Source organism: Rhinatrema bivittatum, chromosome 1 (assembly GCF_901001135.1).
Source record: "Rhinatrema bivittatum chromosome 1, aRhiBiv1.1, whole genome shotgun sequence".
NCBI lineage: Eukaryota > Metazoa > Chordata > Amphibia > Gymnophiona > Rhinatrematidae > Rhinatrema > Rhinatrema bivittatum.
Window position 1 is genome coordinate 839,294,070 of NC_042615.1, and position 288,358 is coordinate 839,582,427.

The 288,358-nt window shown below is 46.3% G+C and overlaps 1 protein-coding gene and 1 long non-coding RNA gene across 2 annotated transcripts; both read right to left on the bottom strand.

The window, feature by feature from the left end:
- Positions 1 to 290: 290 nt before the first annotated feature.
- On the bottom strand, positions 291 to 127,633 carry LOC115079772 (WAP four-disulfide core domain protein 3-like). The gene is made up of 7 exons (XM_029583621.1): positions 127,538 to 127,633; positions 105,057 to 105,203; positions 101,982 to 102,122; positions 78,259 to 78,399; positions 41,448 to 41,594; positions 17,429 to 17,572; positions 291 to 2,318 (listed from the first exon to the last, which is right to left on the bottom strand). Exons 1-7 carry the CDS (start codon positions 127,620 to 127,622, stop codon positions 2,311 to 2,313), a joined length of 813 nt encoding a protein of 270 aa, XP_029439481.1. The 5' UTR covers positions 127,623 to 127,633; the 3' UTR covers positions 291 to 2,310.
- An 89,682-nt stretch (positions 127,634 to 217,315) lies between these two features.
- LOC115082654 lies at positions 217,316 to 258,748 on the bottom strand. Its single transcript, XR_003854224.1, has 3 exons — positions 258,610 to 258,748; positions 246,351 to 246,503; positions 217,316 to 217,557 (listed from the first exon to the last, which is right to left on the bottom strand). It is a non-coding gene; the product is annotated as an uncharacterized LOC115082654 (long non-coding RNA).
- Between the last annotated feature and the right edge of the window lie 29,610 nt (positions 258,749 to 288,358).

Sequence of the window (288,358 nt, forward strand, 5' to 3'; positions counted from 1 at the left end):
TGGATGTGAATCCTCTCTTCCAGGAATGGTGAGTCCTGGAATTGTCACGGGATTCTCGCATGCACTGAGGGACATTCACATTGGATCACATGCTTGACTCTCTCCAATTACATTGTTTGAGTTCCACAATTTAATTTTTTCTAGTTTATGGAGCCACAGAGAAATTATTCAGAGCAAAAACTGAGGGAAATTAATTTTATATTCTGTGCTCTTATTCCTAAAATGGCCAAAATTGAAGGATAAATACACCAAAATACAAATTTAAAAAGCATTCACACTTCAGTCTCAAAAACCATACAAGTGATGCCCGATGTATTAATTTTATTAACAAGCAAACACTTCAGTAAGAAATCATTATGTAGCATTAAATACAGAGAGATAAGTAACAGAGAAGACTGCAATAACCTCATTCCCAGCAATGATATCTCATTATAAACTGATAGAGAGAGAGAAAGAGAAGTAACACAGGAAACTGCAAGAAGTAAAACGAGTCTGCAATAACCTCATTCCCAGCAATATCACATTATATACTAACAGAGAGGGAGAGAGAGAGAGAGGGAGAGAGAGAGAGGGAGAAACAGAAGTAAAACAGGAGTCTACAATAACCTCATTCCCAGCAATATCACATTATATACTAACAGAGAGAGAGAAAGCGAGAGAAAGAGAGAGAGAGCGAGAGAAAGAGAGAGCGAGTGTGTGTGAGAGAGAGAGAGGGAGAAACAGAAGTAAAACAGGAGTCTGCAGTAACCTCATTCCCAGCAATATCACATTATATACTAACAGAGAGGGAGAGAGAGAGAGAGGGAGAAACAGAAGTAAAACAGGAGTCTGCAATAACCTCATTCCCAGCAATGATATTACATTATACACTGACAGAGAGAGAGAGAGAGAGAGTGAGAGAGAGTGAGTGAGAGAGAGAGAGAAGTAAAACAGGAGTCTGCAATAACCTCATTCCCAGCAATATCACATTATATACTAACAGAGATAGAGAGAGAAAGAGAGAGAGAGGGAGAAACAGAAGTAAAACAGGAGTCTGCAATAACCTCATTCCCAGCAATGATATTACATTATACACTGACAGAGAGAGAGAGTGAGTGGGAGAGAGAGAAGTAACACAGGAGACTGCAATACTCTAATTCCCAGCAATATCACATTATACACTAACTGAGACAGAGAGAGAGAGAGAAGTAAGAGGCAGAGGCCAGAAGTGACAGTCCAGCATAGAGAGTGTGTTTGCGTGTGAGAGAGAGAGAGAGACAGAGCGAGTGAGAGAGAGAGAAAAAAGATAGAAAATTGCAATAACTTCATTCCCAGCAATGATATCTCTTTATAAACTGATAGAGAGAAAGAGAGAGTGAGTGAGAGAGAGAAGTTACGCAGGAGACTGCAATAACCTCATTCCCAGCAATGATATCACATTATACACTGAGAGAGAGAGAGAAAGAGAGAGAAAGAGAGAGAGAGAGAGAGAGAAGTTGCACAGGAGATTGCAATAATCTCATTCCCTGCAATGATATCACATTATACACTGAGAGAGAGAAAGAGAGAGCGAGAGAGAGAAGCTACACAGGAGATTGCAATAATCTCATTCCCTGCAATGATATCACATTATACACTGACAGAGAGAGAGGGAGAGAGAAAGAAGTAACACAGAAGACTGCAACAACCTCATTCCCAGCAATGATATCACATTATACACTGAGAGAGAGAAAGAGAGAGAGAGAGAGAAGAAGAAACACAGGAGACTATAATAACCTCATTCCCAGCAATGATATCACATTATACACTAACAGAGAGAGAAAGAGAGACGGAGAGAGAAGGAGAGAGAGAGAGAGAGAGAAGTAACACAGGAGACTACAATAACCTCATTCCCATCAATGATATCACATTATACACTGAGAGAGAAAGAGAGAGAGAAGGAGAGAGAGAGAGAGAGAGTGAGAGAGAAGTAACACTGGAGACTGCAATAACCTCATTCTCAGCAATATCAGTTATACACTAACAGAGCGAGGGAGAGAGAGAGAAATAAGTTACATAGGAGACTGCAATAACTTCATTCCCAGCAATGATATCTCATTATACACTAACAGAGAGAGAGGGAGAGAGAGAGAGAGAAAGAGAGAGAGAGAGAGAGTGTGAGAGAAAGAGGTTTCTGTAGGTTTAAAGAACAATATTACAATTCAATTATGGTTTATAAGAAGAAGCAGATAAAACAAAAAAGCAGCTGATTGGAGGTCCTGACATCCTCAGGTCTCAGAGTTTATTCAATCAGATGCAAATAGGCAAAACTCCATGGAGTGGGTGACAGCATTAAGACACTAGAAAAAGACAAAGAAAAGATCCAATCATTAAAAATATCACAAATTATACACCCCACGTACACAAACCCAGTCAATGAGAGTGTCACACATTATATTCCCCATACACAGACCCAGTCACTGAGAGTGTCACACATTATACATCCCATACACAGACCCAGTCACTGAGAGTGTCACACATTATACACCCTAGACATAGACCCTAGACTTAAATAACTCCTAATAAATTACAGTAGCATAAAATTTAATAAAACTAAACAACCTAAAATAGGATAAAATAACTAAAATAACTTAACAATAAAATGGTGTTCATATACTAAAATTAGTAGAGAAATGAAAAGTCCAGGCAGGAAATCTGGAAAATATCAGTTAGCTTGATTGAACGCCTGTTCAAATAGCCAGGTTTTTATCAGTTTCCTAAAACTATTAATATTTGCCTCAGTGTGAATATCGACAGGAAGGGAATTCCACATCATAGGCCCTGCCAGGGACAGCGATCTTTCTCTCACTTGCCCAAGATGGGCTATTTTGGAGATGGAATCGTCAGTAAGGCTAGCCCAAGTGATCTCAAGTTACGGGTGGGACATGAATGCGAAGTGATGCATTCAACCATTCCGTATAATTGTCCTATACAGCTTTATGAATTAGAGTAAGACATTTATACTTAATTCGGAACTGTACTGGCAACCAGTGCAAATTCATTAGAACAGGAGAAACATGATCAAATTTCTTAGTATTGGATAGAAGCCGTGCTGTGGCATTTTGCAATAGCTGCAGAGGTCGAATGGTAGATATGGGCACACCTAATAATAGGGCGTTGCAATAATCTAGTTTCGGTAAAATCAAGGCCTGTAATACAATCCAAAAATCGTTTGCGTGTAAAAGCGGCTTAATTTTTTTTTTAATTTGTAATTTATAGAAGCCACCCCATACACAGTCCCAGTCGCTGAGACTGTCTCACATTATACACCTCATACACAGACACAATCACTGAGTGTCTCATATTAATTACCCATTTATAGACCCAGTCACTGAGAGTGTCTCCTATTATACACCCCATACACAGACCCAATCACTGAGAGTGTCACACATTATACATCCCATACACAGACCCAGTCACTGAGAGTGTCTCATATTAATTACCCATTTATAGACCCAGTCACTGAGAGTGTCTCCTATTATACACCCCATACACAGACCCAGTTACTGAGAATGTCTCATATTAATTACCCATTTATAGACCCAATCACTGAGAGTGTCTCACATTATACATCTCATACACAGACCCAGTCACTGAGAGTGTCTCATATTAATTACCCATTTATAGACCCAGTCACTGAGAGTGTCTCATATTAATTACCCATTTATAGACCCAGTCACTGAGAGTGTCTCACATTATACACCCCATACAAATACCCAGTCACTGAGAGTGTCTCCTATTATACACCCCATACACAGACCCAGTTACTGAGAGTGTCTCATATTAATTACCCATTTATAGACCCAATCACTGAGACTGTCTCACATTATACATCTCATACACAGACCCAGTCACTGAGAGTGTCTCATATTAATTACCCATTTATAGACCCAGTCACTGAGAGTGTCTCCTATTATACACCCCATACACAGACCCAATCACTGATGTGTCACAAGGTTAATGCAACTCCAACATTGCTCTCTGCTTCAACGGCAGGGGGAAACGTGGAAAAGAGGATTTACATTCAGACAACATCCAACAAGGCATTGATCTATGCAGTCTGGGTAAACAGGTCTGCCACTCTAGCCTCCAGAGATCGGACTCGTTCTCTGAGAGCCAGGAGCTCTTTGCATCGCATGCACATGTACAACTTCTCACCGGTGGGTAAAAAATCATACATGTGACACTCAATGCAAAAGACTGGGAAGCCCCCCTCTTGCTGCTGGACTGCTGCCTTCATCTCAAATTTGCTCAGTTCCTAGTTAAGTTTTAGGTTGCTGTGAGAGTAGGAATGTGTCTAATTAACTTCCTTTAAATGTATTAGTGAAATCACTATGGACCAGATTTTAAAACCTACGCGTGTGGCCTACATTTGTGCATGCTACCCGGCGTGCACAAATGTACGCCCAATTTTATAACATGCACATGCAGCCTCGCGCATGTTATAAAATCAAGGATCAGCACGCGCAAGGGGGTGCACACTATTGCAACTTGTGTGCGCCAAGCCCTCGGGGAGACCAGCTGGCTTTCCCCGTTCTCTCCGAGGCCGCTCCGAAATTGGAGTGGCCTTGGAGGGAACATTCCTTCCCCCCCCCCACCGTCCCCTCCCTTCCCCTACCTGTCCCACCCACAAACAGTCTAACTTCCGTTAGTCAGCCAGAGTGACTCACTGCTCTCTTGCTTAACAATGTTGGTACCTAATCAAACCAAATCACACTACCTCAACACCTTTCCAAGGTGAGTAACTGAGTTGAACTTTTCAACCTTTTTACTTAGGTATACACTGCTCCTACCTTATTTCTAGCTTCTGGCTACTTTTTTTTAAATATACAAACACACTAACTTCTGCTTACTAGCTGCCTTACAGACTATTAAAAATAAACAGAATAACTTCTGCTTATTAGCTGCCTTACAGACTATCAAAAATACACTAACTACTGCGTGTTAGCTGCCTTACTGACTATTTAAAAATACAGTCTAACTTCAGTTTATTCCCTGCCTTACTGATTATTAAAAGCAGAAACACACACAAATTACACTAAATAATATTCCCAAATAGCTAACTTCATCCCAATACTTTTAAAAAAGTTAGATTCTGCAGAAGGGATTCTCCAGTCTACATCCGGCAGATTAAACCAACAATCACCACTTCTCCCTTCTTTCCCCTCTTTTGAATGTCTTCAACCAGATCTTTGTCAAGCTCTTCCATTTGGTTTGGAGGCCTGTAAACCACTCCAATATAAATAGATGCCCCATCATCTTTTGTTAGGTCAGCCCATAGTGCTTCTTCTTTGCCCCTTCTTCCTTGCAGCTCAGATGCTTGGATATTGTTTCTGACATAAAGAGCCACTCCTCCCCCTTTTCTGTTCTCTCTGTCCTTCCTTAATAAGTTATAGCCCAGTGTGGCCGTATCCCAATCATGAGAATCCCTGAACTCTGTCTTCATAACAGCAGCAATGTCCAAGTCCCAAGTCCTGCAGCTCTGGGATTTTATTACCCAGACTCCCAGCATTTCTGCTCAGAGCTTCCCAGCTTCTCTCCTTCAGGTCACTGCTTTTCTTCCTGGACTTCTTTTGTGCCTTATTCAGCTGACTTTTCTTATCCCCTTCTCCCATATTTTTTTGAGATTTGGGGGGTGACATTCCATTTTCTTTCTGCCACCCCTGGCATCTAGTTTAAATGCCTTATGACATAGGATTTGAATTTATCTCTTAGGATCCTTTTTCCTGCCACAACAGATGTAAGCCATCTTTGACACAGAGCCTCCTCCTGTTCCATCCATGGCCCCAGCCCCCAATAAATCCAAAACTTTGTTCCTTACACCAGGATTTGAGCCATACATTGAAGTTATCAATATGGCTTAGCCTCTCCTTCCCCTTTCCCAGAACAGGTAATGCTTGGATGCTGTTACTAGCAAGGTCGTTGGTTCCCAGATGGATGATAAAATCAACTTTAGAGTCTTTGCTTTCTTCTTTGATTGCTTTGGCTATCTGAAAAGCATTTCTGCCAGCCAATGATCCTAGGAGGCATTTAACTGTAGCGTTTCCCTCTAGAAGAGTTCCCAAATTAATACCTCTGATGACAGAGACACCCAGCACAATGAGCTTTTTTCTTTTATTATTGATTGTATTTTGGAATTTCTATATGCATTGAGTTTCTTCTTTCTTTTCAGATAACACGTCAATCTCTTTCACAAGAGCTTCTTCATTACCTAATACTGAGAAGCATTTTGTACTTGTGTCACTTGATACAGTGTGTGTCTCCGCACCATGGGTCTTACTCTACCATAGCCCACTGTAATCCTGTTGTTTTTTGAGTTCCTTAATGCCCTGTGTGAGGGGGGGGGGGGGGTTTGACTTGTGGGCTGCACAGTTGTGAAGAACGGATGTCTGTAGGTCACAGGTCTTATCCTACCTGAGCCCACTGTAAACCCCTTTTTCCTTGACTTTTGGTTTTTTTTGTGGTTATGGGGAATTAATTCCTGAATACTGTAAAGTGGGTGAAACTTTCTTTATTGCAGCTAATTCAGCTTTAACTTCAGCCAGCTACCTTTTGAGGGAAGAAAGTTCCGCACAAATGGGGCAAGCCCTAAGTTTCCAGATGATTTCCCTCAGAATAAAGGCTCCACAATAGTTACATTGGAAAAATCCTCATTTTGGTACATTTATTTGATGGATAACACCTAATTACCAAATTTCCAAATTATCTTGTTGCCAATTATGTATTTAGGCAGCCTATATCAGAAAAACAAACCTGGGGGTGGGAGGGAGTAAAACAGTTCACTGGACAGCGTATCTGCTATTGATTTTGAACAGATCCTCCCCCAGATTGGCTAGCTAAGTTAAGCTTTTTCCTTAGCTCTCCCCAAGAATCTGTAGTTGTGCTGTCTCCATGAAGTTCAAAGCAGACTGAGGACTTGATTGCCCCCTGTAATGCGCTATGAGTCACCTGTTCAGAGCTGAATAGCCCACTCCCTAAAGAACAGATTTCATTGGGAGGGGTAGATCCCTGCCCATTCTTATTGATTAATAACAATATTGATACATTTGTGGGTGTTTTGTTCTAAATTATTAATTTGTCTTTGAGCTCTGGTGAAGTACCCATTTGTTTGAAAGAAGCACTTGTAAGGCCTGAGTTGAAAGATGTTGTAATTCTAGCAAAACCTGATATTGCATCAGCCTTTTGTATGTTAACTCATGATTTATTACTTATTTGGACCATGCACACCAGTCTTTCATCCCCCATCATATACAGCTCTTTTGTATTACCGCATCTCGGATGCAAGACTCTACACATCTTGACATTGAATCCCAGCTGCCAAAACTTTGGTCCTCTTCAAGCTTTCGTAAATTACTTTTCATTCTTTCTACTCCTTCAAGCATGTCCACTCTGTTTCAGGTCTTAGTATCATCCACAAATAGACAAACCTTATCTTATAGCCCTTTTGCAATCTCGCTCACAAAGATATTGAACAGAACCAGTCCCAATACCGATCATAAGAACATAAGAAATTGCCACATTGGGTCAGACCAAAGGTCCATCAAAATCAACATCCTGTTTCCAACAGTGGCCAATCCAGGCTAAAACTAAGTATATCCCATGCTACTGATGCTAGTAATAGCAGTGGCTATTTTCTAAGTCAACTTGATTAATAGCAGTTAATGGACTTCTCCTCCAAGAACTTATCCAAACCTTTTTTAAACCCAGCTACACTAATTGCACTACTTTCTACTAAAACGTCTACAGCATCGAGCCCCGCACTCCTGCGGTGATACCCTAAGGTCCCTCCCCCAGTAGAGTTTCCCGGGGTGATTTCCGTGATCCCCCGGAGGTTTAAGTCCTCGGTCCGGTGGCCGAATCGCGGCAGGGACACAGCCCCCGGGCGAGGTTCGGGTGAGGCTTACGAGGCGCCTCGGTCCCGGCGTGGACGAGGCAGCGGGTGCATATCCTCAATCGCGGAGGTGAAGGTACTTGATCTCTTCCCCCACAGCCGGAGACCGCCCGGGTTCCAGCCAGGAAGCGCCGAGGATCAGGGAAAGTGTACGGCTTTTACTTCTGGTCTCAGAGGAACAGAGGATCGGCGGCGTGGCACGCCGTGGAGGGCGCCATTTTGTGGCCTTGTTCAGGTATTGAGCGCCCGTAATAGGCGCGGGTCTATGACTAAGCGCATATTGTATACCTTTGAGTGTGTATTGCTAACCGCTTATTGCTGAGAGCATATTGAATGACATTGAGCGTGTATTACTAACCGCTTATTGCTGATAGCCTATTGAATGCCATTGAGCGTGTATTGCTAACCGCTTATTGCTGAGAGCATATTGAATAACATTGAGCGTGTATTGCTAACCGCTTATTGCTGAGAGCATATTGAATGACATTGAGCGTGTATTGCTAACCGCTTATTGCTGAGAGCCTGTTGAATGCCATTGAGCGTGTATTACTAACCGCTTATTGCTGAGAGCATATTGAATAACATTGAGCGTGTATTGCTAACCGCTTATTGCTGAGAGCATATTGAATGACATTGAGCGTGTATTGCTAACCGCTTATTGCTGAGAGCCTGTTGAATGCCATTGAGCGTGTATTACTAACCGCTTATTGCTGAGAGCCTATTGAAAGCCATAGAGCGTGTATTGCTACCTGCATATTGCTGAGAGCATATTGCATACAACTGAGCTGTTTTCATGGCCGCCTATTGCTGAGAAAATATTGCATATTATTATGGTTAACATATTGCTGCCGCATATTATTATTATTGTGCGCCTGTTGTATTAAGCGCATATTGCTGCCGCATATTCTTATTATTGTGCGCCTGCTATATTAAGCGCACATTGCTGCCGCATATTATTAAGCGCCTGTTGTATTAAGCGCATATTGCTGCCGCATATTCTTATTATTGTGCGCCTGTTGCATTGAACGCATATTGCTGCCGCCTATTATTCTTGTGCGCCTGTTCTATTAAGTGTATATTATTGCCGCTTATCACTCAGCGCCTCCTTTTACATGGAGCAGAACGCCTCGGCATCTTCAGCGGGGGCGCCTCCTGCCTCCGGCATTAAAGCCCTCGGCCTCTGCTCTGCATGCCAGCTTCGAGCCACGTACAGTGAAGAGCCAGACTCCCTATGTGTCCAATGTGAGGAGGCTGTGGGACCCTCGGGCCAGGACCAGTCTCAGCCAAGATTTGCTGATAGTTCTCCAGGGGCTACCCCGGATTTAGCGGTCAGTCTCGACCAATCAGGAATCCCGGGGGATCTCGTACCCCGGCGGTTGGAGGCTGCTTCAATTTCCTGGGTGGATCTCTTTAAGGGGATTCATGCCTTTGTACAGATGCAAACGGCTTCCCGTCCAGGCCCTGCGGTTCCAGTTGTTCCTGTTGTCCCTGCTGTTTCTACGGTCCCTGCGGTGCCGGCAACTGCGGTGGCCACTGTGGCTGCCGCTGCGGTGGCGGCTCCAGCAGATCCTGTTCCTGGACCATCACGCCCTTATCGTGAGCGGGACCTCCCACAGCTGGACAGTCCAGCTCAGTCAGACCAAGAGGTTTCACCGGACGAGTCCGAACTCCCGGACGAGGGGGAACTTCCCCCAGGGATTGAGCCATATAGAACCATGCGGCGGTTCTTCCCTAAGGAGGATCTCTCGGACCTGGTGTCCCAGTGTCTAGCAGAATTGGATATTACAGGTCCTAGCGCTACGGTGCCTTCTGCACAGAAACCCCTGCTGGAAGGTCTCCGTCCGACAGCCCGCCATTTTCCATTCTTGCAAGCAGCACAACAACTGATAGATTTAGAATGGGCTGCACCAGCGGCCGCATTCAAAGGGGGCCGGGCCCTGACGGGCATGTACCCATTGGCACCGGCTATTCAGGACTTGCTGGCATGCCCTCAGGTGGACGCCTTGATTAGTGCTGTGGTCAAGCGCACTACCATTCCAGTTGAAGGGGGGACGGCCCTCAAGGAGCCTCATGACCGGCGACTGGACGCCATTCTGAAACAGACTTTTGAGGTAGCGGCTTTATCTTTGCGGATCGCCACCTGCTGCACAGTGGTGACGCGTTCCTGTTTGTCACAGGTCAGAAACAACGCTCCAGCAGCAGACATGGAGTCAGCTCTCTCGTTCCTCACGGATGCTGCATCAGACCTAGTCCGAACTACAGCCAAGGGGGGTCTCCTCCTCCGTAGCTGCCAGGAGGCAGCTCTGGATCCGGAAATGGTCAGCCGATGCGCCTTCCAAGACACGCCTCACCAGATTGCCCTTTAAGGGCTCTTTCCTGTTTGGCAGCGACCTTGATAAACTGGCCAGCACATGGGGCGCTTCTCCAGTACCTCGACTGCCGGAAGATCGGTTCAGGAGGAACCAGCGAGCCTTTCCAAGGCCCTCCAGGGGTAGAAGCTCCCAGCGCTTCATTCCCTATAGGAGTCGCTACCAGGCACCTCATCCTCAGGCCAGGAACCAGTCCTTTCGGATCAAGCAGCACAAGAGGGAAGCAGGCTCGGGCTCTGGTCCCGGCCGCGCCTCACAATGAGAGTCCGCCGATCCATCTGGGGGACAGAGCCATAGGGGGCAGGTTAACCCTCTTCTACCCCAGATGGGTCGAGATTACGTCAGACCAGTGGGTCCTCACCATTATCCGGGAGGGATATTATCTGGACTTTCATCATCTCCCTCCGGACAAGTTTGTGGAATCTTCATGTCCCATACACAAGAAGGCAGCATTGGAAGCTACCCTGGAGAGGCTCCTGTCCTTGAAAGCCATCATCCCAGTACCTGCCTGGGAAGTGAATTCTGGAAACTATTCCATTTATTTCATGGTACCCAGGAAAGGGGGCACCTTTCGGCCCGTACTGGACCTCAAGTCGGTCAATCAATACTTAAGAGTCCCGAGGTTTCGCATGGAAACTCTGCGTTCCGTCAAGACCGCAGTACAGCCAGGAGAATTCCTCACGGCATTGGACCTGTCAGAAGCTTACCTGCATATGCCGATCCATCCGGATCATCAGCGCTACCTACGCTTCAAGGTTCTAGGCCGCCACTTCCAATTCTGGGCTCTGCCCTTCGGGTTGGCCACGTCACCGCGGACCTTCACCAAGGTGGTCGTAGTGGTAGCAGCGGCACTCAGACGGGAAGGAATTCTGGTCCATCCCTACCTAGATGACTGGCTGATCAGGGCAAAATCTCGAGAGGAGAGCCTTCGGACAACCGACAGAGTGATTGCCCTTCTGGAAAGCTTGGGCTGGGTAATCAACCTCAGCAAGAGTTGCCTACAGCCTTCCCAGTCACTGGAATACCTGGGGGTACAGTTTGACACCCAGGCAGACACAGTCAGTCTCACTGCCAAGAGAAGGTTGAAACATTCAGTACTTGATGGGAGCCAGTCGGCCCATAGCTTGGGATTATCTGCAGGTTCTAGGTCTCATGGCATCCACCCTGGAAGTGGTACCTTGGGCAAGGGCCCATATGAGACCTCTACAGCACTCACTGCTCTCTCCGGCTACGGAACTATTCCACGCACCTACCTCTGCTGGCCAGAGTACGGACCCAGTTACGGTGGTGGTTGCAGTCCAACCACATGAGCAGGGGGTCGAAGATGTCCTCCCCCACGTGGACTCTGCTCACCACAGATGCCAGCCTGAGCGGCTGGGGAGCACACTGCGAAGAACTAGCCGCACAAGGGTGGTGGAACAGAGAAGAGTCAGCGTGGAACATCAACCGTCTAGAGGCTCGGGCAGTCCGATTGGCATGCCTTCGATTTGCTCACCGACTGAAGAACAGAGCAGTCAGAGTGATGTCAAAAACGCCACCACGGTGGCATACATCAATCGTCAGGGCGGAACCAGAAGCCGACAAGTATCGCTGGAGATCGCCCTGCTGATGGCTTGGGCAGAGGCGAATCTTCAGGCCATCCACATTGCCGGGAGGGCCAACACCACGGCAGACTTCCTCAGCAGAGAAAGCCTAAATCCGGGAGAGTGGCAGCTGTCACCCACAGCCTTCCAGCTGATTGTGGATCACTGGGGGATTCCGGACATGGATTTACTGGCGGACAAGTCCAATGCTCAAGTACCCAGATACTTCAGCCGCAAGCGCGACCCGTTCTCCCACGGAATCGATGCCTTGGTTCAGCTGTGGCCTCCAGGGACTCTGCTATACGCCTTTCCTCCGTGGCCTCTGCTGGGCGCCATCATCCACAAGATTCAGAAACACTGGGGCCTAGTTCTTCTAGTGGCACCAGACTGGCCAAGAAGACCCTGGTATGCTGACATGAGAAGACTACTGGCAGGGGAGCCCCTTCCCCTGCCTCCTCTCTGGGACCTTCTACGTCAAGGTCCCATCCTCCACGAGGATCTAGCTCAATTCTCTCTTACGGTCTGGCCATTGAGAAGGCTAGACTGAAGAAACGAGGTTACTCGGAGCCTGTGATAGATACGCTTCTCCGAGCTCGCAAGTTTTCCACGTCCCTCACCTATGTAAGGATCTGGAGGATATTTGAAGCATGGTGCGACACTCATGGCACCAATCCACATTCGACCACAATCCCTGTTGTGTTGGATTTCCTGCAAGATGGACTTCAGAAGGGTCTCTCCCTCAGCTCCATCAAGGTTTAGGTGGCTGCGCTGTCTTGCTATGGTCCCAGGAGGGATGGCAAGACCATTGCCAAGCACCCAGATGTTTCTCGTTTCCTGAAAGGAGTCAAGCATATTCGTCCGCCACTGAAGTGGCCTGTGCCATTATGGAACCTCAACCTTGTTTTGGATTTCCTCGCGGGATCCACCTTCAGACCCCTTCGGGGTCTGTCTCTCCATTCTCTAACCTTGAAGATGGTCTTCTTGCTGGCGGTGTGCTCTGCATGCCGCATCTCAGAGCTACAAGCACTGTCCTGCCGGGATCCCTTTCTCAGGATCACTCCTGAGGCTATTCATCTTCGGACGGTTCCCTCCTTTCTACCTAAAGTGGTTTCACAGTTTCATCTTAACCAAACCATATCCTTGCCTACCACGGCGGGTTTGAAGAAATCTGAAGAAGGGCGTTTATTACGCCATCTCGACATTGGCAGATCACTGCCCAGATATCTGGAAGTGACACAAGAACTACGAAAGACGGACCATCTATTCGTCCTGCACAGCGGGAAGAAGCAAGGTGAAGCGGCCTCGCGGCCCACCATCACCCGCTGGATTAAAGAAGTTATCAGAGCAGCTTACGTAGAGGCTGGGAAGTCTCCGCCTCTACAAGTCAAGGCTCATTCTACCAGAGCACAAGTGGCATCCTGGGCGGAATCCCGGATGCTGTCTCCTGCAGAAATATGTAAAGCGGCGACATGGTCCTCCCTCCATACCTTCTCCAGATTCTACCGTCTGGATGTCCAGGCCAGGGAGGACTCAGCATTTGCGAGGGCAGTACTATATGGTCCTCAGGCAGCCTCCCGCCCAGGCTGGGAGTAAAGCTTTTGTACATCCCATTCGTTCTGAGTCCACATGGCTACACGCCAGGAAATGTTGAGATTACTTACCTGATAATCTCCTTTTCCTTAGTGTAGACAGATGGACTCAGCATCCCGCCCAGCTGCCTGTGCACATGGGTTTCACCGATTCAAGGTAAGCCATGTCATCTGTTTCCATAAGAGCGCACACTCTACCAGGTGTCAACGCCTTCCGGTTGGGAATGCTGGCGATCTCCAGCTACTATCAATCGGTCGGGGGAATCCTGTTTCATTTTTCACTGAGCGTCAGTACACACATCCATAACAGCTTTTGCAAGGAAGATTACTGAGTTGCTACGCTTCCTGTGGGGGTATATATACCCCGTGCTGACATCAGATCCGTCTCCAACTGCTAGCACGAGCACACTATACCCATTCGTTCTGAGTCCATCTGTCTACACTAAGGGGCGGATTTTAAGAGCTCTGCTCGCGTAAATCCGCCCGGATTTACGCGAGCAGGGCCTTGCGCGCCGGTGCGCCTATTTTACATAGGCCTGCTGGCGCGCGCAGAGCTCCGGGACTCGCGTAAGTCCCGGGGTTTTCTGAGGGGGCGTGTCGGGGCGTGTTGGGGGCGGGGCCGATCAGCGCGGCGTTTTCGGGGCGGGGCCGGTCGGCGCGGCGTTTTCGGGGCGGGCCCGGGGGCGTGGTTTCGGCCAGGGGTGGTCCGGGGCGTGGCCGCGCCCTCCGGAACCGCCCCTGGGTTGCGTCTAGGCGCGCCAGCGGGACGCTGGCGCGCGGGGATTTACTTCTCCCTCCGGGAGGCATAAATCCCTCAACAAAGGTAGGGGGGGGTTTAGACAGGGCCGGGGGGGTGGGTTAGGTAGAGGAAGGGAGGGGAAGGTGAGGGGAGGGCGATAGCGAATTCCCTCCGAGGCCGCTCCGATTTCGGAGCGGCCTCGGAGGGAACGGAGTTAGGCTGCGCGGCTCGGCGTGCGCCGGCTACACGAAATCGGTAGCCTTGCGTGCGCCGATCCAAGAATTTAGCGGATACGCGCGGCTACGCGTACTTTTGTTTGCGCCTGATGCGCCTACAAAAGTACGCGAGGGCGTCCTTTTTAAAAATCTACCCCTAAGGAAAAGGAGATTATCAGGTAAGTAATCTCAACCTTATACAGGTACCTGGCTCTGTGTTCTCCTGTCACTGTGACACAGGGTCTGGTACAGGGACACACACAGTATCTGATCTATAAACATTACATTATACAGGTACCTGGCTCTGTGCTCTCTTGTCACTGTGACACAGGGACTGGTACAGGGACACACACAGTATCTGATCTATAAACATTACATTATACAGGTACCTGGCTCTGTGCTCTCCTGTCACTGTGACACAGGGTCTGGAACAGGGACACACACAGTATCTGATCTATAAACATTACATTATACAGGTACCTGGCTCTGTGCTCTCCTGTCACTGTGACACAGGGTCTGGTACAGGGACACACACAGTATCTGATCTATAAACATTACATTATACAGGTACCTGGCTCTGTGCTCTCCTGTCACTGTGACACAGGGTCTGGTACAGGGACACACACAGTATCTGATCTATAAACATTACATTATACAGGTACCTGGCTCTGTGCTCTCCTGTCACTGTGACACAGGATCTGGTACAGGGACACACACAGTATCTGATCTATAAACATTACATTATACAGGTACCTGGCTCTGTGCTCTCCTGTCACTGTGACACAGGGTCTGGTACAGGGGCACACACAGTATCTGATTTATAAACATTACATTATACAGGTACCTGGCTCTGTGCTCTCCTGTCACTGTGACACAGGGTCTGGTACAGGGGGACACACACAGTATCTGATCTATAAACATTACATTATACAGGTACCTGGCTCTGTGCTCTCCTGTCACTGTGACACAGGGTCTGGTACAGGGACACACAGTATCTGATCTATAAACATTACATTATACAGATACCTGACTCTGTGCTCTCCTGTCACTGTGACACAGTGTCTGGTACAGGGACACACACAGTATCTGATCTATAAACATTACATTATACAGGTACCTGACTCTGTGCTCTCCTGTCACTGTGACACAGGGTCTGGTACAGGGACACACAGTATCTGATCTATAAACATTACATTATACAGGTACCTGGCTCTGTGCTCTCCTGTCACTGTGACACAGTGTCTGGTACAGGGACACACACAGTATCTGATCTATAAACATTACATTATACAGGTACCTGGCTCTGTGCTCTCCTGTCACTGTGACACAGGGTCTGGTACATGGACACTCACAATATCTGATCTATAAACATTACATTATACAGGTACCTGGCTCTGTGCTCTCCTGTCACTGTGACACAGGTTCTGGTACAGGGACACACACAGTATCTGATCTATAAACATTACATTATACAGGTACCTGGCTCTGTGCTCTCCTGTCACTGTGACACAGTGTCTGGTACAGGGACACACACAGTATCTGATCTATAAACATTACATTATACAGGTACCTGGCTCCGTGCTCTCCTGTCACTGTGACACAGGGTCTGGTACATGGACACTCACAATATCTGATCTATAAACATTACATTATACAGGTACCTGGCTCTGTGCTCTCCTGTCACTGTGACACAGTGTCTGGTACAGGGACACACACAGTATCTGATCTATAAACATTACATTATACAGATACCTGGCTCTGTGCTCTCCTGTCACTGTGACACAGGGTCTGGTACATGGACACTCACAATATCTGATCTATAAACATTACATTATACAGGTACCTGGCTCTGTACTCTCCTGTCACTGTGACACAGGTTCTGGTACAGGGACACACACAGTATCTGATCTATAAACATTACATTATACAGGTACCTGGCTCTGTGCTCTCCTGTCACTGTGACACAGGTTCTGGTACAGGGACACACACAGTATCTGATCTATAAACATTACATTATACAGGTACCTGGCTCTGTGCTCTCCTGTCACTGTGACACAGGGTCTGGTACAGGGACACACAGTATCTGATCTATAAACATTACATTATACAGGTACCTGGCTCTGTGCTCTCCTGTCACTGACACAGGGTCTGGTACAGGGACACACACAGTATCTGATCTATAAACATTACATTATACAGATACCTGGCTCTGTACTCTCCTGTCAGTGTGACACAGGTTCTGGTACAGGGACACACACAGTATCTGATCTATAAACATTACATTATACAGGTACCTGGCTCTGTGCTCTCCTGTCACTGTGATACAGGGTCTGGTACAGGGACACACACAGTATCTGATCTATAAACATTACATTATGCAGGTACCTGGCTCTGTGCTCTCCTGTCACTGTGACACAGGGTCTGGTACAGGGACACACAGTATCTGATCTATAAACATTACATTATACAGGTACCTGGCTCTGTGCTCTCCTGTCACTGTGACACAGGGTCTGGTACAGGGACACACACAGTATCTGATCTATAAACATTACATTATACAGGTACCTGGCTCTGTGCTCTCCTGTCACTGTGACACAGGGTCTGGTACAGGGACACACACAGTATCTGATCTATAAACATTACATTATACAGATACCTGGCTCTGTGCTCTCCTGTCACTGTGACACAGGGTCTGGTACATGGACACTCACAATATCTGATCTATAAACATTACATTATACAGGTACCTGGCTCTGTACTCTCCTGTCACTGTGACACAGGTTCTGGTACAGGGACACACACAGTATCTGATCTATAAACATTACATTATACAGGTACCTGGCTCTGTACTCTCCTGTCACTGTGACACAGGGTCTGGTACAGGGACACACAGTATCTGATCTATAAACATTACATTATACAGGTACCTGGCTCCGTGCTCTCCTGTCACTGTGACACAGGGTCTGGTACAGGGGGACACACAGTATCTGATCTATAAACTTTACATTATACAGGTAGCAGTACCTGGGTCTGTACACTCCTTTATGCATTCCTTGGTGCAGCACTTTTGTTTTCCATTACAGTCATAGTCACCCTTGCATTTTGGTTTCTGTGGAGTGTCTTCTTGTTTACACATTGTTGTTGGCACGGGGCAATTTCCAGGTTTAACTGTAACAAAGGAAGTGAGAGATTTAAAAATCTGTTTTTATCTTTGCATTTTGTTGTAAAAAGTCTTTTAAAAACCAGGGGGTGGATATTCAAAGCTGGCCGTTTAAGTAGCTTAGCAGGCTGGAAGTTACCTGGCTAAGTTATAATGTATATTCAGTGGCACAGGGTATGCCGCTGATACACTTGGATATATAAGTCTATCCTGCTTTATGGAGTGTGCACACTTCTACAGACACTTATCTGCTAACTCCAAACTTCTTTATTTACCTGTATATATTATTTGGCTAACTCGCTCCTCCCGTGTTCTGCCTGGTAGACACATACTTTCTGTCTGTGTAACTTTTTGTTACGCTTGGGCTCCGGTCAGGAGTAGTGAACACCACCCAGCAGGGTGGCTCCAGGTGGAGAGAGAGAGGAAGCTAGAAACAGTGTCTGGGTTCAGACTGGGTCAGGGCAGGCGGCAAGTAGCAGTGTCTGGGTTCAGACTGGGTCAGGGCAGGCGGCAATTAGCAGTGTCTAAGTTCAGGCTGGGTCAGGGCAAGCGGCAAGTAGCAGTGTCTAAGTTCAGGCTGAGTTTGGGCACAGTAAGCAGGGCAAGGCAGGTCAGAAGGCCCGTAGGCCACACACACACACACACACAGAAGGCCCGTAGGCCACACAGCATAAGCGGAGCAAGGTAGGTCAGAAGGCCCGTAGGCCACACACACACAGAAGGCCCGTAGGCCACACACCATAAGCGGGGCAAGGCAGGTCAGAAGGCCCGTAGGCCACACACACACAGAAGGCCCGTAGGCCACACACCATAAGCGGGGCAAGGCAGGTCAGAAGGCCCGTAGGCCACACACACACAGAAGGCCCGTAGGCCACACACCATAAGCGGAGCAAGGCAGGTCAGAAGGCCCGTAGGCCACACACACACAGAAGGCCCGTAGGCCACACACCATAAGCGGAGGGAGCAAGGCAGGTCAGAAGGCCCGTAGGCCACACACACACAGAAGGCCCGTAGGCCACACACCATAAGCGGGGCAAGGCAGGTCAGAAGGCCTGTAGGCCACACACACACAGAAGGCCCGTAGGCCACACACCAAAGCGGAGCAAGGCAGGTCAGAAGGCCCGTAGGCCACACACACACAGAAGGCCCATAGGCCACACACCATAAGCGGGGCAAGGCAGGTCAGAAGGCCCGTAGGCCACACACACACAGAAGGCCCGTAGGCCACACACCATAAGCGGAGCAAGGCAGGTCAGAAGGCCCGTAGGCCACACACACACAGAAGGCCCGTAGGCCACACACCATAAGCGGGGCAAGGCAGGTCAGAAGGCCCGTAGGCCACACACACACAGAAGGCCCGTAGGCCACACACCATAAGCGGAGCAAGGCAGGTCAGAAGGCCCGTAGGCCACACACACACAGAAGGCCCGTAGGCCACACACCATAAGCGGAGGGAGCAAGGCAGGTCAGAAGGCCCGTAGGCCACACACACACAGAAGGCCCGTAGGCCACACACCATAAGCGGGGCAAGGCAGGTCAGAAGGCCTGTAGGCCACACACACACAGAAGGCCCGTAGGCCACACACCAAAGCGGAGCAAGGCAGGTCAGAAGGCCCGTAGGCCACACACACACAGAAGGCCCATAGGCCACACACCATAAGCGGGGCAAGGCAGGTCAGAAGGCCCGTAGGCCACACACACACAGAAGGCCCGTAGGCCACACACCATAAGCGGAGCAAGGCAGGTCAGAAGGCCCGTAGGCCACACACACACAGAAGGCCTGTAGGCCACACACCATAAGCGGGGCAAGGCAGGTCAGAAGGCCCGTAGGCCACACACACACAGAAGGCCCATAGGCCACACACCATAAGCGGGGCAAGGCAGGTCAGAAGGCCCGTAGGCCACACACCATAAGCGGGGCAAGGCAGGTCAGAAGGCCCGTAGGCCACACACACACAGAAGGCCCGTAGGCCACACACCATAAGCGGAGCAAGGCAGGTCAGAAGGCCCGTAGGCCACACACACACAGAAGGCCCGTAGGCCACACACCATAAGCGGAGCAAGGCAGGTCAGAAGGCCTGTAGGCCACACACACACAGAAGGCCCGTAGGCCACACACCAAAGCGGAGCAAGGCAGGTCAGAAGGCCCGTAGGCCACACACACACAGAAGGCCCATAGGCCACACACCATAAGCGGGGCAAGGCAGGTCAGAAGGCCCGTAGGCCACACACACACAGAAGGCCCGTAGGCCACACACCATAAGCGGAGCAAGGCAGGTCAGAAGGCCCGTAGGCCACACACACACAGAAGGCCCGTAGGCCACACACCATAAGCGGGGCAAGGCAGGTCAGAAGGCCCGTAGGCCACACACACACAGAAGGCCCATAGGCCACACACCATAAGCGGGGCAAGGCAGGTCAGAAGGCCCGTAGGCCACACACCATAAGCGGGGCAAGGCAGGTCAGAAGGCCCGTAGGCCACACACACACAGAAGGCCCGTAGGCCACACACCATAAGCGGAGCAAGGCAGGTCAGAAGGCCCGTAGGCCACACACACACAGAAGGCCCGTAGGCCACACACCATAAGCGGAGCAAGGCAGGTCAGAAGGCCCGTAGGCCACACACACACAGAAGGCCCGTAGGCCACACACCATAAGCGGGGCAAGGCAGGTCAGAAGGCCTGTAGGCCACACACACACAGAAGGCCCGTAGGCCACACACCAAAGCGGAGCAAGGCAGGTCAGAAGGCCCGTAGGCCACACACACACAGAAGGCCCATAGGCCACACACCATAAGCGGGGCAAGGCAGGTCAGAAGGCCCGTAGGCCACACACACACAGAAGGCCCGTAGGCCACACACCATAAGCGGAGCAAGGCAGGTCAGAAGGCCCGTAGGCCACACACACACAGAAGGCCCGTAGGCCACACACCATAAGCGGGGCAAGGCAGGTCAGAAGGCCCGTAGGCCACACACACACAGAAGGCCCGTAGGCCACACACCATAAGCGGAGCAAGGCAGGTCAGAAGGCCCGTAGGCCACACACACACAGAAGGCCCGTAGGCCACACACCATAAGCGGAGGGAGCAAGGCAGGTCAGAAGGCCCGTAGGCCACACACACACAGAAGGCCCGTAGGCCACACACCATAAGCGGGGCAAGGCAGGTCAGAAGGCCTGTAGGCCACACACACACAGAAGGCCCGTAGGCCACACACCAAAGCGGAGCAAGGCAGGTCAGAAGGCCCGTAGGCCACACACACACAGAAGGCCCATAGGCCACACAGCATAAGCGGGGCAAGGCAGGTCAGAAGGCCTGTAGGCCACACACACACAGAAGGCCCGTAGGCCACACACCATAAGCGGAGCAAGGCAGGTCAGAAGGCCCGTAGGCCACACACACACAGAAGGCCCGTAGGCCACACACCATAAGCGGGGCAAGGCAGGTCAGAAGGACCGTAGGCCACACACACACAGAAGGCCCATAGGCCACACACCATAAGCGGGGCAAGGCAGGTCAGAAGGCCCGTAGGCCACACACCATAAGCGGGGCAAGGCAGGTCAGAAGGCCCGTAGGCCACACACACACAGAAGGCCCGTAGGCCACACACCATAAGCGGAGCAAGGCAGGTCAGAAGGCCCGTAGGCCACACACACACAGAAGGCCCGTAGGCCACACACCATAAGCGGAGCAAGGCAGGTCAGAAGGCCCGTAGGCCACACACACACAGAAGGCCCGTAGGCCACACACCATAAGCGGAGCAAGGCAGGTCAGAAGGCCCATAGGCCACACACACACAGAAGGCCCGTAGGCCACACACCATAAGCGGAGCAAGGCAGGTCAGAAGGCCCGTAGGCCACACACACACAGAAGGCCCGTAGGCCACACACCATAAGCGGAGCAAGGCAGGTCAGAAGGCCCGTAGGCCACACACACACAGAAGGCCCGTAGGCCACACACCATAAGCGGGGCAAGGCAGGTCAGAAGGCCCGTAGGCCACACACACACAGAAGGCCCGTAGGCCACACACCATAAGTGGAGCAAGGCAGGTCAGAAGGCCCGTAGGCCACACACACACAGAAGGCCCGTAGGCCACACACCATAAGCGGGGCAAGGCAGGTCAGAAGGCCCGTAGGCCACACACACACAGAAGGCCCGTAGGCCAGGTATGGAAATCAAGGAAGAAGGCCCAAAGGCCGCGCAAGGCAAGGCAAGGCAAGGAAAGGCCCGAAGGCCGCGCAAGGCAAGGCAAGGAAAGGCCCGAAGGCCGCACAAGGCAAGGAAAGGCCCGAAGGCCGCGCAAGGCAAGGAAAGGCCCGAAGGCCGCGCAAGGCAAGGAAAGGCCCGAAGGCCACGCAAGGCAGGCTAGAGCAGGGAGCCCAGGTGAGCTCGATGCCGAAGCACCGAGGCAACTGTCAGGCAGGGTTATAAGGGCACACCCAGAGCATAGAGTGGACATAGGAGATCGACTGGGCCTGTCAGGAGAGCCAGCACTAGAGGGACCCCTGGTGGTGAGGCGGTTGCACAGCAGCCACAGCCGTAACACTTTTAGCCATTGAGGAGACGTTGGCGCATATTAATTAGCTGCATGAGTGACACTTCTCCAGCTACATAGCGCTGTATGAGTTTTGAATGTTTACCCCTTTATTTTATCCAAAATCAATGAAGATTTCTTGTAAATTTCTCTCTATGGTTCTGTTTATGCTGATGAATATGTTTTAGGTTTCTAATGTATCTCCTAGGTTGTGTAAACAAGTGCAGTAGGGGTGTGCTTTGGGTTTGTTTTTTAATTTAGGAATACTTTATTAATACTCTATGGACTGAATTTAAAAAGCGTTGCTTGTGCTGAAAGGCTCATATATGTCAGCAATGTCTTTTTTAAAAGCTGCAAATTATGAAAATCTATGTACATGCTCAAGCAAAACCAAAAGGGGCAATGCTAGGTTGGGTCATGGCCATTCCAGGGTGGGACCAACAGTTACCTGCATAAATCCATATTTTAAATGTAGACGCTGCAGCACATGGCATGCTGTTAGCTGTAAGAACATAAGAACATGCCATGGTGGGTCAGACCAAGGGTCCATCAAGCCCAGCATCCTGTTTCCAACAGTGGCTAAACCAGGCCATAAGAACCTGGCAATTACCCAAACATTAGACAGATCACAAGCTACTATTACTTATTAATTAATATCATATTATGGATTTTTCCTCTAGGAACTTATGCAAACCTTTTTTAAATCCAGTTACACCAACTGCTGTAACCACATCCTCTGGCAATGAATTCCAGAGCTTAACTATGCGCTGAGTGAAAAAGAATTTTCTTCTATTTGTTTTAAATGAGCTACTTGCTAACTTCATCTGGTCTATCTATTATCTGAGAGACTAAATAACCAATTTACATTAACTTGTTCTAGTCCTTCCATGATTTTGTAGATTTCTATTATATCCCCCTCAGCTGTCTCTTCACCAAGCTGAACAGCCCTAACCTCTTCAGCCTTTCCTCATAGGGGAGTTGCTCCATTCCCCTTATCATTTTGGTTGCCCTTCTCCATCGCAATTATATCTTTTTTGAGATGCAGCGACCAGAATTGTACACAGTATTCAAGGTGCGGTCTCACCATGGAGCGATACAGAGGCATTATGACATTTTCCATTCTATTAACCATTCCCTTCCTAATAATTCCCAACATTCTGTTTGCTTTTTTGACTGCTGCAGCACACTGAGCCAACGATTTCAATGTGTTATCCACTATGACACTATGACGCCTAGATCTCTTTCCTGGGAGGTAAGTCCTAAGATAGAACCTAACATTGTGCAACTACAGCAATGGTTTTTTTTACCTATAATAATTAGGGATGTGCATTCATTTGCAATGAAAAAGGAAATAAAGACAATATTTCCTATTTCTTTGCGCACCTAGGGGCAGGGCCGAGGCAGCGGAGCCCCGACACGAACCATGCTGCGAGGCCTGGGAGCTGGAAGGAGGCGGAGATGTGGGCGCCGAGCGTCTGGGGTGCAGATGACTCGCCGTGGCAGACAGTGAGGAAGGACCGGGACCCATGGAGGGGAGAGAGAGGTGAGCAGGACCGGCAGTGACACACGATTTGAAATTCCAGCACATGAGTGCTCACGCTCCCATAAGTACGTGTACGGGCACTCACGCGCTCATTTTAAAGCTACCAGCCCTGTTAGCCTACAGAAAATATAACAATCCTATGCCTAGGTCTAGAACGGGTAGATGTGAATCGGTTATTTACTCTTTCGGATAGTAGAAGGACTAGGGGACACTCCATGAAGTTAGCATGGGGCACATTTAAAACTAATCGGAGAAAGTTCTTTTTTACTCAACGCACAATTAAACTCTGGAATTTGTTGCCAGAGGATGTGGTTAGTGCAGTTAGTATAGCTGTGTTTAAAAAAGGATTGGATAAGTTCTTGGAGGAGAAGTCCATTACCTTGCTATTAAGTTCACTTAGAGAATAGCCACTGCCATTAGCAATGGTTACATGGAATAGACTTAGTTTTTGGGTACTTGCCAGGTTCTTATGGCCTGGATTGGCCACTGTTGGAAACAGGATGCTGGGCTTGATGGACCCTTGGTCTGACCCAGTATGGTATTTTCTTATGTTCTTATGTTCTTATGTGTGGAATGATGGAACAGGTCTATCATGGGATTTATGAAGGTGAAACTGTAATATTACAGGTAAGTACTTATATATTTCAAGACCTAAATAGGGCTTTTCTAGACACACACACATATATATATATATATATATATATATATATATATTAGGGATGTGCAGACCAAAAGTTTATGTTCATAAGTCGAAAGGGGGGGGGGTCAATTTCGGTCAATATGGACATATGGAGAATTCCATAAGTTGAGTCTATGTCCATACGTGCACCGATTCCCTAAATAAAAATTTAAACCCCTCACCCTCCTTAATCCCCCCCCAAGACTTACCACAACTCCCTGGTGGTCTAGCGGGGAGTCAGGACACCATTTCTGAACTCCTTTGCGAGGAGCACGTGACGTCAGCGTCACGTCGGAGTGACGCGGACGTCACGTGACTCCCCGCGGGTTCGCTCCGGGACCCTCGTTGGACCCAAAAGGAACTTTTGGCCAGCAGGAGGCCCCCCCCCCAAGCTGGCCAAAAGTTCCTTTTGGGTCCAACGAGGGTCCCGGAGCGAACCCGCAGGGAATCACGTGACGCCGCGTCACTCCGACGTGACGCCGACGTCACGTGCTCCTCGCAAAGGAGTTCAGAAATGGCGTCCTGACTCCCCGCTAGACCACCAGGGAGTTTTGGTAAGTCTTGGGGGGGGATTAAGGAGGGTGAGGGGTTTAAATTTGTATTTAGGATCAACAATCGCGATTTCCAACGTATTCAACATAGCTATGATGAATAAGTTGGAAATCCGATCGTTTTCGCCTCATCACTTTTTTAAGTTAAAAAAAAAAAAAAGTTGCGTTTTACCTATAAGTTCAAAACGAATGCACACCCCTAATATATATATATATATAGATATATAGATATATAGATAGATATATAAAGTCCCTAACATCAACTTTTCCAATATGTAAGTAAGGCAGGGAAGTTTCTGGCGAGGATGTCAAGTGCAAATTAGGGGCCAAATATATTGTAACAGCCCGTGACAAACAGCATAATATTGTTAACTCTAATGAGGGACTGTGTGGGATTTTTCTGGATTATTTTCAATGGCTTTATATTCAACAGCTGGGGGATACTGCAGCCAGAGCACAATTAGATAGGTTAAATGCCCTGCTCTGATTGAGGGACGTACAATATGGGATTTTGGGGGCTCTCCTGTATAACGTGCCTGGGGGGGGGGGTGTTATAAGATACTGAGAGACAGTGTGGCCTCCCCTTGCTCTTTATGTACGAACATGTCCTGCAACAGTAACATTTTCCTTATGAAGCTAGCAAGGCATTGATTATGTTAATCCCTAAGAAAGATAAAGATCCTCTTCTAGCAGACTCCTATAGACCAATCTCACTGTTGATTTTAGATATTAAACTATTAGCCAATCAGTTAGCATATATCATCCCTTCCTTGGCTGAGGATCATCAGGAAGGCTTTGTGTGTGGGTGACATCCCATTTTTATTGTATAGAGCGTTTGGCCTCTATAGCATGGAGTACGTCTCTCCTGATTCCTTCATTATTGATTACTTTCGATGCTGGAAAACTCTTTGATCGGGTGGACTGGGATTATCTTTTCTTTGTTCTGGAACTGATTGGGTTACGGGTGGTGCAGGTGCGCTACTCGACATCTAGAGTCCAAATCTTGGTAAATTGGCTCTCTGACGAATGGTACATTTTATCTTCAGAACCGCTATGAAGAGGTATCCAACGTAATGTATGCCTTTCAGTGATTCGGGATCTCGGTAATCCAATGGCGAATCCTGACTGCTCTGGTGGTGGAATTTACTCTCTTTGGTTCCTTTTCTGGTTTCAAATTAAATGTGAGAAAATCTGAGGCAATGGCCTCCTTGGTTCATTATCAAGTGAAAATGGGGCAAGAAGTTTCCTCTTTGGTGGACTGGAGAGTCTTTTTGATATCAACAACCCTTACTAAAACCTATGATCTCAATGTTCTTCCTCTACTAAAATCACTAAAGGACACATCTTTGGAATGGAAGGATTTGCCCCTGTCGGTGATTGGTAGGATGAACTTATTCAGAATGCTTTTATGGCCCCAATGGTTATATATCTTGCAAACTGTTCCACTGGGCACTTCAGAGGAGAGATATAAAGCTAGTTTATAACATGCTTTCTCACTTTGGGGGTCATTTTTCAAAATGCGATAAGGTGTTTTCGCATGTGTTAAGGGCTTATCGCATGCGATAGAAATGTGTTTACCGCATGCGATCGCACCATATCGTATGGTGCGATGCAAATTCCAAAAATAGGAGGAGTTAGGGGTGGATTAGCCTGTCTGCGAAGAGCTATTGCACAGCTGTAATGGCAATTTTAACTACACTTCTTTCAAATGTGTTAGGCTGTGTGATAACTGCCTTGACTGTGCGGTAAGGTTTCATTGCCATTTGTGATGTCTCCCGTCAGCTGAATTGACAGCAAGAGAGAGATGTCAGCTGGAGGGGGGGAGAGGGGGAGAGAGAGAGAGAGAGAGAGAGAGAGAGTGAGCAAGCGAGCGAGCGCACACACCTGGCCATAATATTATGGCCCATAGGCAGGTATTTGTATCCCTATGGTAGGCCCACCTAGTAACTCGAGGTGGGGATTAGGTAAGAGTGTAGGGGGTTAGGGACCACTTTGACATTCTACGTGACACCTACGAACAGAACAGTGGTCTCTTGTGAAGATTTGCTGGCCTTCGGAGTGTGGAAACTCACTCCAAGATGAGATTTGGGCAAGGTTCTCTCAACCTAGCTTGATGTTACCCAGGTAGAGAGTCCCTCAAGCTAGGTTGAGAGAACCTTGCTCAAATCTCATCTTGGAGTGGGTTTCCTCACTCCGAAGGCCAGCAAATCTTCACAAGAGACCACTGTTCTGTTCGTAGGTGTCACGTAGAATGTCAAAGTGGTCCCTAACCCCCTACACTCTTACCTAATCCCCACCTCGAGTTACTAGGTGGGCCTACCATAGGGATACAAATACCTGCCTATGGGCCATAACATTATGGCCAGGTGTGTGTTCTCTCTCTCTCTCTCTCTCTCTCTCTCTCTCTCTCTCTCTCTCTCTCTCTCTCTGGCACTTATCACAGAATCTGAAATGTTATTGCAATTTGTGCTAACTTAGCTCTTCACAATATTAGCATAAAACACACCCCTTTTTGCTATTAAATGCGGTAAGTACCGCATTTTGATAAATCCACCCCTTTGTGTGGTGAGGGAAGAGGGCGCAGAGCTCAATAATAAATTTGGTGGGACTTTGGCAGCAGGGAGGGCTGGGAACTCTGGATCTGGAGAAGAACAACATGGCACGTTAAGGATTGGATATTCAGTGCCTCCTGTTTCAACTCCTTGCATTTGGAAAAGAAATTGATCAAACCTCTGGACCCTTGCTTTGAATTGCATGCTTGCTTGGCTTTTTTGCCTTTGGCTATATGCCACAATTTATCTTCAGTATCTTTACAGAAAGCATGCGCTTATCTTTGCAGGAAACAGTATTTTTACCTATCAGGACAATCTAGACTTTAGAGCAGTTATGCAAGCCTGGACATTTCGTCATTGGGCTGTGCAGGGTGTGAATTCCTTATCTGATGTGGTGGACCCGCAGTTTGCTTTTCTCCCCCATTTTGTTTCTTGTGTACCTCCAGCTGAGACATTATATCTCCTCCTTGGAGAGTTCCAGTCCTAGGGTTACCTCTGAAGAGTGACTCGAGGACTTTTCTCAGGTTAATATTCGTAACAGAGTGGGTATTTCACGTAGCCATAAATCCCTAGGCTTCTTGTAGCTCCCTACAGGTTAAGAGGAAGACAGAGCTATCTGACCTAGCAGAATTGAACTGCAGAAGGAAGCTCTCTTTGGCATTAGCAATGAATTTGAGAGACTGAGATCATACTCAACCTACCCTGGTTTATAAGTGAGGTTCATTCCTGTCATGGCATGTACAACAAAATCAACCTATTTGGAGACATTATCCAGAAAGGTTGGTGGGATGAGAGCCCTGTGGAGATAGAGGTTGACAATGATATTAGAGGGGAAGAACTTTCAACCATTGTAGGTTTTTCTAATTTTCCCAATACCTGCTCCAGGAGACATCTCTCACTGGTTGTATTTCTCAAATTGGTGATTTTCTAAAGCAACTTTTCTAAATTGTCTTCTCAAGATAAACTTTAGTCTAACCATTGTGATTGCCAGCAGAAGTGGGAGAGTTATAACCAACCCCCTGGCCTCTAACTGTCCCATCATCCAGGATAATCAGGTTTTACATATAACAACAGACAAAGAACAAAATGGTCCATTCAGTCTGCCCAGCAAGGTATTTAATGTTGTCAATGCTAGGGGAATGCATTTGTTATTGCCGTATCGGCGATCCGCAACGTATATGTCACTTTTTGTTATATTCGTGGGGAGGCGAAACGCATCGTGACTCCCCACAAATATAACTTATCATCTGTTTAATGCGTTGCGCGGCGCGCGCTTTTCTTCACCGCCATTTGGAATGATTTCACAAAATGTCAGCGCTCAAATCCTGCATTCTGGTATCCGTGCCAACCTGTCCGACCCTTTCCTGTGAGTCACTGTGACTCACAGGTGCCTTGCTATGCACCAATGTAAGGTATGTGGTGACTCACAGGAAAGGGTCGGACAGGTTGGCACGGATACCGGAATGCAGCGAATCAGCGCTGACATTTTGTGAAATGCACTGAATGCAGCCAATCGCGCTGTCATTCAGTGCTCTGTAACGGGTTTACTGATGACCCAGCACTATATATACTTCAGCAGGAGGCGTGCCACGCACTTTCTTTGCAGGGGTGGTGTGGGGAGGTGGGCTATGTGGAAGGAGGCTGCACTGAGGAAAGAGGAAAACAGATTTTTATTCTTAATTTGGCGGCAGTATCTGTGCCAGCTAGCCCTGTTTGTGCTTTTTTCAATCAGTTTATTATTTAGGTGATCTGAGATGCTATGCCAGGGAGAGAAGCTGCTAGCAGTGCTATTTTTTTTTTCATTCACCCTGTGGGATATTCTGCAAGCAAACAAAATTTGGGTGTTGTGGCTGGGAGAGAGATATTTTCATCCATTTTCCTGGTGTGCCAACAATTCCAGCTTTTTAAAACTGAGTTTGTTTAATTCAAGTCACTCAGTCTCTCTGTGCACTGGGCTTCAGTGGGCAGTGGGTAGTTTGATAGACTGAACTTTATTTTTGGTATGGTCTGTGCAGTCAAGTGCCCAGTCTGCCTCTTTTGTGCTTACAAGCAAGCTGCGTGTGTGTGCACACCACACACATAAGAACATAAGAACATAAGAAAATGCCATACTGGGTCAGACCAAGGGTCCATCAAGGCCAGCATCCTGTTTCCAACAGTGGCCAATCCAGGCCATAAGAAACTGGCAAGTACCCAAGTCTATTCCATGTTACCATTGCTAATGGCAGTGGCTATTCTCTAAGTGAACTTAATAGCAGGTAATGGACTTCTCCTCCAAGAACTTGTCAAATCCTTTTTTAAACACAGCTATACTAACTGCACTAACCACATCCTCTGGCAACAAATTCCAGAGTTTAATTGTGCGTTGAGTAAAAAAGAACTTTCTCCGATTAGTTTTAAATGTGCCCCATGCTAACTTCATGGAGTATCCCCTAGTCTTTCTACTATCCGAAAGAGTAAATAACCGATTCACATCTACCCGTTCTAGACCTCTCATGATTTTAAACACCTCTATCATATCCCCCCTCAGTCGTCTCTTCTCCAAGCTGAAAAGTCCTAACCTCTTTAGTCTTTCCTCATAGGGGAGCTGTTCCATCCCCTTTATCATTTTGGTCGCCCTTCTCTGTACCTTGTCCATCGCAATTATATCTTTTTTGAGATGCAGCGACCAGAATTGTACACAGTATTCAAGGTGCGGTCTCACCATGGAGCGATACAGAGGCATTATGACATTTTCCGTTTTATTCACCATTCCTTTTCTAATAATTCCCAACATTCTGTTTGCTTTTTTGACTGCCGCAGCACACTGAACCGACGATTTCAATGTGTTATCTACTATGACACCTAGATCTCTTTCTTGGGTTGTAGCACCTAATATGGAACCCAACATCGTGTAATTATAGCATGGGTTATTTTTCCCTATATGCATCACCTTGCACTTATCCACATTAAATTTCATCTGCCATTTGGATGCCCAATTTTCCAGTCTCACAAGGTCTTCCTGCAATTTATCACAATCTGCTTGTGATTTAACTACTCTGAACAATTTTGTGTCATCTGCAAATTTGATTATCTCTGTTGCGGTTCTGGCCGCGAGTACCGCGGCCAGGCCCTGACTTCTGGGCTCCCGGTCCTGCTCCCGCTTCCAGGGGGCTGATTTGCAGCCTGTGTGGCGGCATCCCCCCTGGGGCGGCGCCGCTGCAAGCTCTCCCATGGACGCTTTGTTCCTAGTCGCGCGTACGCGCCACGGGCGCTTTTCTAGGCCGTTTCCCGCCAGAGCCGACTCCACCCAAATCCTGACGTCAGACGCCGCAGCCTTCATAAGCCAGCTGAGGTCTTCCAGTCTTTGCCTTGCAATGGGTTAGCTTCCTGGTTCCCTGTTGCGTTGTGCCCCGGAGTGACTCGTCTTGTTTCATCGCTCCGTTCCTGCCTGGGTCCAGTACCCGAGTCTTGCTACAGTTCCTGCCTGTTTCCAGAACCCGAATCCAGTTACAGTATCGCTACTGTCCTAGTCTGGTTCCAGTTACCTGTCCTAATCCACTACTCGCCTAAGTCCCAGCGGCCGGGCCCGTACGGGTTCCTCCCGGGGGGGCTTCGGCTTCCAAGGGTGAAGCCACCTAAGTCCCAGCGGTTGGGCTCCTATGGGCTGCAGAGGTGAAGTGGCATGGCTCCACCCGGTGGAGTACCAGCTTCCAGGGTGAAGAGCATCTATGTCCTGCCTGAACATCTGCCTCCCGGCCTGCTATTCATTAGAGACATTGACCATCCTTCCCAGTCTCCAGCAGGTCGGCCCAAGGGTCCACTAAACAGTGACTTCCACACAATCTCACTCGTCGTATTTCTTTCCAGATCATTTATAAATATATTGAAAAGTAAGGGTCCCAATACAGATCCCTGAGGTACTCCACTGACCACTCCCTTCCACTGAGAAAATTGTCCAGTTAATCCTACTCTCTGTTTCCTGTCTTTTAGCCAGTTTGTAATCCACTAAAGGACATCGCCACCTATACCATGACTTTTTACTTTTCCTAGAAGCCTCTCATGAGGAACTTTGTCAAACGCCTTCTGGAAATCCAAGTACACTACATCTACCGGTTCACCTTTATCCACATGTTTATTAACCCCTTCAAAAAAGTGAAGCAGATTTGTGAGGCAAGACTTGCCTTGGGTAAAGCCATGCCGACTTTGTTCCATTAAACCATGTCTTTCTATATGTTCTGTGAGGGAGAGCAGGCCCTTGAGGAGCGAGTACCTGTTCCCTGTAAGACACCTGAAATAAAGCAGAGGGCCCCCCAGGAGCGGTTACCCAGGTTAGCAATACACCGAAGGGCAGATAAGGAACATAAGATCATAAGAACAAGCCATACTGGGTCAGACCAAGGGTCCATCAAGCCCAGCATCCTGTTTCCAACAGTGGCCAATCCAGGCCATAATAACCTGGCAATTACCCAAAAACTAAGTCTATTCCATGTTACCATTGCTAATGGCAGTAGCTATTCTCTAAGTGAACTTAATAGCAGGTGATGGACTTTTCCTCCAAGAACTTATCCAATCCTTTTTTAAACACAGCTATACTAACTGCACTAACCACATCCTCTGGCAACAAATTCCAGAGTTTAATTGTGCGTTGAGTAAAAAAGAACTTTCTCCGATTAGTTTTAAATGTGCCACATGCTAACTTCATGGAGTGCCCCCTAGTCTTTCTATTATCTGTAAGAGTAAATAACCGATTCATATCTACCCGTTCTAGACCTCTCATGATTTTAAACATCTCTATCATATCTCCCCTCAGCCGTCTCTTCTCCAAGTTGAAAAGTCCTAACCTCTTTAGTCTTTCCTCATAGGGGAGCTGTTCCATTCCCCTTATCATTTTGGTAGCCCTTCTCTGTACCTTCTCCATCGCAATTATATCCTTTTTGAGATGCGGCGACCAGAATTGTACACAGTATTCAAGGTGCGGTCTCACCATGGAGCGATACAGAGGCATTATGATATTTTCTGTTTTATTCACCATGCCCTTTCTAATCCCAACATTCTGTTTGCTTTTTTGACTGCCGCAGCACACTGAACCGACGATTTCAATGTGTTATCCACTATGATGCCTAGATCTCTTTCTTGGGTTGTAGCACCTAATATGGAACCCAACATTGTGCAATTATAGCATGGGTTATTTTTCCCTATATGCATCACCTTGCACTTATCCACATTAAATTTTATCTGCCATTTGGATGCCCAATTTTCCAGTCTCACAAGATCTTCCTGCAATTTATCACAATCTACTTGTGATTTAACTACTCTGAACAATTTTGTGTCATTTGCAAATTTGATTATCTCACTCGTCGTATTTCTTTCCAGATGATTTATAAATATATTGAAAAGTAAGGGTCCCAATACAGATCCCTGAGGCGCTCCAATGGCCACTCCCTTCCACTGAGAAAATTGTCCATTTAATCCTAGTTCCTGTTTCCTGTCTTTTAGCCAGTTTGCAACCCACAAAAGGACATCGCCACCTATCCCATGACTTTTTACTTTTCCTAGAAGCCTCTCATGAGGAACTTTGTCAACGCCTTCTGAAAATCCAAGTATACTACATCTACACGTTAGATTAGTGCACAGAAAGGCACCGTGACAGTGGGCAGTGGGTAGTTTAACAGACTGAACTTTATTATTGGGATGGTCTGTCAGTCAAGTGCCCAGTCTGTCTTTTTTGTGCATACAAGCAAGCTGCGTGTGTGTGCACACCACACAAGTTACATTAGTGCATAGGAAGGAACCGTGACAGTGGGCAGTGGGTAGTTTAACAGACTGAACTTTATTTTTGAGACACTGTGCAGTCTAGTGCCCAGTCTGCCTCTTTTCTGCTTACAAGCAAGCTGTGTGACTGGGCACATAACACGCGTCACATTATTGCACAGCAAGGCACCGTGACAGTGAGCAGTGGGTAGGCACTAGGCAGTGACATTAAATCCATAATGTCAGGGAAAGCTAGATGTAGGCGAGTGATTAGGACTGTACGTCTAGGCCCTATGTCCCTACAAGGGTTTGACCTCGATTGCTGTGCCTGTCCGTCTAGGCCTTATGTCCCTAGGTGGGATTGACTCTGTCCTCGACTACTGTGCCTGTTCGTCCAGGCATTATGTCCCTACAAGGGTTTGACCTCGGTTGCTTTGCCTGTCCGTCCAAGCCTTATGTTCCTACAAGTGTTTGACCTCGATTGCTGTGCCTATCCATCCAGGCCTTATGTCCCTACTTGGGATTCACCTCTGTCCTCGATTGCTGTGACTGTCCATCCAGGCCTTATGTTCCTACAAGTGTTTGACCTCGATTGCTGTGCCTGTCCGTCCAGGCCTTATGTCTCTACAAGGGTTTGACTTAGATTGTAAGCCCTCCTGGGATAGGGAAATACCTACAGTATGTATGAAGTGCTGGAAAAGATTGAAAAGAGGAATATAAATAAATTAAAAAAAATTGCTGTGCCTGTCTGTCCAGGCCTTATGTCCCTACATGAGCTTGACCTCTGTCCTCGAATGTAGTGCCTGTTCATCCAGGTCATATGTCTCTACAAGGATTTGACATTGATTGCTTTGCCTGTCCGTCCAGGCCTTATGTTCCTACAAATGTTTGACCTCGATTGCTCTGCCTGTCCGTCCAGACCTTATGTCCCTAGGTGGGATATACCTCTGTCCTTGAATTCATTGCCTGTCTGTCCAGGCCTTAAGTCCCTAGGTGGTATTGACTCTGTCCTCGACTTCTGTGCCTGTCCATCCAGGCCTTATGTCCCTAGGTGAGATTCACCTCTGTCCTCAAATGCTGTGCCTGTCCATCCAGGATTTATGTCCCGACAAGGGTTGGACCTCAATTGCTGTGCCTGTAGATCCAGTCCTTATGTTCTTACAAGTGTTTGACCCTGATTGCTGTGCCTGTCCATCCAGGCCTTATGTCTCTAGGTGGGATTGACTTTGTCCTCGATTGCTGTGTCTGTCTGTCCAGGCCTTATGTCCCTTCAAGTGTTTGACTTCGTTTGCTCTGCCTGTCAGTCCAGGCCTTATGTGCCTACATGGGCTTGACCTCTGTCCTTGAATGCTGTGCCTGTTCGTCCAGGTCTTATGTCCCTACAAGGGATTGACCTTGATTGCTTTGCCTGTCCGTACAGGCCTTATGTCCCTAGGTGGGATTCACCTCTGTCCTCGATTGCTGTGCCTGTCTTTCCAGGCTTTATGTTCCTACAAGTGTTTGACCTCGATTGCTGTGCCTGTCCATCCAGGTCTTATGTCCCTATAAGTGTTTGACCTCGATTGCTGTGCCTGTCCATCCAGGCCTTATGTCTCTAGGTGGGATTGACTTTGTCCTCGATTGCTGTGTCTGTCTGTCCAGGCCTTATGTCCCTTCAAGTGTTTGACTTCGTTTGCTCTGCCTGTCAGTCCAGGCCTTATGTGCCTACATGGGCTTGACCTCTGTCCTTGAATGCTGTGCCTGTTCGTCCAGGTCTTATGTCCCTACAAGGGATTGACCTTGATTGCTTTGCCTGTCCGTACAGGCCTTATGTCCCTAGGTGGGATTCACCTCTGTCCTCGATTGCTGTGCCTGTCTGTCCAGGCCTTATGTCCCTTCAAGTGTTTGACTTCGTTTGCTCTGCCTGTCAGTCCAGGCCTTATGTTCCTACAAGTGTTTGACCTCGATTGCTGTGCCTGTCCATCCAGGTCTTATGTCCCTATAAGTGTTTGACCTCGATTGCTGTGCCTGTCCATCCAGGCCTTATGTCCCTAGATGGGATTCACCTCTGTCCTCGAATGCTGTGCCTGCCCGTCCAAGCTTTATGTCCCGACAAGAGTTGGACCTCGATTGCTGTGCCTGTTCATCCAGGCCTTATGTCCCTAGGTGGGATTGACCTCTGTCCTCGATTGCTGTGCCCGTCTGTCCAGACCTTATGTTCCTACAAGTGGTTGACCTCAATTGCTGTGCCTGTCAGTCCAGGCCTTATGTTCCTACAAGTGTTTGACCTCGATTGCTGAGCCTGTCCATCCAGGCCTTATGTCCCTAGGTGGGATTCACCTCTGTCCTCGAATGCTGTGCCTGCCCGTCCAAGCCTTATGTCCTGACAAGGGTTGGACCTCGATTGCTGTGCCTGTTCATCCAGGCCTTATGTCCCTAGGTGGGAGTGACCTCTGTCCTCGACTGCTGTGCCTGTCCGTCCAGGCCTTAGGTAGGATTGACTCTGTCCTCGACTGCTGTGCCTGTCCATCCAGGCCTTATGTCCCTAGGTGGGATCCACCTCTATCCTCGAATGCTGTGCCTGTCCATCCAGGCCTTATGTCCCTAGGTGGGATTGACCTTTGTCCTCGACTGCTGTGCCTGTTTGTCCAGGCCTTATGTCCCTACAAGTGTTTGACCTCGATTGCTGTGCCTGTCCGTCCAGGTCTTATGTCCCTACAAGTGTTTGACCTCGATTGCTGTGCCTGTTCATCCAGGCCTTATGTCCCTAGGTGGGATTGACCTCTGTCCTCGATTGCTGTGCCTGTCTGTCCAGACCTTATGTTCCTACAAGTGGTTGACCTCAATTGCTGTGCCTGTCAGTCCAGGCCTTATGTTCCTACAAGTGTTTGACCTCGATTGCTATGATGGCTCGGCTGAATAACGGTATAAAAATTTTAACAAATAAATAAATAAATAATACAGGTACCTGGCTCTGTGCTCTCCTGTCACTGTGACACAGGGTCCGGTACAGGGACACACAGTATCTGATCTATAAATATTACATTATACAGATACCTGGCTCTGTGCTCTCCTGTCACTGTGACACAGGGTCTGGTACAGGGGCACACACAGTATCTGATCTATAAACATTACATTATACAGGTACCTGGCTCTGTGCTCTCCTGTCACTGTGACACAGGGTCTGGTACAGGGACACACACAGTATCTGATCTATAAACATTGCATTATAAAGGTACCTGGCTCTGTGCTCTCCTGTCACTGTGACACAGGGTCTGGTACAGGGGGACACACACAGTATCTGATCTATAAACATTACATTATACAGGTACCTGGCTCTGTGCTCTCCTGTCACTGTGACACAGGGTCTGGTACAGGGACACCCAGTATCTGATCTATAAACATTGCATTATACAGGTACCTGGCTCTGTGCTCTCCTGTCACTGTGACACAGGGTCTGGTACAGGAGCACACACAGTATCTGATCTATAAACATTACATTATACAGGTACCTGGCTCTGTGCTCTCCTGTCACTGTGACACAGGATCTGGTACAGGGACACACACAGTATCTGATCTATAAACATTACATTAAGCAGGTACCTGGCTCTGTGCTCTCCTGTCACTGTGACACAGGGTCTGGTACAGGGACACACACAGTATCTGATCTATAAACATTGCATTATACAGGTACCTGGCTCTGTGCTCTCCTGTCACTGTGACACAGGGTCTGGTACAGGGGGACACACACAGTATCTGATCTATAAACATTACATTATACAGGTACCTGGCTCTGTGCTCTCCTGTCACTGTGACACAGGGTCTGGTACAGGGACACACAGTATCTGATCTATAAACATTGCATTATACAGGTACCTGGCTCTGTGCTCTCCTGTCACTGTGACACAGGGTCTGGTACAGGGGCACACACAGTATCTGATCTATAAACATTACATTATACAGGTACCTGGCTCTGTGCTCTCCTGTCACTGTGACACAGGATCTGGTACAGGGACACACACAGTATCTTATCTATAAACATTACATTATACAGGTACCTAGCTCTGTGCTCTCCTGTCACTGTGACACAGGGTCTGGTACTGGGACATACACAGTATCTGATCTATAAACATTACATTAAGCAGGTACCTGGCTCTGTGCTCTCCTGTCACTGTGACACAGGGTCTGGTACAGGGACACACAGTATCTGATCTATAAACATTACATTATACAGGTACATGGCTCTGTGCTCTCCTGTCACTGTGACACAGGGTCTGGTACAGGGGAACACACAGTATCTGATCTATAAACATTACATTATACAGGTACCTGGCTCTGTGCTCTCCTGTCACTGTGACACAGGGTCTGGTACAGGGGGACAGACAGTATCTGATCTATAAACATTACATTATACAGGTACCTGGCTCTGTGCTCTCCTGTCACTGTGACACAGGGTCTGGTACAGGGGGACACACACAGTATCTGATCTATAAACATTACATTATACAGGTACCTGGCTCTGTGCTCTCCTGTCACTGTGACACAGGGTCTGGTACAGGGGAACACACAGTATCTGATCTATAAACATTACATTATACAGGTACCTGGCTCTGTGCTCTCCTGTCACTGTGACACAGGGTCTGGTACAGGGGGACAGACAGTATCTGATATATAAACATTATATTATACAGGTACCTGGCTCTGTGCTCTTTTGTCACTGTGACACAGGGTCTGGTACAGGGGGACACACACAGTATCTGATCTATAAACATTACATTATACAGATACCTGGCTCTGTGCTCTCCTGTCACTGTGAGACAGGGTCTGGTACAGGGGGATACACACAGTTTCTGATCTATAAACATTACATTATACAGATACCTGGCTCTGTGCTCTCCTGTCACTGTGAGACAGGGTCTGGTACAGGGGGACACACAGTATCTGATCTATAAACATTACATTATACAGGTACCTGGCTCTGTGCTCTCCTGTCACTGTGACACAGGATCTGGTACAGGGACACACACAGTATCTGATCTATAAACATTACATTATACAGGTACCTGGCTCTGTGCTCTCCTGTCACTGTGACACAGCATCTGGTACAGGGGCACACACAGTATCTGATCTATAAACATTACATTATACAGGTACCTGGCTCTGTGCTCTCCTGTCACTGTGACACAGGATCTGGTACAGGGGCACACACAGTATCTGATCTATAAACATTACATTATACAGGTACCTGGCTCTGTGCTCTCCTGTCACTGTGACACAGGGTCTGGTACAGGGACACACAGTATCTGATCTATAAACATTACATTATACAGGTACCTGGCTCTGTGCTCTCCTGTCACTGTGACACAGGGTCTGGTACAGGGGACACACACAGTATCTGATCTATAAACATTACATTATACAGGTACCTGGCTCTGTGCTCTCCTGTCACTGTGACACAGGGTCTGGTACAGGGACACACACAGTATCTGATCTATAAACATTAGATTATACAGGTACCTGGCTCTGTGCTCTCCTGTCACTGTGACACAGGGTCTGGTACAGGGGGACACACAGTATCTGATCTATAAACATTACATTATACAGGTACCTGGCTCTGTGCTCTCCTGTCACTGTGACACAGGGTCTGGTACAGGGACACACACAGTATCTGATCTATAAACATTAGATTATACAGGTACCTGGCTCTGTGCTCTCCTGTCACTGTGACACAGGGTCTGGTACAGGGGCACACACAGTATCTGATCTATAAACATTAGATTATACAGGTACCTGGCTCTGTGCTCTCCTGTCACTGTGACACAGGGTCTGGTACAGGGACACACAGTATCTGATCTATAAACATTACATTATACAGGTACCTGGCTCTGTGATCTCCTGTCACTGTGACACAGGATCTGGTACAGGGGGACACACAGTATCTGATCTATAAACATTACATTATACAGGTACATGGCTCTGTGCCCTCCTGTCACTGTGACACAGGGTCTGGTATAGGAGGACACACAGTATCTGATCTATAAACATTACATTATACAGGTACCTGGCTCTGTGCTCTCCTGTCACTGTGACACAGGGTCTGGTACAGGGACACACACAGTATCTGATCTATAAACATTACATTGTACAGGTACCTGGCTCTGTGCTCTCCTGTCACTGTGACACAGGGACTGGTACAGGGACACACACAGTATCTGATCTATAAACATTACATTATACAGGTACCTGGCTCTGTGCTCTCCTGTCACTGTGACACAGGGTCTGGTACAGGGACACACACAGTATCTGATCTATAAACATTACATTATACAGATACCTGGCTCTGTGCTCTCCTGTCACTGTGACACAGGGTCTGGTACAGGGACACACACAGTATCTGATCTATAAACATTACATTATACAGGTACCTGGCTCTGTGCTCTCCTGTCACTGTGACACAGGGTCTGGTACAGGGACACACACAGTATCTGATCTATAAACATTACATTATACAGGTACCTGGCTCTGTGCTCTCCTGTCACTGTGACACAGGATCTGGTACAGGGACACACAGTATCTGATCTATAAACATTACATTATACAGGTTCCTGGCTCTGTGCTCTCCTGTCACTGTGACACAGGGTCTGGTACAGGGACACACAGTATCTGATCTATAAACATTACATTATACAGGTACCTGGCTCTGTGCTCTCCTGTCACTGTGACACAGGGTCTGGTACAGGGACACACAGTATCTGATCTATAAACATTACATTATACAGGTACCTGGCTCTGTGCTCTCCTGTCACTGTGAGACAGGGTCTGGTACAGGGACACACACAGTATCTGATCTATAAACATTACATTATACAGGTACCTGGCTCTGTGCTCTCCTGTCACTGTGAGACAGGGTCTGGTACAGGGGGACACACAGTATCTGATCTATAAACATTACATTATACAGGTACCTGGCTCTGTGCTCTCCTGTCACTGTGACACAGGGTCTGGTACAGGGACACACAGTATCTGATCTATAAACATTACATTATACAGGTACCTGGCTCTGTGCTCTCCTGTCACTGTGAGACAGGGTCTGGTACAGGGACACACACAGTATCTGATCTATAAACATTACATTATACAGGTACCTGGCTCTGTGCTCTCCTGTCACTGTGACACAGGGTCTGGTACAGGGACACACAGTATCTGATCTATAAACATTACATTATACAGGTACCTGGCTCTGTGCTCTCCTGTCACTGTGACACAGGGTCTGGTACAGGGACACACAGTATCTGATCTATAAACATTACATTATACAGGTACCTGGCTCTGTGCTCTCCTGTCACTGTGAGACAGGGTCTGGTACAGGGACACACACAGTATCTGATCTATAAACATTACATTATACAGGTACCTGGCTCTGTGCTCTCCTGTCACTGTGAGACAGGGTCTGGTACAGGGGGACACACAGTATCTGATCTATAAACATTACATTATACAGGTACCTGGCTCTGTGCTCTCCTGTCACTGTGACACAGGGTCTGGTACAGGGACACACAGTATCTGATCTATAAACATTACATTATACAGGTACCTGGCTCTGTGCTCTCCTGTCACTGTGAGACAGGGTCTGGTACAGGGACACACACAGTATCTGATCTATAAACATTACATTATACAGGTACCTGGCTCTGTGCTCTCCTGTCACTGTGACACAGGGTCTGGTACAGGGACACACAGTATCTGATCTATAAACATTACATTATACAGGTACCTGGCTCTGTGCTCTCCTGTCACTGTGACACAGGATCTGGTACAGGGACACACAGTATCTGATCTATAAACATTACATTATACAGGTACCTGGCTCTGTGCTCTCCTGTCACTGTGACACAGGATCTGGTACAGGGACACACAGTATCTGATCTATAAACATTACATTATACAGGTACCTGGCTCTGTGCTCTCCTGTCACTGTGACACAGGGTCTGGTACAGGGACACACAGTATCTGATCTATAAACATTACATTATACAGGTACCTGGCTCTGTGCTCTCCTGTCACTGTGACACAGGATCTGGTACAGGGGGACACACAGTATCTGATCTATAAACATTACATTATACAGGTACCTGGCTCCGTGCTCTCCTGTCACTGTGACACAGGATCTAGTACAGGGACACACACAGTATCTGATCTATAAACATTACATTATACAGGTACCTGACTCTGTGCTCTCCTGTCACTGTGACACAGGATCTGGTACAGGGACACACACACTATCTGATCTATAAACTTTACATTATACAGGTACCTGGCTGTGTGCATTTCTTTGCACAAAATGCTTGGCAGCACTTTTCATTGCCGTCACATTCTGCATCGCTTGCACAGCTGGTATTTGCAGCTGTGTTTGTACACGGTATTCTGGGTAGTAGTATCTTTGGGCATTCTCCCTCTTTAACTGTAATAGAAAGAATAAATTGTTAGGCCCATTTCTTTCTCCTGGACTGCAGGCAGCTCTCTTCCTGTCGGTGGAACTCAGGAAATGGATATCCTGGAACCTTTTTTATTTTATTTATTTTAGTATTATTATGTGCCAACATTCGATCTGAGATATCACATCGGTTTACATTCACGTACTGTAGGTATGTCTCTATCCCCAGAGGGCTTACAGTCTAAGTTTTGTACCTAAGGCAATGGTGGGTAAAGTGACTTGCCCAAGGTCACAAGGAGTGACAGTGGGTCTTAAACCATGGTTTCCTGGTTCATAGCCCAGTGCTCTAACCACTAGGCTACTCCTCCTCCCTTTGCTGCCTACCAATATCAGCATTTGTAAATGAAAGCCTTTGTTCCCTTCCAGGGCCAGAATCCAATCCATGTTTCACAGTTTTCAATGTAAATATACATGAAACGTATTTGAATGAAACAACGGCTGTGCAAGGTCATAGATCTTTTGCATATTCTTAATGGACGTCCTACAAACCCAACTCAGCTGCTACATCCAATGCCCAATGTTTGACCCCTGAGCCTAAGGATGGTCTCTTAAAGCTCCAGTAATGCTGGCAGAAAGTGAACTTGTCAAACAGGTAAAAACTCAAAATAAAAACTACAGGGTGGTCCCTGGAAAAGTAGCCTGCCTCCAATAACTGGTAATGGATCCATGGGCCACCCTGTACTTAGCTGGACTGCTAGATGATGGAGGGGTAAAAGGTACTCTCAGTGAAATTGATGCTAAATGAATTCTTATGTTCTTAATTGAATAGTATTCAGGAGATTCTTATGCTTGAAATGCAGTTTTCGGGAAGATAGAATAGCATGCTTCCAAGATTACTATTGAATTTGTTGGAAGAGATACCAGTTCCATAGATGATTTTCAAGGGTGATTATTCAGATGAACTGAATTAAATTATGGTGAACCTGGAATATGTTGTAGGCCACATTGATAACCTAAAGAGTAGCAAATCACCTGGACAAGATGTTATGCACCCCAAGGTTCTGAAGGAATTCAGAAATGAAGCATGCTATTCTTAAGAAACCTAAACTTGACCCTTCCGACCCATTCAACTACCGCCCTATATCCAACCTGCCATTTGTTGCCAAAATCCTTGAAAAAAACCGTTAATAACCAACTCTCAAACTACTTAGACCAACACCAAATTCTCTACCCATCACAACACGGCTTCAGAAAGCGTTTCAACACTGAAACCCTTCTTCTCTCCCTCTCTGATTTCATCATCAGAGGCTTTGACCAAGGTCAAACTTACATCCTAGCCCTATTAGACATCTCAGCAGCCTTCGATACCATCAACCATACTATTCTACTCGAGAGGCTAGCTGACATTGGCATATCTGGGACTCCTCTACGCTGGTTCAAATCATACATAAACAACAGACAATACAAAGTAAAAATTGAAAACCATGAATCTGAACCAATCAACATCACAAGGGGCGTCCCTCAAGGCTCCTCTTTATCTTCCACACTCTTTAATATATACCTCCTCCCCCTTTGCCAGCTGCTTTCAAATCTCAGTCTACCACACTTCGTCTACGCAGACGACGTACAGATCCTTATACCTATCTCCGATTCCATCAACAATGCCCTAAAAAGATGGGACAGCGCCCTTACATCCATTAACTCTCTCCTCACTCAGCTCAACCTAGCCCTAAACCCCACCAAAACAGAACTTATGATCATCTCCCCTCAATCCATCAATTCATTACTTACTCCTGCAACTAATGCTCCTCCCCCCCCCCCCCTTCACACTTTCTCCCAAACCGTTAGGAACCTGGGTGTCACACTCGACCCCCAATTCAGCCTACAAAAATACATTGCATCCACCATCAAAGACTGCTATTTCAAACTTCACACCCTTAAAAAACTTAAACCCCTCTTGCACTTTAATGACTTCAGAACCGCCCTACAAGCCCTTATGTTGTCCAAAACAGACTACTCAAACTCTTTGTTCCTAGGTCTCCCGAAAAACAGCCTTGCCCCCCTTCAACTACTGCAAAAAGCAGCTGCATGTATATTAACCAGCTCCCGCAGAAAAGAACACATTACACCTGTCTTCAAACAACTACATTGGCTTCCTATCACTGCCAGAATCCAGTTTAAAACCCTCACCCTCATACACAAAGCCGTCCACAATCCTGACATGCTCTGGTTCTCTGTCTTCACATCCGTTTCCCCTCCAGACCTACCAGAACACCCTACACATCAAATATTCACACTCCATCTCCCAAACTTTACCACCTAACAACCACCAAACAATGTGCGCTATCCCTAGCTGGACCCTCCTTATGGAACTCTATCCCCACCCATCTACGCCATGAAACCTGCCCCAAAAAATTCAGACAAAACCTCAAGACGTGGCTTTTCGCACGAGCCTATACATGAACCCCCCCGCTTTTTACTCCTGCTCTCCAACCCCCTCCCCTGCCCCTCTCCTCTCCCCCCTAACCCAGAACTTTTTCAATTGTAAACAATTTACTTGTATATAATATTTGTATATAATTTTATTGCCTATATATGATTATGTTTTCACGCTTATAGTCATATTACTACGCTTATATTCTTCTTGTACAGTAATTCCCATTTTATTTCCCCCCCTTACCATCCCCCAGTTCCCTTATCAGTTTCATTGTAAAGCCCTGTTGGCCAGTTTTATGTTACATGGAAACCGATGTGATGTTTGCTTAACGAATGTTGGTATACAAAAACTTTAAATAAATAAATAAATAAATAAATATATAAATGAAATTTCAGATCTGTTAGTTAAAATTTGTAACCTATCATTAATATCATCAATTGTACCGGAAGACTGGAGGGTGGTCAATATAAGCCTGATATTTAAAAGGGGCCCCAGGTCTGATCCTGGAAACTAAGGACCAGTTATCCTGACTTCAGTGCTGAGAAAAATAGTGGAAACTATTCTAAAGCTCAAAATCAGAGAGCATATAGAAACACATGGTTTAATGGAAAACAGTCAACATGGATTTACCCGAGCAAGTCTTGCCTTACAAATCTGCTTCATTTTTTTGAAGAGATTAATAAACATGTAGATGTAGTGTATTTGGATTTTCAGAAGGCATTTGACAAAGTCCCTCATGAGAGGCTTCTAAGAAAACTAAAAAGTCATAGGATAGGAGGTGATGTCCTTTCGTGGATTACAAACTGGTTAAAAGACAGGAAACAGAGAGTAGGATTAAATGGACAATTGTCTCAGTGGAAAAGGGTAAACAGTAGAGTACCTCAGGGATCTGTACTTGGACCGGTGCTTTTCAATATATTTATAAATGATCTGGAAAGGGATACGATGAGTGAGGTAATCAAATTTGCAGACAACACAAATGTATTCAGAGTAGTTAAATCATATAAGAACATAAGAACATGTCATACTGGGTCAGACCAAGGGTCCATCAAGGCCAGCATCCTGTTTCCAACAGTGGCCAATCCAGGCCATAAGAACCTGGCAAGTACCCAAAAACTAAGTCTATTCCAGGTTACCGTTGCTAGTAATAGCAGTGGTTATTATCTAAGTCAACTTAATTAATAGCAGGTAATGGACTTCTCCTCCAAGAACTTATCCAATCCTTTTTTAAACACAGCTACACTAACTGCACTAAACACATCTTTTGGCAACAAATTCCAGAGTTTAATTGTGCATTGAGTGAAAAAGAACTTTCTCCGAATAGTTTTAAATGTGCCACATGCTAACTTCATGGAGTGCCCCCTAGTCTTTCTATTATCCGAAAGAGTAAATAACCGAGTCACATCTACTCGTTCTAGACCTCTCATGATCTTAAAGACCTCTATCATATCCCCCGTCAGCCGTCTCTTCTCCAAGCTGAAAAGTCCTATCCTCTTTAGTCTTTCCTCATAGGGGAGCTGTTCCATTCCCTTTATCATTTTGGTCGTCCTTCTCCGTACTTTCTCCATCGCAATTCTATCTTTTTTGAGATGCGGCGACCAGAATTGTACACAGTATTCAAGGTGCGGTCTCACCATGGAGCAATACAGAGGCATTATGACATTTTCCGTTTTATTCACCATTCCTTTTCTAATAATTCCCAACATTCTGTTTGCTTTTTTGACTGCCGCAGCACACTGAACCGACGATTTCAATGTGTTATCCACTATGACACCTAGATCTCTTTCTTGGGTTGTAGCACCTAATATGGAACCTAACATTGTGTAATTACAGCATGGGTTATTTTTCCCTATATGCATAACCTTGCACTTATCCACATTAAATTTCATCTGCCATTTCAATGCCCAATTTTCCAGTCTCACAAGGTCTTCCTGCAATTTATCACAATCTGCTTGTGATTTAACTACTCTGAACAATTTTGCATCCTCTGCAAATTTGATTATCTCACTCGTCGTATTTCTTTCCAGATCATTTATAAATATATTGAAAAATAAGGGTCCCAATACAGATCTCTGAGGCACTCCACTGCCCACTCCTTTCCACTGAGAAAATTGACCATTTAATCCTACTCTCTGTTTCCTGTCTTTTAGCCAGTTTGTAATCCACGAAAGGACATCGCCATCGCATGGTGGCAAGTTTGTGAACTATATTGTCAGACCTCGTATGTAGATTTGCACCCAAAAATACTGTTTTTGGGTGATAGATAATCTTATGTATCAAGATCAAAACCTATCCTTCACTTGAAGGGGAGACTCACTCCAGTTCTCAGAATAGAAATTTTGTTCTGTGCTATCTGTATGAAGTAAGAGATTTGTCCCCAGGATGTGAGTAAGAGACTCATCCCTTCTTTCTGAGGGGGGAATCACGGTACCCTCTGATACTTTCAGAGATTCCTCTATGATTTTCTGTTCTTACCTGCCGTATCCTGAGCAGATGCCCGTGGGTGCATCCAGAAAGTGAGCAGGGCTAGGAGGAGGAAGATTCCAGCCGCTGTCTTCATGGTACAGCTTAGAACTGTGTCTGGGTATCTAGCACTGATCTGCTGGGGATTTGTACACGGGAGGAGCAGAGGAGGATGAGTCAAGCATGACATGATCTATGCGCTGACCCACATTGCTCTGTTTCACAACACATTCAGACAGCTGAGCCCATTATATTAAAGTGTGATGGTTTCTGAAGAACTGTAGAGGCAGAGAGAAATTCCCACATTGCATCATTACCCAGCAACCTCAGCTCAGCCTTGGGGCTCAGAGATGAAGGTTCAGCTACTAACAATATTTATTTATTTATTTATTTTATTAATAATATAAATTAATAAATAAATAACAATATATCTGCTTTATAGAAAGGGAGAATATTATGAACCCTGAAGTAGTTGATCCTGGGACAGAAATATTTATTTTCTGCAGATGGGAGATTTTGACAGAAAATGGATACAAAAATGTAAAAATTACAGCAAACACTGTAAAAACTGTATACATTCTGGCTGCATTGTCAGCTTTATTTCCTGTGATTTCTACAATTTGTCAGCATCTCCAGTATTAATATCACAGTTTTCATACAATACATGAATCTACAAAAAGATTACTGAAAAATATTCTGCATCAGTCTGAAAGACTTGATATTATATAAGTAAAGACAACAAAATGATAAGCACACAGGATCCCTCGTTGCAGAGACATGAAGAGAGAGCTGGAGAGAAAGTAAGGCAAGAACATAAGAACATGCCATACTGGGTCAGACCAAGGGTCCATCAAGCCCAGCATCCTGATTCCAACCTGTAGGAGGTGCCTGCACCATCTCAGTTCCTGTTGACCTCCCTGGACCCCCCGAAGAACGGGAGGACTCCTTTGAAGGAGACTGTTGCGATCGAGCCTGTTCATGGCAGGGCCGTGAGCAGGCTCTTACCTTTGGCCTGGAGGCCATGAAGCACAGGCCTTTCCTGCGGCATGGAGCCGCCACCGTCCCGCGACCCGGTAAGGCCGCAGCCTGCCTCTTCCTACTTGTGGCAGGAGCCACTGACGCTGGGACCTTGCGGTTCAGCCGCTGGCACCGCCATCTGGTGCCGCGGCCTGGAGGCTGCATTCCTCGAGGTTTCCGGTCCGGCTGTGCTGCCTCTCCTTGTTGGGCCTGCCTTGAGGCCTGCTCCGTCTCCTCTCCGGCTCAGCATTGCAGCGGCAGCATGGCCGCTGTCCAGGGTCCTGCCCCTTCCTCCTTAGGGGCGGGCCCGCGGCTTCTGCCTGGATTTAAAGGGCCAGCCAGGTGTGGCCCATCTGAATTCCTCCCAGGGAGGTGCCTGCTTCCTGCCCTAAATAAGGGCTTCTCCGTCAGTCAGTCTTTGCTTCGGCAAGGTGCTAGTCCTCCTGGGCTACTTCTCCCAAGGACTCCTTGTTCCAGCTCCTTCCTGGCATCCTGATTTCGTCCTTGGACTTCCATATCCTATATCTTTGTATCTCTATGGTCTCCTTGATGTCCTGATGTTCCTAGATGTCCTGATGTTCCTTGATTTCCTGATGTTCCTTGATGTCCTGATGTTCTAAGTTCTGTCATGTTCCCGTTCCTAATGCACCAGGAGGTGGGACCCGTGCCTCCAGAGATTTTCTGCTTTTACTCCGAGTTTCCATACTCCAAGCTTTTATCTGGTTCCCTAGTTCCAACTCCGGAGGATCCGAGCAGTTTCCACTAACCTGCGCTATGAGACGATTTGAGCCAGTCTCGATCTCCTCGTGGTCCGCGACCAGCGATCCAGCTGTGTAGGGTGCGAAGGGGACAGTGTGGTCTGCGACCAGCCCCACATGCTGTGTAGCGCGCCTGAGGGTCTTGTTCATCCCTCTTGTTTCCTGTTTTCGTTCCAAGCTCCACATCAGAGTCTTCACTCCAAGTTTCAGTCATCATTCCAAGCTCCAATGCTTACGAACTTCTTCCATCATGGCCTCTGTCCAGCCTACAGTCTCTGCTACATCCTGTGGCAGGTCCAAAAGGGCTGGAATGGTCGGAGGACCATTCAGAGACCACCATTGCACTGGTGGTCTCTGAAGAGGATGTTGGGGAGGTACCCATAATGGAGAAGGTTTTCATGGGTAATGATTCAGATGGACTGAATCAAATCACGGTGAACCTAGCAGCTGTGGTAGGCCTGATTGACAAACTGAAGAGTAGTAAATCACCTGGACCGGATGGTATACACCCCAGAGTTCTGAAGGAACTAAAAAATGAAATTTCAGACCTATTAGTAAAAATTTGTAACTTATCATTAAAATCATCCATTGTACCTGAAGACTAGAGGATAGCAAATATAATCCCAATATTTAAAAAGGGCTCCAGGGGCGATCCGGGAAACTACAGACCGGTTAGCCTGACTTCAGTGCCAGGAAAAATAGTGGAAAGTGTTCTAAACATCAAAATCACAGAACATATAGAAATACATGGTTTAATGGAACAAAGTCAGCATGGCTTTACCCAGGGCAAGTCTTGCCTCACAAATCTGCTTCACTTTTTTGAAGGAGTTAATAAACATGTGGATAAAGGTGAACCGGTAGATGTAATATACTTGGATTTTCAGAAGGCATTTGACAAAGTTCCTCATGAGAGGCTTCTAGGAAAAGTAAAAAGTCATGGGATAGGTGGCGATGTCCTTTCGTGGATTGCAAACTGGCTAAAAGTCAGGAAACAGAGAGTAGGATTAAATTGACAATTTTTTCAGTGGAAGGGAGTGGACAGTGGAGTGCCTCAGGGATCTGTATTGGGACCCTTACTTTTCAATATATTTATAAATGATCTGGAAAGAAATATAACGAGTGAGATAATCAAATTTGCAGATGACACAAAATTGTTCAGAGTAGTTAAATCACAAGCAGATTGTGATAAATTGCAGGAAGACCCTGTGAGACTGGAAAATTGGGCAATCAAATGGCAGATGAAATTTAATGTGGATAAGTGCAAGGTGATGCATATAGGGAAAAATAACCCATGCTATAATTACACAGTGTTGGGTTTCATATTAGGTGCTACAACCCAAGAAAGAGATCTAGGTGTCATAGTGGATAACACATTGAAATCGTCGGTTCAGTGTGCTGCGGCAGTCAAAAAAGCAAACAGAATGTTGGGAATTATTAGAAAGGGAATGGTGAATAAAACGGAAAATATCATAATGCCTCTGTATCGCTCCATGGTGAGACCGCACCTTGAATACTGTGTACAATTCTGGTCGCCACATCTCAAAAAAAGATATAATTGCGATGGAGAAGGTACAGAGAAGGGCTACCAAAATGATAAGGGGAATGGAACAACTCCCCTATGAGGAAAGACTAAAGAGGTTAGGACTTTTCAGCTTGGAGAAGAGACGACTAAGGGGGTATATGATAGAGGTGTTTAAAATCATGAGAGGTCTAGAATGGGTAGATATGAATCGGTTATTTACTCTTTCGCATTTTAGAAAGACTAGGGGGCACTCCATGAAGTTAGCATGGGGCACATTTAAAACTAATCGGAGAAAGTTCTTTTTTACTCAACGCACAATTAAACTCTGGAATTTGTTGCCAGAGGATGTGGTTAGTGCAGTTAGTATAGCTGTGTTTAAAAAAGGATTGGATACGTTCTTGGAGGAGAAGTCCATTACCTGCTATTAAGTTCACTTAGAGAATAGCCACTGCCATTAGCAATGGTAACATGGAATAGACTTAGTTTTTTGGGTACTTGCCAGGTTCTTATGGCCTGGATTGGCCACTGTTGGAAACAGGATGCTGGGCTTGATGGACCCTTGGTCTGACCCAGTATGGAATTTTCTTATGTTCTTATGTTCTTATGTATTGGCCACTGTTGGGAACAGGATGCTAGACTTGATGGACCCTTGGTTCTTATGTTTTAGCATCACTCCATCTGAAGGAGGGGGCGTGATATGTAGTGAGATTTTATTACTCAGCCTGCCTTCCCCTTCCTTCCCTCTGCTGTTTCTGCGGGTTTCCCACCACAGCCCCTTTAAATCTAGGCGTGCACGCGCGTGCCTAAAGCAAAGTGACTGGAATTATGTGGTGGCGGCGTCTCCCCTCCGCACATGAGGAGAGACATGACTGGGACTGGAGAAGGCTGCGGAGAAGCTGGTGGAACCTGGGAAGATGGAAGGGCCAGGTCCAGGATGCAGGCGTTGGGGTGAATAGGGCCAGTTGCGGGCCTTCCTTAACCGAGACACGCAACGATACCCCCCCTTTATGCCCCCTTCTTGGAGGTCTGGGTTTGCCCAGTTGGGCTTGGTGGAACTGCTGAAGAAGCCCTTTGTCCAAGATATTATATGCTGGTACCCAGGAATTTTCTTCAGGACTGTACCCCTCCCAAGAGAGGAGGTATTTCCAAAAGTGACCTCTCCTTCAGATGTCGAGAACATCTTGGACTCAGTAGATTGTGTCAGTCTCCGAGGTGACTTGAGAAGGTTCGGGAGCTGTACGTGAAGGCCAAGAGAGCACTAAAGGCTTGAGTAGTGAGATGTGGAAGGAATTATGTATTTCCAGTGTAGCTGGAAGATGAAGCTGGTAGGTCACTGGGCCAATGCATCAAGTGAATGGGAAAGGCCCGATGTACCTGGGAGTGAACTGCTGGGAGGGAAGCTTCAAACGAATATGGTGGGTGCTCAGCCATATCCTATCACCAGGTTGAAATTCTGGGGTAGATCTGCGAAGGGAGTCTGAGGATTTCTTGGCACGTGCAGGTCCAAAGGGCCTGAAGGGCATCCACAGTTGCCTGAGCTGCTGGAGAAGGCACTGAGAGAAGAACTGGTAGAAGAGCCGTGGCTGTCTGCCGTATACCAGGGAGAAAGGGGAGACTCCTGTGGCTGCCGCAATGTGCGAATTATGAGAAAATTCAGCCCATGGGAGTAGTTGAGTCCAGTTGTCTTGCTGGTCATTGGAGTAGGCACAGAGAAAGCACTTGAGGGAGCGGTTCATCCGCTCGGCTTGGCCATTTGCCTGGGGATGGGAGGCAGTGGTCAGGCTGATGGAAATCCCAAATTTTCTGCACAAAGAGTGCCAGTAGCGTGCAACAAACTGAGGCCCCCTGTCAGAGGCAATGTCTATGGGTAACCCATGGAGGCGGAAGTTGTGGTGGAAGAACAGATGTGCGAGTTCAGGTGCTGAAGATAAGGCGGGAAGATTTCATTGATCATGTGTTGGAACACCACAGGGGCATTATAAAGGCCGAATAACATCACAAGGTATTCGTAATGTCCATCCCTGGTATTAAATGCTGCCTTCCAGTCATCCTTGGGATGAATCCCCTTTACACTCACCACTGCTCCCGGTAGCAGCCTCCCCGCTTCTTCCCCTCTGCCGGGGCTCCCGAGGCCCAATCGGGGCAGGAGCCCGCCCGCATTAAAATTAGCGAGCCGTGCAGTGGAGGCGGACGCGAAAACCAAAACAAAAACAGGAAAAAGAAAAAAAAGAACAAAAGAAGAGAAATAAAAGAAGGAAGCGACCCCCAACTCTCGCGGTGAGTTTTGCCACGTCCCCGACAGGCACCCGGCCTATCAGAGGGCGCCATCCTTCCACATCCGGCACTCATCCAGCACTCATCCTTCCAGTCTCCAGCACTCATCCAGTGCTCATCCTTCCATGTCCGGCACTCATCCAGCACTCATCCTCCAATGTCCGGCACTTATCCAGCGCTCATCCTTCCAGGCTCTAGCACTCATCCAGTGCTCATCCTTCCAGGCTCTAGCACTCATCCAGTGCTCATCCTTCCACGTCCAGCACTCATCCAGCGCTCATCCTTCCATGTCCAGCACTCATCCAGCGCTCATCCTTCCATGTCCGGCACTCATCCAGCACTCATCCTCCAATGTCCGGCACTTATCCAGCGCTCATCCTTCCAGGCTCTAGCACTCATCCAGTGCTCATCCTTCCAGGCTCTAGCACTCATCCAGCACTCATTCTTCCATGTCTGGCACTCATCCAGCGCTCATCCTTCCACATCCGGCACTCATCCAGTGCTCATCCTTCCATGTCCGGCACTCATCCAACACTCATCCTTCCAGGCCCCAGCACTCATCCAGCGCTCATCCTTCCACATCCGGCACTCATCCAGTGCTCATCCTTCCACGTCCGGCACTCATCCAGGTTCCAGCACTCATTCAAACCACATCAAACCTTCCAGCCAAACCTGCCCAGCACCCGCTCAATCCTCATCAAACACCTAATACAACCAGCCGCTAGCACTCATCCTAAAAGTCTTCTACTCTCTTCTAATCCTTCTCCAACACTCTCCCATCCAGCCTCAAACACTCATCAAACCTCTCCATCCGGTGCTCATCAACCCCATCAACCTCTTCTCTGAAATTACGAATCAGTTCTCTAATAACCAACTCACCAGTTACTACAAGCTTCAATGCCTATTGGTCTCCCAATACCAATTCTCCAACAAAGGTCCATTTTCACAGGAAAACCATCAGTGATTTCCCGTCCACCTGCCTACAAATCCCTCATCCCCATCATGATTTCCCCTCTTACACAGACTCTAGGCCTAGCTCTTTTCTCTTTGATTTTATTCAACGCCCAATCTCTTACCAAAAAACCACTAATACTCAATGACCTTCTTCTGGACACTAATCCTGACCTATGCGCAATAACTGAAACATGGCTTAAACATACGGACACCGCACTAATAAACCAACTTCCTACTGAAACCCACGATTTCTTCTCTATTCCTAGACAGAAAAAAAGGGGTGGGGGTATTCTCCTTGCAGCCAAAAAAGAGCTGAGACTTACACAATTCCCAATCTACTCTCCTACAAAAATTGAAGCCGGCTTTTTCAAATCTGACCGTCTGCAAATCATTCTAGTTTATGCCCCCCCAGGACTTTTGGACTCAGACGCCTCTCCCATTCTAGAATTAATAGCAACTCACCTAAATCTGGAGTCTCCAGCCATTATACTGGGAGATTTTAACTTATATGTTGACAACCCCTCTCCCTCTACAAACTGCGAAACATTCCTAAATGCCATGACCGCCATGGGATTCAAGCAGATAATCAACAATCCCACCCACAGAGCAGGTCACACTTTGGATCTCATTTTTGTAAACTCAGGCATCTCACACTCAGCACCACCCATATGCAAATCAGTCCCCTGGTCAGACCTAGCATAAATCTCTACCACATTTTCGATGGCACAATCGAGCAACAAACATGATCCTCAACCTCAATTTACCTACAGAAAACTTTGTTCATCCGATGAACTACACAAACACCTTGTCCTAGAACTCCCTCTCATAGACATCTCTACTCCCAACTCAGCTCTCCACTCCTGGTCCAACATCACAGTATCGGCGGCAAACAAACTCTGTCCACTGGCAACAAAAAAACCGAAACACAACGCCTCCAAAAGACAACCCTGGTTTAACGAAGAACTTCAAAAACTCAAACACTCCCTCCAACAAAAAGAAAGTAAATGGCGTAAAGCACCATCACCGACCTCCCTCTCGGCTTAGAAACTCGCCCTCCACCTATACAAGAGCGCTACATTAAAAACAAAAAGGGATTTCTACGCTCACAAGATCCATCACCTCATCTTCGATTCAAAAGCCCTTTTTACTTACGTTTCGAATTTAACTCAAGTCAACCCACCGGACATTCCACTCAACCAAGTGCACGAAAAAGTAGAGGAGTTGGCCATCTTCTTCAGTAACAAAATATCCAACCTGCAATCACAGCTGAAGCCTAATACCTTAGCGCCATCCAGCGCATACCTCCATCCCTGCAAAGGCATTTCTATACAAGCCTTCGAACCTATCTCAACTTCAGAGACCCAATCAGTATTGAAGAGAATGAAACCCTCCTCTCACCCATTTGACCATATTCCTTCCAAACTACTGCTGCTAATACCAGATACCATCTCCAAAGCCCTGACTGACATTATCAATTGCTCTTTAGACCAAGGAATCTATCCAGATGACCTGAAAATTGCCTCCATCAAACCACTCTTAAAAAAAACCTAATTTAAATCCCAAAAATCCTTCCAACTTTTGCCCAATCTCCAACCTCCCTTTCATAGCTAAGGTAATGGAAAAACTAGTTAATGCCAGATTATCAGACTACCTCGAAGACCACAAAATATTATTCCCCACCCAATATGGCTTCCAAAAATCTTTAAGCACCGAATCACTTCTCATATCCCTAACAGATTACCTCATTATGGGCCTCGATAAAGGTCATGCCTACTTACTGATACTCCTCGACCTCTCGGCCGCCTTTGATACTGTTAATCACTCCCTCCTCAATCAACTAGCGAACATTGGAATAACAGGCTCTGCACTTGCCTGGTTCAAATCTTTCCTGGGGAACAGAGGATACAAGGTCAAAATACACAACAAAGAATCTCAGTTTTATCCTTCCATGCTAGGAGTTCCGCAGGGCTCCTCCCTTTCTCCCATGCTCTTTAACATTTACCTCCTGCCCCTATGTCAACTATTAACCAAACTGAACCTCAAATACTTTCTATACGCGGATGATGTCCAGATCGTCATCCCCATCAAAGAATCCCTCACAAAAACCATTAAACTCTGGGAAAACTGCCTTCTAAAAATTGACAACCTCCTCTCCAGTCTAAATCTAATCCTAAATTCTTCAAAAAGCGAACTCCTTCTAATTTCCCCAGAAAACAGTATCCTCTCCTCAAATCCACCAACCGGCTTTCAAACATCACAAGTAAGAGACCTAGGAGCTATCATTGATAATCAGCTAAATCTAAAAACATTTATTAATCAAACTACCAAGGACTGCTTTCATAAACTTCACGTCTTAAAAAGAATTAAACCACTTTTCCACTCCCACAACTACAGAACAGTCTTGCAAGCAATAATCTTCTCTAAGTTAGATTATTGCAACTCCATTCTATTAGGTCTCCCGTCTTCTCACACTAAACCCCTTCAGATGGTTTAGAACATGGCGGCCAGAATATTGACAAACACAAGAAGAAGAGACCACATCTCTCCTATTCTCAAATACTTGCACTGGTTGCCAGTTCACTATAGAATCTTATACAAGTCCATTACCACCATCTACAAAGCTATCCATCAACTCTCTCCGCTTAACCTTCAAATCCCATTTAAAAAACATACCTCCACCAGGCCGATCAGAGAGTACTACAGAGATTCACTACAGGTTCCCCCGTCAAAAAGCTCTCAACACATAACCCTCAGAGACAGGGCATTCTCCACGGCAGGACCTACTCTATGGAACTCCATCCCACAAGATCTGAAACAGGAACCTTGCCTTCCAATATTTAGGAAAAGACAAAACCTGGTTATTTATGAAAGCATTTCCAGACACCAACTGAACCTTAATTCACCTTTAATCAACTCTGATCACCCATCAGGGTAATTCAACAACTTTGCCAATTCCTTAATTCACCTTTAATCGACTCTGATCACCCATCAGGGTAATCAACAACTTTGCCAATTCCTTAATTCACCTTTAATCAACTCTGATCACCCATCAGGGTAATCAACAACTTTGCCAATTCCTTAAATTTACGATCTCCTTAAATTGGCAGGTTTTTTTTTTCCCTCTGTTAAATTAATATCGCCTCTTCACCGTTCCAAGTTGTATTATGTCCCTGTTTTATTGTAACTGCTATTTTTTCTTTTAGCACCTGTTAATGTTCTTATTATTACATTCCTTTGTCACACCTTGTTAATTGTAAAGAAAAACTGATATTTCACGCATATCCAGCATAGCTCTCTGCTTCAAGGCAGGGGAGAAGAAAAACTAATACTTCACACACATCCAGCATAGCTCTCTGCTTCAACAGCAGGGGAGAAGAATAAACTGATACTTCACGCATATCCAGCATAGCTCTCTGCTTCAACGGCAGGGGAGAAGAAAAACTAATACTTCACGCATATCCAGCATAGCTCTCTGCTTCAACGGCAGGGGAGAACAAAAACTAATACTTCACGCATATCCAGCATAGCTCTCTGCTTCAACGGCAGGGGAGAAGAAAAACTAATACTTCACGCATATCCAGCATAGCTCTCTGCTTCAACGGCAGGGGAGAAGAAAAACTAATACTTCACGCATATCCAGCATAGCTCTCTGCTTCAACGGCAGGGGAGAAGAAAAACTAATACTTCACGCATATCCAGCATAGCTCTCTGCTTCAACGGCAGGGGAGAACAAAAACTAATACTTCACGCATATCCAGCATAGCTCTCTGCTTCAACGGCAGGGGAGAAGAAAAACTAATACTTCACGCATATCCAGCATAGCTCTCTGCTTCAACGGCAGGGGAGAAGAAAAACTAATACTTCACGCATATCCAGCATAGCTCTCTGCTTCAACGGCAGGGGAGAACAAAAACTAATACTTCACGCATATCCAGCATAGCTCTCTGCTTCAACGGCAGGGGAGAACAAAAACTAATACTTCACGCATATCCAGCATAGCTCTCTGCTTCAACGGCAGGGGAGAAGAAAAACTAATACTTCACGCATAGCTCTCTGCTTCAACGGCAGGGGAGAAGAAAAACAACCAATAAGGGCTGAATAACATAGTCTGGGTAAAACAAATAAGCATGGGTGTAACTTGCTTATTGTGGCGGTTACTACCCCTAACTAATCAAGCTAGATATTTCACTTGGATACAGCTCCATCACTGCTCTCTACATTAATGGTGAGGGTGGAAGGGAAATAGAACCAAAGAGCTAAGAGAAACAGATAAGTATGAGAAAAATGTCTGAGGCTTGCTGGGCAGACTGGATGGGCCGTTTGGTCTTCTTCTGCCGTCATTTCTATGTTTCTATGTTTCTATGTAAACCGGCATGATGCGATTCCCATCGCAAATGCCAGTATAGAAAACCTCAAAAACTCAAAATAAATAAATAAATAAATACGAGCCAGGTTCTAGGCACCTCACAAGTCCAACATGGTAAATATGGTCGTCCCTTGGAGGTGATCAAACAATTCATTATTCAAAGGCAGAGGATACTTATCCTTATGGGTGATAGCATTCAAGCTGCGATTGTCTATGCAGGTCGTAATGACCCATCTTTCTTGGTGACAAAGAAGAAGCCTGCACCAGCAGGTGAGGTGGAGGGATGGATAAAACCTTTAGCCAAGTTTTCATGGATGTAGTCTGACATAGCACGGGTCTCTGGTACAGACAGAGGGTAGGTTCTGCCCCTAGGGGGTGTAGTACCCGGCAGGAGAAAATGGGGCAGCCGTACTCGCAATCAGGTGGAAGGATATCAGCCTTCTGTTTTGAAAACACATCCCCAAAGTCAGCATATGGCGCAGGAAGGCCTGAGACCGTAACTGCTAGCGGGTTCACTGAAGGCGGTAATACTCTCCTGAGGCAAGTGCGATGACAGGCAGGGCTCCATTCAACATAGGGTCTCCCAATCAAAGTGGGCTGAGTGGTGCTGATGCTATGGTAACCCTAACACCACTGGATGGATGGATTTATCCAGGATGAAGAATTCTACCTCCTCCTCATTCAAAGTTCCATTGAGGAGGTGGACAGGAACAATGACTTGGGAAATTATTCCTGTAGCGGGTCGCCATGGATGGAAGCAATGAGTAGTGGTTTCTCAGCGGGATGGGTAGAAATGCCTAGGAGTTGGATCAAATCCTTCACAAGACACTTCATGCCGGCTCCTGAATCGACCGAAGCCAAGGTGGGGAAGGAGCCGGAATTCCAGGTCAGATTAACTGGTAATGTTAACTGGGGGGGGGGGGGGGGGGGGGTGCCGGAGTAGTAGCACCCAAGTTCAGGACCCCTACAGAACTTAGGCCAGAGAGTTACCCGGACAGATGGGACAAGACAACAGGCAATGTCCTGCAGCTCTGTAATACAAGCACAGACCCAAATGCCTCCGCCTAAGGTGCTCCTTGGGGGTAAGGCATCCACGCCCCAACTGCTTGTATTCTTCCAACTTGGTAGATGAGGGACTCTGCTGGATGCTGGGCTCGCTGCAGGTGGAGGGTGAGAAGAGTCAGCAGTCGAGTGCCAGGGTACCCAAACCTCCCGGTGGTGCTCCTAGAGGTGGTGGTCTATGTGACCCGCAAGGTTGAAGAGGTCCTCGAGAGAGGAGGGTAGTTCGCAGGCTGCAAGTTCATCTTTGAGGTGACAGGCCATCTATGTAAATGGCTCGGAGCCAGTCCTCCTACCAGCCCAACTCTGTATTGAGAGTCCGGAATTCTATGGTGTTTTCATTGAGTGCTCAGTGACCTTGCCACAAATGTAGAAGATTTGAACTAGTATCCCAAAAAAGAGCTAATAATTTTCCATTCAATTAAATCACCAAAAAAACGAGGAAAAAAGAAAAAAGAAAAATATCATGAGGCTGTGCTCGAAAGGTGACGCTCAAAACAATTTAATTTTAAAAAATGTTTGAGGTAAGACTGACCGTATCAAGAACTGAATGTTTTCCTTTGAGTTGTGACTCTTAGCTGATTAATTACTGACGTTACTAACGTCAGTGTCGAGCAGGAAAGGATTAATTTTCTTGATACATTATAACTCTACGGGTGGAATGGTGAATAAGAACTGAATGTTTTCCTTTGAATGGCGATTCACAGCTGATCAATTAATGACGTCATTGACGGCCCCTTTTTTGGTTTTTTGATTGACTGCCGTTGCCTGGTTTTGATTGGTCTAATCCTTCCATTTAAGTGCTTCACCGCATGTCAATGTGGTTGCTGTTTCCTGCAAATCCGGAAGTAAGCTGAGACGGTGTACGTCCACAATGAAGGTTTGGCAGTGCTCATGGAATTAAGATAAGTAACTTTAAATAAGTGGAATATACTTTTTTAAATAGCATCAAATGTATTCATGTTTTATTATAGGATACTTCTGGGCAATTATGAGAGGAGACACCGCCGAAAATTTGGCAGATGCAAGAGAATTAAACCGCTTTTGAATTTTAGCGGATATCTCCCCGAGAAACAATCATTGGTGGGAGACATTACAAGCTAATTCTAAATACTACTATCTGGGCAAGAAGGATGTTAGTATGCTCCCGGTAAAATAAGTACTGACGGGAGATATGTAAAGATAATACGCGCTCCTGATGAAGCAGTAGCGAAACATCAGCCGGGTGTCGAGGGTGTTTATTTTCTTGTCCTTATACAGGAAATAATTTCTCTGGACTGGGTTTAAAAGAAATAATTTGCTCTGGATTTATATATTTTATTGAAAACATTTTGAAAACATTGCAAATATTTTGAAAAATTCGAAAAAATAATTTAAAAAAATCATAAAAAAAGCACAGCAAAAAATAGTGTGTTCAAGGTTGACTGTAAATGACGAGAAGTCCGGACAACCCCTGCTAAATGACTCAAGGGGTTTGTCGCCAGGCTTGCCGATACGGTCAGTCTTACCTCAAACATTTTTTAAAATTAAATTGTTTTGAGCGTCACCTTTCGAGCACAGCCTCATGATATTTTTCTTTTTTCCTCGTTTTTTTGAAGATTTGAACTAGCCATAGCCTGCCTCCCTGGATCATCAAAGGTCAGACGAAAGGAAGTCACAAAGCGTGATAGTTCTTGGAGAAGAGAGTCCGCACACTCCCACAAGGGAGATGCCCATGCTACTGCCTTGCCCTCTAGATGTGAAAGAATAAAGATTACCTTCGTGAGGTCATCCTGGAAGACAGAGGGTTGCAGAGCATACTGCATGTAGCATTGATTGATGAAGTATCTGCAGAGCTTTGGGTCCCCATTGAAACAGGGTGGAGCAGGCAGGGCAAGCAGAACTCTGGCTGGAGTTGCCAGTGCCTGAGAACTGAGTGGTGCGGTTGTAGAAGCTGCAGAACCAGCATGAGAGTCCAAATGGGCATTGGCATTCAATGGAGGTAGCCAACACCTCGAAGAACAGCTGCTGTTCCTGGATCTTCAGGGCCAGACCTGGAATGGCCTGGAGAGTGGATGGCTCTGCTGAGTCCATGGCCTTGGCAATCTGTTGCAGAGGTGGACCTTTGGCCCAAGGTGGAGTTGATGCTACCTAACGGGAAACCCCCACAGGTCCCCATCATTGGGAGGCGGAGCAGAATGGGAATCGGAGGCCAACTGGAGCTTTTCCAATACCAGCCCTCGTTCCCCACAGGTTGAGACTTTGGGTACCAGGGCCGGCTGGTCTTAGGCAGGCCTCCGCGTGGTTGATCCCGAGGAAGATGTTCGAGGCAGGGAGCCAAGAAGCAATGGAGACACAGGGTCCGAAGGAGCTGAGTTCAAGACAGGGCCTGGAACCAGAAGCCCAGACAGGCTGAGGCAGGCTACAGAACAGGAACAGATTAAGTCCAAGCTTATAAGTAGGCAAGAGCTTAAGAAAGGCCAAGTCCAAGTAGTCAGCTGGAGTCAGAGTCAGGTTCAAGCTGAAGTCAGGGCAGGTAGCTGGAGACAAAGCCAGGTGCGAACAAGGATCAGAGCCAGATAATCCGTCCAAAAGGTAATCAGGAATGTGGAGGTCAGGAATCGGTACTGAACTCGGGAACTGGAAACAGGAACTCAGGACTGGAATGAAGAAGCACATGAGCAGGAACAAGAACAAAGGAATAGCAAGTAAGCACACGACAGAAGCATGGAGACCTGTTGCTAAGGCAAAGACCAAATGGCAGGGCCTGCCTTAAATAGCAGGGCCTGGTGAAGTCATCATCTGGGACTGCGGGAAGGTTTTCCGCCATGGCCCCTTTAAAGTCAGGGAAGGTGCGCACGCATGCGCCTAAGGCAAAATGACGAACTTCGTGGTGGCGTGTTTCCCCTCCATGCATGTGGGGAGGCCCGACTGGGACCGGAGGAGGCCGTGGAGCAGCCGGAGGAACCTGGGGAGATGGTGGGAGCACTAGCGTGTAGGTGGCTGCCTAAGAGGAAGGGCCAGGGCCGGGACATGGGCGTCGGGGATGAGCAGGGCTGGTCGCGGGCCTGCCGCAGCTGGGACACGCAACACATCCTCCTCCACCAAGAATAAATAAGTGGACCAGAGTGAAGAAGAGTGCAGCCAAAGGCCTATCCGTAGGGTAAAACCAATGTGGAATAGTCTCTCTCTCCATACAATGCTGCCAGCACGCTAGCAGCGGGAGGTCTCCACACAGCCTGCAGGGCTCCCGGAACTTTCCAGACTGAGGCTAGTCCTGGGCCGCACTCTCTGGATGCAGTATTTGCTGCTCGGTGTGGCTCCCCCATGTTCTGCATCAGTTATTGCCCTTCTCTCAGGGACAACTAACTCAACCTGGGCATCTGCTGCCCACACATTTGTCCATCTACAAAGCCTTGAAACCAAGCTGCCATCTCCTTCATGGATCTTGGCAGAGACTGCTTGGCAGTCCTGTTTTTCAAACATTTCCCCCTTTTCTCACAGGGAAGCTCTCCAGCAGCACAGAGGGTTTTCAGGGGCCACGCCCTGTTCAAACACAATTTTGTCTCTTCTTTTTTTTCTTTCAGAAAGGTAAAAGGCAAAACAAAAACCTTGCTTGTCAAGCACTAATTCACATTAAATGTTATTTTCCCAGGTGGAACTACCTTCCTTAATCTGTTATAAGTTTAAAATTTCAAGCAGCCAGGCCCCCTGGGAAATTCTCTTTTCTCTGTGTGTGTATTTTTCAGTGTGTGCCTCTGACATGTGTCTGCTTCTGTCAGCTCGGGGATGGGGGAGATTCTCTTTTCTCTGTGTGTATATTTTTCAGTGTGTCCCTCTGCTTCTGTCAGCTCGGGGGTCGGGGAGACTCTCTTTTCTCTGTGTGTGTATTTTTCAGTGTGTGCCCCTCTCACATGTGTCTGCTTCTGTCAGCTCGGGGATGGGGGAGATTCTCTTTTCTCTGTGTGTATATTTTTCAGTGTGTCCCTCTGCTTCTGTCAGCTCGGGGGTCGGGGAGACTCTCTTTTCTCTGTGTGTGTATTTTTCAGTGTGTGCCCCTCTCACATGTGTCTGCTTCTGTCAGCTCGGGGATGGGGGAGATTCTCTTTTCTCTGTGTGTATATTTTTCAGTGTGTCCCTCTGCTTCTGTCAGCTCGGGGGTCGGGGAGACTCTCTTTTCTCTGTGTGTGTATTTTTCAGTGTGTGCCCCTCTCACATGTGTCTGCTTCTGTCAGCTCGGGGATGGGGGAGATTCTCTTTTCTCTGTGTGTATATTTTTCAGTGTGTCCCTCTGCTTCTGTCAGCTCGGGGGTCGGGGAGACTCTCTTTTCTCTGTGTGTATATTTTTCAGTGTGTGCCCCTCTCACATGTGTCTGCTTCTGTCAGCTCGGGGATGGGGGAGATTCTCTTTTCTCTGTGTGCATTTTTTTTCAGTGTGTGCCCCTCTGACATGTGTCTGCTTCTGTCAGCTCGGGGGTCAGGGAGACTCTCTTTTCTCTGTGTGTATATTTTTCAGTGTGTGCCTCTCTCACATGTGTCTGCTTCTGTCAGCTCGGGGGTGGGGGAGATTCTTTTTTCTCTGTGTGTATATTTTTCAGTGTGTGCCTCTGCTTCTGTCAGCTCGGGGGTGGGGGAGATTCTTTTTTCTCTGTGTGTATATTTTTCAGTGTGTGCCTCTGCTTCTGTCAGCTCGGGGGTGGGGGAGATTCTTTTTTCTCTGTGTGTATATTTTTCAGTGTGTGCCCCTCTCACATGTGTCTGCTTCTGTCAGCTCGGGGGTGGGGGAGATTCTCTTTTCTCTGTGGGGCGGATTTTCAGAGCCCTGCTCGCCTAAATCCGCCCAAAACCGGGCGGATTTAGGCGAGCAGGGCCCTGCGCGCCGGGAAGCCTATTTTACATAGGCCTACCGGCGCGCGCAGAGCCCCGGGACTCACGTAAGTCCCGGGGTTCTCCGAGGGGGGCATGTCGGGGGCGGGCCCGGTCGTCGCGGCGTTTCGGGGGCGTGTCGGCAGCGTTTTGGGGGCGGGTACGGGGGCGTGGCTACGGCCCGGGGCGGTCCAGGGGCGTGGCCACGCCCTCCGTACCTGCCCCCAGGTTGCGGCCCGGCGCGCAGGAGGCCCGCTGGCGCGCGGGGATTTACGCCTCCCTCTGGGAGGCGTAAATCCCCCGACAAAGGTAAGGGGGGGTTTAGACAGGGCCGGGCGGGTGGGTTAGATAGAGGAAGGGAGGGGAAGGTGAGGGGAGGGCAAAGGAAAGTTCCCTCCGAGGCCGCTCCGATTTCGGAGCGGCCTTGGAGGGAACGGGGGTAGGCTGCGAGGCTCGGCGCGCGCCGGCTATACAAAATCCATAGCCTTGCGCGCGCCGATCCAGGTTTTTAGCAGATACGCGCGGCTCCGCGCGTATCTGCTAAAATCCAGCCTACTTTTGTTTGCGCCTGGAGCGCCTGGAGCGCAAACAAAAGTAGGCTATTCGCGCTCCTTTTAAAATCCGCCCCTGTGTGTATATTTTTCAGTGTGCCCCTCTAACATGTGCCTGCTTCTGTCAGCTCGGGGATGGGGGAAATTCTCTTTTCTCTGTGTGTATATTTTTCAGTGTGTGCCTCTGACATGTGCCTGCTTCTGTCAGCTCGGGGATGGGGGAAATTCTCTTTTCTATGTGTGTGTATTTTTCAGTGTATGCCCCTCTGACATGTGCCTGCTTCTGTCAGCTCGGGGATGGGGGAGATTCTCTTTTCTCTGTGTGTATATTTTTCAGTGTGCCCCTCTGACATGTGCCTGCTTCTGTCAGCTCGGGGATGGGGGAGACTCTCTTTTCTCTGTGTGTATATTTTTCAGTGTGTGCCCCTCTGACATGTGCCTGCTTCTGTCAGCTCGGGGGTGGGGGAGATTCTCTTTTCTCTGTGTGTGTATTTTTCAGTATGTGCCCCTCTGACATGTGTCTGCTTCTGTCAGCTCGGGGATGGGGGAAACTCTCTTTTCTCTGTGTGTATATTTTTCAGTGTGTGCCTCTGACATGTGTCTGCTTCTGTCAGCTCGGGGATGGGGGAGATTCTCTTTTCTCTGTGTGTATATTTTTCAGTGTGCCCCTCTGACATGTGCCTGCTTCTGTCAGCTCGGGGATGGGGGAGACTCTCTTTTCTCTGTGTGTATATTTTTCAGTGTGTGCCTCTGACATGTGCCTGCTTCTGTCAGCTCGGGGATGAGGGAGATTCTCTTTTCTCTGTGTGTATATTTTTCAGTGTGCCCCTCTGACATGTGCCTGCTTCTGTCAGCTCGGGGATGGGGGAGATTCTCTTTTCTCTGTGTGTATATTTTTCAGTGTGCCCCTCTGACATGTGCCTGCTTCTGTCAGCTCGGGGATGGGGGAGACTCTCTTTTCTCTGTGTGTATATTTTTCAGTGTGTGCCTCTGACATGTGCCTGCTTCTGTCAGCTCGGGGATGAGGGAGATTCTCTTTTCTCTGTGTGTATATTTTTCAGTGTGCCCCTCTGACATGTGCCTGCTTCTGTCAGCTCGGGGATGGGGGAGATTCTCTTTTCTCTGTGTGTATATTTTCAGTGTGCCCCTCTGACATGTGCCTGCTTCTGTCAGCTCGGGGATGGGGGAGACTCTCTTTTCTCTGTGTGTATATTTTTCAGTGTGTGCCTCTGACATGTTTCTGCTTCTGTCAGCTCGGGGATGAGGGAGATTCTCTTTTCTCTGTGTGTATATTTTTCAGTGTGCCTCTGACATGTGCCTGCTTCTGTCAGCTCGGGGATGAGGGAGATTCTCTTTTCTCTGTGTGTATATTTTTCAGTGTGTGCCTCTGACATGTGCCTGCTTCTGTCAGCTCGGGGATGGGGGAGACTCTCTTTTCTCTGTGTGTATATTTTTCAGTGTGCCCCTCTGACATGTGCCTGCTTCTGTCAGCTCGGGGATGGGGGAAACTCTCTTTTCTCTGGGGTAGATTTTAAGAGGCGCGCGAACAGCCTACTTTTGCTTGCGCATCAGACTCAAGCAAAAGTACGCTGGATTTTAGTAGATACGCGCGGAGCCGCGCGTATCCACTAAAATCCTGGATCAGCGCGCGCAAGGCTATCGATTTTGTATAGCCTGCGCGCGCCGAGCCGCGCTGCCTCCCCCCGTTCCCTCCGAGGCCGCTCCGAAATCGGAGCGGCCTCGGAGGGAACTTTCCTTTGCCCTCCCCTCACCTTACCCTCCCTTCCCCTACCTAACCCACCCACCCGGCCCTGTCTACACCCCCCCCTTACCTTTGTCGGGGGATTTACGCCTCCCGGAGGGAGACGTAAATCCCCGCGCGCCAGCGGGCCTGCTGCGCGCCGGGCCGCGACCTGGGGGCAGGTACGGAGGGCGCGGCCACGCCCCCGGGCCGTAGCCACGCCCCGTACCCGTCCCCAAAACGCGGCCGACACGCCCCCGAAACGCCGCGTCGACCGGGCCCGCCCCCCGACACGCCCCCCTCCGAAAACCCCGGGACGTACGCGAGTCCCGGGGTCTGCGCGCGCCGGTAGGCCTATGTAAAATAGGCTTACCGGCGCGCAGGGCCCTGCTCGCCTAAATCCGCCCGGTTTTGGGCGGATTTAGGCGAGCAGGGCGCTGAAAATCCGCCCCTCTGTGTGTATATTTTTCAGTGTGTGCCTCTGACATGTGTCTGCTTCTGTCAGCTCGGGGATGTGGGAGATTCTCTTTTCTCTGTGTGCATTTTTTTTCAGTGTGTCCCTCTGGTTCTGTCAACTCGGGGATGGGGGAGACTCTCTTTTCTCTGTGTGTATATATTTTTCAGTGTGCCCCTCTGGTTCTGTCAACTCGGGAATGGGGGAGACTCTCTTTTCTCTGTGTGTATATATTTTTCAGTGTGCCCCTCTGCTTCTGTCAGCTCGGGGATGGGGGAGACTCTCTTTTCTCTGTGTGTATATATTTTTCAGTGTGCCCCTCTGCTTCTGTCAGCTCGGGAATGGGGGAGACTCTCTTTTCTCTGTGTGTATATATTTTTCAGTGTGCCCCTCTGGTTCTGTCAGCTCGGGGATGGGGGAGACTCTCTTTTCTCTGTGTGTATATATTTTTCAGTGTGCCCCTCTGCTTCTGTCAGCTCGGGAATGGGGGAGACTCTCTTTTCTCTGTGTGTATATATTTTTCAGTGTGCCCCTCTGGTTCTGTCAGCTCGGGGATGGGGGAGACTCTCTTTTCTCTGTGTGTATATATTTTTCAGTGTGCCCCTCTGCTTCTGTCAGCTCAGGGATGGGGGAGACTCTCTTTTCTCTGTGTGTATATATTTTTCAGTGTGCCCCTCTGGTTCTGTCAGCTCGGGGATGGGGGAGACTCTCTTTTCTCTGTGTGTATATATTTTTCAGTGTGCCCCTCTGCTTCTGTCAGCTCGGGAATGGGGGAGACTCTCTTTTCTCTGTGTGTATATATTTTTCAGTGTGCCCCTCTGGTTCTGTCAGCTCGGGGATGGGGGAGACTCTCTTTTCTCTGTGTGTATATATTTTTCAGTGTGCCCCTCTGCTTCTGTCAGCTCGGGGATGGGGGAGACTCTCTTTTCTCTGTGTGTATATATTTTTCAGTGTGCCCCTCTGGTTCTGTCAGCTCGGGGATGGGGGAGACTCTCTTTTCTCTGTGTGTATATATTTTTCAGTGTGCCCCTCTGCTTCTGTCAGCTCGGGGATGGGGGAGATTCTCTTTTCTCTGTGTGTATATATTTTTCAGTGTGCCCCTCTGCTTTTGTCAGCTCGGGAATGGGGGAGACTCTCTTTTCTCTGTGTGTATATATTTTTCAGTGTGCCCCTCTGGTTCTGTCAGCTCGGGGATGGGGGAGACTCTCTTTTCTCTGTGTGTATATATTTTTCAGTGTGCCCCTCTGCTTCTGTCAGCTCGGGGATGGGGGAGATTCTCTTTTCTCTGTGTGTATATATTTTTCAGTGTGCCCCTCTGCTTCTGTCAGCTCGGGGATGGGGGAGATTCTCTTTTCTCTGTGTGTATATATTTTTCAGTGTGCCCCTCTGCTTCTGTCAGCTCAGGGATGGGGGAGATTCTCTTTTCTCTGTGTGTATATATTTTTCAGTGTGCCCCTCTGCTTCTGTCAGCTCGGGGATGGGGGAGACTCTCTTTTCTCTGTGTGTATATATTTTTCAGTGTGCCCCTCTGCTTCTGTCAGCTCGTGGATGGGGGAGACTCTCTTTTCTCTGTGTGTATATATTTTTCAGTGTGCCCCTCTGCTTCTGTCAGCTCGGGGATGGGGGAGACTCTCTTTTCTCTGTGTGTATATATTTTTCAGTGTGCCCCTCTGCTTCTGTCAGCTCGGGGATGGGGGAGACTCTCTTTTCTCTGTGTGTATATATTTTTCAGTGTGCCCCTCTGCTTCTGTCAGCTCAGGGATGGGGGAGATTCTCTTTTCTCTGTGTGTATATATTTTTCAGTGTGCCCCTCTGGTTCTGTCAGCTCGGGGATGGGGGAGATTGTCTTTTCTCTGTGTGTATATATTTTTAAGTGTGCCCCTCTGCTTCTGTCAGCTCGGGGATGGGGGAGATTCTCTTTTCTCTGTGTGCATTTTTTTTCAGTGTGCCCCTCTGCTTCTGTCAGCTCGGGGATGGGGGAGATTCTCTTTTCTCTGTGTGCATTTTTTTTCAGTGTGCCCCTCTGGTTCTGTCAGCTCGGGGATGGGGGAGACTCTCTTTTCTCTGTGTGTATATATTTTTCAGTGTGCCCCTCTGGTTCTGTCAGCTCGGGGATGGGGGAGACTCTCTTTTCTCTGTGTGTATATATTTTTCAGTGTGCCCCTCTGGTTCTGTCAGCTCGGGAATGGGGGAGACTCTCTTTTCTCTGTGTGTATTTTTTTTCAGTGTGCCCCTCTGCTTCTGTCAGCTCGGGGATGGGGGAGATTCTCTTTTCTCTGTGTGCATTTTTTTTCAGTGTGCCCCTCTGCTTCTGTCAGCTCGTGGATGGGGGAGACTCTCTTTTCTCTGTGTGTATATTTTTCAGTGTGTGCCTCTGACCTGTGCCTGCTTCTGTCAGCTCGGGGATGTGGGAGATTCTCTTTTCTCTGTGTGCATTTTTTTTCAGTGTGCCCCTCTGCTTCTGTCAGCTCAGGGATGGGGGAGATTCTCTTCTGTTTCCTCTTTTTGTCTGTTACCCAGTCTCTGCTCTGTATAATCATTTTCAAGCAGTGAGGAGAAAAAAATGATCTCTGTCTTTTCTCTCTTTTGGTAGAGTTTCTGCCTGTTCAGCCACTTTCTCTACAATCTCTTTTTGGATGCTTGGGCTTCTGCCTGTGCAGTTGCTTAATGCAGAAGGTCTGTGGCACAGCATGAATCATCTATGGATTTCTCAGGAGGACAGTTACAACACAAACGTTGAACTGCTTATAATATCAGACAATACACCAACAGGGAAATTATATTCGCAGCAGCTGCCTTCTTCCTCCTTCCCAGGGCTTCCGTTTGCTTCCTCTGAGCCTTAAGCTATTTTCCTGCTCAGGGGAGCTGCCCTGCACACAGAATGCCTGGGACTGGTATGAGGGTTTCTCTGGGACACTCTCTCACACATGTCCTGGTGTGACATTCACCCAGTCAATACAGGGGGTAATTGAAATCACCCATTCTTACTGTGCTGCTGATTTTGCATTTTGTTGTCTGTAAGTTCATTCTGGCCAGGTGGATGGTAATACACCCTCACTGCTATTTTATTCCCCTTTTCCCCTGAAATTTCTATCCATAAAGATTCAGCATTGCATTTTGCTTCCTGCAGAACTTTTATCCTGTTTGACTCAGTGCTCTCTTTAACATATTGTTCAAGCCCTCCACCAGTTTGATGCATCCTATCATTTTGACATAATTTGTATCCTGGTATTAGTGTCCCATTGGTTATCCTCCTTCCACCAGGTCTCTGAGATGCCAATTATATCTTCCTCGTCATTCAGTGCTATACACCCTAACTCGCCCATCTTATTTTTCAGACTCCTAGAATTTGTATACAGACATTTCAATGTATGTTTTTTGTTTGTATTAACAACCTGCTCCTCAGTTGATGGGTAATGTGGAATCTTTCTGCACTTTACATAAAGGCACCTGGTCCACTTTGGCATTTAGTGCAACTGTTGTACTGGGATGTCCTATTTTTCCTGTTCTCTTAATATCCTTCAAAGATACATCATTATGAACCATAGGCTTCTGAGCAATTATCGGCTTTCCCCCATCATCTAGTTTAAAAGCTGAGCTATCTTCTTTTTAAAGGTTAGCGCCAGCAGTCTGGTTCCACTCTGTTTAAGGCAGAGCCCATCCTTTCAGAAAAGTCCCCCCTTTCCCAAATTGAAACCCGGTTCCTAACAAACCTAAAACCCTCTTCCTTGAGACTCCGGAGCTCTGCCTGCCTCTGGTGACCTGCGTGTGGAACAGGGAGCATTTCAGAGAATGCTACCCTGGAGGTTCTGGATTTAATCTTTCTACCTAAGAGCCTACATTTGGCTTCCAGAACCTCCCTCCCACATTTTCCTATGTCGTTGGTGCCCACATGTACCACGACAGCCGGCTCCTCCCCAGCACTGTCTAAAATCCTATCTAGGTGACGCGTGAGGTCCACCACCTTTGCACCAGGCAGGCATGTTACCAGGCGATCCTCACATTCACCAGCCATATAAGTTGTTATATTTTAAAACATGCACATGTAATTGAAATTGCCAGTTTACCAATTACTCCAGCAGTTCACTCAGTCCTTTACCAGATCATCAAGTCTTTCCTGTTCTTCAGTCTGAACACCACCCAGTTCACACAGACCTCCCAGTCAGCCAACAATACTACACAATAAACACATTTAATATCACTTATGCAAGATAATTGGCAAGTGTAATATTATGCAAGTAAATTACCAAATGTATGCACATAAGTCTCCTTTAAAATAGCAGCCTATCCCCTAGATTCATCAAAAAGTGTTAATAACAAAAGGGGTGTGTTCATGGAAATTTTAGAATTACTGCACCACATGGTAACTTACGGCTTTGCATTGTGTAGTAAAGTTAGTGCACCCTGCAATAAAGCCTATTTTTCACAGGGTACTCTAGAGCTAAGGTGAGATATAAATAGGTGCACACACTGAGGCCCTCCCTAGAGTCTCTCTCTCTCCATCTCCAAAAATGAATTGGGGTACATTGCACAGCACCAGGATAAAAGTTGTAGCTATTTCTGGCATTAAAACCTTATATGAAACAATCGCCACAGCAGCATTCATTTGAGATAATTTAAAAGCTGAAACATTGCTGTTATCGCTCAGAATATATGTCTGTTTGCCGTAGCATTTGCTGATATGGTTTAAGATGGTTCACCATTTTACTTAAAGTAATAGGGTTGTTTCTGGTGACAGAATGGTGCATTGTAATATCATACGGTGCAGTGAATTTTATTTTTGGTTTTATTGTGATGTTGCATTTATTGTTGTGTAACCCCTGAATAGTGTCCCTTCACAAGACACCAAAGATAACAGCTTAATGAGGGCCTCAACTGGCAAAGTCCTGTCCTGATATTAATACAAGCTTCACTGTCAGGGGAGGGGGAAGAGCTTATCTTCAAGGTGCTGAGGCTGTTCAATAAATTACAGATTACTGTCTCTTGTATTCAGCACTAATAATCATGCTGGAAGCTTATTTGGTTTACTAATTAATTATGGAAATTGATAAAATCATTCAATTCTGAACACTAAGAACATAGAATTGCCATACTGGTCCATCAAGCCCAGTGTCCTATTTCCAACAGTGGCCAATGCAGGTCACAAGTACCTGGCAGGATCCAAAATGGTAGAAAGATTCCAAGCTGCTTATCCCAGGAATAAGCAGTGGATTTCTGCAACTCTACTTTAATAATGGTTAATGGAGTTTTCCTCCAGGAACTTGTCCAAACCTTTTTTAAACACAGCTACACTAATAGCTTTCACCATATTCTCTTGCAATAAATTCCAGAGTTTAATTATGCATTGAGTAAAAAAATATTTTCTCTTATTAGTTTTAAATGTTTTATCTAGTAACTTCATTGTAGCCCCTGGTCTGTATTTTTCAAAAGAGTGAACAATTGATTAACAGTTACTTGTTCCATGTCACTCATTATTTTATAGATCTCTATCATATAACCTTTTTAGCCTTTCCTCATAGGGGAATTGTTCCATCCTTCTTATCATCTTGGTAACCCTTCTCTGTACCTTTTCTAATTCTGCTATATCTATCTTGAGATGTGGTGACCAGAACTGCACACAATACTCAAGATGAGGTTGCACCATGGAGCGATACAGAGGCATTATGATATTCTCTGTTATATTCTCTATTCCTTTCTTAATAATCCCTAATAATATATTTGTTTTCTTGGCTGCAGCTGCACATTGAGCAGAAGATTTCAACATATTTTTAATGATAAAACCTAGATCCTTTTCCTAAGTGGTGACTCCTAATGAGGAACCTTGCATTCTGGAGCCCTAATTTATATTACTCTAACCTGAGTTCATTACTTTGCACTTGTCTACACTAAAAATCATTTGCCATTTGCACGCCCAGTCTCCAGTTTTGCAATACCCTCTAGCAATTTTTCACAATCCTCTTTTTAACAATTTTGAATAATTTTGTGTCATCCAGAAATTTGATCACCTACTTTTTATTCCCATTTCCAGGTCATTTATAAATACATTAGGGATGTGCAGAAGGAAAACATTTGTTTCAATTCGGTTTTCATTTCGCCGGGACCGAAATTCGTTGTATTCATTTCATAGGGGGGAAAACCAATTTGTTGATTAGTTTTATTTGTTTTCCGATTTCCCATTAAAGTCAATAGGGGAAGTATTTGCAGCCTATTCTTGGCTGCAGAATTGGAGTTTTCTTATCAATTCTGATGAAACTTATGGGGAGCAATCATCAGAACGAGAAAAGAGCTCCAAGGTACTTAGACTGTGGCAAAGTGGCACCAAAGTGGCATGAATGAATAGCCTAAGGCACTTTAAAGGAACAAAGGGGTACCAGGAGTGGCAAGAGCACTTTAACAGAGGTGCAAAGCAGCAGCAAGCGTGTCAAAAACACACCACAGCTTCAAAAGAGAGCACCAATAACAGATGCATGAACTCTCGAAGGCAGCACGACAGGCAAAGTGGCAAGACAAGTGGCATCAACATCCTTCAGCACAATAAAGGGGGAACACAGCAAGCAGATAGACTAGCACCAACACACTGAGGAACCATGAGAGTGGCAAGAACACCACAAGGAGTTGAGTGAGTCATCTGGTGTATGGCAGCAAGGCAGAGTGGCAGAAAGCTGATAAGGGCAAGACAGGCTGGCAGAACGGAGGTAGTCACTAGAGATGTGAATCATGTGCCAGATCGTCTTAACGATCAGATTCGGCTGGGGGGGGGGGGGGGGGAAATCTTTAAAGATGGCGCCGGCCATCCAGTGCTCCTACCATGTGACAGGGACCGGCCAATGGCACGGATACCCTGTCACATGGTAAGGGCAAAAGGGCATCGGCGCCATTTTTTCTTTAACAGCTGATGCCTGGGAATGGGAAATCTGTCCCCGAGGCCCCCCTGGATCTCTCCTCTCCCCGAGGCCCCCCTGGATCTCTCCCCGAGGCCCCCTGGACCACCAGGTAATTTTAAAAGGTTTTGGGGGGGTCAGGAGGGTGGGGTCGATTGAAAGGGTCGGGTGGGTTTTTTTTTTTTAGCAGCGCAGGCCTCCCTAAAAACAAAGGGTCGGAAGGGTGGGGGAGGCTAAGGGGGGTCGATTTAAAGGGTCGGGTGGGTTTTTTTTTTTATCGGGCCATCAGCGCCATTTTAATTAGTGGCAGCCAAAATGGCGCCGATGGCCCGAGAGCGGGAGATCGCACCGGGACACCCCCCCCCCCCCACTGGACCACCAGGTAATTTAACATTTTGGGGGGGTTCGGGTAAGGAATTGGTTTTAAAGGGTCGGGGTGGGTTTAGGGGTTGTTTTGGTGTGCCGGTTTTCCCGCCCTCCCCCAAATAATTCCCGTGCCCTATTTAACGATACAATACAAATGCCCCTGACGATAAATCGGGGGCATTTGTATTGTATCGTGCACTCTAACGATTTAGGACGATTTTAAAATTATCTGACGATAATTTTAATCGTTCAAAAACGATTCGCATCCCTAGTAGTCACGTCCCTGTGGTTTTGATAGGGGCAAGACAGGCTGGCCCCGGGGAGAAATCATTTTCCTTTGCGCAGGAAAGGGCTCCCTAGAATGGGTTCACCTCTAGAGTGGGGTGTTTCCGTTGGCATCTAGTGAGCTCTCGCTGGTCTTTTAAAATCTGGTGGAGTTAGCAGATTTACAAACGAGAATTTTCAAGGCCGAGCCGGAGGAGGGTGCTATGGGAACAGTGGTTCAACATGCGTCAACAGGTGCTAAGAGATAGGCCGGCTACCCTGCGGAGAGTTTCCTTTCCTTTGAGCAGGAAAGGGCTCCTGGAATGGGTTTGCCCCTAGAGTGAATAATGGTACAAATTGTTAGGATTTAAGCATTTGCAAACAGATGACTTCCTGAGCAAGACAGAGGAAGTTCTCTGCTCTGTCCTGAAATTAAAAGAAAATTGTTTGTTTTAATAAAGGATCCTTGCTGTGAAGGATTAGTATTTTGAATTGCCAGAGACTGACGTTTCCCTTTGCAACGTGGGTTCAGCCGTTAGGACCAAAAGAAGCTCTGACATCATCTCCTGCCCAAATCTACAATATCAACCTATGTTGACTCTGTAGTTTACACAGTGCCTCTGTAAACTATAGGAAGACAGAGGATGAACTATTTATTTATTTATTTATTTTTATATGCCGACATTCGTCGGAACATCTTGCCGGTTTACATTGTAACAAAAATAACAAGAGAGTGAAATACAATAAACAGGGATGGGGAAAGGGGAGCAGCAATGAAAGAGGACAGCAGTAGGAAGGATAGGGAAAGAGAGAAATTTGATAGGAACATTTGAAGAAAATAAATTAACAATAGACACTATGTATAGGTGGGCTGGGAGGTAGCGAACGGTGATGGCAGTGACAGGGAGAATGGGGGGGGGGGGGGGGGGGAAGAATGGTAGGGTAGGATTAAAGGAGGGTGAGGGGAAACCTCCCTCCCCTCACCCCTCCCTTCTACCCTTAATCCTAAATTATTTTTATCAACAAGTCATTTATGTACATATGTTATATTCTATAACCTATTGTTCCATGTATTTCTGTTATAATATGTTATAAATGTTATATTTGTTACCATGTTATAATGTAAAATAGGGCTGATATCGCCCTATTCTCTTAGTTATCTGGAAACCGATGTGATATCTCGATTGAATGTCGGTATATAAAAGAAATAAATAATAATTATAATAATAAATAATAACAGAATTTAGGCGTCATTGCTAGAGTCCAACTACCACCAGTTTTCTATAGTACTAGAAACATTACTGTTGGCACCTAAGAAAGATTTCGGGAACATGACCCATATTATGAAGGTCAGGAAAACTATTGAGCATATGAAATATGCAAGCTCCAAACATCTGAAGTCAGCTTTTTATGTTCTTACATTCCAAATGTGGACGGACAGGCACAGCATTAGAGGTCAGGCCCTTGTAGGGAAGTAAAACCTGGCCGTACATGCAGGTACTGCATTCGAGGATAGAGGTCAAGCCCTCGTAGGGACGTAAATCCTGGACAGACAGGAACAGCAGTTGAGGTCAAGCCCTCATAGGGACTTAAGGCCTGGATGGACAGGAACAGCATAGAGGTCAAGCCCTCATAGGGACAAGGCCTGGACGGACAGGAACAGCATTAGAGGTCAAGCCCTCATACGGACTTGCCTGGATGGACAGGCACAGCATTAGAGGTCAAATCCTCATAGGGACTTAAGGCCTGGATGGACAGGCACAGCATTAGAGGTCAAGCCCTCATAGGGACTTAAGGCCTGGATGGACAGGCACAGCATTAGAGGTCAAGGTGCCTGTCTCTCTCCTGTCTTATCACTGTGAGATGGTCTGGTATAGGGGCACACATATAGTATCTGATCCATAGACATTATATTATACAGGTACCTGGCTCTGTGCACTCCTGTCACTGTGACACAGGGTCTGGTACAGGAGGACACACAGTATCTGATCTATAAACATTACATTATACAGGTACCTGGCTCTGTGCTCTCCTGTCATTGTGACACAGGGTCTGCTACAGGGGCACACATACAGTATCTGATCTATAAACATTACATTATACAGGTACCTGGCTCTGTGCTCTCCTGTCATTGTGACACAGGGTCTGGTACAGGGACACACACAGTATCTGATCCATAGACATTACAGTATACAGGTACCTGGCTCCTTGCACTCTTGTCATTGTGACACAGGATCTGCTACAGGGGCACACATACAGTATCTGATCCATAGACATTACATTATACAGATACCTGGCCCTGTGGTCTCCTGTCACTGTGACACAGGGTCTGGTACAGGGGCACACACAGTATCTGATCTATAAACATTACATTATACAGATACCTGGCTCTGTGCTCTCCTGTCACTGTGACACAGGGTCTGGTACAGGGACACACACAGTATCTGATCTATAAACATTACATTATACAGATACCTGGCTCTGTGCTCTCCTGTCACTGTGACACAGGGTCTGGTACAGGGACACACAGTATCTGATCTATAAACATTACATTATACAGGTACCTGGCTCTGTGCTCTCCTGTCACTGTGACACAGGGTCTGGTACAGGGACACACACAGCATCTGATCTATAAACATTACATTATAAAGGTACCTGGCTCTGTGCTCTCCTGTCACTGTGACACAGGGTCTGGTACAGGGACACACACAGCATCTGATCTATAAACATTACATTATACAGGTACCTGGCTCTGTGCTCTCCTGTCACTATGACACAGGGTCTGGTACAGGGACACACGGTATCTGATCTATAAACATTACATTATACAGGTACCTGGCTCTGTGCTCTCCTGTCACTGTGACACAGGGTCTGGTACAGGGACACACACAGTATCTGATCTATAAACATTACATTATACAGGTACCTGGCTCTCTGCTCTCCTGTCACTGTGACACAGGGTCTGGTACAGGGACACACAGTATCTGATCTATAAACATTACATTATACAGGTACCTGGCTCTATGCTCTCCTGTCACTGTGACACAGTGTCTGGTACAGGGACACACACAGTATCTGATCTATAAACATTACATTATACAGGTACCTGGCTCTGTGCTCTCCTGTCACTGTGACACAGGGTCTGGTACAGGGACACACACAGTATCTGATCTATAAACATTACATTATACAGGTACCTGGCTCTGTGCTCTCCTGTCACTGTGACACAGGGTCTGGTACAGGGGGGGCACACAGTATCTGATCTATAAACATTACATTATACAGTTCCCTGGCTCTGTGCTCTCCTGTCACTGTGACACAGGGTCTGGTACAGGGACATACACAGTATCTGATCTATAAACATTACATTATACAGGTACCTGGCTCTGTGCTCTCCTGTCACTGTGACACAGGGTCTGGTACAGGGACACACAGTATATGATCTATAAACATTACATTATACAGGTACCTGGCTCTGTGCTCTCCTGTCACTGTGACACAGGGTCTGGTACAGGGACACACAGTATCTGATCTATAAACATTACATTATACAGGTACCTGCTCTGTGCTCTCCTGTCACTGTGACACAGGGTCTGGTACAGGGGGACACACAGTATCTGATCTATAAACATTACATTATACAGGTACCTGGCTCTGTGCTCTCCTGTCACTGTGACACAGGGTCTGGTACAGGGACACACAGTATCTGATCTATAAACATTACATTATACAGGTACCTGCTCTGTGCTCTCCTGTCACTGTGACACAGGGTCTGGTACAGGGGGACACACAGTATCTGATCTATAAACATTACATTATACAGGTACCTGGCTCTGAGCTCTCCTGTCACTGTGACACAGAGTCTGGTACAGGGACACACACAGTATCTGATCTATAAACATTACATTATACAGGTACCTGGCTCTGTGCTCTCCTGTCACTGTGACACAGGGTCTGGTACAGGGACACACAGTATCTGATCTATAAACATTACATTATACAGGTACCTGGCTCTGTGCTCTCCTGTCACTGTGACACAGAGTCTGGTACAGGGGCACACACAGTATCTGATCTATAAACATTACATTATACAGGTACCTGGCTCTGTGCTCTCCTGTCACTGTGACACAGGGTCTGGTACAGGGACACACAGTATCTGATCTATAAACATTACATTATACAGGTACCTGGCTCTGTGCTCTCCTGTCACTGTGACACAGGGTCTGGTACAGGGACACACACAGTATCTGATCTATAAACATTACATTATACAGGTACCTGGCTCTGTGCTCTCCTGTCACTGTGACACAGGGTCTGGTACAGGGGGACACACAGTATCTGATCTATAAACATTACATTATACAGGTACCTGGCTCTGAGCTCTCCTGTCACTGTGACACAGGGTCTGGTACAGGGGGACACACAGTATCTGATCTATAAACATTACATTGTACAGGTACCTGGCTCTGTGCTCTCCTGTCACTGTGACACAGGGTCTGGTACAGGGACACACACAGTATCTGATCTATAAACATTACATTATACAGGTACCTGGCTCTGTGCTCTCCTGTCACTGTGACACAGGGTCTGGTACAGGGACACACAGTATCTGATCTATAAACATTACATTATACAGGTAGCTGGCTCTGTGCTCTCCTGTCACTGTGACACAGGGTCTGGTACAGGGACACACAGTATCTGATCTATAAACATTACATTATACAGGTAGGTAGAGGTACCTGGCTCTGTACACCTGTTTGTGTCCATCAGGTTGCAGCACTTCTGTTTCCCATCACAATTATAGTCTCCTTTGCATTTTATTGTCGGTCCAGTGTTTTCATTTTCACAACTTGTTGGTATTGGGCAAGATCCTGGCTTAACTGTAAAAATAATTTCAGAGTTTTAAAAATCTTTTCTGATCTTTGAATTTCTTTAATTTATTTCAAAGTTGTTGTATCCTGCTAATGTAGAGAAATCACTTTACTAAGCAGGGAACATTAGTACATAAGTGTTGGATTATGGACAATATGTTAAGAAAAGGCAAATGTGTGGTGCATTAAAATTCAGCAGGGTTGCCCTTAGTGAAAAGGTCTTTGATCATTTCTGAAAGATAAACACATGTCAGCATATAAAATGTCTTTTATTCAAAGATCCTGTCCCCCAGAAGTAAACTGCTGGAAACAGTCCCCAAAGCGAATTTAACACTGATATTTGATATTTACCTATCCTGAAATGTGTTTATCCTTCTGAAATGATTGAAGACCCTTTAATAATCTGCAACCTCGCTGAATGCTAACAGAGCACACATTTATCTTTTGTTTCTATTTTCTGTGTAATCTGAGCACTGATCCATTTGTCTTTGTGGTAATACAATATGTTAAACACTTTAAAATAAAAATAACAGATCAACTTTCCTTAAAATAATAAAGTTAACCAAAAGCTTGCTTAAACTAGTAATTTTTGAAAGAATCATTGAAATTTTGTATTCAAAATCACTGAGGTTGTTTAATTATGTGGCTTATATTCAAACCCAGTTCGTTGGATAACGTGATGGTTAAAAAAATCTCCACTGTCTTCCTGTCTATAATGTTAGTGAAGTCGAGTGGAGATAATTAAATACTACTCTCCTCCCCTCTCTTCACACAATGATAAAATAACAGATCCTAAATTCACTGAATGACCCTCGTAATAGGTGTCATTGTTCTGTGTTTCCAGTTATTGCTCAGACCCAAAAACAGCAAGGAAGACGGTCTGTCAAAGCCGTGAGGAAAAGGAAAACAAGATAGATCCAGAATTGCTTAAAAACCTTTTATTGTGTGTTGATAAAGATGCTATAAAAATGCCCAGCTTCGTCCTCTTACATAGGGCTGCTTCAGGGGATCTTGCAGGAATTAAATCGGCCCCCGATACTGCTTAGTAATGGCGCTCACACACGTATGAACGCATGACATCAGCACTCTTATATCCCCGATATTGCCAGGAGGCTGCTGGAAAGGCTTATATTGATACTTAAACGAATATTCATGAGGGAGCATCTTTGTTGTCCAGTGCATAATAGGCGCAGATAGGGCAGCTCCAGCCTCTGGGCTTCCTCCACGCTCGCACCCTTCGTGGCGGCCACAACTCAGCACCGCTGGGGTCTCAGAGCACGGCTTTGCTGCTGCAGCCATGGCAGGTCTGCATCTACGGCTAGCGCGGCGCCCCCTCGGGTGACAGGAGCAGCAGCTACAATGATCCCAAATAGACCGCTTTCCCACCACATAAAACAACTTTTTACATGTAGTCAAGTGTTGGGTTTTTTGGGGTTTTTTTCATGCAGCAAGTTCTTCATCGCGCCGTCACCATTCCTTGTTGGCTCCTTGTTAGCGACAGCATGATGAAAAACTCGCTGCATGAAAAAATTTAAAAAAAACACTTGACTAAATTGTCTGCCATTGTAAATAATCATCAGTCATCTATGCTTTCTATCAATGAGATCTTTTTAAATGCCAGCAATAATTATGTTTTATATTTTTTCGTTGCAATTAAAACACATAGTCCATTACTAGCTGCAGACTCAAATGTTCATTTCATGTAATTTCTGTTGCGGAGGTGGACACTTGGCCTGAGGGTCACCCTTGGAAACCTGCTAATTTCTCTTGCACATTCTCTCAAATTGTGCCGGCCCTAAGGCACAACACATGTCGAGCATCTACAGACGATGAAGAAGTTCTAGATATTGAATCAAAGGCTTCCATGATGGGACATAGACGGTAGTGAATACACTCTTCCACTTTCAGAAAAGGCTGGGGATAGTTCACAGAATCTCTGTCAGTGTTCAGAAAAGATTTCAACATTTGCAGGGAGTCATGGATATACTGAACTATATAGAACTGATGATTCAAAATACATGCAGTAAGCACGGAAGCCCAAAACATCATTTTACCAAACTGCTCCAGAAACCGGTGGACATTTGCAAGTTTAGAATTGCAATGAATCTACAATGAATAATGTGGCAATAGTATGACACCAAATTCTAGAGATTACTGAACCTTAAACTTCAGGTCCAATTTTCTCACAATTGGCATGAGAAAGGGGGATTTCCTCATTCTTATTTGCAGAACACAGGGACATTTAGAGCTACTGGCTCTGATGACATATCAAGGATTTGTAGATCATAAGAACATAAGAAATTGACATTCTGGGTCAGACTAAGGGTACATCAAGTTAACATAGAGAATAGGGATGTGCAGACAAAAAGTTTGCATTGATAAGTTGATAAGTTGAAGTTGAGGGTCGATTTCGTTCAATATGGACATATGGAGAATTCCATAAGTTGAGAGTCTGTCCATATGTTTACCGGTTCCCTAAATAAAAATTTAAACCCCTCACCCTCCTTAATCCCCCCCCCCCAAGACATACCAAAACTCCCTGGTGGTCCAGCGGGGAGTCAGGAAGCCATCCCTGTATTCCTTTGCGAGGAGCACGTGACGTCGGCGTCACTCCGACGTGACGCCGATGTCACGTGCTTCTCTGCGCCTCCGCTCCGGGACCCCCGCTGGACCCAACCGGAACTTTTGGCCAGCTTGGGGAGGCCTCCTGACCCCCCCAAGCTGGCCAAAAGTTTTGGCCCCCCAAGCTGGCCAAAACCTACACTGGCTGCCAATAAAATACAGAATTCAACATAAAACACTCACCATAATTCACAAAACCATTCACAAACAACTCACCCTAGACCTACAGTCCCCACTCAAACTCCATGCCTCAGACAGGCCCATCAGAGAGGCATATAAAGGAATGCTGCAAGTTCCACCTACCAAATCCACGCGGCTAACAACCACCAAAGAACGTTCCTTCTCCACAGCAGGACCAATCCTCTGGAACAAACTACCGACTGATTTAAGACTGGAACCCTGCCTCCTCACCTTCCGAAGGAAACTCAAGACGTGGCTTTTCCTCCAAGCCTTCCCCTAACACAAATTAACTCATCATACTCAGATCAAGGAACTGAATGTCTACCAATTTCATACCATATTATATGATAATTATCTAGTTAATTTCTATCGCTCCTACTCCTACTTCACTTATTCTTAGCTACTCTAGCTCCCAAGTTTTTAATACCCCTGTTTTATTGTAACTTTGATTGTTTCGATCTTTCTTATTTATAGTTACTTGGTTTTTCCCTTGTTTCTTGTAAACCGGCCTGATATGAATCCCATTCATGAAGGCCGGTATAGAAATATTTTAAATAAATAAAGTGTTTATTTAGGTTCAACGTATTCAACATAGCTATGTTGAATAAGTTGAAAATCGCGATGCGTTACGCATCATCACTTTTTTAAGTTTAAAAAAAAAATAAGTTGCGTTTTACATATGTGTTCAAAATGAATGCACACCCCTAATAGAGAATAGGCACTGCTATTACTGCCAACAGTATCCATGGGATCTATTTAGTTTTTGGGTACTTGCCAGGTACTTGTACCCTGGCAGTCCATGCTTGCAAAGATAAAGCCCCCTGTTCTGAACTATTGTGCCTTCTGGTTAAGGGATGGGCGCCACATTAACCATGGTGGAACCAGGTTGCTGGGATTAACCTTTAAAAAGGAGATAAAGCAGCTTTTAAACTAGTAGAAGAAGACCGGAAGGCATACTGCTCCCAGCATCCCCCGGGAGAGGAGTCCAGAGGTCACCGCAAGCGATCCAGGGATTGACTTCCACAGCCCAAGCTTCCAGAGGCCCCGCACCCTGTGCAGTAGAAGAGGACCCGAAAGCATGCACTGTTAGGTGCGCGACTCTCAAACCCTTCAAATAACCTAGTGAACATCAATTTAATGGTGGTCAGAGAAGATTGATAAGTATAGCTTTGGGAAATCTTTCGAGTTAAACATTTTGGAGAAAGGGGAAATAGAGGGATATATTATTTAGCGTTTGTATGTGTCTGAGCAAGCCAGAGACAGTTAATTCTAGTGTCTATCTTTCCCACCCACTCAACCCTTGATCTTTAGGCAAGAGACACTTTCTCATTAAAAATCAATCAGGGTCTTATCTAAATCATTCTATTGTACCAGCCCTTACTGAAAGTTTAATCATCCCCTTGAAGGACACTAGCTGATTAATTAGTAAATTCACCTGTAAATTTAAAGTACTCTCATTCCAACTCCCTTAGTATCTTAAACTTAACTAGGAACTCAATAAAACTAAGATGAAGGCAGCAGTCCAGCAGCAAGAGGGGGGCTTTCCAGTCTTTTGCATTGAGTGTCACATGTATGATTTTTTACCCGCCGGTGAGAGAGCCAGGAGCTCTTTGCACCGAGTGTGCACTCGGTGCAAAGAGCTCCTGGCTCTCAGGGAATGAGTCCAATCTCTGGATAGAGTAGCAGACTTGGAGGAGCTGAGGCAGGCAGAGAGGTACATTGATGAGTGTTGCGGTCCCGGTCTGCAGAGGTCCGCGGCTGGGCCCTCTCCCTACCTTGGGCCTGCTCCGAGCAATCGTGGCGGCTCTGAGGCCTGCTTGGACTTTGCTGGTCCCTTCTCGCGGCGCTCCCTCTGCGAGGGAGACGCCGCTGACGCTTGCCGGCTGGTCCCACCCCCTTAGGCGCGCGTGCAGGCAGGGGCTCTGAATTTAAAGGAACTAGTGCGGGAAAGATGGCTCTGCCTCCAAGGATGATGTCATGGATTTAAACTCTGCAGCTAGCCTTACTCTTTGCCTTGCAATGGGTCGTCTCGTTAGAGTTCTAGTTGCTTGTCTCCAACCTTGTTCCTACTACAGCCTTGTTCCTGCTCCAGACCTATCCTTGCTTCAGCTTTGTTCCTGTTCCAGCTTGCCACAGTTCCACTTGGTTTCTGCTTCCCTTTGGCTCATCTTCCTGGCTCTTGACTCGGTATGTCCTCAGATATTCTGCTTACTGCCCGTCTCAATCTCTGGCTTGTCTCTGGTTTCCGCTGTCTGCATCCTGACCTGTCTGCTGGTCCGTTCCACATTTTGCTCTACTGCCGCCTGCCTCGACTCAGACATCTCTTGAATTCTCTTCTCCAGGAGACCCTGCCTGTCCAAGCAGTCCAGGTCCCCAAGGGCTCCTCCTGGGGGGATCTCAGGCTTCCAGTGGTGAAGTTCCTATAGGTCTCCTGGCTTCTATCTACCTCCTGGCTCACGACTTTTGGAATTCCTTCGAGCCTTCTTCTCCAGGAGACCGCTCCTAAGTCCAAGCGGCTCGGGATCACAAGGGCTCCTCCCGGGGGGACCTTGAGCTTCCAGTGGTGAAATTCCTGTGGTCTCCTGGCTCTGATCCACCTTCCAGCTATGACTTTTGCTGTGGGCTCCCCTCAGCACAGTGTCATCATGTCCTAGCCGGCCCAAGGGTCCACGATCACAACAAGGCCATGGACCTGGCGGACATTGCCAACCTTTAGGCCATTCCTGGTATTGTCCAGTGTCTGCAGCAGCAGCAACACTGCCTGGATGTTCTGGCCACCACCATAGAGAGACTGGCAAACCGGTTGGATACCACTCCCCTGGTGGTGCCTCCTGCTCCATTCCCAATTCCAAGTCCTGGACCAGCGGCTTCTACGCAGCTACCAGCTCCACCCCGGTACTCAGGCGAAGATAAGCTATGTCGTGGATTCCTTAACCAATGTTACATATGCTTTACGCTGCTGCCAGCACACTTCCCATCGGACCTGGTGAAGACCAGCTATATTGTATTCTTGTTGGATGGGAGGGCTCTGGCTTGGGCCTCCCCACTATGGGAACGCAACGATCCAATCCTTGGGAACTTGCAACAGTTCATATCCACATTTAAACAAGTGTTTGAGACAGCTGGAAAATCCATGGCGGCAGCTGAATTGCTACGTCTACACCCGGGCTCTCGTTCTCTGGCAGAATATACAGTCGAGTTCCGCACATTGGCAACTGAGCTGGATTGGAGGGAGGACAGTCTTCACAGTATTTTTTTAGAAGGATTATCCTCGTGCATTAAGGATGAGCTAGCAACCAGGGACCTTCCTAATGACCTGGATAGCATGATAGACCTGACAGAAAGGGTCAACCAAAGGCTCCAACAATGATTCCAAGAAGGGAGGTCAGTCCGAAGACCGGTTAATCTGGTGCCTGCATTCTCTCAACCCATGTTTTTTCCCTTTTCTTCTCCGGGCAGGAGAAGAAAAGGGAAAAAGGCAAGGAGTGGAGCCCATGCAATTGGGATGAAGCTCTCTTTCCCAGGAGGAGAGGAGATGTTGACGCTCACTAGGCCTTTGTCTATACTGCAGGAATAGGGGCATTTCCTAGCCCAATGTGGTAAACGTCCGGAAAATGCCAGGACCTAGGTGACATCAGGGAGCTGACCCTAGGTTGCATCAATCCCGCTTCTCAATGTACTGTACCAGTCACCCTCGAATACCCTGGAGGTTCCTTCTCTACCTTGGCTTTCGTCAACTCCGGAGCAGGAGGAAATTTCATCCTCGCAGACCTCATTCGGCAACTACAGATAGCTGAACAGCCTCGGGTTCCTCCACTCTGAATCTTTTCTATTCATGGAACTTGCCGATGCTCTGTCCCGAATTACTGAGTCGGAGGATGATCCCAATCCTCCTCAAATCATCCTAGACCCAACTAAAGCCTCATTGCATCTTCTGAGGTGGCTCCCATGGGTAAAACCATGGTGCCTAGTCGTCTACGGAAAAAGGTTTTGTCATGGGCTCATGATTCTTTGACCACAGGACATCCTGGAGCAGCTCGAACTTTGGAACTACTGACCAGATACTACTGGTGGCCTCAGGTCAAGAAGGATGTTCAGCTGTATGTCAGATCCTGTCCTACTTGTGCTAGGCAAAAACTCTTGCCTGGCCGACCCTGGGGGCTTCTCCAACCACTACCCATTCCAACAGAGCCATGGACCCATCTGTCTACTGACTTTATAGTGGACCTACCACCCTTGGAGGGGAGAACCATGATATGGGTTACGGTTGACAGGTTTTCTAAAATAGCCCACTTTGTGCCTCTAACCAAGTGTTCGATAGCATTCGAACTTGTGCAACTCTTCATGCAACATATCTTCTGTATTCATGGGCTTCCATTCCATATTGCCTCTGACCGAGGTACACAGTTTACGGTCAAGTACTGGAAAGCACTCTGTAAGAAGTTTGGGGTACTATTGGACTTTACAACAGCCTTTCATCCACAAGGCAATGGTCAAGCGTAACGAATGACTCGTATCTTGAAAGCCTTCCTACGAGCTTTCATAGGAGACAAACAAGATGATTGTGTGGCTTTACTGCTATGGGCAGAATTCTCGAACAACCACCACTGTCATTCAGCCACCAGTCTATCTTCCTTCCAATTGGTTTATGGGAAACAACTCAAGCCTCCTTTGCCTCTGCCTCTGACTGTGTGATCTCCTGTGGCACGATTGACAGCCCAACAGCAACGTGAACTTTGGGGATCCACTCAAGATAAATTACAACAGACTGCTTCAGCCGCAAAGAAATATGCAGACAAACAACGACATCCTGCACCTATATTCCTTCCGGGAGGCAAGATTTGGTTGAGTACCAAGAACATTCGATTATGGATTCTCTCCATGAGCCTGGCTTCTAAGTACATGGGTCTATTTGCGGTAACGGAGCGAGTAGGTGCTGTTTCATACAGCCTACATCTTCAGTCAACACTAAGGATTCATAACATTTTTCATGTGTCTTTACTCAAGCCTTTGGTCTTGTCAGTCTTCCACGACAAGTCCCCTGAACTCACCAGACAAGCAGAGTAGGACACCATCTACCAAGTAAAGGATGTCTTAGATGTGCATTTCCATCATAGAAGATGGGAGTATCTTCTCTCCTGGGAGGGGTATGGTCCTGAGGAGAATACTTGGGAACCCACCTCCAACATTCTGAATAAAACTATTCTCCGCCAGTTTCATATAGACCATCTTGCAAAGCTAAAGCCCACGGGAAGGGGGCGTAGGAGGGGGGTACTGTTGCAGTCCCGGTCAGCGGAGGTCCGTGGCCAATCCCTCTCCCTACCTCAGGCCTACTCCGAGCAACCGTGGCGACTGAGGTCTGCTCAGACCTTGCTGGTCCCTTCTTGTAGCGCTCCCTCTGCGACGAAGATACCACCAATGCTTGCCGGCTGGTCCCGCCCCCTTAGGCGTGCGCTCCTGCAGGGGCTCTGAATTTAAAGGGACCAGCGCGGGAACGATGGCTCCTCCTCCCGGGATGATGTGAGATGCTGTCAGGGATTTAAACCCTGCAGCCAGCCTTTCTCTTTGCCTTGCAATGGGTCATCTCATTAGAGTTCTAGTTGCTTGTCTCCAGCCTTGTTCCTACTCCATCCCTGTCCTTGCTTCAGCCTTGTTCCTGTTCCAGCTTGCCACTGTTCCAGTTGGTTCCTGCTTCCCTTTGGCTCGTCTTCCTGGCTCTTGACTCGGTACGTCCTCAGATATTCTGCTTGCTGCCCATCTCTATCTCTGGCTTGTCTCTGGTTTCTGCTGTCTGCATCCTGTCCTGACTGCTGGTCCATTCCACGCTTTGCTCTACTGCCACCTGCCTTGACTCAGACTTCTCTTGAATTCTCTTCTCCAGGAGACCCCGCCTAAGTCCAAGCGGTCCAGGTCCCCAAGGGCTCCTCACTGGGGGATCTCAGGCTTCCTGTAGGTCTCCTGGCTTCTATCTACCTCCTGGCTCACGACTTCTGGAATTCCTTTGAACCTTTGTCTCCATGAGACCACTCCTGTCCAAGTAGATCGGTTTCCCATGGGCTCCTCCCAGGGGGAGCTCGAGCTTCCAGTGGTGAAGTTCCTGTGGTCTCCTGGCTCTGATCCACCTCCCAGCTATGACGTTTGCTGTGGGTTCCCCTCAGAGCAGTGTCATCATGTCCTAGCTGGCCCATCAGGGACATAGTAGCCAAGTCCCAAATCCAGTCTGGCAGTCCCAGTGCTGCCTTGGATCAGAAAGGTCTCCCAATTGGAGAACAGCATGCTTGTGTAGCAGGAAGTGAACCTGTAGCAAGTACCTGCTCTCCAGGTGATGTATTGTCCTCTCACACTGAGGACAAGTCTCCCAGGGCTACTGCCCAGGAGGGAAGGGTTAGGCCGGCCATCATATTTGGTGATTCAATTATTAGAAATGTAGATAGCAGGGTGGCTGGTGGATGTTAGGACTGCCTGGTAACTTGCCTGCCTGATTCAAAGGTGGCAGACCTCACATGTCACCTAAATATGACTATAGACAGTACTGGGAGGGAGCCAGCTGTAATGGTACATGAGGCACTAGTGACATAGGAAAATGTGGGAGAGAGGTCCTGGAAGCCAAATTTAGGATTTTAGGTAGGCAGCTGAAATCCTCCAGGGTGGCATTCTCTTAAATGCTTCCTGTTCCACGTGCAGGTCCCCAGAGACAGGCAGAGCTCCAGAGTTTCCATGCTTGGATGAGACAATGGTGCAGGGAAAGGGATTCAGTTTTGTAAGGAACTAAGGAAATGTTTGGGGAAGCGGGAGACTTTTCCAAAAGGATGAGCTCCACCTTAACCAGAGTTGAACCAAGCTGCTGGTGCTAACTTTCAAAAAGGAGATAGAGCAGCTTTTAAACTAGAACAAGGGGGAAAGCTGACAGTCACTCAGCAGGTCATGGTTCGGAGAATCTGGAACAGCAGGAGAACATCAGGACTGGAATGTAGACAAGAAGACAAGACGAGGAGCTCCAACGAAGAACAGGAAACACGGGACCTTGAAGAAGTGCTGGAACAAGGACGACTCCTGGCGTGAAGGACAGCAGGATCCCAGGAGTGACCAACTCCTTGCGAAGGCAAAGCTGGAATGGATGCTGAGCCCTTTTGTAGGGCTGAAGAGAACAACGCCAAGGGAGGGGTCAGCAGGGGGCCACACCTGGCTGGCTCTTGAAGAGGAGGAGAGAGGCGCGTGCCCGCGGCTTAGGAAGTTGGATGAAGAGAGGCAGGATCCGCTGGTGGCATTCCCAGCCACGTGGAAGGCCCAAAGAGAAGCAGGCAGGCAGCTGGAGCAGCCTTGCCATGGGGCTGAAGGTAAGGAGAGATGGCAGGCTGCAGGAGCGGCTCCCAGCCGCGAAGACATCAGGTAGGAAGCAGAAGAGGGACTGCAGGCACCGACAGGGATGGCCTCCCTGCCCGCTGAAGACCCCGGGAGGGCTTGCAGAGCGTTGGGGAACACAGGAGCAGCAGCGGGGATTCCGACCACGAGGGAGAGCTTGCGGCGGGTAGACCCCGCTGCACAGAGCAAAAGGCAGCTGGGGAGGAGCCCAGACACAGCGGCATGACCGCCGCGGAGGCAGCAGCGTCAGCGGCCCCCCTGGCTGCGTGAGGTAAGGAGCCTGCCCACACTCCTTGCGGGCAGGACCGCAACAGTACCCCCTCCTCAAAGCCCCCCCTCAAGCCTCTTGTCAACAGCTTGAGAAAAGGCAGTATTCCATATATCGTCAGGGGCAATCAAGGATCCAAGAACAAAACTGGAACTTCTTGGTGAGGAACTGTAGCGAGAAGAATACTTGAGCAGAAGACAAGGCAGAAGTGGTCAAGGTCCAGGCAAGACAAACACATAACAGGGAATGCTGTAGAGATGTGAATCGTGTGCAGATCGTCTTAACGATCAGATTCGGCTGGGTGGGGGGGGCTCGAATCTGATCGTTAAGATATGTGAATTGGAATCGTTTCTGATTCCAATTCACATCGCTAAGGGAGGCCCGCGCCGCTAAAAAAAACAAACAACCCCACCCGACCCTTTAAATCGATCCCCTCCCCCTCCCGACCCCTCCAAAAACTTTTAAAGTTACCTGGTGGTCCAGGGGGGCCTCGGGGAGAGATCCATAGTATAATAGGGGCTGATGAGTAAAGATGGCCGGCCATCCAGTGCTCCTACCATGTGACAGGGGCCGGCCAATGGCACGGATACCCTGTCACATGGTAAGGGCAAAGGGGCATCGGCGCCATTTTTTTTTTTTTTTAGAACAGCTGATGCCTGGAATGGAAATCTTTCCCCGAGGCCCCCATGGATCTCTCCCTGAGGCCCCCCTGGACCACCAGGTAACTTTCAAAGCTTTTGGGGGAGTCGGGAGGGGGGGTCGATTTAAAGGGTCGGGTGGGTTTTTTTCTTTAGCGGCGGGGGCCTCCCTAACAAAAAAATTAGCGATGGGTCGGATCGATTTAAAGGGTTGGGTGGGTTTTATTTTTTATCGGGCCATCGGCGCCATTTTAATTAGTGGCAGCCAAAATGGCGTCGATGGCCCGAGAGCAGGAGATCACGCCGGGACCCCCCCCCACTGGACCACCAGGTAACTTAACATTTTGGGGGGGTTCGGGAGGGTGGGGGAGGGTAAGGAATTGGATTGAAAGGGTTGGGGTAGGTTTAGGGGCTGTTTTGGTGTGCCGGTTTTCCCGCCCTCCCCCAAATAATTCCCGTGCCCTATTTAACGATACAATACAAATGCCCCTGACGATAAATCGTGGGCATTTGTATTGTATCGTGCACTCTAACGATTTTGGACAATTTTAAAATTATCTGATGATAATTTTAATCTTTCAAAAACGATTCACATCCCTAGAATGCTGAAGGTGCAGGTCAGGCAGGATGCAGGGTACAGAACCGTAGGATGGCATCTTGGTTCAAGGATCAAAGTGATAGAGGCAAGGCGCCATCCAAGACTTGGCTTTGAACGGAAGTCCTTAATACTTCTTAAGGCTGAAGCTGTAGTGCAGGATGGAGTAATCAGGCAAAGACTAGACGCTGGGTTGACGGTTCTAGGAACTTAGCACTTCAGTGATTCACGGTGGATGTATGGAGTCAAGGTAGGAGTTCGAGATGTGGCAAGGATTAATCTTGCTATCACTAGAAGATGTAAGACATCCCACAGTTGGTTCAAGTTGGATTTGAAGTATATGGGACACTTGGTTTTGGGTACCAACCGATAGTTCAGGAATCAGAGCTTTAGAATGTGGGTGACCGGATGGCTCTGGCTGTCTAGATGAAATGCAGTAGAGGCAAGCGTGACTTTCTGGTATGCATAGTTCAAGATGGCAGGCGGATTGCTAGTCATTGCTGGCGGTCACGGCTGGAATTAAGTTTGGCAAAGCACGTAAGCTGAAGTTCTTCGATTGGTATTTGGACTCCTTAGTGTAGACATATGGCTGATGTTCAAGTTGGTAGAACTGGTAGTTCAAAGTAGAGATGTGCAGACAAAACGTTTATGTTCATAAGTCCATAAGTCGAAAGGGGGGGTCAATTTCGGTCAATATGGACATATGTAGAATTCCATAAGTTGAGTCTATGTCCATACGTGCACCGATTCCCTAAATAAAAATTTAAACCCCTCACCCTCCTTAATCCCCCCCCAAGACTTACCAAAACTCCCTGGTGGTCCAGCGGGGAGTCAGGACGCCATTCCTGTATTCCTTTGCGAGGAGTACGTGACGTCGGCGTGACGTCGGAGTGACGCGGACGTCACGTGATTCACCGCGCGTCCGCTCCGGGACCCTCGTTGGACCCAAACGGAACTTTTGGCCAGCTTGGGGGGGTCAGGAGGCCCCCCCAAGCTGGGATATTAAGTGGGATATTAAGGCAGGGCAGAATCAAGTGGGATATTAAGGCAGGGCAGAATCTTAGCGGTGCTTAGTCAGTAGACACTCACACTAGGGTGATCCTATGCAGATGGTAGGCGATGGACATCCTCTGGACTAATTGAGAACAAGCTGGAAGTAGAAATACTAGAAAGGTACGCTTGGACAGTCACCTTTACTAGGATGGTGCAGCTTGCAACAGATCCCAGAGAAGGGGTCGCTGGGGATGGTGAGCGAGGCAAGCATGTGGCAACAGGAAGGAAGCTGAGTGGGAAAAGTGAAGAAATCTGCTGGTTCAGCTTGAAGAGATGACAGATGCTCCAGGCCCCATGGACAGATGACCACGGATGGGGTACAGGCACCTCCTGCAGGTCATCTGAAGAGGGTGCCAAAGGCTGGCAAGTTGAAGACATCTCTTGCAGTATGGTGAACTTGATGGATGAAAAGTGCAGGATTCCAGCAAGATAAGCTCTATGGAGCAGGTGAGTCCTGAGAGTAGAACAAGAGTGCTCAGAGGAGAAAAAATAAAAAATTATGGATAAAATGGTCGTGCAGATCAGGAACCAGATGCTGCAGCTTGGAAGATGGTGATGAACCTGGGTGCAGGGGCCTCCTGCAGGTCATACAGCAAGTGTAGCCAGGCTAAACAAAGTCTCAAGAAGGCACTTGGTAGAAGCAGGTGCTAAAGCCTCTAGCGGTGTGGGAAAACAAAAAATTCAAGCGAGCTGGCGCCTCCAACAGGTTGGTAGATCACAGCAAAAAAACTGGGACGGAAGTTTTTTCCTTAAAAAAAAAGATTTCTTGGTAAACAAACTCTGGGACTTGGCATGAGCCCATCACCAGGACATGAATGCCGAACACTGGCCTTCGCAATCTGTTGTGGAGCACTAGGAGAGCGGTCCCACTTACCGAGAGATGTGTGTTCTTGGGCCACGGCCCGACCCCAAAGGAACTCTGAAGAGGTGCCGCGGTAGGCGAGGCATGCCCGAGCATGGGTTAAACAGGAGCCAGGCTGGACAAGACTGGAGATACTGACCCTCTTCTGGACCTGCACACTTCGGAAGACCAACAACGCAATGATGGTCTTATGAACAGTCCTCCGACCGTTCCAAGCCCTTTCGGACCTGCCGCAGGGTACGGCAAGAAGTGGCAGGCCGGATGGAGGCCAGGGCAGAGGAGACCGGAACATGGAGATTCAGATGAGACTCAGGGACGAGGTACTTGGATCCACAGATGTAGCCTCAAGCACAGGCGAAGACTCAGGAACGAGGTTGTGGGATGCACAGACGAAGAATCAGGCATAGACGAAGACTCAGGAACGAGGTACTAGGCTTGCATCATGAAGTGCCCTACTCAGCCCGCCCGTGGGGCTGGTCGCGGACCACGACATGGTTTGCCGCGAGGTACCAAGCGAACAGAAGACTCAGGAATGAAGAACAAGGGAATCAGAAGAGCAAGACAGACTCACGGACTTCAGGATCAGGAGAAGCAACATCAGGCTGGATCACGGATATCGGGAACAAATATCTGGACTGGAACATAGGTACTGGATCAGGAGACAGATCTTAGGGCTGGAACACGGACATCTGGAACAGCAGGTGAACATCAGGACTGGAACGTAGACAAGACGACAAGACAAGGAGCTCCAACGAAGAACAGGAAACACGGGACCTTGAAGAAGTGCTGGAACAAGGATGACTCCTGGAGCGAAGGACAGCAGGATCCCAGGAGTGACCAACTCCTTGCGAAGGCAAAGCTGGAATGGACGCTGAGCCCTTTCGTAGGGCTGAAGAGGACAATGCCCAGGGAGGGGTCAGCAGGGAACCACACTTGGCTGGCCTTTGAAGAGGAGGAGAGAGGTGCACGCCTGCACCTTAGGAAGCTGGATGAAGAGAGGCAGGTTCTGCTGGTGGCGTACCCAACCACGTGAAAGACCCAAAGAGAAGCAGGCAGGCAGCTGGAGCAGCCCTGCCATGGGCTAAAGGTAAGGAGAGATGGCAGGCTGCAGGAGCGGCTCCCAGCCGTGAAGACATCAGGTAGGACGCAGAAGAAGGACTGCAGGCACCGGCAGGGATGGCCTCCCTGCTGGCTGAAGACCCCGGGAGGGCTTGCAGAGCGTTGGGGAACACAGGAGCGGCAGCGGGGATCCCGACCGGGAGGGAGAGCTCGCGGCGGGTCATCCACGCTGCACAGAGCAAAAGGCAGCCAGGAAGGAGCCCGGACACAGCGGCAAGACCGCCGCAGAGGCAGCAGCATCAGTGGCCCGAGTGGCCCGACTGGCCGCGTGAGGTAAGGAGCCTGCCCGCACACCATGTGCCTATATGTAAAAAAATCACCGAAGCTAATGATTTCCAAATTATCCTTAACAACTGAGAGCAGATTGTTAATATAAACAAAAAACACACTTTGAAATGTCTGTATGCCAATGCCAGAAGTCTAAGTAGTAAGATGGGAGAATTAGAGTGTATAGCAGCAAATGATGAGATTGATATAATTGGCATCACAGAGACTTGGTGGAAGGAGGATAACCAATGGGACAGTGCTATATCAGGGTACAAATTATATCGCAATGATAGGGAGGATCAACTTGGTGGGGGTGTGGCACTTTATGTCCGGGAGGGTATAGAGTCCAACAGGATAAAGATCATACAAGAGACTAAATGCTCAGTAGAATCTATATGGGTAGAAATCCCATGTGTGTTGGGTAAGAGTATAGTGATAGACGTATACTACCGTCCACCTGGACAAAATGGTCAGACAGATGATGAAATGCTAAGAGAAATCAGGGAAGCAAACCAATTTGGCAGTGCAATAATTATGGGAGATTTCAATTACCACAAAACAAATAATGAGCAAGTACTGCACTTCAAGCAATATCGCAATGTACATGTAGTGCAGGAGGATGTGTAATCCTGACGAAACTGATTCAAACAGTCTTATAAAACAAGATGTCTTTTATTTTTTCAATATGGCAACTCCACAGGGTTATACGAGAACCGGCTTAATGGCGTCCCCCGACACGGTCCCGTGTTTCGCCGCGGGCTGCATCGGGGGGGATCGCCACCGCTGGAATTCACACAAAAGATAGAACATAAACAAATTAATAGAAAGTCAGAATAATAAGAGGGACTTACAACCGACCATAATAAGACTTACAACCGACTTATTATGGTCGGTTGTAAGTCCCTCTTATTATTCTGACTTTCTATTAATTTGTTTATGTTCTAGCTTTTGTGTGAATTCCAGCGGTGGCGATCCCCCCCGATGCAGCCCGCGGCGAAACACGGGACCGTGTCGGGGGACGCCATTAAGCCGGTTCTCGTATAACCCTGTGGAGTTGCCATATTGAAAAAATAAAAGACATCTTGTTTTATAAGACTGTTTGAATCAGTTTCGTCAGGATTACACATCCTCCTGCACTACATGTACATTGCGAGATTTCAATTACCCCAATATTGACTGGGTAAATGTAACATCAGGACTTGCTAGAAACATAAAGTTCCTGGATGTAATAAATGACTGCTTCGTGGAACAATTGGTTCAAGAATCAACAAGACAGGAAGCTTTATTAGATACTGTGTACAATTCTGGTCGCCGCATCTCAAAAAAAAGATAAAATTGTGATGGAGAAAGTACAGAGAAGGGCTACCAAAATGATAAGGGGAATGAAACAGCTCCCCTATGAGGAAAGACTAAAGAGGTTAGGACTTTTAAGCTTGGAGAAGAGACGGCTGAGGGGGGATATGATAGAGGTGCTTAAAATCATGAGAGGTCTAGAATTGGTAGATGTGAATCGGTTATTTACTCTTTCGGATAGTAGAAAGACTAGGGGGAACTCCATGAAGTTAGCATGTGGCACATTTAAGAGTAATCGGAGAAAGTTCTATTTCACTCAATGCACAATTAAACTCTGGAATTTGTTGCAAGAAGATGTGGTTAGTGCAGTTAGTATAGCTGTGTTTTAAAAAGGATTGGATAAGTTCTTGGAGGAGAAGTCCATTACTTGCTATTAATTAAGTTGAATTAGATAATAACCACCGCTATTACTAGCAACGGTAATATGGAATAGACTTATTTTTTGGGTACTTGGCAGGTTCTTATGGCCTGGATTGGCCACTGTTGGAAACAGGATGCTGGGCTTAATGGACACTTGGTCTCACCCAGTATGGCATGTTCATATGTTCTTATGTAATTCGTAGTGGAACGCAGGATTTGGTGAGAGAGGTAATGGCAGTGGGGCCACTTGGCAACAGTGATCATAACATGATCAAATTTAAACTAATAACTGGAAGGGGAACAATAAGTATATCTACAGCTCTAACACAAAACTTTCAAAAGGGAAACTTTGATAAAATGAGGAAAATAGTTAGAAAAAAGGTGCAGCTGCAAAAGTTAAAAGTATTCAACAGGCATGGACATTGTTTAAAAATACAATCCTAGAGGCGCAGTCCAGATGCATTCCACTCATTAAGAAAGTTGGATGGAAGGCAAAACGATTACCAGCATGGCTAAAAGGTGAGGTTAAAGAGGCTATTTTAGCCAAAAAAAAATCCTTCAAAAATTGGAAGAAGGATCCATCTGAAGAAAATAGGATAAAACATAAACATTTTAAGTTAAGTGTAAAACATTGATAAGACAGGCAAAGAGAGAATTTGAAGTTGGCCATAGAGGCAAAAACTCATAATAAAAACTTTTTTAAATATATCCGAAGAAAAAACCAAACCTGTGAGGGAGTCATTTGGACCATTAGATGACCGAGGGGTTAAAGGGGCTCTTAGGGAAGATAATGCCATTGCAGAAAGACTAAATGAATTATTTGCCTCCGTGTTTACAAATGAGGACGTTGGGGAGATGCCAGTTCCGGAGATGGTTTTCAAGGCAGATGAATCAGAGGAATTGAACCAAATCACTGTGAACCTGGAAGATGTAGTAGGCCAGATTGACAAACTAAAGAGTAGCAAATCACCTGGACAGGATGGTATGCATCCAAGGGTATTGAAGAAACTAAAAAAATGAAATTTCAGACCTATTAGTAAAAATTTGTAACTTATCATTAAAATCATCCATTCCACCTGAAGACTGGAGGGTGGCCAATGTAACCCCAATATTTAAAAAGGATCCAGGGGCGATCCGGGTAACTATAGACCAGTTAGCCTGAATTCAGTGCCAGGAAAAATAGTGGAAAGTATACTCAAGATCAAAATCATAGAGCATATAGAAAGATAGGGATGTGAATCGTTTTTCAACGATTAAAATTATCGTCCGATAATGTTTATATCGTCTTAAATCGTTATAGAACACGATACAATAGAAATTCTAACGATTTATCGTTAAAAATCGTTAAATCGTGTTAGTGCGCACTAACTCGAGTTAGTGCGCACTAACTCCCCGTTAGTGCGCACTAACTGAAAATGATACAAATAAACACTTTCCAGGTCACTGAAGGTCAGTTAGGAATGAATATGTGTTCCTATTGGCTGGCTGCCCTCTTATCTATTGATGTTACCAAGGTTACCACTGAGGTGATGGTTGGGGGGATGGGAAATGGAACTGGAAACTAACGAACACCAACAGAAAATGAAACAAAGTGTTCACAATTCCCAGGTCAGTAAAGGTCACTTAGGAATGAATATGTATGTATGTATTCCTATTGGCTGGCTGTGCTCTTATCTATTGATGTTACCAATATGGTTGGGGGGATGTGAAATGGAAACAGTTGGAAGCTTGACAAAAAAAGTAATGTAATGATCAGCACTCACGTGACTAGAACTTGTTTGTTTATTATTTTTGTTAGCAGGCACCTGAAATGCTAGTGCATGTTGAATTTGCCAATCACTGTGCATTTTAGAAAGGTGGTCCTGGCTGGAACTGTACACAGTTCAAATATATGTAATTGATTGTTGGTAAGTGTATTTTTTAAGTAGCCACACTGGCACCAGTATGTTTACTTTTCCTCCTACTTAACTCACTAGCTCAGCTTTGTAAGAAGGGCTTCTCTGCTTGTGTGTTGTTTTTGTTTGGTGTGAGGAGAGCAGAAACATCAGATCTTTATTCAATCTACTACAGTCATCTCTTACAGTGCCCTATCCCTATTAATACCAGGAGTGTTGTGATCTTCCTGCACACAGTGCCCTAACCCTGATACCAGTCTGAGACAGCTCCCTTCCTGCATTACTAGTGAGAGGCTGGCTTCACAGACAGGGGAGAGCTGCCTGACCCTCACTCCTGACTTCCCCCATGTCCCAGCTAGTGAATGGTGTGTGGGTGAGGGGGGGGGGGAGGATGGTGAAGTCTGAGACAGCTCCCTCCCTGCATTACTAGTGAGAGGCTGGCTTCACAGACAGGGGGGAGCTGCCTGACCCTCACTCCTGACTTCCCCCATGTCCCAGCTAGTGAATGGTGTGTGGGTGAGGGGGGGGGGGGAGGATGGTGAAGTCTGAGACAGCTCCCTCCCTGCATTACTAGTGAGAGGCTGGCTTCACAGACAGGGGGGAGCTGCCTGACCCTCACTCCTGACTTCCCCCATGTCCCAGCTAGTGAATGGTGTGTGAGTGAGGGGGGGGGGGGTGGATGGTGAAGTCTGAGACAGCTCCCTCCCTGCATTACTAGTGAGAGGCTGGCTTCACAGACAGGGGGGGGCTGCCTGACCCTCCCTCCTGACTTCCCCCATGTCCCAGCTAGTGAATGGTGTGTGGGTGAGGGGGGGGGGAGGATGGTGAAGTCTGAGACAGCTCCCTCCCTGCATTACTAGTGAGAGGCTGGCTTCACAGACAGGGGGGGAGCTGCCTGACCCTCACTCCTGACTTCCCCCATGTCCCAGCTAGTGAATGGTGTGTGGGTGAGGGGGGGGGGGAGGATGGTGAAGTCTGAGACAGCTCCCTCCCTGCATTACTAGTGAGAGGCTGGCTTCACAGACAGGGGGGAGCTGCCTGACCCTCACTCCTGACTTCCCCCATGTCCCAGCTAGTGAATGGTGTGTGGGTGAGGGGGGGGGGGGGAGGATGGTGAAGTCTGAGACAGCTCCCTCCCTGCATTACTAGTGAGAGGCTGGCTTCACAGACAGGGGGGAGCTGCCTGACCCTCACTCCTGACTTCCCCCATGTCCCAGCTAGTGAATGGTGTGTGGGTGAGGGGGGGGGGAGGATGGTGAAGTCTGAGACAGCTCCCTCCCTGCATTACTAGTGAGAGGCTGGCTTCACAGACAGGGGGGAGCTGCCTGACCCTCACTCCTGACTTCCCCCATGTCCCAGCTAGTGAATGGTGTGTGGGTGAGGGGGGGGGGTGGATGGTGAAGTCTGAGACAGCTCCCTCCCTGCATTACTAGTGAGAGGCTGGCTTCACAGACAGGGGGGAGCTGCCTGACCCTCACTCCTGACTTCCCCCATGTCCCAGCTAGTGAATGGTGTGTGGGTGAGGGGGGGGGGAGGATGGTGAAGTCTGAGACAGCTCCCTCCCTGCATTACTAGTGAGAGGCTGGCTTGACAGACAGGGGGGAGCTGCCTGTCCCTCACTCCTGACTTCCCCCATGTCCCAGCTAGTGAATGGTGTGTGGGTGAGGGGGGGGGGGTGGATGGTGAAGTCTGAGACAGCTCCCTCCCTGCATTACTAGTGAGAGGCTGGCTTCACAGACAGGGGGGAGCTGCCTGACCCTCACTCCTGACTTCCCCCATGTCCCAGCTAGTGAATGGTGTGTGGGTAAGGGGGGGGGAGGATGGTGAAGTCTGAGACAGCTCCCTCCCTGCATTACTAGTGAGAGGCTGGCTTCACAGACAGGGGGGAGCTGCCTGACCCTCACTCCTCCGGGGTATTGTGATCTTCCTGCACACAGTGCCCTATCCCTGATACCAGGGGTGTTGTGATCTTCCTGCATGCAGTGCCCTATCCCTATTAATACCAGGAGTGTTGTGATCTTCCTGCATGCAGTGCCCTATCCCTATTAATACCAGGAGTGTTGTGATCTTCCTGCATGCAGTGCCCTATCCCTGATATCGGGATGTGTGCAAGAAGATCACAACACCCCCGGTATCAGGAATAGGGCACTGTGTGCAGGAAGATCACAACACCCCCAGTATCAGGAATAGGGCACTGTGTGCAGGAAGATCACAACACTCCTGGTATTAATAGGGATAGGGCACTGTGTGCAGGAAGATCACAATACCCCTGGTATCAGGGTTAGGGCACAAGTTCTAGTCACATTGACTGATCACATTACTTGTTTTGTCAAGCTACCAACTGTTTCCATTTCCCATCCCCCATATACTGTCAGTAGGAAACTTGGTAACATGAATAAATAAGAGGGCAGCCAATAGGAATACATATTCATTCCTAAACTGACCTTAACTGACCTGAAAAGTGTCAAATTGTATCATTTTCAGTTAGTGCGCACTAACTCCCGTTAGTGCGCACTAACTCGAGTTAGTGCGCACTAATCGGAAAAAACGATTTTTAACGATTTTTTAACTAAAAAATCGTGCCTAAGACGATTTTCTTGCCCTGCCACACGATTTCTATCGTTAAGACGATATGGAAAACGATTCACATCCCTATAGAAAGACATGGTTTAATGTAACACAGTCAATATGGATTTATCCAAGGGAAGTCTTGCCTAACAAATCTGCTCCATTTTTTTGAAGGGGGTAATAAACATGAGGATAAAGGTGAACCAGTAGATGTAATGTATTTGGATTTTCAGAAGGTGTTTGACAAAGTCCTTCTTGAGAGGCTTCTAAGAAAATGAAAAAGTCATGGGAAAGGAGGTGATGTCCTTTCGTGGAATACAAACTGGTTAAAAGAGAGGAAACAGAGAGTAGGATTAAATGGGCAATTTTCTCAGTGGAAAAGGGTAAACAGTGGAGTGCCTCATGGATCTGTACTTGGACCAGTGCTTTTCAATATATTTATAAATGATCTGGAAAGGCGTACAATGAGTGAGGTGATCAAATTTGTGGATGACACAAAATTATTCAGAACAGTTAAATCTCAAGCAGATTGTGATGAATTGCAACAGGACCTTGCAAGACTGGAAGATTGGGCTTGCAAATGGCACATGGTATCTGATCTATAAACATTACATTATACAGATTTCTGGCTCTGTGCTCTCCTGTCACTGTGACACAGGGTCTGGTACAGGGACACACACAGTATCTGATCTATAAACATTACATTATACAGGTACCTGGCTCTGTGCTCTCCTGTCACTGTGACACAGGGTCTGGTACACTAGGACACACACAGAATCTGATCTATAAACATTACATTATACAGGTACCTGGCTCTGTGCTCTCCTGTCACTGTGACAAAGGGTCTGGTACACTAGGACACACACAGAATCTGATCTATAAACATTACATTATACAGGTACCTGGCTCTGTGCTCTCCTGTCACTGTGACACAGGGTCTGGTACACTAGGACACACACAGAATCTGATCTATAAACATTACATTATACAGGTACCTGGCTCTGTGCTCTCCTGTCACTGTGACACAGGGTCTGGTACACTAGGACACACACAGAATCTGATCTATAAACATTACATTATACAGATACCTGGCTCTGTGCTCTCCTGTCACTGTGACACAGGGTCTGGTACAGGGACACACAGTATCTGATCTATAAACATTACATTATACAGGTACCTGGCTCTGTGCTCTCCTGTCACTGTGACACAGGGTCTGGTACAGGGACACACACAGTATCTGATCTATAAACATTACATTATACAGGTACCTGGCTCTGTGCTCTCCTGTCACTGTGACACAGGGTCTGGTACACTAGGACACACACAGAATCTGATCTATAAACATTACATTATACAGGTACCTGGCTCTGAGCTCTCCTGTCACTGTGACACAGGGTCTGGTACAGGGACACACACAGCATCTGATCTATAAACATTACATTATACAGGTACCTGACTCTGTGCTCTCCTGTCACTGTGACACAGGGTCTGGTACAGGGACACACAGTATCTGATCTATAAACATTACATTATACAGGTACCTGGCTCTGTGCTCTCCTGTCACTGTGACACAGGGTCTGGTACAGGGACACACACAGTATCTGATCTATAAACATTACATTATACAGGTACATGGCTCTGTGCCCTCCTGTCACTGTGACACAGGGTCTGGTATAGGAGGACACACAGTATCTGATCTATAAACATTACATTATACAGGTACCTGGCTCTGTGCTCTCCTGTCACTGTGACACAGGGCTGGTACAGGGACACACACAGTATCTGATCTATAAACATTACATTATACAGGTACCTGGCTCTGTGCTCTCCTGTCACTGTGACACAGGGTCTGGTACAGGGACACACACAGTATCTGATCTATAAACATTACATTATACAGGTACCTGGCTCTGTGCTCTCCTGTCACTGTGACACAGGGTCTGGTACAGGGGGACACACACAGTATCTGATCTATAAACATTACATTATACAGGTACCTGGCTCTGTGCTCTCCTGTCACTGTGACACAGGGTCTGGTACAGGGACACACACAGTATCTGATCTTTAAACATTACATTATACAGGTACCTGGCTCTGTGCTCTCCTGTCATTGTGACACAGGGTCTGGTACAGGGGGCCACACAGTATCTGATCTATAAACATTACATTATACAGGTACCTGGCTCTGTGCTCTCCTGTCACTGTGACACAGGGTCTGGTACAGGGACACACAGTATCTGATCTATAAACATTATATTATACAGGTACCTGGTCTGTGCTCTCCTGTCATTGTGACACAGGGTCTGGTACAGGGACACACACAGTATCTGATCTATAAACATTACATTATACAGGTACCTGGCTCTGTGCTCTCCTGTCACTGTGACACATGGTCTGGTACAGGGGGACAGACAGTATCTGATCTATAAACATTACATTATACAGGTACCTGGCTCTTTGCACTTGTTTGCACATATATCTGTGCAGCACTTCTCGTTTCCCGAGCATTCATTGTCATTCGCACAATCAGGTTTTGCATTTGGGTCCTGACATGATATCTTTCTTGACGGTGGGCAGGTGCCGGGTTTATCTGTAAGAGAAAACGTAATGAATAAAACGTTTTGGTCTCATTTCTTTTACTGCTTGCACCACCTGTTCCTGAGCATTGCAGTCTCTTCCCTTTCATCACTGGAAGCTTATTTCCCAGTACCAGCCTGCATGAGATGTGACATGCAGGAAGTTACTGGGCAGTTTGAGACTGGAGCCTCAGTAATTTCTTACCTGACCTTCAATGGCATCGTTCATCAGCACATTCAAGGCGTGTGCAAAGCTAAGGCATTTGGAAAGATGACACCTGAGAGATATCGTTGCAGAATATGATGGCCTTCTGTAGGTTTGGGTGGAAGATGATGAATGCAGTGTAACAGACCATGAAGCAAAGTCAAGGATTTAAGGCAGGAAAGTAATCAGGAGATAGAGGAATTGGTGGCTCAGCCCCATCTTATGTGGAAAACGAATCACAGGTTTGGCATAAGGAGAGGAAAAGCTCTCTTACGTTCAATTTCACTCTCAAAATCATGAGAAATGAGAACAACAAGGCCATAATCCGTATGAAGCAGACATATTTTGATATCACAGGAATAAATAACATACAATATTGAGCAGCTGCAGTGATTACTGAAAGACCCCTACAATCAAACACACAAGGCCAGAAGGAGAAAGCTAGTGATAGCTCCCTGCAGAAAATGTATAGAAGGCAAAACTGAATCCATGACAACTGAAATAATGACAAAAATCCAAATCATCAAGATGAGTTATGCTGCACTTATAGGAGAAGACCTTACATTCATATACTCCAATAAGAAACTGAAAAAAAGAGCACAGGCCCAAAAGCAAGAGATAGGAAGGGCACCAACATGAAATATTTAGAAAGAACACACAGCAGTTCTATAGGATATTTGGAAAAATATTAGTGATAACAAAACAAAAGAAAACAAAGATGAAACAGAAAAAGAGCATGTTCAAATCATATTTCAGACAATCACAGTCACTGAGACAGAGGGTCTGGTACAGGAGGACACACAGTATGATCTATAAACATTACATTATACAGATACCTGGCTCTGTGCTCTCCTGTCACTGTGACACAGGGTCTGGTACAGGAGGACACACAGTATCTGATCTATAAACATTACATTATACAGGTACCTGGCTCTGTGCTCTCCTGTCACTGTGACACAGGGTCTGGTACAGGGACACACACAGTATCTGATCTATAAACATTACATTATACAGGTACCTGGCTCTGTGCTCTCCTGTCACTGTGACACAGGGTCTGGTACAGAGGGACACAGTATCTCATTATAAACATTACATTATACAGGTAGCTGGCTCTGAGCTCTCCTGTCACTGTGACACAGGGTCTGGTACAGGGACACACACAGTATCTGATCTATAAACATTACATTATACAGGTACCTGGCTCTGTGCTCTCCTGTCACTGTGACACAGGGTCTTTTACAGGGACACACACAGTATCTGATCTATAAACATTACATTATACAGGTACCTGGCTCTGTGCTCTCCTGTCACTGTGACACAGGGTCTGGTACAGGGACACACAGTATCTGATCTATAAACATTACATTATACAGGTACCTGGCTCTGTGCTCTCCTGTCACTGTGACACAGAGTCTGGTACAGGGGGACACAGTATCTCATTATAAACATTACATTATACAGGTAGCTGGCTCTGAGCTCTCCTGTCACTGTGACACAGGGTCTGGTACAGGGACACACACAGTATCTGATCTATAAACATTACATTATACAGGTACCTGGCTCTGTGCTCTCCTGTCACTGTGACACAGGGTCTGGTACAGGGACACACACAGTATCTGATCTATAAACATTACATTATACAGGTACCTGGCTCTGTGCTCTCCTGTCACTGTGACACAGGGTCTGGTACAGGGGGACACACAGTATCTGATCTATAAACATTACATTATACAGGTACCTGGCTCTGTGCTCTCCTGTCACTGTGACAGAGGGTCTGGTACAGGGACACACACAGTATCTGATCTATAAACATTACATTATACAGGTACCTGGCTCTGAGCTCTCCTGTCACTGTGACACAGGGTCTGGTACAGGGACACACACAGTATCTGATCTATAAACATTACATTATACAGGTACCTGGCTCTGAGCTCTCCTGTCACTGTGACACAGGGTCTGGTACAGGGACACACAGTATCTGATCTATAAACATTACATTATACAGGTACCTGGCTCTGTGCTCTCCTGTCACTGTGACACAGAGTCTGGTACAGGGACACACACAGTATCTGATCTATAAACATTACATTATACAGGTACCTGCCTCTGTGCTCTCCTATCACTGTGACACAGGATCTGGTACAGGGACACACACAGTATCTGATCTATAAACATTACATTATACAGGTACCTGGCTCTGTGCTCTCCTGTCACTGTGACACAGGGTCTGGTACAGGGGGGACACACAGTATCTGATCTATTAACATTACATTATACAGGTACCTGGCTCTGTGCTCTCCTGTCACTGTGACACAGGGTCTGGTACAGGGGGGACACACAGTATCTGATCTATAAACATTACATTATACAGGTACCTGGCTCTGTGCTCTCCTGTCACTGTGACACAGGGTCTGGTACAGGGACACACACAGTATCTGATCTATAAACATTACATTATACAGGTACCTGCCTCTGTGCTCTCCTATCACTGTGACACAGGATCTGGTACAGGGACACACACAGTATCTGATCTATAAACATTACATTATACAGGTACCTGGCTCTGTGCTCTCCTGTCACTGTGACATGAGGTGTGGCACAGGAAACATACATTATCTTTACTGTAAACATTACATTATACAGGTTCCTGGCTCTGTGCTCTCCTCTCTCTGTGACATGAGGTGTGGCACAGGAAACATACATTATCTTTACTGTAAACATTACATTATACAGATGGAGGTACCTGGCTCTGTGCACTGTTTTTTGCATTGATAGAAACAACACTTCTTTGTCCCTGGACATTCTTCATCACATTGACAGTCAGGTTTTGGTGTAGTAGGTCCCTGTAGTGGACAGAACCAAATGTTCGTTGGGCATACTCCCTTTTTCCCTGTAAATAAGATATTCATATTTTTTTTATTTCATTTTGAAGTATTAATTTTATTTTAAAAAATCTTTAAAAATATCATAAACTGAATATAATAATCAAAAACATTTTCTTTCATTTATTTAAATGTATTTATTATGCACCATGGCAATGATAATTGCGATTTACAATTAAAATATACATAATGTACAATAAAAATCAAAACAATGGCCCCACTTGTCAAAAAATACGAATTTGATGAGAGATTAGGTGTAGATTGTGTGTCCCTTTCATCCAGTAAGTGGCAGGGTAAGTTATAGAGCCAGGATATTCAGCCGCACTGCTGAAGTTACCCAGGTATTTTTAAAATGAGCGGGATATGTATGACCTGCTAACTTTGGATCTTCCTTCAGCGCAGGTAACTCCTACCACCCACTCCAAGAATGCCCCTAACATATCCCACTAAATGCCAGCCGGATGACTAATTATCTGCCTGGATTTCAGCCAGATTATATGTCTCCAAATATCACGGCTAGGTCTTTTTCAGTTGTATCTGGAGGATGTGATTTTGAAACTCTGCCAAGTCAGCTGGAGATTGCTTGTTAGAGATGTGCGTCGTTGAATGTTTTCGGGTCGGGCTGCAGTTTGGGCGCCACGTGGAAAATGTCATTTTCGTGCGGCTCGTTTTGGGTTTTTTTCAGCGATTTTTGACAAGAAAAACCCAGCCCACCCCAACCCTTCAAATTTACTTAATTACAAACCCCCCCCCCCCCCCCATCACCATCCCGATGCCTCCCCCTAAGACTTACTAAAATCCCTGGTGGTCTGACGGGGTCCCGGGAGCGACCTCTCCCTCTCAGGCCATCGGCTGCCACTAATCAAAGTGGTGCCGGTGGCCCTTTGCCCTTACCATGTGACAGGTGCCCCTGTTACATGGAAGACGCAATGGATGGCCCGCGGCGCCATTAGTCATCTAAAGTCAGCGGGTTCAAGAAGAGATTTTAATCTGTGCAGCATTTGTGGTTTGTAATATCTGCTTTTATTAGGCTGTGGATGTGTGTTCTCATGTTGAGGTTTGCAGTCCAAGGCTTTGTACGTAGGAAGATAGAGTAATGGTCTGATTACTAAACGTGAACTTGGGCAACTCTTCAGAGAAAGATCATTATGTTAAGCAAATCACTAAGTGCCTGATTTTCAAAAGCATTTATACGTGTAAAACTGGGTTTTACTCAACTTCATGCACTTTACTCGAGTAATTGCTACAATATTAGTTAAATTTACACATGTAAGTCCTGTTAAAATTCCCTCGTAAAGTGTCAATTTTAAAAGGCGTGCGCATGCTTCCATGTGTGCATGGTTCCAGGAGGTGCACATGGATGCGCCGCCGGGAGCTGGATTCTAACAGGCATGCGCATGCTTCCATGTGTGCGTGGTTCTAGGAGGTGCACATGGATGCGCCGCCGGGAGCTGAATTGTAACAGGCGTGCGCATCCTTCCATGTGTGCGTGGTTCCAGGAGGTGCACATGGATGCGCCGCCGGGAGCTGGATTGTAACAGGCGTGCGCATGCTTCCATGTGTGCGTGGTTCCAGGAGGTGCACGTGGATGCGCCGCCGGGAGCTGGATTGTAAAAGGTGTGCATGCTTCCATGTGTGCGTGGTTCCAGGCGGTGCAAGTGGATGCGCCGCCGGGAGCTGGATTGTAAAAGGCGCGCGCATGCTTCCATGTGTGCATGGTTCCAGGAGGTGCACATGGATGCGCCACCGGGAGCTGGATTGTAACAGGCGTGCGCATGCTTCCATGTGTGCGTGGTTCCAAGAGGTGCACATGGATGCGCCGCCGGGAGCTGGATTGTAACAGGCGTGCGCATGCTTCCATGTGTGCGTGGTTCCAGGTGGTGCACATGGATGCGCCGCCGGGAGCTGGATTGTAACAGGCGTGCGCATGCTTCCATGTGTGCATGGTTCCAGGAGGTGCACATGGATGCGCCGCCGGGAGCTGGATTGTAAAAGGCGCACGCATGCTTCCATGTGTGCGTGGTTCCAGGAGGTGCACATGGATGTGCCGCCGGGAGCTGGATTGTAACAGGTGCGCGCATGCTTCCATGTGTGCGTGGTTCCAGGAGGTGCACATGGATGTGCCACCGGGAGCTGGATTGTAAAAGGTGCGCATGCTTCCATGTGTGCATGGTTCCAGGAGGTGCACATGGATGCTTCGCCGGGAGCTGGATTGTAAAAGGTGTGCATGCTTCCATGTGTGCGTGGTTCCAGGAGGTGCACATGGATGCGCCGCCGGGAGCTGGATTGTAAGAGGCGTGCGCATGCTTCCATGTGTGCATGGTTCCAGGAGGTGCACATGGATTTGTCGCCGGGAGCTGGATTGTAACAGGCATGCGCATGCTTCCATGTGTGCGTGGTTCCAGGAGCTGCACATGGATGCGCCACCGGGAGCTGCATTGTAAAAGGCGTGCGCATGCTTCCATGTGTGCGTGGTTCCAGGAGGTGCACATGGATGTGCCACCGGGAGCTGGATTGTAACAGGCGCGCGCATGCTTCCATGTGTGCGTGGTTCCAGGAGCTGCACATGGATGCGCCACCGGGAGCTGCATTGTAAAAGGCGAGCGCATGCTTCCATGTGTGCGTGGTTCCAGGAGGTGCACATGGATGTGCCACCGGGAGCTGGATTGTAACAGGCGCGCGCATGCTTCCATGTGTGCGTGGTTCCAGGAGGTGCACATGGATGTGCCACCGGGAGCTGGATTGTAACAGGCGTGCGCATGCTTCCATGTGTGCGTGGTTCCAGGAGGTGCACATGGATGCACCACCGGGAGCTGGATTGTAACAGGCGTGCGCATGCTTCCATGTGTGCGTGGTTCCAGGAGGTGCACATGGATGTGCCACCGGGAGCTGGATTGTAACAGGCGCACGCATGCTTCCATGTGTGCGTGGTTCCAGGAGGTGCACGTGGATGCGCCACCGGGAGCTGGATTGTAACAGGCGTGCGCATGCTTCCATGTGTGCGTGGTTCCAGGAGGTGCACGTGGATGCGCCGCCGGGAGCTGGATTGTAACAGGCATGCGCATGCTTCCATGTGTGCGTGGTTCCAGGCGGTGCACGTGGATGCGCCGCCGGGAGCTGGATTGTAACAGGCGTGCGCATGCTTCCATGTGTGCGTGGTTCCAGGCGGTGCACGTGGATGCGCCGCCGGGAGCTGGATTGTAAAAGGCGCACGCATGCTTCCATGTGTGCGTGGTTCCAGGAGGTGCACATGGATGCGCCGCCGGGAGCTGGATTGTAACAGGCGTGCGCATGCTTCCATGTGTGCGTGGTTCCAGGAGGTGCACATGGATGCGCCGCCGGGAGCTGGATTGTAACAGGTGTGCGCATGCTTCCATGTGTGCGTGGTTCCAGGCGGTGCACGTGGATGCGCCACCGGGAGCCGGATTGTAACAGGCATGCGCATGCTTCCATGTGTGCGTGGTTCCAGGCGGTGCACGTGGATGCGCCACCGGGAGCTGGATTGTAAAAGGTGCGCGCATGCTTCCATGTGTGCGTGGTTCCAGGAGCTGCACATGGATGCACCACCGGGAGCTGGATTGTAAAAGGTGCGCGCATGCTTCCATGTGTGCGTGGTTCCAGGAGGTGCACATGGATGCGCCACCGGGAGCTGGATTGTAACAGGCGTGCGCATGCTTCCATGTGTGCGTGGTTCCAGGAGCTGCACATGGATGCACCACCGGGAGCTGGATTGTAAAAGGTGCGCGCATGCTTCCATGTGTGCGTGGTTCCAGGAGGTGCACATGGATGCGCCACCGGGAGCTGGATTGTAACAGGCGTGCGCATGCTTTCATGTGTGCGTGGTTCCAGGAGCTGCACATGGATGCACCACCGGGAGCTGGATTGTAAAAGGTGCGCGCATGCTTCCATGTGTGCGTGGTTCCAGGAGCTGCACATGGATGCACCACCGGGAGCTGGATTGTAACAGGCGTGCGCATGCTTCCATGTGTGCGTGGTTCCAGGAGCTGCACATGGATGCGCCGCCAGGACCTTTTCTCCTCTCCTCTCCAACCCCTAAACCCAGATTATTTGTTGTAAAACTTACTGCTCCTCCATGCGCCAGCCAGCTGCTGGAATGAGCTTCCCCGGGACATTGTCTAATGGCGCTGCCCCTCCCCATCCAGACCTCACTCCCGGCCCGCCCTTTCTTTAGACCCAGAACGTCTGCGCGCATCAGGAGTTACACACTGGCTGCATGCACAGGACCTGGCCACGCATGTAGCCCCCGAATTTTACACACATAGGGCTTTTAAAATGTTTCCGTAAGGTTTTGGAGTAATTAAGAGTGAGACAGTTGTGAAAAAGTTGTTTGTAAATGGTAGATAGATAAATTTGCAAATATTTGATTGCATTATTGATGGAGTTGCTGACCGGAAAGAAGAGCTGCGTGTTATGTGCAAGTTTAGTAACTTATAGAACAGAGATAGATAAAGGCTGAATAAGGATACTGAGAGTGTAGTATTAATTGGGCTCCACTTTAATATGCTACGTATGGCCAGATATGTATGAGAGGAACCAGTTTAAAGTTGTACTGGATATGCCAGTCTCTGCGAGGCGGCGTTGCCAGCATGGTATGCTCGATGGTATTGAAAGTGGCTGAGATATCAAACAGAGCCAGCAGATAGCTTTGCACATTATTGAAACCATGCCAACATTTCAGTAGTCTGTATTTTTGAAAGCTGCATTGATTTTGATTTAATAGAGCGTTGCCTTTCAGGTAGTCGGTGAGTTGTTTATTGGCAACAGGATTATTTATAAGAAAGGTAAAGTGGAAAGTAACCGATAGCTGGATAAGACGACACGAATCAGCTTAGTGATTTTTAAGTACAGGCTGGATGGAAGCTGTATTTAATGGAGTCAGGGAAATTTACTTTGAGTAGAGAGACGATGACAATTTGCCTAATGAAGAAAGACATTTTCTGTCAAATGCATTTCAATACACTTACAGATATTGGATTAAGAATGCAATAAACTGGGTTTAATTTGCTAATAATTGGTTGAACGTCAGTGGAGGATACAGATTCAAATTGATTCCATGTGGCAGAGTAAATGAGAGGGAATGTGGTACAGATATCAATATCTTTTGAAATGAAGTATTCAGAAAATGTATTGAATCTGATTATCTTTTATTGGATTGAACCTCCCATATAGTATTTGTCAGGTCTCTTACGTGTGGAGAATAAGTATCAAGTGTTGCATAACAAGCCATGAATTTTTTATGCAAAATATTATTTTTCTGTAGAATTTACTGAGTCCCTGAGTGTTGAAGTTGTTTGTATATTTCAAGGTTAGAACTGGATTTGTTTTTTTTTCTCCATTTTCATTCAGCATTTCTTAGTTTTTATTTTTCTATTCTGAATCTGGCTGTAAACTAAGGGGATTTTTAAAACTTTTCAGGTTTGACCTTAGGGTGTACATTGGGATCAAATCACCAGAGACTCTGAGTAGTAAAGAATTACATTCAGAAGCGTGGCATGAAAATTAATATTATCTAACTGAGCTGGAAGCATATTTTTTAGTTGCTCTAGGTCAATCCATTTCCTCTTTTGCACTGTTGGGAGGAGTAGGGGTTTCTATGTGTCAGGGAAGATCAAATTATGATCAGACCATGGAATAGAAGTAATTTTGCTCTGAGAATGTTGAATTTTGAAGTGATTCTGGTTTATAAGTAATAAATCAAGGGTATGCCCTGCTGTACGCATGGCCTCTTCAATAATCTGATCCCAATCCAATAATCTAGAATTATATAAATTACAAATCACAAATCTCCATTGTGTTAAGGATAATTACTCAAAATATAAATATTAGACTGAAAACAAATCCAATCATATATTAAGCAGGAGTAAGAAAATTCTATTTTTATATTTTTTGTTGAATTTTTCAGATAGAAAGAAGCTGTTCCATAATTTACAGAGAGATATGACTTGAATAAAGAACATGAAATATGAGTTTAGAGCATTTCCTTTTGACATCACTCAATCAATTAGAGACTGATTCATAACATTTAGGGCCAGGTGTGGGTCCAGGCTCCAGGGTGCACCCTGATTGATCGCAGTACCTGCCTGCACTTCCTTGCCTTGACAATCAAGTCGACACTGTGTGTGCACTAAGTTTGTGTTTCATCGCCTGTTCCAGTCTTGTTCCAGTCCTGTTCCAGCATCCTCCTGTTCCAGCATCTTCCAGTGTTTTCCTGCTCCAGCATCCATCTGTTCCTGTGTCTCCCCAGGTGGTACCTCTTGGGCTGGCTCTCTGGTACTGACCTCTGCCTGATTCTTGCCGATTGCTACCCGCATATTGACCTTTGCCTGCCTCCTTGACCACGTCTGACCTCTGGAACCTGACCCCTGCTTTGGCTGACCACTCTTGGACTGATCCTTGGAACTTGACCCCTGCTTTGGCTGACTTCTCTCGGACTGATCCTTGGAACTTGACCTCTGCTATCACTGACCTCGTCTCCTTGATTCTGGCCCTGCTCCTAGCCTTGTCATGCAGACACTATACTGGCCTTCCTTGATCCCTCAGGCCTCCAGTCTAGACATCAACTGTGCACCCTTGATCCTGGTGGGCAAACTTTTGAACTTCCTTTCTATGAGACCCTGTGAGGCCCACCTAAGTCCAAGCAGCCCGGGTCCCCAAGGGTTCCACCCAGGGGATCCGCGGGCTTCCAGTGGTGAAGCTCCAGTTAGCCTCTGTCTCCTCCTGGTGGCAGGTGCTTCCTGGGTCCAACCAGGGAGCTGCTCCATGCTGCTCCAGAACAAGGGTCCACCTCCAAGTGCAACAATATAAAAATTAAGAAAAGAAAATAAAGAAAAATAATGGGTACATTTTAAAAAAGAGCGCGCGCTAGTACTTTTGTTCGCGCACCAGGTACAAACAAAAGTACGCCGGATTTTATAAGAAACGCACGTAGCTGCACATATCTTATAAAATCCGGGGTCAGCGCGTGCAAGGGGGTGCACATTTGTGCAACTTGCACGCGCCGAGCCCTGTGCGTGCTGCCCGTTCCCTCCGAGGCTGCTCCGAAATCAGAGCGGCCTCGGAGGGAACTTTCCTTCCACCAACCCCCGCACCTTCCACTCCCTTCCCCTACTTAACCCACCCCCACGGTCCTATCTAGACCCCCCCCCCCCCACACCTTTATTCAAAAAGTTACTACTGCCTCCGGGCAGTAGTAACTTTTACTCGCTGGCACAGCAGGCCCCGACACAGGCTGCTGTGTCGGGGCACTCGGCCACGCCCCCGGACCGCCCACATGCCCCCAAACACGCCCCTGAGCCGACACCATGCCCCCTGGCCACGCCCCCGGCCACCTCTTTTTGCAAGCCCCGGGACTTACGCGTGTCCCGGGGCTTGTGCGTGCCGCCGAGCCTATGCAAAATAGGCTTGGCATGCGCAGGGCCGTTTTAGAAGGGTTACACGCGTACCTTATGTGCGTAACCCTTTTAAAATCCAGCCCTAAATATGGTAAAAGGGGCTTTTAGAGATGACAAAGCTCTAGCAGGGAGACAATGAATTCTTTGCTTTAATCTTCATTGAAAAAGATGTAAGAGATATACCCATGACAGAAGTGATATTCAAAGGTGATGATTCAGAAGAGCTAAAATAAATTTCAGTGAACCGGGAAGATATACTAGGGCAAACTGACAAACTAAAGAGTAGCAAATCACCTGGACCTTATGGTATACATCCCAGAGTGCTGAAAGAACTAAGAAATGAAATTGCAGACCTACTGTTGATAATATATAAACTATCATTAAAATCAACTGTGGTATCTGAAGATTGGAGGATGGCCAATGTAATACCAAATTTTAAAAAGGGTTTCAGTGGTGATCCAGGAAGCTACAGACCAGTGACCCTAATGTTAGTGCCAGGAAAAACAGAGAAACTATTCTAAAGAAAAAAATTACGGAACATAAAGATAGACATATTTTAATGAGACAATGTCAACATGGATTTAGCCAAGGGAAGTTTTGCATTAATATGCTACATTTTTTTGAAGGTGTGAATAAACATGTGGATAAAGGTAAGCCATTTGATAGTGTATCTAAATTTTCAGAAAACATTTGACAAAGTATCTCATGAGGAAATTTAAAGGTCATGGGATAGGAGGCAATGTTTTGTTGTGAATTGAGAACTGGTTTAAAGATAGAAAACAGAGAGTAGGGCTAAATGATCAATTTTCTCAATGGAGAAAGGTGAATCGGTTATTTCCTCTTTTGGAAAATACATGGACTAGGGGGCACTCTATGAAATTAGCAAGTAGCTCATTTAAAAGAAATCAGAGAAAAATCTTTTTCACTCAACGGATAATTAAGATCTGGAATTCATTGCCAGAGGATGTGGTTACAGCAGTTAGTGTAACTGGATTTAAAAAAGGTTTGGATAACTTCCTAGTGCAGAAGTCCATAAACTGCTATTAATCAATAAGGATTAGTAGCTTGGGATCTATTCATTTAATGTTTGGTTACTTGCCAAGTACTTGTGACTTGGTTGGTCTCTGTTGGACACAGGATACTGGGCTTGATGGTCTGACCCAGTATAGCACATTTTATGTTCTTTTTTTTTTTTTAATTTATACTTTATTGAAATTTTTTTATATATTCCACCATAATTCCAAAATAAATAAAAGAAATCTTGTTATACAACATCCAATATCATTCAAATAAGATAACATTTAACCATAATCCAGAATAGTGTTGAACAAGACAAAATAATTGGGGGGATCACATCATAACTCATTATAACCCTTTTCTTTTCTTTTAATAGTGGAGTGCCTCAGGGATCTGTCCTAGAACTGCTCATAAATGACCTAGAGATGGGAACAACGAGTGAGGTGATCAAATTCAGTAACGATACAAAATGGTTCAAACTTGTTAAATCACAAGAGGATTGTGAGAAATTGCAAGGCAACCTTAAAGACTGGAAGACTTGACATCCAAATGGCAGAAGACATTTAATGGAACAATTGTGTTCTGTGGATATTTCAACATTCTAATGATATCCTCTGATATTCTCTGCATCTGGTGAGTCACAGGATATTCCAGGGTGTCATTAACAACTACTTTCTGTACTGAGACACCCAGATCCTCTGAGCTTGTGGCCAGATAAGTTGAATATTAATTTGCTAGCCCTAATATAGATTGATTTCTTGCTGACATTGTTCTATTCTGCATTTCTATGTTTGTTTATGGTTGAAATATTGATATATTTGTTCTAGTTTGAGTGTCATTTGATTCCTTGCTAGTGAGTATTTAAATTACTGTGTTTGTTAATTTAAAAAAGCAGCTGGTATATACAAAAGTTGTTTGTTCCCTACCACCCAACCCTATATTCTCCCTATGTTATCTCTCAAATAGTTCTTCCATGGACTTAGGTTAAGTGAATAATATAATACCTAAATTCCAACAGGATAAAGATCATACAAGAGACTAAATGCTCAGTAGAATCTATATGGGTAGAAATCCCATGTGTGTTGGGTAAGAGTATAGTGATAGGAGTATACTACCATCCACCTGGACAAAATGATCAGGCAGATGATGAAATGCTAAGAGAAATCAGGGAAGCAAACCAATTTGGCAGTGCAATAATAATGGGAGATTTCAATTACCCCAATATTGACTGGGTAAATGTAACATCAGGACTTGCTAGAGACATAAAGTTCCTGGATGTAATAAATGACTGCTTCATGGAGGAATTGGTTCAGGAACCGACAAGAGAGGGAGAAATTTTAGATCAAATTCTCAGTGGAACGCAGGATTTGATGAGACAGGTAACGGTGGTGGGGCTGCTTGGCAATAGTGATCATAATATGATCAAATTTGAATTAATTACTGTAAGGCAGAATAGTAAGTAAATCTACAGTTCTAGCACTAAAATTTCAAAAGGAAACTTTGAGAAAATGAGAAACATAGAAAAAAAATTGAAAGGTGCTGTAACAAAGGTTAAGAGTGTACATGTTATGAATGCGCTGCCCGCGGGTCTCCCCGCGAGCAGGCACGGACTCACCATGCAGCTTCTTCAACCGACGCGGCAGGAAACTGCTGTCGGCCTATCCACGCGGCCCGGAGGCCGCCCTTGCTTCCTCTGTCCTCCACGGTCGGAACCGCGGCTGTCTTCGGGGCTGGGATGCCCCCGACGCTGTTCTCCTCCTCCGCGGCGCTCAGGCCAAAGCCCCGGGCTGGATTGGTGGCAGGAGCCGCCCCCGGGGCCTCCCGCAGCGGCTGAAGCCGCTGCCGACGTCAGGGCCTGCCTCCCAGGCTCTCTCCTGCCTTCTCTGCATCACCCGCGTGCAGACGCTGTGCAGGCCGCTCTCCATGGTCCTACACAGCCCTGCTCCTGCGTCCTTAGACGCGCGGCCGCGTCTCTCTTCATCATTTAAAGGGCCAGACACAGGAAGTGTCTGGGCCCCACCTAGAGACTATTTCCTGGCTCCAGCCCTATAAAGGGCTGCTCTGTTCTTCATGCCTTGCCTTGCATCGTGGTCAGTATTCGCTCTGGAGGCTCCTGCCTGCCAGAGCTCGTTGTAAGGTCTTCTTCGTGGAGCTCCTCACCTTGATCTCTTCGTTTCATGTTCCATGTCGTGCCTGAGATCCATGTCCAGGTGTCTTCAGCCTTTGTCCTGGTGTTCCTGCCTTCCTGATGTTCTTGCCTTCACTCCGCCTCGTCCTCGCTCTGGAGCCTTCTGGTACCGGTAGACTGGGGGTTCCCCAGATGTAGTTCCTGGGTGGACTAGGCTGCTGGTGGACGGTTGTCCTGTGCTCCTGAGCCGTGAAGCCTGATGTGTGTTCCTGCGCTGTCCACTCCCGTCGTGGTCCACGACCAGCCTTGGGGCTGTGTAGGGCTCGTAACGGACAGGGTGGCCCGCGACTCAGTCCTACGGATGGCCTGAGTAGGGCGCCCTGAGAGACAGTGCCAATGTCCTTGCCCTGTGTTAGCTTAAAGAGGCTCTTAGGGAAGATAAGGCCCTTGCAGAAAGACTAAATGAATCCTTTGCTTCCGTGTTTACTAATGAGGATGTTGGGGAGATACCAGTTCCTGAGATGGTTTTCAGGGTGATGAGTCAGATGAACTGAATGAAATCACTGTGAACCAGGAAGATGTAGTAGGCCAGATTGACAAACGAAAGAGTGGAAAATCACCTGGACCGGATGGTATACATCCTAGGGTACTGAAGGAACTAAAAAATGAGTTTAGCATGAGCCTTCAAAGCATGGAGAGTGGACATGGAGGAGGTTTCCATATGAACAGCTGTTCAACATGGGTCAGAGGGTGCTAAGAGATAGGCTGGGTAAACCTGGGGAGAGTTCCCTTTCCTTTGCGCAGGAAAGGGCTCTCTGGAATGGGTTGGCCCCGAAAGTGTTGTGGTTCCATTAGTGTCTAGTGAATATCCAGAAGCTATTTACTGTACTTATGCACTTCAGCTGATGACAAAAGAACTTGAACAGCTCTCAGAAATAAGAAAACTGCTACTCAAGTCCAAATCTACAATATCAACCTATGCCTCTGTAAACTATGGGAACACAGAGGATGAACTAAAGAGTATCAAATGCATACCATACCTGGACCGGATGGTATGCATCTTAGAATACTGAAGGAACACAAAAATGAAATTTCTGATCTATTAGTTAAAATTTGTAACCTATCATTAAAATCATCCATTGTACATGAAGACTGGAGGGTGGCCAATGTAACCCCAATATTTAAAAAGGGCTCCAGGGGTGATCCGGGTAACTATAGACCTGTGAGCCTGAATTTAGTGCCGGGAAAAATAGTGGAAACTATTCTCAAGATCAAAATCGTAGAGCATATAGAAAGACATGATTTAATGGAACACAGTCAACATGGATTTACCCAAGGGAAGTCTTGCCTAACAAATCTGCTTCATTTTTTTGAAGGGGTTAATAAACATGTGGATAAAGGTGAACCGGTAGAGGTAGTGTATTTGGATTTTCAGAAGGCATTTGACAAAGTCCCTCATGAAAGGCTTCTAAGAAAACTAAAAAGTCATGGGATAGGAGGCGATATCCTTTCATGGATTACAAACTGGTTAAAAGACAGGAAACAGAGAGCAGGATTAAATGGTCAATTTTCTCAGTGGAAAAGGGTAAACAGTGGAGTACCTCAGGGATCTGTATTGGGACCTTACTTTTCAATATATTTATAAATGATCTGGAAAGAAATACGACGAGTGAGATAATCAAATTTACAGATGACACAAAATTGTTCAGAGTAGTTAAATCACAAGCAGATTGAGATAAATTGCAGGAAGACCTTGTGAGACTGGAAAATTGGGCATCCAAATGGCAGATGAAATGTAATGTGGATGTGCAAGGTGATGCATATAGGGAAAAATAACCCATGCTATAATTACACAAAGTTGGGTTCCATATTAGGTGCTACAACCCAAGAAAGAGATCTAGACGTCATAGTGGATAACACATTGAAATCGTCGGTTCAGTGTGCTGCGGCAGTCAAAAAAGCAAACAGAATGTTGGGAATTATTAGAAAGGGAATGGTGAATAAAACAGAAAATGTCATAATGCCTCTGTATCGCTCCATGGTGAGACCGCATCTTGAATACTGTGTACAATTCTGGTCGCCGCATCTCAAAAAAGATATAATTGCGATGGAGAAGGTACAGAGAAGGGCTACCAAAATAATAAGGGGAATGGAACAGCTCCCCTATGAGGAAATACTAAAGAGGTTAGGACTTCTCAGCTTGGAGAAGAGACGGCTGAGGGGGGATATGATAGAGGTGTTTAAAATCATGAGAGGTCTAGAATGGGTAGATGTGAATTGGTTATTTACTCTTTTGGATAATAGAAAGACTAGGGGGCACTCTATGAAGTTAGCATGTGGCACATTTAAAACTAATCGGAGAAAGTTCTTTTTTACTCAACGCACAATTAAACTCTGGAATTTGTTGCCAGAGGATGTGGTTAGTGCAGTTAGTATAGCTGTGTTTAAAAAAGGATTAGAAGAGTTCTTGGAGAAGTCCATTACCTGCTATTAAGTTCACTTAGAGAATAGTCACTGCCATTAGCAATGGTAACATTGAATTAGTTCCATTCCCCTACCAAAATTATAAGGGGAATGGAACAACTCCCCTATGAGGAAAGACTAAAGAGGTTAGGACTTTTCAGCTTGGAGAAGAGACGACTGAGGGGGGGATATGATAGAGGTGTTTAAAATCATGAGAGGTCTAGAACGGGTAGATGTGAATTGGTTATTTACGGTTTCGGATAGTAGAAAGACTTGGGGGCACTCCATGAAGTTAGCATGGGGCACATTTAAAACTAATCAGAGAAAGTTCTTTTTTACTCAACGCACAATTAAACTCTGGAATTTGTTGCCAGAGAATGTGGTTAGTGCAGTTAGTATAGCTGTGTTTACATAGAAACATAGAAACATAGAAATGATGGCAGAAGAAGACCAAACGGCCCATCCAGTCTGCCCAGCAAGCTTCACACATTTTTTCTCTCATACTTATCTATTTCTCTTAGCTCTTGGTTCTATTTCCCTTCCATCCCCACCATTAATGTAGAGAGCAGTGATGGAGCTGCATCCAAGTGAAATATCTAGCTTGATTAGTTAGGGGTAGTAGGGGTAGTAACCGCCGCAATAAGCAAGCTACACCCATGCTTATTTGTTTTACCCAGACTATGTTATACAGCCCTTATTGGTTGTTTTTCTTCTCCCCTGCCGTTGAAGCAGGGAGCTATGCTGGATATGCGTGAAGTATCAGTTTTTTTTCTCCCCTGCCGTTGAAGCAGAGAGCTATGCTGGATATGCGTGAAGTATCAGTTTTTCTTCTCTCCTGCCGTTGAAGCAGAGAGCTATGCTGGCTATGCGTGAAGTATCAGTTTTTCTTCTCCCCTGCCGTTGAAGCAGAGAGCTATGCTGGATATGCGTGAAGTATCAGTTTTTCTCCCATGCCGTTGAAGCAGAGAGCCATGCTGGATATGCATCGAAAGTGAAGTATCAGGCACATTTGGTTTGGGGTAGTAACCGCCATAACAAGCCAGCTACTCCCCGCTTTGTGAGGGCGAATCCTTTTTTCTTCTCCCCTGCCATTGAAGCTATGCTGGATATGCGTGAAGCATCAGTTTTTCTTTTCCCCTGCTGTTAAAGCAGAGAGCTATGCTGGAAATGCGTGATGTATCAGTCTTTCTCCCATGCCGTTGAAGCAGAGAGCCATGCTGGATATGCATCGAAAGTGAAGTATCAGGCACATTTGGTTTGGGGTAGTAACCACCGTAGCAAAAAGGGTTCGCACTCCATCCGTTATCCAATCCGTTTAAAAAAGGATTGGATAAGTTCTTGGAGGAGAAGTCCATTACCTGCTATTAAGTTCACTTAGAGAATAGCCACTGCCATTAGCAATGGTTACATGGAATAGACTTAGTTTTTGGGTACTTGCCAGGTTCTTATGGCCTGGATTGGCCACTGTTAGGATGCTGGGCTTGATGGACCCTTGGTCTGACCCAGTATGGCATTTCTTATGTTCTTATGTACTTATGATCCAATATAGAGGATGAGGCTCCTTTATATTCTGAGAGGAGGTGCGGCCTCGCGCCTAAGGGCAGGGCAGCCATCTTGGACGCGGGAGCGATGCAGAGCGGCCCGACGCCGTGAGGGGAGGCCTGGGACGGATCCCCCGCCGGCAACCACCGTGGGGGCCCACGCCGAAGTGCGGGGGCAAACGGAGCCGTGCTCCAGTGACCCCCCCCCCCCCGGTGCTGCCGCAGGAGCCCCAACGGCAGAGATCAGGTAGGGGGATGTGAATGTGGGCGGCCGCGGCCACGAAACATAACAGTACCCCTCCTTTAGGGCACCTCCCCTGAGGTCTGGGTTTGGACGGATGGTCCAGATGGAACTGAGCAAGAAGGTTCCGATCCAGGATGTTGGCTAGAGGTTCTCACATATTTTCTTTGGGACTGAACCCCTCCCAGGCTAGTAGATACTCCCATCTCTTCCTATATTTCTGAACTTCCAGCACCTCTCGGACCTGGTAGGTGGTGTCATCTTCAGAAGCGATGGGTTGGGGTGCTAGAGGTGTGCTAGAAGGCCAGGACAGCACCAAGGGCTTCAAAAGAGAGGCATGAGAAGTGTTATGGATTTTAAGTGTCGGTGGTAGTTGAAGCTGATAGGACACCGCACCAATCCAGCGGAGGATGGGAAATGGTCCAATGAACCGAGGGGCCAGTCGCACTGAGGGTAACTTTAGTCGGATGAATTGTGTACTCAGCCATACCTTCTGACCGGGTCTCAGAGGAGGACATGGTCGTCATCGACGATCAGTGTACTTTTTCGCTATCTGAATGGCTTTGAGCAGGGCGTGCCATGTGGAGATCCAGAGGCGATGTAGTTCATCCACAGAGAGTTGGGCCACTGGAGATGTGACGGTAATGGGAACCAGCAGTGGCGGATGGGGTTGCTTCCCATAAACCAAATGGAAGGGAGAAGATCTGGTGGCTGTGGAAGGATGCGAGTTGAGGGCGAACTCGGCCCATGGGAGTAGCCTTGCCCAGTCGTCTTGTTTATCATTAATAAAGGAAGTGAAGGAACTGTTTGAGGGTTTGATTTGTCCTCTCCGCTAGATCATTGGTTTGTGGGTGGTATGCAGAGGTATAATCCAAGGTGACATCGAATTTCCGGCAGAGGGCCTTCCAGAATCTTGCAGTAAATTGGGGTCCTCGGTCTGAGAGGATACTTTTGGGTAACCCATGCATTTTGAAAATGTGCTGGACAAATAGTTGGGCCAGTTGGGGTGTGGAAGGCAACCCTGGGAGTGGTACGAAATGCGCCATTTTGCAGAATCGGGGGATGACTACCCAAATGATGGTGTTGCCAAAGGACAAAGGTAGATCGACCATGAAGTCCGTTGAAATATGAGTCCAGGGTTCGGTAGGCACTGGCAGAGGCTAGAGTAAGCCTGGAGATGAACCTAGGGTTCTCTTGTGATGGGCTCACAGATGACAGGATTCCACATAAGATTGAACATCCTTATTGACTTTGGGCCACTAATAGTAGCGGCGAAGGGCCTGCAAGGTCCGAAGTTGTCCTGGATGACCTGAGCAGAGGGAGTCATGGGCCCATGCCAGAACTTGTTTCCGCAGGTGTGATGGTACAAAGGTCTTTCCGGGAGGAATAGTCGTGGTGGCGGATAACAGGACTCGCAACGGCTCAATGATAAATTGAGGGGAGTCTGGAGTATCTGTGGTCTCGAAGACTCGGAACAAGGTGTCGGCCTTAAGATTCTTGACGGCCGGCCTATAACGCAGGACGAAATTGAATCGGGTGAAGAATAATGCCCATCGTGCCTGTCGGGGATTGAGGCGTTGTGCCCGATGCAGGTATTCAATATTTTTGTGGTCCATGAAGACCATGAACGGATGTTGAGCTCACTCCAACCAAGGACGCCATTCCTCCAAGGCCATTTTAATAGCCAGAAGCTCCTTATCACCAATGGCGTAGTTCCGTTCTGCGGGGGAGAAATGGCGAGAGAAGAAGGCGCATGGGTGCGACTTGTGTTGGGCCGAGTTCTAAGAATGGCTCCTATGCCTTCAGAGGATGCATCCACCTCAATAATAAATGGCCATTGAGAGTCAGGGTGATGAAGGCAGGGCTGGCAAGGGTACGCCTCTTTAAGACGGAGGAAGGTGGCTACGGCCCCGGGAGGCCAATTCTTGGGATCAGCGCCTTTCCAGGTTAAGGCCGTCAGGGGTGTGACGATGGAAGTGTAATGGGAGATAAATGAGCGGGTAGTAATTAGCGAACCCCAGAAACCATTGAAGCGATTTCAGCCCAGATGGTTGGGGCCATTCTCGAATGGCTTTTAGTTTCTGGGGGTCCATGTGAAATCCTTCGCTGGAGATGATGTAGCCCAGGAATGGGAGAGCCTCTGGCTCGAAAAGACATTTCTCGAGCTTGGCGTAGAGTTGGTTTTCTCTTAGTCATTTTAGTATCTGGATGACGTGCTGGCAGTGAGTGGCGAGGGAATTGGAGAATATTAAGATGTCATTGAGGTACACAACCACACAGCGATATAGCAGGTCTCTGACAATTTAATTCATGGTGTTTTGAAACACCGCTGGGGCATTGCAGAGCCCGAATGGCATTACTAGGTACTCGTAATGGCCGTCTCTGGTGTTGAAGGCCGTTTTCCATTCGTCTCCTTCCTTAATACGTATCAAGTTATACGCTCCCCAGAGGTCCAATTTGGTAAAGATTTTAGCACCTTGAAGGCGATCAAAAAGCTCAGAGATTAAAAGCAATGGATATCGATCCTTGATCGTTATGGCATTCAGGCCCCGATAGTCGCATGGGTGAAGGGTTCCATCTTTCTTCCCTATGAAGAAGAAACCAGCCCCCGCCAGGGATGTCGATTTATGGATGAATCCCCTATCTAGATTTTCTTTGATGTAGTAGGACATGGCTTGAGTTTCCGAGGGTGAAAGGGAATAGGTGCGTCCCTGAGGGGGTTCTGTGCCAGGAAGAAGGTTAATGGCACAGTCAAATGGTTGGTGAGGTGGTAGCATTTTGGCCTTCCGCTTGGAAAAGACATCAGAGTACGTGGCATATGGTGTCAGCAGGCCTTGGAGACTGGCAAGGGCGGTTGAGCATTGCACTGGAACTACCAGTTGGAGGCAGGTGTCACGACAGTCCGGATCCCATTGGGTCAACTGTAAGTTTTTCCAGTCGAATTGTGGACAATGTTTTTGAAGCCAGGGAAGTCCCAATGTGATGGGGTGTATGGAGGGTTCTAGGATATGGAAAGAAATCCGCTCAACGTGGAGAAGTCCCGCACAAAGTTGGACGTCTTCCGTAAAATGAGTAACCCGCCCTGGGAGGGGTTTACCTTGGATGGACGAGATGACCAATAGGGACTGGGCAAGCAGGTGTGGAATTTTTAAGTGATCCACTAGACTCCTCATGATAAAATTACCCCCGGCTCCCGAGTCCACCAGAGCCAAAATATGGAATTCGCAATCCCCAGATGTTAGTGCGACTGGTAAAGTTAGTGGAGGTACAGGTGATGTCAGGCCCAGGAAGAGTTCTCCTTCAGGTCCTAGGCCCGGGAGATTCCTGGCCGCACCGGGCATGCGGTTAATTGGTGGCCCGCCGCTCCGCAGTAGAGGCATAGCCCATCTCTGATTCGCCTTCGACGCTCCTGAGTGGAGAGTCTCCCTTGGCCCAATTGCATGGGTTCTTTGGACGGTGTTTGGGAGCCTCCTGATTCACCTTTAGGAGAAGGCGAGCATCAAGGACGCCTTGAGGGGGTCAAGAATTTTGTGGCCATCTGGGCATCTTGTCGGCGCTCTTGATGGCGTCTATCAATACGGCCTGCCAGATCAATGAGGGCATTCAAGGACCTGGGTAGCACTCGGCCCGCGAGCTCATCCTTGATTCTATGACTGAGTCCCTGAAGAAAAATGGTTCGTAAGCAGTCTGGGCCCCAACCGAGCTATGAAGAGAGGGTCCAGAACTAAATGGCAAACTCGGCAAGCGTTCTCGAACCCTGATGCAGTTGGAGAAGTTTGGGCCCGGTGGAAATCTCCTGAGTGGGATCACCGAAACTAATTCGGAAGAGCTCCCAGAATTCTCTAAAATTACTCATGATGGGGTCATCCTGTTCCTAGAGGAGGGAAGCCCATTCTAGGGCCTTCTCTTCGAGGAGAGAGAGAATGAAGGTGGTCTTGGTAGTGTCATCGGGAAAGAGGGTCAGCTGTAGACGAAAGTGCATATTGCACTGGTTAATGAAACCCCTACAGGACCGAGGTTCCCCAGAAAAACATGGTGGAGAAGGCAGGTGAATCACCGAGCGGGCCCTGGGAGCCATGGGCAGAGATGTCAAAGTGGGGTTCATGGGCTCTATGCCTCAAAGCGTTGATTCAGGATCTCTACTGCAGAGACAAGGGCATCAACGGTTTTTTGCTGGTCCATCATACGTTGGCCATTCCAGGGTTGGCCTGGTGGGCAGTTGCCTCTGCCGGGTTCATGGACTTGCAATCTGTTACGACCCGGAGGGACGTGAACCCTTGGACCGACGGGGAGATTGGTACTACCTTAGGAGATGGCTCCTCAGGTTCACCCGTCGGGTGGCGAGGCGGAACAGAAGTTGGGACTGGCTGGATCCTCGCTGCTGGAGACTCAGATGGCCTCTGAGAGGGTGACAAGATGTGAAGTCAGAGCAAGGGCCAGTTGGATCTTTGCCACTGGAAGCCCGCGCCCCCCCCCCCCCCCCGGGAGGAGCCCGTAGGGACCCGGGCTGCTGGGACTTAGGTGAATCTTTGAGAGGTCAAAGAGGCGGGCCAACTGGATCTTTGCCACTGGAATCCTGCGGCTGCCCCGGGAGGAGCCCATAGGGACCCGGGCCACTGGGACTTATGTAGGCCCTTGAAGGTGGATGGTCCGAGAGAAGTCCGAGGTCAAGTACCAGAGGATCGCTGCTTGCCAGTCCGAAGTCACATACTGAGAGATCACCACTTGCCAATCCGGTCACACACCGAGGGATCACTGCTTGCCAGTCCGAAGTCACACACCAAGGAATCACCGAGAAGAACCAGGAACCAGAAACCGAGGCACCAGGAGACTCACTGAAGTGAGCAGACTCGTTGCAAAGTCAGGAGTGTGTAGAGGAAGCTTCCTTAAATACCTCCTTGAGCCTGAGCCCAATTGATGCAGCTGAATCCAATATAGAGGATGAGGCTCCTTTAAATTCTGAGAGGAGGCGTGGCCTTGCTCCTAAGGGCAGGGCGGCCATCTTGGACCCGGGAGTGATGCAGAGTGGCCTGACGCCGCGAGGGGAAGCCTGGGACATCTCTCCCGCTGGCGACCACTGTGGGGGCCCACGCCGAGGTGCAGGGGCGAACAGAGCCATGCTCCAGTGACCCCCCAGCGCTGCCACGGCGGCCCTGAAAGGGCGGATCAGGTAGGGGGTTGTGGTCTTGGGCAGCCGCAGCCACGAAACACAGCACCTTCTCTCTGAGAGAAACGAATCCTGCTTATTAAGTAAAACATGTATCCTTCAGTGAAGGAGCAAGAGGCTCTCCCTGCTCTCTATAAGAGACTCACTTACACTCTGAGTAAGAAACCTATCATCCCTTCTCTCTGAGAGAAACTAATCCTGCTTATTAAGTAAAACATGTATCCTTCAGTGAAGGAGCAAGAGGCTCTCCCTGCTCTCTATAATATACTCCTTACACTCTTAATAAGAAACCTATCATCCCTTCTCTCTGAGAGAAACTAATCCTGCTTATTAAGTAAAACATGTATCCTTCAGTGAAGAAGCAAGAGGCTCTCCCTGCTCTCTATAATATACTCCTTACACTCTTAATAAGAAACCTATCATCCCTTCTCTCTGAGAGAAACTAATCCTGCTTATTAAGTAAAACATGTATCCTTCAGTGAAGAAGCAAGAGGCTCTCCCTGCTCTCTATAAGATACTCACTTACACTGAGTAAGAGACCTATCATCCCTTCTCTCTGAGAGAAAATAATCCTGCCTATTTAGTAAAACATGTATCCTTCAGTGAAGAAGCAAGAGACTCTCCCTGCTCTCTATAACATACTCACTTACACTGAGTAAGAGACCTATCATCCCTTCTCTCTGAGAGAAACTAATCCTGCTTATTAAGTAAAACATGTATTCTTCAGTGAAGAAGCAAGAGGCTCTCCCTGCTCTCTATAAGATACTCACTTACACTCTGAGTAAGAGACTTATCATCCCTTCTCTCTGAGAGAGACTAATCCTGCTTATTAAGTAAAACATGTATTCTTCAGTGAAGAAACAAGAGGCTCTCCCTGCTCTCTATAAGATACTCACTTACACTCTGAGTAAGAGACCTATCATCCCTTCTCTCTGAGAGAAACTAATCCTGCTTATTAAGTAAAACATGTATTCTTCAGTGAAGAAGCAAGAGGCTCTCCCTGCTCTCTATAAGATACTCACTTACACTCTGAGTAAGAGACTTATCATCCCTTCTCTCTGAGAGAGACTAATCCTGCTTATTAAGTAAAACATGTATTCTTCAGTGAAGAAGCAAGAGGCTCTCCCTGCTCTCTATAAGATACTCACTTACACTCTGAGTAAGAAACCTATCATCCCTTCTCTCTGAGAGAAACTAATCCTGCTTATTAAGTAAAACATGTATCCTTCAGTGAAGGAGCACGAGACTCTCCCTGCTCTCTATAAGATACTCCTTACACTCTGAGTAAGAGACCTATGATCCCTTCTCTCTGAGAGAAACTAATCCTGCTTATTAAGTAAAACATGTATCCTTCAGTGAAGGAGCACGAGACTCTCCCTGCTCTCTATAAGATACTCCTTACACTCTGAGTAAGAGACCTATGATCCCTTCTCTCTGAGAGAAACTAATCCTGCTTATTAAGTAAAACATGTATCCTTCAGTGAAGGAGCACGAGACTCTCCCTGCTCTCTATAAGATACTCCTTACACTCTGAGAAAGAGACCTATGATCCCTTCTCTCTGAGAGAGACTAATCCTGCTTATTAAGTAAAACATGTATCCTTCAGTGAAGGAGCATGAGTCTCTCCCTGCTCTCTATAAGATACTCCTTACACTCTGAGTAAGAGACCTATGATCCCTTCTCTCTGAGAGAAACTAATCCTGCTTATTAAGTAAAACATGTATCCTTCAGTGAAGGAGCACGAGACTCTCCCTGCTCTCTATAAGATACTCCTTACACTCTGAGTAAGAAACCTATGATCCCTTCTCTCTGAGAGAAACTAATCCTGCTTATTAAGTAAAACATGTATCCTTCAGTGAAGGAGCATGAGTCTCTCCCTGATCTCTATAAGATACTCCTTACACTCTGAGTAAGAGACCTATGATCCCTTCTCTCTGAGAGAGACTAATCCTGCTTATTAAGTAAAACATGTATCCTTCAGTGAAGGAGCACGAGACTCTCCCTGCTCTCTATAAGATACTCCTTACACTCTGAGTAAGAAACCTATGATCCCTTCTCTCTGAGAGAAACTAATCCTGCTTATTAAGTAAAACATGTATCCTTCAGTGAAGGAGCATGAGTCTCTCCCTGATCTCTATAAGATACTCCTTACACTCTGAGTAAGAGACCTATGATCCCTTCTCTCTGAGAGAGACTAATCCTGCTTATTAAGTAAAACATGTATCCTTCAGTGAAGGAGCATGAGTCTCTCCCCACTCTCTATAAGATACTCACTTACACTCTGAGTAAGAGACCTCTTCCCTTCTCTCTGAGAGAGACTCACTCCATTTCCCTCGCTTGCTCAAATACTTTTCAGAGATTTTCTGTTCTTACCTCCCGTATCCTGAGCAGATGCCTGGGGGTGCATCCAGAGAATGAGGAGGGCTAGGAGGAGGAAGATGCCACCTGCTGTCTTCATGGTGCTGCTGGGCTCTGTGTCTGAGTATCATGCTCTGTCCTGTTCAGGATTTATACACAGAAGGGGCTGGAGCAACAGAAGGAGGGTTGGTTTAGTATGAAATTACAACACAGCATGTCTCCACCTTACTCCATGTCACAACCTGATATTTACACAATACATATGGGCAGTGATTTATGGAATGGCTAAGGATTCTCTCAACTCACCTCACTTTATTCAGCTTTATTTAAACATTTCTCTATTAGTATTTAATGCAAACAAGGCACACATATGTTTACTGGGTGAGGAATTGGTTAATTACCAGAACACAGTTCTTTCTGCTGATGGTTAAGTGACCAGTGGGGTCCTCAGAGCTCAGTGCTAGGACCAGTTCTTATCAATTTCTTTAATGGAGATTTTCTAGAGAGGGTGGAAAATTTGAAATGAGTCTCTCTGCTTGGAAGCTGTGCTTCAGTGCAGAAAGTGTAAAATCATGCACATGAGGACCGAACATTCAGCACACTGTAAATAATTGTTACTGTCATTGAGTTACTTTCTGCTTTGTCTTCTTCTTACCCCATTTCCATTACCTTTGTTTCATTGTAACCTTTGCCTCTTCTCGCTATGTTAATGTTTAAGGTTATTTTACCCTGGTTCCCTGTAAACCGACATGATATGATTGTATCATGAATGCCGGTATAAAAAAAGCACTAAATAAATAAATAAATAAAATAAAATAAATCTATAAGCAGCTTAGAACTTTAAACCATTTAATGACATTTTTAGAAATCCCAGATTTCTCTACTTTATTTTGAGAATTCATATTCACCACAACAGATTACTCTAATTTTTTAAATAGAGGGCTTCAAAATCCTGTTTGCACTTATAGAAGTCAAGTCAGCTGCATGTCTAATTTAAAGGCTCCAAGTCAGAACATGTAACCCCATTACCAAAACAGCTGAATTGGATATGAGTGCAACATTGAATTACATTTAAGATCCTGGGTCCAGTTTATTTATGTATTTCTTATGAAGGAAAAAACAATACTCATTCTCACTGCCCAAACTGTGTGCATAATATTTTATGTTGTACTTCTCTGAGGATCACAAACAAGAGATTTTAATCTCAGCTGCAGCGATGAGAGGCGAGATCTGCTGCCATCCTGTGGCTAACCTCAAATCTGAGATCTTGCATAAAATTTGCAAACTGCTGAGGGAAATCCTCACTTTGGCACAATTTATTTAAAAGATTTGAAATGTTTTCTTGAACACACTCTCTGTTTCTGTGACACTGATTGAATGCAATACAGCCTATATTTCTGCATAGACATATTAGGCCTTTTTCTAGAGTGGTAAAAATCTGAAGGCAGCATGTGGATGCAAAGATTTGAACTCTGCATACCCCCCACCCCTCTCCGTGTTGCTTTTGGGGGTAGATGACGACTTTAGACCGGCCACCCTGTATGTTATTCCATTTTCTCTAATAAAATTGCTCATTTCTGTCACTGAGGGCTGGCAGAAGATAGAAGAGGAGAATAGCAGTGCCTCAGTGTTGCGCCTGAGGTGGATCCTTGGGCCGAGGAGGGGTTGATGCTACCCGTAGGAGAGATCCTACAGGTCCCCACTGTAAGCAGGCAGAGTGGGCTGAAGGACGGAGGCCAGCTGGCACCTAACCAATACCAGCCCTCGTTCCCCATGGGTTGAGCCTTTGGTGCTGGGTCAATGGAAAGGCAGAGAGGTCAGCCCAGAGGCAGCAACAGTGGAAAGGAGGAGTCTGTACTGGATAAGGCAGAGTCCTGGAGACCAGGCACCAATAGAACCAAAGTCAGACAGGGGGCATCCGAGCAAGAACAGACCAAAGCCTGAATTGGCCAGGTCCAGGACATAGACTAAAGAGGCATCATAGAGCAAGCTGGAGTCAGGGCCGGCAGCAATCAGGAAGCCGTGGCAAGACAAGGCTGAGGTCTGGATGAGGAGAGAGTCGTTAGCGTAATCAGACAATGCAGAGGTCCGGGCTTGGAGAGAGTCAATAGCGTAGTCAGGCAATGCAGAGGTCCGGGCTTGGAGAGATTCAATGGCGTAGTCAGGCAATGCAGAGGTCCGGACTTGGAGAGAGTCTATGGCGTAGTCAGGCAATGCAGAGGTCTGGACTTGGAGAGAGTCAATGGCGTAGTCAGGCAATGCAGAGGTCCGGGCTTGGAGAGATTCAATGGCGTAGTCAGGCAATGCAGAGGTCCGGACTTGGAGAGAGTCAATAGCGTAGTCAGGCAATGCAGAGGTCCGGGCTTGGAGGGAGTCTATGGCATAGTCAGGCAATGCAGAGGTACGGGTTTGGAGAGATTCAATGGCGTAGTCAGGCAAAGCAGAGGTTGTGTGTGAGAAGGCAATCCAATCAGTAACGCAGGAACAAGGAGAACAGGAACAGGAGCCAGCGAGGATCAGAAACCAGGAACGTAGGAGAATAACCAGGAAGCAACGAGTACACGACCAGCGTGGAGACCTGTTGCAAAGGCAATCCTTGGAAGTGGAGCCTGGCCTTAAATACTGGAGCTCCGCTGATGTCATCATTGGGGCCGCGGCAAAGTTCCCGCCATGGGCCCTTCATAAGAATCAATGATGCGCTTGCGCCTAGGGAGGGGTGCGGCGCTGGACGGTGGCATCTCTCCACGGGCCACGCAGAGAAGCCTGATGTGGAGCACAGGAATCCGTAGCTGAAGCTGAGGCACCAGAAGCGGCCCAAGGACAGAGCTGGTGGCGTACTGCCACCAGGGAAGGGGAACCGGGCACTGGATTTGTCTGAGAGAGGTGAGGGATCGAGCCGCGGGTCTCCCATGTCCAGCATGCATAAGAGTATCCCCCCCTTTACGCCTCCCTCTTGGAGGTCTGGGTTTCCCGAATGGGCACAATGAAATTGCAGGAAGAGGGTTTTATCCAAGATGTTACAAGCTGGTTCCCACAAATTCTCTTGGGGCCCGTAACCCTCCCAGGAAAGGAGGCATTCCCACCGGCAGCCCCTGCGGTGAACATCAAGGACGTCATGGACCTTGTAGGTAGTGTTGGTCTCCGCAACCAGCTGAGGCGGTTCGGGAGCCTTTCGTGAAGGCCAAGATAGAACTTCTGGCTTCAGAAGTGATAAGTGGAACGTATTATGGATTCCTAATGTTGGAGTCAACCGAAGCTGGTATGTAACTGGTTCAACATGACGAATAATTGGAAAAGGTCCAATGTACCTCAGTGCAAACCTTTGAGAAGGTATTTTAAGCCGAATATACCGGGTGCTTAACCAGATTTTCTGGCCAGGAAGGAACTCAGGGGCTGAGCGTCGATGGATGGCCGCAGACTTCTTGGCTCGGGATGCGGCTTGGCGTAAGTGAAGATTTGTCTGATTCCAGACTGCCTTGAGAGCATCAGAAATCGTTTGCGTGGCAGTAGAGGGCACTAATAGTAGTATGGATAGTGGTGGTCATGGTTGCTTCCCATAAACAATTAAAAAGGGCGACGTACCTGTGGCAGCGGCAATATGGGAGTTGTGGGAGGAGTTCAGACCAGTTTTCTTGACGGTCATTTATGTAGGCGGGGAGGAAGGATTTTAAGGAGTGATTCACCCAAGCCTTCCCGGACTGTTAATCCTCCCCACTTACATCTTCCACCCTCTAGTAATCCTCCCTGGCAGATTCCACTGCCCAGTCTCTAACTTCATTGCTCTTAGGCAGTCCTCATCCTTTCCTCTCAAAGATGTTTTGTACTGTATTGTTGAATATATCTTATAATGTTTGATGTGATAATCCTACGTTATGACCAGGCATTGTTTGTTTTTATTTTATAACGCTTATTTCTAATGTTACGTTATGTCCTGTTTTTCCTATTTATTTTGACTCCTCTGTTCTCTGTATCGCCCTGAGCGAAAGTTATTGTTGCAATGTAAACCGGTGTGATATGTATTTGCTACAGGAACATCGGTATAAAAAAACCTAAAAAATAAAATAAATAAATAAAATATGCTCAGCTTGTCCATTGGCCTGCAGATAGTATGCTGTTGTTAAACTGATGTTGATGCCAAATTTATTGCAAAGAGCACAATAATAATTTATTGTGGACCCCTATCGGAGACAATGTCCTTGGGCAAGCCGTGTAGCTGAAATATGTGAAGAAAAAACAGGTGTGCCAATTCGGGAGCAGATGGTAGGCCCGGTAGTGGAACAAACTGGGCCATTTTAGAAAATCTATCTATGGTAACCCATATAACCATATGACCCTTGGATGGTGATAAATCCACAAAGAAATCCATGGAGAGATGCATCCATGGTTTCTCGGGAGCAGGAAGTGGCTGGAGCAAACCCCATGGTCGACCGACCGGGGCTTTCTGTTGAGCACAATTATTGCAGGAATTGAAGTACGCTTTAGCATCAGAGACCATAGTGGACCACCAGAAGAACTGCTAGAGGAATGCTAGGGTTTGTGCTTGCTCTGGATGACCGGCGAATTTAGAATCATATGCCCACTGGAGGACTCTTTCACGGAGGTGACGGGGCATAACGGTTTTTTCAGTCAGAACTGAGTGAGTTGCAGACAAACAAATGCAAGCTGGGTCAATAATATGATCAGGTTCTTCAGGAGTATCTTCTGATTCAAAGGAACGTGACAGGGCATCTGCCCGAAGATTTTTTCCAGCTGGATGATAGTGAAGTTTGAAGTTAAACCTAGAAAAGAACAGGGCCCATTGAGCTTGAAGGGCATTGAGATGTTGGGCATGGCTCGAGTGTTCCAGATTCTTGTGATCTGTGAATATGGTGAATTTATGTCGAGTGCCCTCTAGCCATGGGTGCCATTCTTCTAGTGCCAATTTGATGGCAAGCAATTCGCGATCTCCAATACTGTAGTTTTGTTCTGCTGAAGAGAATTTGCGAGAGTAGAATGAGCACGGGGCTAGGGATCCAGAAGTAGAACGTTGGCTCAAGACCGCCCCGGCCCCAATAGCGGAGGCATCCACCTCGACCTGGAAGGGGCAGTTTGGGTCTGGATGTTGAAGACAAGATCCAGTTGGAAGGCCTCTTTGAGACAATGAAAGGCTGTAATGGCTTCCAGGGTCCAGTTCTAGGAATCTTGGCCCTTACAGGTCAATGCAGTAAAAGGAGCTGCCAGTGTTGAGTAATGAGGGATAAAATGGCGGTAATTCATGAATCATAGAAATCATTGTAGTGCTTTAAGACCCACGGGCTGAGGCCAATCTTGGATTTCTTTGAGTTTTTCAGGGTCCATAGAGAATCCTCGCTGTAAAATTATATACCAAAGAAAGGGTATTTATTTATTTATTTATTTAAGGGTTTTTATATACCGCAGTACGTAAAGAAATACATCACCGCGGTTTACATTTAACAGTAACTTAAATTTTTAACTTAACTGGATTTTTCAAACAGGCATTTATCCAATTTTGCGAAGAGATGGTTTTCGCAGAGACATTGAAGAACCATGCAAACATCGGTGCAATGTGTAGCTAGATCCTTGGAAAAGACAAGGATGTCATCAAGGTATGCCACAACCTTATTTATTTAATTTTTACTTTTATATACCGATCTTCTTGTATAGAATACAAATCAAACCGGTTTACAGTGGAACAGATAACTTCACATGAAAGCTTTCATAGAACCAAACAACATAGAATATACTTTGCAAAGATAACAATAAATACAATATATACTTTGCATGGAACAATAAATAGAAAGGACTATGAATGCATCAAAGATGAACTAAATTGATAAATAAATGAGGTACAATGAATTAATAAATGAGATGCAAAAGGCATGGAAATAGGCTGAAGAGAAAGTGAAACATAGATCGAGGGGATTGAGAGATGCAGAAATTAACTTAATACAGTATACAATGCTTGCTAGGTGCCACGTGACAAGCTATGGTGAGTTGGTATGGTTACCCTGTTGGTTCTGGAAACGCTGATTTGAATAACCATGTTTTGAGTTTTTTTTTGAAGTGTCGAGTGCCTCTGAAGATTTTATTAATCATTTGTTGAAATACTGTGGGAGCATTACAAAGGCCAAAGGACATCACCAGATATTTGTAATGCCCATCTCTGGTTTTGAAAGCAGTTTTCCAGATGTCATCGGGATGAATACGCACCAAGTTGTAAACTCCACCAAATCCAATTTGGTGAAGATGGAAGCTCCGTGTAATTGATCAAATAACTCAGAGATCAAAGGTAATGGATATTTGTCTTTATGGGTGGTGGCATTTAAGCCGCGGTAATCGATACATGACCTTAGGGATCCATCTTTTTTTGTCATGTTGAGGGATGAATGAACTCTTTAGCAAGGTTCTCCTGGATATACTCCATCATAGCTTGGTCTCAGGAAGAAACAAAGGATAAGTACGCCCTTGAGGAGACATGGTCCCAGGCAGGAGTTCAATAGGGCAATCAAACCTCTGAAGAGGCGGTAGAAGATCTGCCTTTTGCTTTGAAAAGACATCTTCGAAGTCTGCATAAGCAGCTGGTGTGCCTGAAGAGGTAGTCGCCAAAGGAATCACCGGGGGTGGCACCACCTTTTATAAACAAGTCTGATGGCAGGTGGAATCCCATTCCACCAACTGGAGTGACTTCCAATCAAATTGGGGAGAGTGACGTTGGAGCCAAGGTAGCCCTAGGACTACCGGATAGATGGACTTCTCTAAAACCAATAATTCAATTTCTTCCATATGAAGAGCACCAGGAAGAAGTTGAACTGGCTCAGTGGTCAGGGAAATTTGACCAGGTAATAGCTCTCCGTAGATCGAAAGTATTGCACAGGGAAGTTTCCAAAGGACAGGTTTCCGGAATCTACCAGAGCAAGGACTGGAAAGAACCAGGAGTTCCAAATCAGAGTAACTGGCAAAGAAAGTTGAGGGGCCAGTGACGTTGTGCCCAAGTTCAGGACCCTAACTAAACTTAGGCCAGGCAGTTTCCCGGACGGACTGGGCAGGCCTATAGGTGATGGCCAGGTGCTCCGCAGTACAGACACAGGCCCATTTGTCTCTGCCAGAGGCGCTCTTCCAGAGACAGCCGCCCATGACCCAACTGCATGGGTTCTTCCATCTTGGCCATAATGGGGACCCTACCGGAGGCAGGGCTAGTGGCCAGTGATGAACGGGAGTGAACCTGAGAGGGACTTCTGGGTATCCAATTCTCCCAGTGGTGCTTTTGTAGACGATGATCAATTCGGCCAGTCAGATCGATGAGATCCTCAAGTGAGGAAGAGAGCTCCTGAGCTGCCAATTCTTCCTTCAGCTGTGGGGATAGCCCATCCAGGTAGATAGCATGCAGGCAGTCTTCCTGCCAAGAAAGTTCTGTAGCTAAAATCTGAAATTCAATCATATAATCGAATAGGCTTCTTTGACCATGTCGAAGATGTAGCAAATTTATGCTTGCCATTGCATGCCGCCCAGGATCATCAAAGGTACACCGGAACACGGCCACGAATGGAGACAGTTCCTGTAGGAGCAAATACGATCTCTCCCATAAGGACAAAGCCCAAGCCAACACCTTCCCTTCCAGGCAAGACAAAATAAAGTTGCCTTTCGTGAGTTCATCTTGAAAGATGGAGGGCTGCAGAGCGAACTGCTTGTAGCATTGGTTGATGAACCCTCTGCAGAGCTTGGAGTCACTGTTAAAACGAGGCGGAGCTGGTAGAGCCAAAAAGGCTCTAGGAGACGTCCACTGATGAAAGGAAGCTGTTACTGGAACTGGATTACCAGATGTGGCATCAAGTCGGGCATGCAGATGCTCAAAGGAGGAGGACAATGCCTCAAGAAACTGTTGCTGTTCTTGTACCTTTGAAGCCAGGCCAGGGATAGCTTGGAGGGCACGCGGCTCCACCCTGTCCATGGCCTTTGCAACCTGAGGTGGCCTTTGCACCTGAGGTGGACCCTTGGGCCACCTCCAAGCGCAACAGGTTGCCAAGGCCATGGACTCAGTGGAGTCTCCCGCTTCCTGGGCCCTACCGGGTCTGGCTGCAATTGTCTAAGAACTGCTCCTCACTGCTCCAGAACAAGGGTCCACCTCCAAGCACAACAGGATGGAATTACTTAACTATGAGGAAAGGTTAAAGAGGTTAGGACTATTTAGCTGTAGAAGAGATGGCTGAGGGGAGATGTGATAGATGTTTATAAAATAATGAATAGAGTGGAAAGAATAAACATTAATCAATTTTTTACTCTTTCAAAAAGTTCAAAGATTAGGAGACATTCAATGAAGTTACTAAGTTATACATTTAAAACTAATAAAAGAAAATATTTTTTTTATTCAGTATATAATTGATCCATGGAATTCGTTGCTGGAGGATGTGATGAAAACTGTTATTGTAGTTGAGTGTAAAAAAGGTTTGAACAAGTTCCAGGAGGAAAAATCCATAAATCATTATTAAGGTGGAGTTGCAGAAATCTCTGGGATAAGCAGCATGGAATTATTGAGGTTGCTGGAACAGGACTGGAACAAGACTGGAACAAGACTGGAACATGCGATGACACAGAGGCAAACTAGTACACACACAGTGTTGACCCGATTGCCAAGGCAAGGAAGTGCAGGCAGGCACTTCCTTTAGTATTGCGTTCAATCAGGGCGCGCCACGGAGCCTGGACCCGCCCCTAGCCCTATAAGGGACTGGGCGGTCCGCTCGCATGCGCCTAGAGGGTGGGGCAAATGCCACGGAGGACGCTGAGCCCTGTTGTGAGGCCTGTTGCACTGAGGAAGGCCCAGCAACCACCGCTGCGGGACGCCGAGGCCTGGAGGAGCTTGCTGCTGCTGCTGGAGAGGCCAATCCGAGACCTGCAGAGGAGTTGGAGAGGTGAGCAGGCCCATGCACGGGCCGAGCACGGACGGGGTGCGCAACAGTACCCACCCTTCTAGGCCTCCCTCTACGCGGGCGAGGTTTTTCAGGGTGAGCCCTGTGAAAGGCTCTGAGGAGGTCTTTGTCTAGGATATTTTGGGACGGTTCCCATGAGTTCTCCTCGACCCCATAACTCTCCCAGGATAAGAGATATTCCCATCTGCCTCAACGCCGACAGATGTCGAGAACTTCTCTTACCTAGGGAGTGGAATCTGGTTTTGTGGATATCCGAGGTGGCGAGGGATCTCTACGAGAGGGTCAGGAGAGGACTAACGGCTTCAACAGGGAAACGTGAAAGGTGTTGTGAATAACCATGGCACATGGTAGTTGCAATTGATAGGACACTTCTCCCACTCCGTAGGACTGGAAATGGACCAATGAACTTGGGTGCCAGACAATGCGAAGGGAGTCGCAATTTTATGTGTTGGGTGCTTGGCCACACCTTCTAGCCAGGACAGAAGAGTGGAGCAGGGCATCTGTGGGATTCAGATGTACGTTTGGAATGTTCGGCGGCCTGGTTGAGGCGTTCCTTGACTTGGTTCCACACCTGAAGAATGGTGTAAGCTGTGAACTGAGCAGCTGGTGAATGGACCGAGATGGGTACTGGCCAAACACCACGGAAAATGGTGATACATTGGTGGCTGTGGCGACGTGGGTATTATAGGACAACTCTGGCCAGGGCCGCAGGCCGGACCAGTTGTCCTGTTGGTCATTCACATATGAGCAGAGGAAGGTCTTCAGAGTCTGATTGGTTCTTTCTGCTTGGCCGTTGGCCTGGGGGTGATAGGCCGATGTAAAATTCAAGGTGATGTTTATTTATTTATTTATTTATTTTATTTGTTTTTGGATACCGACATTCACTCAGGGTATCACATCGGTTTACATGATGTATTGTAAGATACTGTTAAATAGGCATTAATCTGTTACATGATCATTGTATATACATGCATAAAAAACATAGTGGTATATTAATGTATGTTCATAGATAGTAACAAAATAGTTACAGAAAATATGGCTAGACAAAACAAGTTCCATTGGTATATCATTTATATAAAAGCAGTATAGAGAGAAACTAGGCTATTGGCGCTTTAGTTTCGTTTGGATGGGTCTGTTGCTTTTTAGAGTGGTGAGGAGGGTGGGCTTGGGTTCGGTTTTGAGGTAGGAAAGGTGCAAGCATCAAATGGTGCAGGCGTCGAGGTGTTAGATGTCGGCTTGGTATGTTTTTTTGAAAAGCCATGTTTTTAGTAATTTCTTGAAGTTCTGTGGTGAGGGATCTGTTCTGAGAGGTTCTGGTAGTTTGTTCCATAATGTTGGACTGGCTATTTATTTATTTTATTTATTTGTACGCTTTTATATACCGAAATTTAGCTAAAGGCCTTCACTCCGGTTTACAAGTATAACAACATATTACAGGCAAAACACAAATGGTCTAACAAACATGTTACAAGCAGAACACAATTGATATATCAATAGATATGGATTGGTTAAGCATCGGATACAAATTGGGAGTATATAACAGCTTATGTGTAAATAGATTGGGAATATCAGTTCTAAGGAGATTAACTATACATTATCATCAGAGGAGATATTTATCGTGTGAATGATTATCCAATCCCGTCTTTGTAGACTTGTTTGAAGAGTCTTGGGGTACTCCTGTTTCTAGAGGTATGGCGTCAGATGAGTGGTTGTTGATGGTTATCTTGAATCTTGAAATATCTTGAAATCTTGAAATATCTTGAAATATCTATTTTTTAGGAAAGATGTGAACCAGTCGAGCGTTTTTCCCGCTAGACCGATATCAGCTAGTCTGGAGATAAGGCTTTTGTGTTCGACTGTGTCGAATGCGGCGGAGAGGTCAAGAAGGATGAGGATGTATCTTTTCCCATTATCAAAACCTCTTATTATTGTGTTTGTTAAGTTGAGTAGCAAGGTTTCAGTGCTATGGTTCTTTCTGAAGCCGTGTTGTATGGGATGTAAGATGTTATTTGTTTCTAGATGTTCATTGAGTTGTTTCAGAACAGCTTTCTCCATCAGCTTGGCTAGAAGGGGTAGGTTTAAGATTGGATGATAGTTGCTCAGATCATCTGGATTGAGGTTCTTTTTTTTTTTATTATGGGTTTAATTGTGGCCATTTTTAATTTGTCTGGAAGATCACCTTCTTCTAAGGATTGATTTATGATTGCTGTGATGGTTGGCGATATGGTTTGGGCTATTTCCTTTAGGGCTCGAGTTGGAATTATATCAAGCTTGTGGCAGGCTGGGTTTATTTTTCTTAATATCTTCTCCATTTCAGTAGTTGTCGATATGGGTTCGAAAGTGGACCAGGGTAATATATTTTTGATGATTATTTGCTCATTTTGGATAGGAGATTTGCTGATGTTCCCTGTTATTTTGCTGATTTTGTTTTTGAAAAATATTGCGAGTTCCTGGCTTAAGTTTTTGGTTTGGGATGTGGTGTTGCTGTTGTTGTCTGATATTGTTGTTTACTATATTGTAAAGCGATTTTGAGTTGTTTGCGGAATTTTGGATTTTCTTGCTGTAGTAATCTTGTTTTGTTTTGTTAATTAGCTTTTTATATGTTGCCAGTTGTGTGCAAAATCTTTCCAGCATCAGATGGCATTTATTTTTTCGCCATTCTTTTTCTATTTTCTTAGTGCAGATTTGGTGTCTTTTAGTTGATTGTTGACCCAAGTGTTTGTTTTTTCTCTTTTGTTCTTGATTTGTTTTGTTCTTTCAGGGTTTATGTTGTTTGCAATTTCCATTGTAAGTTGGTGCCATGATTGGGTGGCATTATTTATATTGGAGAGATCTAGATTTGTTAGATGTTTTTCAAGTTCTTGCTGGAGGATGTCTGATTGGAAGGGTGGTCGGTATTTGAAGGAGTAAGTTTCCTTTGTTTCCTTCTGTTGCCAAAGTTGGTTTGGGTCTTGCAGTGTAGGAGATAGTGGTCGGACCATGGGACTGGTTTATGTGATATTGTTGTGTTAGAGAAGAAGTTGTCGTTTGTGAAAATCAGGTCAGGAGTGTGGCTGACTTTGTGTGTTGGTTTGGTCACCTGTTGGGTGAAGCTTAGGGTGGACATAACATCAAGCAGGGTTTGGCAGGTTTGGGAACGAGGGACGATGTCCATGTGGAGGTTGAAGTTTCCGAGTATAATTGTGGGTTTCTTAAGACTGATGTTTGACATGATGAATTCAATGATGGAGGATATGTCGTTGTCCAGCAGTCTGGGGAGGCAGTACACTATGCAAATTTGCAGTTTTTCTGAGTCGAAGTTGGTTAGTTCGTATTGCTGCGGGAGTTTGTGTGGAATTGGTTTCATGTTGAAATGTTTTTTTGATAATTAGCAGTAATCCACCTCCTTTGCAGGATTTTCGGGGAATTGAGAATACATCGTATGAGTTGTTATTTAATTGGTTTGTGATTAACTGGTCTGTATTTTTAAACCACGTTTCGGTCACTGCGATGAAGTTTTTTTCTTGAATGATGTCCGATAAGAGCATGAATTTTTTTGTTAGGGCTTGAGTGTTTATGAGGAAGAATGTGAGATATATCATGTTTTTAATGATTTGTTGAAGAGGATAAGAAGAACATAAGAACATAAGAAAATGCCATACTGGGTCAGACTAAGGGTCCATCAAGCCCAGCATCCTGTTTCCAACAGTGGCCAATCCAGGCCATAAGAACCTGGCAAGTACCCAAAAACTAAGTCTATTCCTTGTTACCATTGCTAATGGCAGTGGCTATTCTCTAAGTGAATTTAATAGCAGGTAATGGACTTCTCCTCCAAGAATTTATCCAATCCTTTTTTAAACACAGCTATACTAACTACACTAACCACATCCTCTGGCAACAAATTCCAGAGTTTAATTGTGCATTGAGTAAAAAAGAACTTTCTCCGATTAGTTTTAAATGTGCCCCATGCTAACTTCATGGAGTTCCCCCTAGTCTTTCTACTATCCGAAAGAGTAAATAACCGATTCACATCTACCCATTCTAGACCTCTCATGATTTTAAACATCTCTATCGTATCCCCCCTCAGCCATCTCTTCTCCAAGCTGAAAAGTCCTAACCTCTTTAGTCTTTCCTCATAGGGGAGCTGTTCCATTCCCCTTATCATTTTGGTAGCCCTTCTCTGAACCTTCTCCATCATAGTTATATCTTTTTTGAGATGCGGCGACCAGAATTGTACACAGTATTCAAGGTGCGGTCTCACCATGGAGCGATACAGAGGCATTACGACATTTTCTGTTTTATTCACCATTCCCTTTCTAATAATTCCCAACATTCTGTTTGCTTTTTTGACTGCCGCAGTACACTGAACTGACGATTTCAATGTGTTATCCACTATGACGCCTAGATCTCTTTCTTGGGTTGTAGCACCTAATATGGAACCCAACATTGTGTAATTATAGTATGGGTATTTTTCCCTATTTGCATCACCTTGCACTTATCCACATTAAATTTCATCTGTGTTTTGGATGCCCAATTTTCCAGTCTCACAAGGTCTTCCTGCAATTTATCACAATCTGCTTGTGATTTAACTACTCTGAACAATTTTGTGTCATCTGCAAATTTGATTATCTCACTCGTCGTATTTCTTTCCAGATCATTTATAAATATATTGAAAAGTAAGGGTCCCAATACTGATCCCTGAGGCACTCCACTGTCCATTCCCTTCCACTGAGAAAATTGTCCAGTTAATCCTACTCTCTGTTTCCTGTCTTTTAGCCAGTTTGCAATCCACAAAAAGACATCGCCACCTATCCCATGACTTTTTACTTTTCCTAGAAGCCTCTCATGAGGAAATTTGTCAAACGCCTTCTGAAAATCCAAGTATACTACATCTACCGGTTCACCTTTATCCACATGTTTATTAACTCCTTCAAAAAAGTGAAGCAGATTTGTGAGGAAAGACTTGCCCTGGGTAAAGCCATGCTGACTTTGTTCCATTAAACCATGTCTTTCTATATGTTCTGTGATTTTGATGTTTAGAACACTTTCCACTATTTTTCCTGGCACTGAAGTCAGGCTAACAAGTCTGTAGTTTCCCGGATCACCCCTGGAGCCCTTTTTAAATATTGGGGGTTACATTTTCTATCTTCCAGTCTTCAGGTACAATGGATGATTTTAATGATAGGTTACACATTTTTACTAATAGGTCTGAAATTTTATTTTTTAGTTCCTTCAGAACTCTGGGGTGTATACCATCTGGTCCAGATGATTTACTACTCTTCAGTTTGTCAATAAGACCTACCACATCTTCTAGGTTCACCGTGATTTGATTCAGTCCATCTGAATCATTACCCATGAAAACCTTCTCCATTACGGGTGCCTCCCCAACATCCTCTTCAGTAAACACCGAAGCAAAGAAATCATTTAATTTTTCTGCGATGGCCTTATCTTCTCTAAGTGCCCCTTTAACCCCTTGATCATCTAACGGTCCACCTGACTCCCCCACAGACTTTCTGCTTCGGATATATTTTAAAAAGTTTTTATTGTGAGTTTTAGCCTCTACAGCCAACTTCTTTTCAAATTCTCTCTTAGCCTGTCTTATCAATGTCTTACATTTAACTTGCCAATGTTTATGCTTTATCCTATTTTCTTCTGTTGGATCCTTCTTCCAATTTTTGAATGAAGATCTTTTGGCTAAAATAGCTTCTTTCACCTCCCCTTTTAACCATGTCGATAATCGATTTGCCTTCTTTCCACCTTTCTTAATGTGTGGAATACATCTAGACTGTGCTTCTAGAATGGTATTTTTTAACGATGACCACGCCTCTTGGACATGTTTTACTTTTGTAGCTGCTCCTTTCAGTTTTTTTCTAACAATTTTTCTCATTTTATCAAAGTTTCCCTTTTGAAAGTGTAGCACGAGAGCTGTGGATTTGCACACTGTTCCTCTTCCAGTCATTAAATCAAATTTAATCATATTATGATCACTATTGCCAAGTGGCCCCACCACCATTACCTCTCTCACCAAGTCCTGTGCTCCACTGAGAATTAGTTCTAAAATTGCTCCCTCTCTCATTGGTTCCTGAACCAATTGCTCCATAAAGCTATCATTTATTCCATCCAGGAACGTTATCTCTCTAGTGTGTCCCATGATACATTTACCCAGTCAATATCGGGGTAATTGAAGTCTCCCATTATTACCGCACTACCAATTTGGTTAGCTTCCCTAAATTCTCTTAGCATTTCACTGTCCGTCTCACCATCTTGACCAGGTGGACGGTAGTATACCCCTATCACTATAGTCTTCCCCAACACACAAGGAATTTCTACCCATAAAGATTCAATTTTGTATTTAGTCTCATGCAGGATGTTTATCCTGTTGGACTCTATGCCATCCCGGACATAAAGCGCCACACCTCCTCCCGAGTGCTCCTCTCTGTCATTGTGATATAATTTGTACCCTGGTATAGCACTGTCCCATTGGTTATCCTCTTTCCACCATGTCTCTGAGATGCCAATTAAGTCTATGTCATCATTCACTGCTATACATTCTAATTCTCCCATCTTACTTCTTAGACTTCTGGCATTAGCATACAAACATTTCAAAGTTTGTTTTTTGTTTGTATTTTCATTCTGCTTTTTAATTGACAGGAATAAGTTAGAATTTTTAGCTCAGGTGAGTTTTTAGTTACAGGCACTTGGACTACTTTTCTAATTATTGGAACCTCACTGTCGGGATGCACTAATTCTAATGCATTGTTAGTATCCTTTGAAGATACCTCTCTCCGAACCATGCGCTGCTGAGCGACTGTCGGCTTTCCCCTTTGTTGACCAGGTGTCGCTGTCTATAGTGAGGATTAGGGATGTGAATCGTTTTTTGACGATTTAAAATATCGTCCGTTATATTTTAAATCGTCAAAAATCGTTAGAAGCGCGATACAATAGGAATTCCCCCGATTTATCGTCAAAAATCGTAAATCGGGGGAAGGGGGAGGGGGGAGGGGAAGGGGGAGGGCGGAAAAACCGGCACACTAAAACAAACCTAAAACCCACCCCGACCCTTTAAAATAAATCCCCCACCCTCCCGAACCCCCCCAAAATGCTTTAAATTACCTGGGGTCCAGTGGGGAGATCCCGGTGTGATCTTCCACTCTTGGGCCACGTCTGCGTTAATGGCGCCGGCGCTATTTCAGTTCCTGTCCCCCGACGTCAAGAGCACAGAAGATCGCTCCTGGACCCCCGCTGGACCCCCAGGGACTTTTGGCCAGCTTGGGGGGGCCTCCTGACCCCCACAAGACTTGCCAAAAGTCCAGCGGGGGTCCGGAACGACCTCCTACAGTCGAATCGTGTTGCCGTACGGCCGGCGCCATTTTGCTCAAAATGGCGCCGGCCGTACGGCAACACGATTCGACTGCAGGAGGTCATTCCCGGACCCCCGCTGGAACCCCAGGGACTTTTGGCCAGCTTGGTGGGGCCTTCTGACCCCCACAAGACTTGCCAAAAGTCCAGCTGGGGTCCGGAACGACCTCCTGCAGTCGAATCGTGTTGCCGTATGGCCGGCGCCATTTTGCGCCATTTTGCTGGCCAAAAGTCCCTGGGGGTCCAGCGGGGGTCCGGGAGCGATCTCCTACGCTCCTGACGTCGGGGGACAAAAAACAAAATGGCGCCGGCGCTACGTTTGTAGCGCCATTTCTACAACGCACCGCAGGCCCAAGAGTAAAAGACCACACTGGGACCCCCGCTCTGGACCCCAGGTAATTTAAGGCATTTTGGGGGGTTCGGGAGGATGGGGGATTTATTTTAAAGGGTCGGGGTGGGTTTTAGGGATGTTTTAGTGTGCCGGTTTTCCCGCCCTCCTCTGATTTACGATTTACACGATATTTAAAAAAACAAAACCGCGACGATCCGATTCCTTCCCCCCCCCCCCCAGCCGAAATCGATCGTTAAGACGATCGATCACACGATTCACATCTCTAGTGAGGATTGGTATTAGGTGTTAAGGCCATTGTGGTTTGGGATTTGGGTTAACTGTTTTTCTTTCAGTTATCTGGTTTGGGGAGTTATGAGTTAGATGTGAGGAAGAGGTGATTTTTCGTATGGGGTATTGGTGGGGTTGGTTGAAATTTCTTTATCTTTGCGGGGAGGGGTTTAGTAGGCTGTGAGTCGATATCAGACGGTGTTTTTTGCCACAGTTGTAACACTTTGCATGTCTTTTTGTTATTTTGATATTGGTAGTGTTGTCGGTTGAGATGCGTGTTTGCTGGAGTTGCCAGGTTCATTGTTGATTTGAAGCTTGGGATTCTTGGTCCTTTCAATGGTGGTGGTGAAGAAGTTCTGTTGCGGTCGGTGGTGAGTTAAGTTCATTTAGTGTTGTAGCCAGATAGTGAGATTTAATTTAGACTAATGTTCATGCAATATATGAGTTCTTTTGGACTTGCAAGGGGGACGTGCTAAGGGGCACGACGCAGGTGCGCAGCGCCGGAGGCGCGCTGCTTCTCTGGTTGAGATTGCTCATTCTCTGGTTGAGATTGTTCGTTCTCTGGTTGAGACGAGGTGGGATGTTTTGTTGGAGGGGATGGCGAGTAGTCCCGTGTTACTGGAGCGTAGGTGTCTTTCTGAGATGTAGGGGTAGAGGGTGTCTTTTAGCCAGTCGGTCTTTTCACTGTGGAGGGACTTGTGTATGAGAGTGAAGGTTTTGTATTGAATTCTGTGTGTGATGGGGAGCCAGTGGAGTTCTTTTAGTATGGGGGTGATGTGTGTAGAGCATTTGCTGTTGGTGAGGGATCTGGCTGCTGCATTTTGGAGTAGTTGGAGGGGCTTGATGGTGTTGTGTGGGAGTCCAAGGAGGATGGAGTTCCAGTAGTCAAGTTTGGAAAATATGAGGGCTTGTAGTACAGTTTGATAGTCCTGAGTGAGTAATAGTGGTTTGAGTTTTTTGAGGACTTGTAGTATCCTTCCTTTATTATGGTGTTGATGTGGGTTTTAAGGTTTAGCTGGGCGTCAAGGGTGACTCCAAGGTTTCTTGCTGAACTTTTTACATAAAGAGTGCCAGTATCTTCCTGCAAACTGTGGTCCTCGATCTGATATAATTTCTTTTGGAAGGCCATGGAGGCGAAAGACATGTTTTAGAAACAATTTGGGCAATTCTGGGGCCGATGGAAGGCCTCGTAGGGGAATGAAGTGACCCATTTTAGAAAAACGGTCAGTGATGACCCAGAGCACAGTATTGTTCTGTGTGATGAAATCCATTGATGTGCTTGACCATGGTTTGGTGGGAGCTGGAAGCGACTGTAGGAAACCCCATGGTCATCCTGTAGGAGGGCATGAATCTAAGTAGTTGCGGGAGTCTTGCACCATACTGGGCCACCAGTAATATCTCTGCAACATCTCGAGGGTTCTTGTACGGCCTGGATGTCCTGCCAACTTAGAATCATGGGCCCACTTGAGATCCCATTCACGTAATCTATGTGGAATGACGGTTTTTCTGGTAGGGACGGTGGTGGTCACTGCGAGAGATACACAGGCAGGGTCAATAATATGTCTTGGAACACCAGGAATATCTTCAGGTTCGAAGGATCTGGAGAGCGCATCTGCATGGAGATTTTTTGAGCCCGGTCGGTAGTGCAGTTGAAAATTGAATCTCTCGAAGAACAGCACCCATCGGGTTTGCCTGAGATTCAGAGTTGTGCTTCTTTAAGATGTTTGGGATTTTTATGATCGGTGAAAATGGTGAATTTGTGTTGCGCCCCTTCCAACCAGGGGCACCACTCTTGGAGGGCCAGCTTGACCGCTAGGAGTTCCCGTTCTCCAACTGTTTAGTTCTGTTCTGTAGGTGAGAATTTGTGCAACTAGAATGAATATGGTATCGGTGTACCCTTGGGAGAAAATTGGCTTAAGACCACCGCAGCTCCAATATCAGATGTGTCGACATCTACGACAAACGGGCATCTTGGGTCTGGATGTTGCAGGCAAGGACTGGAGCAGAATGCTTCTTTTAGCGTTTGAAAGGTGGCTTGTGTCCATACACGGGTGTTAGCCACTTTCTTTGTCATGGCAATGAGCGGAGCGGCTAGGGTAGAATAATTAGCAATAAAGCTCTATAATAATTCGTAAAACCAAGGAAGCATTGCAAAGCATGGAGGCCAACTGGCTGAGGCCAGTCTTGGATGCCTTGAAGTTTCTCTGGATCCATGGAAAATCCTCAATCGGAGATGATATACCTTAGGAAGGGCAGGTGGTTTTGCTCGAAGATGCATTTTTCTAGTTTGGCGTACAGTTGATTCTCTTAGGCGTTGAAGTATGGCCTTGACGTGATCTTGATGGTATTCTAGGTGTTTGGAGAAAATCAGGAGGTCGTCTAGGTATATGACTTCAAAGGAATACAAGAGGTCATGGAGGATTTCATTCTTGAGACATTGAAAAACAGCAGGGGCATTACATAGGCCGGGCATCACTCATAGTGACCATCCAAATATCTTCCGGTTGGATGCGTACAAGATTGTAAGCACCCCTCAGATCCAACTTGGTAAAGATCCGAGCCCCTTGGAGGTGGTCAAGCAACTCGCTGATAAGGGGCAACAGGTACCGGTCTTTCCGGGTTATGGCGTTAAGCCCTCTATAATCAATACAAGGACGTAATCCTCCATCCTTTTTCTTAACGAAGAAAAAACCCACTCCTGCAGGAGAGTTGGAGGGTCTGATGACCCCTTTTTCTAGGTTTTCTTTAATATACTCAGACATGGCTAGGGTTTCTGGACGAGAAAAGGGGTAGGTTCTGCCCTTGGGAGGCATCGGGCCTGGAAGAAGCTTTATAGGGCAATTCAACTTGTGCAGTGGAGGTAACATTTTATTTATTTATTCATTTATTTATTTATTTATTAATTAATTTATTTATTTAAGGTTTTTATATACCGGCAATCATGAAAACATATCTTGCTGGTTTACATAAAACGGGAGTGCAGTATATACAACAAACTAGAACTGTGGTGACCGAAGGTACAGTTACATTTAACAAGGGTAGCAGAACTTGGAGAAAGGAGGAAGAGAGAGGAAAGAATAAATGGTTGAACAATATACAAATTAAATGCTATATACAAAAGGCATGGTTAAGGGCTGAATGTTTTGAGGAGTCATTAGATTGTGTCATTAGATTGTGTCCGGGAAAGCTTGCTTGAATAACCAAGTCTTAAGTCTTTTCCTAAAAGTTAGGAGGCAGGGCTCCTGTCTGAGATCTGTAGGAATGGAGTTCCACAGGAGAGGGCCAGCTGTGGAGGTGGCACGATCTCTTAGGGTAATGTGTTTGGTCGTTTTCGCGGGGGGTACTTGGAGGGAGCCTCTGTAAACATCTCTGGTAGGTCTTGTCGAGTTGTATACTTGGAGAGGGATTTGTAGATCGAGGGTGGTGAGTTGATGTATAGTTTTGTAAATGACAGATATGGCTTTGTACATGATACGGAAGTGTACAGGTAACCAATGAAGCTCTTTCAGGATGGGAGATATGTGGTCTCTTTTCCTTGTGCCTGTCAGTAATCAGGCTGCTGAATTTTGAACCATCTGTAGTGGTTTGGAGTAGGATGAAGGCAGACCTAGTAATAGAGAATTGCAATAGTCTAATTTCGAAAAAATGACTGCTTGGATGATCATTCTGAAGTCTTGAGCATGGAAAAGAGGTCTTATCCTTTTCAGGACCTGGAGTTTATAGAAGCAGTCTTTGGTTGTTTTGTTGATGTGTGCCTTGAAGTTTAGCCGGTTGTCTATTATCACTCCTAAGTCTCTAACTTGTGTGGTAGGTAGATTGGTAGGAAGAGTAGTGTTAGAGATGTTGTTCTCAGGAGAGATGAATAGGATTTCTGTCTTGGAGGAGTTTAAGATGAGGGGTAGGCTGTTGAGTAGTTGTTTGATTTTTTGGTGGCATGATTCCCAGTAGTCAAGAGTTTTAGAGTATGTGTCTTTGATGGGTATGATGATTTGAATATCATCTGCGTATAGGAAATACTTTAGATTGAGGTTGGTGAGAAGTTGGCAGAGAGGAAGAAGGTAAATATTGAATAGAGTCGGAGATAATGAAGAACCTTGTGGGACTCCTATGGCAGAGTCAAATCTAGAGGATTCCTTGTTTTGGAGTTTGACTTTGTAACCTCTGTTGTTGAGAAAGGTTTTGAACCAGGATAGGATGGTGCCGCTGATTCCTATGGATGACAGCTGGTTTAGGAGGATGGCGTGGTTGACCGTGTCGAACGCTGCGGATAGGTCTAACAAGATCAATAGGAATGAGTTTCCTTTGTCGAGGCCCAATAAGATATGGTCTGTCAAAGAGGTAAGGAGGGATTCTGTGCCTCGATTTTTTCGGAAGCCGTGTTGTGGAGCGAAGAGAAGATTGTTGTCTTCGATGAAGTCTGATCGTTGAGAGTTTACTAGTTTTTCCATGATCTTGGCGATGAAAGGGAGGTTAGCTATGGGGCGGAAGTTGTTGTGGTCCTTCGGGTCAAGGTTAGGTTTCTTTAGGAGCGGTGAGATTGAGGCCATTTTGAGGTCGTCTGGGAAGGTTTCTTGGGCTAGTGAGCAATTGATGATGTTTGTCAATGATGTGGCTATTGTGTCTGGAATAGATAGAAGTAGTTTGGTGGGAATGTGGTCTGCAGGATGAGACGAAGGTTTCATTCTTCTCAGGATGGCTTGTATCTCAGTGGAAGAGACATGATCAAAGGTGTTTAGGCTGAAGTTTTTGTAGGCAGGGTGTTGATATGTCGGGAGGGCGGCGGTATTGGAGGGCAGTTGGGTTAAAAGATTGGTGATTTTATTTTGGAAAAACTGAGCGAGTTCTTCAGCTTTGGATTGTGCTATGTTGCCGGGGATTTCATGTCTCCAATTGCTTCAAGAAGATGTCCTCAAACTCGGTATACTGGTCTGGTAACCCGGCAAGAGTGGTGGATTTCAAGACTGTTACCACTGGAGATACTTGTCGTAAACAGGTCTTCTGACATTTGGAACCCCATTGCACCAATTGCAGGGAATGCCAATCGAATTGTGGTCTATGAACCTGGAGCCAGGGTAGCCCTAGGATGACAGGATGTGTTGAACGTTTTAACACATAGAAGGACATCTCCTTGTGGAGAATGCCCACAGTAAGGCAGACAGCCACCGTTCGATGGGTAATGAGCCATGGAAGGTGTTTCCCTTGGATGGACACGATGCGGAGGCTCACCTCCAATGGCTGAAGAGGAATGTTCAGGACCTTGACGATGTCATCCATGATGAAGCTGCCACTTACCCCTGTATCGACAAGAGCAGTTGTGGCGAAGGAGCGAGACTCAATGCTACGGGAGACTGGAAGTAAAAGTTGGGGGCCGGTGACAGTAGAGCCCAAGTTCAGGACCCCCGCCGGGCTTAGGCTTTGCAATTTTCCGTTTGGACCGTGCAGGACTGCTGAAGATGTCTTGAGGCACCACAGTAAAGGCAGAGACCTTCTTTCCTCCGACAAAGACGTTCAGTCGGAGACAGTTGCTTGGGTTCTTCAGCAGGAGGTGTTGGTGCTGGTGAAGCCTTAGACAGAGGACTTTCGGCACACCTTGGGCGTGGAGTAGGAGATCGAGAGGCCTTTACTTCTAGACACCATTGCCGGAGTCGGTGGTCGATCTTCCCGGTGAGGGAGATCAGGTCCTCTCGAGACGTGGGAGTCTCACGGATAGAGAATTCATCTTTGAGAGCACTGGAGAGACCATCTAGGAAGATGGCTTGCAGACAATCCTCTTGCCACCTGAGCTCCGTAGACAGGATCCTGAATTGAGTGGTTCCGCTCCTACCTACACAATAGATTTTTTCAGGTACAGATAACAAACACAATATCAGACAAAATCAAGCTAATGACTGGGGTCCCACTGGGGTCAGCACTTTTGGCAACTCTATTTACTATCTACATGCTGCCTCTATGCCACCTCTTGGCAGGACTAGGTATCATACATTACATATACGCTCACGACATTCAGCTAATCCTACCAGTAGAGGAAACAATTGAAAAAACACTAAACTTAGCAATGTTGTACCTAGATATAATAAAACAACTATTAAGCCAAATGGAACTGGTAATTAATATTGAAAAGACAGAATTCATACACCTTGAAAGAAAACCCACTGAATTAATACAGAATCCCATCAAACTTAAAAAGGATCAGATAGTGGAACTAAATGAAAAAGGCAGAAACCTAAGTGTAATAATTGACAATGAACTCAATCTTAAGCAACACATATCAGTGAAAGTTAGGGAAGGTTATGCCAAACTTATGGTGCTTAGAAGGCTAAAACCCCTATTAACCCAAGCGAACTTTAGAACCGTTCTTCAAGCACTTATATTCGCCAGCACAGACTATTGTAACACACTCTTCCTTGGATTACCATATACAACACTAAGACCACTACAAATCCTACAGAACTCTGCAGCCAGAATTCTAACTGGAAAAAGCAGAAGAGATCACATCACTCAAACACTCGCTGAATTACACTGGCTGCCAATTGAACAAAAAGTGCAATTTAAAACACTATGCACAATCCACAAACTAATCTATGAGGAAAATACTGACTGGCTAAACACTGCACTAGGACTACATGTCCCCCAGAGAAATCTAAGATCAGCCAATAAAGCTCTACTAACCATTCCCTCTGTAAAGACAGCAAAACTGACGCAAGTAAGAGAGAGAGCACTATCCCTAGCAGGTCCAATATTATGGAACACACTACCACTCGAAATAAGACTAATGAAAGATCTAAAACTCTTTAAAAAAAGTTTAAAAACATGGCTCTTCAAAAAATCTTTTCACAATGAGAGTGGGGAGTAAGGAATACTAGTGGACAAGAAAGAGAACTCCGGCACACTGTTAAAAGTCAACAAATAGCAGTTATCCCTCCTTTATTATTTATTATTTTTTCTCATACCTAAAGATTAATTTAAGAGTACAGTATTCTCATATGGATATCCTATTATTCATATAAATGGAATTTCCAATCCACAATCCAAATAGCGTATATTATTTGATTCCTGTAACCAAAACTTTATTGGCACTTACTAGCTAATTTATAATCCTAACCAGACTTATTTATGTGCCTATCTGTAAACTGTTGTGATGGTATACTACTAAACGACGGTATAGAAAAGTTTTTAAATAAATAAATAAATAAATTCCACCATGTACTCAGAGAGGGTTTTCGACCCTTGAAGGTGGAGAAGGTTATGGCTGGCTATAACTTCGGAGATCCAGGATCTCCGAAGGTCTGCTTGAAAACAGTGGCAAACTCAGACAACTGGGAGAGCATGGGATCGGAGCAGGAAACGCTAAAAGTCACTTTTGTGCTTTCCTTCAGGAACAAGGAGGGTTGCAGTGAAAATTGCATGAAGCACTGATTGAGGAAGCCTTGACAGAGGCATGGATCCCCATTGAATCAAGGAGGTGCTGGGAGAGCCAATGTTGCTCTGGATAGCATGGATGCCAACGGGCCCATGGGATTGGCCAGAGCTGTATCTCGCAACTGATAATGAAGCTCTTCAACTGAAGAGTTTAATAATTCTAAGGCTCGTCGATGCTCTTGGACAGTTGTGGCCAGACTCGGTAGGGTCTGGGAGGCGGGTATCCCGTCGGGTATTATATTGTCCAATTTGAAATAATATATCATGTTATTGTTTGTTTATAAATTGTAGATACTTGGTATCTGTTACAACATTTGATATTATTGTTTAATTTGAAATATAATAATATGATATTTGTTAACAAATTGTAGATACTGGGTATCTGTTGTAATAGTTAGACATTTTTGGAAATATAATATGCTGTAATATTGTGAGAATACAAGATCTGTCATCGGCATTGTTAATGTACATGATGTATTTTAATAGTGTGTTGTGAGTTGTGATGGTATGTGTGGTATGTATGGAAGTATGATGTGAGCAATAACATGATATATTATTTCAAATTGGACAATATAATACCCGACGGGATACCCGTTTCACCCCTTCCTTGGGGCTTCTTCAGGGAAAGTTGTTGTGTTATTCAAATGACCCACATGTATTAACGTCTTCCTAACACATGTTATTCAATGTCCATACACCAATCCTGCATCATTGAATTCCATAATGTTCATTGTGTGGATATCAGTTGCACGTAGCATTGAATTCTATAACTATACAAAAAACATGCCATATGATTAAAATAAACAACCAATTTATGACAGGTGTGTCCACCCTGTGCACCTTCACCTTAAACACACCATACCAACCAAGTCTGTTCAACACAAAAGAGCTGCTTCCCCAATGATTTATAAATGCTTAACTCGCAACAGCAGGTTTGCATAGAATGTGTTGTCAATCCATCGTTAAATTTTCATGAAAAAATGACCACAACTGGTTCAAAGACTTTTTCAAAACCTGCATAAAATCATTAAATACCATGAGTTAATTCAAATATCCCATAACCAACCTATGAAAACGGAAAGGCTATCTAAAATATACTTCATGTCACAACATATACCTCGCCATCAATTCACCTACACTTGATGTTCCCTTTATCAACACAAACAAATGTTTTTAACATTTTGAACATTCGTACCACACAATTTGACGAGCCGTCTGATCATTGCACAATATATTACCCTTAGTCAACAAAAACTGATGTTTTTACCATGATAATGCTCACTTCATCCTGTCTTATATACACCGTACTTCCTAACCCCGTTAGAAAACATTCAGTACTAGTACACCCCAATCTCCTACCCCACTAGTTGCACCCCCTAACGGAAAACTATTAACTTGCTTACCAGAGAAGGCTTGAACAAAAACTGCAAGATCTTACAAAAACTTACCTCACCAAGACTTAAAATCAGTCTCCATCTGTATATATCGCACCATCTAGTTTACTGCGTCAGACGCCGCTGCCATGCCCAGCTCTTCTAAAAGAAGACTGCCATGAATGCGTAACATACGTCTATTTAACCCCCATATCCAATCATTAAATAACCTGAATCATATGTCATTAATTACGTCGGAAGCCTAAAAAATTGGCCACCTTCAAACCGGAAAACACCCCTCAAACCATCATAACCGCAGAAATTCAATAAATAGATCACGAAGGTATAACTTACTCCCATTAAGTATTATAAAAAGCTTCCCACTCGATCATATCATTCAATCCATGAGGGTGAACACGTATAAATATATCTTTGTTCAGTCTTCCTGAGGATGTTACTCACGTCGCCTTGTTGGCGTACGTGGCACTGTTGGACAACAAAAAACTTAAGATCGTCACGACTATGTTTAGCAGCATCCCAATGAGCCACCAATGGAGCTCCACTTTTACATGTCCTAAGTCTGCTTTTGTGTTCAATAATACGTTGCCTTATTTGCCTTCTCGTATATCCAATATATATCAACTCACATGGGCAAATAATTGCGTAAATAACCATGGTGGACGCACATGTAAAACTTCCTCTTAAAGAATGTGAATGAACTAAGTGAGATACCTTATACTCATTAATCTCCAACACATTTTGGCCGGTGCAAGGAAATTGGTCTTCTAAACCACTTGATGATTCTACTTTGCAGTTTCTTAGCAAGGGGTTATCATTTGTGCCGTTGACAAGACATGACAGTTTTTCTACCCGTATCGACCTTAAAAGATTTTTTAGACGTTTAAGGTTGAGAGATTTTTTTGGTCCTGACCAACAAGGGTATCATAAGGATAAACTATGTAAATCTTCCGGATGGATACCACCAGATCCTCCTAATCCATTAATTACAGCGTTTGAAATATTAGTTATTCAGGATGTTGAGCGCATTGAAGCGCATAAGGAATGGATTAATTATAATACATCTAAGGAAGATATGAGGGTGATTCAACACCTCAGAAATGATTCGAGCATCAGTATTAAAGGGGCAGATAAAGGTGGAGCATTGGTGATTATGGACACGTCTGCGTATGATGATGAAGCTTGGAGTCAATTGAACAACATGCAGTTTTACGAACCCATAGATAAAAATCCAGGCAATGATCTTAAGATGCGTGTGAATGAAATTGTTACGAATGCCAGAAGATTAGGACTGATCACGAGCAAGGAGGCTAAGTTCTTACAAGTTGAGACGTTTTCTACACCTTAAATTTATTTCGTACCTAAGATCCATAAGTCGATGGTGAAGCCCCCAGGCCGGCCCATCGTCTCAGGACGTGGGTCTGTCTTTGAAAACGCAGCTAAATATATTGATAGCATATTACAGCCATTAGTGGTAACTATTAAATCATATGTCAAGGATACCACTTCTTTTATTAACATGTTGGAACAGTTTGGTGAGGTTGAGTATCACAGTATTTTGGTTACAGCTGACATTACATCCCTGTATACAAACATCCCTCAACAAGCAGCATTGTCTATTGTAAAGATGTCTTTGGATCAATTAGGCATTCGAGCCTCTAAAAAACATATTGTTATGCAGCTAGCTGATATTGTGATTTCTAAATTTTATTTTCAATTTCAAACTCAACTGTTCAATCAAATTAAAGGTATCCCCATGGGATCCCCTCTTGCCCCCTCCATTGCATGTTTGTACGTTGGTCTGTACGAAGATAAATATGTGTATACTTCGCGTTATTTCTCGTATACTTTCTTGTATAGGAGGTATATTGACGATCTTTTTTTTATTTGGGTAGGTAGCGAAGTTGATTTAAAACAATTTGAACAATATATGAATTCGTGTGATTCAAATTTGAAATTTACTATGCAATACAGTAGGCATCAATTACCATATTTGGATATTTTGGTGAAAATTCATAATAACAAACTTTGTACATCTGTGTACATTAAGCCTACAGATAGGAACACCACTTTGCACTTCCATAGTTTTCACCCAAAAAAGTTGAAGGAAAGTATACCAATTAGCCAGTTTCTGCGTTACAGACGTATTTGTTCCACCGTAAATGAATTTAAAATCTGTGCGGAGGGGTTGAAGGAAAAATTTAGAGAAAGAGGGTATCCTCTTAAAACTATTAAACATGCTTATAAAAGGGCGTTATATGCTAACCAAGACAACTTACTGCTTCCTAGTCCTCGCAATCAGCTGAGTAGATCTGTATGTACATTACCTTTTTCTACCAAGTCTCATTCAATCAAACACATTATCTTACAACATTGGCGGATTTTACAATCTTTACCTGGGTTTGAGGAACCCCCTATTTTCGCTATGCGTAAGGGAATGAATGTGAAATCATTACTGTCCAGAACAAGGTTGGGGCAAGCTTGTTCTGGACTAAATGTGTGTCTGACCACACTCAAGTTCCCCTGAAAATTGCCTACAAGAAACAAGTGCTAAAGTCTCTCATGTCAGTTTGCACCTGCTATTCCTGCGAGCTGCCAACTGGGGACAAAACAGCACACGTACATTTGGAAAAAGTCATCGTGCGTGTGCTGCTTACTCCCAATTAATGGTTATTCATCAATTATACTTAGGGAATAGCCACTGCTATTAATTACATCAGTATCATGGGAGCTTCTTAGTGTTTGGGTAATTGCCAGCTTCTTGTGGCCTGGTTTTGGCCTCTGTTGGAAACAGGATGCTGGGCTTGATGGACCCTTGGTCTGACCTAGCATGGCAATTTCTTATGTTCTTATGTTCACTGAATTGTCCATAGGATTTACCTGCATTAAGTGACTTAACACTGGGTTTTACATGTGTAAATGCAAGCTACGCTTGTAAGTGGGCTTCTGGAAATTACTACAATGCAAGCCACTGAATGTCCATAGGAGTTACCTGCATTAAATGCACTTGATACTGGGTTTTACATGTGCAAATGCAAGCTACGCTTGTAAGTGGGCTTCTGGAAATTACTACAGCACATGCCACTGAATGTCCATAGGAGTTACCTGCATTAAGTGCACTTGATACTGGGTTTTACATGTGCAAATGCAAGCTACGCTTGTAAGTGGGCTTCTGGAAATTGCTACAGCACATGCCACTGAATGTCCATAGGATTTTCCTGCATTAAGTGCACTTAACACTGGGTTTTACATGTGTAAATGCAAGCTACGCTTGTAAGTGGGCTTCTGGAAATTACTACAGCGCATGCCACTGAATGTCCATAGGATTTACCTGCATTAAGTGACTTAACACTGGGTTTTACATGTGTAAATGCAAGCTACGCTTGTAAGTGGGCTTCTGGAAATTACTACAGCGCATGCCACTGAATGTCCATAGGATTTACCTGCATTAAGTGCACCTAACACTGGGTTTTACATGTGTAAATGCAAGCTACGTTTGTAAGTGGGCTTCTGGAAATTACTACAGCACATGCCACTGAATGTCCATAGGAGTTACCTGCATTAAGTGACTTACTGGGTTTTACATGTGTAAATGCAAGCTACGCTTGTAAGTGGGCTTCTGGACATTACTACAGTGCATGCCACTGAATGTCCATAGGATTTACCTGCATTAAGTGACTTAACACTGGGTTTTACATGTGTAAATGCAAGCTACGCTTGTAAGTGGGCTTCTGGAAATTACTACAATGCATGCCACTGAATGTCCATAGGAGTTACCTGCATTAAGTGCACTTAACACTGGGTTTTACATGTGTAAATGCAAGCTACGCTTGTAAGTGGGCTTCTGGAAATTACTACAGCACATGCCACTGAATGTCCATAGGAGTTACCTGCATTAAGTGACTTAACACTGGGTTTTACATGTGTAAATGCAAGCTACGCTTGTAAGTGGGCTTCTGGAAATTACTACAATGCATGCCACTGAATGTCCATAGGAGTTACCTGCATTAAGTGCACTTAACACTGGGTTTTACATGTGTAAATGCAAGCTACACTTGTAAGTGGGCTTCTGGAAATTACTACACTTGGATATTCTAGAGGCACTTTTTGCTTTAGGGACAATTGATTAAGCTTATTTCATGTATATGTAACCTCTGTACCAAGGGGCTACCTTCCTAGCCCTGGGGAGCACTGGCTGGCTCTCCCAGGCTGGGGCAGGGCTAACTGAGCAGAAGACACTTTAGAAAAACACATTGTTCACTCATTACTTGTGCTCCAAAACTAAACTATGTACTGAAGTGATAGGCAAGTGGAAAACACAGATAATTGAAACACAGTACTGGAATCAGTTCAGTAGTACCAAGCTCCAAAATAGCCCAATCTATCAGATGCTGGTCAAAATTGCTCAATGTTAGGAATATTAAACTCCAACTAGACAAAACACATCTTCTCTAAATTTCAGTGCACTTCTCTATATCCACTTTCTCAATTCTGAAGACAGCAATACAGTTTATTTTATCTCACTTATTTATTTATTTATTTATTTATTTATTTATTTATTTAATAACTTTTATATACCGACGAACGTTGGGAACATCTCATCGGTTTACATAGAACAGAACTTAGCAACAGGCTTTACAATTATTGCATAATTATATAAGGAACATTAAAAACATACAAATAACAGAGAAGCTTATACAAGCAGAAATTAGCTAAAAGGGATATGTGAAAGAGGTTATCTAAGCGGGGGGCGGGGAAATTTTGATATATAGGAGGGTATCCACAATTAAAGGAGGAATATATACATGTGAATGGGAACAACATTTTTATATACAATCTGTTGTCCTGATAAGATTCACTTTATGGGAGGTAGGGGAGGTGAGAAAGTATTAAGTAGAGGGAGGGGGTAGAAAGGAGGTGTAAGGTAGGTGGGGGGGAGAGGTTAGGAATTGGAGAGGGGGGGTGAGAGTGGTTGTGTGAATATTAGGGGTAGGAGTATTTGAAGAACCAGGTCTTCAGGGGGGGGGGGGGGTGAGAGTGAATGTGTGAATATTAGGGGTAGGAGTATTTGAAGAACCAGGTCTTCAGGGGGGGGGGGGGGGTGAGAGTGAATTTGTGAATATTAGGGGTATGAGTATTTGAAGAACCAGGTCTTCAGGGGGGGGGGTGAGAGTGAATGTGTGAATATTAGGTGTAAGAGTATTTGAAGAACCAGGTCTTCGGGGGGGGGGGGGGGGGGGGGTGAGAGTGAATTTGTGAATATTAGGTGTAAGAGTATTTGAAGAACCAGGTCTTCAGGGGGGGGGGTGAGAGTGAATTTGTGAATGTTAGGGGTAGGAGTATTTGAAGAACCAGGTCTTCAGGGGGGGGGGGGGTGAGAGTGAATGTGTGAATATTAGGGGTAGGAGTATTTGAAGAACCAGGTCTTCGGGGGGGGGGGGGGGGGGGTGAGAGAGAATGTGTGAATATTAGGGGTAGGAGTGTTTGAAGAATCAGGCCTTCAGGTTTTGCCTGAATATTTTTGGGCAGGTTTCTTGGCGGAGGTAGGTAGGTAGTTTATTCCAGAGTAAAGGACCTGCTAGGGATAGGGCCCTTTCGTTTGTGGTGCGGAGTTTAGTAAGTTTAGGTGAGGGGGTGTGAAGTGTAGCTAGATATTGTTTTCTAGTGGGTCTATTGCTGTTGTGAAAGGAGAAGTGTTCTTTGTACCAGTGCATGTTCTGGTTGTGAAGAGATTTGTGTATTAGAGTGAGGGCTTTGAAGGTAATTCTAGATGCTACGGGTAACCAATGAAGATGTTTGAGAACCGGGGTTATGTGATCATTTTTGTGGGTGTTGGTGAGTATCCGTGCGGCTGCATTCTGGAGGAGTTGTAAAGGCTGTATGATGTTATTAGGCAAGCCTAATAACAAGGAGTTGCAGTAATCTATTTTCGTTAATATGAGGGCTTGTAATATGGTACGGAAGTCATTGAGATGTAGGAGAGGTTTGAGTCTTTTCACAGGTCCACTTTATAATCTTATTCAGCATTCTCCTATGGTCTTGAGGAACCTAGAGAAATTACCCACAGTCTTTCTCCAATATCTCTCCGAAGTTTCATCCAAGGATTTTTTCTCCTTTCTCAGACCCGGGGGAAGGGACTCCTAGGTGTAGATCCTCCTCTCTCTCTCAGAAAGCAAACACACTTTAGTCAAGTTTCAGAAGCTGTTCAGATTTCAGATATCCTACAGGCTCCATTACTGGATTTTTGCATTCGTTATTGTGCGGGTTTTCCTGCACTGATATTACACGTGTATGTAATAAAATGATTAAAATGTTTAGCACCGAATAAAAAACAGTGCAAAAACCTATGGCTGGTTTAGCACAGGCCCATGCAAATAACATGCAAAGAAGGTTATTATGTATTTACAGGCAATGCAAAGAGCCACACTAGCAGGGAGAACTGTTAATGCATGTTTTTTACATGGGTTCTTAGGCACCTGGGTCAGGGCAGAATAAAAGCTCGTATCTGCCATGCCCACTCTGATTCTGCTGCATATCTGAGTGTTTATACATGCATCGCTGTAATATATTGCAACAATGCATGCTCTTTTGCATGGGTAAACGCCTGGTGTCTGATGAAGAATACATATTCGACAGGGAAAACCGATAGAGGTGCTGTATATTCTCAAAACGTGGGGGCTCGTCCGGGATTTGAACCCGGGACCTCTCGCATAAAACTGGAGGCACCGCTGGTTCGAATCACGTCGGGGTCACCAGCGCCAGGAGTGTTTTTTTAACAATATGCACTCAATAAGCAGGAGAATGTCCCATTGAGGAAGGCCCAGCTGTGGGGTAGCATGGGATAGCGGAGGGGAGCTCCCGATAATCAAGAGGAGACAGGCCATATGGGTCACGAGCCGGAGCAGGAAGCCAGTGAGACTGCCGTGGCTGCTCCAGAGCTCCCCATGCTGCTGCTGAGGCCGTCAAACTGCACCCGCACGTCCCCGGCTTTCTGCATCGGGGCTTCTGTGGGTTTCTGCGCAGGTATTTGCTCTTGCACAGGTTTTTTTGCACATTTGCACGCCATTCCTTTTTCACATCAATCCCGGGGCCCTGTGCACACCAGCTGCGACCTTTCCTCCTTAGGTCCAGCCAGTCCCCACCACCACCACCAGACTCCTCACATAGGCACTTGATAGGACAACGCCTGCCACAAACTGCTCTCTGGCTCCCCTGATGCTGCTGGAGACCTTCAGATGATTTTCTCCTTCTTTTGTAATCCTCCTCTGACATTTGTAATCCTCACTCAGCTAATTTGCAGCACCTCAGAATGAGGCACTAAACATTTCTCCCTCTTTTGCTCCTCCAGGCACTCCAAATCCCTTCCTCAGACAGCAATACTCCTTTTATAGCCCTGCAATTCACAAAGCCATTGGCTACTAGTATCACACATGCCACACACACCTCTAACACACAAACCTACTGGGGCCGTCCCTTCAATCCTATCTGGAATAAACCCAATAAGTTAACCTTTTAAGCTTTTCTTAGAGGAAAGGCTACCCACGTGACTCCTCCAACTAGCTATCCTCTTCTGATAACCTTAGAATGACCTTTTGAACTTCTCCATTAAGTATAACTCAGTAGCAGCACGGCCTCAGTAAAAACAGATCTACTGTACCAACCTATGACCCCTTGGCATTACACATAGGTGTGACAGCACTGGTGAATTTAAACGAGTTTGGTTGTGAATCAGCCCCCCATTCACGACAAAAAATAAAATAAAATTGGAAGCCTACATAGTCTTCATTCGTAATGTGCAGAGCTGCAGGGGAACAAGTGAGCCAGCAAACTGGGAGAGTGGAGCTGGAGCAAGCACAGGCTGAGAGCCAGGGAGCAGAGAGTGAGAGTGAGCACTGCTGGTGCCCAGCAGAGAGTGAGGGTGAGCACTGCTGATGTACAGCAGAGAGTGAGAGTGACTGCTAGTGCCCAGCAGAGAGTGAGAGTGACTGCTGGTGCCCAGCAGAGAGTGAGGGTGAGCACTGCTGATGCACAGCAGAGAGTGAGAGTGAGCACTGCTGGTGCACAGCAGAGAGTGAGGGTGACCACTGCTGATGCACAGCAGAGAGTGAGGGGGAGCACTGCTGGTGCACAGCAGAGAGTGAGGGTGAGCACTGCTGATGCACAGCAGAGAGTGAGGGTGAGCACTGCTGGTGCCCAGCAGAGAGTGAGAGTGAGCACTGCTGATGCACAGCAGAGAGCGAGAGTGAGCACTGCTGGTGCCCAGCAGAGGGTGAGTACTGCTGATGCACAGCAGAGAGTGAGGGTGAGCACTGCTGATGCACAGCAAAGAGTGAGGGTGAGCACTGCTGGTGCCCAGCAGAGAGTGAGAGTGAGCACTGCTGATGCACAGCAGAGAGCGAGAGTGAGCACTGCTGGTGCCCAGCAGAGAGTGAGAGTGAGCACTGCTGGTGCACAGCAGAGAGTGAGGGTGAGCACTGCTGATGCACAGCAGAGAGTGAGCGTGAGCACTGCTGGTGCCCAGCAGAGAGTGAGAGTGAGCACTGCTGGTGCACAGCAGAGTGAGCATGAGCACTGCTGATACACAGCAGAGAGTGAGAGTGAGCACTGCTGGTGCACAGCAGAGAGTGAGGGTGAGCACTGCTGATGCACAGCAGAGAGTGAGGGTGAGCACTGCTGGTGCCCAGCAGAGAGTGAGAGTGAGCACTGCTGATGCACAGCAGAGAGCGAGAGTGAGCACTGCTGGTGCCCAGCAGAGGGTGAGCACTGCTGATGCACAGCAGAGAGTGAGGGTGAGCACTGCTCGTGCCCAGCAGAGAGCGAGAGTGAGCACTGCTGATGCACAGCAGAGAGCGAGAGTGAGCACTGCTGGTGCCCAGCAGAGAGTGAGAGTGAGCACTGCTGGTGCACAGCAGAGAATGAGCGTGAGCACTGCTGATGCACAGCAGAGAGTGAGGGTGAGCACTGCTGATGCACAGCAGAGAGTGAGCGTGAGCACTGCTGGTGCCCAGCAGAGAGTGAGAGTGAGCACTGCTGATGCACAGCAGAGAGTGAGAGTGAGCACTGCTGGTGCCCAGCAGAGAGTGAGGGTGAGCACTGCTGATGCACAGCAGAGAGTGAGGGTGAGCACTGCTCGTGCCCAGCAGAGAGCGAGAGTGAGCACTGCTGATGCACAGCAGAGAGCGAGAGTGAGCACTGCTGGTGCCCAGCAGAGAGTGAGAGTGAGCACTGCTGGTGCACAGCAGAGAATGAGCGTGAGCACTGCTGATGCACAGCAGAGAGTGAGCGTGAGCACTGCTGGTGCCCAGCAGAGAGTGTGTGCACACACCCAGCTTGTAACTACAAAAGAGGCCCACTGGGGATTTGGCTGCACAGATTGTCCCAATAATATACTTGAGTCTGCTAAACTACCCAGTGCCCACTGGCACAGTGCCTTGATATGCACTAATGTAATGTGTGTGCACACACCCAGCTTGTAACTACAAAAGAGGCAGCATGGGTCTAGGGATGCGGCGACCAGAATTATACACAGAATTCAAGGTGCGGTCTCACCATGGAGCGATATACAGGCATTATGACATTTTCCGTTTTATTAACCTTTCCCTTCCTAATAATTCCTAACATTCTGTTTGCTTTTTTGACTGCTGCAACACACTGAGGCAATGGTTTTAAAGTATTATCCACTATGATGCCTAGATCTTTTTCCTGGGTGGTAGCTCCTAATATGGAACCTAACATCATGTAACTATAGCTAGGGTTATTTTTCCCTATATGCAACACCTTGCACTTGTCCACATTAAATTTCATCTGCCATTTGGAAGCCCAATCTTCTAGTATTGCAACCTCATCCTGTAATATATCACATTCCACTTGTGATTTAACTATTCTGAATAATTTTATATCATTTGCAAATTTGATAAACTCATTCGTCGTATTCCTTTCCCGATCATTTATATATATATCCCAGTCATCCATGACATACTCACAGATGACCAACCAGACATATTCTGTATAACCGAATCCTGGCTGAAACATTCTGATACAGTCCTACTCAATCAACTGCCCAGAAACACATACAATATTTTCTCCATTCCCAGAAGCAAAAGAAAGGGAGGTGGCCTACTATTCCTAGCACACAAAAAACTTAAATTCTCTTCCCACTCCCTTAACTTACCACCTCCTATCGAGACCAACCTATTCAAATCAAAACATCTCCAAATACTCCTCCTATATGCCCCACCTGGTTGCCTACAACATAACCTTTCCCCCCTGATTGAATCCATCACAACCCACATAAACTTACAAGAGCCAGCCATCATACTAGGAGACTTCAATCTCCATATCGACACCCACCCTCCCTCCCCCACAAGCGAACTACTCCTTTCCACCATGTCTGCCATTGGATTCACCCAAATCATCAACACGCCCACTCAAAAATCGGGCCATACCCTGGACTTAATATTCATAAACAACAAAATATCTGCAACTGGACCACCCTCTACAACCCCCACCCCATGGTCCGACCACAGCCTCATCCAAGCCAAGCTTCAAATCCAATCCAACCCAATACAAACAAACAACCGAATCATCGAATTCACCAAACCATGCTCCAGTGAAGACATCGCCGAAGTGCTACCTGAGGCACTAAAAACAATCAACTTAAATGATGCCAACTCAGCCACAAACTCCTGGATAACCATCAACACAGACATAGCCAATACACTATGTCCCACGATAAGGAAGGAAATCAAGCAATCTACAAAGCAAAGAGCTCCATGGTACACCCCAGAACTGAAAACCTCAAAGCGAACACTGAGACAAACTGAAAAACAATGGAGACGAACCCCCACCTCAAACCTGAAAGACAAATTCAGAACACTACTACATAACTATACAACAGACCTCAACACAGCAAAGCGCAATTTCTACACATCAAGAATTCATGATTACCAATATAACCCGAGGACCCTCTTCGCCTATGTCAAAGACCTAACCAACCCCATCCAAAATGACAATAAGCCAAACTCCAGCAACATCTCAAGTGAAAAACTAGCACAATTCTTCAAGGACAAAGTTAACAACATCATCGCCAAAATTCCCCAAAACTACAATGACCCAGTTGACATCCCCCCTCCCATCCACACATGGTCACAATTCACACCCGTTGCTTCCACAGAAATCGAACCTATCATCAGAAAAACCAACCCTGCATCACACCCTCTAGACCCCATCCCCATCAAAACCCTAAAACTCATCAGAGAGATTATTGTCAAACCAATAACCTACATCATCAACTTATCCCTAGAACAAGGAATCTTCCCAGAAAAACTCAAAAACGCCATCATCAAACCAATCATCAAAAAACCTCAACTCGACAAATCCGACCCAGCAAATTACAGACCAGTCTCCAACCTCCCATTCCTAGCAAAAATCATCGAAAAAACAGTCAACAATCAACTCACAGAACACCTTGAAACCTATAATGTTCTACAGCCCGCACAACATGGTTTCAGAAAATTCTTCAGCACTGAAACCCTCCTCCTCTCTCTCACTGATACCATCCTTAGAGGACGCGACAAAGGCAAATCTTTCCTCCTGATACTTCTTGATATATCCGCCGCCTTTGACACCATCAATCACAGAACTCTCCTCACTAGACTTAAAGAAATTGGTCTCCAAGACACCACAATCAAATGGTTCAACTCCTACCTCTCAAACAGATCCTACATCGTCAAGACAAACTCATCTGAATCCTCTCAAGTGCCCCTCACTCATGGAGTCCCTCAAGGTTCTTCCCTATCCTCAACCCTATTTAACATTTACCTCATCCCACTATGCAAATACCTTTCAGAGGCAAACCTCACCTACTTCATCTATGCAGACGACATACAAATATTACTCCCCATAAACAAGTCCATTCAACTAACCATGGAAAAATGGAACAAACTCAGCTCAAATCTATCCCACTTGCTATCTCAATTATCTCTATGCCTCAACCAAGCCAAAACAGAAATCATTCACATCCACGATGACCGACCCTCTCTTCCACTCAAGTGCACCCCCTCCGACCACCCAGGAAGCTCAACCAACCCGGGAGTGCTCCAAATCTCACCCACGCCGTCCACAAGAAACCTAGGCGTAACAATCGACAGCCATCTCAACTTTAAACGACACATCTCCAATACAATCAAGGATGGATTCTTCAAACTCCAGACTCTAAAAAAACTCAAACCCCTTCTCCAAGAGCACGATTTCCGAACAGTCCTTCAATCAATTATCTTCGCAAAACTTGATTACTGCAACTCCCTCCTCCTTGGCCTACCAGAAATTCACATCAAACCCCTCCAAGTGCTACAGAACGCTGCCGCCAGAATCATCACTAACAACAAAAAATCCTCACACATCACACCCACTCTCAAAGAACTCCACTGGCTACCCATTACCCAAAGAATCCAGTATAAAACCCTCACCCTCATGCACAAAAAAATAAACAACAACAACATGAACTGGCTAAACAACGGAATACAACCTTACCCTACTCAAAGAACTCTCAGATCCACCAACACTGGCCTCCTAGCCGTACCCAATCTCAAATCTGCACACCTCAACGTCACCCGCAAACGAGCCATAACAATTGCGGGCCCCTCCTTATGGAACTCCCTCCCCACCTGTCTCAGAAATGAACCTTCATTGCAAGTCTTCAAAAAACACCTCAAAACATGGCTGTTCCTAAAGCATTCCCACCTGACACGTAACCTACCCAAATTCAACTGCAACACACCACGCCCCCCTACACAAGCATCTCGCATCACCATCTTCCCTCCCTTGCACCACCTTCCCCCCTCCTATCCCCCCATTCCCCCCTTCAACCCTCCCTGCCAACCTAACCTTAATATATCCTCATCAACAAGTCATTTATGTACATATGTTATATACTACATCAAATGTTCAACGTAATCCTGTTATTCCTGTTATAATTTGTATAATTTGTTATATTTATTACAATGTTACAATTTATTATTTTTATTACAATGTTATAATGTAAAATAGGGCTGTTACTACCCTATTCTTTGAGTTATCTGGAAACCGATGTGATATCTCGATCGAACGTCGGTATATAAAAGAAATAAATAAATAAATAAATAAATATATATATTGAAAAGCACCGCTCCAAGTACAGATCCCTGAGGCACTCCACTGTTTACCCTTTTCCACTGAGAAAATTGACCATTTAATCCTACTCTCTGTTTCCTGTCTTTTAACCAGTTTCTAATCCAGAAAAGGACTTCGCCTCCTATCCCATGACTTTTTAGTTTTCTTAGAAGCCTCTCATGAGGGACTTTGTCAAATGCCTTTGGAAAATCCAAATATACTACATCTACCGGGTCACCTTTATCCACATGTTTATTAACCCCTTCAAAAAAATGAAGCAGAATTGTTAGGCAAGACTTCCCTTGGGTAAATCCATGTTGATTGTGTTCCATTAAACCATGTCTTTCTATATGCTCTACGATTTTGATCTTCAGTGTTAGGTTCGTGGACCCTTGGACCGATCGGAACCAGATGGTGAGCCGCTGAGTGAGGTGACAACGGAGGTCCCGATCGGAAGGCGGCAAGGACGGAGTTGAGAGTGGCTGGAGGGAGATCCCGGAAAGCCCTATGCGACCAAGGGCCGTGGCAAGGAAGGATGAAACGGTGGAGCTGGTACAATGGTGAGAAGATCTTCGCCCTGGAAGCCGAGCCTCCCCCGAGAGGAGCTCATAGGAGTTCGGCCGCTGGGACTTAGGAGATTCACCCTGGAAGCCGGCGTCCCCCCAGGAGGAGCCCGTAGGGACCCGGCCGCTGGGACTTAGGAGAGCCCGCGGGGGCGGAGTCGGACGGAGTCCAAGGTTGTCGCTCACCAGTCCGGGGTCGTGTACCAGAGAATCGTCGCTTGCCAGTCCGGGATCAGAAGCCAAAGGATCGCTGTAAGCCAAACCAAGGTCCGAGAGCCGGGAGTCGTCGTAAGCCAGTCCGAGGTCCAGAGCCAGAGGGAACACCGTAAGCCGCACCGGGGTCAGAAGCCAGGAATCGTCGAAAGCCAGTCCAGGGTCAGAAGCCGAGAATCACCGTAAGCCAGTCCAGGATCAGGAAGCACAGGAAGTCAAGAAGGTACAGGAACGCAGCAACTAGAGACAGGGAAAACCTGGTAACCTCGTTGCAAGGCAAGGAAGACTGGAAACTGCAGGGCTTAAATAGCCCTGCAGCGTCTGACGTCAGGAAGGAGGAGCTGGCCTTTCCCGCGCTGGGCCCTTTAAGGCCAGGGCTCTGCCGCGCGCGCGTGCCTAGGGGGCGGGGCTAGCCGCGGGAGGAAGCCGGCAGTGAAGAGGGAGCCGGCGCCTGGTGCCTGAAGGCCCTGTCGCCCCGCACGGAGTCGGGCCGCGAGGAGAGAGCTGCGCCCGGGGTCCCGAGGGAGGAGAGGTGGCTGCGGGCCCGCGACGGGGTGAGTGGCGATTCCGGGGCCGCCCCGGAATCGCAACAGTACCCCTCCCACGCCCCCTCCCGGGGGGTCTCGGTTTGTCCGGATGTGCCATATGGAACAGGCGAAGGAGATCCTTATCCAGGATGTGGGAGGAAGGTTCCCACGAGTTCTCCTGAGGACCGTAGCCCTCCCAGGAGAGGAGGTACTCCCAGCGGTGACGGCGGAACCGAACATCCAGCACCTCCTTAACAGTGTACGTGGCTCCAGGGTCAGAAGCAACAGTGGCGGGCTCCGGAGGCAAAGGTCGAAAGCGGGAGAGGACCACCGGCTTGAGGAGGGAGACATGGAAGACGTCATGTATGCGAAGAGTAGATGGCAGGCGTAGGCGGTAGGAAACCGCGCCAACACATTCGGCTACCCGGAAGGGTCCAATGTAACGAGGGGCTAGCCTCATGGAAGGGATCCTGAGCTGGATGTTTTTTGTACTGAGCCAAACCCTCGATCCGGGCAGAAACACTGGAACGGGTCGCCGAGACTTGTCCGCGTAGGCCTTGAAGCGAGCGGCGGTGCGGTGGAGCTTCTCCTGAGTGGTATGCCAAAGCCGGTGAATCTGGCTGGCCGTCAGTTGCGCTGCTGGCGAAGAGGTAGACACTGGTAATGGTAACGGAGGCTTGGGAACCTTTCCATAAACCAGCTGGAAGGGAGGCTGTAGCGTGGCGGAGTGTCGATGGCGATTGTAAGAGAACTCGGCCCATGGGAGGAGAGCCACCCAATTGTCCTGCTGCTCCCTTACAAAGGCGCGGAGAAACGCTTTCAGGGTTCGGTTAGTGCGTTCCACCTGGCTATTGCCCTGGGGGTGGAACGCCGTGGTCAGGTCTAGTTGAATCCCAAACTTCCTGCAGAGCGCCCGCCAGTACTTTGCCGTGAACTGGGGCCCACGGTCTGAGGCAATATGCTGGGGCAAGCCGTGCAGGCGGAAGACGTGGTGGACGAAAAGTTCTGCCAACTCTGGGGCCGTGGGCAACTTGGCCAGTGGCACAAAATGAGCCATCTTCGAAAAGCGGTCAACCGTGACCCACACCACCGTCTTCCCCTGAGACGGGGGCAACTCAACGATGAAGTCCGTGGAGATGTGGGTCCACGGCTCCGCGGGTACTGGGAGTGGCTGAAGGAGCCCCCAGGGTCGACCAGGCAGGGGTTTTTGCTGCGCACATGTGGGACAGGACTGTAGGTAGAGGCGGACATCCTCCTTCACCCTTGGCCACCAATAGAACTCCGTCAGTAATTGGAGAGTCCGGGCGACCCCGGGGTGCCCAGCCGTCAAGGAATCATGTGCCCATGCTAGGACCCTTCTTCTAGCACGCACTGGAACCACCACCCTTCCTGCGGGTGCAAGTTCGGTAGCTGCCAGTTGGATTTGAGCCGGATCCAAAATGTATTGAGGAGGGTCGGAGATGTCCTCAATCTCAGAAACGCGTGAGAGGGCGTCTGCCCTAGTGTTCTTGGCTGCCGGTCGATACCGAAGAGTGAAATCGAACCTACTGAAGAAGAGGGACCAGCGTGCCTGCCGGGGATTAAGCCTCTGCGCATGGGACAAGTACTCAAGGTTTTTGTGGTCCGTATGACCAACAATTGGGTGTTGGGCCCCCTCCAGCCATTGGCGCCACGCTTCAAAGGCCAGCTTAATGGCCAACAGCTCCTTGTCTCCGATGCCGTAGTTCTTCTCGGCAGGCGAAAACTTCCGTGAGAAGTAGGAGCATGGCCGGGCAGTCCCGTCCTTGGCGACCTGGGACAGGACGGCCCCCACGGCTATGTTGGAGGCATCCACCTCCACAATGAACGGACATAGGGGGTCCGGATGTCGGAGGCAGGTGTCCTGGAGGAAGGCCTCTTTGAGATCTTGGAAGGCCTGTACGGCAGTCGATGGCCAATTTCGTGCATCAGCACCCTTGCGGGTGAGGGCCGTTAAAGGCGCCACCAGGGAGGAGTAATGCGGGATAAAGTGGCGGTAAAAGTTGGCGAAGCCCAAGAAACGCTGGAGTGCCTTTACTCCCACAGGTTGTGGCCAGTTCCGGATGGCAGCAACTTTATCAGGGTCCATGCGGAAGCCGATAGAGGAGATGATGTATCCCAGAAAGGGCAGAGACTCTTCTTCAAACTGGCATTTCTCCAATTTAGCATACAATCGGTTTTCTCTCAGCTTTAACAAAACCTGTCGCACATGTTGCCGGTGCTCCTCAAGATCCCGGGAAAAAATCAACACATCGTCGAGGTAGACAATGACTGAAGTGTACAGGAGGTCGCGAAGCACCTCGTTCATTAGATTTTGAAACACCGCGGGAGCGTTGCAGAGACCGAAAGCCATGACGAGGTACTCATAGTGACCGTCCCTGGTATTAAAAGAGGTCTTCCACTCGTCCCCCGGTCGAATCCGAACCAGGTTGTACGCCCCTCTAAGGTCCAACTTGGTGAAAATGCGGGCCCCTTGTAGGCAATCCAGGAGTTCCGGAATCAGAGGCAATGGATAGCGGTCTCGTCGGGTGATCTGGTTCAGACCCCGGTAGTCGATACAGGGCCGAAGAGACCCATCCTTTTTGGCCACAAAAAAGAAGCCGGCACCAGCCGGGGAATTAGAGGGCCTTATAAACCCTCGGTCCAGGTTCTCCTTGATATAGGCGGACATGGCCTTCGTCTCTGGCAAGGACAGCGGGTATACTCTCCCACGAGGGGGCGTGGTGTCGGGTAGCAAATTGATCGCACAGTCAAATGGGCGATGCTCAGGTAGCAGTTCTGCTTTCTCTTTGGAAAAGACATCCCGGAAGGCCTGGTACTGGGGTGGCACTGCCAGCGGGGCTGCCAGTAGCGGAAGTGTCAGAAGCGGGCGAGCAGGAAGACAGCTGTGGGAGCAGGTGGGGCCCCAAGACGTGATCTGAAGCGAGTGCCAGTCTATCACTGGTGAGTGTTTCCTTAGCCAAGGCAGTCCAAGGATGAGCGGGTGAATGGATCTCTCGAGGATGAGGAAAGAGATCTCCTCTTTATGAAGAAGCCCGACCTGAAGTTGAAGAGGACTTGTACGAGTAGAAATGGTCCCTGGAAGAGGAATTCCCTGGATGGATGACACTCGCAAGGGTGGCTCCTGAGGCAAGACTTTGAGCTGCAATTGTTGCGCCAGATCTCGGAGAATAAAATTCCCCCCGGAGCCGGAGTCGAGCAGCGCCAGGGTATCGAAACCTCCTCCAGGAAGACAGAGTCTCGCCGGGACGGTACACGGGGAGTTCGGAGAGGTACTGCCTAGAATCAACTCCCCACTAGACTCTAGGTTCGGGCGTTTCCCGGACGCTCTGTGCAGCGAGCCAGAAAGTGCCCCTTACCACCGCAGTAGAGACATAGTCCCTGTGAGCGTCGACGCCTTCGTTCTTCGGCCGAGAGAGGACCTCGGCCCAACTGCATGGGTTCTTCAGGCGGAGGAGCAGCTGCCGCAGAAGGTGAAGTTCGAACCCGAGGTGGCGTGGTTCGACGAGCGGACAATCCCTGGCCGGACCTTCATTCAAGAAAACGGCGTTGGATGCGCCGGTCCACGCGTCCAGCTAGTTCTATGAGTTCCTGTAGGTCATCCGGAAGGTCCCGGGCCGCGAGTTCATCCTGGAGCCGAGGAGAAAGGCCCTCCAGGAATATCCCGTGTAAACTGTCCTCTCCCCAGGCTAGCTCGGTAGCCAGGGTCTGGAACTCCATCGCAAATTCCTCTAAGGGGCGATTGCCTTGTCTCAGCTGGAGGAGTTCGAAGGCAGCTGTGGAGGCCCGGGATGGTTCGTCAAAGATCCTCCGGAAGGCTTTGACGAATTGCACAAGGTTATTTAATCGGGAGTCTTGGCGCTCCCAGAGGGAGGAAGCCCAAGCCAAGGGTCTCCCGTCCAGGAGAGAGATAATGTAGGTTGTCTTAGACCGGTCCGTGGTGAACTGCGCCGGCAGAAGGTCAAAACGGATATAGCAGTGGTTGAGAAAACCCCGACATGCCTTCGGATCCCCAGAATACCTAGGGGGTGCTGGCATCTGTACCGGGACTGGGGAACCCGGGTTGACGTGAGACGTGGATGCTGTGGGGCGAGCTGCGGAAGTCCCTTCTACCCGATCCGCCAGGCGTTGAACGGCTGACATCAATGTGTCGAGGCAGGATTGCTGTTGCTGCAGCTTCTGGGCTATGCCTGGGATAGCCTTTAGACCGGCAAGGTCCGCCGGGTCCATGGCCTTGCAATCTGTTAGGTTCGTGGACCCTTGGACCGATCGGAACCTGATGGTGAGCCGCTGAGTGAGGTGACAACGGAGGTCCCGATCGGAAGGCGGCAAGGACGGAGTTGTGAGTGGCTGGAGGGAGATCCTGGAAAGCCCTATGCGACCAAGGGCCGTGGCAAGGAAGGATGAAACGGTGGAGCTGGTACAATGGTGAGAAGATCTTCGCCCTGGAAGCCGAGCCTCCCCCGAGAGGAGCTCGTAGGAGTTCGGCCGCTGGGACTTAGGAGATTCACCCTGGAAGCCGGCATCCCCCCAGGAGGAGCCCGTAGGGACCCGGCCGCTGGGACTTAGGAGAGCCCGTGGGGGCGGAGTCGGAAGGAGTCCAAGGTTGTCGCTCACCAGTCCGGGGTCGTGTACCAGAGAATCGTCGCTTGCCAGTACGGGATCAGAAGCCAAAGGATCGCTGTAAACCAAACCAAGGTCCGAGAGCCGGGAGTCGTCGTAAGCCAGTCCGAGGTCCAGAGCCAGAGGGAACACCGTAAGCCGCACCGGGGTCAAAAGCCAAGAATCGTCGAAAGCCAGTCCAGGGTCAGAAGCCGAGAATCACCGTAAGCCAGTCCAGGATCAGGAAGCACAGGAAGTCAAGAAGGTACAGGAACGCAGCAACTAGAGACAGGGAACCCCTGGTAACCTCGTTGCAAGGCAAGGAAGACTGGAAACTGCAGGGCTTAAATAGCCCTGCAGCATCTGACGTCAGGAAGGAGGAGCTGGCCTTTCCCGTGCTGGGCCCTTTAAGGCCAGGGCTCTGCCGCGCGCGCGTGCCTAGGGGGCGGGGCTAGCCGCGGGAGGATGCCGGCGGTGAAGAGGGAGCCGGCGCCTGGTGCCTGAAGGCCCTGTCGCCCCGCACGGAGTCGGGCCGCGAGGAGAGAGCTGCACCCGGGGTCCCGAGGGAGGAGAGGTGGCTGCGGGCCCGCGACGGGGTGAGTGGCGATTCCGGGGCCACCCCGGAATCGCAACATTGAGAATAGTTTCCACTATTTTTCCCAGCACTGAAGTCAGGCTCACTGGTCTTTAGTTACCCAGTTCACCCCTGGAGCCTTTTTTAAATATTGGGGTTACATTGGCCACCCTCCAGTCTTCAGGTACAATGGATGATTTTAATGATAGGTTACAAATTTTAACTAATAGATCAGAAATTTCATTTTTTAGTTCCTTCAGTACCCTAGGATTGAGTTCCTTCAGTACTCTAGGATTGCTACCCTTTAGTTTGTCAATATGGCTTACTACATCTTTCAGGTTCACAGTGATTTCGTTCATTTTGTCTGACTCATCACCCCTGAAAATGATCTCTGGAACTGTTATCTCCCTAACATCCTCATTAGTAAATACGGAAGCAAAGAATTCATTTAGTCTTTCTGCAATGGCCTTATCTTCCCTAAGAGCATCTTTAACCCCTCGGTCATCTAGGTCCAACTGACTCCCTCACAGGTTTCTTGCTTTGGATATATTTTTAAAAGTTTTTATTATGAGTTTTTGCCTCTATGGCCAACTTTATTTCAAATTCTCTCTTTGCCTGTCTTATCAGTGTCTTACACTTAACTTGACAATGCTTGTGTTTTATCCTATTTTCTTTTTTATTTATTTAGCATTTTTTATATACCGAGGTATAGCAGAGTTGCCTTCACTCCGGTTTACATACAGAAACAACATGTTACATAGAACAATGTATGAAGATTACAATTTAAAATTAACGATAGTAAATACAACAGGAGAATGTATAACAAGATAACACCGGATAGAACCCTGAATAGATGTACATATATCTCATGAAGCATTGAAGGGCATCTGTATCATTGTAACAGGGAGATTGAAAAATGGCAGAATATATAAAAGAATTTTAAAGTCATTGAGTGCTATCTTTAAAAGATTGGCTGAGAAGCCAGGGTTTTAAGTCTTTTTTGAAGGATTTTAAGTTATCTTGATTGGTGAGGCAATGAGGAAGCGAGTTCCAGAGCTTAGGGCCGAAGATGGAAAAGGCTCTGTTTCTGGTGGAGGATAATTTAGCCTGTGGAAGTGAGGGAATCACTAGATTAATTTTGCTGGCGGTTCGTGTAGTACGTTGGGAACAATGGATGTGAATGATGTCATCAAAGGCGGAATAGTCGGCATTGTATATTGCTTTGTGGAGTATGGTGAGGACTTTGAATTCTGCTCTTTTTTCAATAGGGAGCCACTGTAATTGGTTGTAATTCTTCAGATGGATCATTCTTCCAATTTTCGAAGGTTGTTTTTTTGGCTAAAATAGCCTCTTTCACCTCACCTTTTAACCATGACGGTAATCGTTTTGCCTTCCTTCCACCTTTTTTAATTTCTGGAATACATATGGACTGCGCCTCTAGGATTGTATTTTTAAACAATGTCCAAGCCTGTTGAACACTTTTAACCTTTGCAGCTGCACCTTTCAGTTTTTTTCTATTTTCCTCATTTTATCAAAGTTTCCCTTTTGAAAGTTTAGTGTTAGAGCTACAGATTTACTTATTGTCCCCCTTCAAGTTATTAGTTTAAATTTGATCATGTTATGATCACTGTTGCCAACTGGCCCCACCACCATTACCTCTCTCACCAAATCCTGCGTTCCACTAAGAATTAAATCTAAAATAGCTCCCTCTCTTGTAGGTTCCTGAACCAATTGCTCCAAGAAGCAGTCATTTATTACATCCAGGAACTTTATGTCTCTAGCAAGTCCTGATGTTACATTTACCCAGTCAATATTGGGGTAATTGAAATTTAAAATGTAAACAAAAAAGGGGAACTGAACTTTAATTCAAAATATTACCTATAGTGACGGTGTCAGCAAGCCAGACATTGTGATTCAATCCCGAATCCAACCGGACCTCTAATCATTCACCATCACTTGAACAACTATTTTATTATTTTTGTATGAAACTATTTTTTATATGTTTTTTTCTTTTTCTTTAAAAATTAGTCAAAAAGACTTATATAATTCACTCCATAAATGACGGCAAGAAGTAGCTGGCATTCTCTCAAAGTGTTGTATACAAAAACGCCCAAATTGAAATTTCCCATTATTATTGCACTGCCAAATTGGTTAGCTTCCCTGTAATTACATCCCCCCTTCTTTTTGGTACCTTCAATCTATAACTGTCCACCTTAAATCTGCAAAAGGATCATTAAAAGACAAACAATGTTGGACAATAGGTGATTGTATTTCTGCTATATTCAAACAGTTTGCATGTTTCCTAATTCAAAGGTACAATCACCAATTGTCTTTCACTTGGCTACCTGCCCCACACCTGTGGATAACAAATGCAGGCACTGTATTTGGGATGAGATATACTGGCCTAAGTATTGCCAGCATCAGCTGCTCATGGGGCTTGGACTCCATTAGAAAGACTGCCAATTCCGCATGATGTGCTCTTTGCTTGGTGTTAACCTGTCTGTTCAAGGGCAAGATGACCTCAGATACATAAAATGATGGGAGATTTTTCCCTATTGAGGGACACGTCCATTTGCCAAATTAATTTAATGGGTTAAAATAAACTTTATGTAAATGTATAACAATAGGGAAGAGGCCGAGAACAACACTACAAGTATTATCTCAGAGTGATAGGGGCTTGGGAATCCCAAATTTTCAGGAGTATTATCAGAAGATTATTCTCACATGGTTTAAAAATCCAGAGGATAAGCACTGGATACGCACTGAGTAAAGCTGGGCACACAACAATGATTTTCAGTTCTCTGCATAGATCTTCCTGACAGTGTTTGTCCAGAATCTTAATCACTCCTTTATAGGTTCAATATTGCACACTTGGAAAAATGTGATACGCAGAATGGCTTTCTCCTCTATTCCTTACTCGCTGCACCCTTTGTGGGGTAACCCTCACCAACCCTCACCTACCGGCACACATTGCTTCTCTTTCTGGAATGATCACAGAATTTGTGCTAAGAGGCAATTATTTGAGAAGGTCAAGTTTATGTCTCTTAGAGATTGTAATATAACTCGCAAAACAGCAAATAGTCCAGTACTGGCAGTTGAAAGGGTTATTTATGGAATATGAGTGGGATAGAAGTTTAACAACCTTTGAAAGCCTGACTGCAGATACTTTTCTAGCAAAAGTCTAATATTGAAAATATAATATTTGCTGCTAGAAGGAACGGGGGATGCAAAGAACAGAGTTAAGTGCTTAAAGGAAAAGATTTTGGTGTTGAGGTTCCTGATAATTGATCTAAAATATTTCTGAGAAAATTTAAGGGGAATTCCCTATGTAAAACTAACCAAGAAAATGTTTACAAATTGTTAGCCCTCTGGTACTACACACATGATGATTATCTAAAATGGGTTGAATTCCTCATGATAGATGTTGGCAGGATTGTGGACATGCCTATTTATCCAGATATACTGGTCTGAAATTATATCTTGGATGTGCAATATTTCTGGGATCCAGCTATCTTTAGAGCCTACTTTTATCCTTCTTGCACTATCTTCTGACGGAATATTATCACCACAGGAGATGAGATTAAACTAGTCATTCATATGTTGGTAGCTACAAAGCATAACATAATCTGCCACAGGAGATCATCCTGGTTGTGTTTCTAAGGGGAATATATTTATTTATTTATTTGCAGTTTTTATATACCGACATTTGTTACGTAACCTCACATCGGTTCACAGATAACAGAAACATTGCAGCTGTGCGAACTGGAACAAACATATGCTTTACAATAAACATTTACAATAATCAATAAACTTTACAATAAACTTGTTAACGAAAATATGCTTTACAATAAACATTTACAATAGTCAATAAACTTTACAATAAACTTGTTAACGAAAATATGTAACAGTACTTTACAATAAACTTATTTAACCGGGGGGGGGGGGGAGGAGGGGTAGCAGTGGAAACAATGGAAGGGAAAAATCACATAGCGATACATAGCAAATTCTCGCTGAACTTATGTCTGTAAATAAATAGAATGAGTTTTATAAAACACAATTGGAAAAGAGAGAAGCTGGGCCTGAGAGAAAGAAATAGGATAGAAGTCTTATGTCTAATTGAAATAAAATAGATATGAGTAGTTGCCAATAAGACGATAGGTGAGGTGAGTGAGAACGGGGATGTACACTTAAGTAAGTTAGTGGGCAAGGCTGTAGGAGTAAGAGAGAAAGGAGAGCGTAAAGTTAAGTATAAGCCTGTAGGAAAAGCCATGTTTTCAGTTTTTGCTTAAATTTTATTGGGCATGTTTCTTGCCGTAGCTCTGGTGTCATTTTGTTCCAGCAGCTCGGCCCGGCTATGGTTCCTAGTCGACTCAAGAGTGGTGGTTTTAAGTGTGGGGATGTATAGTGTGGCTGCATGTTGTGTTCTAGGGGTTCTGGCGTGTTTGTGGAAGTAAAGATCATAATTGAACCATGTCATGTTTTCATTGTGTAGGGTCTTGTGTATTAGAGATAAGGTTTTGAACATGATTCTCTGCGCAATGGGGAGCCAGTGCAGATCTCTGAGTATGGGAGTAATATGTTCCGATTTTCTGGTGTTGGTGAGTATGCGTGCTACAGCATTTTGATGCATTTGTAGTGGTAGAATGGTAGTTTTGGGGAGGCCTAGGAGAAGGGCATTAGAATAATCAACTTTCGAGAAAATGAGGGATTGCAGTACAGTACGGAAATCATGTTGGTAGAGTAATGGTCTTAATTTTTTTAGAGTGTGTTTGAAGAACCCATCTTTAATGGTGTTGTTGATATGCTTTTTAAAGTTAAGGTGGTTGTCTAATGTGACTCCAAGGTTTTTAACAGTGTTAGTGATGTCAGGAGGAGTGAGTGATGTGTGAGTGGCAGCAATTGTGTTTTTGTGATTCTGTGGGGAAATGACCATAAGTTCTGTTTTATCAGGGTTAATAGCCAGATTGATGCTAGTAAGGAGGTTACTAATGGCGGTGAGGGCAGTATCCCATGTTTTAAGAGCATCATTAAGGGAGTCAGTGATGAGGATAACAATTTGTACATCATCTGCATAGATGAAGTACATAAGGCCAAGTTCTGTAAGTAGGTGACAAAGAGGGAGGATATAAATATTAAAGAGAGTAGAGGAGAGGGCAGATCCTTGTGGTACTCCGTGATTTATATTGTACGGTTGCAATTCATGGTTTTCGAAATTGACTTTGTATTGCCGTCCTTGTAGGAAGGCTTCAAACCATTGCAGTGGTGTGCTAGCTATGTTGATTTCCTTGAGCCGTGTAATGAGAATGTTGTGATTAATAGTATCGAAGGCCGCGGAAATGTCAAGCATGGCTAGTAGGAAGGATTGACCTTTGTCGAATCCAGTAAGTATGGTGCTGATTAGAGAGATGAGCAGAGTTTCAGTGCTCATAAATTTTCGAAAACCATGTTGCAATGGTGAAAGAATTTTAAATTTTTCTAGGTGTTCAGTGAGCTGGGTGTTTACAATTTTTTCAAGGATTTTTGCTATGAAGGGAAATGGGTCGGTAATTGGTTAGGTCAGAGGAATCGGCTTTGGGCTTTTTTTTTAGAATAGGTCTGATGATAGCTTGTTTAAGCGTATTAGGGATTTCTCTGGTAGCTAATGAGCAATTGATAATTTTAGCAATTGGGGGTTCTATGATTTCAGGAATGGAGAGAAGATATTTGGTGGGTATGGTGTCACTTGGATGTGTGGCAGGTTTCATTTTTTTAATGGTATTTTGAATCTCTAGGGACGTGGTGGGTTCGAAGGCATTAAATATAGCAGAGGAATCATGTGGGATGGTTCCTGTCAGGGGATTATTGCCAGGGAACCATGCCATGATTTTAACTATTTTCTCGTGAAAGTATTTAGCTAAGTTCTCACTTTTGGCTTGGGCATCTTTATTACAGGTGGGAGTGCTATTGGTTTTAGTCATTTGTGTTAAATATGTGAAGAGAGCATTTGCATTAAATTGCAGGTCATGTATTTTTTTTGCATGGTAATTTTTTTTTGCGTTGAGGGTTTGCTCACGATAGATCCATAGGGTTTCTCTGTATTTCTTTTTGTGAGGGAGGGGTTGATACGCCAATCTTTTTCTAATTTCCTGAGGGTGCATTTTAGAGCTGTCAGTTCAGGGGTGTACCAAAGTTTAAGTGAAGATTTGGAGTGGCCAATTTATTTAGTGCGAAAGGGGCAAAGGTCGTTGGCAGTGTTCCCAGTGATAAGAGTACCATGATGTGATTGCTGAGTTGATGGCAGCTAGTTCAAGATTATGAAGTTCTTTGTTGAATGCAACAGTGAGTTCATCGATAGAACATAATTTGCAGATCTGTATAGTTTTAGGTTCTGGGAGTTGGGGTGAAGTGTTTCGTTTAAGGGTGAGCATAAGAGCATAAGAAATTGCCATACTGGATCAGACCAAGGGTCCATCAAGCCCAGCATCCTGTTTCCAAAATGGCAAATCCAGGCCATTTTAACCTGGCAAGTACCCAAAAACTAAGCCTATTTCATGTTACCATTGCTAATAATAGCGGTGGTTATTATATGTCACCTTAATTAATAGCAGGTAATGGACTTCTCCTCCAAGAAATTATCCAATCCTTTTTTAAACACAGCTATACTAACTGCACTAACCACATCCCTCCCAGGTAAAAGGCTGTAGTGTGTAGGAGGTGGTGATCTGACCATGGAACAGAAGTGCTAATAGGGTCACTCGAGAAGATGGGTTTGTTAATGAAAATCAAATCTAGGGTATGACCATTTTGATGAGTAGGGTCAGTAAATTGATTTTGAATGCTAACAAAACAGAGCTGTTCTAATTCTGGAGTGGAGATATAAAAAAATGGTTGAATTTAAAAGGGTTCAATGGTCACAACAAGTGTCAGCTCACTCAGTACCACATACAGGGGCAGAGCAGCCAGAGGACAGTATGGGTGATTACATGAAGACCTCTATATTCAGGTGAGCATGTTGCACCAGGCCTCAATAGTCTCACTAATGCAGTCAACAACTTCAGCATGACTGTAGTGCATGCTCTTCAGGTCTTAGAGGGGGCAGTTCACAATCCTGTCTCCTCTTTTTTTATTTACTTCATTTATATTCTGCAGTTCTATAGATATTCACTGTGGCTTATAATTAACATAAATAAAATGCATTAAACATGACATAAAACAGTTTTTAAAAACAATTTAAACAACTCAAAAATATATAACAAACCAAAGATTTAAAAAACCAACAGAATAAACTTAAAATAATCAAATCAAATTACTCCCAAAGTATGGACAAACAGGACAGCTTATAGCTTCTTCTGAAACCACAGATAATCTGACTCACTTCTTCAGTAAGGTATTGCATAAACTGTACAACAAACTGTAGTCCCCACAGTTTGTTGTACCAAAGGCGTGAAACAGTCCCCAGCCAAGAAGCCAGATAATGCCACTAAGAATGTAAGAGCACAAGAGATGTGCCATTCCATCTTGATGCCTGCGAGAAGCAATGGAGGCAGCAGGTAAGCTCTTTCTGAAGATTACATGCAGCAGAGTGATGTGAGGTTTTCTGCTGGGCCTGCTCTCGCTGAAGATTTCATGCACCAGGCTAATATAAGGTTGCACTGGGCCAGCTCTGGTTGAAACTTCCATGCACCAGGGTGATGAAAGGTTGCCTGATGGGCATGCTCAAATTCTTTGCACCAGGGTGATGAAAGGTTGCCTGCTGGGCATGCTCTGGTTGAAATTTCTTTGCACCAGGGTGATGAAAGGTTGCCTGCTGGGCCTGCTCTGGATAAAGATTCCATGTCTCATTTATAATACACCTAACTAAATGACTTATAACAAATGAAATTATTTATCAGAATGAAAGAGGAGACTGTCATTCTGCAAAGTGCTGCTTTATTACGGTTCTCCAGAATTTCTTTTTTAAAATCATCACTCACTTCTATATTTTTATACATTTTTCTATTACATATAAAATCTGTGCAATGATGAAATGAACTCATATATTGTTCAAAATCTTCAGATTCATCTCCTGAGGCAAGTCATGTTATTTGAAATGAACTGCTGCAGGGGAAAGTTTGGCTTCTGCAAAATTGTAGAATCAACTTTTATTATATATCTTTGAGGCAACCAATCAATTCAAATACTTTACTATCATGGGATTGATGACTACCTCAGTGCCTCGTCCTATCACAGACACTTTCTTAATTTACATTAAAGCACACCATATTTTTAATAACTCTATGCGGTTTTACTGTATTCAAAGTGAAAATGCAAAACTGCTTTTGAAGATTTAAATGTGTAATTACATCTCCCCTTCTTTTTGGTACCTTCACTCTATAACTGTCCACCTTAAATCTGCAAAAGGGTGATTAAAAGACAAACAATGTTGGACAATAGGTGCCTGTATTTCTGCTATATTCAAACAGTTTCCATGTTTCCTAAATCAAAGGTACAATCACCAATTGTCTTTCACTTGGCTACCTGCCCCACACCTGTGGATAACAAATGCAGGCACTGTATTTGGGATGAGATATACTGGCCTAAGTATTGCCAGCATCAGCTGCTCATGGGGCTTGGACTCCATTAGAAAGACTGCCAATTGCACATGATGTGCTCTTTGCTTGGTGTTAACCTGTCTGCTCAAGGACAAGACAACCACAGATACATAAAATGATGGGAGATTTTTCCCTATTGAGGGAAGCATCCATTTCCCAAATTAATTTAATGGGATAAAATAAACTTTATGTAAATCTATAACGGTAGGGAAGAGGTCAAGAATAACATTACAAGTATTATCTCATCTTAGAGTGATGGGGTCTTGGGATGCCCCAATTTTCAGGAGTATTATCAGAAGAGTATTCTCACATGGATTAAAAATCCAGAGGATAAACACTAGATACGCACTGAGTAAAGCTGGGCACAGAACAATGGTTTTCGATTATCTCCCTGGATCTCCTTGACAGTGTTTGTTCAGAATCCTAATCGGCCCTTTATAGGTTTAATACTGCACATGGAAAAATGTGATATTCAGAATGGATATCTCTATTATTCCTTCCCTGCTGTCCCCTTTGTGGAGAACGCACAAGTTCTCGTTCTGGAATAATCACAGGATTTGTACTATGGGGCAATTATTTGTGTAACAGCCCAAGAAAATGGTTACAAATTTTTATGCCACTGGTAAGAACATAAGAACATAAGAAATTGCCATGCTGGGACAGACCAAGGGTCCATCAAGCCCAGCATCCTGTTTCCAACAGAGGCCAAAAACCAGGCCACAAGAACCTGGCAATTACCCAAACACTAAGAAGAACCCATGCTACTGATGCAATTAATAGCAGTGGCTATTCCCTAAGTATAATTGATTAATAGCCATTAATGGACTTCTCCTCCAAGAACTTATCCAAACCTTTTTTGAACCCAGCTACACTAACTGCACTAACTACCTTCTCTGGCAACAAATTCCAGAGCTTTATTGTGCGTTGAGTGAAAAAGAATTTTCTCCGATTAGTCTTAAATGTGTTACTTGCTAACTTCATGGAATGCCCCCTAGTCCTTCTATTATTCGAAAGTGTAAATAACCGAGTCACATCTACTCGTTCAAGACCTCTCATGATCTTAAAGACCTCTATCATATCCCCCCTCAGCCGTCTCTTCTCCAAGCTGAACAGCCCTAACCTCTTCAGCCTTTCCTCATAGGGGAGCTGTTCCACCCCCTTTATCATTTTGGTTGCCCTTCTCTGTACCTTCTCCATCGCAACTATATCTTTTTTGAGATGCGGCGACCAGAATTGCACACAGTACTCAAGGTGCGGTCTCACCATGGAGCGATACAGAGGCATTATGACATTTTCCGTTCTATTAACCATTCCCTTCCTAATAATTCCTAACATTCTATTTGCTTTTTTGACTGCTGCAGCACACTGAGTCGACGATTTTAAAGTATTATCCACTATGATGCCTAGATCTTTTTCCTGGGTGGTAGCTCCTAACATGGAACCTAACATCGTGTAACTACAGCAAGGGTTATTTTTCCCTATGTGCATCACCTTGCACTTGTCCACATTAAATTTCATTTGCCATTTGGATGCCCAATCTTCCAGTCTTGCAAGGTCCTCCTGTAATGTATCACAGTCTGCCTGTGATTTAACTACTCTGAATAAATTTGATAACCTCACTCGTCGTATTCCTTTCCAGATCATTTATATATATATTGAAAAGCACCGGTCCCAATACAGATCCCTGAGGTACTCCACTGTTTACCCTTTTCCACTGAGAATATTGACCATTTAATCCTACTCTCTGTTTCCTGTCTTTTAACCAGTTTGTAATCCACAAAAGGACATCGCCTCCTATCCCATGACTTTTTAGTTTTCGTAGAAGCCTCTCATGAGGGACTTTGTCAAACGCCTTCTGAAAATCCAAATACACTACATCTACCGGTTCACCTTTATCCACATGTTTATTAACCCCTTCAAAAAATGAAGCAGATTTGTTAGGCAAGACTTCCCTTGGGTAAATCCATGTTGACTGTGTCCCATTAAATCATGTCTTTCTATATGCTCTACAATTTTGATCTTGAGAATAGTTTCCACTATTTTTCCCGGCACTGAAGTCAGGCTCACTGGTCTATAATTACCCGGATCGCCCCTGGAGCCTTTTTTAAATATTGGGGTTACATTGGCCACCCTCCAGTCTTCAGGTACAATGGATGATTTTAATGATAGGTTACAAATTTTAACTAATAGATCAGAAATTTCATTTTTTAGTTCCTTCAGAACCCTAGGATGCATACCATCCGGTCCAGGTGATTTGCTACTCTTTAGTTTGTCAATCTGGCCTACTACATCTCCCACATTTTCCTATGTCGTTGGTGCCCACATGTACCACGACAGCCGGCTCCTCCCCAGCACTGTCTATAATCCTATCTAGGTGACGCGTGAGGTCTGCCACCTTCGCACCAGGCAGGCAAGTTACCAGGCGGTCCTCACATCCACCAGCCACCCTGCTATCTACATTTCTAATAATTGAATCACCAACTATGATGGCCGGCCTAACCCTTCCCTCCTGGGCAGTAGCCCTGGGAGATTTGTCCTCAGTGCGAGAGGACAATACATCACCTGGAGAGCAGGTCCTTGCTACAGGATCACTTCCTGCTACACCAGGGTGATGTTCTCCTACTGGGAGACCTTTCTGATCCAAGGCAGCACTGGGGCTGCCAGAATGGATTTGGGACTTGACTACTATGTCCCTGAAGGTCTCGTCAATGTACCTCTCTGTCTCCCTCAGCTCTTCCAAGTCTGCTACTCTAGCCTCCAGAGATCGGACTCGTTCCCTGAGAGCCAGGAGCTCTTTGCACCGAGTGCACACATACAATCTCTCACCGGCGGGTAAAAAATCATACATGTGACACTCAATGCAAAAGACTGGAAAGCCCCCCTCTTGCTGCTGGACTGCTGCCTTCATCTTAGTATTATTGAGTTCCTAGTTAAGTTTAGGATAATAAGGGAATTGGAATGAGAGTACTTTAAATTTACAGGTGAATTTAGTAATTAATCAGCTAGTGTCCTACAAGGGGATAATTAAACTTTCAATAAGGGCTGGTACAATATTATGTTTTAGATAAGACCCTGATTGATTTTTAATGAGAAAGTGTCTTGTGCCTAAAAATCAGGGGTTGAGTGGGTGGGAAAGACACACACTAGAATTAACTATCTCTGGCTTGCTTATTACTTCAGACACACAAAAACTCTAAAGAATATATCCCTTAATTTCACCGTTCACCAAACTTTTATAAACCCAAAGATTTCTGAAAACTATACTTACCAATCCTCTTAAACCACGGTTGAATTAATCTTCACTCATTCAAAAGTGAGGAACAGGCCGTGCCTTAAATAGACTGAGGCCCGGAAGGGGAGACTCCGACTCCTCTTGAGGTGGCCCTTTAAATAGGGACACATGGCATGCACATAGAAGGCCGGGGGTCAGCTGGCAGGCCTGAATGGGGCCGGCCGCATCCAGGCCATGACGCGATGTCGGAAAGTGAGGCACAACAGTAAGGGAACACGGCAGGATGTGCTGGCAGTGGTTCCACCACCGCGAGGCTCCTGGGACCAGTGAAGGAGGCACAGCAATGCCAGTAGGTATAGAGGGCTGGTCACGGATCTCCGCGGCTGGCTCCCGTAGCAGCCCTCCTCCTCTAAGCTCCTTCCAGGGGGTCTGGGTTTCTTGGGATGATCCTTGTGAGATTTTCGGATTAGGTTCTTGTCAAGAATATTGGTGGAGGGCTCCAAGGAGTTCTCTTCTGGGCCAAATCCTTCCCAGAACAGTGGATTCTCCCACCTCCAGTCTCTTCTTCGCACGTCAAGAATCTCCTGGACTGGACTTGGTAGGTAGTTTCTGTCTCCATGGAGACTTGAGGAGGTTCCAGTGCTTTCCTGGAGGGCCAAGATAATACCAGGGGCTTTAACAAGGAAGTATGGAAGGCACTGTGGATTTTTAGGGATGATGGTAGGTGAAGATGGTAGGATACCAGCCCCAGCTGCTGGAGTACGGGGAATGGCCTGATGTAGCAGGGTGAGAGGTGTATGGATGGGACTCTCAGGCAGATAACCCTTCCCCAGCTATTCATAAACCGACACTAGAATCATTTGAACTCACATCTTCCCTGGAAATCGAATCTATAATCAAGAAAATTAAGCCTTGGTTCTCAATTGAATTAAAAAAGCTCAAACAAGACCTTCAACATAAAGAACAATGCTGGCGTAAGGACCCCTCCCCTAACTCCCAGGCTTCTTATAAAACTGCTATGAACCATTACAGGATCACCATTCTTTGTACTAAAAGATATTTCTACGCCAAAAAAATACATAGCTTTATCTATGACCCAAAAACATTAATTTCTTATGTTGCAGCCCTTACCACTCCTGTTCCTCCTATCATCCCAGAAGAAGAAGCCCAAAACAAATCTACGGAACTGGCCTTATTCTTCGACAACAAAATCAAAAATTTACTCGCACCTCTGACTACTTCAAACACCCAGCCCCCACCTGGCCAAAACCCTTCCCCAGCTATTCATAAACCGACACTAGAATCATTTGAACTCACATCCTCCCTGGAAATCGAATCTATAATCAAGAAAATGAAGCCTTCATCACATTCAATAGACCAAATACCTACCAAACTCCTACTTACCATCCCTAACACCATAGCCAAACCACTGGCCGACATCATAAATTGCTCCCTCACGCAAGGATCTGTCCCGGACTCTTTAAAAACTGCCTCCGTAAAACCCTTACTTAAAAAACCCAATCTGGATCCAGCCAACCCCATAAACTTCCGCCCCATTGCTAACTTACCATTTATTGCCAAACTAATGGAAAAACTGGTCAACAACCAACTAACAGATTACCTTGACTCCCATAATATTCTCTACCCGTTTCAATTCGATTTCCGGAAACGCTTAAACACAGAATCTCTCTTACTCTTATTAACAGACAACATCCTGTTGGGTCTTGACAAAGGCCAATCCTACCTACTGGCTCTTCTCGACATTTCAGCAGCATTCGACACAGTAAATCATTCAATCCTCATCAACTGTCTGGCAGAAATCGGCATCACAGGTTCTGCACTCAGCTGGTTCAAATCCTTCCTCAACAACAGGCACTTCAAAGTTAGAATTAACGATAAAGAATCCCTTCCCGTCCCTTCCAATCTAGGAGTACCCCAGGGTTCATCACTATCCCCTACCCCTAACCCTACCCCTTTGCCAGTTACTTGAAAGCCTTAACCTTACCCACTATATATGCTGATGACGTGCAGATCATAATACCCATCACGGATCCCATCAACAGCACCCTAAACTTCTGGAACAGCTGCCTTCATTCCATCAACCTTCTACCCTCTAGTCTAAATCTGGTTCTTAATATGTCCAAAACAGAACTCCTCATCATCTCCCCCAACGATAATAACTCCCTCGTCAGCAACCCAATCATACCATTAGTAAGCCATGTGAGAGACCTTGGCGCCACTCTGGACACCAGAATGAACTTCAAAAAGTTCATTGACACCACCACAAAGGAATGCTTCTATAAGCTACATGTTCTTAAACAGCTGAGACCTCTCCTACACTTTCATGATTACCGTTCAGTCCTTCAGGCCATACTGTTTTCAAGATTGACTACTGCAACGCGCTACTACTCGGCCTCCCCGCCTCCACAACTAAACCACTACAGATGCTGCAAAACGCCGCAGCCAGGATTCTTACAAACTCTCGTCGTATGGACCACATCACACCGATACTAAAAAACTTACACTGGCTACCCATCCACTATAGAATACTGTTCAAGGCATTGACCATCATTCACAAAACCATCTATCATCAATCCTCACTCCAACTCATCATCCCACTCGAACTCCACTCTTCCAAAAGACCAATCAGATCCGCATACGAAGGATCTCTCCAGGCTCCTCCTAACAAATCCTCCATACACAACTCCATTCAAAAAAGAGCACTGTCCACTGCTGGACCATATCATTGGAATTCTCTACCCCTGGATCTATGCCAGGAACAATACCATCTCTCCTTTAGAAAGAAACTGAAAACCTGGCTGTTCTCTCAAGCCTTCCCCTGAAGAATCACTCCGTACTAGCATTGACTCTCACACCTCTTCCTTATTACCTTCCTCCTCACCTGGTCCCTTTACCCACTTCCCCTGCCCCTGCCCCCCTCCTGCCCCTGCCCTCCCTCGCCCCTTCCGGCTGCCTCCTCTGCCCCTTATCCAAAGGAACTGTTATGCTAGAATTGTTTATTTAAACTAGCTGCTAAATCAGCACCCCAAGCTTGTCAATTGTTTTCTGCTTTTTTGCACTACTCCTTTAATAGCGTTAAGTTAAACTAATTCTTTCTCTCTTAATGGCCCTTAATTGTACACCCTGTTTATTGTAACTTTCTTTCTAGTTAAATGGTTTTCCCCCGGTTATGATGTAAACCGGTACAATAAGACTTCGTCTTGAGCATCAGTATATTAAAAGAATTTAAATAAATAAATAAAATAAATAAATAAATATAGTGAGTGTTGAGCCAGACCTTCTTTCCAGGACGGTATTGGGGGGCCAGTCTTTGGTGGAGATCAGCGGATTTCTTGGCATGTGGGCTGCTTCCTGAAGCATTTGATGGACCTGGGTCCAAAGTTCTTCAGTCTTCCAGCCATCAACTGGGAGGCAGGAGAGGGAACGGATACAGGCAGAGGTAACGGAGGGAGTGATTACTTCCTGTAAATAATTTGAAATGGCCATACAAGGGTGTGAATTGTGTGAGAATTCAGCCCATGGGAGCAGATCGGCCCAGTCATCCTGGCGGGCATTGACATACATCCTTTAGAACTGCTTTAGGGCCCCGTTGGTCCGTTCTTCCTGGCCGTTTGCTTGAGGGTGGTAGGCCAAGGTGAAATTCAGGACGACATGGAACTTTTTACAAAGGTTTCACCAATAGTTGGCGGTGAACTGAGGTCCATGGTCCGATGTGATATGCTGAGGGAGGCCGTGGAGTCAGAAGACGTGCTGCACAAACAACTGTGCTAGTCAGGGAGCAGAAGGAAGGCTGGGTAGTGCTGTGAAGTGGGCCATTTTCAAAAAACGGTCCACCATGACCCAGATGACAGTGTTCTCTCCAGAGGCCGGTAGATCCATGAGGAAGTCTGTTGAAAGATGTGTCCAGGGCTCACTGGGTGCGGGAAGAGGTTGCAGCAGGCCCCAGAGTTTGCCTGCGAGTGACTATTGTTGTGGAGGGTGGGCAGGAGGCTACATATGCATGGATATCTTGTTGCATGTTGGGTCACCAATAGAACTGCTGTAATCAAGCCAGGGTCTTTGTCTGTCCAGGATGCCCAGCGGTACGGCAGTCATGTCCCCACTTTAGAACGTGATCACGGAGTCTGTGCAGTACCACTGTCATACCTGGTGGGACTGTCTGGGTTGCGGCGACGATGATTCGTGTGTGGTCAATTGTGTGCTGTGCTGGCTCCGTATGGTCTTCCGGTGAAAATGAGTGAGAAAGGGCATCGGCTTGTTAGTTGTTAGATGCAGGGTGGAGGCACAGGTCAAAGTTGAATGTGTAAAGAACAGGGCCCAATGGGCTTGGCGGGGAATGAGGTGTTGGGCTGTTGCAGGTGCTCCAAATTCTTATGGTCTGTTTAGACTGTAATTCGGTGCTAGTCATCTTCCAGCCATTGATGCCATTCTTCAAACACCAGTTTAATGGCCAGGAGTTCTTGGTCGCCAATGGCATAGTTTCGCTGGACTTGACAGGCTATCACCTGCCATCTGCTTTTCGTTTATCCACACTAGCAATAGGCTTTCTACCTCTTCTATCACTGTTGATCGTGACTTACTAATTTGAGTGACACCTCAAGCCACACTAACTTCCTTGTGCAAATCTTTTCTTTGTAAGATTGTGGAAATGGTGCTGTATATGAGAGCGAGATTGGTCACACGAACGCCACTCTCATATTTCTGCACAATTTCCTTCTTCGTTTCAATAGTGATTGCTTTCTATATCTTTGGGGCCATTTTTAACACTTCTTTGGTGTTCTGCAGGGAGAAGAAATAAAAAAAAAAAAAGAGAAATCTAAAAAGGTGTACAACCAAAAACAACACCAACCCCAGACACTCTTTTCGCCCTCCCCACCATCATCTATGGCCCTCCAGAAACACTTCTGTACCTTGCCAGCTGAGTGCTGTCCCCTGATGCTGTTCCCTGATGCTGTTCCCTGATGCTGTTCCCCTGATGCTGTTTCCTGATGCTGTTCCTGATGCTGTTCCCTGATGCTGTTCCCCTGATGCTGTTCCCTGATGCTGTTCCCTGATGCTGTCCCTGATGCTGTCCCTGATGCTGTTCCCTGATGCTGTCCCTGATGCTGTTCCCCTGATGCTGTTCCCTGATGCTATTCCCCTGATGCTGTTCCCTGATGCTGTACCTGATGCTGTTCCCCTGATGCTGTTCCCTGATGCTGTTCCCCTGATGCTGTTCCCCTGATGCTGTTCCCTGATGCTGTTCCCCTGATGCTGTTCCCCGATGCTATTCCCTGATGCTGTTTCCTGATGCTGTTCCCCTGATGCTGTCCCTGATGCTGTCCCCTGATGTTGTTTCCTGATGCTGTTTCTTGATGCTGTTCCCGATGCTGTTCCCTGATGCTGTTCCCTGATGCTGTCCCTGATGCTGTCCCTGATGCTGTTCCCTGATGCTGTCCCTGATGCTGTTCCCCTGATGCTGTCCCTGATGCTGTTCCCTGATGCTGTCCCTGATGCTGTTCCCTGATGCTGTTCCCCTGATGCTGTTCCCCTGATGCTGTTTCCTGATGCTGTCCCTGATGCTGTTCCCTGATGCTGTTCCCTGATGCTGTCCCTGATGCTGTTCCCCTGATGCTGTTCCCTGATGCTGTTCCCCTGATGCTGTTCCCCGGTGCTATTCCCTGATGCTGTTCCCTGATGCTGTTCCCCTGATGCTGTTCCCTGATGCTGTTCCCTGATGCTGTTTCTTGATGCTGTTCCCGATGCTGTTCCCTGATGCTGTTCCCTGATGCTGTCCCTGATGCTGTCCCTGATGCTGTTCCCCTGATGCTGTCCCTGATGCTGTTCCCTGATGCTGTTCCCTGATGCTGTTCCCCTGATGCTGTTCCCTGATGCTCTACCAGATGCTGTTCCCCTGATGCTGTTCCCTGATGCTGTTCCCCTGATGCTGTTCCCCGATGCTATTCCCTGATGATGTTTCCTGATGCTGTTCCCCTGATGCTGTCCCTGATGCTGTCCCCTGATGCTGTTTCCTGATGCTGTTTCTTGATGCTGTTCCCGATGCTGTTCCCTGATGCTGTTCCCTGATGCTGTTTCTTGATGCTGTTCCCGATGCTGTTCCCTGATGCTGTTCCCTGATGCTGTCCCCTGATGCTGTTTCGTGATGCTGTTCCCTGATGCTGTTTCCTGATGCTGTTTCCTGATGCTGTTTCTTGATGCTGTTCCCGATGCTGTTCCCTGATGCTGTCCCTGATGCTGTCCCCTGATGCTGTTCCCCTGATGCTGTCCCTGATGCTGTTCCCCTGATGCTGTTCCCCGATGCTATTCCCTGATGCTGTTCCCTGATGCTGTTCCCCGGATGCTGTTCCCTGATGCTGTTCCCTGATGCTGTTTCTTGATGCTGTTTCTTGATGCTGTTCCCGATGCTGTTCCCTGATGCTGTTCCCTGATGCTGTCCCTGATGCTGTTCCCCTGATGCTATCCCTGATGCTGTTCCCCTGATGCTGTTCCCTGATGCTGTTTCCTGATGCTGTTCCCTTGATGCTGTTCCCTGATGCTTCCTGATGCTGTTCCCCTGATGCTGTTCCCTGATGCTGTTCCCCTGATGCTGTCCCCTGATGCTGTTTCCTGATGCTGTTTCCTGATGCTGTTCCCCTGATGCTGTTCCCTGATGCTGTTTCCTGATGCTGTCCCCTGATGCTGTTTCCCTGATGCTGTTCCCCTGATGCTGTTCCCCTGATTCTGTTCCCTGATGCTGTTTCCTGATGCTGTTCCCCTGATGCTGTTCCCTGATGCTGTTGCCCTGATGCTGTTCCCTGATGCTGTTTCCTGATGCTGTCCCCTGATGCTGTTTCCCTGATGCTGTTACCCTGATGCTGTTCCCCTGATGCTGTTTCCTGATGCTGTTCCCCTGATGCTGTTCCCTGATGCTGTTTCCTGATGCTGTTCCCCTGATGCTGTTTCCTGATGCTGTCCTCTGATGCTGTTTCCCTGATGCTGTTCCCCTGATGCTGTTCCCCTGATGCTGTTCCCTGATGCTGTTTCCTGATGCTGTTCCCCTGATGCTGTTCCCTGATGCTGTTTCCTGATGCTGTTCCCCTGATGCTGTTCCCCTGATGCTGTTCCCTGATGCTGTTCCCCTGATGCTGTCCCTGATGCTGTCCCCTGATGCTGTTTCCTGATGCTGTTTCTTGATGCTGTTCCCGATGCTGTTCCCTGATGCTGTTCCCTGATGCTGTTTCCCTGATGCTGTTCCCCTGATGCTGTTCCCCTGATTCTGTTCCCTGATGCTGTTTCCTGATGCTGTTCCCTGATGCTGTTCCCCTGATGCTGTTCCCCTGATGCTGTTTCCTGATGCTGTTCCCCTGATGCTGTTGCCTGATGCTGTTCCCTGATGCTGTTCCCTGATGCTGTCCCTGATGCTGTTCCCCTGATGCTGTTCCCTGATGCTGTCCCTGATGCTGTTCCCCTGATGCTGTTCCCCTGATGCTGTTCCCTGATGCTGTTCCCCTGATGCTGTTCCCCGATGCTATTCCCTGATGCTGTTCCCTGATGCTGTTCCCTGATGCTGTTTCCTGATGCTGTTTCTTAATGCTGTTCCCGATGCTGTTCCCTGATGCTGTTCCCTGATGCTGTTTCCTGATGCTGTTCCCCTGACGCTGTTCCCTGATGCTGTTCCCCTGATGCTGTCCCCTGATGCTGTTTCCTGATGCTGTTTCCTGATGCTGTTCCCCTGATGCTGTTCCCCTGATGCTGTTCCCTGATGCTGTTTCCTCATGCTGTTTCGTGATGCTGTTCCCTGATGCTGTTTCCTGATGCTGTTTCCTGATGCTGTTTCTTGATGCTGTTCCCGATGCTGTTCCCTGATGCTGTCCCTGATGCTGTCCCCTGATGCTGTTCCCCTGATGCTGTCCCTGATGCTGTTCCCCTGATGCTGTTCCCCGATGCTATTCCCTGATGCTGTTCCCTGATGCTGTTCCCCTGATGCTGTTCCCTGATGCTGTTCCCTGATGCTGTTTCTTGATGCTGTTCCCGATGCTGTTCCCTGATGCTGTTCCCTGATGCTGTCCCTGATGCTGTCCCTGATGCTGTTCCCCTGATGCTATCCCTGATGCTGTTCCCCTGATGCTGTTCCCTGATGCTGTTCCCCTGATGCTGTTCCCTGATGCTGTTTCTTGATGCTGTTCCCTGATGCTGTTCCCTGATGCTGTCCCTGATGCTGTCCCTGATGCTGTTCCCCTGATGCTATCCCTGATGTTGTTCCCCTGATGCTGTTCCCTGATGCTGTTCCCTGATGCTGTTCCCCTGATGCTGTTCCCTGATGCTGTACATGATGCTGTTCCCCTGATGCTGTTCCCTGATGCTGTTCCCCTGATGCTGTTCCCCTGATGCTGTTCCCTGATGCTGTTCCCCTGATGCTGTTCCCCGATGCTATTCCCTAATGCTGTTTCCTGATGCTGTTCCCCTGATGCTGTCCCTGATGCTGTCCCCTGATGCTGTTTCCTGATGCTGTTTCTTGATGCTGTTCCCGATGCTGTTCCCTGATGCTGTTCCCTGATGCTGTTTCTTGATGCTGTTCCCGATGCTGTTCCCGATGCTGTTCCCTGATGCTGTTCCCTGATGCTGTCCCCTGATGCTGTTTCCTGATGCTGTCCCTGATGCTGTCCCCCGATGCTGTTCCCTGATGCTGTCCCCTGATGCTGTTCCCCTGATGCTGTTCCCTGATGCTGTTCCCCTGATGTTGTTCCCCTGATGCTGTTCCCTGATGCTGTCCCCTGATGCTGTTTCCCTGATGCTGTTCCCCTGATGCTGTTCCCCTGATGCTGTTCCCTGATGCTGTTCCCCTGATGCTGTCCCCTGATGCTGTTTCCTGATGCTGTTTCCTGATGCTGTTCCCCTGATGCTGTTCCCTGCTGCTGTTTCCTGATGCTGTCCCCTGATGCTGTTTCCCTGATGCTGTTCCCCTGATGCTGTTCCCTGATGATGTTTCCTGATGCTGTTCCCCTGATGCTGTTCCCTGATGCTGTTCCCCTGATGCTGTTCCCTGATGCTGTTTCCTGATGCTGTCCCCTTATGCTGTTTCCCTGATGCTGTTCCCCTGATGCTGTTCCCCTGATGCTGTTCCCTGATGCTGTTTCCTGATGCTGTTCCCCTGATGCTGTTCCCTGATGCTTCCTGATGCTGTTCCCCTGATGCTGTTCCCTGATGCTGTTCCCCTGATGCTGTCCCCTGATGCTGTTTCCTGATGCTGTTTCCTGATGCTGTTCCCCTGATGCTGTTCCCCTGATGCTGTTCCCTGATGCTGTTTCCTGATGCTGTCCCCTGATGCTGTTTCCCTGATGCTGTTCCCCTGATGCTGTTCCCCTGATTCTGTTCCCTGATGCTGTTTCCTGATGCTGTTCCCCTGATGCTGTTCCCTGATGCTGTTTCCTGATGCTGTCCCCTGATGCTGTTTCCCTGATGCTGTTACCCTGATGCTGTTCCCCTGATGCTGTTTCCTGATGCTGTTCCCCTGATGCTGTTCCCTGATGCTGTTTCCTGATGCTGTTCCCCTGATGCTGTTTCCTGATGCTGTCCTCTGATGCTGTTTCCCTGATGCTGTTCCCCTGATGCTGTTCCCCTGATGCTGTTCCCTGATGCTGTTTCCTGATGCTGTTCCCCTGATGCTGTTCCCTGATGCTGTTTCCTGATGCTGTTCCCCTGATGCTGTTCCCCTGATGCTGTTCCCTGATGCTGTTCCCCTGATGCTGTCCCCTGATGCTGTTTCCTGATGCTGTTCCCCTGATTCCGTTCCCTGATGCTGTTCCCTGATGCTGTTCCCCTGATGCTGTTCCCCTGATGCTGTTTCCTGATGCTGTTCCCCTGATGCTGTTGCCTGATGCTGTTCCCTGATGCTGTTCCCTGATGCTGTCCCTGATGCTGTTCCCCTGATGCTGTTCCCTGATGCTGTCCCTGATGCTGTTCCCCTGATGCTGTTCCCCTGATGCTGTTCCCTGATGCTGTTCCCCTGATGCTGTTCCCCGATGCTATTCCCTGATGCTGTTCCCTGATGCTGTTCCCTGATGCTGTTTCCTGATGCTGTTTCTTAATGCTGTTCCCGATGCTGTTCCCTGATGCTGTTCCCTGATGCTGTTTCCTGACGCTGTTCCCCTGATGCTGTTCCCTGATGCTGTTCCCCTGATGCTGTCCCCTGATGCTGTTTCCTGATGCTGTTTCCTGATGCTGTTCCCCTGATGCTGTTCCCCTGATGCTGTTCCCTGATGCTGTTTCCTGATGCTGTCCCCTGATGCTGTTTCCCTGATGCTGTTCCCCTGATGCTGTTCCCCTGATTCTGTTCCCTGATGCTATTTCCTGATGCTGTTCCCCTGATGCTGTTCCCTGATGCTGTTCCCCTGATGCTGTTCCCTGATGCTGTTTCCTGATGCGGTCCCCTGATGCTGTTCCCCTGATGCTGTTCCCCTGATGCTGTTTCCTGATGCTGTTCCCCTGATGCTGTTCCCTGATGCTGTTCCCTGATGCTGTCCCTGATGCTGTTCCCCTGATGCTGTTCCCTGATGCTGTCCCTGATGCTGTTCCCCTGATGCTGTTCCCCTGATGCTGTTCCCTGATGCTGTTCCCCTGATGCTGTTCCCCGATGCTATTCCCTGATGCTGTTCCCTGATGCTGTTCCCTGATGCTGTTTCCTGATGCTGTTTCTTAATGCTGTTCCCGATGCTGTTCCCTGATGCTGTTCCCTGATGCTGTTTCCTGATGCTGTTCCCCTGATGCTGTTCCCTGATGCTGTTCCCCTGATGCTGTCCCCTGATGCTGTTTCCTGATGCTGTTTCCTGATGCTGTTCCCCTGATGCTGTTCCCTGATGCTGTTTCCTGATGCTGTCCCCTGATGCTGTTTCCCTGATGCTGTTCCCCTGATGCTGTTCCCCTGATTCTGTTCCCTGATGCTATTTCCTGATGCTGTTCCCCTGATGCTGTTCCCTGATGCTGTTCCCTGATGCTGTTCCCTTGATGCTGTTCCCTGATGCTGTTTCCTGATGCGGTCCCCTGATGCTGTTTCCCTGATGCTGTTCCCCTGATGCTGTTCCCCTGATGCTGTTTCCTAATGCTGTTCCCCTGATGCTGTTCCCTGATGCTGTTTCCTGATGCTGTTCCCCTGATGCTGTTCCCTGATGCTGTTCCCTGATGCTGTTGCCTGATGCTGTCCCTGATGCTGTTCCCCTGATGCTGTTCCCTGATGCTGTCCCTGATGCTGTTCCCCTGATGCTGTTCCCTGATGCTGTTCCCCTGATGCTGTTCCCCTGATGCTGTTCCCCTGATGCTGTTCCCTGATGCTGTTTCCTGATGCTGTCCCCTGATGCTGTTTCCCTGATGCTGTTCCCCTGATGCTGTTCCCCTGATTCTGTTCCCTGATGCTATTTCCTGATGCTGTTCCCCTGATGCTGTTCCCTGATGCTGTTCCCTGATGCTGTTCCCTTGATGCTGTTCCCTGATGCTGTTTCCTGATGCGGTCCCCTGATGCTGTTTCCCTGATGCTGTTCCCCTGATGCTGTTCCCCTGATGCTGTTTCCTAATGCTGTTCCCCTGATGCTGTTCCCTGATGCTGTTTCCTGATGCTGTTCCCCTGATGCTGTTCCCTGATGCTGTTCCCTGATGCTGTTGCCTGATGCTGTCCCTGATGCTGTTCCCCTGATGCTGTTCCCTGATGCTGTTCCCTGATGCTGTTCCCCTGATGCTGTTCCCTGATGCTGTTTCCTGATGCTGTTCCCCTGATGCTGTTCCCTGATGCTTCCTGATGCTGTTCCCCTGATGCTGTTCCCTGATGCTGTTCCCCTGATGCTGTTCCCCGATGCTATTCCCCGATGCTATTCCCTGATGCTGTTCCCTGATGCTGTTCCCTGATGCTGTTTCCTGATGCTGTTTCTTGATGCTGTCCCCCGATGCTGTTCCCTGATGCTGTCCCCTGATGCTGTTCCCCTGATGCTGTTCCTGATGCTGATCTCCGATTCAGTCCCCTATGCTGTATCCCCATGATGTCCCCGATTCTGTTGTTTGCACTTCCGTGCCGAGTCTGCGCATGTTCAGCTCTAGCCATCCAATCTCTGTTGGTCCGACCTGCCAAAACAAAAAAAAAGTGATTGGCAGTAACAATGGGCGAATTACAACCAATCTAGGGAAAAAAAAAACTGCATTTTGGTCAATACTCAAAACCGAAAATTTTGGTCGTAACTCAAAATTTGTTCATATCCCAAAACCATAAATTTTGGTCGTAACCTGAGCCATTTGTAAGCCGAGGGCCCACTGTATTGTCAACGTTTTCTTTTTTACAACCTGTTCCATGTAAATCTTCTAAAGATATTTTATACCCGTTCCATGTAAACCGATGTGATATGCAAACAAATGTCGGTATAAAAAAGTTTCAAATAAATAAATAAATAAATAAAAATATGAGACTCTCTATGACAGGGACTGTGTATAGGGCGAACAATATGACACCCTCTCAATGACTGGGTCTGTGTGTGATGTGTAGAATGTGAAATACTCTCTGTGACTGAGTCTGTGTATGGGTTTATATTGTGAGACACTCTCAGTGCCTGGGTCTCTGTATGGAGTTTATAATGTTTGACACTCTCAGTGACTGGGTCTGTGTATGATGTGTAGAATGTGAAATACTCTCGGTGACTGAGTCTGTGTATGGGTTTATATTGTGAGACACTCTCAGTGCCTGGGTCTCTGTATGGAGTTTATAATGTTTGACACTCTCAGTGACTGGGTCTGAGTATGATGTGTAGAATGTGAAATACTCTTTGTGACTGTGAATCAGTTTATATTGTGAGACACTCTCAGTGCCTGGGTCTCTGTATGGAGTTTATAATGTTTGACACTCTCAGTGACTGGGTCTGTGTATGATGTGTAGAATGTGAAATACTCTCTGTGACTGTGAATGGGTTTATATTGTGAGACACTCTCAGTGCCTGGGTCTCTGTATGGAGTTTATAATGTTTGACACTCTCAGTGACTGGGTCTGTGTATGATGTGTAGAATGTGAAATACTCTCTGTGACTGAGTCTGTGTATGGGTTTATATTGTGAGACACTCTCAGTGCCTGGGTCTCTGTATGGAGTTTATAATGTTTGACACTCTCAGTGACTCTGTCTGTGTATGATGTGTAGAATGTGAAATACTCTCTGTGACTGAGTCTGTGTATGGGTTTATCTTGTGAGACACTCTCAGTGCCTGGGTCTCTGTATGGAGTTTATAATGTTTGACACTCTCAGTGACTGGGTCTGTGTATGATGTGTAGAATGTGAAATACTCTCTGTGACTGAGTCTGTGAATGGGTTTATACTGTGAGACACTCTCAGTGCCTGGGTCTCTGTATGGAGTTTATAATGTTTGACACTCTCAATGACTGGGTCTGTGTATGATGTGTAGAATGTGAAATACTCTCTGTGACTGAGTCTGTGTATGGGTTTATACTGTGAGACACTCTCAGTGCCTGGGTCTCTGTATGGAGTTTATAATGTTTGACACTCTCAGTGACTGGGTCTGTGTATGATGTGTAGAATGTGAAATACTCTCTGTGACTGGGTCTGTGAATGGTTTTATATTGTGAGACACTCTCAGTGCCTGGGTCTCTGTATGGAGTTTATAATGTTTGACACTCTCAGTGACTGGGTCTGTGTATGATGTGTAGAATGTGAAATACTCTCTGTGACTGAAGCTGTGTATGGGTTTATATTGTGAGACACTCTCAGTGCCTGGGTCTCTGTATGGAGTTTATAATGTTTGACACTCTCAGTGACTGGGTCTGTGTATGATGTGTAGAATGTGAAATACTCTCTGTGACTGAGTCTGTGAATGGGTTTATATTGTGAGACACTCTCATTGCCTGGGTCTCTGTATGGAGTTTATAATGTTTGACACTCTCAGTGACTGGGTCTGTGTATGATGTGTAGAATGTGAAATACTCTCTGTGACTGGGTCTGTGTATGGGTTTATATTGTGAGACACTCTCAGTGTCTGGGTCTCTGTATGGAATTTATAATGTTTGACACTCTCAGTGACTGGGTCTGTGTATGATGTGTAGAATGTGAAATACTCTCTGTGACTGAGTCTGTGTATGGGTTTATATTGTGAGACATTCTCAGTGCCTGGGTCTCTGTATGGAGTTTACAGTGTTTGACACTCTCAGTGACTGGGTGTGTATGTGGGGTGTATAATGTTTGACCCTCTCAATGACTGGGTCTGTGTATGGGATTTATAATATGAGACACTCATGGTTACTGGTTCTCTGTACTGGGTTTATAATGTGTGACAGTCTCAGTGACTGGGTCTATGTATGGGTTTATATTGTGAGACACTGTCAGTGACTGGGTGTGTATGTGGGGTGTATAATGTTTGACCCTCTCAATGACTGGGTCTGTGTATGGGATTTATAATATGAGACACTCATGGTTACTGGTTCTCTGTACTGGGTTTATAATGTGTGACACTCTCAGTGACTGGGTCTGTGTGTGATGTGTAGAATGTGAAATACTCTCTGTGACTGGGTCTGTGTATGGGATTTATAATATGAGACACTCATGGTTACTGGTTCTCTGTACTGGGTTTATAATGTGTGACAGTCTCAGTGTCTGGGTCTCTGTATGGAGATTATAATGTTTGACACTCAGTGACTGGGTCTGTGTATGATGTGTAGAATGTGAAATACTCTGTGACTGAGTCTGTGAATGGGTTTATATTGTGAGACACTCTCAGTGCCTGGGTCTCTGTTTGGAGTTTATAATGTTTGACACTCTCAGTGACTGGGTCTGTGTATGATGTGTAGAATGTGAAATACTCTCTGTGACTGAGTCTGTGTATGGGTTTATATTGTGAGACACTCTCAGTGCCTGGGTCTCTGTATGGAGTTTATAATGTGTGACACCCTCAGTGACTGGGTGTGTATGGGGTGTATAATGTTTGACCCTCTCAATGACTGGGTCTGTGTATGATGTGTAGAATGTGAAATACTCTCTGTGACTGAGTCTGTGTATGGGTTTATATTGTGAGACACTCTCAGTGCCTGGGTCTCTTTATGAAGTTTATAATGTGTGACACTCTCAGTGAATGGGTGTGTATGGGGTGTATAATGTTTGACCCTCTCAATGACTGGGTCTGTGTATGGGATTTATAATATGAGACACTCATGGTTACTGGTTCTCTGTACTGGGTTTATAATGTGTGACAGTCTCAGTGACTGGGTCTGTGTATGGGGTTTATAATGATCGACACTCTCAGTGACTGGGTCTGTGTATGATGTGTAGAATGTGAAATACTCTCTGTGACTGGGTCTGTGTATGGGTTTATATTGTGAGACACTCTCAGTGCCTGGGTCTCTGTATGGAGTTTATAATGTGTGACACTCTCAGTGACTGGGTCTGTGAATGATGTGTAGAATGTGAAATACTCTCTGTGACTGAGTCTGTGTATGGGTTTATATTGTGAGACACTCTCAATGACTGGGTCTGTGTATGGGTTTATATTGTGAGACACTCTCAGTGCCTGGGTCTCTGTATGGAGTTTATAATGTTTGACACTCTCAGTGACTGGGTCTGTGTATGATGTGTAGAATGTGAAATACTCTCTGTGACTGGGTCTGTGTATGGGTTTATATTGTGAGACACTCTCAGTGCCTGGGTCTCTGTATGGAGTTTATAATGTTTGACACTCTCAGTGACTGGGTCTGTGTATGATGTGTAGAATGTGAAATACTCTCTGTGACTGAGTCTGTGTATGGGTTTATATTGTGAGACACTCTCAGTGCCTGGGTCTATGTATGGAGTTTATAATATTTGACACTCTCAGTGACTGGGTCTGTGTATGATGTGTAGAATGTGAAATACTCTCTGTGACTGGGTCTGTGTATGGGTTTATATTGTGAGACACTCTCAGTGCCTGGGTCTCTGTATGGAGTTTATAATGTTTGACACTCTCAGTGACTGGGTCTGTGTATGATGTGTAGAATGTGAAATACTCTCTGTGACTGAGTCTTTGAATGGTTTTATATTGTGAGACACTCTCAGTGCCTGGGTCTCTGTATGGAGTTTATAATGTTTGACACTCTCAGTGACTGGGTCTGTGTATGGGGTGTAGATTGTGAAATACTCTCTGTGACTGAGTCTGTGAATGGGTTTATATTGTGAGACACTCTCAGTGCCTGGGTCTCTGTATGGAGTTTATAATGTTTGACACTCTCAGTGACTGGGTGTGTATGATGTGTAGAATGTGAAATACTCTCTGTGACTGAGTCTGTGTATGGGTTTATATTATGAGACACTCTCAGTGCCTGGGTCTCTGTATGGAGTTTATAATGTTTGACACTCTCAGTGACTGGGTGTGTATGTGGGGTGTATAATGTGTGACCCTCTCAATGACTGGGTCTGTGTATGGGATTTATAATATGAGACACTCATGGTTACTGGTTCTCTGTACTGGGTATATAATGTGTGACAGTCTGAGTGACTGGGTTTGTGTATGGGGTTTATAATGATCGACACTCTCAGTGACTTTTATGGTTGTGGAACCTTGAGCCAGGACGGGGGTTAGCACTACCACGGAGGGGTGGCCCTCCGTGGTTCCCATCGCTGGTAGGTGGTAAAAGTGAGGTCAACCCAGCCGGAGCTTCAGCTATAACAGCCCTCGTTCCCTGCTGGTTGAGCCCTTGGGTACCGGGGCTGGCAGGGCTTAGGTGCTGGTTGACTTGGCGAAACAGGTATGGCGAGATTAAGACAAAGTCAGGAGTCCGGATCAGGGCTGGCAGCGAAGATGCAGAATGAGAGTACGGTCAGAGTGTCCGGGGCAGGCAGCAGGCAAGCAGAGACAAACTAGGCCAGGGGTCGAGACGGGCAGACGAACAAAGACGAGGAGCAAGACAAGGGTCAGAACCAGGAGATCAAGTTGAGCAGGAACACAGGAACTGAGTACGAAGGGAGGAGCGAGGACCGGAGCAGAGCTGGATCACGAACAGGATCAGGAGCAGGATCAGGAGCTGGATCAGGAGCAGGACTTCAGGCTGGAATCAGGAAAAGAATCAACACAGTAATTAGCACTCCGAAGAGATGACCTGTTGCTAAGGCAAGCAACTGAGGACTGAGGCTTGGTTTAAATAGCCCTCAGTCTTGATGTCATCAAAAGGGGCTGGATTGGAGTTTCCCGCCATGGGCCCTTTAAGAGGCGGAGCCTCCCGCGCATGTGTGCCTAGGGAGAGCTTTGTAGGAAGCAGGGTGACGGCATTCAGAGACGCGTGGGGCCCGCGGTCGGCCGGCCCCGGAGCGAAGGACACTGCGCCAACAGGGAGAAGTGCTGGCTCGTGGTGGAAAAGGTAGGGGGGATCGATCGTGCATTCTCCTTTCGCACTGAGGATATCTCCCCAAGGCCTACTGCCCAGGAGGGAAGGGTTAGGTCGGCCGTCATAGTTGGTGATTCGATTATTAGGAATGTAGATAGCTGGGTGGCTGGTAGGCGTGAGGATCGCCTGGTAACATGCCTACCTGGTGCGAAGTGGCGGACCTCACGCGTCACCTAGATAGGATTTTAGACAGTGCTGGGGAGGAGCCGGATGTCGTGGTACATATGGGGAACAACGACATAGGAAAATGTGGGAGGGAGGTTCTGGAAGCCAAATTTAGGCTCTTAGGTAGAAAGATTAAATCCAGAACCTCCAGGGTAGCATTCTCTGAAATTCTCCCTGTTCCACGTGCAGGTCACCAGAGGCAGGCAGAGCTCCGGAGTCTCAATGCGTGGATGAAACGATGGTGCAAGGAAGAGGGATTCAGATTTGTTAGGAACTGGGGAACCTTTTGGGGAAGGGGGAGTCTCTTCCGAAGGGATGGGCTCCACCTTAACCAGGGTGGAACCAGACTGCTGGCACTAACCTTTAAAAAGGAGATAGAGCAGCTTTTAAACTAGAACAAAGGGGAAAGCCGACAGTCGCTCAGCAGCGCATGGTTCGGAGAGAGGTATCTTCAAAGGATGCTAATGATGCATTAGAATTAGGGCATCCCGACAGTGAGGTTCCAATAATTAGAAAAGTAGTCCAAGTGCCTGTAACTAAAAACTCCCCTGAGCTAAAAAATTCTAACTTATCCCTATCAATTAAAAAGCAGAACGAAAATACAAACAAAAAACAAACTTTGAAATGTTTGTATGCTAAAGCCAGAAATCTAAGAAGTAAGATGAGAGAATTAGAATGTATAGCAGTGAATGATGACATAGACTTAATTGGCATCTCAGAGACATGGTGGAAAGAGGATAACCAATGGGACAGTGCTATACCAGGGTACAAATTATATCGCAATGAGAGAGAGGAGCACTCGGGAGGAGGTGTGGCGCTTTATGTCCGGGATGGCTTAGAGTCCAACAGGATAAACATCCTGCATGAGACTAAATACAAAATTGAATCTTTATGGGTAGAAATACCTTGTGTGTCGGGGAAGACTATAGTGATAGGGGTATACTACCGTCCACCTGGTCAAGATGGTGAGATGGACAGTGAAATGTTAAGAGAAATTAGGGAAGCTAACCAAATTGGTAGTGCAGTAATAATGAGAGACTTCAATTACCCCAATATAGACTGGGTAAATGTATCATCGGGTCACACTAGAGAGATAATGTTCCTGGATGGAATAAATGATAGCTTTATGGAGCAATTGGTTCAGGAACCAACGAGAGAGGGAGCATTTTTAGATCTAATTCTCAGTGGAGCACAGGACTTGGTGAGAGAGGTAACGGTGGTGGGGCCGCTTGGCAATAGTGATCATAATATGATCAAATTTGATTTAATGACTGGAAGAGGAACAGTGTGCAAATCCAAGGCTCTCGTGCTAAACTTTCAAAAGGGAAACTTTGATAAAATGAGAAAAATTGTTAGAAAAAAACTGAAAGGAGCAGCTACAAAAGTAAAAAATGTCCAAGAGGCATGGTCATTGTTAAAAAATGTCATTCTAGAAGCACAGTCCAGATGTATTCCACACATTAAGAAAGGTGGAAAGAAGGCAAAACAATTACCGGCATGGTTAAAAGGGGAGGTGAAAGAAGCTATTTTAGCCAAAAGATCTTCATTCAAAAATTGGAAGAAGGATCCAACAGAAGAAAATAGGATAATGCATAAACGTTGGCAAGTTAAATGTAAGACATTGATAAGACAGGCTAAGAGAGAATTTGAAAAGAAGTTGGCTGTAGAGGCAAAAACTCACAGTAAAAACTTTTTTAAATATATCCGAAGCAGAAAGCCTGTGAGGGAGTCAGTTGGACCGTTAGATGATCGAGGGGTTAAAGGGGCACTTAGAGAAGATAAGGCCATCACGGAAAGATTAAATGATTTCTTTGCTTCAGTGTTTACTGAAGAGGATGTTGGGGAGGTACCCGTAATGGAGAAGGTTTTCATGGGTAATGATTCAGATGGACTGAATCAAATCACGGTGAACCTAGAAGATGTGGTAGGCCTGATTGACAAACTGAAGAGTATTAAATCACCTGGACCGGATGGTATACACCCCAGAGTTCTGAAGGAACTAAAAAATGAAATTTCAGACCTATTAGTAAAAATGTGTAACCTATCATTAAAATCATCCATTGTACCTGAAGACTGGAGGATAGCAAATGTAACCCCAATATTTAAAAAGGCTCCAGGGGTGATCCGGGAAACTACAGACCGGTTAGCCTGACTTCAGTGCCAGGAAAAATAGTGGAAAGTGTTCTAAACTTCAAAATCGGGCACTATCAACTGCTGGTCCGCATCACTGGAACTCCCTCCCGCCAGATCTCCGCCAGGAACATTGCCATATCACGTTCAGGAAAAAATTAAAAACCTGGCTGTTCGCCCAAGCATACCCCTGAAAAGCCTCAGGGTCACCCACACAGTCCTACCCCATGGATGCGTCCATTTCCGCAACGCAAAGGAACTATTGTTGTTGTCCGAATAACTGCACTATTTTATAACTTGCTTAATTCATACACACTATGTAAATTTGTACATAATTCTTATACTGTAAGCACCCTCTCCTGCTTTTGCCCTTCTCTCCAGTTAGAATTTGTTTAAACTATCTTTCTCTAACAGCCTAGTTCCACATTCCCTGTTATAATGTAACTTTTGTTTCTGTTTGCTCTGTTAATTGGTTCCCCCTAGTTTTATGTAAACCGGTACGATAGGACCTGGTCTTCAGCATCGGTATATTAAAAGAATTTAAATAAATAACTAAATAAAATCACAGAACATATAGAAAGACATGGTTTAATGGAACAAAGTCAGCATGGCTTTACCCAGGGCAAGTCTTGCCTCACAAATCTGCTTCACTTTTTTGAAGGAGTTAATAAACATGTGGATAAAGGTCGACCGGTAGATATAGTATACTTGGATTTTCAGAAGGCGTTTGACAAAGTTCCTCATGAGAGGCTTCTAGGAAAAGTAAAAAGTCATGGGATAGGTGGCGATGTCCTTTCGTGGATTGCAAACTGGCTAAAAGACAGGAAACAGAGAGTGGGACTAAATGGGCAATTTTCTCAATGGAAGGGAGTGGACAGTGGAGTGCCTCAGGGATCTGTATTGGGACCCTTACTGTTCAATATATTTATAAATGATCTGGAAAGAAATACGACGAGTGAGATAATCAAATTTGCAGATGACACAATATTGTTCAGAGTAGTTAAAACACAAGCAGACTGTGATAAATTGCAGGAAAACCTTGTGTGACTGGAAAATTGGGCATCCAAATGGCAGATGAAATTTAATGTGGATAAGTGCAAGGTGATGCATATAGGGAAAAATAACCCATGCTATAATTAGACAATGTTGGGTTCCATATTAGGTGCTACAACCCAAGAAAGAGATCTAGGTGTCATAGTGGATAACACATTGAAATCGTCGGTGCAGTGTGCTGCGGCAGTCAAAAAAGCAAACAGAATGTTGGGAATTATTAGAAAAGGAATGGTGAATAAAACGGAAAATGTCATAATGCCTCTGTATCGCTCCATGGTGAGACCGCACCTTGAATACTGTGTACAATTCTGGTCGCCGCTTCTCAAAAAAGATATAATTACAATGGAGAAGGTACAGAGAAGGGCTACCAAAATGATAAGGGGAATGGAACAGCGCCCCTATGAGGAAAGACTAAAGTGGTTAGGACTAGGGATGTGAATCGTTTTCCATATCGTCTTAATGATAGAAATCGTGTGGCAGGAGAAGAAAATCGTCTTTGGCAGGATTATTTCATTGAAAAATCGTTAAAAATCGTTTTTTCCGATTAGTGCGCACTAACTCGAGTTAGTGCGCACTAACTCCCCGTTAGTGCGCACTAACTCGAGTTAGTGCGCACTAACTCAAAATGATACAAATAGACACTTTCCAGGTCACTGAAGGTCAGTTAGGAATGAATATGTGTTCCTATTGGCTGGCTGCCCTCTTATCTATTGATGTTACCAAGGTTTCCACTGAGGTGATGGTTGGGGGGATGGGAAATGGAACTGGAAACTCATGAACACCAACAGAAAATGAAACAAAGTGTTCACACTTCCCAGGTCAGTAAAGGTCACTTAGGAATGAATATGTATTCCTATTGGCTGGCTGTGCTCTTATCTATTGATGTTACCAAGGTTACCACTGAGGTAATGGTTGGGGGGATGTGAAATGGAAACAGTTGGAAGCTTGACATGTGATGATCAGCACTCACGTGACTAGAACTTCTTTGTTTATTATTTTTGTTAGCAGGCACCTGAAATGCTAGTGCATGTTGAATTTGCCAATCACTGTGCATTTTAGAAAGGTGGTCCTGGCTGGAACTGTACACAGTTCAAATATATGTAATTGATTGTTGGTAAGTATATTTTTTAAGTAGCCACACTGGCACAAGTATGTTTACTTTTCCTCCTACTTAACTCACTAACTCAGCTTTGCAAGAAGGGCTTCTCTGCTTGAGTGAGGGTCAGGCAGCTCCCCCCTGTCTGTGAAGCCAGCCTCTCACTAGTAATGCAGGGAGGGAGCTGTCTCAGACTTCACCATCCTCCTCCCCGCCCCCCCCCCCCCTCACCCACACACCATTCACTAGCTGGGACATGGGGGAAGTCAGGAGTGAGGGTCAGGCAGCTCCCCCCTGTCTGTGAAGCCAGCCTCTCACTAGTAATGCAGGGAGGGAGCTGTCTCAGACTTCACCATCCTCCCCCCCCCCCTCACCCACACACCATTCACTAGCTGGGACATGGGGGAAGTCAGGAGTGAGGGTCAGGCAGCTCCCCCCTGTCTGCGAAGCCAGCCTCTCACTAGTAATGCAGGGAGGGAGCTGTCTCAGACTTCACCATCCTCCCCCCCCCCCTCACCCACACACCATTCACTAGCTGGGACATGGGGGAAGTCAGGAGTGAGGGTCAGGCAGCTCCCCCCGTCTGTGAAGCCAGCCTCTCACTAGTAATGCAGGGAGGGAGCTGTCTCAGACTTCACCATCCTCCCCCCCCCCCCCCTCACCCACACACCATTCACTAGCTGGGACATGGGGGAAGTCAGGAGTGAGGGTCAGGCAGCTCCCCCCTGTCTGTGAAGCCAGCCTCTCACTAGTAATGCAGGGAGGGAGCTGTCTCAGACTTCACCATCCTCCCCCCACCCCCTCACCCACACACCATTCACTAGCTGGGACATGGGGGAAGTCAGGAGTGAGGGTCAGGCAGCTCCCCCCTGTCTGCAAAGCCAGCCTCTCACTAGTAATGCAGGGAGGGAGCTGTCTCAGACTTCACCATCCTCCCCCCCCCCTCACCCACACACCATTCACTAGCTGGGATATAGGGGAAGTCAGGAGTGAGGGTCAGGCAGCTCCCCCCTGTCTGTGAAGCCAGCCTCTCACTAGTAATGCAGGGAGGGAGCTGTCTCAGACTTCACCATCCTCCCCCCCCCCCCTCACCCACACACCATTCACTAGCTGGGACATAGGGGAAGTCAGGAGTGAGGGTCAGGCAGCTCCCCCCTGTCTGTGAAGCCAGCCTCTCACTAGTAATGCAGGGAGGGAGCTGTCTCAGACTTCACCATCCTCCCCCCCCCCCCCCTCACCCACACACCATTCACTAGCTGGGACATGGGGGAAGTCAGGAGTGAGGGTCAGGCAGCTCCCCCCTGTCTGTGAAGCCAGCCTCTCACTAGTAATGCAGGGAGGGAGCTGTCTCAGACTTCACCATCCTCCCCCCCCCCTCACCCACACACCATTCACTAGCTGGGACATGGGGGAAGTCAGGAGTGAGGGTCAGGCAGCTCCCCCCTGTCTGTGAAGCCAGCCTCTCACTAGTAATGCAGGGAGGGAGCTGTCTCAGACTTCACCATCCTCCCCCCCCCCCTCACCCACACACCATTCACGAGCTGGGACATGGGGGAAGTCAGGAGTGAGGGTCAGGCAGCTCCCCCCTGTCTGCGAAGCCAGCCTCTCACTAGTAATGCAGGGAGGGAGCTGTCTCAGACTTCACCATCCTCCCCCCCCCCCCTCACCCACACACCATTCACTAGCTGGGACATGGGGGAAGTCAGGAGTGAGGGTCAGGCAGCTCCCCCCTGTCTGCGAAGCCAGCCTCTCACTAGTAATGCAGGGAGGGAGCTGTCTCAGACTTCACCATCCTCCCCCCCCCCCCCCCCCCCACACACCATTCACTAGCTGGGACATGGGGGAAGTCAGGAGTGAGGGTCAGGCAGCTCCCCCCTGTCTGTGAAGCCAGCCTCTCACTAGTAATGCAGGGAGGGAGCTGACTCAGACTTCACCATCCTCCCTCCCCCCCCTCACCCACACACCATTCACTAGCTGGGACATGGGGGAAGTCAGGAGTGAGGGTCAGGCAGCTCCCCCCTGTCTGTGAAGCCAGCCTCTCACTAGTAATGCAGGGAGGGAGCTGTCTCAGACTTCACCATCCTCCCCCCCCCCTCACCCACACACCATTCACTAGCTGGGACATGGGGGAAGTCAGGAGTGAGGGTCAGGCAGCTCCCCCCTGTCTGTGAAGCCAGCCTCTCACTAGTAATGCAGGGAGGGAGCTGTCTCAGACTTCACCATCCTCCCCTCCCCCCCCCTCACCCACACACCATTCACTAGCTGGGACATGGGGGAAGTCAGGAGTGAGGGTCAGGCAGCTCCCCCCTGTCTGCGAAGCCAGCCTCTCACTAGTAATGCAGGGAGGGAGCTGTCTCAGACTTCACCATCCTCCCCCCCCCCCCCCTCACCCACACACCATTCACTAGCTGGGACATGGGGGAGTCAGGAGTGAGGGTCAGGCAGCTCCCCCCTGTCTGTGAAGCCAGCCTCTCACTAGTAATGCAGGGAGGGAGCTGTCTCAGACTTCACCATCCTCCCCCCCCCCCTCACCCACACACCATTCACTAGCTGGGACATGGGGGAAGTCAGGAGTGAGGGTCAGGCAGCTCCCCCCTGTCTGTGAAGCCAGCCTCTCACTAGTAATGCAGGGAGGGAGCTGTCTCAGACTTCACCATCCTCCACCCCCCTCACCCACACACCATTCACTAGCTGGGACATGGGGGAAGTCAGGAGTGAGGGTCAGGCAGCTCCCCCCTGTCTGTGAAGCCAGCCTCTCACTAGTAATGCAGGGAGGGAGCTGTCTCAGACTTCACCATCCTCCCCCCCCCCCCCTCACCCACACACCATTCACTAGCTGGGACATGGGGGAAGTCAGGAGTGAGGGTCAGGCAGCTCCCCCCTGTCTTTGAAGCCAGCCTCTCACTAGTAATGCAGGGAGGGAGCTGTCTCAGACTGGTATCAGGGTTAGGGCACTGTGTGCAGGAAGATCACAACACTCCTGGTATTAATAGGGATAGGGCACTGTAAGAGATGACTGTAGTAGATTGAATAAAGATCTGATGTTTCTGCTCTCCTCACACCAAACAAAAACAACACACAAGCAGAGAAGCCCTTCTTACAAAGCTGAGCTAGTGAGTTAAGTAGGAGGAAAAGTAAACATACTTGTGCCAGTGTGGCTACTTAAAAAATACACTTACCAACAATCAATTACATATATTTGAACTGTGTACAGTTCCAGCCAGGACCACCTTTCTAAAATGCACAGTGATTGGCAAATTCAACATGCACTAGCATTTCAGGTGCCTGCTAACAAAAATAATAAACAAACAAGTTCTAGTCACGTGAGTGCTGATCATTACATTACTTTTTTTGTCAAGCTTCCAACTGTTTCCATTTCACATCCCCCCAACCATTACCTCAGTGTTAGCCTTGGTAACATCAATAGATAAGAGCACAGCCAGCCAATAGGAATACATACATACATATTCATTCCTAAGTGACCTTTACTGACCTGGGAAGTGTGAACACTTTGTTTCATTTTCTGTTGGTGTTTGTTAGTTTCCAGTTCCATTTCCCATCCCCCCAACCATCACCTCAGTGGTAACCTTGGTAACATCAATAGATAAGAGGGCAGCCAGCCAATAGGAACACATATTCATTCCTAACTGACCTTCAGTGACCTGGAAAGTGTTTATTTGTAATCATTTTCAGTTAGTGCGCACTAAATCGAGTTAGTGCGCACTAACGGGGAGTTAGTGTGCACTAACTCGAGTTAGTGCGCACTAACACGATTTAACGATTTTTAACGATAAATCGTTAGCATTTCTATTGTATCGTGTTCTATAACGATTTAAGACGATATAAACATTATCGGACGATAATTTTAATCGTTGAAAAACGATTCACATCCCTAGTTAGGACTTTTCAGCTTGGAGAAGAGACGGCTGAGGGGGGATATGATAGATGTGTTTAAAATCATGAGAGGTCTAGAACGGGTAGATGTGAATCGGTTATTTACTCTTTCGGATAGTAGAAAGACTAGGGGGCACTCCATGAAGTTAGCATGGGGCACATTTAAAACTAATCGGAGAAAGTTCTTTTTTACTCAACGCACAATTAAACTCTGGAATTTGTTGCCAGAGAATGTGGTTCGTGCAGTTAGTATAGCTGTGTTTAAAAAAGGATTGGATAAGTTCTTGGAGGAGAAGTCCATTACCTGCTATTAAGTTCACTTAGGGGCGGATTTTCAGAGCCCTGCTCACCTAAATCTGCCTAAATCCGAGTGGATTTAGGTGAGCAGGGCCCTGCGCGCCGGTGCGCCTATTTTACATAGGCCTACCGGCGCGCGCAGAGCCCCGGGACTCGCGTAAGTCCCGGGGTTTTCAGAGGGGGGCGTGTCGTGAGCGTGTCGGAGGGCGGGCCCAATCCGCGTGGCGTTTTCGGGGCGTGTCGGGAGCGTTTTGGGGCGGGCCCGGGGGCGTGGTTACGGCCCGGGGCGGACCAGGGGCGTGGCCGCGCCCTCCGGACCCGTCCGCAGGTCGCGTCCTGGCGCGCTAGCGGCCTGCTGGCGCGCGGGGATTTACGTCTCCCTCCAGGAGGCGTAAATTCCCCGACAAAGGTAAGGGGGGGTTTAGACATGGCCGGGTGGGTGGGTTAGGTAGGGGAAGGGAGGGGAAGGTGAGGGGAGGGCAAAAGAAAGTTCCCTCCGAGGCCGCTCCGATTTCGGAGCGGCCTTGGAGGGAACGGAGGTAGGCTGCGCGGCTCGGCGCGTGCCGGCTATACGGAATCGATAGCCTTGTGCGCGCCGATCCCGGATTTTAGCGGATACGCGCGGCTACGCGCGTATCTACTAAAATCCAGCGTACTTTTGTTTGCGCCTGATGCGCCAACAAAAGTACGCCAAATCGCGCTATTTGAAAATCTACCCCTTAGAGAATAGCCACTGCCATTAGCAATGGTTACATGAAATAGACTTAGTTTTTGGGTACTTGCCAGGTTCTTATGGCCTGGATTGGCCACTGTTGGAAACAGGATGCTGGGCTTGATGGATCCTTGGTCTGACCCAGTATGGCATTTTCTTATGTTCTTATGATAATATAAAAATAAGTCCATGTTATTACACTCGGGACTTAGGCGTGACTATTGAAACTGAGTTTTCTCTTAAAAAACATATAGCCACAAAGCTGAAAGATGGCTATTATAAATTGTTAACTCTACAAAATCTAAAGCCTTTTTTGGACCACAATGAATTTAGAACTGTTTTACAGGCTCTTAACTTTGCAAACTTAGACTATTGTAATTCTTTGCTCCTTGGTCTACCGGCATCTAGTATCAGCCCTCTGCAGGTTCTGCAGAATGCTGCGGCACGAATTTTGACAGGACAGTGAAAATGTGATCACATTACACCAACGTTGATTAAACTGCATTGGCTCCTGATTCAAAACCGCGTCCAATACAAAGTAACCTGCTTAATCCACAATGTAATATATGGAGAACACACTGAATGGCTTAATACATCTATGCGCCTTCATGTACCTCAGAGAGACTTGAGATCTGCTAATAAAAGCCTTTTTTCAGTGCCTACTATTAGATCAGCAAGATTTAGTCATGTCAGAGATCGTGTTTTATCTATTGCTGGAACAAAACTCTGGAAAAAATCCTTTGATCCAAAGTAACTGTATTATTTCTATCAATACATCTATCTTTAGCCTTTGAAGAAGATAATTTTAAAAACCTTGAAAAAGGTTCAATCAATATAATTAATATCAGGATATGGAAAATAAAATATAGAGGAGTTTTTCCTACCCTGTTTAAAGCGTTGCCCATTTTCCGGTCCTTTATTTAATGCCAAGGTGTGCCAGGCAAAAAAACACTCTTTCAGCGATACAGAGGCATTATGACATTTTCCGTTTTATTCACCATTCCTTTTCTAATAATTCCCAACATTCTGTTTGATTTTTTGACTGCCGCAGCACACTGCACCGACGATTTCAGTGTGTTATCCACTATGACCCCTAGATCTCTTTCTTGGGTTGTAGCACCTAATATGGAACCCAACATTGTGTAATTATAGCATGGGTTATTTTTCCCTATATGCATCACCTTGCACTTATTCACATTAAATTTCATCTGCCATTTGGATGCCCAATTTTCCAGTCTCACAAGGTCTTCCTGCAATTTATCACAATCTGCTTGTGATTTAACTACTCTGAACAATTTTGTGTCATCTGCAAATTTGATTATCTCACTCGTCGTATTTCTTTCCAGATCATTTATAAATATATTGAACAGTAAGGGTCCCAATACAGATCCCTGAGGCACTCCACTGTCCACTCCCTTCCACTGAGAAAATTGCCCATTTAATCCTACTCTCTGTTTTCTGTCTTTTAGCCAGTTTGCAATCCACGAAAGGACATCGCCACCTATCCCATGACTTTTTACTTTTCCTAGAAGCCTCTCATGAGGAACTTTGTCAAACGCCTTCTGAAAATCCAAGTATACTATATCTACCGGTTCACCTTTATCCACATGTTTATTAACTCCTTCAAAAAAGTGAAGCAGATTTGTGAGGCAAGACTTGCCCTGGGTAAAGCCATGCTGACTTTGTTTCATTAAACCATGTCTTTCTATATGTTCTGTGATTTTGATGTTTAGAACTCTTTCCACTATTTTTCCTGGCACTGAAGTCAGGCTAACCTGTAGTTTCCCGGATCACCCCTGGAGCCCTTTTTAAATATTGGGGTTACATTTGCTATCCTCCAGTCTTCAGGTACAATGGATGATTTTTATGATAAGTTACAAATTTTTACTAATAGGTCTGAAATTTCATTTTTTAGTTCCTTCAGAACTCTGGGGTGTATACCATCCGGTCCAGGTGATTTACTACTCTTCAGTTTGTCAATCAGGCCTACCACATCTTCTAGATTCACCGTGATTTGATTCAGTCCATCTGAATCATTACCCATGAAACCCTTCTCCATTACGGGTACCTCCCCAACATCCTCTTCAGTAAACACCGAAGCAAAGAAATCATTTAATCTTTCCGCGATGGCCTTATCTTCTCTAAGTGCCCCTTTAATCCCTCGATCATCTAACGGTCCAACTGACTCCCTCACAGGCTTTCTGCTTCGGATATATTTAAAAAAAGTTTTTCTGTGAGTTTTTGCCTCTACAGCCAACTTCTTTTCAAATTCTCTCTTAGCCTGTCTTATCAACGTCTTACATTTAACTCGCCAATGTTTATGCTTTATCCTATTTTCTTCTGTTGGATCCTTCTTCCAATTTTTGAATGAAGATCTTTTGGCTAAAATAGCTTCTTTCACCTCCCCTTTTAACCATGCCGGTAATCGTTTTGCCTTCTTTCCACCTTTCTTAATGTGTGGAATACATCTGGACTGTGCTTCTAGAATGGTATTTTTTAACAATGACCACGCCTCTTGGACATTTTCTACTTTTGTAGATGCTCCTTTCAGTTTTTTTCTAACAATTTTTCTCATTTTATCAAAGTTTCCCTTTTGAAAGTTTAGCACGAGAGCCTTGGATTTGCACACTGTTCCTTTTCCAGTCATTAAATCAAATTTGATCATATTATGATCACTATTGCCAAGCGGCCCCACCACCGTTACCTCTCTCACCAAGTTCTGTGCTCCACTGAGAATTAGATCTAAAATTGCTTCCTCTCTCGTCAGTTCATGAACCAATTGCTCCATAAAGCTATCATTTATTCCATCCAGGAACGTTATCTCTCTAGCGTGGCCCGATGATACATTTACCCAGTCTATATTGGGGTAATTGAAGTCTCCCATTATTACTGCACTACCAATTTGGTTAGCTTCCCTAATTTCTCTTAGCATTTCACTGTCCATCTCACCATCTTGACCAGGTGGACGGTAGTATACCCCTATCACTGTAGTCTTCCCTAACACACAGAGATTTCTACCCATAAAGATTCAATTTTGTATTTAGTCTCATGCAGAATGTTTATCCTGTTGGACTCTATGCCATCCCAGACATAAAGTGCCACACCTCCTCCTGAGTGCTCCTCTCTGTCATTGCGATATAATTTGTACCCCGGTATAGCACTGTGCCATTGGTTATCCTCTTTCTACCATGTCTCTGAGATGCCAATTAAGTCTATGTCATCATTTACTGCTATACATTCTAATTCTCCCATCTTACTTCTTAGACTTCTGGCATTGGCATACAAACATTTCAAAGTTTGTTTTTTGTTTGTATTTTCATTCTGCTTTATAATTGATAGGGATAATTCAAACCTTTTCACACAACAAACAGAAGGAAAACAGGAGACTGCAATAACCTCGTTCCCAGCAATGATATCGCATTATACACTAACAGAGAGAGAGAAAGAGAAGTAAAAATGGAGCTACAATAACCTCATTCCCAGCAATGATATCTCATTTACCATTAACAGAGAGAGAGAGAGAGAGAGAGAGAGAAGTAACACTGGAGACTGCAATAACCTCATTCCCAGCAATGATATCTCATTATACACTAACAGAAAGAGAGAGAGAGAGAGATAGAGAGAAGTAACACTGGAGACTACAATAACTTAATTCCCAGCAATGATATCTCATTATACACTAACAGAGAGAGAGAGAAGTAACACTGGAGACTACAATAACCTCATTCCCAGCAATGATATCTCATTATAGACTAACAGAGAGAGAAGTAACACTGCAGACTGAATAACCTCATTCCCAGCAATGATATCTCATTATACACTAACAGAAAGAGAGAGAGAGAGAGAAACACTGGAGACTATAATAACCTCATTCCCAGCAATGATATCTCATTATACACTAACAGAGAGAGAGAGTAGTAACACTGGAGACTGCAATATCCTCATTCCCAGCACTGATATCTCATTATACACTGACAGAGAGAGAGAGAGAGAAACACTGGAGACTATAATAACCTCATTCCCAGCAATGATATATCATTGATATTGAAACCCCTCTTCCATGCCCAAGACTTCCGCCTAGTTTTGCAGTCTACCATTCTATCAAAATTAGATTACTGCAACTCCCTTCTTCTAGGGCTCCCTTACTCGACAATTAAACCATTACAAATCCTGCAGAACTCCATGGCAAGAATCATCACTGACACCTGCAAAAGAGAACACATCTCCCCAGTCCTAAAAGACCTGCACTGGCTTCCCATCCCCGTCCGTATAAAATACAAAGCCCTTACCATTCTTCATAATGAGCTTTAGAAAAACAACCCAGCATGACTCAAGGAAATGCCGCGCTTCCGTGCCTCCAATCGTCCTTCCAGAGCCACCCTCGCTGGCACCCTCCACACTGCTCATCTCTCCCTCACCAGAGAAAGAGCTTTTACCATCGCTGGCCCCACCCTATGGAACTCACTCCCCATCTCTCTCCACCTCGAACCCTCTTTACCCAACTACAAAAAAGGCATCGAAATGTGACTCTTCTTACAGGCCTCCCCTGATGCCAATCAAGCCTAAACCCTCCTTCTACCCCTCACAACCGCTACCTGCGCTGTTACTGCCTATGTAATTACTGCCTATGCAATAACTTCATTTATTTACATTTTATATTCCACTTTTTTCAGTACAACTGCCTATGTAATTACTGCCTATGGAATGATATGACATGTTATGATATGTTGTTATGATATGTTATGATATGATATGTTATGATATGATATGTTGATATGATATGATATGATATGTTATGATATGATATGTTATGATATGATATGTTGATATGATATGATATGATATGTTATGATATGATATGTTATGATATGATATGATATGTTGACTATGTAATCATTGGATTGTTACAATTATGTTAATTCCATTATTATAGTTCCTATTTTATATTTCCTTTCTCTCTCTCTCTCTACTACCTATGTTCTTCACGCTCCTCACACGCTTGGTTTCACCCTACCCCCCTCTCTCCTCTTCCATCTCTTCTCCCCTTCCCCCTCCCTGTTATTTGTAATTTCTCTTTCCTTTCTACATGAGTTGATTGTAAACCGGTATGATGTGTCCTACGAATGTCGGTATATTAAAAGTTCATAAATAAATAAATAAATAAATAAATAAATAAAATTAAAAATTATACACTAACAGAAAAAGAGAGAGAGGAGACTGCAGTAACTTCATTTATTTACATTTTATATTCCACTTTTTCAGTATTTCAAAACAGATTACATTCAGGTACTGTTGGTTTTCCCTATCCCCAGAGGGTTTATAATCTGTGCTTGTACTGGAGAAAATGAAGGGTAAGGTAACCTGCCCAAGGCCACAAGGAGTAACACTGGGACTTGAACGCTGCTCTCCTGGTTCATAGCCCACTGCTCTAACCACTGGGCTTCTCCTCCACTTCGTATTGCCCAGCAATGATATCTCATGATGCACTGATAGAGAAAGAAAGCAAAGCTACAGGTAGAGGCCAGCAGTCCACCACAGAGTGTGTGTCCGAGAGAGAGAAGACATATGCTATCTGTACGTATAGATGTGCATCGTTTTTTGTGTTCGTGTCGTTCTTCGTTTTTCGGCCGCCATGGAAATTGTCGGGTTTTTTCGGTTCTGGTCTTTTTTTTCGCTAAAAATCGATTTTTAGTTAGTGCGCGCTAACTCCCCATTAGTGCGCACTAACTCCCCGTTAGTGCGCGCTAACTCCTGTTAGCGCGCACTAACAAAAACCATTAGATTTTGTTAGTTTTTGTTAGTGCGCACTAACGGGAGTTAGTGCGCACTAGCGGGGAGTTAGCACGCACTGACTCCCGTTAGTGCGCACTAATCGGAAAAACGAATTTTTGCGAAAAAATGGGAAAATCCTGATTTTTTTCGGGCTCCCTGAAACATGCCGAATTGGACAATTTTGTTGCAATTTTCCAATTCGGCAAAAACTAATGCACATCTCTATCTGTACGTTTAAAGAATAATATTGCAAATCAATTATCGTTTATAAGAAGAAGCAAATACAACAAAAAGCAGCTGATTGCAGCTCCTGACATCCTCAGGTCTGAGAATTCATTTAATCAGATCCAAACAGGGAAAACTCCATGGAGTGAGTGAGACCATTAGAATACTAGAAAAAAAACAAATAAAACATCCAATCATTAAAAATATCAGAAACTATATACCCCAAACACAGATCTAGTCACTGAGAGTGTATCGCATTATATATCCATACAAAGACCCAGTCACTGAGAGTGTCTCATATTAATTACCCATTTATAGACCCAGTCACTGAGAGTGTCTCACATTATACACCTCATACACAGACCCAGTCACTGAGAGTCTCTCATATTAATTACCCATTTATAGACCCAGTCACTGAGAGTGTCTACTATTATACACCCCATACACAGACCCAATCACTGAGTCTCATATTATACACCTCATACACAGACCCAGTCACTGAGAGTGTCTCATATTAATTACCCATTTATAGACCCAGTCACTGAGAGTGTCTCATATTATACCTCATACACAGACCCAGTCACTGAGAGTGTATCACATTATATATCCATACAAAGAAACAGTCACTGAGAGTGTCTCATATTATACATCTCATACACAGACCCAGTCACTGAGAGTCTATCACATTATACACCTCATACACAGACCCAGTCACTGAGAGTGTCTCATATTAATTACCCATTTATAGACCCAGTCACTGAGGGGTGGATTTTAAGAGCCCTGCTCGCCTAAATCCGCCCAAATCCGGGCGGATTTAGGCGAGCAGGGCCCTGCGCGCCGGTGAGCCTATTTTACATAGGCCTACTGGCGCGCGCAGAGCCCCGGGACTCGCGTAAGTCCCGGGGTTTTCGGAGGGGGCGTGTCGGGGCGGGGCCGAGCGCCGCGCCGTTTTCGGGGCATGTCGGCAGCGTTTTGGGGGCGGGCCCGGGGGTGTGGTTACGGCCCGTGGCGGTACGGGGCGTGGCCGCGCCCTCCGTACCCACCCCCAGGTCACGTCCCAGCGCGCTAGCGGCCCGCTGGCGCGCGGGGATTTATGCCTCCCTCCGGGAGTCGTAAATCCCCCGACAAAGGTAAGGATGGGGTTTAGACAGGGTGGGTTAGATAGGGGAAGGGAGGGGAAGGTGAGGGGAGGGCAAAAGAAAGTTCCCTCCGAGGCCGCTCCGATTTCGGAGTGGCCTCGGAAGGAACGGGGGTAGGCTGCGCGGCTCGGCGCGCGCCGGCTATACAGAATCCATAGCCTTGCGCGCGCCGATCCCGGATTTTAGCGGATACGCGCGGCTACGCGCGTATCTACTAAAATCCTGCGTACTTTTGCTTGCGCCTGATGCGCCAGCAAACGTACGCCTATTCGCGGTATTTGTAAATCTACCCCTGAGAGTGTATCACTTTATATATCCATACAAAGACCCAGTCACTGAGAGTGTCTCATATTAATTACCCATTTATAGACCCAGTCACTGAGAGTGTCTCACATTATACACCTCATACACAGACCCAGTCACTGAGAGTGTCTCATATTAATTACCCATTTATAGACCCAGTCACTGAGAGTGTCTCCTATTATACACCCCATACATAGACCCAATCACTGAGTCTCATATTATACACCCCATACACAGAACCAGTCACTGAGAGTGTCTCATAATTACCCATTTATAGACCCAGTCACTGAGAGTGTCTCACATTATACACCTCATACACAGACCCAGTCACTGAGAGTGTCTCATATTAATTACCCATTTATAGACCCAGTCACTGAGAGTGTCTCACATTATACACATCATACACAGACCCAGTCACTGAGAGTGTCTCATATTAATTACCCATTTATAGACTCAGTCACTGAGAGTGTCTCCTATTATACACCCCATACACAGACCCAATCACTGAGTCTCATATTATATACCCCATACACAGAACCAGTCACTGAGAGTGTCTCATATTAATTACCCATTTATAGACCCAGTCACTGAGAGTGTCTCACATTATACACCTCATAAACAGACCCAGTCACTGAGAGTGTCTCCTTTTATACACCTCATACACAGACCCAATCACTGAGTCTCATATTATACACCCCATACACAGAACCAGTCACTGAGAGTGTCTCATATTAATTACCCATTTATAGACCCAGTCACTGAGTGTCACACATTATACACAGACCCAGTCACTGTCTCATATTATACACCTCATACACAGACCCAGTCACTGAGAGTGTCTCATATTAATTACCCTATAGACCCAGTCACTGAGAGTGTCTCACATTATACACCTCATACATAGACCCAGTCACTGAGTCTCATATTATACACCCCATACACAGAACCAGTCACTGAGAGTGTCTCATATTAATTACCCATTTATAGACCCAGTCACTGAGAGTGTCTCACATTATACACCCCATACACAGACCCAATCACTGAGTCTCATATTATACACCCCATACACAGACCCAATCACTCACAATATATATCCATACAAAGACCCAGTCACTGAGAATGTCTCATATTAATTACCCATTTATAGACCCAGTCACTGAGAGTGTCTCATATTATACACCCCATACACAGACCCAATCACTGAGTCTCATATTGTACACCCCATACACAGACCCAATCACTCACATTATATATCCATGCAAAGACCCAGTCACTGAGAGTGTCTCATATTAATTACCCATTTATAGACCCAGTCACTGAGAGTGTCTCACATTATATATCCATACAAAGACCCAGTCACTGAGAGTGTCTCATATTAATTACCCATTTATAGACCCAGTCACTGAGAGTGTCTCCTATTATACACCCCATACACAGACCCAATCACTGAGTCTCATATTATACACCCCATACACAGAACCAGTCACTGAGAGTGTCTCATATTAATTACCCATTTATAGACCCAGTCACTGAGAGTGTCTCACATTATACACCCCATACACAGACCCAATCACTCACATTATATATCCATACAAAGACCCAGTCACTGAGAATGTCTCATATTAATTACCCATTTATAGACCCAGTCACTGAGAGTGTCTCACATTATATATCCGTACAAAGACCCAGTCACCGAGAGTGTCTCATATTAATTACCCATTTATAGACCCAGTCACTGAGAGTGTCTCACATTATACTAGAGATGTGAATCGTATGCCCAATCGTTTTAACGATCAGGTTCGGATGGAGGAAGAAAAAGATCGGATCGTTAGAGATGTGAATTGGAATCGGTTCCGATTCCAATTCACATTGTTAATTTTTTAGTGAGGACTGAGCAGAGAAAAAAAAACCCCACCCCGACCCGTTACAAATGACCCACCCTCCCAAACCCCCCCTGCAAAATGTTAAATTGCCTGGTGGTCCAGTGGGGGGGGGGGGGGGGGGCCGACGCGATCTCCCGCTCTCGGGCCATCGGTGCCATTTTGGCTACCACTTCAATCATACCCTCGGTGCCGGTGCTGGACTGGTTTCAAAATGGCACTGATCGCCTTTGCCCTCACTATGTCACAGGGAACGATCGGCGCCATTTTGAAACCAGTCCAGCACCGGCACCGGCACCGAGTGTATAAGAACATAAGAACATAAGAAAATACCATACTGGGTCAGACCAAGGGTCCATCAAGCCCAGCATCCTGTTTCCAACAGTGGCCAATCCAGGCCATAAGAACCTGGCAAGTACCCAAAAACTAAGTCTATTCCATGTAACCATTGCTAATGGCAGTGGCTATTCTCTAAGTGAACTTAATAGCAGGTAATGGACTTCTCCTCCAAGAACTTATCCAATCCTTTTTTAAACACAGCTATACTAACTGCACGAACCACATTCTCTGGCAACAAATTCCAGAGTTTAATTGTGCGTTGAGTAAAAAAGAACTTTATCCGATTAGTTTTAAATGTGCCCCATGCTAACTTCATGGAGTGCCCCCTAGTCTTTCTACTATCCGAAAGAGTAAATAACCGATTCACATCTACCCGTTCTAGACCTCTCATGATTTTAAACACCTCTATCATATCCCCCCTCAGCCGTCTCTTCTCCAAGCTGAGAAGTCCTAACCTCTTTAGTATTTCCTCATAGGGGAGTTGTTCCATTCCCCTTATCATTTTGGTAGCCCTTCTCTGTACCTTCTCCATCGCAATTATATCTTTTTTGAGATGCGGCGACCAGAATTGTACACAGTATTCAAGGTGCGGTCTCACCATGGAGCGATACAGAGGCATTATGACATTTTCCGTTTTATTCATCATTCCTTTTCTAATAATTCCCAACATTCTGTTTGCTTTTTTGACTGCCGCAGCACACTGCACCGACGATTTCAATGTGTTATCCGCTATGACTCCTAGATCTCTTTCTTGGGTTGTAGCACCTAATATGGAACCCAACATTGTGTAATTATAGCATGGGTTATTTTTCCCTATATGCATCACCTTGCACTTATCCACATTAAATTTCATCTGCCATTTGGATGCCCAATTTTCCAGTCTCACAAGGTCTTCCTGCAATTTATCACAATCTGCTTGTGATTTAACTACTCTGAACAATTTTGTGTCATCTGAAAATTTGATTATCTCACTCGTCGTATTTCTTTCCAGATCATTTATAAATATATTGAACAGTAAGGGTCCCAATACAGATCCCTGAGGCACTCCACTGTCCACTCCCTTCCACTGAGAAAATTGCCCATTTAATCCTACTCTCTGTTTCCTGTCTTTTAGCCAGTTTGTAATCCACGATAGGACATCGCCACCTATCCCATGACTGTTTACTTTTCCTAGAAGCCTCTCATGAGGAACTTTGTCAAACGCCTTCTGAAAATCCAAGCATACTATATCTACCGGTTCACCTTTATCCACATGTTTATTAACTCCTTCAAAAAAGTGAAGCAGATTTGTGAGGCAAGACTTGCCCTGGGTAAAGCCATGCTGACTTTGATCCATTAAACCATGTCTTTCTATATGTTCTGTGATTTTGATGTTTAGAACACTTTCCACTATTTTTCCTGGCACTGAAGTCAGGCTAACCGGTCTGTAGTTTCCCGGATCGCCCCTGGAGCCCTTTTTAAATATTGGGGTTATGTTTGCTATCCTCCAGTCTTCAGGTACAATGGATGATTTTTATGATAAGTTACAAATTTTTACTAATAGGTCTGAAATTTCATTTTTTAGTTCCTTCAGAACTCTGGGGTGTATACCATCCGGTCCAGGTGATTTACTACTCTTCAGTTTGTCAATCAGGCCTACCACATCTTCTAGGTTCACCATGATTTGATTCAGTCCATCTGAATCATTACCCATGAAAACCTTCTCCATTACGGGTACCTCCCCAACATCCTCTTCAGTAAACACCGAAGCAAAGAAATCATTTAATCTTTCCGTATGATCATTTAATCTTTCCGTATGATTGAAGGGATGGCTCCCGGACCCCCCGCTAGACCACCAGATACATGTAAAAGGTTTTTGGTGGGGTTAGGAGGGTGGGAGAAGCAAAGGGGTAATTTGTAAAGGGTCGGGGTGTTTTTTTTTTTTATCGGGCCATCGGCGCCATTTTTATCAGTGGTAGCCAAAATGGTGCCGATGGCCCGAGAGCGGGAGATCGTGCCGGGACACCCCCCCCCCCCCCCCCCACTGGACCACCAGGTAATTTAACATTTTTTGGGGGGGGGGGGGTTCGGAATGGTGGGGGAGGGTAAAGGATTGGTTTTAAAGGGTCGGGTGGGTTTAGGGGCTGTTTTGGTGTGCCGGTTTTCCCGCCCTCCCCACAAATAATTCCCTTACTCGATTTAACGATTTTTCACGATAAATCGAGGGAAGACTACAGTGATAGGGGTATACTACCGTCCACCTGGTTAAGATGGTGAGATGGACAGTGAAATGCTAAGAGAAATTAGGGAAGCTAACCAAATTGGTAGTGCAGTAATAATGGGAGACTTCAATTACCCCAATATAGACTGGGTAAATGTATCATCGGGTCACACTAGAGAGATAACGTTCCTGGATGGAATAAATGATTGCTTTATGGAGCAATTGGTTCAGGAACCGACGAGAGAGGGAGCAATTTTAGATCTAATTCTCAGTGGAGCACAGGACTTGGTGAGAGAGGTAACGGTGGCGGGGCCGCTTGGCAATAGTGATCATAATATGATCAAATTTGATTTAATGACTGGAAAAGGAACAGTGTGCACATCCAAGGCTCTCGTGCTAAACTTTCAAAAGGGAAACTTTGATAAAATGAGAAAAATTGTTAGAAAAAAACTGAAAGGAGCAGCTACAAAAGTAAAAAATGTCCAAGAGGCGTGGTCATTGTTAAAAAATACCATTCTAGAAGCACAGTCCAGATGTATTCCACACATTAAGAAAGGTGGAAAGAAGGCAAAACGATTACCGGCATGGTTAAAAGGGGAGGTGAAAGAAGCTATTTTAGCCAAAAGATCTTCATTCAAAAATTGGAAGAAGGATCCAACAGAAGAAAATAGGATAAAGCATAAACATTGGCAAGTTAAATGTAAGACATTGATAAGACAGGCTAAGAGAGAATTTGAAAAGAAGTTGGCTGTAGAGGCAAAAACTCACAGTAAAAACTTTTTAAAATATATCCGAAGCAGAAAGCCTGTGAGGGAGTCAGTTGGACCGTTAGATGATCGAGGGGTTAAAGGGGCACTTAGAGAAGATAAGGCCATCGCAGAAAGATTAAATGATTTCTTTGCTTCGGTGTTTACTGAAGAGGATGATGGGGAGGTACCCGTAATGGAGAAGGTTTTCATGGGTAATGATTCAGATGGACTGAATCAAATCACAGTGAACCTGGAAGATGTGGTAGGCCTGATTGACAAACTGAAGAGTAGTAAATCACCTGGACCGGATGGTATACACCCCAGAGTTCTGAAGGAACTAAAAAATGAAATTTCAGACCTATTAGTAAAAATTTGTAAGTTATCATTAAAATCATCCATTGTACCTGAAGACTGGAGGATAGCAAATGTAACCCCAATATTTAAAAAGGGCTCCAGGGGCGATCCAGGAAACTACAGACCGGTTAGCCTGACTTCAGTGCCAGGAAAAATAGTGGAAAGTGTTCTAAACATCAAAATCACAGAACATATAGAAAGACATGGTTTAATGGAACAAAGTCAGCATGGTTTTGTCCAGGGCAAGTCTTGCCTCACAAATCTGCTTCACTTTTTTGAAGGAGTTAATAAACATGTGGATAAAGGTGAACCGGTAGACATAGTATACTTGGATTTTCAGAAGGCGTTTGACAAAGTTCCTCATGAGAGGCTTCTAGGAAAAGTAAAAAATCATGGGATAGGTGGCGATGTCCTTTCGTGGATTGCAAACTGGCTAAAAGACAGGAAACAGAGAGTAGGATTAAATGGGCAGTTTTCTCAGTGGAAGGGAGTGGACAGTGGAGTGCCTCAGGGATCTGTACTGGGACCCTTACTGTTCAATATATTTATAAATGATCTGGAAAGAAATACGACGAGTGAGATAATCAAATTTGCAGATGACACAAAATTGTTCAGAGTAGTTAAATCACAAGCAGATTGTGATAAATTGCAGGAAGACCTTGTGAGACTGGAAAATTGGGCATCCAAATGGCAGATGAAATTTAATGTGGATAAGTGCAAGGTGATGCATATAGGGAAAAATAACCCATGCTATATTTACACAATGTTGGGTTCCATATTAGGTGCTACAACCCAAGAAAGAGATCTAGGTGTCATAGTGGATAACACATTGAAATCGTCGGTACAGTGTGCTGCGGCAGTCAAAAAAGCAAATAGAATGTTGGGAATTATTAGAAAAGGAATGATGAATAAAATGGAAAATGTCATAATGCCTCTGTATCGCTCCATGGTGAGACTGCACCTTGAATACTGTGTACAATTCTGGTCGCCGCATCTCAAAAAAGATATAATTGCGATGGAGAAGGTACAGAGAAGGGCTACCAAAATGATAAGGGGAATGGAACAACTCCCCTATGAGGAAAGACTAAAGAGGTTAGGACTTTTCAGCTTGGAGAAGAGACGACTGAGGGGGGATATGATAGAGGTGTTTAAAATCATGAGAGGTCTAGAACGGGTAGATGTGAATCGGTTATTTACTCTTTCGGATAATAGAAGTACTAGGGGACACTCCATGAAGTTAGCATGGGGCACATTTAAAACTAATCGGAGAAAGTTCTTTTTTACTCAACGCACAATTAAACTCTGGAATTTGTTACCAGAGAATGTGGTCAGTGCAGTTAGTATAGCTGTGTTTAAAAAAGGATTGGATAAGTTCTTGGAGGAGAAGTCCATTACCTGCTATTAAGTTCACTTAGGGGCGGATTGTCAGAGCCCTGCTCGCCTAAATCCGCCTAAATCCGGGCGGATTTAGGCGAGCAGGGCCCTGCCCGCCGGTAGGCCTATGTTCAATAGGCCTACCGGTGCGTGCAGACCCCGGGACTCGCGTAAGTCTCGGGGTTTCGCGAGGGGGGGCGTGTCGAGGGCGTGTCGGGGGCGGGCCCGGTCGGCGTGGCGTTTTGGGGGCATGTCGGCAGCGTTTTGGGGGCGGGCCCGGGGGCGTGGTTACGGCCCGGGGCGGTCCGGGGGCATGGCCGCGCCCTCCGTACCCGCCCCCAGGTCGCGTCCCGGCGCACTAGTGGCCCGCTGGCGCGCGTGGATTTACGTCTCCCTTTGGGAGGCGTAAATCCCCCGACAAAGGTAAGGGGGGGGTTTAGGCAGGGCCGGGCGGGTGGGTTAGGTAAGGGAAGGGAGGGGAAGGTGAGGGGAGGGCAAAAGAAAGTTCCCTCCGATGCCGCTCCGATTTCGGAGCGGCCTCGGAGGGATGGGGGTAGGCTGCGCGGCTCGGCGCGCGCCGGCTATACGTAATCGATCGCCTTGCGCACGCCGATCCAGGATTTTAGCGGATACGCGCGGCTACGCGCCTATCTACTAAAATCCAGCTTACTTTTGCTTGCGCCTGATGCGCCAGCAAAAGTACGCCTATTCGCGCGGTTTGAAAATCTACCCCTTAGAGAATAGCCACTGCCATTAGCAATGGTTACATGGAATAGACTTAGTTTTTGGGTACTTGCCAGGTTCTTATGGCCTGGATTGGCCACTGTTGGAAACAGGATGCTGGGCTTGATGGATCCTTGGTCTGACCCAGTATGGCATTTTCTTATGTTCTTATGAATTCCTATTGTATCGAGTCCCTTACCGATTAATGACGATTTTAAAATTAACGGACGATAATTTAAATCGTTAAAAAAACGATTCACATCCCTACATTATACACCCCATACACAGACCCAGTCACTGAGAGTGTCTCACATTATACACCTCATACACAGAACCAGTCACTGATATTTCATCACATTATGCATCCCATACACAATCCCAGTCACTGAAAGTATCTCATATTATATACCTGACTCTATAAATACACCTAGTCACTGAGAGTGTCTCACATTATACACCTCATACACAGACCCAGTCACTGAGAGTATTTCACATTATACACCCCATGCACAGACCCAGTCACTGAGAGGGTCTCACATTATACACCCCATACACAGAACCAGTCACTGAGAGTGTCTCACATTATACACCCCATGCACAGACCCAGTCACTGAGAGGGTCCCACATTATACACCCCATACACAGAACCAGTCACTGAGAGTGTCTCACATTATACACCCCATGCACAGACCCAGTCACTGAGAGGGTCTCACATTATACACCCCATACACAGAACCAGTCACTGAGAGTGTCTCACATTATACACCTCATACACAGAACCAGTCACTCACATTATACACCCCATACACAGACCCAGTCACTGAGATTCCATCACATTATGCATCCCATACACAGACCCAGTCACTGAGAGTGTCTCACATTATACATCTCATACACAGGCACAGTCACTGAGAGTGTCTCACATTATACATCTCATACACAGGCACAGTCACTGAGAGTGTCATACATTATACTTCTCATACACAGAACCAGTCACTGAGAGTCTCTCACATTATATACCCCTACACAGAACCAGTCACTGAGTGTCTCTCATTATTCACCCCCTACAAAAACCCAGTCACTGAGATTGTCACACATTATATTCCAAATACACACATCTAAACACTGAGGGTGTCTCACATTATACACAGACCCAGTCAGTGAGAGTGCTTCACTTTATATACCCCATATACAGACCCAGTTACTGAGAATGTCTCATAATATATACCCATATATGGACCAAGTCACAGAGTGTCTCAAGGACCCAGTCACTGAGAGTATCTCACATTACACACCCCATACACAAATCCAGTCACTGAGAGTGTCCCACATTTTGCAGCTCATACACAGACCCAGTCACTGAGAGCATCTCATATTATATACCCCACACACAGAGCCAGCAAATGAGAGTGTCTCCCATTATATACCCCATACACAGACCCAGTCACTGAGAAAATCTCCCATAATACACCACATACACAGTCAAAGCTACTGAGAGTGTCTCACATTATACACCCTATACACAGACCCAGTCACTGAAAGTATCTCATATTATATACACCTTACACAGACACAGTCATTAGAATATCTCACATTATGCATTCCATACAGAGACCCTGTCACTGGGAGTATGTTATATTATACACCCTATACACGAGACTCAGTCATTGAGAATGTCTCATAGAAACATAGAAATGATGGCAGAAGAAGACCAAACGGCCCATCCAGTCTGCCCAGCAAGCTTTCACACTTTTTTTTTCTCATACTTATCTGTTTCTCTTGGCCCTTATTAGTAACTTTTTGGTTCTAGTTACCTTCCACTCCCGCCATTAATGTAGAGAGCAGTGCTGGAGCTGCATCTAAGTGAAGTTTCTAGCTTAATTGGTATGGGGTTGTAACTGCCGCAATAAGCAAGCTACTCCCATGCTTATATGTTTACCCAGCATCTGCAATTCAGTCCTTGTTGGTTGTTGTCTGAATAAAGATCGTCTTTTCTTCATTCCCCCCTACCGTTGAAGCAGTGAGCTGTGCTGGATATGTATTCCAAGTGAAGTATCAGGCTTAATTGATTCGGGGTAGTAACCACCGTAACAAGCAAGCTACACCCATGTTTATTTGTTTACCCAGACTAAGTAATTCAGTCCTTGTTGGTTGTTGTCTGAATATGCATCCTCTTTTCTTCATCCCCCCTGCTGTTAAAGCAGAGAGCTATGCTGGATATGTATTGAAAGTGAAGTATCAGGCTTATTTGGTTTGGGGTAGTAACCGCCGCAACAAGTAAGCTACTCCCCTGCTTTTTTGTGAATGCAAATCCTTTTTTCCACACTTTCTCTTGCCGTTGAAGCATAGAGCAATGTTGGAGTCGCATTAACCGTTTGTATGAATAAGGGTATTAATCTCCAGGTAGTAGCTGTCATTCCCGCAAGTCACCCCATGCCTCTTCTCTTCATTCACATCCTCTAGACTTTATGGATCCACAGTATTTATCCCACACCCCTTTGAAATCCTTCACAGTTTTGGTCTTCACCACTTCCTCTGGAAGGGCGTTCCAGGCATCCACCACCCTCTCCGTGAAGAAATACTTCCTGACATTTGTCCTGAGTCTTCCTCCCTGGAGCTTCAAATTGTGACCCCTGGTTTTGCTGATTTTTTTCCAATGGAAAAAGTTTGTCATTGTCTTTGGATCATTAAAACCTTTCAAGTATCTGAAAGTCTGTATCATATCACCTCTGCTCCTCCTTTCCTCCAGGGTGTACATATTTAGATTCTTCAATCTCTCCTCATAAGTCATTCGATGAAGACCATCCACCTTTTTGGTTGCCCTTCTCTGGACCACCTCCATCCTATCTGTCCCTTCGGAGATTCGGTCTCCAAAACTGAGCACAGTACTCCAGGTGAGGCCTCACCAAGGACTTGTACAAGGGGATAATCACTGCCCTCTTCCTATTCTATATTCCTCTCTCTATGCAGCCCAGCATTTTTCTGGCTTTAGCTATCGCCTTGTCACATTGTTTCGCTGACTTCAGATCGTTAGACATATTATACATCCATACACAGACCGAGTCACTGAGATTATCTCATATTGTATACCCCATAAACAGATACAATCACTGAGTGTCACACATTATAAATCACATACATAGAACCAGCCATTCGGAGTGTCAAACATTATACACCCCATACACACAACGTCACTGAGATTGTAACACATTATATATACCAATCACAGACCCAGTCACTGAGAGTCACACTTTATAAACCACAAACACAGAGCCAGACTGTTGTGGGTCCTGGCCGTGGTGGACCATGGCCTCCCCCACCTACCTTTTCCACCGCGAACTGGCTCTTCTCCCGGTTGGCGCAGTGTCCTCCTCTTCGGGGCCGGCTGAGCGCGGCCTCCCACGCGGCTCTGAATGCCATCATCCTGTTCCAGCAGAGCTCTCCCTAGGTGCGCACGAGCGGGAGGCTCCGCATCTTAAAGGGCCCATGGTGGGAAACTCCAGTCCAGCCCCTTCTGATGACGTCAAGACTGGGGGCTATTTAAATCAAGCCTCAGTCCTCAGTTGCTTGCCTTAGCAACAGGTACTCTCTTCGGAGTGCTAATTACTGTGTTGATTCTTCTCCTGATTCCAGCCTGAAGTCCTGCTCCTGATCTAGCTCCTGATCCTGCTCCTGATCCTGCTCCACTCCGGTCCTCGCTCCTCCCTTCGTTCTTAGTTCCTGTGCTCCTCCTCGATCTCCTGGTTCCGACCCTTGGCTTGCTCCTCATCTTCATTCGCCTGCTGCCCGTCTCAACCCCTGGCCTAGTTTCTTCATCTCTGCTTGCCTGCTGCCTGCCCCAGACACTCTGACCGTACTCTCGTTCTGTATCTTTGCTGCCAGCCCTGATCCAGACTCCTGACCTTGTCTTCATCTCCCCACACCTGCTTTGCCAAGGCAACCTGCACCTAAGCCCTGCCGGCCCCGGTACCTAAGGGCTCAACCTGCGGGGGACGAGGGCTGGTATAGGTGAAGCTCCAGCTGGGTTGACCTCACCTTCACCATCTACCGGCGATGGGAACCACGGAGGACTGCCCTCCATGGTAGCGCTAAACCCCGTCCCGGCTCAAGGGTCCAAAACCATAACAGTTTGCTAAGGCCATGGACCTGGTGGACTTGTCCGGTCTGCAGGCCATTTCAGGCCTGGCTCAATGCCTGCAGCAGCAACAACATTGTCTAGACGTCCTGGCAGCCATCATAGAGCATTTGGTCAATCAATTGGAACCCCCCGCCACACCTGGGATCTCTGCCTCTCCGCCAGTGACTCCCTCATCTTCTGCTCCATGCTTGCATCTACCAGCCCTGCCTAGATACACCGGAGAACCAAAGCAATGCAAGGGATTCTTAAATCATTGCTTCATGAGATTCTCCCTCCAACCAACTCAGTTCCCCAATGACCAGGTTGAAACCACGTTCATCTTTTCTCTACTGGATGGAAAGGCCCTAGCCTGGGCCTCTCCATTGTGGGAATGTGGGGACAACATCCTAGGAGATCTGCACCAGTTCGTCCAGATGTTCCAGCAAGTTTTCAATGAACCAGGACACCAGTCCACTGCTGCCTCGGAACTGCTCCATCTCCGCCAGGGCTCTTGTTCTCTGGCCGAGTACACCGTGGAATTTCTCACCCTAGCATCTGAATTGGGCTGGAGGGATGACAGCCTGTGGAGTATCTTCCTAGAGAGTCTGGCCTCCAGAATAAAAGATGAGCTGGCAGCTCGAGAATTGCTGAGGAGCTGCAGGCGCTCATTGACTTGGCAGGCCGAATTGATCAGCGTCTCCAGCAACGCTTGAAGGAACTGAAACGAGGACGTCGAGCGGTCCCCTTGGCTCCCTCATTCTCTCGTCCGCTGACATCCCCAGCCACCACTGAGACCCCACTGGGCCGCGGCGAGGAGCCTTTGCAGATAGGCTTTGAAGAGAAACAATGCTGCAGGACTCTCGGACTCTGTTCTGCGGCAACAAGGGTAATCTATTAGCCCAGTGCCTAGAACATCTGGGAAACTCTCGGGCCTAGGTGTCTCAGGGGAGCTGACCCTAGGCTGCATCAACACTGCTCCCCAATGTACCATACTGGTGACCCTCCAATTCTCCGGGGGGGGGGGGGGGGGAGGGAGTTCATGAATCTGGCCTTTATTGACTCCGTAGCCAGAGGAAATTTCATCTTGGCAGAACTAGTCAAGCAACTGCAACTCCAGGTGACCCCTCGTGCACCACAGCTCCTGATCTCCTCCATCCAGGGAGATCCACTGCCCTAACGAGTGTCCTCATGCACGGCTCCTGTGGTTCTCCATACCAGAGTACTCCACGAAGAGGAGATCTCCTTCCTGATTCTCGACAGAGCCTTCCATCCAGTGGTTGGGTCTCCTGTGGCTGCAAAAGCACTCTCCTATCATCAACTGGGAGACACTCCAAATTGCCGCTTGGAGGGCTGATTGTTTTTCCACTTGCCTTCAGAATCTGCCTTGACCACAGCTCCTGCTCACTGCTATCACACAGTCACTACCACTGCAGTACGCCGAGTATGCTGACGTCTTTTCAAAAGAAAAGGCAGAGACTTTACCCAAGCACCACTCGTTTGACTACAATCAATCTCCTTCCTGACACGGTTCCTCCCAGAGGTCAGGAATTCCCATTCATTACCTGAAACCCAAGCGATGTCCCAATATATCAAGGAGAACTTAGATCGAAGGTTCATTCGTCCATCCACGTTCCCAGCGGGTGCTGGATTCTTTTTTGTGGCCAAGAAAGATGGCTCTTTAAGGCCCTGTATTGATTATTGGGGGCTCAACATCACGCTCCAAGATCACTACCCTCTCCCACTCATCCCAGATCTCCTGGACCATCTTCAAGGAGCCAAAATCTTTTCAAAATTGGACCTTTGTGGGGCCTACAATTTGCTCCGAATCAAGCCTTGAGATGAATGGAAGACCACTTTAATACACATGATGGCCACTACGAGTACCTAGTGATGCCTTTCGGCTTGTGTAACACACTTGCGGTCTTCCAAAACCTAATGAATTAAGTATTTTGGGACATGCTCAATAATTACGTGATTGTCTACCTTGACGATATCCTAATTTCTTCCAAGGACCTAAGTACCCATCGTGTTGAAGTTCACCGAGTCCTTCAGCATTTAAAAGACAACCATTTATACGCTAAATTGGAGAAACGTCTCTTCGAGCGGGAGTCTTTACCCTTCTTGGGGTTTATTGTCTCCACTACTGGCTTCCGAATGGACCCGGATAAACTAGCCAACATCCGGGAGAGGCCTCAACCCGTGGGACTCCGCTCGCTACAATGATTCCTTGGCTTCGCCAACTTCTATAGAAACTTCATTTCACAGTACTCTCGCATCGTGGCACCCCTTACTGCCCTAACCAAGAAGGGCGCAGACACCAAACAATGGCCTCCAGCTGCTATTTCTGCTTTTGAGGAACTAAAACAGGTTTTCCTACAAGAACCTTGCCTCTGCCACCCAGACCCTTCTCGCCCCTTTATTGTGGAGGTAGACGCCTCTGACATAGTCGTAGGGGCCGTGCTCAGCCAACACTCCACCCAGGGAGCCCTACTACTGTGCTCTTTCTTCTCGCAAATTCTCCCCAGCTTAGAGAAATTACGGAATCGGAGATAAGGAGCTCCTGGCCATAAAATTGGCAGGGGGCACAATATCCCATTACAGTTTACAATTTATTTATTTATTTAACATTTTTCTATACCGAACTTCATGACAAGTTTCATATCAGGCCGGTTTACATCGAACTTAGGGGTTAACTGAACAAACCATATAACAGGAAGGCCGAAGCGCAGATACAAATAACAGGGAGAAAGAACTTGGGGGCTAGAGTAGCCAGGAAATAAAGGACAGAAACAAAACTGGAGAATGAGAACTTATGAATATACAGTGGCTGGGTCGGTCATTTAGTCTATTGGGCTAGATGAAAGAGCTGTAGTAATGTTTGGCTTATGGGAAGGCTTGGATGAAAAGCCAAGTCTTGAGTTTTTTCCGGAAGGTAATCAGGCAGGGTTCCAGTCTTAGATCAGTCGGCAGGTTGTTCCAGATGATGGGGCCAGCTGTGGAGAATGCCCATTCTTTCGTGGAGGTTAGACGAGAAGATTTAGTTGGGGGAACTTGAAGGGTTCCTTTGTGTGCCGCTCTGATGGGTCTTGCAGATGTGTATAGTTTGAGTGGGAACTGAAGGTCTAAAGGTAGTTGGTTGTGTATGGATTTGTGGATAATGGTGAGTGCTTTGTGCAAAATTCTGTGTTTAATAGGTAGCCAGTGTAGGTTTCTAAGTATAGGAGTGATATGAGTTCTCCGGTTGGTGTTGGTTAATATCCTGGCTGCTGAGTTCTGGAGCATCTGTAGTGGTCTAGTGGCAGAGATTGGGAGTCCTAAGAGGAGAGTGTTACAGTAGTCGGTTTTGGAGAATATTGTTGACTGAAGGACAGTTCTGAGGTCCTGGAGATGGAGGAGGGGTTTGAGTCTTTTCATGACTTGGAGCTTGAAAAAACAATCCTTCGTAATATTGTTACAATGACCATAAAAATATGGAATACCTCAGCAAGGCATAGTGTTTGAATCCACGCCAAGTCCGATGGTCCCTTTTTTTCAGCTGGTTTCACTTTATCCTACGCTATCGACCGGCCATAAAGAATGCCAGAGTGGATGCCCTATCCAGACTTCACAATCTTGGGGATACTCTGAACCAATCCCATTTCACTCTGGATCCTGCTCAGGTCATCTTGGCAGCCACCCACACAATACCCCAAGGGAAGACTATAGTCCCACTCCACCTGCGACCCAAAGTCCTAGCATGGGGACATGATTATCTCACTGCCGGTCACCCGGGTAGAACTCATACCATGGAACATGTGTTTCGTTATTACTGGTGGCCTCACAAGGCTCAAGATGTACAAGCTTATGTCAGTTCTTGTCCCACCTGTGCGCAACAAAAACCCTTACCAGGTCGTCCTTGGGGTCTTCTACAACCTCACCCAGCTCCGTGCGATCCATTGACACATATTTCCACAGACTTTGTAGTGGATTTACCCCCCTCTCATGGCAATCAAGTGATCTGGGTAATAGTGGACAGATTCTTTAAAATGGCACATTTCGTTCCTCTCCCCAAGTTACCTACAGCCTTGGAACTGGCACGTCTGTTCATGCAGCACGTCTTCCGCCTCCATGACTTGCCTCAATACATCACCTCTGACCGTGGGCTCCAGTTCATGGCTAAATACTGGTGCTCCTTATGCAAGAAATTCAGATTCCAACTGGACTTTACCAAGCTTTTCCACCGCCAAGGGAATGGCCAGGCAGAACGGGTTAATCGGGGTTTGAAGACCTTCCTCCGTTCTTTTATATAAAGCCACCAAGATGATTGGGCCTTGTTATTACCTTGGGCAGAGTTCTCTCATAATACTTATGTACACTTTGCCACTGGGGCATCTCCCTTCCAGGTGGTCTTCGGCAAGCAACTCAGACCTCCTTTGCCCATACCACTGTCTGTGCCCCCTGCGGCAGCACAACGTACAGCCAAGCAGCTCTACAAGTTATGGGAGTCCACCAACGCCAGCCTCCAAAAAGCTACTGCTAAGCTAGCATCGGACAAGCATCACTGTCCGGCTCCTTCATTTAACCCAGGAGACAAGGTGTGGCTCAGCACCCGCCACATTCACCTTTGGGTCCCTTCTATGAGGTTGGTTCCAAGATACTTCGGACCATTCTCCATCAGTGAGTGGTTGGGTCCAGTAACTTATCATCTATGCCTTCCTACCAGTCTACGGATACATAATGCTTTGCACGTATCACTATTAAAGCCCTTGGTGCTTTCCTCATTCCATGCTACTCCACCCAACACTCCGGAGATTGTTTCTGAAGAAGACCCAGTTTATCAAGTCAAGGAGATCTTGAATGTGAGAAGGAATCATAGACATTGGGAGTATCTGATCACCTGGGAAGGATTTGGTCCCGAGGAGAATTCCTGGGAGCCATCATCAAACATCTTGGATAAATCCTTACTTCAACAATTTCATCGTACTCACCCCGACAAGCCTGGACCTTCTGAGAGGGGACGTAAGGGGGGGTACTGTTGTGGGTCCTGGCCGTGGTGGAACACGATCGATCCCCCCTACCTTTTCCACCACGAGCCAGCACTTCTCCCGGTTGGCGCAGTGTCCTTCGCTCCGGGGCTGGCCCACCGCGGGCCCCCACGCGGCTCTGAATGCCGTCACCCTGCTTCCTACAAAGCTCTCCCTAGGCACACATGCACGGGAGGCTCCGCCTCTTAAAGGGCCCATGGCGAGAAACTCCGATCCAGCCCCTTCTGATGACATCAAGACTGAGGGCTATTTAAACCAAGCCTCAGTCCTCAGTTGCTTGCCTTAGCAACAGGTCATCTCTTCGGAGTGCTAATTACTGTGTTGATTCTTTTCCTGATTCCAGCCTGAAGTCCTGCTCCTGATCCAGCTCCTGATCCTGCTCCTGATCCTGTTCCTGATCCAGCTCTGCTCCGGTCCTCGCTCCTCCCTTCGTACTCCGTTCCTCTGTTCCTGCTCAACTTGATCTCCTGGTTCTGACCCTTGTCTTGCTCCTCGTCTTTGTTCGTCTGCTGCCCGTCTCGACCCCTGGCCTAGTTTGTCTCTGCTTGCCTGCTGCCTGCCCCGGACACTCTGACTGTACTCTCATTCTGCATCTTCGCTGCCAGCCCTGATCCGGACTCCTGACTTTGTCTTAATCTCGCCATACCTGTTTCGCCAAGTCAACCAGCACCTAAGCCCTGCCAGCCCCGGTACCCAAGGACTCAACCTGCAGGGAACGAGGGCTGTTATAGCTGAAGCTCCGGCTGGGTTGACCTCACTTTTACCACCTACCAGCGATGGGAACCACGGAGGGCCACCCCTCCGTGGTAGTGCTAACCCCCGTCCTGGCTCAAGGTTCCACAACCATAAAAGTCACTGAGAGTGTCGATCATTATAAACCCCATACACAGACCCAGTCACTGAGACTGTCACACATTATATACCCAGTACAGAGAACCAGTAACCATGAGTGTCTCATATTATAAATCCCATACACAGACCCAGTCACTGAGACTGTCACACATTATACACCCCATACACACCCAGTCACTGAGAGTGTCAAACATTATAAACTCCATACAGAGACCCAGGCACTGAGAGTGTCTCACAATATAAACCCATACACAGACTCAGTCACAGAGAGTATTTCACATTCTACACATCATACACAGACCCAGTCACTGAGAGTGTCAAACATTATAAACTCCATACAGAGACCCAGGCACTGAGAGTGTCTCACAATATAAACCCATACACAGACTCAGTCACAGAGAGTATTTCACATTCTACACATCATACACAGACCCAGTCACTGAGAGTGTCAAACATTATAAACTCCATACAGAGACCCAGGCACTGAGAATGTCTCACAATATAAAACCATTCACAGACCCAGTCACAGAGAGTATTTCACATTCTACACATCATACACAGAACCAGTCACTGAGAGTGTCAAACATTATAAACTCCATACAGAGACCCAGGCACTGAGAGTGTCTCACAATATAAACCCATACAGAGACTCAGTCACAGAGAGTATTTCACATTCTACACATCATACACAGACCCAGTCACTGAGAGTGTCAAACATTATAAACTCCATACAGAGACCCAGGCACTGAGAGTGTCTCACAATATAAACCCATTCACAGACTCAGTCACAGAGAGTATTTCACATTCTACACATCATACACAGACCCAGTCACTGAGAGTGTCAAACATTATAAACCCAGTACAGAGAACCAGTAACCATGAGTGTCTCATATTATAAATCCCATACACAGACCCAGTCATTGAGAGGGTCAAACATTATACACCCCACATACACACCCAGTCACTGAGAGTGTCAAACACTATAAACTCCATACAGAGACCCAGGCACTGAGAGTGTCTCACAATATAAACCCATACACAGACTCAGTCACAGAGAGTATTTCACATTCTACACATCATACGCAGACCCAGTCACTGAGAGTGTCAAACATTATAAACTCCATACAGAGACCCAGGCACTGAGAGTGTCTCACAATATAAACCCATACACAGACTCAGTCACAGAGAGTATTTCACATTCTACACATCATACACAGACCCAGTCACTGAGAGTGTCAAACATTATAAACTCCATACAGAGACCCAGGCACTGAGAGTGTCTCACAATATAAACCCATTCACAGTCACAGAGAGTATTTCACATTCTACACATCATACACAGACCCAGTCACTGAGAGGGTCAAACATTATAAACTCCATACAGAGACCCAGGCACTGAGAGTGTCTCACAATATAAAACCATTCACAGACCCAGTCACAGAGAGTATTTCACATTCTACACATCATACACAGACCCAGTCACTGAGAGTGTCAAACATTATAAACTCCATACAGAGACCCAGGCACTGAGAGTGTCTCACAATATAAACCCATACACAGACTCAGTCACAGAGAGTATTTCACATTCTACACATCATACACAGACCCAGTCACTGAGAGTGTCAAACATTATAAACTCCATACAGAGACCCAGGCACTGAGAGTGTCTCACAATATAAACCCATTCACAGACTCAGTCACAGAGAGTATTTCACATTCTACACATCATACACAGACCCAGTCACTGAGAGTGTCAAACATTATAAACACCATACAGAGACCCAGGCACTGAGAGTGTCTCACAATATAAACCCATACACAGACTCAGTCACAGAGAGTATTTCACATTCTACACATCATACACAGACCCAGTCACTGAGAGTGTCAAACATTATAAACCCAGTACAGAGAACCAGTAACCATGAGTGTCTCATATTATAAATCCCATACACAGACCCAGTCATTGAGAGGGTCAAACATTATACACCCCACATACACACCCAGTCACTGAGAGTGTCAAACACTATAAACTCCATACAGAGACCCAGGCACTGAGAGTGTCTCACAATATAAACCCATACACAGACTAGGTCACAGAGAGTATTTCACATTCTACACATCATACGCAGACCCAGTCACTGAGAGTGTCAAACATTATAAACTCCATACAGAGACCCAGGCACTGAGAGTGTCTCACAATATAAACCCATACACAGACTAGGTCACAGAGAGTATTTCACATTCTACACATCATACACAGACCCAGTCACTGAGAGTGTCAAACATTATAAACTCCATACAGAGACCCAGGCACTGAGAGTGTCTCACAATATAAACCCATTCACAGTCACAGAGAGTATTTCACATTCTACACATCATACACAGACCCAGTCACTGAGAGTGTCAAACATTATAAACTCCATACAGAGACCCAGGCACTGAGAGTGTCTCACAATATAAACCCATTCACAGACTCAGTCACAGAGAGTATTTCACATTCTACACATCATACACAGACCCAGTCACTGAGAGTGTCAAACATTATAAACTCCATACAGAGACCCAGGCACTGAGAGTGTCTCACAATATAAACCCATACACAGACTCAGTCACAGAGAGTATTTCACATTCTACACATCATACACAGACCCAGTCACTGAGACTGTCACACATTATAAACCCAGTACAGAGAACCAGTAACCATGAGTGTCTCATATTATAAATCCCATACACAGACCCAGTCATTGAGAGGGTCAAACATTATACACCCCACATACACACCCAGTCACTGAGAGTGTCAAACACTATAAACTCCTTACAGAGACCCAGGCACTGAGAGTGTCTCACAATATAAACCCATACACAGACTCAGTCACAGAGAGTATTTCACATTCTACACATTATACACAGACCCAGTCACTGAGAGTTTCAAACATTATAAACTCCATACAGAGACCCAGGCACTGAGAGTGTCTCACAATATAAACCCATACACAGACTCAGTCACAGAGAGTATTTCACATTCTACACATCATACACAGACCCAGTCACTGAGAGTGTCAAACATTATAAACTCCATACAGAGACCCAGGCACTGAGAGTGTCTCACAATATAAACCCATTCACAGACTCAGTCACAGAGAGTATTTCACATTCTACACATCATACACAGACCCAGTCACTGAGAGTGTCAAACATTATAAACTCCATACAGAGACCCAGGCACTGAGAGTGTCTCACAATATAAACCCATACACAGACTCAGTCACAGAGAGTATTTCACATTCTACACATCATACACAGACCCAGTCATTGAGAGGGTATCATATTGTTCGCCCTATACACAGTCCCTGTCATAGAGAGTCTCATATTTATTTTTATTTATTTATTTATTTGAAACTTTTTTATACCGACATTTGTTTGCATATCACATCGGTTTACATGGAACGGGTATAAAATAACTTTAGAAGATTTACATGGAACAGGTTGTAAAAAAGAAAACGTTGATAATACAGTGGGCCCTCGGCTTACGAATGGCTCAGGTTACAACCAACATTTATGGTTTTGGGATATGAACAAATTTTGAGTTACGACCAAAATTTTCGGTTTTGAGTTTTGACCAAAATTCGAGTTATGACCCGTGCATGCAGTTTTTTTTTCCCCTAGATTGGTTGTAATTGGCCCGTTGTTACTGCCAATCACTTTTTTTTTGTTTTGGAAGGCCGGACCAACAGAGATTGGATGGCTAGTGCTGAACGTGGGCAGACTCGGCACGGAAGTGCAAACAACAGAATCGGGGACAGCATGGGGATACAGCATCGGGGACTGCATCGGAGATCAGCATCAGGGAACAGCATCAGGGGAACAGCATCAGGGGACAGCAACAGGGAACAGCATCAAGAAACAGCATCAGGAAACAGCATCAGGGAACAGCATCAGGGAACAGCATCAGGGGAACAGCATCAGGGAACAGCATCAGGGAATAGCATCGGGGAACAGCATCAGGGGAACAGCATCAGGGAACAGCATCAGGGACAGCATCAGGGACAGCATCAGGAACAGCATCAGGGGAACAGCATCGGGGAACAGCATCAGGGAACAGCATCAGGGGTACAGCATCAGGAAACAGCATCAGGGAACAGCATCAGGGGAACAGCATCAGGGAACAGCATCAGGGAATAGCATCGGGGAACAGCATCAGGGGAACAGCATCAGGGAACAGCATCAGGGAACAGCATCAGGGACAGCATCAGGGACAGCATCAGGAACAGCATCAGGGGAACAGCATCGGGGAACAGCATCAGGGAAGAGCATCAGGGGAACAGCATCAGGAAACAGCATCAGGGAACAGCATCAGGGAACAGCATCAGGGACAGCATCAGGGAACAGCATCAGGAACAGCATCAGGGGAACAGCTTCGGGGAACAGCATCAGGGAACAGCATCAGGGAACAGCATCAGGGGAACAGCATCGGGGAACAGCATCAGGGAACAGCATCGGGGAACAGCATCAGGGGAACAGCATCAGGGAACAGCATCAGGGGAACAGCGTCAGGGAACAGCATCAGGGAACAGCATCAGGGGAACAGCATCAGGGAACACCATCAGGAAACAGCATCAGGGGAACAGCATCAGGGAACAGCATCAGGGGACAGCACTCAGCTGGCAAGGTACAGAAGTGTTTCTGGAGGGCCATAGATGATGGTGGGGAGGGGGAAAAGAGTGTCTGGGGTTGGTGTTGTTTTTGGTTGTACACCTTTTTAGATTTCTCTTTTTTTTTTTTTATTTCTTCTCCCTGCAGAACCCCAAAGAAGTGTTAAAAATGGCCCCAAAGATAAAGAAAGCAATCACTATTGAAACGAAGAAGGAAATTGCACAGAAATATGAGCGTGGCGTTCGTGTGACCGATCTCGCTCTCATATACAGCACCATTTCCACAATCTTACAAAGAAAATATTTGCACAAGGAAGTTAGTGTGGCTTGAGGTGTCACTCAAATTAGTAAGTCACGATCAACAGTGATAGAAGAGGTAGAAAGCCTATTGCTAGTGTGGATAAACGAAAAGCAGATGGCAGGTGATAGCCTGTCTGGATGTCTCATCTGTGAAAGAGCTAGGGCTATAAATGCTGATATCGTAAAGGATAAGCCATTACCAAGTGAACATGGTGAAATATTTCATGCCAGTAAGGGTTGGTTTCACAATTTTAAAGCGAGAACTGGGGTTCATAATGTAGCTAGGATGCTGAAGACTACATACCCGACTTCAAAACAATGACACAGAGAAATTGCTTTTCCTGTCAGCAAGTTTAACTGTGATGAAACTGGACTATTCTGGAAGAAAATGCCCAAGAGAACATACATTACCCAGGAAGAAAAGAAAATGCCAGGCCTCAAGCCAATGAAGGATAGGCTAACCTTATTGCTATGGGTCAATGAGAGTGGTGACCTCACGATAAAGCCTCTCTTGGTTTATCATTCTGAGACCCCTAGAGTGTTCAGAAAACAGAATGTCATGAAGAATAGGTTAGGGGTCATGTGGAGATCGAACAGAAAAGCCTGGGTGACAAGAGTCCATTTTCTTGAGTGGAGAAGGGAGGTTTTCTGCCCTACTGTACAGAAATATCTGGAGGACAAAGGCTTACCACTCAAGGCTCTCCTCATCATGGACAATGTTCCTGCTCACCCATGAGACTTGGAAGATAAGTTGGCTCACAGTAGAGGTCCTCCCACCCAATACAACTCCTCTACTGCAGCCTAAGGACCAGCAGGTCATAGCTAATTTTAAGGAGCTGTTCCAGAAGTGTTCCAGATGGTTTCAGATATGGATTTAACCCTTAAAGAATTCTGGAAGGAATACTACAGCATCCTGGGACATGTCTCTCAAAGGACATTGAGATCTGCCTGGAAGAAAGTGTGGCCTAAAATTATAGAAGAGCGAGACTTCAAAGTAGAGGAGCCTGAGCCTGCAACTGACCCTGAGGTCAATGACATTGTCACTATAGCAGAGTCCATAGGCTTGCAGGTAGACAGTGCTGATGTTGAGGAACTGGTGGAGGAACACTCAGAGGAATTGTCTACAGAGGAACTTCAGCAACTTCTGGCAGAGCAACAGAGAATGGCAGGTGAGGAGCTTTCTGAAGAGGAGGAGGATGAACAACAATCAGTGCAGCAAATTTACTCTTCTGGAATTAAGGAAATCTTTAAAAAATGGACAGAACTAAAACATTTGTCGAGAAGACCCACCCAGACAGAGGAAAAGCCAATCATTACATTCACTTGCTTAACGATAATGTCATGTCATACTACAGAACAGTGATGAAGAAAAGATAGAAACAGATACCCTTAGACCAGTTTTTAGTTGCAAAAAGGTTGAGACCAAGTGAGCCAGAAACAGGTCCTAGTGGGCTACAGACACCCCCCCCCCCCCCCAGATAGAGAAAGGACACCAGAGAGCCAGATTCCAGATGTTCTAATGGAATAGCCACCGAACAATAGCCACCTTCCTTTTTATCCTCCCCCTCCTCCCTTCCTGCAAGCCAAAGATGTTAACTTTTAAATAAATAAATAGAAAAATAAATTTGAATTGTTGTTTCTGGTAGGCTAAGCACATTTTATAACCTTTTGGTGAGTACACTAGGGAAGTATTGGTGTTTCTGGTAATTAATGACCTTATACAACCATTTTTTATTATAGAAATGGTTAGGTTAGGGGTGTTTATGGGAAGGTTGGGAACGCATTATTGGTTTTCCCATTATTTCCTATGGAAAAAATAGTCTTGACTTACAACCAACTTGGGTTACAACCAGCCCTCTGGAACTAATTGAGTTCATAAGTCAAGGGACCACTGTATATGGAAAAAGGAAAAGCAACATCTCAGAAACCATAACTAGGGGTTACAAAGTATTATACACCCATAGTCAAATTGAGTCACTAAGAGTGTCTCATATTATACACCTCATACACAGTCCCAGTCACTGAGAGTGTCTCACATTATACACCTCATACACAGATGCAATCACTGAAAGTATCACACATTGTATACACCATACATAGATACAGTCACTTTATGTCCAGGAGTCCATGATGATGTCCTTCTTCGCTTCTTCAAGGCATTCTGTTTCTTGTTGTCTTCGTCCATAGTTCCTGAACCCTTGTCTTGATCTTCATTCCGTGTCCTGGTCTCGTGACAGATCCTGTCCTCTCGTTCCCAGATATCCTGATGTCTCCATGTCCAGACATCTCCTTGCCTTCAGATGTCCAGAGGCTTTCCTGCCTTCAGATGTCCTGACGTCCCTCCATATTCTGATGTTCTAGATGACCATGTCTCCAAGTTGACCTGAAGTTCTTGTCACCTATTCCATGTCCTGTTGTTCCGAGTTCTAAGTTACTGATTTTCCGAGTTCCAAGTTCCTGTTGTTCCGAGTTCCAAGTTCCTGTTGTTCTAAGTTCCAAGCTCCTGATGTTCCGAGTTCCAAGCTCCTGATGTTCCGAGTCCTATCCCATATTGCCTGTCTGCTCGCCCCAGCCCTCGGCTCCAGCTGACCTTTCCTGGGAGTAAATCCATCCTATCCAGTGTCCGTTCCTGGTGGCTGGAGTCCTTGTCCGGCAGGATTGTCTTCGAGCACTGCCCAGTTTCCTTCCTTGTCCTGAGCCTCAGTCTTGTGCTCGCTCCGCTCTTTGTGTGGTCCACGACCAGCCTCTTCAGGTTGTGTAGGGCATGCCATGGGACAGGGTGGTCCATGACCAGTCCACATCGGCTGTGTAAGGCACCTTGAGGGGCAGCGCCTGTCTAAGCCTCTAAGTATCCTGAGTCCTTCCAAATTCCAAGTCCTCGTCTGAGTCCTTCCAAGATCCAAGTCCTCATCTGAGTTCTTCCAAGTTCCAAGTTTCCAGCATCCTCATCTTGTTTGAGTTTCAAGTTCCAAGTATCCTCACCTTGCTCAAACCTTCAAGCCTAGTCCAAGTCCGAGGTCCCGTCTTGTTCCTAGTTCCAATACCATCACCTGTCCTCGACCTCTGTCCGACCTGCCGCATCTGCTGCTACCCAGTGGGAAGTCCAAAAGGGCTATCAAGTGGCCGGAGGGCTACCCCAGAGACCAGCATTGCGTTGTTGTGTCTCTACCAGTGCGTGCAGGTTCGGCAGAGGTTAGGGCTCGGTGGCCAGCCTGCTCCTCCCATGCTGGGACCTGTCTCGCCTGCCACAGCACTTCTTCGGAGCTGCTCTCTGCAGTCGCATCATGGTCCAAGGGCAGACTACTCCCCTGAATCGGGAGCATTCCCTCCTACGGATTCCAACACGCAGTCACTGAAAGTATCTCACATTGTATACACCATAGACAGACACAGTCACTTAGAAAGTCTCATATTATACATCCCATACACAGACCCAGTCACCCTATGTATACACCCAGTCACTGAGATTGTGTCATATTACACACCTCATACACAGACACAGTCACAAAGATTGTCCCACATTATACACCCCACACAGAGATGTAGTCACTGAAAGTAACTCACATTATACATCCCATACACAGACCCAGTCACTGACAGTGCCTCACATTATACACCTCATACACAGGCACAGTCACTGAGAGTATCTCACATTGTATATTTCATATACAGATACAGTCACTGAGAGTGTCACACATTATACACCCCATACACAGACCCAGTCAGTGAGAATGTCTAATATTATACCTCATACACAGACCCAGTCATTCAGAGTGTGTCATATTGTTCACCCTATACACAGTGTGTCACAGAGAGTTTCATATTATACACCCTTAGTCAGATCAAGTCACTGAGAGTGTCTCACATTATATACTCCATACACAGACCCAGTCACTAAGTCTCATATTATACACCCCATACACAGACCCAGTCACGGAGAATATCATATTATACACCCTATACACAGACCCTGTTACTGAAAGTGTCTCATATAATACACTCCATAAACAGACCCAATCACTGAGAGTGTCTCACATTATACAGTTACCTGGCTCTGTGCTCTCCTGTCACTGTGACACAGGGTCTGGTACAGGGACACACACAGTATCTGATCTATAAACATTACATTATACAGGTACCTGGCTCTGTGCTCTCCTGTCACTGTGACACAGGGTCTGGTACAGGGGGACACACAGTATCTGATCTATAAACATTACATTATAGAGGTACCTGGCTCTGTGCTCTCCTGTCACTGTGACACAGGGTCTGGTACAGGGACACACACAGTATCTGATCTATAAACATTACATTATACAGGTACCTGGCTCTGTGCTCTCCTGTCACTGTGACACAGGATCTGGTACAGGGACACACACAGTATCTGATCTATAAACATTACATTATACAGGTACCTGGCTCTGTGCTCTCCTGTCACTGTGACACAGGGTCTGGTACAGGGACACACACAGTATCTGATCTATAAACATTACATTATACAGGTACCTGGCTCTGTGCTCTCCTGTCACTGTGACACAGGGTCTGGTACAGGGGACACACAGTATCTGATCTATAAACATTACATTATACAGGTACCTGGCTCTGTGCTCTCCTGTCACTATGACACAGGGACTGGTACAGGGACACACACAGTATCTGATCTATAAACATTACATTATACAGGTACCTGGCTCTGTGCTCTCCTGTCACTGTGACACAGGGTCTGGTACAGGGACACACAGTATCTGATCTATAAACATTACATTATACAGGTACCTGGCTCTGTGCTCTCCTGTCACTGTGACACAGGATCTGGTACAGGGACACACAGTATCTGATCTATAAACATTACATTATACAGGTACCTGGCTCTGTGCTCTCCTGTCACTGTGACACAGGGTCTGGTACAGGGACATACACAGTATCTGATCTATAAACATTACATTATACAGGTACCTGGATCTTTGCACTTTTTTGCACAAAAATCTTGGCAGCATTTTTTCTGGTCATCACATTCAATATCTGTTTCACAGTCAGATTTAGGAAGTGGTTCCATACACACTATTGGGGGAAGCCATATCTTTGGGCATTGACCAAATTTAACTGCAACTGAAAGGAGAGAATTAAATGTTAGGTCTAGCATTACTTCTTTTGCTGCTAGGAGTTTTTTCCAGGGCTGCACACACCTCCTTCCCCATCACAAAATTCAATTTCCCACAATCCACCTGCACCAGAAGTGACATGCAGCAATGCAGAGGGTGGGGCCTTTTAAATCTTGTTTTTGCCCATCAGCATCAGTATTTGTCTACTGAAGAAAGTTCCATGTCCACCTGGTCCACAACCCTATCAGATTTTCATTATTTTCATAATGAATATGCATGAGTTCGAATTGCAGACAATGGAGGCAGTGCATTCAAGTATATCTCGTGCTTATTCCTCACGGCAATTCTGAATATCTGATTGGGTTACAGCATTCAGGGACCAGGGTTTGGGACCACTCATTCCAAGGATGGTGTCCAAAAGCACCAATCTGGTAGACAGAAAGAGAATTTGTAAACAAAAACTCAAAATAACAACTTCTTCAAGTGGACTGCTGAATAATGGAGGGGTAAAAGGTGTTCTCAGGGGAGATGACGTGAAATAAGTTAAATGCTTTTCTCTTAACTAAAGAGGAGGTTGGAAGATTCTTACTCTGTAAACACGGTGACTGGAAATGATGCAATGATAAAAATAATATTTTATTTGTTTGCCACACTTTGTGACATTTAAAATGTGTTATATAGAAGCATATTAAATGATGGCAGATAAATACCAAATAGTCCATTCAATCTGCCCAGCAAGTTGTATTTTTTAGAAACTGCTGCTCTGTTTAGGTTACCCCATGCCTTTTGTTCAGGGTAAGAACATAAGAAACTGCAATGCTGGGTCAGACCAAGGGTCCATCAAGCCCAGCATCCTGTTTCCAACAGAGGCCAAACCAGGCCACAAGAACCTGGCAATTACCCAAACACTAAGAAGATCCCATGCTACTGATGCAATTAATAGCAGTGGCTATTCCCTAAGTAAACTTAATTAATAGCAGGTAATGGACCTCCTCCAAGAACTTCCCTAAGCAGGTAATGGACCTCCTCCAAGGCCTTCTCTTAAGATCATTCAGCCTCTACATCTCCCATGGATTCCTCCCTTCCAGGGCATTACCCAAATACCTATTTCCTTCCAATAAAGCCCCATCCTCTTGGCCTTTCTTCAACGCTGTAATTTAAATTTAACTGTAATTTTTTGTTTTTTGTTCTCAGCTAGCTGTTATACATTGTTCTCTGTAGACAAAGATGGGCAAGACTCAGTTACTTCCCATCTATATTGATTGCTACTGTTGTCCAAGTTGTTATCCAATGTTCTCTGTAAGACATAGCTCATGTCACTTGTTTTTGTTTGAATTGTAAACCGAAGTGATTAGTAACCTTGTTACCGGACCCTCGGTATAAAAAGCCATAAATAAATAAAATAAATAAGAACTTATCCAAACCTTTTTTGAACTCAGCTACACTAACTGCACTAACCACATCCTCTGGCAACAAATTCCAGAGCTTTATTGTGCGTTGAGTGAAAAATAATTTTCTCCGATTAGTCTTAAATGTGCTATTTGCTAATTTCATGGAATGCACCCTAGTCCTTCTATTATTAGAAAGTGTAAATAACCAATTCACATCTACTCGTTTAAGACCTTTCATGATCTTAGACCTTTATCATATCCCCCCTCAGCTGTCTCTTCTCCAAGCTGAACATCCCTAGCCTCTCCAACCTTTCCTCATAGGGGAGCTGTTCCATCCCCTTTATCATTTTGTTTGCCCTTCTCTGTACCTTCTCCATCACAACTATATCTTTCTTGAGATGTGGTGACCAGAATTGTACACAGTATTCAAGGTGTGGTCTCACCATAGAGCGATATGGAGGGATTATGGATTTTTCCGTTTTATTAACCATTCCCTTCCTAATAATTCCTAACATTCTGTTTGCTTTTTTGACTGCTGCAGCACACTGAACCAAAGATTTTAAAGTGGTATCCACTATGATGCCTAGATCTTTTTCCTGGGTGGTAGCTCCTAATATGGAACCTAACATCATGAAACTACAGCAAGGGTTATTTTTCCCTATATGATCGAGGGGTTAAAGGGGCACTTAGAGAAGATAAGGCCATCACGGAAAGATTAAATGACTTCTTTGCTTCGGTGTTTTCTGAAGAGGATGTTGGGGAGGTACCCGTAATGGAGAAGGTTTTCATGGGTAATGATTCAGATGGACTGAACCAAATCACGGTGAACCTAGAAGACGTGGTACACCTGATTGACAAACTGAAGAGTAGTAAATCACTTGGACCGGATGGTATACACCCCAGAGTTGTGAAAGAACTCAAAAATGAAAATTTCAGACCTATTAGTAAAAATTTGTAACCTATCATTAAAATCATCCATTGTACCTGAAGACTGGAGGATAGCTAATGTAACCCCAATATTTAAACAGGGCTCCAGGGGCGATCCGGGAAACTACAGACCAGTTAGCCTGACTTCAGTGCCAGGAAACATAGTGGTAAGTATTCTAAACATCAAAATCACAGAACATATAGAAAGACATGGTTTAATGGAACAAAGTCAGCATGGCTTTACCCAAGGCAAGTCTTGCCTCATAAATCTGCTTCACCTTTTTGAAGGAGTTAATAAACATGTGGATAAAGGTGAACTGATAGATGTAGTGTACTTGGATTTTCAGAAGGTGTTTCACAAAGTTCCTCATGAGAGGCTTCTAGGAAAAGTAAAAAGTCATTGGATAGGTGGCGATGTCCTTTCGTGGATTATAAACTGGCTAAAAGACAGGAAACAGAGAGTAGGATTAAATGGACAATTTTCTCAGTGGAAGGGAGTGGGCAGTGGAGTGCCTCAGGGATCTGTATTGGGACCCTTACTTTTCAATATATTTATAAATGATCTGGAAAGAAATATGACAAGTGAGGTAATCAAATTTGCAGATGATACAAAATTGTTCAGAATAGTTAAATCACAAGCAGATAGTGATAAATTGCAGGAAGACCATGTGAGACTGGAAAATTGGGCATCCAAATGGCAGATGAAATTTAATGTAGATAAGTGCAAGGTGATGCATATAGGGAAAAATAACCCATGCTATAGTTACACAATGTTAGGTTCCATATTAGGTGCTACCACCTAAGAAAGAGATCTAGGCGTCATAGTGGATGACATATTGAAATCGTCGGTTCAGTGTGCTGTGGCAGTCAAAAAAGCAAACAGAATTTTGGGAATTATTAGAAAGGGAATGGTTAATAAAATGGAAAATGTCATAATGCCTCTGTATCGCTCCATGGTGAGACCGCACCTTGAATACTGTGTACAATTCTTGTCGCTGCATCTAAAAAAAGATGTAATTGCGATGGAGAAGTTACAGAGAAGGGCGACCAAAATGATAAGGGGAATGGAACAGCTCCCCTATGAGGAAATAAAGAGGTTAGTGTTATGAAACTGAAGGTGGACCCTTAGTCCGAGGTAGAGTTGACGCTACCTAAGGGAGAATAAACTCTCTTAGGTCCCCACCGTCAGAAGACAAGGCCAGGTAAAGCAGGCGTTGAACAGTTACTTCGCCACTGGAAGCCCACGGTCCCCCCAGGAGGAGCCCGTAGGGACCCAAGCTGCTTGGACTTAGGAGACTTCCTGAAGACTGAAGATAGGTCTGGACGCAGGCGCCTCCTGCAGTTTGTGGGATCCAGGCCACTGGCGCCTCCAGCAGGTCGTAATGCAATCTGAAAGTCAAATCCAAGGAAAGGTCGGAAGGCGGTCCAGTGGTCGAAACCAGGAGAAGGGTTGGAAGCCGGTCTGGTTGTCGAAGCCAGAAGAGTCTGTCCAACAAGTGGAGAAGCAGGAACTGGGAACAGAAGGACAAGACCAAGGAGAACAAGAAACGGAGTCCAGGAGCAAGAAACAGGAACTTGAAGCTCAGGAACAACACGAAGCAGGAACCAGGATACCAAGGCAAGGTCTGAGGAGCAGACCTTGCCTTTAAATAGCGAACCAGCAGGGGAGGTTCCCCGGATGGAGCTTCAGTAATATCCGGTAGTGGTCCCTTTAAGAATCCTGCTTAGCCGAGCGCGCAGCTGTAAGCAGACTCGGCGGGGGAGGAGTCAGCGGCAGAAGGACATCGGCAGGGATGTGGCCAGGCTTCAGCAGCGGTCACAGCCGCGAGTCGAGCGTCGAAGCTGGCTTCCCACTCCCGCGGGCACCCTGGGAGTGTCCCAACGCTGCAGGTGAGTGGCTGGCCCCGGTCGTGGACCACCACAACTGGCAGGCATAACAGTACCCCCTCCTTTAGGCCTCCCCCTAGAAGGCTTGGGTTTTCCTGGATGACTAGTGTGGAAGTCTTTTATAAGATCCTTGTCCAGAATATTCGTAGCAGGCTCCCAAGAATTCTCTTCCGGACCGAACCCCTCCCAAGCTAGAGGTATTCCCATCTGCTGCCTTGTTTTCGGACATCAAGAACTTTACAAACTTGGTATATGGTTTCTTCCTCTGCCCTAGGCTGCAGAACTTCTGGAATTTTTCAGGTAGGCCAAGTGAGGACCAAAGGCTTCAGAAGGGACACATGGAAGGAGTTGTGGATTCTCAACTTGGTGGGCAGACGAAGCTGATAGGTTACAGGACCTAACTGTCGCAGCACTGGGAAAGGCCCAATGTAACGGGGGGCTAGTCACATAAAGGGAACTCTCAAATGGATGTGCCTGGTGCTGAGCCACACCTTTTCCCCTGGATGGAACTGGGGAGTTGGTCGTCGATGCTTGTCGGCAAATGTCTTTGCGGAGTGAGCTGTCTTACGTAGCATCTGTTGGGTATGAACCCAAAGCTGTTTCAGCTGTGCTGTAGTTAGCTGGGCCGCTGACGATGGAACAGGCAGGGGTACCTGCAAGGATGGCCTGGGCTGATTGCCAAATACAATCTGAAAAGGTGATGCCCCTGTTGAGGTACCGGCATGCGAATTGTGAGAGAATTCAGCCCAGGAGAGAAGTGCCGCCCAATCATCCTGATGGGAGTTGACATATAACCATAGAAATTGTTTTAATGTCTGATTCGTATGTTCTGCCTGACCATTGGCCTGAGGGTGGAACACGGTGGTAAAGTCCAGAGAACTGTGAAACTTCTTACAGAGATTGAGCCAGTATCGAGCCGTGAACTGAGAACCACGATCCAATGTGATGTGCTGTGGTAATCCGTGGAGATGGAAGATGTGAAGCATGAATAATTGAGCCAGATGAGGAACAGACAGGAGGGAGGGTAGCGGGATAAAATGGGCCATTTTAGAAAAGCGATCCATTACTACCCATATCACTGTGTTGCCCTCTGATGGTGGAAGTTCCACAATGAAGTCTGTGGAGATATATGTCCAAGGCTTCATTGAAGTTGGCAGCGGTTGTAAAAGTCCCCAAGTTTTCCCTGTAGGAATCTTGTGTTGAGCCCAAGTTGGGCATGAATCAACATATGCTCATATATCCTTACGCATCTCAGGCCACCAATAGTGTTGTTGGAGAAGTTAAGTTCGAGCTCATCCAGGATGCCCGGCTAACTGGGAATCATGACCCCAAGCCAATACTTTATTACGAAGTCTTTTAGGCACCACCGTTTTACCAGGTGGGACAGTGAATGTTGCAGAGAGAATAACGTGAGCCAGGTCTGTGATATGTTGTATAGGCTCCTCTATATCTTCAGTGGAGAAGGATTGGGATAAGGCATCTGCCTTAATGTTCTTGTTAGCTGGTCGATAACAAAGTTCAAAATTAAAATGTGTGAAGAAGAGTGCCCAACGAGCTTGACATGGATTCAAACATTGAGCTTGCTGGAGGTATATCAAGTTCTTATGGTCCGTGTAAACTGTTATGCGGTGTTGAGCTCCCTCCAATCACTGCCCCCATTCCTCAAACGCAAGTTTAATGGCGAGAAACTTTTCATCACCGATGGAGTAATTTCGTTCCGCCGGAGAAAATTTCTTAGAGAAATAAGACCAAGGATGAGAAGTTCCCAATGTGTCGATCTGGCTTAAGACCGCTCCTTCTCCTTCAGCTGATGCATCCACCTCCATCATAAATGGACGTCGGGGATCAGGATGCCGGAGTTAAGGTTGTTGTAGGAAGGAGTTCTTGAGCACCTGGAAAGCTTCTTCAGCCTCTAAAGGCCATATCTTGATGTTCGCCCCCTTTCGAGTAAGAGCAGTGAGAGGTGCAGCCAGTTTAGAAAAGTTTTGAATAAAACTACGATAGTGAATCCAAGGAAGCGCTGGAGTGAATGTAATCCATTAGGCTGGGGCCATTCTTGGATACATTTCAACTTGGAGGGGTCCATAAAAAAACCCTGTTTGGAGATAATATACCCCAAGAAGGGTAGTGATTCTCGTTCAAAAACACATTTTTCAATCTTAGCATAGAGCCGGTTCTCTCTTAGGTGTTGCAAAACCTGCATAACATGTTGCTGGTGTGACTGTAGATTGGAAGAAAAGATCAAAATATCGTCCAAATAGACCACTACACAGACAAAAAGTAGATCTCGAAATATTTCATTAATGAAGTGCTGAAATACTGCAGGAGCATTGAGTCAATCTGAAGGGTATAACCAGATATTCATAATAGCCATTTCTGGTGTTAAAAGCCATTTTCCACTCATCACCCTCACAAATCCTGATTAGGTTATATGCTCCTCGAAGATCCAATTTGGAAAATACCTGGCCTCCCTGTAAGCGGTCAAAGAGCTCAGCAATTAGAGGCAACTGGTATCGGTCCTTGATGGTGATAGAATTTAACCCACGGAAATCGATACATGGACGCAGAGTCCCATCATTTTTCCCAACAAAGAAGAAGCCAGCTCCAGCCAGAGATGTGGATCATCGAATGAACCCCTTCTGCAGATTGTCTTGAATATATTCAGTCACAGCATGGGTCTCCAAGGCGGACAATGGGTAGACCTTACCATGAGGTGGAGTAGATCTAGGAACCAGATTAATGACACAATCAAATTCTTGATGCAGAGGCAAGGTACTGGCGGCTTTTTTGGAGAAGACGTCAGCAAACTGACCATACTTGGACACAAACCCTCAAGGAGAGAGATGCAGATATAACTACAGGAGGGAGTTGTTTCCTTAAGGTAGGTCTCCTGGCAAGCTGGACCTCAGTGGGTAAGTTTTAAAGACGTCCAGTCGAACTGAGGATTGTGACTTTGCAACCAAGGAATACCAAGAACAACTGGATGAATGGCTCTCTGGATGACATAGAATGTGATTCATTCAGAGTGGTTAGGTGCAATGTGGCAAACTAGAGGAACCATCTGATGAGTTATTCTCCCCAGCAGGGAGTCTCCATGGATGGAGGATATAATCAACGGCCTTGGGAATGGACGAAGAGGAATGCGTATTTGTTCCACTACATCTTGCAGGATGAAGCTTCCTCCGGCCACAGAATCTACTAAAGCCATTGTAGAAAATTGGTGGCCTCCGAGAAACAGGGAGACATTAAGAGTAAGTGGGGAAGCTGGAGAAGTGATGCCTAGGGTTACTCCCCCAGTGGAGCCTAGACTTGGGAGTTTCCAGGACGCATAGGACAACGAGCAATGAGATGGCCCGATCCTCCACAATATAAGCAGAGACCTGCCTTACGACACCTTTGCCGTTCCTCCGGAGAGAGCGGGCCTCATCCTAGCTGCATCGGTTCTTCGATGGTCCCCCCTGTGGCAGAAGAAGTTCGAGAGACGGGAGAAAAAAGACACGAAGGGGTAGAGCTCGCCAAGCGCCTCCTCGTGCCCGAGCCTTCACGAGCCCTTTCCTGTAGGCGACGGTCTATCCTGGTTACAAGTTCAATAAGGGAATTCAACGAGTGTGGTAGTTCCCGGGATGCTATTTCATCCTTAATTCTGGTTGACAATCCTTCCAAAAATATGGTTCGGAGAAAACTCTCCTCCCAATGGAGTTCTGAGGCTAGAGTTCTGAATTCAATAGTGTACTCTGCAAGTGCACGTCCTCCTTGGCGAAGTTGCAGAAGACTGGAACCCGCAACTACTTGTTTTCCTTGATCATCAAATACTGTTTGAAACAGTTCCAAGAAGTGAGGAAGGTTTTACAGCACTGGATCTGACCGTCTCCAATAGGGAGAAGCCCAAGCCAGGGCCTTACCCTCCAACAGGGATAAGATATATGTAGACTTTGTAATGTCATCCGGAAAGAGGGAAGCCTGGAGACGGAATTTTCATGCTGCATTGATCGAGGAATCCATGGCACAGGCAGGGTTCACCTGAATAGCCTGGAGGAGTTGGTAATGGAATTGCTGGTCAAGTATTTCCCTGCATCACGGACGGTGAAGGTAAAGGTAGAGGAACTGCATGAGCCGCGACTACCGAATCCAGACGGGCGTAGAGTCACTCCATGGAAGACGCCATGGATTCTAACATTCGTTGTTGCTCCATAATTTTCTGGGCCAGTCCAGGAATGGTCTGCAGGGCTCTCTACTGGGTCCATGGCCTTGGTATTCTGTTATGAAACTGAAGGTGGACCCTTAGTCTGAGGTAGAGTTGATGTTATCTAAGGGAGAATAAACTCTCTTAGGTCCCTACCGTCGGAAGGCAAGGCCAGGTAAAGCAGACGTTGATCAGTTACTTCGCCACTGGAAGCCCACGGTCCCTCCAGGAGGAGCCTGTAGGTATCCAAGCTGCTTGAGCTTAGGAGACTTCCTGAATACTGAAGATGGGTCTGGACGCAGGAAGCAGACGTTGATCAGTTACTTTGCCACTGGAAGCCCACGGTCCCCCCAGGAGGAGCCCATAGGGACCCAAGCCGCTTGGACTTAGGAGACCTCCTGAAGACTGAAATAGGTCTGGACGCAGGCGCCTCCTGCAGGTCATGGGATCCAGGCCACTGGCGCCTCCAGCAGGTCGTAATGCAATACAGAAGTCAAATCCAAGGAAAGGTTGGAAGCCAGTCTGGTGGTCAAACGCAGGAGAAGGGTCAGAAGCTGGTCCAGTGGTCGAAGCCAGGAGAAGGGTCAGAAGCCGGTCCGGTGGTCAAAGCCAGAAGAGTCCATCCAACAAGAGGAGAAGCAGGAACTGGGAACAGAAGGACAAGACCAAAGAGAACAAGAAGCGGAGTCCAGGAGCAAGAAACAGGAACTCAAAGCTCAGGAACAACACCAACCAGGAGCCAGGATACCAAGGCAAGGTCTGAGGAGCAGACCTTGCCTTTAAATAGTGAACCAGCAGGGGAGGTTCCCCGGAAGGAGCTTCAGTAATATCCGGTAGTGTTCCCTTTAAGAATCCTGCTTAGCCGTGCGCGCAGCTCTAAACAGACTCGGCGGGGGCGGAGTCAGCGGCAGAAGGATGTCGGTAGGGACGCAGCCAGGCCTCAGCAGCGGTCACGGCCGCGAATCGAGCATCGGAACTGGGTGCCCGCTCCAGCAGGTGCCCTGGGAGTGTCCTGACACTGCAAGTAAGTGGCTGGTCCCGATCACGGACTGCCGCGACCGGCGGCCATAATAGTTAGGACTTTTTCAGCTTGGAGAAGAGACGGCTGAGGGGGGATATGATAGAGGTCTTTAAGATCGTGAGAGGTCTTGAACGAGTAGATGTGACTCGGTTATTTACACTTTCGAATAATAGAAAGACTAGGGGGCATTCCATGGAGTTAGCAAGTAGCACATTTGAAAGCAAATTGGAGAAAATTATTTTTCCCTCAATGAGCAATTAAGATATGAAATTCATTGCTAGAGGATGTCGTTAAGGCAGTTAGTGTATCTGGGTTTTAAAAAAGGATTGGATAAGCTCCTGAAGGAGGCGTCCATAAACTGCTATTAATCAATAGAGAATAGCCACTGCTATTACTAACATCAGTAGCATGGGATCTACTTACTGTTGGGTACTTGCCAGGTTCTTGTGGCCTGGTTTGGCCTCTATTGGAAACAGGATGCTGTGCTTGATGGACCCTTGGTCTGACCCAGTATGGCAATTTCTTATGTTCTTATAAATCCCCTCAGCCCTCTCAGTGATTTAGGACCCCTGAACTAGATCATGCCACCCTTCTAGCATCTCCCTAAGTATTACCCCATCCCCAAAAAGGTGATTCACTCCCACTGTCTAAGAGTGTTGTCCCTTATGTTCTGAGTGACAGACACTCACCCTACTTCTTAAGTAAAAGTTATATCCCTCACTCATCACAGGCCGATACAGTAAAAGTCGCGGGAGAGCGGGCGAGCACCCGCTCTCCTGGGTGTGCGATTTAGTATTCAAATGAGGGCCTATGGCAAAAAGAGACGCTAGGGACACTAGCACGTCCCTAGCGCCTCTTTCTTGACAGGAGCGGTGGCTGTCAGCGGGTTTGACAGTCGACGCTCAATTTTGACGACGTCGGTTCTCAAACCCGCTGACAGCCACGGGTTCGGAAACCGGACGCCGGCAAAATTGAGCGTCCGGTTTTCAACCCGCAAGCCGCGGGCCTATTTTAAACTTTTTTTTTTTTTAATTATTTTTTACTTTTGGGACCTCCGACTTAATATCGCCATGATATTAAGTCGGAGGCTGTACAGAAAATTAGTTTTTACTGCTTTTCTGTGCACTTTCCCGGTGCCTTTGGGTAGACACTAATTTCTGAAAGTAAAATGTGCGGCTTGGTTACACATTTTACTTATTGTACCACGCGGGAATAACTAACTAATAGCGCCATCAACGTGCATTTGCATGTTGCGGGCGCTATAAGTTTCGGGGGGGGGGGGGAATTGCTGCGCGTTTTCGACGTGCTATTACCCCTTACTGAATAAGGGGTAAAGCTAGCACGTAAAAACGCGGGTTAACAGTGCACTCCACCAGAGCGCACTGTACTGTATCGGCCTGTCAATGAGCAAGAGACTCCCTGTGCTCTCTGACTGAGAAACTCACCCTGCTTGCTGTAAGAGACTCACTCCACTCTGAGTAACTTATTGAAATAGAAGCAGTAAAAGACCCAACGTTTCTCTCTGAGAGAGGCTCATCCTGCTTCTTCAGTAAAAGCAGGATGAGTTTTAACATAACTCTACCAGAACCTAACATAACTCTACCAGAATCCTCCCAATTAGCTAGACGCTTGTTACAGCCACAGTATAGACATATGTTCTCAACCTCTAGTTTTTTGCTGTTCTTTTATTTCCAGGCTACTCTTGCCCACAAGTTCCATCTCCCTGTTATATGTAACTGCGCTTCAGCCTTCCTGTTATTTGGTTATGTTTAGTTAGTCCCTAAGTTCTATGTAAACCGGTCTGATATGAATCTTGTCATGAAGTTCGGTATAGAAAAATGTTAAATAAATAAAAATAAAATAAATAAAAGATATATCCCTCACTCAAGAAACAACATATTCTCTATGCACTCTGAGTGAGAGATTTACCCTGCTCTCTAGAAGAGACTTACTCACTATCTAAGTAAGAGACCCATCATCCCTTCTCTCTGAGAGAAACTAATCCTGCTTATTAAGTAAAACATGTATCCTTCAGTGAAGGAGCAATAGACTCTCCATGCTCTCTATAAGATACTCCTTACAATCTGAGAAAGAGACCTCTCATCCCTTCTCTCTGAGAAAAACTAATCCTGCTTATTAAGTAAAACATGTATCCTTCAGTGAAGGAGCAAGAGACTCTCCCTGCTCTCTATAAGATACTCCTTACACTCTGAGTAAGAGACTTATCATCCCTTCTCTCTGAGAGAAACTAATCCTGCTTATTAAGTAAAACATGTATCCTTCAGTGAAGGAGCAAGAGACTCTCCCTGCTCTCTATAAGAGACTCACTTACACTCTGAGTAAGAGACCTCTCATCCCTTCTCTCTGAGAGAGACTAATCCTGCTTATTAAGTAAAACATGTATCCTTCAGTGAAGGAGCAAGAGACTCTCCCTGCTCTCTATAAGATACTCCTTACACTCTGAGTAAGAGACCTCTCATCCCTTCTCTCTGAGAGAAACTAATCCTGCTTATTAAGTAAAACATGTATCCTTCAATGAAGGAGCAAGAGACTCTCCCTGCTCTCTATAAGATAAACCTTACACTCTGAGTAAGAGACTTATCATCCCTTCTCTCTGAGAGAGACTCACACCATTTCCCTCACTCACTGAGAGAGAGACTCCCCTTGCTTGCTCAAATACTTTTCAGAGATTTTCTGTTCTTACCTCCCGTATCCTGAGCAGATGCCCGTGGGTGCATCCAGAGAGTGAGGAGGGCTAGAAGGAGGAAGATGCCACCTGCTGTCTTCATGGTGCTGCTGGACTCTGTGTCTGAGTCTCATGCTCTGTCCTGTTCAGAATTTATACACAGAAGGGGCTGGAGCAACAGAAGGAGGGTTGGTTTAGTATGAAATTACAACACAGCATGTCCCCACCTTACTTCATGTCACCACCTGATAGTTACACAATACATATGGGCAGTGATTTATGGTATGGCTAAGGATCCACTCAACTCACCTCACTTTATTCAGCTTTATTTAAACATTTCTCTTTTAGTATTTAATACAAACAAGGCACACATATGTTTACTGGGTGAGGAATTGGTTAATTACCAGAACACAGTCCTTTCTGCTGAAGGATAAGTAGAGTACTTCAGAGCTCAGTGCTAGAACCAGTTCTTACCAATATCTTTATTGGAGATTTTCTAGAGAGGCTCCAGGGAAAGATGTAATTATTTGTAGATGATGCAAAGGCTGTAACTGAGTAGCAATATTGGAAGGGGTGGAAAAGATAGCTTGGAAGCTATGGTTCAGTGGAGAAAGTGTAAAATCATGCACCTGAGGACATAAATCTATTAGCAGCATGAGTTAGGAGAACTAGGAGTAATCATCTGAGAGGACCTGAATGAAGCAACTCAATGTAAGGAATCAACAGGAAAAGCTGTGTGCTCAGTTGCTTTAGCAGAAAGCATCAGCAGAACAAATGAGATTTTTTTGTCCTTGTATAGACCTCATCTTGATGGAAGTGTTCAGGTCTGGAGGTTGTAATTTCAGAAGGACTGTTTGATAAGGACTTCTAAAATAATACTAGACCCTTAGCACAAACTCTGCAAAGAAAAGCTTAAAACATTCCTCGCTAGAAGAAAAAAATCTGTGGCTGTACTTTTATCTGGTTTCAGAAATATTTAATGATTTTTCAATCTTCAGGCAGGTTGCTATCCAGCCATCAGTGTTTCAGTCATCAGCAGTTGCATCTATTTAATAACTGACTTCTAATATCTGCTGCAATCCATTATGTCTCATAGACACAGTATTCTAGTCTCTAAGACATACTGCTTGCTACGTTCATGAATAAAACCAAGAACCTCTCACAAGAAATTGCCACCCTGAGTCAGACCAGACCATCAAGCCCAGCCTCCTGTTTCCAAAAGTGGCCAATCCAAGACACAAGTACCTGGCAATTACCCAAACACTAGGGAGTAGATAACCACGCATAACCACGAAAACCTGCCCCTGTGCGCACCGAGCCTATTTTGCATAGGCTCGGTGGCGTGCACAAGCCCCAGGACGCGCGTATGTCCCGGTGCTTTGAAAAAGAGGTGGGGAGGGGGCGGGGTCATGGGCGTGGTGCCGATCCGGAGGCGGTCCAGGGGCGTGACATGCACAAGATACGCCTGCAAGAGGCAGGCGTAAAACATAAAATAAGGTAGGGGGGATTTAGGTAGAGCTGGGGGGTGGGTTAGATAGGGGAAGGGAGGGGAAGGTGGGGGGGAGTGAAAGAAAAATTCCCTCCAAGGCCAATCCGATTTTGATTTCGGAGCGGCCTTGGAGGGAACGGGGAAAGCCATCGGGGCTCCCCTAGGTCTTAGCGTGCGCAAGGTGCTCAAGTGTGCACCCATTTACGCGCGCCGACTCTGGACTTTATAACATGCGTGCGGGAGCGCGCGCATGTTATAAAACTGGGTGTTCATTTGTGCGCGCCAGGTAGAACGCACAAATGTACCCTCCGTGCGTAGGATTAAAAATCTGCTCCTAAGTATATCCCATGCTACTGATGCCAGTAATAGCAGTGGCTATTCCCTAACTCATCTTGATTAATAGCAGGTAATGGACTTCTCCTCCAGGAACTTATCCAATCCTTTTAAAGCCCAGCTACACTAACCGCACTAACCACATCCTCTGGCAATGAATTCCAGAGCTTTATTGTGCATTGAGTGAAAAAGAATTGTCACCAATTTGTTTTAATTGTGCTACTTGTTAATTTGATGGAGTTCCCCCTATATTATCTGAAAAAAGTAAAGAACTGATTCATATTTACCCGTTCAAGTCCAATCATGATCTTAAAGACCTCTATCATACCCCCCTTTATCTGTCTCTTCTCCAAGCTGAACAGCCCTAACCTCTTCAGCCTTTCCTCATAGGGGAGTTGTTCCATTCCCCTTATCATTTTGGTAGCCCTTCTCTGTACCTTCTCCAGTGCAACTATATCTTTTTTTGAGATGCGGCGACCAGAATTGTACACAGTAATCAAGATGGGGTCACACCATGGAGCGATACAGAGGCATTATGACATTTTCCGTTTTATTCACCATTCTCTTTCTAATAATTCCCAACATTCTGTTTGCTGTATTGACTGCTGCAGCACACTGAGCCGACGATTTCAAAGTATTATCCACTATGACGCCTAGATATTTCTCCTTGGTGGTAGCTCCTAACATGTATCCTAACATCGTTAACTACTCCATGGGTTATTTTTCCCTATATGCATCACCTTGCACTTATCCACATTAAATTTCATCTGCCATTTGGATGCCCAATCTTCCAGTCTCACAAGGTCCTCCTGCAACTTATCACAATCTGCTTGTGATTTAACTACTCTGAACAATTTTGTATCATCTGCACATTTGATTATCTCACTCGTCGTATTTCTTTCCAGATCATTTATAAATATATTGAAAAGTAAGGGTCCCAATACAGATCCCTGAGGCACCCCACTGTCCACTCCCTTCCACTGAGAAAATTGCCCATTTAATCCTACTCTCTGTTTCCTGTCTTTTAGCCAGTTTGCAATCCATGAATGGTCATCGCCTCCTATCCCATGCCTTTTTACTTTTCCTAGAAGCCTCTCATGAGGAACTTTGTCAAACGCCTTCTGAAAATCCAAATATACTACATCTACCGGTTCTCCATTATCCACCCTCTCCCCCGAAATATAAAATTCAGAGTATACCCATGCAGGAAGGCAAGAATTAGGAGAGAAGCTGATGAAAGGAGGGGAGGGAGAACAGGAGATTAGGATCATAAGAGAAAAGGAAAATCGTGGAAGTGGCGGAGTAGGATAGAGGAAGAGTCTGATGTGGATGGGTTTTTGGTGGGGGGGTGGAGCAGGAGGAAGGAGACTGATGAGAATGAGCTGGTATTGGGAGAAGAATGACCTGTGGGACTTTCCCTGGCTTAGGTTTTGGCCACATGAGTCTTGTGGCCAAAACCTAAGCCAGGGAAACCTAAGCCAGTAGTCTAATGAGTCTTCCCCATGTCTACCTTACCTTCTCGTCTCTGGACATTTAAATACAGGGTGGTCATTTTATTCATAATCCACTCTGTTCTGTTTGTCTTTATTACTGGGGGCACTGTAATTTGAGTTCATTTCAGCCCCCCCAATCATTTTCAAAATTTGTCTCCTATAGATAACACAACATGTTTCGTAGGTGCAGACAAGGCAGATAGATGCACCCCAACTCCTCCGGTTTCTCCCACCAGCATTTCACACCCAAATCAGCAACGGGATGGGGCCACTAGCCCTCAATCACAGGACAGCTAGGGGGAGAAAGACAGGCTCAGACTTTCTGCAGGAAGCAGCTATAGAGGCTGCCCCGATGATGCAGCAGTGTCCATAGGTGCAAGCAAGGCAGGTGGAAGGCCCACATGGATGATGTCAGCAGGAAGTCATTGTTACTTGAGTGTGATGACAGGACAGCTGGCGCGGATGAACACAGACTCAAACTCGCTGCAGGGAGCAGCTATACAGGCAACCCTGATGATGCAGCAGTGTCCATAGATACAGGCAAGCAAGGCAGGTGGAAAGCCCACTTGGATGATGTCAGCAGGAAGCCATCGTTACTTGAGTGTGATGACAGGACAGCTGGCGCGGATGAACACAAACTCGCTGCAGGGAGCAGCTATACAGGCTGCCCTGATGATGCAGCAGTGTCCATAGGTACAGGCAAGCAAGGCAGGTGGAAGGCCCACGTGGATGATGTCAGCAGGAAGCCATCGTTACTTGTGATAGGACAGCTGGCGCGGATGAACACAGACTCAAACTCGCTGCAGGAAGCAGCTATACAGGCTGCCCCGATGATGCAGCAGTGTCCATAGGTACAGGCAAGCAAGGCAAGTGGAAGGCCCACTTGGATGATGTCAGCAGGAAGCCATCGTTACTTGAGTGTGATGACAGGACAGCTGGCGCGGATGAACACAGACTCAAACTTGCTGCAGGGAGCAGCTATAGAGGCTGCCCCGATGATGCAGCAGTGTCCATAGGTACAGGCAAGCAAGGCAGGTGGAAGGCCCACTTGGATGATGTCAGCAGGAAGCCATCATTACTTGTGATAGGACAGCTGGCGCGGATGAACACAGACTCAAACTCGCTGCAGGAAGCAGCTATACAGGCTGCCCCGATGATGCAGCAGTGTCCATAGGTACAGGCAAGCAAGGCAGGTGGAAGGCCCACTTGGATGATGTCAGCAGGAAGCCATCGTTACTTGAGTGAGATGACAGGACAGCTGGCGTGGATGAACACAGACTCAAACTCGCTGCAGGAAGCAGCTATACAGGCTGCCCCGATGATGCAGCAGTGTCCATAGGTACAGGCAAGCAGGTGGAAGGCCCACATGGATGATGTCAGCAGGAAGCCATCGTTACTTGAGTGAAATGACAGGACAGCTGGCGCGGATGAACACAGACTCAAACTCGCTGCAGGAAGCAGCTGTACAGGCTGCCCCGATGATGCAGCAGTGTCCATAGGTACAGGCAAGCAAGGCAGGTGGAAGGCCCACATGGATGATGTCAGCAGGAAGCCATCGTTACTTGAGTGAGATGACAGGACAGCTGGCGCGGATGAACACAGACTCAAACTCGCTGCAGGAAGCAGCTATACAGGCTGCCCCGATGATGCAGCAGTGTCCATAGGTACAAGCAAGCAGGTGGAAGGCCCACATGGATGATGTCAGCAGGAAGCCATCGTTACTTGAGTGAAATGACAGGACAGCTGGCGCGGATGAACACAGACTCAAACTCGCTGCAGGAAGCAGCTGTACAGGCTGCCCCGATGATGCAGCAGTGTCCATAGGTACAGGCTAGCAGGTGGAAGGCTATAACTCTTCCTGCATCTCCATCCCCCCCCAGTTCCTCAATGACAGATCAGCCGCTGGGAATCAAGACAGACTCAGATGTGATGCAGGCAGCACCCATACAGGTTGTTCCTTTGACAAAACAGGGCCCATATGTGGAAAGAAGGCAGATGGAAGGAGCATGTCACCTTTGGCATTGAGGAAATTCTTGGTCCAACTTAGCTCATGTTCACAGAATAGTATTCTTGAAAGTTATATTTAGCTCTTGCTATGCCTGCAAACAGTTGTAGAGCCAAAGTCAAGATTTCTTAATCAGACTTTAACCATTATCAGATTCTGAATAAAGATATGTAGTAGCTATTGCAAAACTTGTTCCCTGCACTAGATAAAATATAATGAGGAAAGATACTGAAATCAAAACAATTCTTACATATATAGAATACCACTATGCCAAAGTTGAAGCATTAATTGCATTTGGTAGAAAACAGATATAATGACTCATGACCTTTTTCTTGTATTTTGATGTATAGCTAATTGTAATTTTAATGAGGATTCAGGCATGCTGAACTATTAATTGATCATGATCTAAGACATGTATTACTGACTCTATTATATATTTATTTTATTTATTTATTTGTAGAGTTTTATATACCGTTATTCAGTAGAGCCATCATAACGGTTTACAAAATATGCAATTAGCATACAAAATATGCAATTAGCATACAATCAAATGGAGTTAACAAGGTAGTTTGTGAACAGTAAACATTTTTTCTTAGTCGTTGAATAACAGAATAGTGAGGAGAACATTTTCAATGAACTAATTTACCTTAGAAGCACATTATAAATTAGAAGGAAAGAGCTCAGTAACCCACATTCCAGTGGAAACACTGAGAGGGAGAGGATCACCTTGCTGGTGGCTGAAAGGAATCAGTAAGTTTTTGCTTGGGACATTGACTTTTTTTAAAAGTATTGGGGCAAAGTTAACTATTTGGGAATATTATTTAGTGTGTTTGTGTGTTTGTGCCTTTAATAGTCAGAAAGGCAGTGAATAAACAAGTTAGACTGTTTGCATTTTTAAATAGTCAGTCAATAAGGTAGCAGTAGGTAGGCAGTGAATAAACAAGTTTATTTATTTATTTTATTTATTTATTTACAATTCTTATATACCGCACAATGGGTAGTGAACTATCCGTCTAGGCGGTTTACATATTAGAAACATACACAAGTAATATTACACTAACATTGCATTCAAACAAGTCAGAAAATAAAATTATGTACAAGTACATTAAAATCATAAAATAAGCATAAAATACCAGGGACAAATAATGTAGTAGGCTTAGTATATGTTGTATGCTTGAGTAAAAAGATAGGTTTTTAACAGTTTCTTGAATTCTATACGACTAGCTGTCAGACGGATATGTTCAGACAATGAGTTCCAAAGTATTGGACCGGCAACAGAGAATGCTCGTTTACGGGTTAGTGCTAAACTGACAGTTTTTATGGTAGGTACTTCAAGAATACATTTATCAAGAGAACGGAGCTGTCTAGTAGGTCTGTAAATTCGTAGTAAAGAACATAACCAGATGGAGTTAGTATTATAGAGTAGGTTATGTATTGTAGTCAGAATTTTGTAAGTGATGCGGTATGTAATTGGTAACCAGTGCAAGTGTTGTAAAACAGGGGTGATGTGTTCTGACCGTGGTGTATTATATAACATGCGAGCAGCTGCATTTTGTATTAATTGTAAAGGACGTATAGATGCTTGTGGTAAACCAAGGAAGAGAGCGTGCAGTAGTCTAATGAGGATAAAATTAAGGCCTGAGTAATCAGTCAAAAGTCATTAGGAAGAAGGAGTGGTTTGAGTTTCTTTATCATATAAATCTTGAAGAATGATTTTTTTACAAGTTCGGATATATGTTCAGACATTGTCAGTTTTGAATCTATCATTACACCTAGATTTTTTGCATGCGGTTTTATATTAATGAGTTGATTCTGAAAAGTAAAAGTAGGTGGTGGTCGGTGAACTGAGTCGGGTACAGTGGATAAGTAGACTAATTCTGTTTTATTTGTATTCAATTTGAGTCTATTGTGGGAGAGCCATGTTTTTATTGTGGATAGATATAATTGTAACAATGAGAATGTTTTTGGCCAGGAGTCAGTAAAAGGAATGATGAATTGTATATCGTCTGCGTAAATTTTGAAGTTGAGATCTAATCCGGCGAGCAAGCGACAAAGAGGTAGTAAATAAAGATTAAATAGGAGAGCTGAGAGTGCAGAGCCTTGTGGTACACCTGACTTGGTAGTGTACCAGTCAGAATAGTAAGGACCAACGGTGATTCTTTGTTTACGATTGGATAAGAAAGAAGTAAACCATTGTAATGCAAGGTCCGTAATACCAACTTGAGATAATGTAGTTAATAAAATGTCGTGGTTTAGCGTATCAAACGCAGCTGAGATGTCAAGTAATACCAGTATGTAGTTGGAGTTAGAATCAAAGCCTCTGATAATTGAGTCGAAAGATGATATTAACAAAGATTCTGTACTGTGGCCTTTTCTAAAACCATGTTGGTTGTTATGTAATATATTGTTTTCTTCGACATATTCGGATATTTGGTGAAGAACTACAGATTCTATAATTTTTGCAATTGATGGTAAAGAGGCGATAGGTCTATAATTGGATAAATCAGTAGGGTCATGATTTTTCTTTTTGGGAATTGGAAGAACAGATGTTTGTTTTAAAGAGTCAGGAAAAATTCCTTGGGATAGAGAGGCATTCACTAAATTTGTAATAGCAGGAGCTAAATGATCTTTGGAGTCCCTGAGTAGGGATCCTGAACAGGGATTAAAAGGACTATATGAAGGTTTGGATTTTGTCAGTATATTAATTATTGTTTTGTCAGATACTGGAGAAAATTCTGAAAAAGTATAAATCATTTGTGGAGAGACATTTTTTGGAATGGGTAACGAACTGAATTCAGCTGAAATGTCATCTGTTTTGTTTTTAAAATAGCTGGCAATTTTGTCACAATGTTCATTGGATGTAATACTTGAGGAAGTGTTTTGTATTGTGGTCAAATCATTTACGATTGAAAATAGTATTTTAGGGTTACCATACGGATTTTTAATTTGTGCAGTATAAAATTCTTTCTTTGTGTGGTTTATTTGTTTCTTGTACTTTTGTAGATAGGCATAGTATTCTTGCTGTTTGTATTTTTAGTCAGTCAATAAGGTAGCAGTAGGTAGTGTGTTTATTTTTAAAAGTCGGCAGAACTGAGTGTTCTCCAGACTTTTAAAGAGCTGAGTGTTTGTTTTTAATACTAACTGAGTGCATTGTAATGAAAAAAAAAACCCCACAAAAAAGTAGCCAGAAGCTAGAAATAAGCTAGGAGCAGTATATACCAAAGTAAAAAAGTTGAATAGTTCAGCTCAGTTACTCACCTTGGAAAGGTGTTGAGGTAGTGTGATTGGGTTTGAATAGGGACCAACATTTGTTAATCAAGGGAGCAGTGAGTCACTCAGGCTGACTAACTGAAGTTAGACTGTTTGTATTTCCCAACCCTCCCACCCCTCGCCCACCCACCACAAGCTCATCCCTTAATTTATAGGCAGGTGCCACTTTCACAAAAAAAAACAACAAAAAACCATCAACAAAAGCTTTATTGAGAATTCGATCAGACCCCAGTAGGCCACTACCAGACATATAGTGAATTCACTAATACATTTAAAGGATGTTAGACACATTCCTACTCCCATAACAACCTAAAACTTAACTAGAAACTGATCAAAATTGAGATGAAGGCAGCAGTCCAGCAGCAAGAGGAGGGCTTCCCAGTCTTTTGCATCGAGTGTCACATATATGATTTTTTACCCCCCGGTGAGAAGTTGTACATGTGCATGCGATGCAAAGAGCTCCTGGCTCTCAGAGAACGAGTCAGATCTCTGGAGGCTAGAGTGGCAGACCTGGAGGAGCTGAGGCAGACAGAGAGGTATATAGATGAGACCTTCAGGGACATAGTAGTCAAGTCCCAACTTCAGACTGGTAGCCCTGGTGCTGCCTTGGAGGAAGAAGGTCTCATAATGGGAGAGCACCAATCAGGTGTAGCAGGAAAGGATCCTGTAGCAAGGACCTGCTCTCTAGGTGATGCATTGTCCTTTCGCACTGAGGATATCTCCCCAAGGCCTACTGCCCAGGAGGGAAGGGTTAGGTCGGCCGTCATAGTTGGTGATTCGATTATTAGGAATGTAGATAGCTGGGTGGCTGGTGGGCGTGAGGATCGCCTGGTAACATGCCTACCTGGTGCCAAGGTGGTGGACCTCACGCGTCACCTAGATAGGATTTTAGACAGTGCTGGGGAGGAGCCGGCTGTCGTGGTACATGTGGGCACCAACGACATAGGAAAATGTGGGAGGGAGATTCTGGAAGCCAAATTTAGGCTCTTAGGTAGAAAGCTTAAATCCAGAACCTCCAGGGTAGCATTCTCTGAAATGCTCCCTGTTCCACGCGCAGGTCACCAGAGGCAGGCAGAGCTCCAGAGTCTCAATGCGTGGATGAGACGATGGTGCAAGGAAGAGGGATTCAGTTTTGTTAGGAACTGGGGAACCTTTTGGGGAAGGGGGAGTCTCTTCCGAAGGGATGGGCTCCACCTTAACCAGGGTGGAACCAGACTGCTGGCGCTAACCTTTAAAAAGGAGATAGAGCAGCTTTTAAACTAGAAGAAAGGGGAAAGCCGACAGTCGCTCAGCAGCGCATGGTTTGGAGGGAGGTATCTTCAAAGGATGCTAATGATGCATTAGAATTAGGGCATCCCGACAGTGAGGTTCCAAGAATTAGAAAAGTAGTCCAAGTGCCTGTAACTAAAAACTCACCTGAGCTAAAAAATTCTAACTTATCCCTATCAATTAAAAAGCAGAATAAAAATACAAACAAAAAACAAACTTTGAAATGTTTGTATGCTAATGCCAGAAGTCTAAGAAGTAAGATGGGAGAATTAGAATGTATAGCAGTAAATGATGACATAGACTTAATTGGCATCTCAGAGACATGGTGGAAAGAGGATAACCAATGGGACAGTGCTATACCGGGGTACAAATTATATCGCAATGACAGAGAGGAGCAGTCGGGAGGAGGTGTGGCGCTTTATGTCCGGGATGGCATAGAGTCCAACAGGATAAACATCCTGCATGAGACTAAATACAAAATTGAATCTTTATGGGTAGAAATCCCTTGTGTTTCAGGGAAGACTACAGTGATAGGTGTTGTGATCCTGCCCGCGAGGAGCATGGGCAGGCTCTTACCTTCTCACAGCCAGTCGGGCTGCTGACGCTGCTGCTTGCTTTCTCCCTGAATCAGCTGGGGCTGTCCCCGCAGCTGTTCCCATGCGGTCGGCTCCTCTGTTCCTGCCTTCTCCCGACGTGCTGCTGCGATCCCGGGACCTCCAGTCAGAAGGCCGTTTCTGCTGGTGCCTGCTACAGCCCGGGTCCTTGCCTGGCTGGGAAGCCGTCCCTGCCAGTGCCTGCAGCCTGCTACAGCTCTCTACTCTGCCTGCAGTCTTACCTCTCCTCCTGGGGCTGTCTTCACGGCATGGAGCCGTTCCTGCAGTCAGCCCTTCTCCTGCTTCAGTCCTTGCAGCTCTCTGTTCTCTCTGCCGGTGCCTGCAGCTAGCCTTACCTCTCTCTGCTACTTCCTGCTTCTGTCCTTGCAGCTGGGAGCTGCTCCACTGACCTGCCTTCACCCAGCTCCAGCCCAGGGCTGCTCCACTGCTTCCCTGGCCTTCCACGTGGCTGAGGACGCCACCAGCTTCCAGCTCTCCTCTCCAGCTCCCTAGGGCGCGAGCGCACGTCTGTCTGCTCCTCTTCAAGGGCCAGCCAGGTGTGGCTCCCTGCTGACCCCTCCCTGGGCGTTGTCCACCTCAGCCCTACTAAAGGGCTCAGCTTTCAATCTGTCTTTGCCTTCGCAAGGAGTTGGTCACTCCTGCGATCCTTCGCTCCAGGAAGTCGTCCGTGTTCCAGCACTTCTGCAAGGTCCCGTGTTCCTTGTTCTCTGTCGGAGCTCCTTGTCCAGTTGTCCCAGTCCTGATGTTTCCAGTCCTGTTGTTTCCAGCCCAGATGATGGAGCCCTTGTACCTTGTTCCTGAATTCGCCTGAAAGCTAAGTACCTTGTTCTTGAACCTCCTGTAAGCTAGCACCTCGTTCCTGTATCTTCAAAATGTCCTGGTGCCTTGCGGCAAGCCATGTCGTGGTCCGTGACCAGCCCCACGGGCGGGCTGTGTAGGGCGCTTCATGTTGCCAGGCTCGTACCTCGCCCTTGAGTCTCCTGTATGCATCATACCTCGTTCCTGACTCCACGTCTCTTCCTCCAGTACCTCGTTCCTAAGTCTTCGTCTGCACTTCCAGTACCTTGTCTCTGAGTCTATGTTTGCACCTTCAGTACCTTGTTCCTGAGTCTACGTCTGCACGTCCAGTACCATGTTCCTGAGTCTCGTCTGAATCTATGTTCCAGTCATCGCTGTCCTGGCTTCCATCCGGCCTGCCGCTTCGTGCCGTACCCTGCGGCAGGTCCGAAAGGGCTGGGAACGGTCGGAGGACTGTTCACAAGACCAACATTGCGTTGTTGGGTCTTCCGAAGCATGCAGGTCCGGAGGAGGGCCTGTCTTCCAGTCTTCACTCCAGCTTGCCTCCGTCCAGCCCATGCTCGGGCATGCCACGCCTCCCGTGGCACCTCTCCAGACCCCTCTGGCGTCGAGCTGCGGCCCAAGGGCACACACATCTCCCAGGAGTGGGATCGCTCTCCTAGCGCTCCACAACAATAGGGGTATACTACCGTCCACCTGGTCAAGATGGTGAGATCGACAGTGAAATGCTAAGAGAAATTAGGGAAGCTAACCAAATTGGTAGTGCAGTAATAATGGGAGACTTCAATTACCGTAAACAAAAAAGGGGAACTGAACTTTAATTCAAAATATTACCTATAGTGACGGTGTCAGCAAGCCAGACATTGTGATTCAATCAACACGGCCAATGTTTCGCTTATTAAAGCTTCCTTAGGGGCATCTAGATGGATATCAACATAGGAGTGTTTTGCCGATTCAAAATGGATCTGACGTCTCAACCATTCTTCTGCGTCTCAGGGAGGACTCTGCAACGCAGAAGAATGGTTGAGACGTCAGATCCATTTTGAATCGGCAAAACACTCCTATGTTGATTAGAGATGTGAATCGTGTCCTCGATCGTCTTAACGATCGATTTCGGCTGGGAGGGGGAGGGAATCGTATTGTTGCCGTTTGGGGGGGTAAAATATCATGAAAAATCGTGAAAAATCGTGAAAAATTGAAAAATCGTAAAATCGCAAAACCGGCACATTAAAATCCCCTAAAACCCACCCCCGACCCTTTAAATTAAATCCCCCACCCCCAAATGACTTAAATAACCTGCGGGTCCAGCGGCGGTCCGGAACGGCAGCGGTCCGGAACGGGCTCCTGCTACTGAATTTTGTTGTCTTCAGCCGGCGCCATTTTCCAAAATGGCGCCGAAAAATGGCGGCGGCTATAGACGAACACGATTGGACGGCAGGAGGTCCTTCCGGACCCCCGCTGGACTTTTGGCAAGTCGTGTGGGGGTCAGGAGGCCCCCCCCGAGCTGGCCAAAAGTTCCTGGAGGTCCAGCGGGGGTCAGGGAGCGATTTCCCGCCGCGAATCGTTTTCGTATGGAAAATGGCGCCGGCAGGAGATCGACTGCAGGAGGTCGTTCAGCGAGGCGCCGGAACCCTCGCTGAATGACCTCCTGCAGTCGATCTCCTGCCGGCGCCATTTTCCGTACGAAAACGATTCGCGGCGGGAAATCGCTCCCTGACCCCCGCTGGACCTCCAGGAACTTTTGGCCAGCTTGGGGGGGGCCTCCTGACCCCCACACGACTTGCCAAAAGTCCAGCGGGGGTCCGGAAGGACCTCCTGCCGTCCAATCGTGTTCGTCTATGGCCGCCGCCATTTTTCGGCGCCATTTTGGAAAATGGCGCCGGCTGAAGACAACAAGATTCAGTAGCAGGAGCCCGTTCCGGACCGCTGCCGTTCCAGACCGCCGCTGGACCCGCAGGTTATTTAAGTCATTTGGGGGGGGTTCGGGAGGGTGGGGGATTTAATTTAAAGGGTCGGGGGTGGGTTTTAGGGGGTTTTAGTGTGCTGGCTCACGATTCTAACGATTTATAACGATAAATCATTAGAATCTCTATTGTATTGTGTTCCATAACGGTTTAAGACGATATTAAAATTATCGGACGATAATTTTAATCATCCTAAAACGATTCACATCCCTAATGTTGATATCCATCTAGATGCCCCTGAGGAAGCTTTAATAAGTGAAACATCGGCCGTGTTGATTGAATCACAATGTCTGGCTTGCTGACACCGTCACTATAGGTAATATTTTGAATTAAAGTTCAGTTCCCCTTTTTTGTTTACAGTTCTCCCATGGGGTTACTGTGGTGACTCTCTTTGATATATTAGACTTCAATTACCCCAATATAGACTGTTCTTAAACGTGTCTTTAGGTAGAATATATGGCACTTTAGGAAAATTAACAAAACGGCACTTCCTTCCCCATATTGTGTTCTCCAAATTCTCTTGTTTATTCACCATTAGCATATTATCTTTTACAAGGGATTCCTGAAGAGATTTAACAGAGTCCAATTCCGATTTAATTTTATTAATAAGTTGAGACATATACTTAGCAAAGTGTTGTGATTCTACTTGTCATGCAGCCTCCCAACCACCAGAGGTCCTCCGGGAGTTGCCTCTACTCTCTTTCTAGCTCCAGCCTTGGTGATCTCATGACTCAGCAGATCTCGGCCTATTTAGCCCTGCCTCAGTCTACACTCTGTGCCTTGTCATTGAGTCTGAGTTTGCTCAGCTCCTTGCATGGCCCCTCGTTTCTTGTATGCCTTGTGTTCCTAGTGGTTCTCTGTAGCCTTCTGCCTTGTGGTTTTTCAAAGCCTTCCTGCCTTGTACTCCTTGTGGCTCTCTGCAGCCTTCTTGCCTTGTGTTCCTAGTGGCTCTCTGTAGCCTTCTGCCTTGTGGCTTTCCTGCCTTGTACTTCTTGTGACTCTATGCAGCCTTCTGTTCCCTGGTTCCCAGGCCTCCTGTCCCAAGCTTTGTTCCCTAGCTCCCAGGCCTCCTGTCTCAAGCCTCGCTCTGGCTTCTCTAAGTCACCTGTCTCAAGCCTCGCTCCCTGGCTTCTCTAAGTCACCTGTCTCAAGCCTCGCTCCCTGGCTTCTCTAAGTCACCTGTCTCAAGCCTCGCTCCCTGGCTTCTCTAAGTCACCTGTCTCAAGCCTTGCTCCCTGGCTCCCAGGCCTCCTGTCTCAAGCCTCACTCCCTGGCTCCCAGGCCTCCTGTCTCAAGCCTTGCTCCCTGGCTCCCAGGCCTCCTGTCTCAAGCCTCGCTCCCTGGCTCCCAGGCCTCCTGTCTCAAGCTTACCAGTATCATTAACTCCTGCCTTGTTCCACTGTTCCATCCCAGACCTTGGTTTCTGCCTGAGCTTCAGGCCCATCAGACATCAGCCTCCAGCCCTGCAGCCTGCATCCCAAGTCTCCTCTGGCTCCTGTCTCCAGTCCTGTCCAGCACAGCCCACAGCCCTGCAGCTTTCCTCTTCATTTCTGCCTGACGTCTGCCTCCACTCCAGATTCCAGAGCAGCTTTAGCATTAGTTCTTTTCCTTGTTCAAGTCCTGCTGGCCACCAGAACCCAAGGGCTCAACCTGCAGGGAAGGTGGCTGGAATAGGCAGAAGATCCCCTAGTCTAGCCTGTCCCTGGAGTCCTGGACTGTTCCTGTGGGGGTTACCCAGCCGAGTTGGGTCCACAACCCTAACATGACGTTTCCACTATTTGTAGGCGATTATCATTATCTTTAGATTTTTGAACTAAAGAATTACCAAGACTTTCAATTGCTTCCCAGATAGTGTCCAAAGTTATCTGTGTTGGTCTTACCAGGAAAAATTGCTGAGATGTAAGTGTAGACACAGATGATGGAGTAGAAAATAAGATATCTCTTCTTTCTTCTTCCAAACATTGCCCTCCCAAGGCTGTGAGACCAGTTAACTCACCGAGAGAAACTTGCTCAGCAAATAAAAGGCTTCTAAGAAAACTAGAAAGTCATGAGATAGGAGGCGATAGTTTTTTGTGGATTGCAAACTGGATAAAACACAGAAACAGAGAGTAGGATTAATTGGTCAATTTTCTCAATGGAAAACATAAGAACATAATAAAATGCCATACTGGGTCAGACCAAGGGTCCATCAAGCCCAGCATCCTGTTTCCAACAGTGGCCAATCCAGGCCATAAGAACCTGGCAAGTACCCAAAAACTAAGTCTATTCCATGTAACCATTGCTAATAGGGAAGTGAATCGTTTTTTGAAGATTTAAAATATCGTCCGATATATTTTAAATCGTCAAAAATCATTAGAGGCGATATTTAATAGGAATTCCCCCGATTTATCGTCAAAAATTGTAAATCGGGGGAAGGGGGAGGGGAAGGGGGAGGGCGGGAAAACCGGCACACTAAAACAACCCTAAAACCCACCCCAACCCTTTAAAATAAATCCCCCACCCTCCCAAACCCCCCCCCCCAAATGCCTTAAATTACCTGGGGTCCAGTGGGGGGGGGGGGTCCCGGTGTGATCTTTTACTCTCGGGCCTGCGGTGCGTTGTAGAAATGGCGCCGGCGCCATTTTGTTTTTTGTCCCCCGACGTCAGGAGCGTAGGAGATCGCTCCCGGACCCCCGCTGGACCCCCAGGGACTTTCAGCCAGCTTGGGGGGGCCTCCTGTCCTGACCTTACCCCCCGAAGCTGGCCAAAAGTCCCTGGGGGTCCAGCGGGGGTCCAGGAGCGATCTCCTACTCTCCTGACGTCGGGGGACAAAAAACAAAATGGCGCCGGCGCTACCTTTCACCTGTCATATGACAGGGCAAAGGTAGCGCCGGCGCCATTTCTACAACGCACCGCAGGCCCGAGAGTAAAAGATCACACCGGGACCCCCCCTCTGGACCCCAGGTAATTTAAGGCATTTTGGGGGGGTTCGGGAGGGTGGGGGATTTATTTTAAAGGGTCGGGGTGGGTTTTAGGGATGTTTTAGTGTGCCGGTTTTCCCGCCCTCCCCCGATTTACGATTTACATGATATTTTAAAAAAACAAAACCGCGACAATCCGAATCCCTCCCCCCCCCAGCAGAAATCGATCGTTAAGACGATCGATCACACAATTCACATCTCTAATTGCTAATGGCAGTGGCTATTCTCTAAGTGAACTTAATAGCAGGTAATGGACTTCTCCTCCAAGAACTTATCCAATCCTTTTTTAAACACAGCTATACTAACTGCACTAACCACATCCTCTGGCAACAAATTCCAGAGTTTAATTGTGCGTTGAGTAAAAAAGAACTTTCTCCGATTAGTTTTAAATGTGCCCCATGCTAACTTCATGGAGTGCCCCCTAGTCTTTCTACTATCTGAAAGAGTAAATAACCGATTCACATCTACCCGTTCTAGACCTCTCATGATTTTAAACACCTCTATCATATCCCCCCTCAGTCGTCTCTTCTCCAAGCTGAAAAGTCCTAACCTCTTTAGTCTTTCCTCATAGGGGAGTTGTTCCATTCCCCTTATCATTTTGGTAGCCCTTCTCTGTACCTTCTCCATCGCAATTATATCTTTTTTGAGATGCGGCGACCAGAATTGTACACAGTATTCAAGGTGCGGTCTCACCATGGAGCGATACAGAGGCATTATGACATTTTCCATTTTATTCATCATTCCTTTTCTAATAATTCCCAACATTCTGTTTGCTTTTTTGACTGCCGCAGCACACTGCACCGACGATTTCAATGTGTTATCTACTATGACACCTAGATCTCTTTCTTGGGTTGTAGCACCTAATATGGAACCCAACATTGTGTAATTATTAGGGATGTGAATCGTTTTTTGACGATTTAAAATATCGTCCGATATATTTTAAATCGTCAAAAATCGTTAGGGCCTCGATACAATACCAATCCCCCCGATTTATCATCAAAAAATCGTAAATCGGGGGAAGGGGGAGGGCAGGAAAACCGGCACACTAAAACCCCCTAAAACCCACCCCCGACCCTTTAAATTAAATCCCCCACCCTCCCAAACCCCCCCCAAATGCATTAAATTACCTGGGAGTCCTCCGTTGCGGCGGTCCGTGGCTAAATCGGGGGAAGGGGGAGAGCACGAAAACCGGCACACTAAATCGTGAGGTCTTCAGCCGGCGCCATTTTTCAAAATGGCCGCCGCAAAATGGCGGCGGCCATAGACCAAAACGATTCAACGCAAGAGGTCGTTCCGGACCCCCGCTGGACTTTTGGTAAGTCTTGTGGGGGTCAGGAGGCCCCCCCAAGCTGGCCAAAAGTTCCTGGGGGTCCAGCGGGGGTCAAGGAGCGATTTCCTGCCGCGAATCGTTTTCCGTACGGAAAATGGCGCCAGCCATACGCGTATGGCCGGCGCCATTGTCCGTACGGAAAACGATTTGCGGCAGGAAATTGCGCCGGCTGAAGACCTCACGATTTAGTGTGCCGGTTTTCGTGCTCTCCCCCTTCCCCCGATTTAGCCATGGACCGCCGCTACGGAGGACTCCCAGGTAATTTAATGCATTTGGGGGGGGGGTTCGGGAGGATGGGGGATTTAATTTAAAGGGTCGGGGTGGGTTTTAGGGGGTTTTAGTGTGCTGCTGGACCACCAGGTAATTTAAGGCATTGGGGGGGGGGGGTTCGGGAGGGGGGGGATTTAATTTAAAGGGTCGGGGGTGGGTTTTAGGGGGTTTTAGTGTGCCGGCTCACGATTTTAACGATTATCACGATACTTTACACACACAAACGGCAACAATACGATTCCCTCCCCCTCCCAGCCGAAATCGATCGTTAAGACGATCGAGGACACGATTCACATCTCTAGTAATTATAGCATGGGTTATTTTTCCCTATATGCATCACCTTGCACTTATCCACATTATATTTCATCTGCCATTTGGATGCCCAATTTTCCAGTCTCACAAGGTCTTCCTGCAATTTATCACAATCTGCTTGTGATTTAACTACTCTGAACAATTTTGTGTCATCTGCAAATTTGATTATCTCACTCGTCGTATTTCTTTCCAGATCATTTATAAATATATTGAAAAGTAAGGGTCCCAATACAGATCCCTGAGGCACTCCACTGTCCACTCCCTTCCACTGAGAAAATTGCCCATTTAATCATACTCTCTGTTTCCTGTCTTTTAGCCAGTTTGCAATCCACGAAAGGACATCGCCACCTATCCCATGACTTTTTACTTTTCCTAGAAGCCTCTCATGAGGAACTTTGTCAAACGCCTTCTGAAAATCCAAGTATACTATGTCTACCGGTTCACCTTTATCCACATGTTTATTAACTCCTTCAAAAAAGTGAAGCAGATTTGTGAGGCAAGACTTGCCCTGGGTAAAGCCATGCTGGCTTTGTTCCATTAAACCATGTCTTTCTATATGTTCTGTGATTTTGATGTTTAGAACACTTTCCACTATTTTTCCTGGCACTGAAGTCAGGCTAACCGGTCTGTAGTTTCCCGGATTGCCCCTGGAGCCCTTTTTAAATATTGGGGTTACATTTGCTATCCTCCAGTCTTCAGGTACAATGGATGATTTTAATGATAAGTTACAAATTTTTACTAATAGGTCTGAAATTTCATTTTTTAGTTCCTTCAGAACTCTGGGGTGTATACCATCCGGTCCAGGTGATTTACTACTCTTCAGTTTGTCAATCAGGCCTACCACATCTTCTAGGTTCACCGTGATTTGATTCAGTCCATCTGAATCATTACCCATGAAAACCTTCTCCATTACGGGTACCTCCCCAACATCCTCTTCAGTAAACACCGAAGCAAAGAAATCATTTAATCTTTCCGCGATGGCCTTATCTTCTCTAAGTGCCCCTTTAACCCCTCGATCATCTAACGGTCCAACTGACTCCCTCACAGGCTTTCTGCTTCGGATATATTTTAAAAAGTTTTTACTGTGAGTTTTTGCCTCTACAGCCAACTTCTTTTCTAATTCTCTCTTAGCCTGTCTTATCAATGTCTTACATTTAACTTGCCAATGTTTATGCTTTATCCTATTTTCTTCTGTTGGATCCTTCTTCCAATTTTTGAATGAAGATCTTTTGGCTAAAATAGCTTTTTTCACCTCCCCTTTTAACCATGCCGGTAATCGTTTTGCCTTCTTTCCACCTTTCTTAATGTGTGGAATACATCTGGACTGTGCTTCTAGAATGGTATTTTTTAACAATGACCACGCCTCTTGGACATTTTCTACTTTTGTAGATGCTCCTTTCAGTTTTTTTCTAACAATTTTTCTCATTTTATCAAAGTTTCCCTTTTGAAAGTTTAGCACGAGAGCCTTGGATTTGCACACTGTTCCTTTTCCAGTCATTAAATCAAATTTGATCATATTATGATCACTATTGCCAAGCGGCCCCACTACCGTTACCTCTCTCACCAAGTCCTTTGCTCCACTGAGAATTAGATCTAAAATTGCTCCCTCTCTCGTCGGTTCCTGAACCAATTGCTCCATAAAGCTATCATTTATTCCATCCAGGAACGTTATCTCTCTGCGTGACCCGATGATACATTTACCCAGTCTATATTGGGGAATTGAAGTCTCCCATTATTACTGCACTACCAATTTGGTTAGCTTCCCTAATTTCTCTTAGCATTTCACTGTCCGTCTCACCATCTTGACCAGGTGGACGGTAGTATACCCCTATCACTACAGTCTTCCCCAACACACAAGTGATTTCTACGCATAAAGATTCAATTTTGTATTTAGTCTCATGCAGGATGTTTATCCTGTTGGACTCTATGCCATCCCGGACATAAAGCGCCACACCTCCTCCCGAGTGCTCCTCTCTGTCTTTGCGATATAATTTGTACCCCAGTATAGCACTGTCCCATTGGTTATCCTCTTTCCACCATGTCTCTGAGATGCCATTTAAGTCTATGTCATCATTTACTGCTATACATTCTAATTCTCCCATCTTACTTGTTAGACTTCTGGCATTAGCATACAAACATTTCAAAGTTTGTTTTTTGTTTGTATTTTTATTCTGCTTTTTAATTGATAGGGATAAGTTAGAATTTTTTAGCTCAGGTGAGTTTTTAGTTACAGGCACTTGGACTACTTTTCTAATTCTTGGAACCTCACTGTCGGGATGCCCTAATTCTAATGCATCATTAGTATCCTTTAAAGATACCTCTCTCCGAACCATGTGCTGCTGAGCGACTGTCGGCTTTCCCCTTTGTTCTAGTTTAAAAGCTGCTCTATCTCCTTTTTAAAGGTTAGCGCCAGCAGTCTGGTTCCACCCTGGTTAAGGTGGAGCCCATCCCTTTGGAAGAGACTCCCCCTTCCCCAAAAGGTTCTCCAGTTCCTAACAAAACTGATTGGTGCTCTCCCATTATGAGACCTTCTTCCTCCAAGGCAGCACCAGGGCTACCAGTCTGAAGTTGGGACTTGACTACTATGTCCCTGAAGGCCTCATCTATATACCTCTCTGTCTCCCTCAGCTCCTCCAGGTCTGCCACTCTAGCCTCCAGAGATCGGACTCGTTCTCTGAGAGCCAGGAGCTCTTTGCATCGCATGCACATGTACAACTTCTCACCGGTGGGTAAAAAATCATACATGTGACACTCGATGCAAAAGACTGGGAAGCCCCCCTCTTGCTCCTGGACTGCTGCCTTCATCTCAATTTTGATCAGTTCCTAGTTAAGTTTTAGGTTGCTATGGGAGTAGGAATGTGTCTAACTTCCTTTAAATGTATTAGTGAATTCACTATGTGTCTGGTAGTGGCCTACCGGGATCTGATCAAATTCTCAATAAAGTTTTTGTTGATTTTTTTTTTTTTTGTGAAAGTGGCACCTGCCTATAAATTAAGGGATGAGCTAGGGGTGGGTGGGCTGGGAAATACAAACAGTCTAACTTCAGTTAGTCAGCCTGAGTGACTCACAGCTCCCTTGATTAACAAATGTTGGTCCCTATTCAAACCCAATCACACTACCTCAACACCTTTCCAAGGTGAGTAACTGAGCTGAACTATTCAACTTTTTTACTTTGGTATATACTGCTCCTAGCTTATTTCTAGCTTCTGGCTACTTTTTTGTGGGGTTTTTTTTTTCAATACAATGCACTCAGTTAGTATTAAATACAAACACTCAGCTCTTTAAAAGTCTGGAGAACACTCAGTTCTGCCGACTTTTAAAAATAAACACACTACCTACTGCTACCTTATTGACTGACTAAAAATAGAAACAGTCTAAGTTGTTTATTCACTGCCTACCTACTGCTACCTTATTGACTGATTAAATATACAAACAGTCTAACTTGTATATTCACTGCCTACCTACTCCTACCTTATTGACTGACTATTTAAAAATGCAAACTGTCTAACTTGTTTATTCACTGCCTTTCTGACTATTAAAGGCACAGGAGTTTTCTGATCGTGCAGGGCAGGTGGCTATCCGGTGCCCCGCTGTGCTGCAATAAAAACAGAGGTCCTTCTTTATTCGCCGATGGCATTCGCAAGAGGACAACTTCACCCGTCCCACTTCCATGGGTTCCTCGGTGGGTGCCCGAAGGGCTTCAGACATGCATTTGGGCGGAGGTGAGGGCGTTCTCACCACCTTAACTGCCGGAAGGTGAAACCTCATTCGGCGATCCACTCGGTTAGCCAACTCTATCACAGCATCAAGATTGTCCAGAAGTTCTCTCGCTGCTAGCTCATTCTGAAGGCGCGAGGCTAGCCCTTCCAGGAAGATTCCGTGCAGGCAATCTTCCCTCCAATTCAGTTCTGCGCCCAGGATGTGGAATTCTGTTGCGTACTCGGCCATTGTCCGAGTGCCCTGTCGCAGTCGGAGCAGTTCCGAAACTGCAGTGTGTTTGCAGATGGGTTCATCGAACATCTGCCGGAAGGCAGACAGAAACTGACTCAAGTCCCCGAAGATAGGATCCCTTCTCTCCCACAGATGAGAGGCCCAAATCAGAGGCTTCCCGTCAAGCAAGGACATAATGTAGCTGGTTTTGACCAGGTCGCTGGGAAACTGCGCCGGCAGCAAGGAGAAACGGACCTGGCACTGGCTGAGGAATCCTCGACACAACTTCACATCTCCGGCGTATCGAGAGGGCGCCGGGAGTTGAGTTGGAGTTACATGCCCCAGGTCACCCCTGGAGGTCTGGGTGGTGTGTGGCTGAGAAGCGCGGGCTCCTTGAGCCCCAGGCAGAGACGGCAGTGTAGGATTCATAAGCCCTAATGCCTCAAGATGTTGGGTTAAGCTCTGCACGGAGGAAACCAGAGCGTCCAGGGTTTTCTGCTGCTCCACCAGGCACTGTGCCATTCCTGGAATGGCCTGGTGAGCGGATGCCTCTGCCAGGTCCATGGACTTGGCAATCTGTTATGCTCAGGCTTGTGAACCCTTGGCCAACGGGAGGATGGTATACCTTTCGGAGGATCCGTAGTTTCTCTCGTCAGGTGGCGAGGCAGAGCAGAAGACAGGACCGGCTGACCCTGGAGACTGAGGCGACTGCAGAGGCGGATGAAGAGACGAGAAGAGGAGCTGTGTCTTCACCACTGGAAGTCTGTGGTCCCCCCAGGAGGAGCCCTTAGGGACCCAGACCGCTGGGACTTAGGCAGACCTTTGAGAGGTGTTGTATTATTTTTTTGTGCCATTAGCTGTTTCAATAATACACAGAGGTCCAACTTTAATACAAACCAATTTAAGTTTATTTAATATTAAAAGCCAATCATATTAGACCCCTGGGAGACATAGAGTGGGAGCCCATTGTTTGTTAAGGGCTCTCCCTGCATGTCTCAGCATTTGTTAGTCAGTGCTGAGTTTTTATAGATAAGAACATTCAATGATCCCTGATGGGACTGCATAAAGTAACAGGTACCACGTGTATCCTATCAAATCAGGCAAACTGTCTAAACTTCCCTGGTACCACCTCCCACCTTAAGATCCAATTAGGCCTAAGAAGGGCCCACATGTCTGATGATTAGTTTCAGTAGGCGACGTGTCTGATGATGGTTATCAATCATTGTAGTAGGTCTTTGTTCTGTCACTCGTTCCAGGCCTTTGATCAGAGTCTTAACCTTGGGGGATATTCAGTTTAACTGGCTTCTTTCAGTTGCGATAGGAATCTGTGAGAACAAAGCTTGGTCCATATGTTGGTTGTGACCTCATGACCGTTCATCATATCTGGCTAGGTCTGAATTCATTCCAGATGGCTCTCAGTAGCCATTCACGCACAGGTCAGCTTAAGTTCATTGTGTGCCAGCAGTTTCAGTTAAGTCAGACAGCAAAGGATTCTGGGGTAAGCTGAGTGAGCCAAAGTCCTGAGCCAAAGTCTTCATGTTATGCTGCTCATATATCAGAGGTCAGGATGTCAGTGCAAGGGCTGACTCGAGCTTCACCCTGTAAGCCCGCGGTCCCGCCGGGAGGAGCCCGTAGGGACCCGGGCCGCTGGGACTTAGGCGGGCCCTTGGAGACGGCAGTCTAGAAGGAGTCCAAGGTCCAGTGCCAGAGGGTCGTCGCTCATCAGTCCGAGGTCACACACCGAAGGATTACCACTTGCCAGTCCGAAGTCACATACCAGAGAATCATCGCTGGCCAATCCGAAGTCGTACACCAGAGAATTGCTGTAGGCCAATCCGAAGTCAGGAACCGGGAACGTCAAGACGAAACAGGAACAAGATCCAAAGCTCAAGGAACTCACTGAAACAAGCAGACTAGACAGCGCTGGAGGACGTTGCCAAGTCATTGGATAAGCAGAGGAAGCTGCCTTTTATACTTCCCCTACTCTGGCTGATAGAGAACAGGTGAAGCCATTTAAAGGGATTAGGTCCCTTTAAATCAGTAGAGGAGGCACGGCCTCATGCCTAAGGATGGCGGCGGCCATCTTGGATTTTCCCCCACGGAGGAGAGATGACGCTGGACACCGCGAGGGGGGAGCAGGACAGCTCCCCCTGCAGCGAGCAGCACCGGAGGCCACGCGGGAGCAACGGTACGAATCTGAGCCCTCCCCCAGGACTCCCGCGGCGAAGGAACGCCGCGGACAAGGTAGGGGGCCGCGGTCGATAGAACATAACACCTGCAAGCAGATGGCATACGGGCAGCAAGTATATGTTAAAGAGGATTGCAGACAGGGCTGATCCCTGCAGTACTCCTGTTTTGAGATTGATTTTTTCTGATTATTCAGATATGAACTGAATCAGTTTATTGTTTTGCCATGTAATCCGATTTCTTCTAGTTTATTTAGTAGTATTTTATGGTTCACTGTGTCAAAGGCTGCTGATAAGTCTAGCATTATTAGAATGTAGTGTTTACCACTATCAAAACCTCTTAGAATGTTATCTGTTAGCGAGAGAAGTAGTGTCTCAGTGCTGTAGTGCTTTTGAAATCCGTGTTGAGATGGATACAGTATGTTATTGTCATCTAGGTGTTCAGCCAGCTGTTTCTATACTGTTTTTTCTATTAGTTTAGCTATTAAGGGAAGATTTGATATTGTGCGGTAGTTGTTCAGGATCAGGGGGTCACTGTTTTTTTTCTTTAAGATTGGTTTTATAATTGCTCCTTTCAGTATATCTGGCATAGATCCTTCTTCTAGGGATATGTTTATCATCTTAGCTAATGTATGGGAGACTGTGTTAGCTGATTTCTTAAGTTCAAATCTTGGTATTGAGTCGATTTTGTGTGGGGCTGGGTTTATGTTTTTTAGCATGTGTTCCACCTCCATCTCAGATATCTCAGTAAATGATGACCATTGTTTGACATCTCTTTTTTGCATTTTAATTTCTTGGTTGGCAGTGTTTGGAAGTTTGTTTCTTAAGTTAGTAATTTTGTCACAGAAAAATTTGGCAATTTCGTTACATTTTGATTCTGGTAGATTTTGTGGTGATTCTTGTTTGTCATTGGTTAGGTTTGATAATATTGAGAATAGGGTTCTTGGATTGTTAGCAAACTTTTCTATTTTATTGCTGAAGTATTCTTTCTTAACATTGAGAATTAGTTGTTTGTAAAAAGCTAGATGTTTTCTGTATTTGGTTAGGGTATCAGTTGTTTTATGTTTTCTCCATCTTTTTTCCATTGATCTGAGAGTCCTTTTTGCATCTTTTTCTTTTTCATTATGCCAGAGGTTATTTTGTATTGCTTCTCTTTTACTTATTGATTTGATAGGGTTTATTTCGTCAGCTATTTTTTTGGTTGTGTCTAACTATGTTTCCGTGGCCGAACTGCAGTTGTTGTAGTCAATATAAGTTAGTTTTTCCTCTATTTTGTCATTTCATTTTTCCATATTAAAAGGTGGTCAATATTTAAATTCTATGGGTTTATGATTTTGTTTGATTTGAGGTTTAAGGAATTTTACGTTGGAATGAATAATGAAGTGGTCTGACCAGGGAATTTGTGTGTAGTCAGTTTTACAGTGTTCTAAACAGTTGTGGTTGATGAAGGTGAGATCCAGTGAGTGACCGGCTTTATATGTTGATTTGTTTGTTAGTAGTGAGAAACCTAATGCTGTTATAGCGTCTATTAGTGTTTGGCATGCGTTTGATAATGGGTGGGCATCCATGTGAATATTAAAATCTCCTAGCACTATGGTAGATTTAGAGATGTTTAAGTGTGTAGTAAGGAACTCAATTAGTGGTGAGATATTTAATTCTAGGAGGCTTGGTGGGCAGGGAGTTTGCGCCACTGCTAGTACATCAGTCAGGGCCACACCATGCGTGCCCTTAGGCTCCTGTGAATCATGGCGTATTGCAGCGTCGAGCCACTCCAGGGACACCGGGAGGAGTCAGCAGAATGACGCCGCGGCAGCCAACTTTCCGCCTGAGCAAGAGGGAGTCACCAAGGAGGTAAGGAGGGCAGAGTGGAGACGTCGAGCAGCGACGGTCGCAGCAGTACCCCCCTTCAAAGGGCGATTTTCTCTTCGGGTACGAGACTTGGATCTTGAAGGATGTGCGAGGTGGAACTGATGAAGCATCTCTTTGTCCAGAATATATGCCTGAGGCTCCCAAGATCTTCTTTGAAGCCAAAACCTTCCACTTCAGAAGATATTCAAAAGCATACCTCTCTATGAACATCCAGAACCTCTTCGACTTGAATCTAAGTTGTCTTCTGCATTGATGACAGGTGGATCTTGAGGTTTGTAAGAAAGTTCGCTGAGTATAAGTATGTCAGCAGCAGTGGATTGAGCTGCTGGGATGTCACTGAGCTCCAGTGGAAGTGGCGGTGTTGGGGAACGTCTATAGACTACTTCAAAAGATGACACAGTAGTGAATCTTCCAGCATGATGGAGGAACTCCTCACGTCTTCCACTAGACATCTGAGAATGAAGTTGCCTTCTGGCCCTGAGTCCATCGGGGCAGGAGTCTGAACTGTGACTGGTCCGTGAGTCCAAGAGACTGGAAGAGAAAGCGGAGGAGTGGAAAGATGAAAATTGCCATACAAGTCTTTTTTATCTGGTATCAATATTATCCACCTTGCAGTTAAGGAAATTGTAAAATCACATCTTGCACAGATCTAAACACACTTTATCAAGTGTCTCATAGATAAAGGATGCATACTGCTGCTACAAACTAGTGTACTAGTCAAATAGACCACTGTCATTAATGTAGGGGAAATGAAGTTGTTTCGATGGGGACCAAAGAAGGCCGTACAGCAGGAAAATATAGATCTTGCACAAATAATACAGAACAATTTCTTGCAACAAACACTAATCTCATGAGGTCAGAATCCTTTTGATAGGGAAGTTTGGGAAAGCTGTTATAATCTGACTTTGAATGTAAGTTTGAGCAACTGTTAAAGTAAATAAAGATATGAGCAAAAGTAAATGCCATAATGCAATCACATTACTTTTGTTCTCAGCTTTCAGGCCTTTGGCAAGCCATTATAGTGAGCTCCTTATTGAAAATCAGCTGGTTATAGGGAACTTAGAAGTAGAGATTGAAAAATGATAATCTGACAAAAGAATTATAGAATGTAAGATAGGAACTGACTAAAGATACAAGCGAAATGCCTCAGACAGAGACCCTTAAGGATGAATTAAGGACAGTCACAGCAAAGAATTCCTATCTAGAAAAGCAAAGTCCCAAAATTTGCAGCTTAGGAGCTGACAGCCCATGGCTTGCATATAGCCCTCGCCACTCATGGAGGAGCCCTGCGAGCGACTTCACCAACCCTGAATACCACTGACATGCAAGAGACGACAATGCACACTTTCCTTTAAAGGGCCCATGGCTGGAAAAGACCCTGGCACCCATGGATGATGTCACTGCTACTGACTCTATAAAGGGGTCTTTAGACACTCCAGCCTTGCCTCAGCACAGGTCACGTTTCCAGGTCTCCGTCTTAGCCCTTGGGACTCTGGCACAACCTGGCCCATGACAAGATTCGCTCACCTGCTATCGACACAAATCCTAGGGCCCAGCTCATGAGATTGCAACAGCCTTTCACCACCATTTCCTGTGATTTAGTTTTGTACCCCTGACACTTGGGATTCCTCACAGTCTATAGCAGTCTTAGTACTGATGTTATGCCAAATACAGTCAGATCAGATCAAGTACGTAGTGCATTACCTGCTCTGCTAAACTCCCATAATATTCAGTCAGCTCACCTTGTCTGCTGGTAGGACTGCAGCTCAGACACCTGCATAGTCACCACCATATGATAAAAAGGCAATTGAAGAAAAGAAAAACAGAAATGTGCTGCTGAGGGCATTGGAAACTGTAAACCAAGCACTATTTCAGAGCCAGGTTAAAGGTGCACTGAGTGAAGCTTCTTCTTACTGTGTCTTTATTCTGCATGACAGGAAGTCACACAGGTAGAAAGAGGAATTGGGTAAGAATGAGAATGCATTTTGTCTCTTAGGGGGAACAGTCCATTTTCCATCTCTGCACTAGGGATGTGAATCGTTTTTCGACGATTAAAATTATCGTCCGATAATTTTAATATCGTCTTAAACCGTTATGGAACACAATACAATAGAGATTCTAACGATTTATCGTTATAAATCGTTAGAATCGTGAGCCGGCACACTAAAACCCCCTAAAACCCACCCCGACCCTTTAAATTAAATCCCCCACCCCCCCGAACCCCCCCCCAAATGACTTAAATAACCTGGGGGTCCAGCGGCGGTCCGGAACGGCAGCGGTCCGGAACGGGCTCCTGCTATTGAATCTTGTTGTCTTCAGCCGGCGCCATTTTCCAAAATGGCGCCGAAAAATGGTGGCGGCCATAGACCAACACGATTCCACGGCAGGAGGTCCTTCCGGACCCCCGCTGGACTTTTGGCAAGTCTTGTGGGGGTCAGGAGGCCCCCCCCAAGCTGGCCAAAAGTTCCTGGAGGTCCAGCGGGGGTCAGGGAGCGATTTCCCGCCGCGAATCGTTTTCCGTACGGAAAATGGCGCCGGCAGGAGATCGACTGCAGGAGGTCGTTCAAGACACAGGAACACAGAAGCATAGTAGCAACAAAGCACATAAGGCAGCACAAGGCAGACCAGCCCAAGAGCAACAGAAGGGATCTGTTGCAAAGGCACTGAAGGAGAACATCTGTTTGGTTTAATTACCCCTCTCGAAATGACATCATCTTCTGGGGCCAGGCAGTCTCTCCCAACGCGGCTCCCTTAAGAGGCGGGGCCCCCCGCCTGTGCAGGTCAGAGGAGGCCCTGATATTGGCTGGGAGGACGCTGCGTAAACTGCATGGTTAGGTGTGCACAGACTGCCATGGAGGCAGGGCCATTGCGCTGAAGAATCAATGGAGGTGGGGAGGCTGGCCGATCGCAGCCATCCGCTGCAACACCATTTAAATGAAAGATGTGTTTAGTAAAAAGCTGTGCAAGTTCTGGTGCTGTTGGAAGTTTCTTAAGAGCTACAAAATGAGCCATTTTTGAAAATCTGTCTACTGTGACCCAGATAACTTGTTTCCCTTTAGATAATAGTAAATCCACAATTGAATCAGTAGAAAGATGAGTCCAAGGTTCTACTGGAATAGGTAAAGGTTGTAATAATAAGGAGAGAAACCTTGGGGTGATAGTGTCTAACGACCTGAAGTCGAGAAGCAGTGTAACATGGCGATAACCAAAGCCAGAGTAATGCTAGGCTGCATAGAAATAGGAATATCTAGTGGGGTTGAAACAGGCCAGTGCTACCGATGCACCTCGGATGGTTCCGGTAATTTCATCTGCTGATATAGATGAACCGATTGTTTCAGTCTGGGAGCTGCGGTCCTGGTGTGAACCCTTGAGCCGAACTACCCCGCAGGCAGAGTAGTTCGGGAGGCGGAGCCACATGCAAAGGTCTTCACCCTTGAACCAGGAACCCCCCAGGAGGAGCCCTTAGGGTCCTAGAACCTTGGGACTTAGGTGCACAGTAACAGTCTTATAGGAGGTAGGCCTGGGCAAGGGGTAAAGCACAGAGTCCAGAAAACAGGGAGCTGGGAGGCCAGCTACAGTCTTAGCCTGTAGAATGGTAACAGTCTGTGAACAGGCCAAGGTCTGTAGTATCTGTGGAGTGGAACAGCGGGTTAACAGGAGCACAGTCTGTAATGT

What these genes read in the sequence shown, in the direction of transcription:
- LOC115079772 (XM_029583621.1), bottom strand. Translation starts at nt 127,622, where the DNA reads ATGAAGACAGCAGGTGGCATCTTCCTCCTCCTAGCCCTCCTCATTCTC. An exon ending in ATCTGCTCAGGATACGGGAG is followed by an intron (nt 105,204 to 127,537) that starts GTAAGAACAGAA and finishes TCTTATTTACAG; the next exon opens with GGAAAAAGGGAGTATGCCCA. An exon ending in AAACAAGTGCAAAGAGCCAG is followed by an intron (nt 78,400 to 101,981) that starts GTACCTGTATAA and finishes TTATTTTTACAG; the next exon opens with TTAAGCCAGGATCTTGCCCA.